This window comes from Haliotis cracherodii, unplaced genomic scaffold (assembly GCF_022045235.1).
Source record: "Haliotis cracherodii isolate W230 unplaced genomic scaffold, xgHalCrac1.p SCAF_24, whole genome shotgun sequence".
In the NCBI taxonomy this organism is placed as follows: Eukaryota; Metazoa; Mollusca; class Gastropoda; order Lepetellida; family Haliotidae; genus Haliotis; species Haliotis cracherodii.
In genome coordinates, this window is record NW_027266280.1 from 548,007 (window position 1) to 836,364 (window position 288,358).

The 288,358-nt window shown below is 42.5% G+C and overlaps 11 protein-coding genes and 1 pseudogene across 12 annotated transcripts; 8 read left to right on the top strand and 4 right to left on the bottom strand.

The window, feature by feature from the left end:
* The first annotated feature begins 11,397 nt into the window (after window positions 1-11,397).
* LOC139472472 (beta-1,3-galactosyltransferase 1-like) lies at window positions 11,398-16,329 on the top strand. Its single transcript, XM_071254949.1, has 2 exons — window positions 11,398-11,448; window positions 15,202-16,329. The coding sequence occupies exons 1-2, from the start codon at window positions 11,398-11,400 to the stop codon at window positions 16,327-16,329; spliced, it is 1,179 nt and encodes a 392-aa protein (XP_071111050.1).
* Window positions 16,330-16,849: 520 nt separating this feature from the next.
* On the bottom strand, window positions 16,850-27,588 carry LOC139472248 (glyoxalase domain-containing protein 4-like). Its single transcript, XM_071254637.1, has 10 exons — window positions 27,288-27,588; window positions 25,691-25,740; window positions 24,397-24,517; window positions 23,721-23,859; window positions 23,303-23,353; window positions 22,142-22,221; window positions 21,873-21,959; window positions 19,752-19,865; window positions 18,833-18,919; window positions 16,850-18,367 (listed from the first exon to the last, which is right to left on the bottom strand). The coding sequence occupies exons 1-10, from the start codon at window positions 27,375-27,377 to the stop codon at window positions 18,302-18,304; spliced, it is 885 nt and encodes a 294-aa protein (XP_071110738.1). The 5' UTR covers window positions 27,378-27,588; the 3' UTR covers window positions 16,850-18,301.
* Window positions 27,589-27,668: 80 nt separating this feature from the next.
* Window positions 27,669-44,219, top strand: LOC139472338 (rRNA methyltransferase 3, mitochondrial-like). The gene is made up of 4 exons (XM_071254800.1): window positions 27,669-28,077; window positions 38,673-38,917; window positions 39,990-40,148; window positions 43,400-44,219. The coding sequence occupies exons 1-4, from the start codon at window positions 27,677-27,679 to the stop codon at window positions 43,975-43,977; spliced, it is 1,383 nt and encodes a 460-aa protein (XP_071110901.1). The 5' UTR covers window positions 27,669-27,676; the 3' UTR covers window positions 43,978-44,219.
* Window positions 44,220-45,157: 938 nt separating this feature from the next.
* On the bottom strand, window positions 45,158-50,996 carry LOC139472400 (ribosomal RNA small subunit methyltransferase NEP1-like). Its single transcript, XM_071254877.1, has 6 exons — window positions 50,871-50,996; window positions 49,347-49,448; window positions 48,499-48,640; window positions 47,382-47,440; window positions 45,649-45,798; window positions 45,158-45,314 (listed from the first exon to the last, which is right to left on the bottom strand). The coding sequence occupies exons 1-6, from the start codon at window positions 50,994-50,996 to the stop codon at window positions 45,201-45,203; spliced, it is 693 nt and encodes a 230-aa protein (XP_071110978.1). The 3' UTR covers window positions 45,158-45,200.
* Window positions 50,997-51,441: 445 nt separating this feature from the next.
* LOC139472353 (uncharacterized) lies at window positions 51,442-106,522 on the top strand. The gene is made up of 31 exons (XM_071254816.1): window positions 51,442-51,918; window positions 56,759-56,896; window positions 58,408-58,613; window positions 60,591-60,637; window positions 61,465-61,643; window positions 62,331-62,447; window positions 64,000-64,075; window positions 64,963-65,048; window positions 65,982-66,041; window positions 66,561-66,661; window positions 67,090-67,229; window positions 67,760-67,955; window positions 70,198-70,290; window positions 71,128-71,251; window positions 73,772-73,848; window positions 76,645-76,756; window positions 77,986-78,078; window positions 78,408-78,494; window positions 78,770-78,848; window positions 79,516-79,589; window positions 79,994-80,118; window positions 87,163-87,278; window positions 88,158-88,270; window positions 89,407-89,554; window positions 90,627-90,796; window positions 93,790-93,872; window positions 95,668-95,734; window positions 99,396-99,563; window positions 100,798-101,025; window positions 101,138-101,323; window positions 106,226-106,522. The coding sequence occupies exons 1-31, from the start codon at window positions 51,877-51,879 to the stop codon at window positions 106,463-106,465; spliced, it is 3,771 nt and encodes a 1,256-aa protein (XP_071110917.1). The 5' UTR covers window positions 51,442-51,876; the 3' UTR covers window positions 106,466-106,522.
* Window positions 106,523-109,469: 2,947 nt separating this feature from the next.
* LOC139472540 (A-kinase anchor protein 5-like) lies at window positions 109,470-111,462 on the top strand. Its single transcript, XM_071255012.1, has 3 exons — window positions 109,470-109,477; window positions 109,690-110,488; window positions 111,406-111,462. Exons 1-3 carry the CDS (start codon window positions 109,470-109,472, stop codon window positions 111,460-111,462), a joined length of 864 nt encoding a protein of 287 aa, XP_071111113.1.
* Window positions 111,463-114,506: 3,044 nt separating this feature from the next.
* Window positions 114,507-130,352, bottom strand: LOC139472364 (phosphonates-binding periplasmic protein-like). The gene is made up of 6 exons (XM_071254833.1): window positions 130,264-130,352; window positions 123,016-123,230; window positions 121,242-121,389; window positions 120,221-120,366; window positions 119,388-119,567; window positions 114,507-115,002 (listed from the first exon to the last, which is right to left on the bottom strand). Exons 2-6 carry the CDS (start codon window positions 123,212-123,214, stop codon window positions 114,821-114,823), a joined length of 855 nt encoding a protein of 284 aa, XP_071110934.1. The 5' UTR covers window positions 123,215-123,230; window positions 130,264-130,352; the 3' UTR covers window positions 114,507-114,820.
* Window positions 130,353-137,639: 7,287 nt separating this feature from the next.
* Window positions 137,640-146,888, top strand: LOC139472390 (mitochondrial ubiquitin ligase activator of nfkb 1-like). 2 transcript variants are annotated; one of them, XM_071254862.1, is made up of 3 exons: window positions 137,640-137,785; window positions 139,698-139,891; window positions 143,152-146,888. In XM_071254862.1, exons 1-3 carry the CDS (start codon window positions 137,669-137,671, stop codon window positions 143,873-143,875), a joined length of 1,035 nt encoding a protein of 344 aa, XP_071110963.1. In that variant the 5' UTR covers window positions 137,640-137,668; the 3' UTR covers window positions 143,876-146,888. The 2 variants fall into 2 exon arrangements, with proteins under 2 accessions (XP_071110963.1, XP_071110964.1); XM_071254863.1 differs by lacking the exon at window positions 137,640-137,785 and adding an exon at window positions 138,353-138,460.
* An 8,308-nt stretch (window positions 146,889-155,196) lies between these two features.
* Window positions 155,197-171,277, top strand: LOC139472298 (thiosulfate sulfurtransferase-like). Its single transcript, XM_071254736.1, has 8 exons — window positions 155,197-155,372; window positions 155,824-155,949; window positions 162,786-162,990; window positions 163,939-164,034; window positions 166,804-166,930; window positions 167,652-167,741; window positions 170,322-170,446; window positions 170,839-171,277. The coding sequence occupies exons 2-8, from the start codon at window positions 155,825-155,827 to the stop codon at window positions 170,893-170,895; spliced, it is 825 nt and encodes a 274-aa protein (XP_071110837.1). The 5' UTR covers window positions 155,197-155,372; window position 155,824; the 3' UTR covers window positions 170,896-171,277.
* A 43,314-nt stretch (window positions 171,278-214,591) lies between these two features.
* On the top strand, window positions 214,592-230,538 carry LOC139472290 (lysosomal proton-coupled steroid conjugate and bile acid symporter SLC46A3-like). The gene is made up of 2 exons (XM_071254723.1): window positions 214,592-214,739; window positions 226,750-230,538. Exon 2 carries the CDS (start codon window positions 226,774-226,776, stop codon window positions 228,256-228,258), a length of 1,485 nt encoding a protein of 494 aa, XP_071110824.1. The 5' UTR covers window positions 214,592-214,739; window positions 226,750-226,773; the 3' UTR covers window positions 228,259-230,538.
* LOC139472541 (otolin-1-like) lies at window positions 229,893-233,624 on the top strand. The gene is made up of 2 exons (XM_071255013.1): window positions 229,893-230,506; window positions 233,525-233,624. Exons 1-2 carry the CDS (start codon window positions 229,893-229,895, stop codon window positions 233,622-233,624), a joined length of 714 nt encoding a protein of 237 aa, XP_071111114.1.
* Window positions 233,625-271,656: 38,032 nt separating this feature from the next.
* On the bottom strand, window positions 271,657-277,904 carry LOC139472542 (lactase/phlorizin hydrolase-like; annotated as a pseudogene).
* Window positions 277,905-288,358: the final 10,454 nt, after the last annotated feature.

A 288,358-nucleotide genomic window follows, 5' to 3' on the forward strand; every position in this document is an offset into this window, starting at 1 on the left:
TCCACTAAGTATTGTAAACTCTGTAATCTACTCAATGTTCTTCCACTAAGTATTGGAAACTCTGTAATCTACTCAATGGTCTTCCACTAAGTATTGGAAACTCTGTAATCTACACGATAGTCTTCCAATGAGTATTGGAAACTCTGTAATCTACACGATAGTCTTCCACTAAGTATTGGAAACTCTGTAATCTTCTCAACGGTCTTCAAGTAAGTATTGGAAAATCTTTAATCTACTCAATGGTCTTCCACTAAGTATTGGAATCTCTGTATTCTACACAATAGTCTTCAAATAAGTATTGGAAACTCTGTAATCTACACGATAGTCTTCCGCTAAGTATTGGAAACTCGGTAATCTACCCAATGGTCTTCCAATAAGTATTTGAAACTCTGTAATCTACTCTATGTTCTTCCACTAAGTATTGGAAACTCTGTAATCTACTCAATGATCTTCCACTAAGTATTGGAATATCTGTATTCTACACAATAGTCTTCAAATAAGTATTGGAAACTCTGTAATCTACACGATAGTCTTTAACTAAGTATTGGAAACTCGGTAATCTACCCAATGGTCTTCCAATAAGTATTGGAAACTCTGTAATCTACTCTATGTTCTTCCAATAAGTATTGGAAACTCTGTAATCTACTCAATAGTCTTCAACTAAGTATTGGAAACTCTGTAATCTACCCAATGGTCTTCCACTAAGTATTGGAAACTCTGTAATCTACACGATAGTCTTCCACTAAGTATTGGAAACTCGGTAATCTACCCAATGGTCTTCCACTAAGTATTGGAAATTCTGTAATCTACTCAATGTTCTTCCACTAAGTATTGGAAACTCTGTTATCTACACGATAGTCTTCCACTAAGTATTGGAAACTCTGTAATCTACTCAATGTTCTTCCACTAAGTATTGGAATCTCTGTATTCTACACAAAAGTCTTCAAATAAGTATTGGAAACTCTGTAATCTACACGATAGTCTTCCGCTAAGTATTGGAAACTCGGTAATCTACCCAATGGTCTTCCAATAAGTATTGGAAACTCTGTAATCTACTCTATGTTCTTCCACTAAGTATTGGAAACTCTGTAATCTACTCAATGATCTTCCACTAAGTATTGGAATCTCTGTATTCTACACAATAGTCTTCAAATAAGTATTGGAAACTCTGTAATCTACACGATAGTCTTTAACTAAGTATTGGAAACTCGGTAATCTACCCAATGGTCTTCCAATAAGTATTGGAAACTCTGTAATCTACTCTATGTTCTTCCAATAAGTATTGGAAACTCTGTAATCTACACAATAGTCTTCAACTAAGTATTGGAAACTCTGTAATCTACCCAATGGTCTTCCACTAAGTGTTGGAAACTCTGTAATCTACCCAATTGTCTTCAACTAAGTTTTGGAAATTTAGTAATCTACTCAATGGTCTTCCAATAAGTATTGGAAACTCTGTAATCTACCCAATGGTCTAAAACTAAGTATTAGAAAATCTGTAATTTACTCAATGGCCTTCCACTAAGTATTGGAAACTCTGTAATCTACCCAATGGTCTTCAACTAAGTATTGGAAATTCAGTAATCTACTCAATGCTCTTCCACTAAGTATTGGAAACTCTGTAATCTACTCAATGTTCTTCCACTAAGTATTGAAAACTCTCTAGTATACCCGATGCTCTTCCAGTAAGTATTGGAAACTCTGTAATCTACTCAATGGTCTTCCACTAAGTATTGGAAACTCTGTAATCTACACGATAGTCTTCCACTAAGTATTGTAAACTCTGTAATCTACACGATAGTCTTCCACTAAGTATTGGAAACTATGTAATCTACACGATAGTCTTCCAATAAGTATTGGGAACTCTGTAATCTACCCAATGGTCTTTAACTAAGTATTGGATATTCAGTTATCTACTCAATGGTCTTCCACTAAGTATTGGAAACTCTGTAATCTACCCAATGGTCTTCAACTAAGTATTGGAAAATCTTTAATCTACTCAATGGTCTTCCACTAAGTATTGGAAACTCTGTAATCTACCAATGGTCTTCAACTAAGTATTGGAAATTCAGTAATCTACTCAATGGTCTTCCACTAAGTATTGGAAACTCTGTAATCTACCCAATGGCCTTCAACTAAGTATTGGAAACTCTCTAGTATACCCGATGCTCTTCCAGTAAGTATTGGAAACTCTGTAATCTACTCGATGGTCTTCCACTAAGTATTGGAAACTCTGAAACAAGACTACCGTCACGACCTTATTTCACTGGAACCCCTTAGATGACAGTGATTATTTACCCCTTAGATGACAGTAATTATATATACCCCTTAGTTGACAATTATTAGATACCCCTTAGATGACAGTAATTAGATACCCCTTAGATGACAGTAATTAGATACCCCTTACACTCTTCAAAAAAGAAACGCAGAGGTAGATTTTTAGTTGATTTATTGTACCTAATAAGGTCGATATATATAATTGAATATCATAGATACAAATATGAAATTTTGTCACATGTTGTCGTTGTACAAAGGCATTGAGAACTGTTCATTGTCATGTCACATACGTCCACAAGGTTGCGCTGAACTCAGTATCTCGTGTGACCGCCCCGGGGAGCAATCACGGCTCTGTATCTCCTCGGCACTGACTGGATAAGTGTACGTATTCTGTCCTGTGGAATTCTGCGCCATTCTGCTTGTAACGCGTTGGCCAGTTGTGGGAGTGTCTTCGGCGTGTTCTGACGTTGACGTACACGCCGATCGAGTTCATCCCAGAGGGGTTGAGATCTGGAGATCTCGACGGCCAGGGCAAGGGTTGATGTTGGCATTATGAAGGTAGTCTACCGTGACACTAACTGTGTGCGGTGGAGCGTTGTCTGTTGATACATCTCCCTCTGGCGGTCAATGAATTTGATTCATGTAGCGATTTGCTGTCAAATTTTCCTGAACCACAACCAAGTCAGATCCCGTGGTGAAGGATATGGCCCACACACCATGACACTACCGCCATCGAAATTGTTGAATTTACGTACACGATGTGGGGCAAAACGCTCGTTTCGATAAACACGCTGTCTCCCATCTTGCCGGTGCAGAAGACATCGTGATTCATCGCTAAACCACACTCGACTCCAGTTTCTCACATTCCAATGAACTGTATACTACCTGTGCGTTGCTTTGTTGAGGATTTTATTCCTTAGATGACAGTTATGTTATACCATTTGATGACAGTAATTGTAGCGCGAAATAAATGCGATGTCACGCCAGTTTCCTCACATAACGGATGTGATTCACAAGGCATGGGCAGTTTTGAAGGCTAGTTAGATAAATGGAACACCTGTTCTCGCCTAAAAAGATGATGTGTTGCTTATCATGATATATTAATTGTCAAACACAGAAGAAAACTCGCGTTCTGGAAGAGAAAGCGTGTTCAGCAAATAGACCGGATATGTTCTGTAGCACACATAATTGCTCCAATTAAAAATGATCCTGCAGAATACCAGTGTTCTGATACATGTAAATATCCTGTGCTGCATGTATAACTAACGAGTTCTATTTCAGTGTTTCTTGTTATATTTAGTCAGGCTAAGTATGAGTTATTATTAAAACAAAGTACATGCAGGGTTTAAAAAACTATTGATTATTCATCAAAAACAAAATAGCATTCTTCTTATACACATTTTCTGTTTCACTTACCAATCGATTATATTCACTTCTTCTAAAAATTAATTGTTCCGAAAACACAAATATATGGTCGATTATAAATTTATCTATCCATATTCAGCACATGATCTCTGCTTATGGGCATGGACTTCTCCCAGGAGAGAACACACGGGTTCTACAACAGATCACAGGCGTTCAGCAATAGAACACGAGCTGCCCGAGTTAGAACATTCGTATTCTGTAGCAGAACATGTGGACGCTCCAATGTCCAATACTAGAACATATAGTTCATGACGCTACACTTTACAGCTACTTCCGGTGCCTTCGTCGACAAGGCCAGCCGTGCTCCCGTTCAAGTTTGAAGATGAAGACAGACGATTTCCTTCACCAAGTTAGGTGATCTGTTGAACAGCCTGTTCTGCATCGCGTACCTTTAGCATCAGTCCTATCCCACTTTCTGACAAGAACTCAAAGGGTTTCCTTCAGGGTGAGCTTGACATTGATGTTTAGTATGTTTCACTACCTCGTCTCTTTTATCTTCTTCTTCTTAAATCAGTTAAAGAGAAGTGGCTAAGAAACGATGGCATTGTCACTGCTCAAAAGCCACAGTTTCCACATATGTCCTATACACATAAGGCACGAGAAAGTACGAGCATGTACGATAATGTACGAGAATGTACGAGAATCTGTACTTAAGGTCTTCATATGAAAGCAAACCGATTTCAACCCAAAAAGATATTATGGAAATATTAAATGTAGTTACCTTTAACGATTCATTTTGGGTTTGTAACACAAATCAATCCTCAGAAATGTCCACTTATTTCTTGAACGTTTATTGTTTGTTATAAACGGCAGAATTGCTGTACTTGTACACAGCAGACGTCGTTCAGGATTAACGTATCACGTGATTGTCTGTGTCTTTACAGGCCGCGGTGTGTCTGGAATACAGGTGTGCAGTGTCAGGCAACAAACGCTTCATGAACATTGTGTCAGGGCAGGCCATGCTCACTCTTGTCGTGACCTGGGGTCCTTTTCACATTTGCCTTTGACGCCCGTTTGAAAATCGTGACCTGTTGATTCATATTTGATAATATGATATGTAGAGGAGATTTCATGTGTCGAGTGAAATATCATGTTTCTCTCATCGAGTGAGGCGGAAAAGAAGATATTTTCATGAGTGGTGTAGGATATTATGTACTTTTTTCTGTAGTTGTGTTTCTTTTCAGACCTTGAAACGTATATTCTCCCTTCATAACACACAGGGACGATTGAACAACCCTTGTAATCATTGCAACTAAACACGTAGTTCCGAGATTGCAAATTCTTAAAAAGTATAACTAAAAATAACGAAAAATATTTGAGGTCCCTTAAATTCTTTATCCCTTTTTGGATATGATTATATACAAAATCGACATTAAAACATATTCCTGAAAACAGTGAGACCTCTGTCTAACGCTGGTCAAGTTACAAAAATGGTGCTTTGCCAAACGAACAGTCTCGATTGACGAGTTAAATGAGGAATTTACAGTTAATAACGAAACATTTTCAAGAGAATAACACACGGCAAGAAGTGATATTAACTCCATAAATAACCATAGACATTATTTTGCCTTGTCAATGTGAAACTAACGTAAAAAGGACGTCAACAGTTTGTGTACGGACCAGACACTTACGATAAAGGGAGACAATTTGCGTGGGGGTAGCTCTTGTATGACAATAGTCAAAGTGTTATATTAACTGCAGTGAAATATCAAGTGTTATGTTCACTGCAGTGAAATATCAACTTTCTCAACTTCAGAAAACTCAGTATTTCACAATGAAGTATATAATAAAACAATAAGACGCCATTTTAACCACAACGTGAACACAAAGGCACAAGGATAAATCGGTGCTCAGCATGTACATATAGATGTTCCTTACAGGCGGAGAAATGAACTATGGAGGTTTAATATCGATGAGAGAATACCACTACTGCTAAATAAATAGTTCACAATGTATTTCCCCAAAGAAAATAGAATTGTAAAGCATCGACAGGGCTCCAGATAATTGTTCAACCACATGAGTACCATACTGCTTGTTTGTAAGATTGACGAACTCCTGCAAACAGCAATTTTCCAGCTATATGATTGAGGTCTGCATATTGTCCTTTTTCACACTTTCACCATCCTGGATAGACAACGAGGCTTGGAGAGCATAGCTCCATGCAGTGTGAGTCGCATCAGCTGATAGGGAACAGACAGCATGTTGTGCATTTCACTGATGGACATTTCAAACAAACAGAAAATGGTATCCTCTGTATCTAATACAGAAAATAATTCACATTTAATCCTGAGGTCCAACTAAAATATGCCTGTAATACACTGGAATTAGCATTTTGCCGTCCGAATCCCGGAAGTGAATCGAAAGGTGCATTTTGAGATATGTATTTCAGAAATAGATTGTTTTATCATAACCTCGTTGGCATATAGGTACAATGTGACAGTACATTCAATGACAGAAGTTTTGTATTGTAAATGAACCGCATAACATGAAACACGTCAGTGTACTTTTGCAAATTTGCTCAGTCAATGCGTGGCTTGGCGAACTCGAGATCGTCGATCATGTTTATTTCACGTTTCATAGTGGTGTTTGCTGCACAACGCACTGTCGTTTTGCCATGAGTCCAGTTGACAAAAAACACTTTTTCTGCAATGATTTTCATCTAAACATATTACGATGTAAATGAAGTTAGTTCACAAAATAACTCGTGTGTCCAAATAAATATTCAGAAGGGGCGATAACTCTATTCAGTGTGTACAATGACACATGACACTTTACTTGTTCTTCAAACATCACTTATTTAACCGATTATTACTGATTGAGATTGCACCGTGCACGACAAAAGTAATAATGTGTGAACTGTTTAAAATAAGTTAAAAGGAAACTTAAAATTGATAAATATAAATAATGCATGAAATTGAAGAAATATAAGAATTGATACATACACCAACTTCTTGAACACCCTGACCTAATCCTGTATGATGATAGGTAATTGTAGGAAGGAAAGCTACTAATACATTTATCCTGAATAGTTTGAAAATGTCTTGATCAGATATGAGTACAGATAAAATAACAAAAGATGAAAAGGAATCAACTTCAATTGGAAATCAAGCCAAGATAAAACATATGTATCGGTACAAATTATGTTGATGGAACAATCTGGATTTCTCATATTTAATAAAGAAAAACAAACCGAAATATTCATGTCTTTATTTCTCACAATATAAGTTTTCAAAACTTAACATGGACCGGGTGTCTTTGTCAGTCAAAAGCACCTAATTAAATTCCAGGAGAAAATAATTTTCTTGCTTGTAAACAAATGGTACAACGTACTCTTTTAGTGTCTGATAAATATTGGCCATTTTGTTTTGTGAGTGAATAAGGCTTTCCATTTCCTCGTCCTATTTAAGTGAAATGTGTCAGGAAGCCCATTTGTTGATTGCATGAATATGGCTTTTCACTTCCTCGTCCTTTGACAGGACGCACATTGTAACCAGTGTGTTACTGTCGGCAGAAAGCTCCCCCAGACATCCGTCACCGGATACTAGTACTTCATTGTGTTGACTCGCTGGACTCAAAGCCTGAAATGAATAATTCAGTAATATTGTAATAATATTTCTACTTCCATAATTGTTTTTATAAACAATGTATATTCACCTTCTCTCAAAATATTGCTTATTTAGAAAACAACATTCTTCTGAAATAGAGAAATTTAAGGAAAATTAATCACAGTGTGTAACATTACATGCTACTTTAGAACAATCTTGAAGGCATCAATTCATCTGATATGTCTAAAACTCAAACAGTATATTCTGTGTAAACAGTAAACACAACATATGCATCAATTTAATGACAGCTCTTTATATCAATGTCACACAGAATTTCACTCTTGTTTTAATGAAACACATTTTGATATTTGTATTACCGGTATGTATTTAATCATGAAATACTTTGTTTAGCCTGACCATGCTGAAAACATACTTTCGCTAGAGTGAAATAAATAAGATTTTTATTAAAATCAGGTGAAATATCACATTTTGTCACACCTACAGTCAGTCTGCCTCATTTACACTATAGTTTTCTGAGTAAGGTCATGAAGATCACAAAGAAAATATAAGACTTGAATCTTTTTTGTCAAATGAAATGTTTATCTCTTCTTGTGGTTTACTAAAGTTGATATTTTGACTTGAAAATATAAACTTTGTCAGATCACAGTAAAGTAAATATCATTTTGGTAGAAATATTGTTTACAAAATTGCAGATCAAACTTTACTTTACTTCAAACATTTACACACCCTTTATATAATAATTCAGTTGAAATATTACACCTCATGCTATCTAATCTGCCAACATTGACAATCAAAATAACAACTGTTCACAATCACAACAGCACAAGTCGATCTAGAGGTCTAACATTTTAATTGGAATGCATTTGAGTCCATTAAAATGTACATCAAATACGCAACTGATGTAAATTCTGTTATACATTATATCAACATATCAATGTAGTTAGTTTCTGACATATATCTAGATATGGTCAAAATGTCAATATTTCGACTTCAAATACAATCCGCAAAGTTATTTAAACTAACAATTAATAGTTTGGCTTAATGGTGTGTAAACAATGAATTGTGCTTTACAAGATCTCAGTAGTATTTGTATTAAGTCTGTTCAGCTTCAATAAACTGGAGTTACCAGGTGGCCATGGATACTTTAAATTGAAATCACAACAGAACGGCTCAAATTTATATTGGTAAGGAGACCAGTTAACAGTAGAATATATAGTTTGTCAATGATAAGAATAAGAATGATGTTCAATACTTACGATAAATGTACCGGGATGGTTAAATTGTCACAGTTTGTCCCGATTGCGTGTCTTGTTGACATCTCCATGTGTTTCATGTGCTGTCCAGCTTTACCTTCTGCTCTCCAAGCCTCGCTTTCAAACCGGAAGTAGCAAAGTGTGAAAAAGGTCAATAGTCCAGCCTGGACATTGACAATCCAGTGATTGACATCATGAGCATCGATCCACGCAATTTGGACCAACCAAGACAGAGCCTGACCAACCAACCACGTTGGTCGTTTCTTACGACAAGCGTCGTCGCCTTTTATGGCAAGCATGGGTTGCTGAAGGCCTATTCTACCCGGATCTTCACGGGTGTCGAAGGCACGTGTCCTCCTAGACATTGCACTGCGTCATGTGAGGTGTCCACGCATGAAGGAAGACTGTCCTGATGTCATTGATTTGGGAGACTATACTCAGTGTCAGCAAGTTTAGATGATGGATGAGTTTTGTTTGAACATATTTTATTCATATTTTATTCAGAAAGAATTGGATTGTGAACATGTCATCCAACCTAGGACTCTCCATGGATCAATACAAACAGCGAGACCTCACAGCATCCACTGGAGAGTGCTGTTCTTGAAGATGCTTGAAATGTATGGCACAGAAACAGACTCGCTATTCCTATAAAAGATCGCATATTATTGAATTTAATTTTCATTATCAGATAGTATTTCAAATTTCAGGAACTCCCAACAGCTCCATTGTCCTGTACGAACATCATATCCCACAAGTTGATCAGTGAGGTGAGGCGAGATGAGGTGAGGCGAGGCGAGGTGAGGTGAGGTGAGGTGAGGTGAGGTGAGGCGAGGCGAGGCGAGGTGAGGTGAGGTGAGGCGAGGCGAGGTGAGGTGAGGTGAGGTGAGGCGAGGCGAGGCGAGGTGAGGCGAGGCGAGGTGAGGTGAGGTGAGGTGAGGTGAGGTGAGGTGAGGTGAGGTGGGGTGGGGTTTAACGTCGCGTCCAAGACTTATATACATGCATGCACGTACGTGTGTGTGTTTGTGTGGTTGCTTGTACTGGTCCGGACTGATGTCGATTTATAGTGCTAGCCCACTGAGATACCATGCCGCAGTTTAGCATGAATAACAGGTGACTATGCTTGTCGTGAGAGGTGCCTAACGGGAATCGGGTGATCGGGTGGTCTGGTTGATGCATGTCATCGTATCCAAACTGCATGAATCGATGCTCATGATGTTAATCACTGGATTGTCTGGTCCAGACTCGATTATTTACAGACCGCCGTTATATAGCTGGAATGTTGCTGAGTGCGGCGTTAAACGTGGGTATTTCTTGTCGCCTTGTTTATTGTCTATGTCTCTATCTTGACTGCTGTGTGTCATTTCCTCTTTCACCAGTGCGGCGTTAAACACCAAATAAACAAACAAGCTGAGCTCGCAGGATGTTCTGAAGGTGACCGAGTCCACATCACCCAGGGAGCCTTTCACCAGTACAGTCCTGATAAATCTTTTATGCGGATTCTAACCTAGGAAGAGACCTGGGTCTGTCACTTTGATCCAGGGACACACCTACCAACCAAACATTGGACACACCTACCAACCACACATGGGAAACATCTGGCGTCACCCCACACGAGAAGTACAAGCGAGTCATGTCAGTCATGCCTACAGGTTTATGGGGATACTCAGGGTCGACTATCTGCCACAACGTCAGACCATTCATGGGCAGTACTGGGTCACAGCAATACGTCAGTTGAGAGAAGCTGTCAAGGAACAACGTCGAGGAAAACTCATAAGTCACACGTCACAAATGGCAGTGGTTTCAAATCAATACTGGAAACAAATACCTTTTTTACACACAAGCATTTTCGACATAAATACTGAGGACTTTCAAAACCCACTGAATCCCAAAGCTTTCTAAGCTTTCTTCCTTGTTTGTTGATTAACACCGCACGAAGTCTTCACGTTTTATCAACAGGCCTTAAAGCTTGAAATATTTGGTGTAACAAGGAAATAATTTCTTTGTTGTTTAACACCGCACTAAGCAATATTCCAGCTATATGGCGGCGGTCTGTAAATAAACGAGTCTGGACCAGACAGTCCGGTGATTCACATCACGAACATTGAGCTACGCAACTGGTATACGATGACATGCATCAACCAAGTCAGCGAGCCTGACCACCAAATCCCGTTAGTCGTCTCTTACGACAAACATAGACGCCTCTTCCGAAAAGCAAGGGTTGCAGAATGCCTATTCTCTACCCGATCTCCACTGGTTATACGCTACCTAAGTCTCGCAATTTAAGAGGAGAAGTTGTTCACAGAGGCGAACTAAAATGGCTGAATAATGCCCATTGTGGAGGAAAATAACTGCTGCCTGTGAACAAACACTGTAACCATCTGGCCACCCTAGGTTTCAAGATCCATTGTGGAGGATAAAACCTTCCGTGCTGCTTGTGAACAAACACTGTAACCATCTGGCCACCCTAGGTTTCAAGATCCATTGTGGAGGATAAAACCTTCCGTGCTGCTTGTGAACAAACACTGTAACCATCTGGCCACCCTAGGTTTCAAGACACATTGTGGAGGATAAAACCTTCCGTGCTGCTTGTGAACAAACACTGTAACCATCTGGCCAACAGGAGAACAATAGGATGACGTCACTGGAGGTTTATAATGCTGGTGATGCACCCGTCATTTAATACGTGCCACAGAATCCTGCTTCGCTTATTGGGCTTCACCTATTTTATATTATTTTTACTTCAATTTAGTTTGAAAAATATTTTAAAAACCATAAACCGGTAAATATTTCATAAGCCCTTCCTGTTGTTTGCCCTGAAGCCGGTGTTCGCGATGATAGATGCAGGACGGAAGCCTAGAAGCACGTTTCTCACACTAATGTCACGTGATAGGCAACACAGAAGAACACACACACGGACATCAGGCACTGTAAGTTGACACATGACATTCTAGTTGTATAACGATTACATACTGGCCATATTGTCCATATTGCCAAAAATAATGTTTAATCGATGTCTCAAAATGGATAATTACGGTAATTATTTCCTTGCTCCGGCTGTGGTTGTAACCACATTATCTGACAGGATGTGCAATTATTGTGTTAAAATCGCCTGCCCACGTGGCGCTGTTGTTGAGCGCGGAGAAGGCTCACTGTTTTAAGTACAATGATTCTTTCATATCCCCTCCCCCTCGCCCATCACCCCTCCCCCTTCGTTCATCCCCCTCCCCTTCTTTCATCACCCCTCCCTTTCTTCATCACCCCCCTTCGTTCATACCCCCTCCCCTTCGTCCATCACCCCTCCCCTTCGTTCATCACCCCCTCCCCTTCGTTCATCACCCCCTCGTTCACCACCCCTCCCCTTCGTTCATCACCCCCTCCCCTTCGTTCATCACCCCCTCCCCTTCTTTCATCACCCCCTCCCCTTCGTTCATACCCCCTCCCCTTCGTTCATCACCCCCTCCCCTTCGTTCATCACCCCCCTCCCCTTCTTTCATCACCCCCTCCCCTTCTTTCATCACCCCCTCCCCTTCGTTCATCACCCCCTCCCCTTCGTTCATACCCCCTCCCCTTCGTTCACCACCCCTCCCCTTCGTTCATCACCCCTCCCCTTCTTTCATCACCCCCCTCCCCTTCTTTCATCACCCCCTCCCGTTCGTTCATACCCCCTCCCCTTCGTTCACCACCCCCTCCCCTTCGTTCATCACCCCTCCCCTTCTTTATACCCCTCCCCTTCGTTCATCACCCCCTCCCCTTCGTTCATCACCCCCTCCCCTTCGTTCATCAGACCCCTCCCCTTCGTTCATCACCCTCCCCTTCGTTCATCACCCCTCTTCTTCGTTCATCCCCCCCTTCGTTCATCACCCTCCCCCCTTCGTTCATCACCCCTCCCCTTCTTTATACCCCTCCCCTTCGTTCACCATCACCTCCCCTTCGTTCATCAGGCCCCCCTCCCCTTCGTTCATCACACCTCCCCTTCGTTCATCACCCCTCCCCTTCGTTCATCACCCCCTCCCCTTCTTTCATACCCTCCCCTTCGTTCACCACCCCCTCCCCTTCTTTCATCACCCCTCCCCTTCTTTCATACCCTCCCCTTCGTTCATCACCCCCTCCCCTTCGTTCACCACCCCTCCCCTTCGTTCATCACCCCTCCCCTTCTTTCATCACCTCTCCCCTTCGTTCATCACCCCCTCCCCTTCGTTCATCACCCCTCCCCTTCTTTCATCATCCCTCCCCTTCTTTCATACCCTCCCCTTCGTTCACCACCCCTCCCCTTCTTTCATACCCTCCCCTTCGTTCATCACCCCCTCCCCTTCGTTCACCACCCCTCCCCTTCGTTCACCACCCCTCCCCTTCGTTCATCACCTCTCCCCTTCGTTCATCACCCCCTCCCCTTCGTTCATCACCCCTCCCCTTCTTTCATCACCCCTCCCCTTCTTTCATACCCTCCCCTTCGTTCACCACCCCTCTCCTTCTTTCATACCCTCCCCTTCGTTCATCACCCCCTCCCCTTCGTTCATCACCCCCTTCCCTTCGTTCATCACCCCTCCCCTTCTTTCATCACCCCTCCCCTTCTTTCATACCCTCCCCTTCGTTCACCATCCCCTCCCCTTCGTTCATCATCCCTCCCCTTCGTTCATCAGGACCCCCCTTCGTTCATCACCCCTCTCCCCTTCGTTGTTTGTGGTAGACAGTATTAATTTAACACATTGTGAATGTAGTGGAAGACGATATCTGCCTCGTCGCTCTGATGAGAGTTTATCTTTGTTTAGCATTGAGTGAGAGAGCGTGACCTGAGTGTGAGTGGGTGCGTGTGTGCGTGTGTGCGTGTCAGAGTGAGTGAGTGTGCGCGCGTAAGTGAGTGAGTGAGCAAGTGCGTAAGTGATTGAGTGAGTGATATTTTACGGAGCAGACAACATTACGGGTAACTAACAGTCACACCATCAGTCAAGTAACAGAACCCGACCACTCGGTCCTAAGCTGTATCCGCAGCCCGTACGAGTCGTCTAGATGGATCGGATGGTCAGGCTCGGTGGCTTGGTTCACTGTGCGTCATCCTTCCCCGGGGCTTGGGGCGTTAGTCCTAATATCAATCACTGGTTTGTCTGGTCCAGGTTCGATTACTTATAGTCCGCTGTGATACAGCTGAATCAGTTGGAGGAAAAACACTCAGGTGATACTCGTCCACCACTTTATTGAAGACCACGAACATGGCAGGTAAATCTTGGGTCTAAGGGACACAACTCTGCCAAGAGATTTCTTTGTATAAGTACTAGGTCTTGGAGTTTTTCACTGAAAATGGCAAGGCTTTATTTCGCAATTATATCGATTTTTGTCATTTTTGCATAACGGATATCCTCTACTTTAGGAGAGAGGACTATGAAAATAACACCAGCCGATTGTTGGCTGCAAAGGCCTTATCTTGGTCGACATCTCTCACAGACACACAGCGTGTGTCTTGAAGCAGTGACTAAGCACATATCTTTTCTCCAATACCTCCCTCTCCGGTCCGGGCAGATGCATTATCCAGGGAGGCGGTCGTGTGGTTATTTATGTATATATATCGTGTTCACTGACAGGGGTTGTTAGAGACTTCCTGACAGTACATACTCGTATCGTGGTTGCTAAGGACAAGTTATGAAGTCTTCACGTTTTATCAACAGGCCTTAAAGCTTGAAATATTTGGTGTAACAAGGAAATAATTTGTTTGTTGTTTAACGCCGCACTCAGCAACATTCCAGCTATATGGCGGCGGTCTGTAAATAATCGAGTATGGACCAGACAATCAAGTGATTGACATCATGAACATCGACCCACGCAATTGATATATGACATCCATCAACCAAGTCAACGAGCCTGGCCACCCGATCCCGTTGGTCGCCTTTTACGGCAAGCATTGGTTGCTGAAGACCTATTCTACCCCGGTCTATTTACTTTTTAAAGCAGGGATGCGTTGTACTCACAAATTAATCAGCATAGACCCTCCCAACCATACAGACCTATTGCTGAACCATGCCGATGCCGATAGCAAGTCTGTTTATTGCGGTGGCCTGTGAAAAATACTAGTTTGGACGAGACCCTCCAGTGATTCATATTTTGACCAACTCACCATCGATCCATTTAATCACTTCTTACGACCCGTATAGTGCTAGGGACCAATTCTAACCCGGCATCTCCACAGTGTTAGTGAGTGAGTGAGTGAGTGGATTGGCGAGAGTGTGAAATGGGGTTTACCGTCGCGTTCAAGGTAATTGCATTTATTTAGCGATGTTCGAGCACGTATACAGTATACTGACTCCGAGCAGACCAATCCTTTAGATTTATCCCCTTAATGCCGAGTGCCAGGCAGAGAAACAACAAGTACCATTTTTTAACGTCTTTTGGTATGACGCAGAGGCTCCATCCAACCGACAACGAGATGAACGTATAAAATGGTAGTGTGACTAAAAGAACGTGTGAAAAGATAAACAAAATCTGGAATAGGGTCAAGGAAGAAAATACCTGATATGTTAATGGAATATTATTTATGTAGTGTGCTTTTCTAACTGGTTCTGCAAGTTTTCATCTCGTTACAATTAATGGACAATCGCTAAGGAATGTTCTAAAAAGCATTGACCTTCATTTTGGAGGTGATCTCCTATTTACTGATACCTGACAGATATTATATGTGGATGTGGTTGTAGATGTCCCTGGGATGCTGGGGACGCTGCCATAGAGGGATGAAGGAGCGGTCGTGGACGTTGAAGCGAGCGACCGTCACACTGGGTGCGGGCATGCTTGCCTTCTATGTCCTCAGCGTATCCTACACAAGGCTCACGCGAGACGGGCGCTGTGAGATCTACAGACACTCCAGTTACCATGGTGACCTAATGTCCATATCAACCGTCAGTGAACACGTCAACGATGTTGATTCATTGGGAAGTGATCTAAACGACGCTAAACTGGAGGCGTTTGTGCGTTCCGGGCAGGTGTTGAACGAGTATCAGTTTGTGGTCAACTCCGAGGTGTGTTCCAGCTCTGGTGTCCCCCAGTCCGTGTACGTTGTGGCCATCGTGCCCTCTAAACCGTCTCATTTCCAAGAACGCCAAGCAATACGGGAGACCTGGGGATCACAGTTCAATAAGAATGAAAAACTGAAACTGATTTTCTTATCAGGACTAGCGGAAGAGATAACAAACATGCAACTATCTAGTGAGCGAGAGACATTTTTCGATGTTGTGCAAGCAAATTTTATCGACTCCTACAAAAATCTCACACGTAAAACTAACGCCATGTTGCAGTGGTCAAAACAGTTCTGTTCACAGGCTCGGTTCGTGATGAAAATTGACGATGATGTTTTTCTCGACACTGACGAGCTACTGCAGACATTATTACACCTTGAAGTGGAACCACGTCTCATTATCGGATATATAGACAATGTGGAACGGCCTAACAGGGATCCGTCCAGCAAGTGGTATTTATCACAAGAAGAATATCCATTTAAACAATTCCCACGCTTCACACACGGACCATCATACGTGATCTCGCGAGATTTGGTGGCCGACCTGTACGAGATTTCACGTCATGCACCACGTATACATTTAGAGGACGTATACGTCACGGGATTATGTGCACATGTTGCACGTGCTACCCATGTCGGTGCGTGCGGGTTCGGTATAGCCTCAAGACACGCCTCGATGTGGCTGCTCGGCGCGGCGGTCACTGGGCACCAGTATACACCGGAAGTGATGTCACAGTCGTGGACACGTGTTCAATTCTGGCGTGCCTGGCGCGCGCCTCTCAGATGTCTTGGATACATTATTGGATACTAAATGAAGTATCATGTCTATAAATGTTATAAGTAATAAATAAATAAATAATGTCCTCCCACCTTGTACTGATGAACAATTTAAAAGGATTCCAATGACAAAAAAACCCAAATAGTTCCTTGTATATATGGTACCTTGTATAATTGAAAGCCAGACAGTGCCCTCTGCTACCCATTGTGGAATGGCTGACTTGAGGCTATTCTGTCTTACTTTTAATCTCCAGTAAAAATAAAGGTCCCCAACAACCCTGTGCCTGTTCTAAGAGGCTACGAAATGGATCTGGCAGTCATGCCTCGTGACATTATGATAGCACGTCATAGCATCTCAGTTCCCAAGGACCGATGCTCATGCCAATCACTGGATTGTCTGGCCCTGTCAATATTTACAGACTGCCTCAAGTAGCTGGACCATGGCTGAGTGTGGCGTCAAAATAAAATATGTTCTATCCCTATAGGGTCAACAGGGACGGTCTCTTCCTACAGCATGCTGACAGGACACAAATAACATCAGCCATCATCACAGAAGTACCTTTTATTGAATGAGATATAAACCTGTGTTGAGACAACACAATGAGCAAACACGAGTGCATAACAAACTGCTGTTAGCTTTACAGTAGTCATTGGAAGAAAACATACCTTAATTTTAGAGTTTTAAATAAAAACGTAGACATAAATAAACATTCTATAAATATATGTCAATTATATAAATGTATGTAAATCTAGACATGCATTAACGTAAATGTTGAAATTTGTAACGGTATTAACAACAGTTCGGGTTAAATTCTATTTATAAATCTCTATATATAAACACGACATGTATCCAGGGTAAATGTGTCGCGAAATATTTCTGTAGTCTGTATATTTATTTGTAGATATATTCAAGTCAGCTCGGAAATTTACACCTTTTACGGGAGTGACATTGAAGAGTTGCTTGCACTGTCATACTGTCATGTATCAAATATATACATAAAAATACGTCAAACAATGGTGTATTACTCAAAACGACAAAGTGGGGAATAGTATTAAACAAAAACAGTGACTTAAACGATAGCGCCATATGGGCCCTGAATTGAATTCCGGTGGCTTCGTGTATGAACAACAACAGTTTTAACAAGATTCTACAGAACAGTACTCATGAAGTGAGTGAGTGGGTCGGTTGGGTTTACCACTGCTTTGATCAGTATTTCCGTTATAGCACGGCTTGCCAGCTTGATGTGGAGGGACGTTGTAGTGATGCAGGTCTTAGACGTTTACTACTTCGGTGAGACCCACCTGCACCATAGTGGTTGTTTATACAAACAAACCCAACAGTAATAGTCTGGAAAGCAGCGTGTCCACATTAACAAGGTTAAAATACTGTGCATGCTCTTACCACAAGTCCATATATATATATATTACACATCATATACAGATGTAATAACAATAAGTCTATATAGTGTTTCTATAGAGGTCAAGTGTGTATACTCTCTAAACCCATGTCATGTAGTTATATATGTGTCTCTATGGAGGTCAAGTGTATATACTCTCTGAACCCATGTCATGTTGAGCTCCATGTGTTTCTATGGAGGTCAAGTGTATATACTCTATAAACCCATGTCATGTAGTTACATGTGTCTATGGAGGTCAAGTGTATTAATCTCTGAACCCATGTCATGTGGAGATTCATGTGTTTCTATGGAGGTAAAGTGTATATACTCTCTAACCCCATGTCATGTTGTAGAGTATTATATGTTTCCATGGAGGTCAAGTGTATATACTCTTTAAACTCATGTCATGTAGTTATAATTATGTGTTTCTATGGAGGTCAAGTGTATATACTCTTTAAACTCATGTCCTGTAGTTATAATTATGTGTTTCTATGGAGGTCAAGTGAATATACTCTCTAAATCCATTTCCTGTAGAGTTCTAAGTGTTTCCATTAAGGGGAAGTGACTATAGTCTCTAAACAATGTATATGTCATCTTGTGTTATACTCTCTAAGCCGATGCCTTCTTCTTTCCTTTCTTTGCAAACCATTCATCACTCTTGTCTTTTGACACAGCCTGCAAACAAAGGGTTCAATGATAACATAACAGTCACACACACATACACACACACACATGCACACGCACACACCCAACAAGTAATGTTGTTGACCCATGAAGATCATGGTAGAAAATAGATCTTCAGTAACCCATATGTGCTGTAAAAGGTGATTATGCTTGTTGTAGGAGGTGCCTAACAGGATGACTTACTGACTTGGTTGATGCATGTCATTGTATCCCAATTGCATGGATCTATGCTCATGATGTGAATCACCAGATTGTCTTGTCCAGACTCCATTACTTACAGACCGCCGTCATATAGTTGGAATATTGCCGAGTGTGGCATTAAACAATAAACAAGCAAATAAACAAAATAACGTTGTTACAGGGAAACGAGCAACTACATTAAAATAATGTTTCAATTAATGAACATACTGTAATACTGTAATAATTCCTTTAATTATTTTTTCCATGACCTCTCACCTCTGTCAGGAGATCATCAGCCTTGGGGTCCGTCTGTGACAGCTCCCTGAAGGCCTCATCTCCGACAAAACAGATCTCATGTCCGTCCTGAAACACATAAGCATGTTATTGTTTTGTACTGTGAAAAGAATTGTTTCCTGGATGTCAAACATTAAATTTTTGTCACCAAGCGCCCTGAACAAGCTGATTGAGACGACCTACCGGGTCAGCTACAAAGACCACCTGGACTGAGACCACCTACCGGGTCAGCTACAAAGACCACCTGGACTGAGACCACCTACCGGGTCAGCTACAAAGACCACCTGGATTGAGAAAACCTAACAGGCCGGCTACGATGACCACTTGGACTGAGACGACCTACCGTGTCAGCTACAATGACCACCTGGACTGAGACGACCTACCGGGTCAGCTACAATGACCACCAGGACTGAGACGACCTACCAGGTCAGCTACAGTGACCACCTGGATTGAGACCACCTACCGGGTCAGCTACAATGACCACCTGGATTGAGACGACCTACCAGGTCAGCTACAATGACCACCTGGATTGAGACGACCTACAGGGTCAGCTACAATGACCACTTGGACTGAGAGGACCTACCAGGTCGGCTACGATGACCACCTGGACTGAGACGACCTACCGATCCAGCTACAATAACTACCTGGACAGACGACCTACCATGTCAGCTATGATGACCACCTGGACTGAGACGACCTACGGGGTCAGCTACAATGACCACCTGGACTGAGACGACCTACGGGGTCAACTACAATGACCACCTGGACTGAGACGGCCTATCGGGTCAGCTACAAAGACCACCTGGATTGAGACGACCTACCGGGTCAGCTACAATGACCACCTGGATTGAGACGACCTGCCGGGTCAGCTACAATGACCACCTGGATTGAGACGACCTACCGGGTCAGCTACGATGACCACCTGGACTGTTGCCTTCCCCGGTGTGTCCAGACTGATGAAGGGCGTGAGGATTGTCTGGTTGTTGTCCTTCATCACCTTCTCAATGCCAGGCAGCTGAAACACACTTCACATGGTCATCAACTTCTCAATGCCAGGCAGCTGAAACACACTTCACACGATCATCAACTTCTCAATGTCAGGCAGCTGAAACACACTTCACACGGTCATCAACTTCTCAATGCCAGCCAGCTGAAACACACTTCACATAGTCATCAACTTCTCAATGCAAGGCAGCTGAAACACACTTCACACAGTCATCAACTTCTCAATGCCAGGCAGCTGAAACACACTTCAAATGGTCATCAACTTCTCAATGCCAGGCAGCTGAAACACACTTCACATGGTCATCAACTTCTCAATGCCAGGCAGTTGAAACACACTTCACACGGTCATCAACTTCTCAATGCCAGGCAGCTGAAACACACTTCACACGGTCATCAACTTCTCAATGCCAGGCAGCTGAAACACACTTCACACGGTCATCAACTTCTCAATGCCAGGCAGCTGAAACACACTTCACACGGTCATCAACTTCTCAATGCCAGGCAGCTGAAATACACTTTACAGTCATCAACTTCTCAATGCCAGGCAGCTGAAACACACTTCACACGGTCATCAACTTCACAATGCCAGGCAGCTGAAACACACTTCACACGGTCATTAACTTCTCAATGCCAGGCAGCTGAAACACACTTCACACGGTCATCAACTTCTCAATGCCAGGCAGCTGAAACACACTTCACATGGTCATCAGCTTCTCAATGCCAGGCAGCTGAAACACACTTCACACGGTCATCAACTTCTCAATGCCAGGCAGCTGAAACACACTTCACACGGTCATCAACTTCTCAATGCCAGGCAGCTGAAATACACTTCACACGGTCATCAACTTCTCAATGCCAGGCAGCTGAAACACACTTCACACGGTCATCAACTTCTCAATGCCAGGCAGCTGAAATACACTTCACACGGTCATCAACTTCTCAATGCCAGGCAGCTGAAACACACTTCACTCGGTCATCAACTTCACAATGCCAGGCAGCTGAAACACACTTCACACGGTCATTAACTTCTCAATGCCAGGCAGCTGAAACACACTTCACACGGTCATCAACTTCTCAATGCCAGGCAGCTGAAACACACTTCACATGGTCATCAACTTCTCAATGCCAGGCAGCTGCAACACACTTCACTCGGTCATCAACTTCTCAATGCCAGGCAGCTGAAACACACTTCACATGGTCATCAACTTCTCAATGCCAGGCAGCTGAAACACACTTCACTCGGTCATCAACTTCTCAATGCCAGGCAGCTGAAACACACTTCACATGGTCATCAACTTCTCAATGCCAGGCAGCTGAAACACACTTCACACGGTCATCAACTTCTCAATGCCAGGCAGCTGAAACACACTTCACTCGGTCATCAACTTCTCAATGCCAGGCAGCTGAAACACACTTCACACGGTCATCAACTTCTCAATGCCAGGCAGCTGAAACACACTTCACTCGGTCATCAACTTCTCAATGCCAGACAGCTGAAACACACTTCACATGGTCATCAACTTCTCAATGCCAGGCAGCTGAAACACACTTCACACGGTCATCAACTTCTCAATGCCAGGCAGCTGAAACACACTTCACTCAGTCATCAACTTCTCAATGCCAGGCAGCTGAAACACACTTCACATGGTCATCAACTTCTCAATGCCAGGCAGCTGAAACACACTTCACACGGTCATCAACTTCTCAATGCCATGAAGCTGAAACACACTTCACACGGTCATCAACTTCTGGAATTGTGTTTGAATGGGTTGTACACAGATTGCAGGAGCAGACAGTTGGCTCACAGTGCCTGGCACTCCAGGGTGTGATTAGAGTTGAAAGGGAGAAGCGACTTCCTGAGAAGTGATTTACTGTTGCATTACTTCTAACTAGATAGGAAATCCAAATATTTGGCAATCATTTTCAATTCAAACGTCATGATAATTAAGTCATTTTACATGCCAAAGCAAGAGAAAACTATTTTAATAATGAAATCTTCAGCACATAAAACCCTCACCTCATCTTTGGGACATGAGAAAGCCACTCTCCCAAAGGCTGTGGCATGATCCACAGTGCTCCCAATGTCGACCAGTTCCAGTTTACACTGAAAGAAGACAACAATACATTCGGATTTCCTACATCTTTTAAAACAAAACAAATTTAAAACTATTGGATACATATCAATGTGTACAGTCCACTGCATATTGCAATGCATGTAGCGTGTAGATGATTAAACAAATATACAGTATTTGTCAACTGTACAGAAACCTAGGACCTCTGTTTCACCTGGTTGTCACCGAAGCCAAGTACTGCTGTTTTTTCCGTCTGAGAATGAACTTTCATCCCAGCCAACTTGGACCAGAAATCTGTAAACATGAAACATTTTATTTCTCATTACAAAATACCATTTTACTCTTCTTCATAAAAAAATTATTTTTCACTTTCCTCCATTCAATTACAACTTTACTCTCCATTCAATTATAACTTTACTCTCCATTCAATTACAACTTTACTCTTCCCCATTCAATTACAACTTTACTCTTCTCCAATCAATTACAACTTTACTCTTCTCCAATCAATTACAACTTTACTCTTCTCCATTCAATTACAACTTTACTCTTCTCCATTCAATTACAACTTTACTCTTCTCCATTCAATTACAACTTTACTCTTCTCCATCCAATTACAACTTTACTCTTCTCCATTCAATTACAACTTTACTCTCCTCTATTTAATAACAACTTTACTCTCCTCTATTTAATAACAACTTTACTCTCCATTCAATTACAACTTTACTCTACATTCAATTACAACTTTACTCTTCTCCATTCAATTACAACTTTATTCTCCTCCATTTAATTACAATTTTACTCTCCATTCAATTACAACTTTACTCTCCATTCATTTACAACTTTACTCTCCTCCATTCAATTACAACTTTACTCTCCATTCATTTACAACTTTACTCTCCATTCAATTACAACTTTACTCTTCTCCATTCAATTACAACTTTACTCTCCATTCAATTACAACTTTACTCTTCTCCATTCAATTACAACTTTACTCTTCATTCAATTACAACTTTACTCTCCATTCAATTACAACTTTACTCTCCATTCAATTGCTGAAGATCCGGGGTAGAATTGGTCTTCAGCAGCCAATATGGGCTTGCAGTAAAAGGTGACTATGCTTGTCGTAAGAGGCGACTAACAGGATCGGGTGGTCAGGCTCGCTGACTTGGTTGATGTCATCGATCCCAATTGCGTGGATCGATGATCACGATATCAGTCACTGGAATTTCTAGTCCAGACTTGATTATTTACAGACCGCCGTCATACAGCTGAAATATTGCTGTATGTGGCGTTAAACAACAAATCAACCAACCATTTAATTGTCACTTTACTCTTTCATTCAATTTTAACTTATCAAATTACCATGGTTACATACCTACTGATTTCTGTAGACATGATGATGCCAAGGTGACTTTAGTGACCGGGTCTGAACAAACATGTACAATACACAATGTCAGTGGCTGTGAAGCAAGCAGATAGTGGATGGAAATCTTAACATAAATATTTTTCCCAATAACCTTAGAAATTCTTAATTAAAGTTCAAAGACAGTCATGTCTTGAACATGCACACTTACATAAGTAATTAACCCTCATTACATAAATGAATGTTTACTCTGTGCCCTCATTCCGCCGAGGAGACTAAAAAGCCCTGTAAGAAAGTTTGACTTTTCCTTTGGGGAAGTTTTCTTCTTCTAAATTCATAACAATCTTTACTTCATAAAACAGCTCATACAGTTCAATGACAGACTCACGGACCTGCAGCAGTATTTGTTTTTTTGTAAAATCCAGCTCACCTCCCTCAACATCTTCGCTGATGATGATGAACTTGTAGCCATCTGGAGCCAGGACGAACGTCTGCCCGTCGTCCGTGGAGATGGGGTAGTTGTTCTTCCGAGCACGATCCAATATGGCCGATGATGACACAGTCAACCCCTGAAGGAGGGAGAACAATATCTGTCTCCGACTAGACTGAGTGAGTGAGTGAGTGAGTGAGTGAGTAACAAGTCACTCTATTGGTGTGTGTGCTTGTGGATGCGTGCTTCAGTGAGTGACTGAGTGTTTTTTTATTTGTTGTTTAACACCACATTCAGCAGTATTCAAGCAAAATGATGGCTGTCTGTAAATAATCCTGTCTGGACTAAACAATCCAGTGCACAGCTGGAATATTGCCGAGTGCGGCGTGAAAAAAGAAACAAATCATTGGAAAAAGTTTGGGTGAAATTATCATGGTCCAAGCTACACATTGTTCTTTTTCAAACATCACTAATTGGAGTGCTATATTAGACAACACTGACATCAGTAAAACACTTTCACGGTATTTTTTAACAGATTTTATGAGTACTAAAAAGTAATTATTTTCTAAAGCAAGACTGTGAACTCTCCTCAAGACCTACATTTTCAGTTTTCCCATGTTAAAAAAGTTGATACTTTTCAAATTCTTGATATACTTTCTTTTGATGCATTAATTACCCTGAAGTCATTCCCCACTTTGTAGGATCCGATGCCGTAGTTGTAGGTGAGCTCCACAACGAAGTGGTTGTCCTCTGGCCCGTACCCGACCATGGACTTGCTCCACTTCCCATCATATGGTCTGAAAGAAGAAATAACATCGGGATCAATTCCTTGGAAACTGTTTACACAAAGTAGCAAAATATTTTTTCACATCCATGCTTAATTGTTAGTTTTGGCCAACAAATCACAAACATCTTGTCACATAATCTACACACATGAATTTCCCCAAACTCAACTGTTGACACACTAGGAGTACTGAATGTGTACCAACACAGACAGGGTAGTTACCAAAAGCTGAAGTATCCTTGACATGTGTTGCCAATATCAAATTAAACATGCAGTTGACAAAAAGACATTGTTTGGGATGTAAGATGTTATTGGAGCACAGATGCCACATGATACCTGCGGGATGCCACATGACACCTGCGGGATGCCACATGAAACCTGCGGGATGCCACATGATACCTGCGGGATGCCACATGACACCTGCGGGATGCCACATGACACCTGCGGGATGCCACATGACACCTGCGGGATGCCACAAGACACCTGCGGGATGCCACACGACACCTGTGGGATGCCACACGACACCTGCGGGATGCCACGGGATACCTGCGGGATGCCACATGATACCTGCGGGATGCCACAAGACACCTGCGGGATGCCACACGACACCTGCGGGATGCCACACGATACCTGCGGGATGCCACATGACACCTGCGGGATGCCACATGATACCTGCGGGATGCCACACGATACCTGCGGGATACCACACGATACCTGCGGGATGCCACACGATACCTGCGGGATGCTACATGATACCTGCGGGATGCCACATGATACCTGCGGGATGCCACACGATACCTGCGGGATGCCACACGATACCTGCGGGATGCCACACGATACCTGCGGGATGCCACATGATACCTGCGGGATGCCACATACCTGCAGGATGATGCAAAACAACAGCTGGATGTTGACCCAATATATCTCTATGTCGTCTACCCAGATATCTCTGTATCATCTTACACATCAAAGAGTCCTCACTTGCGGACATGACAGTCATATTTACTTAGGGCTAAAGGTACACAGTAGGTCAATATTCTCTGACCCAACAGAATATTCAGGGCACTGTATTACCAACCAACAAACAATGCCCCTGTTTGCACAGTAGAGAAAACATCTGTTACACACAAGGTGTGAACAGCCTGTTTCCCTTGACAATATCTACTGCAGTTTCATGTATACTCACCCATTACATGAAGCCTTGCATCCCTCTTCAAATTCTTCATGGCGTAGAAACTGGTGGAAATACAATTCAAATTTTACACAATTAGATGTATGAATAGAGGTTACTGATCTGATGAGCTTCCTTAGAGGAGAGCAAGGCTTTCCCCTACACGCCTATCAGACACATATCTAGTAATCTGAGGCTGGAGGGGTCTACGACCTAACAAAAGCAGGCAAACAAATAACCTTCTTGTCGATCCCCGCCCACGTAGGAATTTACGGCAACGAAAGCGCCGATAAAGCAGCTAAACTATCCGTCAAAATACCAGAAATATGCCTAAACCTACCCATCTCAAAATCAAAAATTAAAAGTGTAAACAAACAAAAAATAACCAAAAAATGGCATAATCGATAGCAAAACTCAAATAGCCAAATAAAAAAAGTGCTCAGAAAACCACTAGCCAAACCTAAAATCCTACACCCCTCTAAAAAAATTGACAGGTTAATTACAAAACTCCAAACAGGACACACGAACCTAAATAACCACCAAAAAAACCTTAAAAGACACACCACAGGCAACTGCCCCCACTGCAAACAACCCGAAACCACAGAACATGCACTCATCCACTGCACCCACTACCAAACACACAGAACCACACTACAAACCACCCTTAATCTAAATAAGGTTCCTACTCTAGATGAAATACTAAACCCTCAAAATAAACTAGAAAACTTCAAGGCCCTAGGTGTATTCCTAATCAAAACAGATCTAATTAAAAATTAAAAATCTAAAAACTCATTGATCTACCAATCCAAAATCCAATAAACGCCCACCCCACCCGGCTCCCTTAGTTCCCTCCTCCACCCACCTCGGCATTTATTCCAAATTTAAAAATTCCAAAAATTCAATATAAGCAACCCCTAAAAGCCCCCTCTTGGGTTGCACACACCACTTTCACCCTTTTCGGAATTCACTAAATGGTCTGACCAGGCCCGTGTGCGAAATACGCTACAGTCGGAAAGCGCACGTTAAATCTCCTATATCAGTCAATCATTGAGGGGGGTGTCGCATTTACATTGAGTCACATTTTTGGCTAGTGGCCAGTGGTCGCAATCTTTTGTAGACGCATTAATTTCACGATTTACAGTATATTGAGGGACTGACCCCAAGCACCCTACTGAACCAGATACCGCTTACCTAACTTCCATCCAAGTACCTCTGACAAATACATTTCAATGAATAAATATCTCAAACTTTTAAAAACTTAATAACTTAGAACCAAATCTGAGGCTAAAGTTAACGGTCTTTGTTAGTTTATATAGCCAATAGAGCTCTATCTCTGCCCAAGTACTGCAGACCTTGGGTGAGAGGTCAACCCTATTGTTGATCCTGTCAATGTCAAGTAGGTTAAAGAGATAGTAAAGATTCACAGTAGAACACACAATACTATGAGAAACATTGGATTTTGAAGTATCTATGCACAGCCTGTCCAAATTAAACATAGATGAACAGAATACAAATTCAATTCATTTCATTAAACATTATATACATAATACCCATAAAAATAAAATAGATATGAAATTAAAGAAAGAGCGCTATCGACTAGCCAAATCCTCACTTTCATCCCCAGAACATCTTTGTAGAACTTTGCTGTTTCAGTTCTGTTGCCAACTTTGAAGACAAAATGTAAAGCACGTCTGGTCGACATCGTTGAAGTTTTGTAGAAGTTTCTCGGGGGAGTCTGCTGTAGCCGCGTATCTCAGCCTCTAATAAGAACAATGCCGTGACTTGCAATAATAACCGAGCGCTATGTCTACTTGAGATATACTCGCCGCGTGTGTTTACTTTCTTGACACTACACATCAATGGTCACATGACACTAATGTGGTTTGGTGTATTGACTAGACGCCTGTCCACCTCGCACGCGAACCAACAATTGAACCAGTTTAAGTGTGGAGCTTCGATGTACGGACGGCATTGATTGGTTGATAGTGTTTCCGGTTCAAGATGTCTGCCTCCATGGCATCACGTTTTTGCCAGAGGTCCCTTCAAATGGTTACAGGCATAAAGGGAATACGCTCTGAATGTCAAATAAGAAGCTATGCGCGGGGTACCCGAAGAGGTGCACAAGGTGTTTACACTGTTGACGAAGAACGGAATAAATGGAAAAATAAAATGACATTTGGTAGTCCTCGCAATAACCCCTATGTTCCATTTGAAAGCCAAGACCCCGTTCAAAGAAGCTTTGTTGACAGACATTCTGATATTTTGAGACCAAAAGTAATTAAAAAACCTAGAAGAGCAGTATCCTCAGCAAACACAAATGACGACAATGAAACCCTAGAAACATCAACAAAAAGAAAACTGCCTAAATACGAAAAACTTGCAGAAGGGGACAAGCGTTTCGGGTAAGACTAAAGAAGTGGTTTGACTCTAATGGTGGTAACATGGTTATATAGCCAGATGCAGGATTCATACAGTGTTCAACATTCATACACGCTCATTATCAATTACCAATCAACAATAAATATGACTCTCGTAAACATGGTAAATAATGGAAATACATGTATTGACATTCATTTCCAGTATTGGTGACAAAATTTTCGATATTGGAAAGGTTTCAGGTTGAAAAGACCACCTCGACCAAATTCTCATGAGGTTACTATCATAAGAGTTTCAAGATGTTTATTGTATTCAAGGCCACATGACGCATATTACATGAATATGTATAAATAAGTGTAGTTTACAGGAGGTTACGTTTATATATCTTTATATCCATTCCTCATTTATCTGAGTACACATGTTGTAAACAAAGATGCTCCTGTGACTTTAACATGTTTAAAACAGAATCATCAGAAGGATAAGATCATCAGCAAAGCAAATGATAAAGCAATAATATTTAACATTTCTTCAGAGATAAAAATATCATCATCTATTCAGAAAGTTCTTTGATGTACATAAAAAGTAATAATGGACTTAATGTACATCTCTGGCATACACCAATGGAGCGTGTGAAATAGTCTGACAACTTCCTACAAAACTAGAGTCCAGAAGACCCCCATGCAGTTACTTATTTGAGGGTCCTCACAGGAATTATGAGGGTCCTGTAAATAAGTGAAATGGTACAGTGTACCATACTGCAAGATTTAATAATAACTTTATTTACCATGTTTACAGGAACTAGATATTTGTTGTAAAGAATTTGAAACAATGGTTATTGTTTGTGCCTCAGTACTGGTGCTTGTTTAACATAGCCCTGGTATGTGTTGTCATATTCTCCAGCATGGATGTACTATTCTTATTGTGTTCTGTTATCTGCTTAGTAAGACTTATCAGAGACTTCAGAACATCCAGGGAGTCTTCTTCAAATTGTAAGTCACCTGTACCTGTGAATGTGGACGGTCAGGATTCCTTTGGACCCGGGTTGCTCTCCATGTTTCCCATCTTGCCTAATCAAGGGAGTTAACTGGCGGCAACAGTCCAGTTTTCATCCATGCCGAACTAGGCTAGAATTCCTGGGCTCGATTGCAGCCCCACCAGTGGCTATTACGAGTTATGTCCCTTCTATGTCACTCCTATTGACCAATTAGATTCCACCTCTCATATCACTTGCAATTGCTTCAAACAAAATGGCGGCACCCAGTCAAGACCATCTGATCTATAATCAAGATCTATATTGTAATAAAACAGGCTTTACCTCGCAAAGTGAGCTTCTTGATTATAAACATGAAAGGATTTGGAAAATATATGTTGACGCTAAGTTGATGGTATACATGCACTGGATGTCAATTTTGTTAAAAGATTTTGATTGGACTATTCATAGACTCGTTAGTCCAGGTAAAATATAAGATGAACGACTCCTGCGTACAGCAGTGTGTTTGTAAAATGTCTCCCTGAAAGTGTTTGTCAACATTAGCATGATTAGGTTACCGAGAAACTGGGCCACAATCGTTCGTCAGAGAAGCATTCTGCATGTGCAGCCGCTTATGTCATGCTGGGTGTTACCATGGTTACAAATGAAATTGTTAGTGAGTGGAAAGTGTACTTTAAACAAATTCAGAACAAACCTTGTACACTTGTTTAAATCCCCATATAGTTTGTTAATCAACACAACACCAAACAGAAGAACAATGTACGTCATCAACGAGGCAGACAACAAACATGTCTCATCCCTTGACTTCACCGTTATATGCGTCGACGTTGTTATTTTGTGTTTGTCAGTTTGTCTCTCCATTGTTCAACAGGTATTCCCATGATGTGTGGTACTATCCAAAGTAACCATGGTAACTGATGAGACTAGTAAACTCCCAGACTAATTATGAAATCAGACCAAGCTGAGCCTTTTAAGCGCGGGAATTTGTAGCTGAACACAAGAAGTTTTTATGACCAATGTACCCTACGAGGCTGCAAGTGAAATGTCGGTAAAAACTCAGCTTTGGTGTTATGCTAAACGAACTAAACATCTACCGCGGGCTAAATGAAGTAGTAGGTAGCAGAGGGAAACATCTACCGCGGGGTAAATGAAGTAGTATGTAGCGGAGGGAAACATCTACCACGGGGTAAATGCAGTAGTAGGTAGCGGAGGGAAACATCTACCGCAGGGTAAATGAAGTAGTAGGTAGCGGAGGGAAACATCTACCGCGGGGTAAATGAAGTAGTAGGTAGCGGAGGGAAACATCTACCGCAGGGTAAATGAAGTAGTAGGTAGCGGAGGGAAACATCTACCGTGGGGTAAATGAAGTAGTAGGTATCGGAGGGAAACATCTACCGCAGGGTAAATGAAGTAGTATGTAGCGGAGGGAAACATCTACCGTGGGGTAAATGAAGTAGTAGGTAGCGGAGGGAAACATCTACCGCAGGGTAAATGAAGTAGTAGGTATCGGAGGGAAACATCTACCGCGGGGTAAATGAAGTAGTAGGTATCGGAGGGAAACATCTACTGCGGGGTAAATGAAGTAGTAGGTAGCGGAGGGAAACATCTACCGCAGGGTAAATGAAGTAGTAGGTAGCGGAGGGAAACATCTACCGCGGGGTAAATGAAGTAGTAGGTAGCGGAGGGAAACATCTACCGCAGGGTAAATGAAGTAGTAGGTAGCGGAGGGAAACATCTACCGTGGGGTAAATGAAGTAGTAGGTATCGGAGGGAAACATCTACCGCAGGGTAAATGAAGTAGTATGTAGCGGAGGGAAACATCTACCGTGGGGTAAATGAAGTAGTAGGTAGCGGAGGGAAACATCTACCGCAGGGTAAATGAAGTAGTAGGTAGCGGAGGGAAACATCTACCGCGGGGTAAATGAAGTAGTAGGTAGCGGAGGGAAACATCTACCGCAGGGTAAATGAAGTAGTAGGTAGCGGAGGGAAACATCTACCGCGGGGTAAATGAAGTAGTAGGTAGCGGAGGGAAACATCTACCGCGGGCTAAATGAAGTAGTAGGTAGCGGAGGGAAACATCTACCGCGGGGTAAATGAAGTAGTAGGTAGCGGAGGGAAACATCTACCGCGGGCTAAATGAAGTAGTAGGTAGCGGAGGGAAACATCTACCGCGGGCTAAATGAAGTAGTAGGTAGCGGAGGGAAACATCTACCGTGGGGTAAATGAAGTAGTAGGTAGCGGAGGGAAACATCTACCGCAGGGTAAATGAAGTAGTAGGTAGCGGAGGGAAACATCTACTGCGGGGTAAATGAAGTAGTATGTAGCGGAGGGAAACATCTACCACGGGGTAAATGAAGTAGTAGGTAGCGGAGGGAAACATCTACCGCGGGGTAAATGAAGTAGTAGGTAGCGGAGGGAAACATCTACAGTGGGGTAAATGAAGTAGTAGGTAGCGGAGGGAAACATCTACCGCGGGGTAAATGAAGTAGTAGGTAGCGGAGGGAAACATCTACCGCGGGGTAAATGAAGTAGTAGGTAGCGGAGGGAAACATCTACCGCGGGGTAAATGAAGTAGTGGGTAGCGGAGGGAAACATCTACCGCGGGGTAAATGAAGTAGTAGGTAGCGGAGGGAAACATCTACCGTGGGGTAAATGAAGTAGTATGTAGCGGAGGGAAACATCTACCGCGGGGTAAATGAAGTAGTAGGTAGCGGAGGGAAACATCTACCGCGGGGTAAATGAAGTAGTAAGTAGCGGAGGGAAACATCTACCGCGGGGTAAATGAAGTAGTAGGTAGCGGAGGGAAACATCTACCATGGGGTAAATGAAGTAGTAAGTAGCGGAGGGAAACATCTACCGTGGGGTAAATGAAGTAGTAGGTATCTGAGGGAAACATCTACCATGGGGTAAATGAAGTAGTAAGTAGCGGAGGGAAACATCTACCGTGGGGTAAATGAAGTAGTAGGTATCTGAGGGAAACATCTACCGTGGGGTAAATGAAGTAGTAGGTAGCGGAGGGAAACATCTACCGCTGGGTAAATGAAGTAGTAGGTATCTGAGGGAAACATCTACCACGGGGTAAATGAAGTAGTAGGTAGCGGAGGGAAACATCTACCACGGGGTAAATGAAGTAGTAGGTATCTGAGGGAAACATCTACCGCGGGGTAAATGAAGTAGTAGGTAGCGGAGGGAAACATCTACCGCGGGGTAAATGAAGTAGTAGGTATCTGAGGGAAACATCTACCACGGGGTAAATGAAGTAGTGGGTAGCGGAGGGAAACATCTACCGTGGGGTAAATGAAGTAGTGGGTAGCGGAGGGAAACATCTACCGCAGGGTAAATGAAGTAGTAGGTAGCGGAGGGAAACATCTACCGCGGGGTAAATGAAGTAGTAGGTAGTGGAGGGAAACATCTACCGTGGGGTAAATGAAGTAGTAGGTATCTGAGGGAAACATCTACCGTGGGGTAAATGAAGTAGTAGGTAGCGGAGGGAAACATCTACCGCTGGGTAAATGAAGTAGTAGGTATCTGAGGGAAACATCTACCACGGGGTAAATGAAGTAGTAGGTAGCGGAGGGAAACATCTACCACGGGGTAAATGAAGTAGTAGGTATCTGAGGGAAACATCTACCGCGGGGTAAATGAAGTAGTAGGTAGCGGAGGGAAACATCTACCGCGGGGTAAATGAAGTAGTAGGTATCTGAGGGAAACATCTACCACGGGGTAAATGAAGTAGTGGGTAGCGGAGGGAAACATCTACCGTGGGGTAAATGAAGTAGTGGGTAGCGGAGGGAAACATCTACCGCAGGGTAAATGAAGTAGTAGGTAGCGGAGGGAAACATCTACCGCGGGGTAAATGAAGTAGTAGGTAGCGGAGGGAAACATCTACCGCGGGGTAAATGAAGTAGTAGGTAGCAGAGGGAAACATCTACCGTGGGGTAAATGAAGTAGTAGGTAGCAGAGGGAAACATCTACCGCGGGGTAAATGAAGTAGTAGGTAGCGGAGGGAAACATCTACCACGGGGTAAATGAAGTAGTAGGTAGCGGAGGGAAACATCTACCGCGGGGTAAATGAAGTAGTGGGTAGCGGAGGGAAACATCTACCGTGGGGTAAATGAAGTAGTAGGTAGCGGAGGGAAACATCTACCGTGGGGTAAATGAAGTAGTAAGTAGCGGAGGGAAACATCTACTGCGGGGTAAATGAAGTAGTAGGTAGCGGAGGGAAACATCTACCGCGGGGTAAATGAAGTAGTAAGTAGCGGAGGGAAACATCTACCGCGGGGTAAATGAAGTAGTATGTAGCGGAGGGAAACATCTACCGCGGGGTAAATGAAGTAATATGTAGCGGAGGGAAACATCTACCGTGGGGTAAATGAAGTAGTATGTAGCGGAGGGAAACATCTACCGCGGGGTAAATGAAGTAGTATGTAGCGGAGGGAAACATCTACCGCGGGGTAAATGAAGTAGTAGGTAGCGGAGGGAAACATCTACAGTGGGGTAAATGAAGTAGTAGGTAGCGGAGGGAAACATCTACAGTGGGGTAAATGAAGTAGTAGGTAGTGGAGGGAAACATCTACCGCGGGGTAAATGAAGTAGTAGGTAGTGGAGGGAAACATCTACCGTGGGGTAAATGAAGTAGTAGGTAGCGGAGGGAAACATCTACCGCGGGGTAAATGAAGTAGTAGGTAGCGGAGGGAAACATCTACAGTGGGGTAAATGAAGTAGTAGGTAGTGGAGGGAAACATCTACCGCGGGGTAAATGAAGTAGTAGGTAGTGGAGGGAAACATCTACCGTGGGGTAAATGAAGTAGTAGGTAGCGGAGGGAAACATCTACCACGGGGTAAATGAAGTAGTAGGTAGCGGAGGGAAACATCTACCGCGGGGTAAATGAAGTAGTAGGTAGCGGAGGGAAACATCTACCGCGGGGTAAATGAAGTAGTAGGTAGTGGAGGGAAACATCTACCGCGGGGTAAATGAAGTAGTAGGTAGCGGAGGGAAACATCTACCGCGGGGTAAATGAAGTAGTAGGTAGTGGAGGGAAACATCTACCGCGGGGTAAATGAAGTAGTAGGTAGCGGAGGGAAACATCTACCGTGGGGTAAATGAAGTAGTAGGTAGCGGAGGGAAACATCTACCGCGGGGTAAATGAAGTAGTAAGTAGCGGAGGGAAACATCTACCGCGGGGTAAATGAAGTAGTAGGTAGCGGAGGGAAACATCTACCGCGGGGTAAATGAAGTAGTAGGTAGTGGAGGGAAACATCTACCGCGGGGTAAATGAAGTAGTAGGTAGCGGAGGGAAACATCTACCGCGGGGTAAATGAAGTAGTAGGTAGTGGAGGGAAACATCTACCGCGGGGTAAATGAAGTAGTAGGTAGCGGAGGGAAACATCTACCGTGGGGTAAATGAAGTAGTAGGTAGCGGAGGGAAACATCTACCGCGGGGTAAATGCAGTAGTAGGTAGCGGAGGGAAACATCTACCGCGGGGTAAATGAAGTAGTAGGTAGCGGAGGGAAACATCTACCGCAGGGTAAATGAAGTAGTAGGTAGCGGAGGGAAACATCTACCACGGGGTAAATGAAGTAGTAGGTAGCGGAGGGAAACATCTACCGCGGGGTAAATGAAGTAGTGGGTAGCGGAGGGAAACATCTACCGTGGGGTAAATGAAGTAGTGGGTAGCGGAGGGAAACATCTACCACGGGGTAAATGAAGTAGTGGGTAGCGGAGGGAAACATCTACCGCAGGGTAAATGAAGTAGTAGGTAGCGGAGGGAAACATCTACCGCGGGGTAAATGAAGTAGTAGGTAGCGGAGGGAAACATCTACCGCGGGGTAAATGAAGTAGTAGGTAGCGGAGGGAAACATCTACCGCGGGGTAAATGAAGTAGTAGGTAGCGGAGGGAAACATCTACCGCGGGGTAAATGAAGTAGTGGGTAGCGGAGGGAAACATCTACCGCGGGGTAAATGAAGTAGTAGGTATCGGAGGGAAACATCTACCGCGGGTTAAATGAAGTAGTAGGTAGCGGAGGGAAACATCTACCGCGGGGTAAATGAAGTAGTAGGTAGCGGAGGGAAACATCTACCGCGGGGTAAATGAAGTAGTAGGTAGCGGAGGGAAACATCTACCGCGGGGTAAATGAAGTAGTAGGTAGCGGAGGGAAACATCTACCGCGGGGTAAATGAAGTAGTAGGTAGCGGAGGGAAACATCTACCGCGGGGTAAATGAAGTAGTAGGTAGCGGAGGGAAACATCTACCGCGGGGTAAATGAAGTAGTAGGTAGCGGAGGGAAACATCTACCGCGGGGTAAATGAAGTAGTAGGTAGCGGAGGGAAACATCTACTGCGGGGTAAATGAAGTAGTAGGTAGCAGAGGGAAACATCTACCGCAGGGTAAATGAAGTAGTAGGTATCGGAGGGAAACATCTACTGCGGGGTAAATGAAGTAGTAGGTAGCAGAGGGAAACATCTACCGCGGGGTAAATGAAGTAGTAGGTAGCGGAGGGAAACATCTACTGCGGGGTAAATGAAGTAGTAGGTAGCAGAGGGAAACATCTACCGCAGGGTAAATGAAGTAGTAGGTATCGGAGGGAAACATCTACCATGGGGTAAATGAAGTAGTGGGTAGCGGAGGGAAACATCTACCATGGGGTAAATGAAGTAGTGGGTAGCGGAGGGAAACATCTACCGCGGGGTAAATGAAGTAGTAGGTAGCGGAGGGAAACATCTACCATGGGGTAAATGAAGTAGTGGGTAGCGGAGGGAAACATCTACCGCGGGGTAAATGAAGTAGTATGTAGCGGAGGGAAACATCTACCGCGGGGTAAATGAAGTAGTAGGTAGCGGAGGGAAACATCTACTGCGGGGTAAATGAAGTAGTAGGTAGCAGAGGGAAACATCTACCGCAGGGTAAATGAAGTAGTAGGTATCGGAGGGAAACATCTACTGCGGGGTAAATGAAGTAGTAGGTAGCAGAGGGAAACATCTACCGCGGGGTAAATGCAGTAGTAGGTAGCAGAGGGAAACATCTACCGCGGGCTAAATGAAGTAGTAGGTAGCGGAGGGAAACATCTACCGCAGGGTAAATGCAGTAGTAGGTAGCGGAGGGAAACATCTACCGCGGGCTAAATGAAGTAGTAAGTAGCGGAGGGAAACATCTACCGCAGGGTAAATGAAGTAGTAGGTAGCGGAGGGAAACATCTACCGCAGGGTAAATGAAGTAGTAGGTAGCGGAGGGAAACATCTACCGCGGGGTAAATGAAGTAGTAGGTAGCGGAGGGAAACATCTACCGCAGGGTAAATGAAGTAGTAGGTAGCAGAGGGAAACATCTACCGCGGGGTAAATGCAGTAGTAGGTATCGGAGGGAAACATCTACCGCGGGGTAAATGAAGTAGTGGGTAGCGGAGGGAAACATCTACCGCGGGGTAAATGAAGTAGTAGGTAGCGGAGGGAAACATCTACCGCGGGGTAAATGAAGTAGTAAGTAGCGGAGGGAAACATCTACCGCAGGGTAAATGAAGTAGTAGGTAGCGGAGGGAAACATCTACCGCAGGGTAAATGAAGTAGTAGGTAGCGGAGGGAAACATCTACCATGGGGTAAATGAAGTAGTGGGTAGCGGAGGGAAACATCTACCGCGGGGTAAATGAAGTAGTAGGTAGCGGAGGGAAACATCTACCGCGGGGTAAATGAAGTAGTAGGTAGCGGAGGGAAACATCTACCGCGGGGTAAATGAAGTAGTAAGTAGCGGAGGGAAACATCTACCGCAGGGTAAATGAAGTAGTAGGTAGCGGAGGGAAACATCTACCGCAGGGTAAATGAAGTAGTAGGTAGCGGAGGGAAACATCTACCATGGGGTAAATGAAGTAGTGGGTAGCGGAGGGAAACATCTACCGCAGGGTAAATGAAGTAGTAGGTAGCAGAGGGAAACATCTACCGCAGGGTAAATGAAGTAGTAGGTAGCGGAGGGAAACATCTACCGCAGGGTAAATGAAGTAGTATGTAGCGGAGGGAAACATCTACCGCGGGGTAAATGAAGTAGTAGGTAGCGGAGGGAAACATCTACCGCGGGGTAAATGAAGTAGTAAGTAGCGGAGGGAAACATCTACAGTGGGGTAAATGAAGTAGTAGGTAGCGGAGGGAAACATCTACCGCGGGGTAAATGAAGTAGTAGGTAGCGGAGGGAAACATCTACCGTGGGGTAAATGAAGTAGTAGGTAGCGGAGGGAAACATCTACCGCGGGGTAAATGAAGTAGTAGGTAGCGGAGGGAAACATCTACCGCGGGGTAAATGAAGTAGTAAGTAGCGGAGGGAAACATCTACAGTGGGGTAAATGAAGTAGTGGGTAGCGGAGGGAAACATCTACCGCGGGGTTAATGAAGTAGTAGGTAGCGGAGGGAAATATCTACCGCGGGGTAAATGAAGTAGTAGGTATCGGAGGGAAACATCTACCGTGGGGTAAATGAAGTAGTAGGTAGCGGAGGGAAACATCTACCGCGGGGTAAATGAAGTAGTAGGTAGCGGAGGGAAACATCTACCGCGGGGTAAATGAAGTAGTAGGTAGCGGAGGGAAACATCTACCGCGGGGTAAATGAAGTAGTAGGTAGCGGAGGGAAACATCTACCGTGGGGTAAATGAAGTAGTAGGTATCGGAGGGAAACATCTACCGCTGGGTAAATGAAGTAGTAGGTAGCGGAGGGAAACATCTACCGCTGGGTAAATGAAGTAGTAGGTAGCGGAGGGAAACATCTACCATGGGGTAAATGAAGTAGTGGGTAGCGGAGGGAAACATCTACCGCGGGGTAAATGAAGTAGTAAGTAGCGGAGGGAAACATCTACCGTGGGGTAAATGCAGTAGTAGGTATCGGAGGGAAACATCTACCGCGGGGTAAATGAAGTAGTAGGTAGCGGAGGGAAACATCTACCATGGGGTAAATGAAGTAGTGGGTAGCGGAGGGAAACATCTACCGCGGGGTAAATGAAGTAGTAAGTAGCGGAGGGAAACATCTACCGTGGGGTAAATGAAGTAGTAGGTAGCGGAGGGAAACATCTACAGTGGGGTAAATGAAGTAGTAGGTAGCGGAGGGAAACATCTACCGCGGGGTAAATGAAGTAGTAGGTAGCGGAGGGAAACATCTACCGTGGGGTAAATGAATTAGTATGTAGCGGAGGGAAACATCTACCGTGGGGTAAATGAAGTAGTAGGTAGCGGAGGGAAACATCTACCGTGGGGTAAATGAAGTAGTAGGTAGCGGAGGGAAACATCTACCGCGGGGTAAATGAAGTAGTAGGTAGCGGAGGGAAACATCTACCGTGGGGTAAATGAAGTAGTAGGTAGCGGAGGGAAACATCTACCGCAGGGTAAATGAAGTAGTAGGTAGCGGAGGGAAACATCTACCGTGGGGTAAATGATGTAGTAGGTAGCGGAGGGAAACATCTACCGCAGGGTAAATGCAGTAGTAGGTATCTGAGGGAAACATCTACCACGGGGTAAATGAAGTAGTGGGTAGCGGAGGGAAACATCTACCGTGGGGTAAATGAAGTAGTAGGTATCTGAGGGAAACATCTACCGCGGGGTAAATGAAGTAGTAGGTATCGGAGGGACACACCTGATTCTAAGTGCTGTCAATTTCAGCCAGGTAATCCTTGCTGCCAAATCAGGAAAAGAAAGAGAAAAGAAGAAAGTGGTACTCTTGGAGGGTTTCCGCCTGATAAGAGACGCCATCGATTCCGGCGCCAGTGCCAAGTGCATCTACTTCAGTGATACAGACTTTCTGGACCGACTCGGCGCCGTGAGACTCGGCAATGTGGCGCTGTACAAGGTCCAGTATAGAGACATAAAGTCATGGTCGGATACACACACACCAGCAGGAATTATGGGTAGGATGTTTTTTTATTATGAAAATGGGATCGGGTGGTCAGGCTCGCTCACTTGGTTGATGCATGTCATCGTAGCCCATTTGGGTGAATCGATGCTCATGATGTCAATCGCTGGATTGTCTGGTCCAGACTAGAGTATTTACAGACCTCTGTCATATAGTGGGAATATTGCTGAATGCAACGTTGAACAAACAAACAAAACATTATGAAAAAACGGAAATGGGAAGTCTTTCTACTCTTTGGATATGTGATCAAATTATGTTGACATATTTTTGGGAAGGTACATCATCCATCGTGATGTTTCACACATTGCCATAATCATGATAACAGAGCAGCAGAGAAAAGTCTTGTTTCTGGTTCCATCCATTATGATCCATGCATGACAAGCCTGGTTTCCCCGATCCATGCATGACAAGCCTGGTTACCCCGATCCATGCATGACAAGCCTGGTTTCCCCGATCCATGCATGACAAGCCTGGTTTCCCCGATCCATGCATGACAAGCCTGGTTTCCCCGATCCATGCATGACAAGCCTGGTTTCCCCGATCCATGCATGACAAGCCTGGTTTCCCCGATCCATGCATGACAAGCCGGGTTTCCCCGATGTTTAGGCCAAAGTAGTTACTTGTGGTACAGGTTTCTTGGCAAACAAGACTTGAAAATAGACGGGAGACAAATTATGATAAATTCAGTTAATAAAGTATTGTGTTTTTCATCTCGCATACACGTCTTTTGTTCATTTGTTTGGTAAAACTGCTCTCATTTCACTTCTATATCAAAGACTGAATTATCAAAATGTCAATGTAACAATATTTTGAGATAAAAGGTTGTCATACTATTTTAAGTTCTGGAATTCTTTTAAACTGTGGCAGCCACTTCCGAAACAAAAGTACATAGCACTGTAACTATTGTAACACAAGTAAAACATTACAATGGTCTGGCCAGTTTTGAGTTTTTTCCAAAACCAAAAGACAACAGACTTTATAGTTGGTTTTGTCTAATAAGGCGAATCACCAGATAATATGTATGCAGCCTTCAAAGAGAATCTACATTCGTAAACTGCGTCTTTCAGCGATATTTGAGAAGCCAAACCAGGGTGAGTGTCCCACCCCCCAGGCGACGAAACTCCCGCTGACCCTGATCTGTGACAATATCCGGGACCCCGGGAACATGGGCACGCTGATCCGCACGGCGTCGGCAGTGGGCTGCCACAGGATTCTCACTACTAAAGGTGATTTCTGTTGAACATTGGGACTTATAAAACAATGCAAACTACATTTCCTTCTTATTATTCCCAGCCACGAAGTGGAAGAGGGATATAGGAATGGGTGCTGTCCGTCCGTCCATCTGTTTGTCACGTTTCATTTCCGGAGCAGAATTCAAAAAGCATGAGAGATATCTTAACCAGACTTGGCACATTGATAGGTCTAGTGGTGAACTTGTGCCTTTTGATGGTTTGGAATTTAAAAAAATATTATTTTTCGAGTTTCCATGGCAACGACTTTGACTTTGACAGAGCAGATCTTGAAAACCGTAAATTATTTCTTCACTAAACTTGGCACATCGATAGGTCTAGTGGTGAACTGGTGCCTTTTGATACATTTGTAGTTTGGAATTAATTTTGGAAAAAAATTAATTTCAAGATCTAGAGCAGATGGTCAAAGGTATATCAGCATGTAAGATGCACAGCAGATGGTCAGATGTATATCAGCATGTAAGATGTACAGCAGATGGTCAGATGTATATCAGCATGTAAGATGTACAGCAGATGGTCAGATGTATATCAGCATGTAAGATGTACAGCAGATGGTCAGATGTATATCAGCATGTAAGATGTACAGCAGATGGTCAGATGTATATCAGCATGTAAGATGTACAGCAGATGGTCAGATGTATATCAGCATGTAAGATGTACAGCAGATGGTCAGATGTATATCAGCATGTAAGATGTACAGCAGATGGTCAAATGTATATCAGCATGTAAGATGTACAGCAGATGGTCAGATGTATATCAGCATGTAAGATGTACAGCAGATGGTCAGATGTATATCAGCATGTAAGATGTACAGCAGATGGTCAGATGTATATCAGCATGTAAGATGTACAGCAGATGGTCAAATGTATATCAACATGTAAGATGTACAGCAGATGGTCAAATGTATATCAGCATGTAAGATGTACAGAGTAGAGCACTTTGTCTGCAGTATGTACCACTGCATTGTAAAGTTAGACGGTTGAAGCTTCAAAATTATCTCCCTTGGTTTACAAGCGTGGGTTACCTTCCTTGAGTGAATCCTGAATGAGGCCGATGCAGATTGTCCGAGTCATGTTGGAATATTATTAAAGAATATAAGAGTTATTTCAAGATGAAATTGGATCTATCATATTATGTTTAACAGCCCTTGTTTTGTTAAATCAGGATGTTAAAATTTACTTTGATGTCAGCAATAGATTTTCTAAAATCTGGACATGTGGTGACTGTATGCAGAAGTATAGCAATAGGCTGAGAATATCTTCACATAAATTGTTTGACTTTGACTCTGTTCATAGTGGTGTTTTGTCAGGACCATATCTCTAAAACTAAAACATATTCTTTTGTGACACTTTGTGAAAGACCTGGTTGTCAGCTGGTGCCTTTTGCTATTAAGGGATTTTTATAATTTCTTTTTTTTCTGTTTCCATGGCAACAAGTTTGATTTTGACTCGTGTGCACCTGACATAGAAATACAAAGTCTCATCGCTGTCTGTTCCCAGGTTGTGTGGATGTCTCACCGCTGTCTGTTCCCAGGTTGTGTAGATGTATGCTATCATGCACGGTGTGTGGGTGTCTCATCGCTGTCTGTTCCCAGGTTGTGTGGATGTATGCAATCATGCACGGTGTAAGAGTGTCTCATCGCTGTCTGTTCCCAGGTTGTGTGGATGTATGCAATCATGCACGGTATGTGAGTGTCTCATCGCTGTCTGTTCCCAGGTTGTGTGGATGTATGCAATCATGCACGGTGTGTGAGTGTCTCATTGCTGTCTGTTCCCAGGTTCTGTAGATGTATGCTATCATGCACGGTATGTGGGTGTCTCATCGCTGTCTGTTCCCAGGTTGTGTGGATGTATGCAATCATGCACGGTATGTGAGTGTCTCATCGCTGTCTGTTCCCAGGTTGTGTAGATGTATGCTATCATGCATGGTATGTGAGTGTCTCACCGCTGTCTGTTCCCAGGTTGTGTAGGTGTATGCAATCATGCATCGCTGTCTGTTCCCAGGTTGTGTAGATGTATGCTATCATGCATGGTATGTGAGTGTCTCACCGGTCTGTTCCCAGGTTGTGTGGATGTCTCATCGCTGTCTGTTCCCAGGTTGTGTGGGTGTCTCATCGCTGTCTGTTCCCAGGTTGTGTGGGTGTCTCATCACTGTCTGTTCCCAGGTTGTGTGGGTGTCTCATCGCTGTCTTTTCCCAGGTTGTGTGGGTGTCTCATCGCTGTCTGTTCCCAGGTTGTGTGGATGTATGCTATCATGCACGGTGTGTGAGTGTCTCACCGCTGTCTGTTCCCAGGTTGTGTGGATGTATGCTATCATGCACGGTGTGTGTGTCTCACCACTGTCTGTTCCCAGGTTGTGTGGATGTCTCACCGCTGTCTGTTCCCAGGTTGTGTAGATGTATGCTATCATGCACGGTATGTGGGTGTCTCACCGCTGTCTGTTCCCAGGTTGTGTAGATGTATGCAATCATGCACGGTATGTGGGTGTCTCATCGCTGTCTGTTCCCAGGTTGTGTAGATGTATGCTATCATGCACGGTGTGTGAGTGTCTCATCCCTGTCTGTTCCCAGGTTGTGTGGATGTATGCTATCATGCACGGTATGTGAGTGTCTCATCGCTGTCTGTTCTCAGGTTGTGTAGATGTATGCAATCATGCACGGTATGTGGGTGTCTCATCGCTGTCTGTTCCCAGGTTGTGTAGATGTATGCAATCATGCACGGTATGTGAGTGTCTCATCGCTGTCTGTTCCCAGGTTGTGTGAGTGTCTCATCACTGTCTGTTCCCAGGTTGTGTAGATGTATGCTATCATGCACGGTATGTGAGTGTCTCATCACTGTCTGTTCCCAGGTTGTGTAGATGTATGCAATCATGCACGGTATGTGAGTGTCTCATCACTGTCTGTTCCCAGGTTGTGTGAGTGTCTCATCACTGTCTGTTCCCAGGTTGTGTGAGTGTCTCATCACTGTCTGTTCCCAGGTTGTGTGAGTGTCTCACCGCTGTCTGTTCCCAGGTTGTGTGGATGTCTCACCGCTGTCTGTTCCCAGGTTGTGTGGATGTATGCAATCATGCACGGTATGTGAGTGTCTCATCGCTGTCTGTTCCCAGGTTGTGTAGATGTATGCTATCATGCATGGTATGTGAGTGTCTCATCGCTGTCTGTTCCCAGGTTGTGTGGATGTATGCAATCATGCATGGTATGTGAGTGTCTCATCACTGTCTGTTCCCAGGTTGTGTGGATGTCTGGGAACCCAAGGTCATACGAGCAGGGATGGGCAGCCATTTCCACATCCCCATCCTCTCCAGCATCCCGTGGGAGTTACTCATCAACTATGTGCGCGACGATGATGACGTTTTCATCGCTGAGACAGCAAAACAGGAAAAAGTCGAGGCAAAAAGGAAAGCTTTCACACCGGATGACTTCGAGCAGCTCTCGGAGGAAGGGACTTACAAGATCTCTGAATCCAAGATGGCCGATTACAGGGAGAAGTATGGGTCATTGATGGAGGACGGTGTGTTGGATATCCATGAAGAATATTTACACAGTGACCATGTCCGGCACTTTGCTCACGCTCCGATGAGTTTCGTGGACTATGACCACCTGAGCTGCTCCAAGGAGGGAGTGACAGTGATCATCGGAGGAGAAACCACCGGCGTTAGTGCCGCGGCAAGGAAGTTTGCGTACGACAGATACGGTCAGAGTGTGACAATTCCCATGTCGCCCACTGTGGACAGTCTCAACGCTGCTGTCGCTGGAAGCGTCATCTTGTACAAAGTACATCATCTTTTAGCTTCTAAGAGGAAATAAAATATGGAAATGTCAGTGTGTTTCTTGCTTTCCGTGGCTTCTTTCATCAATTAGGACACACATTTATTATTTTGTGTTTTTCGGGCAACGCCCCTACTGAAAACCAGCTGGAAAAGAAAGAAATTAAACAAAAAAATATTTACTTTTATTGTCACCCGCAAGTAATATAGACCCTCTTATACATTATAAAATGTCATATATCAATGCCATGTCTACATCACTATCAGTGATTCATGAAGCCAGCTGCCTTTTTAATTCCACTGCAAAAGGACTTTCATAAAAATAAATTAATGATTGATATAACTATTTATGTTTATTTTTATTTTGACCAACTTTGTGTTGAACAGTTGGAATAAATCTGTGAAACATGTAATTCAAGTGTCGCCTTAACAGAAATATGGAGGAACTGATAAATATATTGTGTTTGTTCGTGTTGAAGATTAGAGGGAGTGAGTTGGAATTTAAACCATTATCAACAGTATTTCAGTGGGGAGGGTGGTGGATGTGTTCATACATTGTGTCTCATTGCTAAATGCTAAAATTCATACTCTTCTTCAAAAAGACTTCTGATGGGGATTCTCTGGTAGAATAGATCCCCAATACTCAGGTGTTTTACAGGTGCAGACTGACCTGATGATTGAGTGGTATCACCTTGGGCCCCTGCTGTTTGTGTGTCGTTCAGAGATCTGGATCATGTTTCACGTCAGCAATATGGTTGACTGGCCCAAACTCAAATAACTAAACTGCAAGTGGCTCCATGGCATGTGATACGCTGAGCAAGCAATTATTTCTGTGTTAGTTGTCCATTCATCTACGATTAACTTTGTTTTTTAAGAATTGCTCATGCTGTATAACTGTAATCCTAATTTAAACATTAAACATTTTTCTTCATAATTCCGGAGAGCTACAGGTGCTTTGTGGCTCTATGGCTCCGTGTTTGTGTGCTTCTAACCATGCTGAGTGTTATCTGGTTTAATGCTGCAGTCCGCAATATGACGGCAGTCTGTACATAATTAAGTCTGGACCAGAGAAATAATGACATGCATTAATCAAGTCAGAGAGCCTGACCGCCAGATCACTTAGTCGCCTCTTACGACAAGGATGGGTTGCTGAAGACCAGTTCTAACCCAGACCTATACTGACGGAACACCATCTGTGAAAACACAAACTAACATCTGTGAGCTATGTACACTTTTATTTACATGAAGTTCCACAATTCCCGGCTATATGACCCCCCAGACTTCCTCAAACCCTGAACAGACCTTGGCACATGTGAGGGCTGCGGAGAGGGGGTAGTTGCTGATGGAGTAATTCTTCTCCGAGTAGTCAATGTCAACCTGAAACAGAGGAGTGAGACCATGACAATGTCGGTTTCAATACTTCTCAGATTTGTATATGTGTTTGCCTGTGAGGAGGAGGAGGAACATCCTCATTTGGAGAAAGAGGAATTAGAAAATGGAAGCAATGTTTTACAGGATCAATTGTTTGATGGGCATTACTTAGAAGTTGACGGATGACAAGGTAGACACAAATCTTATGGATAACAACTTCACTGATCAGGGCTATTTTGAGCTGTGCTGTGTGATGTTGTGCTGTGTTGGGATGTTGTGTTATGCTGTGCTGCTGTGTTGTGCTGTGCTGTGTTATGATGTGCTGTGCTGTGCTACTCACTTTGCCATGAGCCATGGCACCAATGACAAAGACGACAGGTTCATCAGTGGGAACAAGGTCACGAACATTGACGCAGTCATCGGCGCTGAAGGACATGACAACTTTCTTGGCGCCGACAGGAAGATGGTCAGTGATGGGGTTCCTGATGACCTACATCCATAAAACGGTCAAGAGTTACCCAGTGTTGACAGGATTTATCCAGGACAGTGGAATTTCAAGACAAATTAGAAATGTTCTCGCTGGATTCACATATGTCTCAAGCCTCTTAGACAAATATCTGTGTGGTTATTAGTTTAACATGTGAAATTAATAATGTAAATATTACTACAAGATCCTTGCTGCAAAGATGGTTAACATGGGCGTGGATGAATAATTCTTCAAAAGTCTGCCTGTTGACCAGCAGATAGCAGAAGCTGCCTGTCCCAGGGTGAGTGAGGGGATGGGGGTCAAGTCTGGACCAGATACTCCATTGTCAATAACATGTTCATCAACACACGTTGCTTTTCTGGCTTCATTTATTAAGCATAAATCAAAGGATTATGTAAATAGCACTTAATGAACAACACCACATATCTACCCAATCCTATAACTGACACTCATTGGCATTTTACAGATTAAATGACGTTAAACTTAGAAAATATTGTCACAACGGCCTATAGCATATGTCACCTTAGTTTGGGATGGTCTCAAAATTGTTCTGGTATTTTATTGAGATATGCGTTGACGGGGTTGGCGATGTATACAGCACTGAATCAAGAAGTGGGTGTTGTTCTACTGATGATTTTCTCATCTAGCATCTGACTCAGCTGATGACGTACCTAAATCTGTCATATCCAAAGGTATGATAACTGGTGCAACAAGGGATATCCGCCGTCACGTTGGCGGAACTGACGTTCTATTCATAAACGGTAATTCTAGCACAGGCTGCGTTGATAACTGACCTTTGACATTTGTGAATTTGAATGTGGCCTTATGTCTTGCCAGAAACCCTTCACAGTTAGCCCAGACAAGCTCAATAGGGTCGAGGTCATAATGTCTGACCGGCAATAGGGTCGAGGTCATAATGTCTGACCGTCAATAGGGTCAAGGTCATAATGTCTGACCGGCAATAGGGTCGAGGTCATAATGTCTGACCGGCGTATATAAGGCAACATGAGCCAGGATTGCTGCCAGGACATCTGTCTTGTCTCTTACTATTTTGTATTCAGGCTAATTTTCTCCATGAGTTCTCCCTTATGATAATCAAACGTTTTCTTTTTCACCTCGATAACTAGCCATCAATAAGCCCCAGATCATATGTTCCAATGATGAAGAAATGACACGATTACCTTTACCTGGTACCAAGGATGCTTTTCGTCCATCAGACAGTAGCCACATGCAGTCAGTGGAATGTTTCTTATTCACCAAGGTTTCATCAAGGGAAATGATCTGGAAGCCCTGACTGCGATATTCATGAATGGTGCTGGGATAATGTGACCTCATAAACATGATGGACTATTTTCCCCTGAAAACTGCTTCGTCATTGCCACGTGCAGTGTATCGAAGACGGATGTCAATTTTCAGTCGAGTAATGATGCAAGTCAGATGAGCTCTACTCTGAGCATGAAGGTGTACAAACCTGCGAAGGTCTAGCAATAACGGGACAGCAGCCATGGTCATTATTTGTACATACTTGACAGCCACTTGAAGTACCAGGGAGGGGGTTTAATACGACAGTTGTTTCTCCGACCCACCTTGAGGAGTTTCTGAGGACCGTCAGAAGCATGGATGCTGAGCTTGTGCAGGAGCTGGACTGAAACAGTTACCATGGTTACCATTTCCACAATCCGAGAATACATGATGTATAACAGTAAAACTCTACACCTGACACACATCTAGAAGCTAAACACAATACACCTGACACACACACACCTAGAAGCTTAACACAATACACCTGACACACACTTCTAGAGCTAACACAACACACCTGACACACACATCTAGATCTAACACAACACACCTGACACACACATCTAGAAGCTAACATCACAAGCACATCTTGAGCTAACACAACACACCTGACACACACATCTAGAGCTAACACAACACACCTGACACACACATCTAGAAGCTAACACAACACACACATCTAGAAGCTAACACAACACACCTGACACACACATCTAGAGCTAACACAACACACTTGACACACACATCTAGAAGCTAACACAACACACACATCTAGAAGCTAAACACAACACACCTGACACACACATCTAGAAGCTAACACAACACACCTGACCCACACATCTAGAAGCTAACACAACACACCTAACACACACATCTAGAAGCTTACACAACACACACATCTAGAAGCTAACACAAGACACCTGACACACACATCTAGAAGCTAACACAAGACACCTGACACACACATCTAGAAGCTAACACAACACACACGTCTAGAAGCTAACACAACACACCTGACACACATCTAGAAGCTAAACGCAACACACCTGACACACACATCTAGAAGCTAACACAACACATCTAACACACACATCTGGAGCTGACATACATCTGGAGCTAACACAACACACCTGACACACACATCTAGAAGCTAACACAACACACCTGACACACACATCTAGAAGCTAACACAACACACCTGACACACACATCTAGAAGCTAACACAATACACCTGACACACATCTGGAAGCTAACACAACACACCTGACACACATATCTTGAAGCTAACACAATACACCTGACACACATCTTGAAGCTAACACACTACACCTGACACACACACCTGGAAGCTAAACACAATACACCTGACACACATTTGGAAGCTAACACCAGCTTCTTACCTATGAGACCACAGAACCTTTCAAATGTTCTCGGTATTCGTGTCTGCGGGTTGATCTCGATGAGAACGTTTCTCTCGGTGTGGACATAAACTTGCAGCATCCCTGCTCGGTTCAGTGGACTGTCCATCAGCATCAACAGACACTGGCAATCACACAAATGGAAATTTTCCAATTAATTGTATACTTATATACTTATCCTATCTCACACACAATACGCCCACCCGACCGTCCTCACATCACAGCTCCTCTAGTCTGTTAGCTCTGACGAAAGAGAATGAGTGAGTGAGTATTGTTTTACGCCGCTGTTAGCAATATTCCAGCAATATCCCGGCGGAGGACACCAGAAATGTGCTTCACACATTGTACCCATGTCGGGAATCGGACGAAAGAGAATGATGTGGCATGGGTAAGCATGTGATCAGGTTGTGTAGGTCGCTAGGTGCGGGATTACAGTGTGTAACCCATTTGTTTGCTTGTGCTCTTTATGCTGGGACGTGTTCAGGTGTTCAAGCACCTTTACCACTTAGGATCGAAGAAGACAGAAGAGACGCATAGTGTGAGATAGGATAAGTTTAACAATCAGGAAATCTTTTAAAAAATCCTCCCTCCCCCCTCCAAGAACCCATTTCATAAATAAATTTATCATCCAAAACAGGTCATATTGCTGGGGTGAACTATCACTCCAATGAATTGCATCCATTGTGACATCACTGGTGACTATGACATCACAATCATATGACATCACTAATCTCTCTCCCACTGAAGCTGGACTTTTTACACTCTTAGTCACTACTGTTTATTAATCATCGACAAATTGAATTCCTTAAGTTACCCTGGTTACCACCTACTTGATGTGTGATGTCTGGTCTGTACTGACTGATGTCCTTCTTGAACTTCTTGCTTAGGTGTCGGTGTCTGTCACAGTTGAGCAGCTCAAACTGCTTCCCTACCTACAACAGAGAGTCAACACCCATGTATTTTATCGTCAGGTGGAGTGAGTGAGTTGGGATTTACACCGCTTTCAGCAACATTCCAGCAATATCACAGCATGGGACACAAGAAGTGGGTTTCACACATTGTGCCAAAGTGGGGAATCTAACCGGGCCCTTCGGCATGATGCGCGAACGCCTTGACCACTCGGTTACACATGAATCTAGAAATGGTGGAAATATTCTGCCCTGACATTATGTAATTGTACTTATTATACTATCACAATCTTGGCAGTATTGGTTCTACAAACATGCCCATATGGCAGGGATAAATATATATTGTCCCCTTACTGATCGAACACCCCATTACGATCATTAGGGTTTGATAGCCCTTTCTGATGGAACACCCCTTCATGATTCTTAGGGTTTAGTTGTGACGTAGGGTATGGATTAGCTATGGGATCAAAGAATTAATTCAATGTAATTTGAAGAAAATCTTAACAATAGTTATGAAATTGAGAGTTTCGGGGGGAGAAAATGCCTACGGCGCATGCGCATGCGCATGAAAGTAAACAATTGGCTGCTGATCACTTTGTAAACAAGCACTAATTATTTGTGATAACACTAACTAGGATAACTCATTAGCCAATCTAAGCTTCAAGCGGGGGGAGAAAATGCCTACGGCGCATGCGCATGAAAGTAAACAATTGGCTGCTGATCACTTTGTAAGCAAGCACTAATTATTTGTGATAACACTAACTAGGATAACTCATTAGCCAATCTAAGCTTCAAGCTGGCAATGCTAGGTCGATCATAACATGCAGAGCTACTTGTAATCCTTAATAGTATGAGTGGTAAGCTAAAGTGCAATACTCCCATTTCAGTTGTTACTGCTCATTCATTGATAGATCATTTTCGTGCTAGCAATGAAACGTTTGGAGCATTTACCTCAAAATAAGAGACCAACTTTTACCTCTTTAGTCACTGAGTGTGCAGCATTGTAAACATATTTGGAGACAATGTAGAGAAATTAGTACCTTTTCATGTAAGACTTCTGCCCCACCCACTCACCGACTTAAAAACATTTATAATTAAAAGGATGGTGCGGCAATGCATTGTACACCGTATGTATATAATCAGCGGTGTATGATAACCGCATTGGGCGAGATACTTGAACAAGGGTGTTGAAGAAAGATCACACGTGTCTCCTTAGCAATACGGCAATCGACATATATAACTTTTGGAGGGCGAATACGGACGGAAGTCTTTCCCATTTTCATGTAACAGTTTCAACCGATAATGAGTTATACTTCGACTGACATGTGACACGCTGAGAAAAAAAGGACATGTGCGCGCGAAAACAGAGGATCTGTGTTAATAAGACGAAAAAATGCGTAACTGCCTCTATAGGTTTGTGAATAAATAAACCGTATTAAAGATTACCTTGACTGTTTCAAGAGATGCATTTTCTAGAATTACAATTAAACGTTTTTCCGTGGTAGATTTTGAAATGTGCTTGATAATATGTGGCTTTTCCACAGTCGCCCGTTCTACTTTGGGGGCTGCCATCTTGGTTTTAAAGAAGAGTAAAAGTTAAAACGAAATTAGAAATACGTTGTAAAACATGATGCGAGTGCTATGCAATTCACTTTATATAAACGCTACAATGGAAATATACACATGATTTTTCCCAATAAGAAAATTAACATATGGTAAAGTTTACAGACACTTTAATCTGCTGTGTTACTACAGTGTTCGTGTCTGTTGGTGTATAACATTTTGGATACTAGTTTCACTTATGGTAAACGCAACAAGCTAGGTGCTACTACATAAATTGGAAGACAGAACCCAGTCAAATATTTTCGTCGAACTTCTCTAGATATTTATTCGTAATTTTGAAGTATTTTATTTCGCTATATTAATTCAAGTACTTTTTAAGTAGGTCTAGACGGAAAGGATTATGTACATTTAGATCTAAGCTTATTTTCAGCTAAGTCTCTATGGTCGCCATCTTGTTGTTGTCATATGCAACGAAAACTCGGAAAAACAATGCGGAAACGGGGCGGGAATTATGTTTACAGTGTCGAGACAATTTAACTGATTGGTGATTAGTCACGTAATGTTGATTTCTTTGAAGAGTTGATTAATCGCTGACATCGTAAAAGACGCTGAGAAAGACGGCTCAATAAACTTGAGTTGACGCCTTGGCCTACTTATTTTATGAAGTGGAATGTTGTCACTTTTGAAAGTTTAGTTCCAACACTAAAACAATACTTTAAAACTCTACATGCCTACGCACTAACGTAAAACTGTTAGATATCTACAAGGGATGAACCAATTTCTGTACAAATCAATCAAAGAGTAACTTTGCCTCAGTGAAAGTGAATGTTTGTTTTATTCAAAATAGACCTTTAGAATATTTTCTTTATCTGGAGAAGATACAACCACAATGAACCGAAGACAATCCCGAACTGGAACCAGGAATTCCCAGGTTAGTTGATGGGAATGCAGAATGAACTACCTTTACTGTTGCAGTAATAAACCATTGGTATGAAACTTGTCCATGATCATCACCTCAATCACTGTATTGTCTGGTCCACACTGTATTATTTAGAGACCGCCATCATATAGCAGGAATAATGCTGAGTGCGGTGTTAATCAACAAACAAAAGTATGATAAGATGAGAAGAGAAGTTAGATTTTTTTATCCTTCAAAACTAAATTTCAACTTTTAGCTAGCTCTTGATCCAAGATGAATATTTTACAATATATATATATATATATATATATATATATATATATATATATATATATATATATATATATATATTTGTTCAGTCAGTCTACAACCTTCATCTGAGAAAATCAGCATGGATGTTCAAATGTTCAAATATTACAAAACCCATATACAGCCTTGTGACCCAGTCATGGTAATAGGCTCTACATTTGTTGGTAGTGGTCCAAAACAGGAAAGTGTTGAAAAAATCCTTGTCTATTGGTCATCTTTGAAAACTTTCATCAAGATTTCTAAGAGATTTACTAATATGCTTAATTTATTAACCAGAAATGGTTGATGGGTTTCATGAAGTGGCAACATCTGAACCCCCTCTCTAGACATCTGGCATATCACTCATTTTGTCTTGGCATCCAATTTACGAACTCGGTCATGTCAGTGTACACTGCTGGTACAAGTACATTAGACTGGGATTTTCACATGGAATACATGCCATGCTTGCTCAAATGCTGGGGTTGGGGAAGGAGGGAGGATATTTTATTGATTTGTCAAACTTTGGAAAAAAGAAAGATGAAAAGTACATTTCAACCTTAAAATGTTGGCATCTTCATACCAGATTAACATTTCATGGCATCCAGCATACTGCACTTTGGCATCTGGAGTACCACTAAACAGCTTGTCATCCGGCGTACTGACTGTGGCATCTGGAATACCACTAAACAGCTTGTCATCCGGCGTACTGCACTGTGGCATCTGGAATACCACTAAACAGCTTGTCATCCGGCGTACTGCACTGTGGCATCTGGAATACCACTAAACAGCTTGTCATCCGGTGTACTTCACTGTGGCATCTGGAATACCACCAAACAGCTTGTCATCCGGTGTACTGCACTGTGGCATCTGGAAAACCACTAAACAGCTTGTCATCCGGCGTACTGCACTGTGGCATCTGGAATACCACCAAACAGCTTGTCATCCGGTGTACTTGACTGTGACATCTGGAATACCACTAAACAGCTTGTCATCCAGCGTACTGCACTGTGGCATCTGGAATACCACCAAACAGCTTGTCATCCGGTGTACTGCACTGTGGCATCTGGAATACCACTAAACAGCTTGTCATCCGGTGTACTGCACTGTGGCATCTGGAATACCACTAAACAGCTTGTCATCCGGCGTACTGCACTGTGGCATCTGGAATACCACTAAACAGCTTGTCATCCGGTGTACTGCACTGTGACATCTGGAATACCACTAAACAGCTTGTCATCCGGTGTACTGCAGTGTGGCATCTGGAATACCACTAAACAGCTTGTCATCCGGTGTGCTGCAGTGTGGCATCTGGAATACCACTAAACAGCTTGTCATCCGGCATACTGCACTGTGGCATCTGGAATACCACTAAACAGCTTGTCATCCGGCGTACTGCACTGTGGCATCTGGAATACCACTAAACAGCTTGTCATCCGGTGTACTGCACTGTGACATCTGGAATACCACTAAACAGCTTGTCATCCGGTGTACTGCAGTGTGGCATCTGGAATACCACTAAACAGCTTGTCATCCGGTGTACTGCAGTGTGGCATCTGGAATACCACTAAACAGCTTGTCATCCAGCATACTGCACTGTGGCATCTGGAATACCACTAAACAGCTTGTCATCCGGCGTACTGCACTGTGGCATCTGGAATACCACTAAACAGCTTGTCATCCGGTGTACTGCACTGTGACATCTGGAATACCACTAAACAGCTTGTCATCCAGCATACTGCACTGTGGCATCTGGAATACCACTAAACAGCTTGTCATCCAGTGTACTGCACTGTGGCATCTGGAATACCACTAAACAGCTTGTCATCCGGCGTACTGCACTGTGGCATCTGGAATACCACTAAACAGCTTGTCATCCGGTGTACTGCACTGTGGCATCTGGAATACCACTAAACAGCTTGTCATCCGGCGTACTTCACTGTGGCATCCGGAATACCACTAAACAGCTTGTCATCCGGTGTACTTCACTGTGGCATCTGGAATACCACTAAACAGCTTGTCATCCAGTGTACTGCACTGTGGCATCTGGAATACCACTAAACAGCTTGTCATCCGGCGTACTGCACTGTGGCATCTGGAATACCACCAAACAGCTTGTCATCCGGTGTACTGCACTGTGGCATCTGGAATACCACTAAACAGCTTGTCATCCAGTGTACTGCACTGTGGCATCTGGAATACCACTAAACAGCTTGTCATCCGGCGTACTGCACTGTGGCATCTGGAATACCACTAAACAGCTTGTCATCCGGTGTACTGCAGTGTGGCATCTGGAATACCACTAAACAGCTTGTCATCCGGCGTACTGCACTGTGGCATCTGGAATACCACCAAACAGCTTGTCATCCGGTGTACTGCACTGTGACATCTGGAATACCACTAAACAGCTTGTCATCCGGTGTACTTCACTGTGGCATCTGGAATACCACTAAACAGCTTGTCATCCGGCGTACTGCACTGTGGCATCTGGAATACCACTAAACAGCTTGTCATCCGGTGTACTGCACTGTGGCATCTGGAATACCACTAAACAGCTTGTCATCCGGCGTACTGCACTGTGGCATCTGGAATACCACTAAACAGCTTGTCATCCGGCGTACTGCACTGTGGCATCTGGAATACCACTAAACAGCTTGTCATCCGGTGTACTGCACTGTGGCATCTGGAATACCACCAAACAGCTTGTCATCCGGTGTACTGCACTGTGGCATCTGGAATACCACTAAACAGCTTGTCATCCGGTGTACTGCACTGTGGCATCTGGAATACCACTAAACAGCTTGTCATCCGGTGTACTGCACTGTGGCATCTGGAATACCACTAAACAGCTTGTCATCCGGTGTACTGCACTGTGGCATCTGGAATACCACCAAACAGCTTGTCATCCGGTGTACTGCACTGTGACATCTGGAATACCACTAAACAGCTTGTCATCCGGTGTACTTCACTGTGGCATCTGGAATACCACTAAACAGCTTGTCATCCGGTGTACTGCACTGCTTCATCTGGAATACCACCAAACAGCTTGTCATCCGGTGTACTGCACTGTGGCATCTGGAATACCACTAAACAGCTTGTCATCCGGTGTACTTCACTGTGGCATCTGGAATACCACTAAACAGCTTGTCATCCGGTGTACTTCACTGTGGCATCTGGAATACCACTAAACAGCTTGTCATCCAGTGTACTAAACAGGGGTTGGCACCCTCACGTCTGAAACCTGCTTTACTGTGGACTTTTCCCAAACATGAAACTGTTGAAATATTGTAAAGCACCGTTTTTAAGTCACTACTTGCCCATTTGTCCCAGGGCTTGAAAAGTCAACTCGTTCACTCATATATGACGAGTGGTCGCATGTGCATGGAGAGAAGGGTGTGACGAGTGGTCGCATGTGCATGGAGAGAAGGGTGTGACGAGTCATCGCATGTGCATGGAGAGAAGGGTGTGACGAGTGGTCGCATGTGCATGGAGAGAAGGGTGTGACCAGTGGTCGCATGTGCATGGAGAGAAGGGTGTGACGAGTGGTCGCATGTGCATGGAGAGAAGGGTGTGACGAGTCGTGGCATGTGCATGGAGAGATGGGTGTGACGAGTCATCGCATGTGCATGGAGAGAAGGGTGTGACGAGTGGTCGCATGTGCATGGAGAGAAGGGTGTGACGAGTGGTCACATGTGCATGGAGAGAAGGGTGTGACGAGTCGTGGCATGTGCATGGAGAGAAGGGTGTGACGAGTCGTCGCATGTGCATGGAGTGAAGGGTGTGACGAGTCGTGGCATGTGCATGGAGAGATGGGTGTGACGAGTCATCGCATGTGCATGGAGAGAAGGGTGTGACGAGTCGTGGCATGTGCATGGAGAGAAGGGTGTGACGAGTGGTCGCATGTGCATGGAGAGAAGGGTGTGAACAAAGGCTCCCCCTTCCAGACGAGAACATATCTCAGTCATATCAATTAATCTCTAATCAACTGTTAAAGAAATGAAAAGGAAGTTTTTAAAGGAATGTAATTATATTTATTATTTTTGTTGTAAACAAACTGGTGAGGATTAACGTGGATGGCAGTGACTGAATGACTTTGTACTGTCTGCCTATAATAGCCTCAACTAGCAGATCCAAACTCTTGCCTTGTGATTGTGTTGAACAATAAGTTCAGAAATAACAAATTAACAAGATGTCATGGGTAAAGTAGGAATATGTTCAATGCTGTGAACATGTAAAGTTTTGAATTAACTTCAGTCAGCACAAGATCATGCAAAATCACAGAATATATTTGTGAATTTTCACTTTATTAACATTAATTGCAGAAAATGGTAATATTCTAATAATAACCAAGAACATGAAACTTTATCAAATTAATAAGTGCATGTGAAGACATCGCAGGACGAGTACAAAATAATATTCACCTGCAGGACAAGATACATTTGAGAAATATTTCGAGCCCTGCATTTTGCAACTGTTATGTGTCGAGTGTGATGCACAGGGCATAAAGGTGGTGATGTCGTGTTCATTAACAACAGTTTGACATGTTTACTTGATATCTGTTTGCCAGAAAGCCAACTACAAACAGGGCAACAACTCCAGGGGGTCATCTCGACGGCCCAGTCAGGTTCCCCGGCGCCAGTCTACTCAGGGTTCCATTCTTCCAGTCTCGGACGCTGGTGGGGAGGTCCTATATGAGGGCGCAGAGGTAGGGAGCATTCATTGTCTTTCCTAAATGAGGGCTCAGAGGTAGGGAGCATTCCTTGTCTTTCCTATATGAGGGCTCAGAGGTAGGGAGCATTCATTGTCTTTCCTATATGAGGGCTCAGAGGTAGGGAGCATTCATTGTATTTCCTATATGAGGGCGCAGAGGTAGGGAGCATTCATTGTCTTTCCTATATGAGGGCGCAGAGGTAGGGAGCATTCATTGTCTTTCCTGTATGAGGGCCCAGAGGTAGGGAGCATTCATTGTCTTTCCTGTATGAGGGCGCAGAGGTAGGGAGCATTTATTGTCTTTCCTGTATTAGGGTGCAGAGGTAGGGAGCATTTATTGTCTTTCCTGTATGAGGGCGCAGAGGTAGGGAGCATTCATTGTCTTTCCTATATGAGGGCTCAGAGGTAGGGAGCATTCATTGTCTTTCCTATATGAGGGCGCAGAGGTAGGGAGCATTCATTGTCTTTCCTATATGAGGGCCCAGAGGTAAGAAGCATTCCTTGTCTTTCCTGTATGAGGGCGCAGAGGTAGGGAGCATTTATTGTCTTTCCTGTATTAGGGTGCAGAGGTAGGGAGCATTCATTGTCTTTCCTGTATGAGGGCGCAGAGGCAGGGAGCATTCATTGTCTTTCCTATATGAGGGCGCAGAGGTAGGGAGCATTCATTGTCTTTCCTGTATGAGGGCGCAGAGGTAGGGAGCATTTATTGTCTTTCCTGTATTAGGGTGCAGAGGTAGGGAGCATTCATTGTCTTTCTTGTATGAGGGCGCAGAGGTAGGGAGAATTCATTGTCTTACCTGTCTGAGGGCACAAAGGTAAAGAGAATTAATTGTCTTACCTGTCTGAGGGCAAAGAGGTAGGGAGAATTCATTGTCGCATCTGTCTGAGACCTCCATCATTTGCTGCCACTGACCATCACGACCAATAAACATGCAACAATCTCTACTGTAAACTGACAATATACATCACTTACCATCACGACAAATAAACATGCAACAATCTCTACTGTAAACTGACAATATACACCACTGACCATCACGACCAATAAACATGCAACAATCTCTACTGTAACCTGACGATATACCCCACTGACCCACCGCGAGATAGGGGACCTTATCACATTTTGAAGTCTTATTATATATAAAACTACAGTATCTTAGGGCCACAAGAATACAATTCACAAGGTTCAATTAGTATTTATAACAGATGCGTGGCATTTGGACATTTGGACTTACTTTCTGCAAAGTCCTAGTTTCAGACTTATAACTGTTTATCTAATCGTCTGAATGATTGAAGGTAGACATATATGCTAAAATGTCTTGAAATGATGTTTTTTCACATTACGAACTAGTGAGAGAGAAATAAGATATGGTTGTACAGTCCGCTCACAAGGCAACTGGTGACGGCAAACGTCTTCCTTTATGACATCCCAGTACGATGTGTATCCTGCACCCATCAGGTCCCCGTTCTCCTGCTGGCTCACATATGTCTTTGTGTATCATCCAGCCGCTGTCGGAGACGTCGCCGCGGGCGCTGTATCGGGCGCCGCCGGGGTACGAGCTTCAGTCCCTGCACTACATCAGGCAATACCTGGAGGACACCCGGATGGAGGAGAACTTCAGTCAGCTGCTGCGGATGCTGATGGAGCGCAAGACGCTCCCGTATAATCCCTACCCAGGCCTCGTGTCTCGACTCCGCCCACATGTAGAAAAGTGAGATTTGTTTCACCTTCAGTGTTAATGTGTAAAGTACCTTTCTCATTCTTCTAACTTGGAAAAGATGATGTACAGTAAACTATGGTTATAACAAACTCAAAGGGACCACTAATTTTAGTTTGTTATAACTGTAGTTCGTTATAAGCATACATACAGCATACAGAGAACATACATACAGCATACATACAGCAAATATACAGCATACATACAGCATACAGCATACATACAGCAAATATACAGCATACATAGAACATACATACAGCATACATTCAGCAAATATACAGCACATATACTGCATACATACAGCATACATACAGCAAACATACAGCATACATACAGCATACATACAGCATACATACAGCATACATACAGCAAATATACAGCATACATACAGCATACATACAGCAAATATACAGCAAATATACAGCATACATACAGCAAATATACAGCATACATACAGCATACATACAGCATACATACAGCAAATATACAGCATACATACAGCAAATATACAGCATACATACAGCAAATATACAGCATACATACAGCAAATATACAGCATACATACAGCATACATACAGCAAATATACAGCATACATACAACAAATATACAGCATACATACAGCATACATACAGCAAATATACAGCATACATACAGCATACATACAGCATATATACAGCAAATATGCAGCAAATATACAGCAAATATACAGCATACATCCAGCATACATACAGCAAATATACAGCATACATACAGCATACATACAGCATACATACAGCATACATACAGCAAATATACAGCATACATACAGCATACATACAGCAAATATACAGCATACATACAGCAAATATACAGCAAATATACAGCAAATATACAGCATACATACAGCAAATATACAGCAAATATACAGCATACATACAGCAAATATACAGCAAATATACAGCATACATACAGCAAATATACAGCAAATATACAGCATACATACAGCAAATATACAGCATACATACAGCAAATATACAGCATACATACAGCAAATATACAGCATACATACAGCATACATACAGCAAATATACAGCAAATATACAGCATACATACAGCAAATATACAGCATACATACAGTATACATACAGCAAATATACTTCATACATACAGCATTCATACAGCAAATATACAGCATACATACAGCATACATACAGCAAATATACAGCAAATATACAGCAAATATACAGCATACATACAGCAAATATACAGCAAATATACAGCATACATACAGCAAATATACAGCATACATACAGTATACATACAGAAAATATACTTCATACATACAGCATTCATACAGCAAATATACAGCATACATACAGCATACATACAGCAAATATACAGCAAATTATACAGCAAATATACAGCATACATACAGCAAATATACAGCAAATATACAGCATACATACAGCATACATACAGAAAATATACAGCAAATTATACAGCAAATATACAGCATACATACAGCAAATATACAGCAAATATACAGCATACATACAGCATACATACAGAAAATATACTTCATACATACAGCATTCATACAGCAAATATACTGCATACATACAGCATACATAGAGCATACATAGAGCATACATACAGCAAATATACAGCATACATACAGCATACATACAGTATACATACAGAAAATATACTTCATACATACAGCATTCATACAGCAAATATACAGCATACATACAGCATACATAGAGCATACATACAGCAAATATACAGCATACATGTTCTCCAATCATTGATGTGAACACTGTGAGACAAGCACCTACCTGGCACTTTTTTATATTTGGTCTGACGCGTCAACGTCATTCGGAATCTATATCATGTTTATATTTGGTCTGATATGTCAACGTCATTTGGAATCTATACCATGTTTTTCTTTAAAAATAAGTTTTAATGTTTGTTTCATTTACATGTTTCAGATTTTACAGAGATTCACACAGTCCTGAAAAAATTGAATACGTTTTGGGTGAGTGAATAATAATCACAATCACAATAGAAGTCATCCCTGGCACGGGAACAATGCTCAGTCATTACTCCATCGAGATCTGACAGGCTCTCAGCATGTCGTCGAGGGAACCCTGGGTAGACACTGTTCATGGTCATCGCATATATTCTTGAGTGGTCGTGTTTACATGTTTAGTATTTGTTGCTGAATGATCACTTTCCATGTACCTCAGCAATGATCAACTTTCAGTGTCCCATTTTACATTATGGAAAATAGTATCATTTAGTGATGTAAGAAAGTTACGCAATAAATTGCAAAGAACAATGAAGAATGAAATGTGGTTTATTATATGATAAAACATGACATCATTTCTGGATATTCGAACATGCGCTCGCAAGTAATTTTTGAGAGGGAAGTGTCTAGTGAGTTGTTCCCCATAGATGCAGCTAGGCTAAGCAGATAAACACAGTTGCGGAATGATCGCTTACAAATGCGGGAGAGACATGACAATCAGTACAGATAACTGACATGAAAATTGTGAGAATATGTTGGAAAGACCAGGTTTCATCCCCTGTTCAAGATTTCAGCCATTCATGTGATCGGTACGTTTACTTACACATGAACATACTCTTCTTTGATATATGCATCAATCAGATTTTTTAATTCAAGGAAAATGTTTTTGAAACTCTCTCCATGATAAGGGCAGAAGTGATGTGTAGCCATGGTAACATCAGGAAAGTGCACAATCTACTTGAAGTTGAGTAGATTCAATGATTTGTATGAACAAGACTACAGGAACCGATGATGATGAATGCTGATATCCCATCATGCAACTGTTCCTTTCCCAGGCACACCCCTCCAGGAGACCCCGGTGCTGAATCTGTACACGCCGAAGGACAACGAGATAGTGTGGGGTCTGTCCAGTGTGCTGCGGACGGTCAACCCCACAGCTCTACAGCGGTACCGGTGGCTGACGGAGAACATCACGCCCAACCCAGACGACCTGTATCAGTCGGACGAGTACTCGGTGCGTAGAATACACAGAAATGAACTGCCCTGCACTCCTTTCCTTCGTTAAGTTAATGCCTCATCACTAGGGCTGGCTAAAAAGATTGATAATTAGAATTATTGTCTATGAGAAGAAATCGATGCCATCGATAATATCTTGCGTAAACAATTTTGATAAAATAAACTTTAAAGTTACCGAAGCAGACTTGTTTTTGTCCACTGCTGAAGATGGAATGCATAGCCAGCATCACTCACGACCCAGTACAACAAGCAGGTGTCGCCATAGGTTAGGTCCCTGGACTGTGATGGTCACCACACAACATGCAACTGTCACCATAGGTTAGGTCCCTGGACTGTGATGGTCACCACACAACATGCAACTGTCGCCATAGGTTAGGTCCCTGGACTGTGATGGTCACCACACAAGATGTTTACTGTTTATCACAAAGTCACTGTCTTAAAAAAACACACAAAACATTGTGTATTGCTATGATCATGTTTGTGTAAATGTTGTTCTCTGTTATTTTGACTGAGTAAAAATCTGGAAAGGAAAGACACTAGAAATTGCTATACATATTGTAAGTTATATATATAAGTGTTGGGATATGTATAATGATACAGACACACAGACACTCTAACACACACTTACAATAACTGGATTTCTCCTGTGCCACTGACTGATGTGGGCTGCTGACGTTGTTGACAGACCCAGGTGATGATTGCCTTGGTGGGACCGACCATCTTCCACGGCACGTTCTACGCCCAGTCTCACCTCGTCCAGATACGCCTGGAGTACCTGGTGGCCGGATCAGAGGCGACGGAGGTCAGACATGATGATGGGGAGGATGTTGATGATGGGGAGTGATTGATGGAGACTGAGAGTGACATTGTGATTGTGATGGTGGTGATTGTGTTGTTGATTGATGGTGATGATGATGATGATGATGATGGTGACGATGAAGTTGTTTGTAGTTGATAGTGATGACAGTGCTGCTGTGCTGCTCTTATCTCCCTTCGTAAGAAAAATGTTTTGTGGTGATGAACGTGTGTGGTTGGGAAAACTGCGATGTTTCGATGTAAATGAAGAGGAACCATGGTGTTCACGGAGTCTACGATGGATGTGTGTTTGAGTAACTATATATGTTGTATGATGTTTCGATGTAAATGAAGAGGAACCATGGTGTTCACGGAGTCTACAATGGATGTGTGTTTGAGTAACTATATATGTTGTGTGATGTGTCGATGTAAATGAAGAGGAACCATGGTGTTCACGGAGTCTACGATGGATGTGTGTTTGAGTAACTATATATGTTGTGCGATGTTTCGATGTAAATGAAGAGGAACCATGGTGTTCACGGAGTCTACGATGGATGTGTGTTTGAGTAACTATATATGTTGTGTGATGTTTCGATGTAAATGAAGAGGAACCATGGTGTTCACGGAGTCTACGATGGATGTGTGTTTGAGTAACTATATATGTTGTGCGATGTTTCGATGTAAATGAAGAGGAACCATGGTGTTCACGGAGTCTACGATGGATGTGTGTTTGAGTAACTATATATGTTGTGTGATGTTTCGATGTAAATGAAGAGGAACCATGGTGTTCACGGAGTCTACAATGGATGTGTGTTTGAGTAACTATATATGTTGTGCGATGTTTCGATGTAAATGAAGAGGAACCATGGTGTTCACGGAGTCTACGATGGATGTGTGTTTGAGTAACTTTATATGTTGTGTGATGTGTCGATGTAAATGAAGAGGAACCATGGGGTTCACGGAGTCTACGATGGATGTGTGTTTGAGTAACTATATATGTTGTGCGATGTTTCGATGTAAATGAAGAGGAATCAGGGTGTTCACAGAGTCCACGCTGGATGTGTGTTTGAGTAACTATATATGTTGTGCGATGTTTCGATGTAAATGAAGAGGAACCATGGTGTTCACGGAGTCTACGATGGATGTGTGTTTGAGTAACTTTATATGTTGTGTGATGTGTCGATGTAAATGAAGAGGAACCATGGGGTTCACGGAGGCTACGATGGATGTGTGTTTGAGTAACTATATATGTTGTGTGATGTTTCGATGTAAATGAAGAGGAATCAGGGTGTTCACAGAGTCCACGCTGGATGTGTGTTTGAGTAACTATATATGTTGTGTGATGTGAGATGGCTCCTGTCTTTGACATGCATCAGAATAACCTTGAACTTTAGATATTTCGAGTTGCACGTGCCAATGCATCCCTAGCGGGATACTGCTATAATAGTGATGAAATATGTATGGTAGGGTTGACAGTGCTGCTGATGCTGCTCTGATGATGATGATGATGATGATGATGATGATGATGATGATGATACCTGATGTAACTCTTGTTTCAGGGAGTTTCAATCTTTGTGAACTGTTTAATGAAGGACATTGATGCTATGTACAACCACCCATACCACAAACTTCTGGGTAAGTAAGGGAGATAATTCCAACCACCACAAACTTTCTAAGCTGTAATTCTGCTGATCAAGAGCTATAATACTGCTGATCAAGGGCTGTACTACTGCTGATCAAGAGCTGTACAACTGCTGATCAAGAGCTGTACTACTGCTGATCAAGAGCTGTAATACTGCTGATCAAGAGCTGTAATACTGCCTATCAAGAGCTATAATACTGCTGATCAAGAGCTGTACTACTGCTGATTAAGAGCTGTACAACTGCTGATCAAGAGCTGTAATACCGCTGATCAAGAGCTGTACTACTGCCGATCAAGAGCTGTAATACTGCCAACCAAGAGCTGTACTACTGCTGATCAAGAGCTCTACTACTGCTGATCAAGAGCTGTACTACTTCCGATCAAGAGATGTACTACTTCCGATCAAGAGCTGTACTACTTCCGATCAAGAGCTGTACTACTGCTGATCAAGAGCTGTACTACTGCTGATCAAGAGCTCTACTACTGCTGATCAAGAGCTGTACTACTTCCAATCAAGAGCTGTACTACTTCCGATCAAGAGCTGTACTACTTTCGATCAAGAGCTGTACTACTGCCGATCAAGAGCTGTACTACTTTCGATCAAGAGCTGTACTACTGCCGATCAAGAGTTGTACTACTTCCGATCCAGAGATGTACTGCTGCCAACCAAGAGCTGTATTGTGTGTGATGAGCTGCATCTACTGGTATTGTGTGTGATGAGCTGCATCTATCGGTATTGTGTGTGATGAGCTGCATCTATCGGTAATGTGTGTGATGAGCTGCATCTATCGGTATTGTGTGTGATGAGCTGCATCTACTGGTATCGTGTCTGATGAGTGGCATCTACCAGTATTGTGTTTATGAGCTGCATCTGTTGTAGGGGTCAACATACCCATCCTGGTGGATGAAGACAAGAATGAGTGGATCCAGGAATTCTGGGACCCTTCTCGAGTTCAGGAGGAGAAGGTAGGGGGATATTTGTGTTGAGCTGTGTTGACGGGTGTGCTGTGGTGACGGATGTGCTGTGTTGACGGGTGTGCTGTGTTGACTGGTGTGCTGTGTTGACAGGTGTGCTGTGTTGACGGATGTGCTGTGTTGACGGGTGTGCTGTGTTGACTGGTGTGCTGTGTTGACGGGTGTGCTGTGTTGACGGATGTGCTGTGTTGACGGGTGTGCTGTGTTGACGGGTGTGCTGTGTTGACGGGTGTGCTGTGTTGACAGGTGTTCTGTGTTGACTGGTCTGACATGAACAAACAACATCTGTAGTGTAGCAAGACTTTGATGTTGTTGGCAACAGTGAAACACGAGACTGCGCCACTTCTAATCTGAGAGGCTTTCAACGTGTTTTGAGGTAGGCATAGTAGGGCCACGTCATACCAAAAGGCGTTAAAATATGTTACTTGTTGTTACTCTGTCTGGCGCTCGGCATTAAGGGACTTAAACAAAGACTGGTCTGCTCGGAGTCAGTATACTGTGTCTGATTGGGGTATTCATGTTAAACTGTCGCATGGTATGTCAGTGAGCTAGCACTATAAATCGGCATCAGTCTGGACTATTACAAGCGCATGCGTGCACACGCACACACAAACACGTCGCATTATGAGTGGAATAATCTTGGACGCAATGTTAACCCCAATTTCACCTCACCTCACCTCACCTCACCGCGCCTCGCCTCACCGCACCTCGCCTCGCCTCGCCTCACCTCACCTCACCTCACCTCACCTCACCTCACCGCGCCTCACTGCAACTCAACTCTTCCTACCGGACTACAAATGAAACATTACTTGCATTTTGTTATCAAACAAACTTGAGGTACCAGTAAGATGTTCTTGTTGTGTTGAAGTAGACAAGGTTCTCACTAGACATGACGGCTGATGGTTATTTCGTTTCCCTTCACAGGCAGAATTTCTCCAGACTTTGAGCGATGCAGTCATTGGGAACAAGTTGATATACGTAGAGGTAGGAACACCAGCAGATAGACGTGTACCAGTGAGTGAGTGAGTGAGTGAGTGAGTCAACCCCCATGACAATGAGGGAATATTTCTCAAAGTGGCTAAAAAATCATCGTCACCATTTCAGGTCAGGGACACTATGATAAAATACAGCTGTGACATAAAGGATTCTTTCTCTCTCTCTGAGTTATTCTTCTACGGACCCCCCCCCCCCCCACCACACACATATGAGTTTTGTGTTGTTCTACAGTGAGATATGAGAGACCTTCTGCTCTGTGCGTTGTACCACCCCCTTTCACAACCCCCTCCTTCTAGATACTAACAACTGTAGACGGCGACATTTACTTACTGCAGCATAAAACAATGTTAACTCTTAAACTTAACTTTATCAACTATGATCCATCTGAGGTGATTTCAATAAAATGTATTCTCAAATAGAGGATTATAGCCCCTGAAGTTTGATCTGCAATCTCAGTGTTTTGTATTTTGTATTTTGTGTGCACTACATGGTGAGCTGTGGTTGCAGTGTGTGCTCAAGTTGGACCCCGGCATGTCGACCTACGTGCGGGGACAGAAGCAGTATGGCCTGAACTTCATCGAGGTTGTGGATGAGATTCGGGAAGAAGGGTAAGATGGCTTGTGTTATCCTTGATTCTGTGAATGCAGGGCTTGGGGAATACTCCACGATTCTTGGCCGCATCATACCAAAAGACATTAAAAGATGGTACTTGTTGTTATCCTGCCTGGCACACGTCATTAAGGGGCTATAAAAAAGGACTGGTCAGCTCGGAGTCAGTATACTGTATCTGAGTGAGGTATTCATGTTAAACTGCGGCATGGTATCTCAGTTTGCCAGCATTAACCCCGTTCACCTCCGCCTGATGACTCTGATCTGGTGTGTTGCACAGTTAGAAATTTGGCATTTAACTCACTGGAATTTGAATAACATATTAGAAAACAAAACAAGCTTCAAATAGTGTTTTGGTGTCTCCCACAGTGATATTACTTAAAGCCATACAAAACAAACAAAACATATTAACATATTGTGATTGCAGCCTCATGTGTTTCTCGGAGTTCCCGATGGCGTCTCTACACGAGGGCGTGTTTCTGAATCAGAGTCAGGCCGAGGCCTACATCACCATCTTCTCTCCACAGTTGGACAGCGTCGACATCCAGAATACTAAAATACAGTCAGGTAGGCCTACATCGTCTCCACACATCTGCAGTAATATTCCCTGAAAAAACTGAGTGAAGCACAGAGCTACAGATCAGCAGCGTATTTGCCTAAAATACACCCTCAAAATATTCAAAACCCAAATATATTCACTTAACTTGTGTAGAGAAACGCCTGCATTAAATAAAAAACTCAACTGTATAAAAACAGCATGTGTAAATACCCAATGAAGCTTTTTCAGCATGCGTAGAATGGCGCTCATTTCCGAAACACAATTACGAGCGACACGTAATTTACTTTCCGAGTCAATATTTAGAACAGTTATCATGGTCATGTACATCTAAAACATTATTTCATTTTTATTTTAAATCTTAAAATGTTCACTCTTTTGTGAATAGATGAGTGAAAAAATATTGGTTACCCAATGAAAAATGTAATAACGTAATTAAAATAGAAACCCTTGAGTAAAAACTCAATTGCTCAAAAAGTTATCTGGAAGCTCTGGAAGCAACAAACAAACAACAAAAAACAATGTCACTTATTCCTTTCAGCTCGACCCGGGTCAAAGGTCACTCGCCGCACGGGCCAAGCGACAACCCAGCTGGAGACTGACCGACAGAGTATTCACATACACGTCCATGGGCGACTGGAGCATTTCCGACCTCGGAAAATACGCATTGATGGATTCCGGCTTGGAGAAGATCCTGGATTTGGACCTTTTGCCTGGCAGATTGTTACTCCCTTCAAGTATGTGCTGTCTGCACTGATACTCAGGATGAGGATGGGTTTTGAACTGTTGTGATTTTCTTTAAGTGAATATTTATATATTTATCCTATCTCACACTATGCATTTCTCCCTTCTTTCCTGGTGTGGAAACGTGTTAGAACAAAGTTTCCTGCTTAAGATAACACCTCACCTCAACACATTCCATTCATCACCATGGTCACTACAGTAAACAATATGTCACGCACCACTGCAATCCGTGTGTCCCAACCCTGTGCGATCTGATCACCTGACAGACCCTGCACCCTCGCTCTCTGTCTTGTCTCCTGGTGGAAATGACATTCATGAACAGAGAATACATTTTGTTTTTGTTTTTCAGAGAGAAGTTTTCTGTCTCCTACCATTTACAAACCGTTGAAGCTGTATACTATGACACGAGTCAATAGATCTCTTTCTGCAAGGACTAGTGGGCGATATTCTCCACATGACCCCCATTCTGTATGTTGGGACTGTCGCAGAATGTGTGCTTCCGATACGAAATAAAGAACGGTCAGCAGTGTCGTCAACTTTCTGAGACAGCGTTCAAACATTCGTAAATGTCAGAAGAGGTCGGCTGATCCAAGCTTCACAGCCTCAGACATTCGGAGCATGTTTCTTCATTCATCTAGAAACCAAAGTCTGTGCACGTTCTCTTCGTACCTTGATTGGACAATCCTTGGCCATCAGCGAAGCGTCGCCTCTCTTCCCACTGAAGATCGCTGCACCCTACAGTTCTCTGATAACATAGTTGCACCCCTCCAGCCATCAGAAGACAACAAGCAGACTGATTAGCAATGCAGTTCTTTCCAAGGGTTCTCTGCTGTCTTGAGTATTGTTGGATTGTCATTGGATCATCTGGATTCCACACAGCATAACGTCTCAATGGAGCGATGGTCAAAGTAGGGGATCGTCATCACCCTCAGGATCGTCCTTTGCTGCCCCTCTGTGGATCAAGAAGTGGATGGATCACCTCGACAGCTCAACAATCAAAGGATGGACATATTGACACATCAAGGGATCAACATTCAGCTTGAATCACTCACAGCATCGTTACTTTCCAGAAACCTATGATTCTGGGTTCGAATCCCGGTTCGCCCCAATTATGTTCATAGGTTTGTCAGCACCATACCCGCACTCCTGGGTTTCACCGAAGTGGTAAACATCTGAGACCTGCATCACTTCGGGCTTTCCTCCCACATTACGCTGACATGCCGTGTTATAACTGGAATACTGTTAAAAGCGGCGTTAAACCCAACTCACTCACTCACTCTTATAGTGTACATGGCTTGTCTTAGTACATCACGCTCATTCCACATGATATTTCTATGAGAGTACTGTCGCCCTCACCTTGGTATCGCTCAGCCAGTGTTGAACCTATGTTGCAGTTATGTGGAGTGGTCATTCACTGACAATCAAGATTGGAACATACCCCTGTCATGATAGACATCTCACACACTAAAAGCCCTCCCAAGCATCCCCTCATCACAGTTCCACCGGAAAGAGAGTGAGGGTGCAGGGTATGTCAGGTGATCAGATGGCACAGGGTCACCTCATCACCATGGTTCTAGCCGTTCTTGCACGTTTCCACACTAGGATCGAATAAAAGGGTGAAATGCATGGTGTGAGATAGGATAAATATATAAATATTCAATTTTGTTTATAGATATAAAATTTTCACAATGAATAAGGTCAAAGGGATATAGCCTAGCTGTAGTGATAATCATGATGTTTTTTAGATGTGTTTTTCTGCTGTTTCCTTCAAACTGTGTGTAGATTTATGCACTGCAAACAATTCGTTTTGAAGACAGTGGGTTGTTTGGGAGGCCTGAGGGTTGTGTGTTGTTGACATCACGTGTTGACACATGATACAAAGTGAGCCCCAGCATGTCAGAGTGAAGTCAGGTCATATGTTTACGAACATCATATGTTTTCGGACGATGTCTATGACGTTCACTCGCACTACAACGAGGGGTGTGACGTCACAGACATTGTACATAGCCAGGTGATGGCTTATTTTATTATAAAGTTGTCTTTTTAAAGTTTTTGAGATATTTTATTATTTTTCATGTGATTAGCGAGAAAACTTTGAATGTATCTTAACCGTCCGAAAACCTGTAACACAGGGCTACTTGGTGTGAGTGGTTCCATACAACACTGACAGGGAGGAACGTGTGACTCAGTGTAAAGCTGTCACTGGTTGATTCCCATCTCTTCTGTCCCCATCAGGGCACACCTACAGAAGAACATCTCCCGGTACCACCCCCACGGTGAGCTGTTCGACAGTCTATACAACATCATCATCCTCGTCCTCACAGACAGGTGAGCTCCTCTGTATTCCCCTCAGTGTCCTGGGGCCGTCGTATTGTTGCAACTCTTGTCTACTAACGGGACAGAGGGCACGGGTGGCCCAATTGTTTAAGGCACTGCGGAGTGCTGAGCAGAGTTGGGCACGTCACAAATCTATGATCGTTAGTTCAAATCCCGGGTCACCCTGATTAAGTAAAGGTATGAGACTTGCATCACTTCAGGCTTATCCGCGTCATTAAGCCGACTAGCCGTGATATAACTAGAATACTGTTCAAGGCGGCGTTAAACCCAACTCATGAACTCATAGCAGGACGGATGTCTCAACTGAGCTTCAAAATTAATTTGCAGAGTTGTGTCCCATTAGCATACCAGTATCCTATGATCTCGAGTTTGAATCCCAAATTTGCCCTGATTATTGTTCTTTAGTACCATATGTTGAAGACAAGCATCTGTTGTACTTCCCTCACTCCCTTGATGTAACTGAAATACTGTTCAAACTCACTCACTCACTCACTCACTCACTCACTCACTCACTCACTCACTCACTCAACCACTCACTCACTCACTCACTCACTCACTCAACCACTCACTCACTCAACCACTCACTCACTCACTCACTCACTCACTCACTCACTCACTCAACCACTCACTCACTCACTCAACCACTCACTCACTCAACCACTCAACCACTCACTCACTCACTCACTCACTCACTCACTCACTCACTCACTCACTCACTCACTCACTCACTCACTCACTCAACCACTCACTCAACCACTCACTCACTCAACCACTCAACCACTCAACCACTCAACCACTCACTCATTAAGTAAGTCTCCCTCATTACAGAGTATCCTATGACAAGGACCTCCTGCCAGAAGTGTACTGCATCCTGCACGGGACACCAGGCCGCCTACATCAGCTGATGGAACACAACAAGGCTGTCCGAGCCCTCATCCGAGGGTTTGCAGGTGTAGGTTGATTTGTAGCACTTTGTTTACATCCTCAAATGTCCCCATGTTTATCAACACTTACCGCAGAACATGTGTAGCGCATATGTAGCATCTTAGTAACATATGTAGCATCTTAGTAACATATGTAGCATCTTAGTAACATATGTAGCATCTTAGTAACATTTGTAGCTTCTTAGTAACATATGTAGCATCTTAGTATTATATGTAGCATCTTAGTAACATATGTAGCATCTTAGCATTATATGTAGCATCTTAGTAACATGTAGCTTCTTAGTAATATATGTAGCTTCTTAGTAATATATGTAGCTTCTTAGTATAATATGTAGCATCTTAGTATTATATGTAGCTTCTTAGTAACATATGTAGCTTCTTAATAACATGTGTTGCATCTTAGTAACACATGTAGCTTTTTAGTAACATGTAGCATCTTAGTAACATATGTCGCATCTTAGTAACATATGTAGCATCTTAGTAACATTTGTAGCTTCTTAGTAACATATGTAGCATCTTAGGAACATATGTAGCATCTTAGTAACATGTAGCTTCTTAGTAATATATGTGTCTTCTTAGTAACATATGTCGCTTCTTAGTAACATATGTAGCATCTTAGTATTATATGTAGCTTCTTAATATTATATGTAGCTTCTTAGGAACATATGTAGCATCTTAGTAACATATGTAGCATCTTAGTAACATGTAGCTTCTTAGTAATATATGTAGCTTCTTAGTAATATATGTAGCTTCTTAGAAACATGTATTTTCTCAGTAATATATGTAGCCTCTTAGTAACATATGTAGCATCTTAGTAACATATGTAGCATCTTAGTATTATATGTAGCTTCTTAGTAACATATGTAGCTTCTTAGTAACATATGTAGCATCTTAGTATTATATGTAGCATCTTAGTAACATGTAGCTTCTTAGTAACATATGTAGCATCTTAGTAACATATGTAGCATCTTAGTAACATATGTAGCATGTTAGTAACATATGTAGCATCTTAGTAACATATGTAGCATCTTAGTAACATATGTAGCTTCTTAGTATTATATGTAGCATCTTAGTAATATATGTTGCTTCTTAGTAATATATGTAGCTTCTTAGTAACATATGTAGCATCTTAGTATTATATGTAGCATCTTAGTAACATGTAGCTTCTTAGTAATATATGTAGCTTCTTAGTAACATATGTAGCATCTTAGTAACATATGTAGCATCTTAGTATTATATGTAGCATCTTAGTAACATGTAGTTTCTTAGTAACATGTAGCATCTTAGTAACATATGTAGCTTCTTAGTAACATATGTAGCTTCTTAGTAACATATGTAGCATCTTAGTATAATATGTAGCTTCTTAGTGTTATATGTAGCTTCTTAGGAACATATGTAGCATCTTAGTAACATATGTAGCATCTTAGTAACATGTAGCTTCTTAGTAATATATGTAGCTTCTTAGTAATATATGTAGCTTCTTAGTTATATATGTAGCTTCTTAATAACATATGTAGTATCTTAGTAACATATGTAGCATCTTAGTAACATATGTAGCTTCTTAGTAACATATGTAGCATGTTAGTAACATATGTAGCATGTTAGTAACATATGTAGCTTCTTAGTTTTATATGTAGCATCTTAGTAATATATGTATTTTCTTAGTAATATATGTAGCTTCTTAGTAACATATGTAGCATATTAGTAACATATTTAGCATCTTAGTAACATATGTAGCATCTTAGTAACATATGTAGCATCTTAGTAACATATGTAGCTTCTTAGTAACATATGTAGCATCTTAGTAATATATGTAGCTTCTTAGTAATATATGTAGCTTCTTAGTAACATATGTAGCATATTAGTAACATATTTAGCATCTTAGTAACATATGTAGCTTCTTAGTAACATATGTAGCATCTTAGTAACATATGTAGCATCTTAGTAACATATGTAGCTTCTTAGTAATATATGTAGCTTCTTAGTAACATATGTAGCATCTTAGTAACATGTGTAGCCTGTCTGTAGCTTCTCAGTAACAAGTGTAGCATTCATCAGATACCAGATATCTTCATGATTATCAGTATTTAGTGTAAGCACATATGTATCATATTTGTAATGTGTGTAGCACTTACATATTTTATTTCTTTACTCTGATTGAAGTTCCATACAACAATGATAAAATAATGACATTTTTGTCGTGTTCATTGTAATTCCTGCATTCTGTTTACTTGACTTTTTCACGTCTCATTGCATTCACTTGCCATGGAATGTAAACAATTACGCCATGCACACAGATGTGGACATCTTTTATTCCTACGGAATGTCGGGGAATCCCAATACTAAAGTCTTCAGTTTTTCAATTCATACCTCAATGAACCGAAAAAAATGCACAGTCAATGCCTAATTAATTTCAATCATTGGATTGTATAATTTACATAGAGCTGGCATCTTGCTGAGTATGGCATTCAGCAGCAAAACAACAAATCTTCATTGCATGCAAAGCAAAACTGTTTTTATTTATTCAGTCTGACAATGTTCACTTCATCCGTCTCCTGTTGGCCGAGTACAAGCGGGATGTGGAGGAGATGCTGGCGAACAGTCTGTGAGTGTCCACCATATGTTGTCATGACTAGAGCTCCCCCAGTCATCAGGACCATTGATTGTTGCATTCCAACTTAAATATACTGATCCTGGTTCGCCCCGATTATTTTTTTAGGTTTGTCAGCACGATCCCCGTGCTTGTGGGTTTCACCGAAGTGGTAAACGTCCGAGACCTGCATCACCTCGGGCTTTCCTCCCACATTAAGCTGACAGGCCGCAATATAGCTGTAATACTGTTAAAGGCGCTATTAAACCCAACTCACACACTCACTCACTATTAAACCCAACTCACTCACTCACTCATTCCTGACAATGTGGAAGTATGCGGGGAACCTGATAGCAACAAACACTCTCTTTAGGCAATCAAGTGAGTTCACAGAAAGTGTAGAGACAGGGCACAAAGGGATTACGTGATTGTCCCCTCACCTGCCTCACGACCTGCATCAAACTCCTTCCTTTCTTTCTGACTTGACAACATACACCATATACCTTGTCCAACCAAACATGGACCGAGTCCAACCCAACATGTACCGAGTCCTACCAAACATGTACCGAGTCCAACCAAACATGTACTTAGTCCAACCAAACATGAACTTAATCCAACCAAACATGAACTTATCCAAACAAACATGTACTTAGTCCAAACAAACATGAACTTAGTCCAACCAAACATGTACTTAATCCAAACAAACATGAACTTAGTCCAACCAAACATGTACTTAATCCAAACAAACATGTACTTAATCCAAACAAACATGAACTTAGTCCAACCAAACATGTACTTAATCCAAACAAACATGAACTTAGTCCAACCAAACATGTACTTAATCCAAACAAACATGAACTTAGTCCAACCAAACATGTACTTAATCCAAACAAACATGAACTTAGTCCAACCAAACATGTACTTAATCCAAACAAACATGAACTTAGTCCTACCAAACATGTACTTAATCCAAACAAACATGAACTTAGTCCAACCAAACATGTACTTAGTCCAAACAAACATGAACTTAGTCCAAACAAACATGAACTTAGTCCAACCAAACATGTACTTAGTCCAAACAAACATGAACTTAGTCCAACCAAACATGTACTTAGTCCAAACAAACATGAACTTAGTCCAACCAAACATGTACTTAATCCAAACAAACATGAACTTAGTCCAACCAAACATGTACTTAGTCCAAACAAACATGAACTTAGTCCAAACAAACATGTACTTAATCCAAACAAACATGTACTTAATCCAAACAAACATGTACTTAATCCAAACAAACATGTACTTAGTCCAAACAAACATGAACTTAATCCAAACAAACATGTACTTAATCCAAACAAACATGTACTTAGTCCTACCAAACATGTACTTAATCCAAACAAACATGTACTTAGTCCAACCAAACATGTACCGATTCCAATCAAACATGTACCTTGTCCAACCCAACATGTACTTAATCCAACCAAACATGTATGTCTACCAACTGGTCATGTACCTTGTCCAACCAAACATGTACCGAATCTAACCAAACATGTACCTTGTCCAACCAAACATGTACCAAATCTAACCACGCATGTACCGAGTCCAAACAAACATGTACTTAATCCAAACAAACATGTACTTTGTCCAACCAAACATGTATGTCCGTCAACTGGTCATGTAGACAGATGCCTTGACTTGTTTGTTAGAAATAATGTATAAAAAACATAATGAGGCCTGCCTCACATTTTTAGAAATGTGAAAGACTATAATTTAAGGATTAATTTACTTTGGCCTGATGTAGGAGTATTGGGGGGAACATTTGTGGGGGGCAATCATGAGGGTTCAGGGAAACAGAAATGTACTGTGCAACGTGGTATGTCAGCTTGTGTGCAATACTCTATCAATCCCAGGCAGTCGTGAGTCAGACATTGGACTCTGATAGCCAGAAATCTGTTTGTTTCAGGAAGCAATCAGTGACACAGAAAGGGCTCTGGTCCCTTCAAACATTAGCTGGGCAAACACCCAACATCATTCTGAAGAATTTCAACATTTCAGTCATTTCTGTCTATGCAATCTGTTGATGAAACTACATGTACCACCCAGCGACCCTTCCACCAGGGTTATATAGACCTTCCAGAGGCTGATGTTCGGCCCCAAGTTTTCAGCAAATGTCAGTTAAAATGTCTCAATTTTGAATTAAACAGTGCCCTATCTTTTTCTCTTATGGTTGTGGCATTGTAGAGGTGACTTGTATCACAGGACCACTATAGAGAAAGGGGCCTAATGCTTTGTTTAGCATTCTGACATTGAATGCAGCAGGGATGTGAGCAGGTTTTCCGGAAAAAAAGAGAGGAAAAGTCTAGGGGGGTCTGGCGGCATGCCCCCCCCCGACATTTTTGAAACAGTTGATTGCATTTTAAGCAATTTTGTCTGTGTGATGCCATACCCAATGCTATAGTGCAAGTATTCGTGATAGAAAACGTATGAAGTCGAAAACCTGTGATGCTGAAAGCTCTGATCAAAAACAGGACAATCCGCGAAGGTTGTCCAGTTTTCGATAACATGTTTCGGAGAGTTTTTTTTTAAATCTTTGATCATATTTTTCCGTGGATGATGATTTTTTCCGAGGACTACTTTTTAAAAAAATGCAATTTTCTGCTTTTCCACGGAGATTTCACATCCCTGAATGCAGTGTTAAAGTTCAGTCTTAAAATACCTCTGAATTGAGGAAAATAAGAACTTTAAAATTAGATTCCCTATTCCCAAATTTGCATTTAATGTAGAACCCTCGATAACTCCGTGCTTCCACTACAGACAGGAGAGGACGAGTGACTTGACCACTGCTGGTCAAGCGATGGCTGGTCAGGTGGAGGACCTCCTGTCATCTGACGACTTCGAGTTTGGCTCCACATCTCACCTCCAGCAGGTAACTGGGAGTTTGGCTCCATATCTCACCTCCAGCAGGTAACTGGGAGTTTGGCTCCACATCTCACCTCCAGCAGGTAACTGGGAGTTTGGCTCCACATCTCACCTCCAGCAGGTAACTGGGAGTTTGGCTCCACATCTCACCTCCGGCAGGTAACTGGGAGTTTGGCTCCACATCTCACCTCCAGCAGGTAACTGGGAGTTTGGCTCCACATCTCACCTCCAGCAGATAACTGGGAGTTTGGCTCCACATCTCACCTCCAGCAGGTAACTGGGAGTTTGGCTCCACATCTCACCTCCAGCAGGTAACTGGGAGTTTGGCTCCACATCTCACCTCCAGCAGGTAACTGGGGGTTTGGCTCCACATCTCACCTCCAGCAGGTAACTGGGCCTGTGAACAGTTTGTACGTTTATGGTTTTGTTTGCGGACTCAATGATTGTGGTCTAGTGGTAGAGCGTCCGCCCAGAGAGTGGAAGGTTCGGGGTTCGATCACCGGCCACATCATACCAAAAGATGGTACTTGTTGTTACCCTGTCTGGCGCTCAGCATTAAGGGGCTAAAACAAAGACTGGTCGGCTCGGAGTCAGTATACTGTGTCTGATTTGGGTATTCATGTTAAACTGTGGCATGGTATCTCAGTGGGCTAGCTCTATAAATCGGCATTAGCCCGTACTAGTACAAGCAGCCACACATACACACATGTGCATGCACGTCACTATATAAGTGCAATAGTCTTGGACGCAACATTAAACCCAGTTTCACCTGACCCAGTGATTGATTACCTCCCCTTTGTTTCTGTCTGTGCGTCTTTGTTCAAATGTGCGAAAGTGAAAGTGAAGATTCAAAGCATCTCCATTCAGCCTTGTACAAGATGGCAATATTCTTACGTTGGTCAAATATGCGAAATATGATGTGTAACTTTCATTGGAAGATTGTCTGAAGATGGAGTAGCACCTATACAACTTGGTCTGTTTACCACCAACGGTCTGTCTGTTGTCTTGTTTGCGTAAGTACTGTAGGTCTCCCAACATTTAGGGGTGGACAGGTAGCCTAGTGGTTTAAGCATTCGCTCGTCACGCTGAAGACGCAGGTTCAATTCCCAACATGGGTACAATGTGTGAAGCCCATTTCTGGTTCCGCCGTCTCGATATTGCTTGAATATTGCTAAAAACTTCATAAAACCATACTCACTCACTCATTTGGAACAATTGTCCTTGGCAACATTGCAGGTGGTGGAGACGTTTCGCAACATGGACAACTACTGCATGACGCTGCTCATCCAGGCTGTAGAGGATGCTATGTTCTGGTGTCCAAAGCTGCAAGTAAGTCAACATCCGGACTCGTGCAGGGTGACCTAGTGGCCATTAGGTTATCAGGTCAGTAGGTCACCAGATCAATAGGTCATCGGGTCAGTAGGTCACCAGATCAGTGGGTCACCAGATGAATAGGTCATCATGTCAGTAGGTCACCAGATCAATAGATCAGTAGGTCAGTAGGTCACCATGCTTGTCTTAAGAGGCGACTGGAAAGAGAATCAGGTGGTCAGGCTCCTATGACTTGGCAGATTCTGTGTCCCCCTTTAAAGCAGCATTCCTATATCACTGTACACTGTTCATGTATAATGTTTACCAGTTTGTTTGTGGTGTTACAGGCTTTAATTAAGAAAATGAAGGAGACCTTCCCCGAGGAAGCCAAGAGGCCGGTGACACGAATACGAGAGAGAGACTCGAAACAGAAGGTGAAGGTTATTCTTGATTGGCACTCACTCACTCACTCACTCTGAATTGTCTGGTTTAGGCTTGATTATTTACAGACTGCCGTCATATAGCTGCAATATTGCTGAGTGCGTCATTAAAAAACAAACAAACAAACAAACAAACAAATCACTCACTCACTCACTCACTCACTCACTCACTCACTCACTCACTCACTCACTCACTCACTCACTCACTCACTCACTCACTCACTCACTCACTCACTCACTCACTCACTCCTGTCTTGTATGTTCCCCAGCCAGGTGTGTGGTCCAGTGATGCTGCAGTCTACACACACGGCCACGAGGAGGAGCAGATCATGAAGCACGAACATCAGGGTGAGAGGCGGTAGAGAGCACTGGGGGCAGGAGGGGGGGCCAGGAGGGGGTGCTGGGGGCAGGAGGGGGGGCTGGGGAAAGGGGATGTGAGAGGAATGTGGGGGGGAGGAGGAGGTACTGGGGAAAGGGGATGTGAGAGGAATGTAGGGGGCACTGGGGGGAGGAGGGGGTGCTGGGGAAAGGGGAAGTGAGAGGAATGCAGGGGGCACTGGGGGGAGGAGGGGGTACTGGGGAAAGGGGATGTGAGAGGAATGTGGGGGGTGCTGGGGGCAGGAGAGGGTGCTGGGGAAGGGGGATGTGAGAGGAATGTAGGGGGCAGGAGGGGGTGCTAGGGAAAGGGGATGTGAGAGGAAAGTAGGGGGCACTGGGGGCAGGAGAGGGTGCTGGGGAAAGGGGATGTGAGAGGAAAGTAGGGGGCACTGGGGGCAGGAGAGGGTGTGGGTTGTGGAATGTAGGGGGCACTGGGGGCAGGAGAGGGTGTGGGTTGTGGAATGTAGGGGGCACTGGGGGCAGGAGAGGGTGTGGGTTGTGTAATGTAGGGGGCACTGGGGGCAGGAGAGGGTGTGGGTTGTGGAATGTTGGGGTGTGAAGAGGGGGCGAGGCAAGAAGAAAAGGGGAGGTGATATTCATTTACAACTTTACCTTGACCTTCAGTTTCTACTTGTAGTGATTGATGTCCAAATGTGCATTGACAGAGACTCTGCACCCAAAATAATATCCACTGAATCAGTCCTTATGAAGGTAAGGTCAGTTTTTATTAGTTAGAAACGTTAGATGATGTTAAGAGCTAATGTTTGATAATCAAGTTTTGGTGTTATATGATCTATTTACCTTTTTTATGATAATACGAATATAGGATATGACATAGGGGGGTATGAAGCATAGTTTTATTTCAATATGGACAACAGAGATTTACCTGGGTTATACATATTCGTGTCCAGGAAACTCGTAGGCTTTTATTGTATGGTCCAGGTTAACAAATGGGGCTCCTCACCTATGACATGGGGGTCTCTGAGAAATGTCAAAACTTAGATACAGTACTTTACTGCAAGTAATGTAGATTGCCCGTTAGTTACAGGCCAATTAGTTAGACTCGAACTGGAAACAAATCAACATGTGCTCGAAATAACGGTTAATATTTTCAGTACATCACCGACACCCATATTGATGAGATGTGGCAGGATTTCCAAGTGGAAATGTTTGCAGGAAAATACCTCCCCCCGAACCCCTACACCAGACTTGTCACCCGATGTCGGGAGTCTGTCATGAGGTCAGTGGAGACTGTGGTAACCATGGAGACTGTCATGTGATCACAATGCCAGGTATCCTAAAGGGGAGGGTACCATGAGGTCAAAATGCCAGGTATCCTAAAGGGGAGGGTACGATGTGATCACAATGCCGGGTATCCTAAAGGGGAGGGTACCATGAGGTCACAATGCCGGGTATCCTAAAGGGGAGGGTACGATGTGATCACAATGCCGGGTATCCTAAAGGGGAGGGTACGATGTGATCACAATGCCGGGTATCCTAAAGGGGAGGGTACCATGAGGTCACAATGCCGGGTATCCTAAAGGGGAGGGTACGATGTGATCACAATGCCGGGTATCCTAAAGGGGAGTGTACCATGAGGTCACAATGCCGGGTATCCTAAAGGGGAGGGTACCATGAGGTCAAAATGCCGGGTATCCTAAAGGGGAGGGTACGATGTGATCACAATGCCGGGTATCCTAAAGGGGAGTGTACCATGAGGTCACAATGCCGGGTATCCTAAAGGGGAGGGTACGATGTGATCACAATGCCGGGTATCCTAAAGGGGAGGGTACCTTGAGGTCACAATGCCGGGTATCCTAAAGGGGAGTGTACCATGAGGTCACAATGCCGGGTATCCTAAAGGGGAGGGTACGATGTGATCACAATGCCGGGTATCCTAAAGGGGAGGGTACCTTGAGGTCACAATGCCGGGTATCCTAAAGGGGAGTGTACCATGAGGTCACAATGCCGGGTATCCTAAAGGGGAGGGTACGATGTGATCACAATGCCGGGTATCCTAAAGGGGAGGGTACCATGAGGTCACAATGCCGGGTATCCTAAAGGGGAGGGTACGATGTGATCACAATGCCGGGTATCCTAAAGGGGAGTGTACCATGAGGTCACAATGCCGGGTATCCTAAAGGGGAGGGTACCATGAGGTCACAATGCCGGGTATCCTAAAGGGGAGGGTACGATGTGATCACAATGCCGGGTATCCTAAAGGGGAGGGTACGATGTGATCACAATGCCGGGTATCCTAAAGGGGAGTGTACCATGAGGTCACAATGCCGGGTATCCTAAAGGGGAGGGTACCATGAGGTCACAATGCCGGGTATCCTAAAGGGGAGGGTACGATGTGATCACAATGCCGGGTATCCTAAAGGGGAGGGTACCATGAGGTCACAATGCCGGGTATCCTAAAGGGGAGGGTACGATGTGATCACAATGCCGGGTATCCTAAAGGGGAGGGTACCATGAGGTCACAATGCCGGGTACCCTAAAGGGGAGGGTACGATGTAATCACAATGCCGGGTATCCTAAAGGGGAGGGTACCATGAGGTCACAATGCCGGGTATCCTAAAGGGGAGGGTACCATGAGGTCACAATGCCGGGTATGCTAAAGGGGAGACTACCATGAGGTCACAATGCCGGGTATACTAAAGGGGAGGGTACCATGAGGTCACAATGCCGGGTATCCTAAAGGGGAGGGTACCATGAGGTCACAATGCCGGGTATCCTAAAGGGGAGGGTACGATGTGATCACAATGCCGGGTATCCTAAAGGGGAGGGTACCATGAGGTCACCAGAGGTCATGACAGTAAACAGCTATTTGAGAACAGATTGAAAGAGTAATGCAGAATATTTTCTGTATTTCTACAACGCAGAGAAGTAAAGTTGATGTGTGTTTTCGGATGGTGAATATTCTGTATCAGGAATAAACATTGTATTTAGCAAGCCTTGCTGAGAAATTATTGGTCATTTCTGCAGCACTGTTTCAACATGTACTCCATCTGCTGTGCATCAGTACAACAATAAAGTAACTATACACACTGTACGCGCTGTACACACTGTACGCGCTGTACACACTGTACGCGCTGTACACACTGTACATGCTGTACACACTGTACACACTGTACACGCTGTACACACTGTACATGCTGTACACACTGTACGCGCTGTACACGCTGTACACACTGTACGCGCTGTACTCACTGTACACGCTGTACACACTGTACATGCTGTACACACTGTACATGCTGTACACACTGTACACACTGTACGCGCTGTACACACTGTACACGCTGTACACACTGTACGCGCTGTACACGCTGTACACACTGTACGCGCTGTACTCACTGTACACACTGTACACACTGTACATGCTGTACACACTGTACATGCTGTACACACTGTACACACTGTACGCGCTGTACACACTGTACACACTGTACACACTGTACGCGCTGTACACGCTGTACGCGCTGTACTCACTGTACACACTGTACACACTGTACATGCTGTACACACTGTACATGCTGTACACACTGTACATGCTGTACACACTGTACACGCTGTACACACTGTACATGCTGTACACACTGTACACACTACATGCTGTACACACTGTACGCGCTGTACACGCTGTACACACTGTACACACTGTACACGCTGTACATGCTGTACACACTGTACACACTACATGCTGTACTCACTGTACACACTGTACACACTGTACACGCTGTACACACTGTACATGCTGTACACACTGTACACACTACATGCTGTACACACTGTACTCACTGTACGCGCTGTACACACTGTACGCACTGTACACACTGTACACAGACTTCTCGGATCAATACAGGGAGGATGGTTTGTCGGAGTGAGCTGCGTGTATTGTGTACAGTGTTCCAAGAAGATAGCCAAATGCCAGTGACTTTTCGATTGGGCAAGTATCATTCCCATAAAGCTGGCCTGACTGTCAGTTTATATAAATCTAGTCAATACATTCTAGTATTTATTTCCACGAATCATCAAGTCAGTTAGGCATCACTTTATGTCAAAGTTTGTTGTCATTTTGTTTTCACTTCATAGTTTATGGGAAACTCATGCGAAGTAGGAATGCAGGTTCTTGCAGTACGCTGATCAGGGCTGATATACATGTACCTGCGTGTGAAAGTCTAAAGAGCACCTGAACACACAAGATATATCTAGGTGAACACAACATATGTTGGCTGCAGCCATAACTAATGAAATATGATGAGGGCTTCTAGCATTAAATCAAGCCCTCCTGTCCAGTGAACTTCAGGACTGATCCCTACGCTGATTCCTACACTGATTCTTACACTGATTCACTGATTCCTACACTGATTCCGACACTGATTGCTACGCTGATTCCTACACTGATTCCGACACTGATTCCGACACTGATCCCTACACTGATTCCGACACTGATTCCTACACTGATTCCGACACTGATTCCTACACTGATTCCTACACTGATTCCTACACTGATTCCGACACTGATCCCTACACTGATTCCTACACTGATTCCTACACTGATTCCTACACTGATTCCGACACTTATTCCGACACTGATTCCGACACTGATCCCTACACTGATTCCTACACTGATTCCGACACTGATTCCTACACTGATTCCTACACTGATCCCTACACTGATTCCTACACTGATTCCGACACTGATCCCTACACTGATTCCTACAATGATTCCTACAATGGTCCCTAAACTGATCCCTACACTGATTTCTACACTGATTTCTACAATGATCCCTACACTGATTCCTACACTGATTTCTACAATGATCCCTACACTGATTCCTACACTGATTCCTACACTGATTTCTACACTGATTTCTACAATGATCCCTACACTGATTTCTACAATGATCCCTACACTGATTCCTACACTGATTCCTACACTGATCCCTACACTGATTCCTACACTGATCCCTACAATGATCCCTACACTGATTCCTACAATGATTCCTACAATGATCCCTACACTGATTCCTACAATGATTCCTACAATGATCCCTACAATGATCCCTACACTGATCCCTACAATGATCCCTACACTGATTCCTACGCTGATTCCTACAATGATCCCTACAATGATCCCTACACTGATTCTTACACTGATTCCTACGCTGATTCCTACAATGATCCCTACAATGATCCCTACACTGATTCCTACAATGATCCCTACACTGATTCCTACGCTGATTCCTACAATGATCCCTACAATGATTCCTACAATGATTCCTACACTGATCCCTACAATGATCCCTACAATGATCCCTACACTGATTCCTACGCTGATTCCTACAATGATCCCTACAATGATCCCTACAATGATCCCTACACTGATCCCTACACTGATTCCTACAATGATCCCTACACTGATTCCTACACTGATTCCTACAATGATCCCTACACTGATTCCTACACTGATTCCTACGCTGATTCCTACGCTGATTCCTACACTGATTCCTACACTGATTCCTACACTGATTCCTACACTGATTCCTACGCTGATTCCTACGCTGATTCCTACACTGATTCTGACACTGATTCCTCCACTGATCCCTTCACTGATTCGGACACTTATCTCTACACTGATTCCTACACTGATCCCTACAATGATCCCTACAATGATCCCTTCAATGATTCCTACACTGATCCCTACACTGATTTCTACACTGATCCCTACACTGATTCCTACACTGATCCCTACACTGATTTCTACACTGATTTCTACAATGATCCCTACACTGATTCCTACACTGATTTCTACAATGATCCCTACACTGATTCCTACACTGATTCCTACACTGATTTCTACACTGATCCCTACACTGATTCCTACACTGATCCCTACACTGATTTCTACACTGATTTCTACAATGATCCCTACACTGATTCTTACACTGATTTCTACAATGATCCCTACACTGATTCCTACACTGATTCCTACACTGATCCCTACACTGATTTCTACACTGATTCCTACACTGATTCCTACACTGATTCCTACACTGATCCCTACACTGATTCCTACACTGATTTCTACAATGATCCCTACACTGATTCCTACACTGATTTCTACAATGATCCCTACACTGATTCCTACACTGATCCCTACACTGATTTCTACACTGATTTCTACAATGATCCCTACACTGATTCCTACACTGATTTCTACAATGATCCCTACACTGATTCCTACACTGATTCCTACACTGATCCCTACACTGATTTCTACACTGATTCCTACACTGATTCCGACACTGATCCCTACACTGATTCCTACACTGATTCCGACACTGATCCCTACACTGATCCCTACACTGATTCCTACACTGATTCCTACACTGATCCCTACACTGATTTCTACAATGATCCCTACACTGATTTCTACAATGATCCCTACACTGATTCCTACACTGATTCCAACACTGATTCCTACACTGATTCCGACACTGATTCCTACGCTGATTCCAACACTGATTCCTACACTGATTCCGACACTGATTTCTACAATGATCCCTACACTGATTCCGACACTGATCCCTACACTGATTCCTACACTGATTCCTACACTGATCCCTACACTGATTTCTACACTGATTCCTACACTGATTCCTACACTGATTCCGACACTGATCCCTACACTGATTCCTACACTGATTCCGACACTGATCCCTACACTAATCCCTACACTGATTCCTACACTGATTCCTACACTGATCCCTACACTGATCCCTACACTGATTCCTACACTGATTTCTACAATGATCCCTACACTGATTCCTACACTGATCCCTACACAGATTTCTACAATGATCCCTACACTGATTCCAACACTGATTCCTACACTGATTCCTACAATGATCCCTACACTGATTCCTACACTGATTCCTACACTGATCCCTACACTGATCCCTACACTGATTCCTACACTGATTTCTACAATGATCCCTACACTGATTCCGACACTGATCCCTACACTGATTCCTACACTGATTCCTACACTGATCCCTACACTGATTTCTACACTGATTCCTACACTGATTCCTACACTGATTCCGACACTGATCCCTACACTGATTCCTACACTGATTCCGACACTGATCCCTACACTGATCCCTACACTGATTCCTACACTGATTCCTACACTGATCCCTACACTGATCCCTACACTGATTCCTACACTGATTTCTACAATGATCCCTACACTGATTCCTACACTGATTTCTACAATGGTCCCTAAACTGATTCCAACACTGATTCCTACACTGATTCTTACACTGATCCCTACACTGATTCCTACACTGATTCCTACACTGATCCCTACACTGATTCCTACACTGATTTCTACACTGATTCCTACACTGATTTCTACAATGGTCCCTAAACTGATTCCAACACTGATTCCTACACTGATTCCTACACTGATCCCTACACTGATTCCTACACTGATTCCTACACTGATCCCTACACTGATTCCTACACTGATTCCTACACTGATTTCTACACTGATTCCTACACTGATTTCTACACTGATCCCTACACTGATTCCTACACTGATTCCTACAATGATCCCTACACTGATTCCTACACTGATTCCTACACTGATCCCTACACTGATCCCTACACTGATTCCTACACTGATTTCTACAATGGTCCCTAAACTGATTCCAACACTGATCCCTACACTGATTCCTACACTGATTCCTACACTGATTCCTACACTGATCCCTACACTGATCCCTACACTGATTCCTACACTGATCCCTACACTGATCCCTACACTGATTTCTACACTGATTCCTACAATGATCCCTACACTGATTCCTACACTGATCCCTACACTGATTCCAACACTGATCCCTACACTGATTCCTACACTGATTCCGACACTGATCCCTACACTGATTCCTACACTGATTCCTACACTGATCCCTACACTGATCCCTACACTGATTCCTACACTGATTTCTACAATGATCCCTACACTGATTTCTACAATGATCCCTACACTGATTCCTACACTGATTCCAACACTGATTCCTACACTGATTCCGACACTGATTCCTACGCTGATTCCAACACTGATTCCTACACTGATTCCGACACTGATTCCTACACTGATTCCAACACTGATTCTGACACTGATTTCTACAATGATCCCTACACTGATTCTGACACTGATTCCGACACTGATTCCTACACTGATTCCGATACTGAATGTGTGCCTTAGGGTGGACCTGTGCTATGAGAAGTCATCCAATCTGCTGAGTCAGCTGTTGTCAGGGACCCCCCAAGAAGCTGACCCCGACAACTACGTCTACTACATGGCAGGCTGTGACGGCTACGGTATGCAGTTTATACAGTTCATCTCTTTCTAGGAATTATAAGTAAATGATAAAGCGATAAACCAAGTGCAAGACACTGGGGAGGGCTAGCTTCCATTGTGTGACCGGGGGATCAGTGGTCATGTGACTCTTGGGGGAGTTGTCATAGTATCAAGGAAGACATTAAGCTCTTGCCCACTCATATGTCCCATGTTGCAGAATATGTTCATCCTGTAGTGTCATCTTAAGGCCACGAGTAGAGAAATACTATTTGTTTTCTCGTGTAACATACATATGTGGCACCTGGTGGGCAGATTGTGTTGGAGTTGTCTCCCCGTCACACCCAGTGTATACAAGCTCCTCACAGCGATATTCCGTTCGCAGAGCTGTTTATACTATTGCTGGCACCAGTCAAAGCTCCCCACTGTGATAGGTGACCACGACCATGCTTGGAGTTGGACTGACCGTTATGTTTACAAACAAGTGACGACTGCTGTGAAGCTGAATACTCTTACCCCAGCTGAATTATTTTCTTTGTTTGTCAATTGAATTTCTGCTTCATGACAACTATCATGTAAATGATGTATAGTGAGAATGTAAGGGGGAAGTTGGTTGATTTTCCGTTTGTCTGCAATCTCAAACCAATCTTATCAAACGAACAAAAGGTAAATTCATTTGAGAAATAGGGTCAGTCATAAACCTTTTCAAAATTCACTATGATGGCATTCCCAAAGACATAAACAAAAGTATAAACATTACTACATTTGTAATGGCTGCGGCAACACTGGTGGCGGCGATGTTACTGAGAGTGTAACGAAACAATACATGTGTGGCGACTACTTGAAGATTTTCATGAAATATTAGCAAAATGCTGACTTGTGAGTGTGTGTTTGTTTTGCAGGTCCACGGAGTGCTCTGGCTGTGCTGGACATCGCCGCCTATGTCAACCTTGCCAGATTAGTGCAGCAGAACTTTTCATACAAAAACTACATCCACCGGAAGGGGCCATTCAGGGTGAGTGTCTCTCTACATCCACCGGAAGGGGCCATTCAGGGCGAGTGTCTCTCTACATCCACCGGAAGGGGATCACATGATCTTGGTATAATACTGTGTTTCCCACCTGGGAGGAAAGTAGATTTCAGCGCATGAGACTAAATCCCTTGTGAAGAACAGGCTGCACTTGGTTTTCTAAAAAGGAAATTAAATCTCTTGCTCTTCACTATAAAGCTGCACGTTGTTTACGAGTCAGTGAAAGTCATGTGTTGAGCATATATGTTGAGGGGTATATTATAAGTTATGGCAGCATCACGACGGTATGTTATAAGTTATGGCATCATTCCGAGGGGTATGTTATAAGTTATGGCAGCATCACGAGAGGTATATTATAAGTTATGGCAGCATCACGCGGGGTATATTATAAGTTATGGCAGCATCACGAGGGTATGTTATAAGTTATAGCAGCATCACGAGGGGTATGTTATAAGTTATGGCAGCATGACGAGGGGCATGTTATAAGTTATGGCAGCATCACGAGGGGTATGTTATAAGTTATGGCAGCATCACGAGGGGCATGTTATAAGTTATGGCAGCATCACGAGAGGTATATTATATGTTATGGAGGCATCACGAGGGGCATGTTATAAGTTATGGCAGCATGACGAGGGTGTATTATAAGTTATGGCAGCATGACGAGGGGTATGTTATAAGTTATGGCAGCATCACGAGGGGCATGTTATAAGTTATGGCAGCATGACGAGGGGTATGTTATAAGTTATTGCAGCATCACGAGGTGTATGTTATAAGTTATGGCAGCATCACGAGGGGTATGTTATAAGTTATGGCAGAATCACGAGGGGTATGTTATAAGTTATGGCAGCATCACGAGGGGTATGTTATAAGTTATGGCAGCATCACGAGGGGTATGTTATAAGTTATGGCAGCATCACGAGGGGTATGTTATAAGTTATGGCAGAATCACGAGGGGTATGTTATAAGTTATGGCAGCATCACGAGGGGTATATTATAAGTTATGGCAGCATCACGAGGGGCAAGTTATAAGTTATGGCAGCATCACGAGGGGCATGTTATAAGTTATATGGTGCTATGCATCCCCTACTTCTACAGCTCACAGTGTACATCTGTTCCACCAGATCGGAGTGTGTATGGGGATTGTGGGGTCGTGTCTGCTGTACGGACAGATGCAGCCGTACCTGAACTCCGTCACCCTGGAGGAGCACTACTACATGCAGGGCCCACAGGGCTGTGAGAGCGAGGCCCTCAGCTTGTTTGCCAAAATGGGTAAGATAAAATTTGTTTTGATTCTGACGTTGATATTATTAACCCCTGCGACGAAGTGGAAGGGGGATATAGGAATGGGTGCTGTCTGTACATCCTTCCATCTGGCTGTCACGTTTCATTCCAGAGCAGAACCATGAGAGATAACTTTACCAAACTTGGCACAAAGATAGGTCATGTGGTGAACTGGTGCCTTTTTGATAGTTTCCATGGCAACGACTGACTGAAAATGGTGGTAGTGCTCGTTTCTGGAGCAGATCTTGAAAACCGTACAATATTTCTTCACCAAACTTGGCGCATAAATAGGTCTAGTGGTAAACTGGTGCGTTTTAATAGTTTGGGATATTTGAGAAAAATATTATGTTCACATAGGTTTTGTTTCTCTTGTGATATAAACAGGGTGGGGTCAGAGTGGCCCAGTGCTGACACTTATCTTGCAAGAGTTACTCCCCTTAGCCAGTATCTTTTGTCCATGCTTTGATAACAATCTTGGTCAAGCAGCACTACACCCACTGGTTGGCATTGATAAATATTCATTTTTCATTTCCCTGACCACATGCTGTTCAACACAGTGTTAACCTACTCAGCCTGAGACCCATGAAGATCCGGGGTAGAATAGGACTTCAGCAACCCATACTTACTGTAAAAGGCGACTATGCTTGTTGTAAGAGGCAACTAACAGGATCGGTTGGTCAGGCTCGCTGACTTGGTTGATGCATGTCATCGTATCCCAATTGCCTGGATTGATGCTCATGATGTCAATCACTGAATTGTCTGGTCCAGACTCGATTATTTACAGACTGCTGTCACATAGCTGGAATATTGCAGATTGCTGTGTTAAACAAGAAACAAACAAACAAACAAATACTCAGCCTGAATATCTGATGACGATGTGGGGGGATTGAGTTTGAAATGGAGGGTGGCAACACTTGTGATTGTGACTGCGAGCCAATCACATTTGATTATTTACAGTACGCCATCAGTACCCTGTGATGGGCGTCTACATGGGGCTGGATGCCATCATATAACTGGTATGTGGAAACTGTAAGTCTATGTTTACTCCTCCACTGCACAGTGTATAACCACCTGTGTGACCTGATCGAGCTGTCCTTGTACCCTGTGATGGGCGTCTACATGGGGCTGGACGGCATCCGCTGGTCCTGGGAGGACATCCTCAACTCCAGACAAGGATTCCTCACCGAGTTCGAGATGGTGTGTTCCAGGAGAGAGCCCATCTACTTCAAGGTGAGTGTGTGATGGTGTGAGTGAGTGAAAGAGTGAGTGAGTTTATGTTGGGGACATGTTGACATGCATCCCTTACTCTCTTTTGAATATCATTTGGGTCATATCATTAAGATTTGACACCAACAGTGCTAAAGATAAGCTGCGTATTTGCGTAAAATACCTTCCCCCCCCACCCCACCCCAAAATTCAAAACGCAAGTACTTTCAATTAACTTGGGTACAGAAACGCATGCATTAGATGAAAAACTCAAATGTATGATAACAGCATGCGTAAATACAATGGAGCTAATTTCCGAAACACAATTACAAGCTTATTTACTTTCCAAGTCAAGGCTTTAGTAGAACCCTTATATACATCTAAAACATTATTTTATTTTTTTTGAAATCTCAAAATGTTAGCATCCCAGTTCGCCCCAATTATGTTTCTAGGTTTGTCAGCACCATACCCGTGCTCGTGGGTTTCACTGAAGTGGTAAACGTCAGAGACCTGCATCACTTCAGGCTTTCCTCCCACATTAAGCTGACATGCTGTGATATAACTGGAATACAGTTAAAAGCGGAGTTAAACCCAACTCACTCACTCAAAATGTTAGCTCATTTTGGGAAAAACCCAATAGAGTGATGAATACTTGAGCGAAAATAAATCATTTTCAATTATTCACAAAGTCATGGTTGAGAGTCGATTCTGGAATCTCTTTTTGAGCAACAGGGGACTACTTCTGAGTGTGTGATGGTGTGTGAGTGTGTGATGGTGTGTGAGTGTTTGATGGTGTGTGACTGTGTGAAGGTGTGTGAGTGTTTGATGGTGTGTGACTGTGTGAAGGTGTGTCACTGTGTGAGTGTGTGATGGTGTGTGAGTGTTTGATTGTGTGTGATGGTGTGTGACGGTGTGCGAGTGTGTGTGTATGTGATGGTGTGTGTGTGTTTGATTGTGTGTGGTGTGTGAGTGTGTTATGGTGTGTGACTGTGCAATGGTGTGTGACTGCAATGGTGTGTGAATCTGTGATGGTGTGTGATGGTGTGTGTGTGATGAGGTGTGTGTGTTTGATGGTGTTTGAGTGTTTGATGGTGTGTGACTGTGTGATGGTGTGTGAGTGTTTGATGAGGTGTGTGTTTGATGGTGTGTGAGTGTTTGATGGTGTGTGAGTGTTTGATGGTGTGTGTGTGTTTGATGGTGTGTGAGTGTTTGATGGTGTGTGACTGTGTGATGATGTAGGAGTGTTTGATGAGGTGTGTGTGTTTGATGGTGTGTGAGTGTTTGATGGTGTGTGAGTGTTTGATGGTGTGTGTGTGTTTGATGGTGTGTGAGTGTGTGATGGTGTGTGAGTGTGCCTGAGTATGTGATGGTGTGTGAGTGTGCCTGAGTATGTGAGTGTGTGTGTGTGATGGTGTGTGAGTGTGCCTGAGAATGTGATGGTGTGTGAGTGTGCCTGAGTATGTGATGGTGTGTAAGTGTGTGAGTGTGTGATGGTGTTTGAGTGTGTGATGGCATGTGAGTGTGTGAGTGTGCCTGAGTATGTGATGGTGTGTGAGTGTGCCTGAGTGGGTGATGGTGTGTGAGTGTGTGATGATGTGTGAGTGTGCCTGAGTATGTGATGGTGTGTAAGTGTGTGAGTGTGTTATGGTGTGTGAGTGTGTGATGGCATGTGAGTGTGTGAGTGTGCCTGAGTATGTGATGGTGTGTGAGTGTGCCTGAGTATGTGAGTGTGTGTGTGTGATGGTGTGTGAGTGTGCCTGAGAATGTGATGGTGTGTGAGTGTGCCTGAGTATGTGATGGTGTGTAAGTGTGTGAGTGTGTGATGGTGTTTGAGTGTGTGATGGCATGTGAGTGTGTGAGTGTGCCTGAGTATGTGATGGTGTGTGAGTGTGCCTGAGTGGGTGATGGTGTGTGAGTGTGTGATGATGTGTGAGTGTGCCTGAGTATGTGATGGTGTGTAAGTGTGTGAGTGTGTTATGGTGTGTGAGTGTGTGATGGCATGTGAGTGTGTGAGTGTGCCTGAGTATGTGATGGTGTGTGAGTGTGCCTGAGTGGGTGATGGTGTGTGAGTGTATGATGGTGTGCGAGTGTGTGATGGTGTGTGAGTGTGCCTGAGTATGTGATGGTGTGTAAGTGTGTGAGTGTGTGATGGTGTTTGAGTGTGTGATGGCATGTGAGTGTGTGAGTGTGCCTGAGTATGTGATGGTGTGTGAGTGTGCCTGAGTGGGTGATGGTGTGTGAGTGTGTGATGGTGTGTGAGTGTGCCTGAGTATGTGATGGTGTGTAAGTGTGTGAGTGTGTGATGGTGTTTGAGTGTGTGATGGCATGTGAGTGTGTGAGTGTGCCTGAGTATGTGATGGTGTGTGAGTGTGCCTGAGTGGGTGATGGTGTGTGAGTGTGTGATGATGTGTGAGTGTGCCTGAGTATGTGATGGTGTGTGAGTGTGCCTGAGTGGGTAATGGTGTGTGAGTGTGTGATGGTGTGTGAGTGTGTGTGATGGTATGTGATAGTGTGTGAGTGCTTGAGTGTGTGTGATGGCGTGTGAGTTTACGTGAGTGTGAGTGATGGTGTGTGAGCAGGTCTGAGTGGGTGATGGTGTGTGATGGTATGTGAGTGTGCCTGAGTATGTGATGGTGTGTGAGTGTGTGTGATGATATGTGATGGTGTGTGAGTGTGTGTGAGGGTATGTGATCGTGTGTGATAGTGTGTGAGTGCGTGAGTGTGTGTGATGGTATGTGAGTTTATGTGAGTGTGCGTGATGGTGTGTGAGTGTGCGTGATGGTGTGTGAGTAGGTCTGGACTGGAGTAGGTCCAATAGTTTTTCAGATACTGTAGTAAACGTCGGTACCTTTAATTACCCTCCAGACTATAAGATTGACATAAATTTGCTCATCTTGGTAGATGGTCACCTACCCATTATAATCCTGAAATGATTTCTAGCAGTAGACTGACAATCTCGAAGGATAATGTACTGTTAAGCAGTGTGAGTGGGTTGTCCTGATGATCTTTCCTCCCAGGCATACGTGCAGCTGGACGAGTGGCGGTACGTGGGCGTGAAGAAACACTTCCTCTTCCACTGGCTCACCGACGATCATCTCGGGTAGGTGCTGAGCTTGTTACAGCATACACTCTCTGTGTTTGTGGGGACCTGCTGTCTGACCGACACACTGTGCAACGAAAGGGGCGGTCAGGTAGCCTAGTGGTTAAAGCATTTGCTCGTCACGCTGAACACCCAGGTTTGAATCCCGACATGGCTACAATGTATGAAGCCCATTTCTGGTGTACCCTGCCGTGATATTGCTGGAATATTGCTAAAAGCGGCATAACACCACACTCACTCACTCACTCACTCACTCACTCACTCACTCACTCACTCACTCACACACACACACACACACACTCACTCACTCACTCACACACCATCACATACTCAGGCACACTCACACACCATCACACACTCACACACCATCACATACTCAGGCTTACTCACACACCATCACACACTCACACATCATCACACACTCACACACCATCACATACTCAGGCACACACTCACTCACTCACAGTCTCACTTACTCACTCACTCACTCACAGTCTCACTTACTCACTCACACTCTCACTCACTCACGCACGCACGCACTCACTCACTCTCACTCTCACTCACTCACTCACAGTCTCACTTACTCACTTACACTCTCACACTCTCACTCACTCACTCACACTCTCACTCACTCACACTCTCACTCACTCACTCACTCACACACTCACACTCACTCACTCACTGACACTCACTGTGCAGTAAAGTGAATGAGAACAAGTCAGAAACAATTGGATGTGTTGCATATTGAATAATTATAAATGAGACAAACGTCTTACACAGATTTTAACTGAATCAAACTTCTTCTTTCATGGTTAACTGCAAGTGATTTGGTTCTTAATGTTAATTTGTTGTGACAGTGAAAACCTGTATTCCTTGATGGGTGTTATCAAGGATCTGTGTATTGTTGTATCAAGGTTCTGTGTGTTGTTGTATCAAGGATCTGTGTATTATTGTATCAAGGATCTGTGTTGTTGTATCAAGGATCTGTGTGTTGTTGTATCAAGGATCTGTGTATTATTGTATCAAGGATCTGTGTTGTTGTATCAAGAATCTGTGTGTTGTTGTATCAAGGATTTGTGTGTTATTGTATCAAGGATCTGTGTGTTGTTCTATCAAGGATCTGTGCGTTGTTGTATCAAGGATCTGTGTTGTTGTATCAAGAATCTGTGTGTTGTTGTATCAAGGATCTGTGTATTGTTGTATCAAGGATTTGTGTATTGATGTATCAAGGATCTGTGTGTTGTTGTATCAAGAATCTGTGTGTTGTTGTATCAAGGATGTGTGTGTTGTTGTATCAAGGACCTGTGTGTTGTTGTATCAAGGATCTGTGTTGTTGTATCAAGGGTCTGTGTGTTGTTGTATCAAGGATCTGTGTATTATTGTATCAAGGATCTGTGTTGTTGTATCAAGGATCTGTGTATTATTGTATCAAGGATCTGTGTTGTTGTATCAAGGATCTGTGTATTGTTGTATCAAGGATCTGTGGATTATTGTATCAAGGATCTGTGTGTTGTTGTATCAAGGATCTGTGTTGTTGTATCAAGGATCTGTGTGTTGTTGTATCAAGGATCTGTGGATTATTGTATCAAGGATCTGTGTATTGTTGTATCAAGGATCTGTGTATTGTTGTATCAAGGATCTGTGTGTTGTTGTATCAAGGATCTGTGGATTATTGTATCAAGGATCTTTGTGTTGTTGTATCAAGGATCTTTATGTTGTTGTATCAAGGAGCTGTGTGTTGTTGTATCAAGGATCTGTGTGTTGTTGTATCAGAGGTCTGTGTATTGTGTTCCAGCAAGGAGCTGTACTTCCCCCCAGACCCTTGCTCCTTCTACCAGTGCCTCTTCCTAACTAAAGACAGGGTGAGTCAAGACAGTGTATTACATCATTGTGGGAACTATTTGTAGCACAGCTGTGTGTTAATCAACAGATACATTTTAGCACAGCTGTGTGAGTCAGTAGATACATTGTAGCACAGCTGTGTGAGTCAGTAGATACATTGTAGCACAGCTGTGTGAGTCAGTAGATACATTGTAGCAAAGCTGTGTGTCAGTAGATACATTGTAGCAAAGCTGTGTGTGTGTGTCAGTAGATACATTGTAGCACAGCTGTGTGAGTCAGTAGATACATTGTAGCACAGCTGTGTGAGTCAGTAGATACATTGTATCACAGCTGTGTGTGTCAGTAGATACATTGTAGCACAGCTGTGTGAGTCAGTAGATACATTGTAGCACAGCTGTTTGTGTGTGTCAGTAGATACATTGTAGCACAGCTGTGTGAGTCAGTAGATGCATTGTAGCACAGCTGTGTGTATGTGTGTGTCAGTAGATATGTTGTAGCACAGCTGTGTGTGTGTGACTCAGTAGATACATTGTAGCACAGCTGTGTGTGTGAGTCAGTAGATATATTTTAGCACAGCTGTGTGTGAGTCAGTAGATACATTGTAGCACAGCTGTGTGTGTGGGACTCAGTAGATACATTGTAGCACAGCTGTGTTATAATCAACAGATACATTTTAGCACAGCTGTGTGTGTCAGTAGATACATTGTAGCACAGCTGTGTGTGAGTAGATACATTGTAGCACATCTGTCTGTGTGTGTGTCAGTAGATACATTGTAGCACAGCTGTGTGTCAGGACATACATTGTAGCACAGCTGTGTGTCAGTAGATACATTGTAGCACAGCTGTGTGAATCAGCAGATACATTGTAGCACAGCTGTGTGATTTAGTAGATACATTGTAGCACAGCTGAGTCAGTAGATACATTGTAGCACAGCTGTGTGAATCAGTAGATACATTGTAGCACAGCTGTGTGTCAGTAGATATATTTTAGCACAGCTGTGTGTGAGTCAGTAGATACATTGTAGCACAGCTGTATGTGTGTGATTTAGTAGATACATTGTAGCACAGCTGTGTGTCAGTAGATAAATTTTAGCACAGCTGTGTGTGAGTCAGTAGATACATTGTAGCACAGCTGTGTGAGTCAGTAGATACATTGTAGCACAGCTGTGCGTAAGTCAGTAGATACATTGTAGCACAGCTGTGTGTCAGTAGATATATTTTAGCACAGCTGTGTGTGAGTCAGTAGATACATTGTAGCACAGCTGTGTGTGTCGGACTCAGTAGATACATTGTAGCACAGCTGTGTTTTAATCAACAGATACATTGTAGCACAGCTGTGTGAGTCAGTAGATACGTTGTAGCACAGCTGTGTGTGAGTAGATACATTCTAGCACAGCTGTGTGTGAGTAGATACATTGTACCACAGCTGTGTGTTTGTCAATAGATACATTGTAGCACAGCTGTGTGTCAGTAGATACATTGTAGCACAGCTGTGTGAGTCAATAGATTGTAGTTCAGCTGTGAGTCAGTAGACACATTGTAGCAAAGTTGTGTGAATCAGTAGATACATTGTAGGACAGCTGTGTGTTTGTGTCAATAGATACATTGTAGCACAGCTGTGTGAGTCAGTAGATACATTGTAGCACAGCTGTGTGTCAGTAGATACATTGTAGCACAGCTGTGTGAGTCAATAGATTGTAGTTCAGCTGTGAGTCAGTAGACACATTGTAGCAAAGTTGTGTGAATCAGTAGATACATTGTAGCACAGCTGTGTTTTTGTGTCAATAGATACATTGTAGCACAGCTGTGTGAGTCAGTAGATACATTGTAGCACAGCTGTATGTGTGAGTCAGTAGATAAATTGTAGCACAGCTGTGTGAATCAGTAGATACATTGTAGCACAGCTGGATGTGTGTGTGTGTCAGTAGATCCATTGTAGCACAGCTGTGTGAGTCAGTAGATACATTGTAGCACAGCTGTATGTGTGAGTCAGTAGATAAATTGTAGCACAGCTGTGTGAGTCAGTAGATACATTGTAGCACAGCTGGATGTGTGTGTGTGTCAGTAGATACATTGTAGCACAGCTGTGTGTGTGTGTCAGTAGATACATTGTTGCACAGCTGTGTGATTCAGTAGATACATTGTAGCACAGCTGTATGTGTGAGTCAGTAGATACATTGTAGCACAGCTGTGTGTGTGTGTGTCAATGGATACAGTTTAGCACAGCTGTGTGTGTCAGTAGATACATTGTAGCACAGCTTTGTGAGTCAGTAGATACATTGTAGCACAGCTGTATGTGTGTGAGTCAGTAGATACATTGTAGTACAGCTGTGTGTTAGTAGATACATTGTAGCACAGCTGTGTGAGTCAGTAGATACATTGTAGCACAGCTGTGTGACAGTAGATACATTGTAGCACAGCTGTGGGACAGTAGATACATTGTAGCACAGCTGTGGGTCAGTAGATACATTGTAGCACAGCTGTGTGTCAGTAGATACATTGTAGCACAGCTGTGTGTCAGTAGATACATTGTAGCAGAATAGTCTGGTCATTGAATCGGGAGATCACTAGTGTAAACATACAGACATGCATTATCGGTAAGCAATGATACAAAAGTCAGCTTCGCATCAAGGAAACATATATATCCATCTACACATTGGAAAGCAGCATTCGACTCCCATGTTAGGATTCAGCAATGTGTTTGACGAACTCAGCTGTGGATAAATGCAAAATTCTACACGAGTTATGCACAAGATGAGATTTTCTGCAAGATAGGTACATTTCTCCACCGAGTTGGCATTTCTGAAAAATATATCGCGGAATACAGCAGGGACAGATAAATACATTGTAGCATTGTGTGAATCAGGAGATACTTTGTGAGTGGCAGTTTAGTGCAGCATTTGCGGATGTCTTGGATACACATCCTCCAGAACTGAGACTCTGGAAAACTGCTCGTCCATAATGAAAGCAGACTTCCAGGACACCATCCACAGTAACACTAGCCCTGCACCCACAGTAACACTAGCCCTGCACCACAGTAACACTAGCCCTGCACCCACAGTAACACTAGCCATGCACCACAGTAACACTAGCCCTGCACCCACAGTAACACTAGCCCTGCACCCACAGTAACACTAGCCCTGCACCCACAGTAACACTAGCCCTGCACCCACAGTAACACTAGCCCTGCACCCACAGTTACACTCAACATCCCTGTGGCATTAATCAGGCCATGTTTTAGTTGGCTGTTTCACGTTTGACCTCCTCCATGTTGAGCCTACAACAGATGTTTGACATAACAGTGGTGATGTCCATATGACGTCATGGTCACATTGTAAGACACAGCGAGACGCTCAGGAATACTAAGTTCAATTCATGAGAAAATAAATGATTTTCAACAGCTTAATCAACCTCTCCTACATTTCATAGCTGTGTCAAATGTTAGTTTAAGGTTGATGATATAAGTTGAAACACAGTAAGACTATTGGTTTGTTCAACTCAAGTCCCCTTTTAGACACTCTTGTCATATGTCCTTGTGCTGCACCACCTCTGTGTCAAGTTGACAGAGTCTGCAAGTTGAGTCTGCAAGGAAGACGCATGTAGTTTGTGCTACTCATCCATGTGGCAATACTGTACTCCCCCGGCATCGTGAATCAACATGTGTGTTATTTCCCTTGGCAGGCTGCGTTCCACTACCAGAATGGTGGTCCGAGGAGCGGCAATCCACTGAGTGGACCCAACATCCGAGCGACTTTCCAGTCCCTGGACGACCACATCCTGAAGGCGCGGGACAAGGCGCAGTGGATCGACGTCCACCGACTGCTGCTGCTTCGGGCACTCATGTCCCAGGTAGGAGGGGAGATTAAACTACTGCCCTTCCTTCTGGTCAGGGCACAATATACAGATTTTCTTGGAAACCACCATGAATATGAGGATGACATTTTGCACACATCTTAACATGATAAATATGTTTGAAACGATCATTACAAATATGTTTTATATGACTCATGAGTCGTGGCTCATTTTTTGTCTTTTGAACATGGCGTACATTTCTGCTAATTTTTGGAAGATCACTAAAGATGACAATTTGAATACATCATTAAGTGATAAATAGTTTGACTCTTCTCATCTGACCTTTCACACCCGACACTTCATTCCTGATCCTTCACACTTGACCCTTCATACCTGTCCTTTCACTCGTGACCCTTCACACCTCACCCTTCACACTTGACCTTTCATCCCTGCCCTTTCACTCCTGACCCTTCACACCTCACCCTTCACACTTGACCTTTCATCCCTGCCCTTTCACTCCTGACCCTTCACACCTCACCCTTCACACTTGACCTTTCATACCTGCCCTTTCACTCCTGACCCTTCACACCTCACCCTTCACACTTGACCTTTCATCCCTGCCCTTTCACTCCTGACCCTTCACAGCTCACCCTTCACACTTGACCTTTCATACCTGGCCTTTCACTCCTGACCCTTCACACCTCACCCTTCACACTTGACCTTTCATCCCTGCCCTTTCACTCCTGACCCTTCACAGCTCACCCTTCACACTTGACCTTTCATACCTGGCCTTTCACTCCTGACCCTTCACACCTCACCCTTCACACTTGACCTTTCATCCCTGCCCTTTCACTCCTGACCCTTCACAGCTCACCCTTCACACTTGACCTTTCATACCTGGCCTTTCACTCCTGACTATTCACTCCTCACCAGGGGCGGTCGGGTAGCCTAGTGGTTAAAGCATTTGCTCGTCAAACCGAAGACCCTGGTTCGATTCCCGACATGGGTACAATGTGTGAAGCCCATTTCTGGTGTCCCCTGCCATGATATTGCTGGAATATTACTAAGAGCGGCGTAAAATCAAACTCAGTCAGTCACTCACACCCCTCCCTTCACACCGGACCTTCAAGTCCTGACCCTCTACACCTTACCCTTCAAACTTGATCCTTCACACCTGACCCTTCACACCTGACCCTTCACTCTTGACCATCACATTTGACTCTTCACATTCGACCCTTAACACTTGACCCTTCACACTTGACCTGAAGCTCCATGATGCCATGTGTTCCAGGAACAGTGCCATGTGGTGGAGGCGTGGCGGATGCTGCACAGTATCGGGGCGGAGGCTGAGTATGTGTGTCATCTCATCGAGGGCCTGCGGGATCTCACCATCTTTGCCATGGAATACAACAAGTGGAAGAACCTCGATACTTCTCCTGGCACTGGTGGCAAGACCTCCAACAGCGGCGCCGGCAAGGCTGCTACAGCAAAAACAGGGAAGACAGCCACAGAGAGACAGGTACTGTTGGGTACAGAACTAGTGTGTCGGTTTCAGACTTGTTTCTTTATTGTTGTGATACTGCTGTAATGTGTCCGAGTGCTTTTGTACACACAACATCATCTGTTTCCAGGACCCACTGGACAAGAAGACGATGCACAGGATGACGATGGCGTTCCAGCAGAAGATCACAAATGTCCTTGACGCTCGCAAAGCCATGCTGCCGTACTCCATGCTGGAGTTTGTTGAGATGAAGCTGAAGTCTGTGTTTGAAATCGAGCCCGATACGGGGGAGGCCTTCCTGGTCATGGAGGATGAGGTAGGCTGACGCGGAGCAGGAATAGGATGAAGATGTTATTTTGGACGTTTGTTTTTATTTCCATTATAAAAAACAAATTGAAATCCTGATAAATGTGATCCACAGTTACTTCCCTTTACATGCACACTGCTTTACTGCACATCTAGTGTTATGGCTATGGCGGCATTTGGAGTTTGTATGTTTGTTTATGTAGGGAGGCTCTGTTCCAGGTTGAACAAGCCAAAAAAAAAACCTGCCCGCCCGCACTATATTTTAAAAAGTCATTGCCAGAGAACCAATTCTTTCATTTTTCTAAGCTTAAAGTGCTGCATCTTTGAGCTGTGCAAGTCCTATAATCAGGGGTTTCAATCCCAGGTTCGCTGTGATTGTTTGCTTAGTCGATTATAACAGCAGGTAGGTTTCACTGTGGTGGTAAATGTCAGAGGCATGCATCACTTTAGGCTTTCCTCCAACAGATACACTCAGTGATATCTCCGGTACTGTAAGTCTTGAGATTAACACGAGTGTGAAATAATTGCGCAAAATGCGAGTAGTCTTTGTTCTCATTAATGAAACCTCACCATTATGTCTTGAAAATGACTATCAGCAATAAGACAGCCTCACTGCACACTTCGGATAGCAAAAATACCAACTTGACACAAACACGTTTTTTTAGCAGCAGTTGTAACAAGTATTTAACAATGTCATTCAAAGAATAGGAATAACACAAAAGGCATCCGGTGAATTATCACTTCTGGGGGTCAAGAATTCTACCAACTCATATCAAACTAGGCATCATTGACCACTCCAACAGTCAAGACAGACGCTACCCACGCAACATTTCGTCAAAGGCTGACATGACACAAGGCGCACCGATAGGCTTCATCACACTCCTCAGATCAAGACAGCCTTTGTCTTGTCATCTGCCTTCAAGTTTGTTGACACCTTCTCCGCATACCAATCAGTGAACTATTGCCTTTGAACTTCCTTAATGCCAGTCAACAAAATAAACATATGAACTGTGTGTTTTTAGGAAAACACTGTTTATTGTTTTTACGGTAGTGTTCTACTCGGCCCAATAAGCAGTGCTGTTTGCTGTTTGATTGGATTAAGGTAAGGTTTGGACTAAGGTAGGGATATGTATCATTCCACTGAGGATGGGGGTGGGGGTCGCATTGATACTGAGTGGCATTTTGGGCTAGGGGTCAGCAGTCGTATATTTATTTGGAGACGCGTTGATGTGAAGATTTACAGTACCTAAGATACTGTTCCAGGTGGCCCTGGCTTCGTTGCTTGCATCTCCAGCAAGTGCCAGGTGAACTTCCTCCTGTCCCCCTCCTGTAGATTTCTGGGTTTAACCAGCTCCTAGTGAGGTCTGTTATTTTAACAACATGTTCAAGTGAGGTCACAAATTACTTTGTATATTAGTTTACAAATGTAAATGAAACTTGATTCTTTTCTAGCATTTGGAACTTTGAAGAGACGGACAAGCAATGATGTTGACCACATCTAGTTACCACTCTGAGTCTGAATGCCTGTGAATGACGGGCTGTTTTCTAAACATTAGAATCCAGCGCAAATAGAAACACACTTTTAGTTAATACCATATTTAAAGATTCGGGGGCGTGACAAGTTTAATTGAGGACAGGTCTTGAGAAACATGACATTCATTTGAACACAACCAGAACCATGGAGATTGTTCACGTCATATGCCACTCCACTTTTGGTAGGGAGAATCAGATGTCCTTCTGTTTAAATATACACAGGACATCGTATGAGAATCAGTTGTCTCAGTTTAGATATACACAGGACATCGTATGAGAATCAGTTGTCCTTCTGTTTAGATATACACAGGACATCGTATGAGAATCAGTTGTCCTTCTGTTTAGATATACACAGGACACAGTATGAGAATCAGTTGTCCTTCTGTTTAAATATACACAGGACACAGTATGAGAATCAGTTGTCCTTCTGTTTAAATATACACAGGACATCGTATGAGAATCAGTTGTCTCAGTTTAGATATACACAGGACATCGTATGAGAATCAGTTGTCCTTCTGTTTAAATATACACAGGACACAGTATGAGAATCAGATGTCCTTCTGTTTAAATATACACAGGACATCGTATGAGAATCAGTTGTCTCAGTTTAGATATACACAGGACATCGTATGAGAATCAGTTGTCCTTCTGTTTAGATATACACAGGACACAGTATGAGAATCAGATGTCCTTCTGTTTAAATATACACAGGACACAGTATGAGAATCAGTTGTCCTTCTGTTTAAATATACACAGGACATCGTATGAGAATCAGTTGTCTCAGTTTAAATATACACAGGACATCGTATGAGAATCAGTTGTCTCAGTTTAGATATACACAGGACATCGTATGAGAATCAGTTGTCCTTCTGTTTAGATATACACAGGACACAGTATGAGAATCAGTTGTCCTTCTGTTTAAATATACACAGGACAAAGTATGAGAATCAGTTGTCCTTCTGTTTAAATATACACAGGACAAAGTATGAGAATCAGTTGTCCTTCTGTTTAGATATACACAGGACACAGTATGAGAATCAGTTGTCCTTCTGTTTAAATATACACAGGACATCGTATGAGAATCAGTTGTCCTTCTGTTTAGATATACACAGGACACAGTATGAGAATCAGTTGTCCTTCTGTTTAAATATACACAGGACAAAGTATGAGAATCAGTTGTCCTTCTGTTTAAATATACACAGGACACAGTATGAGAATCAGTTGTCTCAGTTTAGATATACACAGGACACAGTATGAGAATCAGATGTCCTTCTGTTTAGATATACACAGGACATTGTATGAGAATCAGATGTCCTTCTGTTTAGATATAGACAGGACACAGTATGAGAATCAGATGTCCTTCTGTTTAAATATACACAGGACATCGTATGAGAATCAGTTGTCTCAGTTTAGATATACACAGGACACAGTATGAGAATCAGATGTCCTTCTGTTTAGATATACACAGGACACAGTATGAGAATCAGATGTCCTTCTGTTTAAATATACACAGGACACAGTATGAGAATCAGATGTCCTTCTGTTTAGATATACACAGGACACAGTATGAGAATCAGATGTCCTTCTGTTTAGATATACACAGGACATTGTATGAGAATCAGATGTCCTTCTGTTTAGATATACACAGGACATCGTGTGAGAATCAGATGTCCTTCTGTTTAGATATAGACAGGACACAGTATGAGAATCAGATGTCCTTCTGTTTAGATATACACAGGACACAGTATGAGAATCAGTTTTGTGCATGGAAAGATATAGATATCTCTATTAAAGGTGGCGTAGTATATTTACCGGAAATCCATGTCAGCAGTTGATATCTCCGAGACTGCTGGTGCATGCAGCTAGGCTGGCCATTGTTGTTTGGCCAACTCAGTAGTAGGTCATGTTTGTGGATTAGTGAAAATAATAATTAGTGATCTCAGATCAGTGACCAAAGTTCTGTTGTACAAAGTGATCGGAGTGCTAAGGTGATCGTAACTCCCATTCCTTAACATAGACTTACGACAGTGGCAGTGCCTAGGTTGATGTGTAACATGCCCCCCTGGTGGAGGGGGGCAGTGCCTAGGTTGATGTGTACCATGCCCCCTGGTGGAGGGGGGCAGTGCCTAGGTTGATGTGTAACATGCCCCCCTGGTGGATGGGGACAGTGCCTAGGTTGATGTGTACCATGCCCCTTGGTGGAGGGGGGCAGTGCCTAGGTTGATGTGTAACATGCCCCCCTGTTGGAGGGGGGCAGTGCCTAGGTTGATGTGTACCATGCCCCCTGGTGGAGGGGGGCAGTGGCAGTGCCTAGGTTGTTGTGTACCATGCCCCTGGTGGAGGGGGACAGTGGCAGTGCCTAGGTTGATGTGTACCATGCCCCCTGGTGGAGGGGGACAGTGGCAGTGCCTAGGTTGATGTGTACAATGCCCCTGGTGGAGGGGGGCAGTGCCTAGGTTGTTGTGTACCATGCCCCCTGGTGGAGGGGGACAGTGGCAGTGCCTAGGTTGTTGTGTACCATGGCCCCTGGTGGAGGGAGACAGTGGCAGTGCCTAGGTTGATGTGTACCATGCCCCTGGTGGAGGGGGGCAGTGCCTAGGTTGATGTGTACCATGCCCCCTGGTGGAGGGAGACAGTGGCAGTGCCTAGGTTGATGTGTACCATGCCCCTGGTGGAGGGGGGCAGTGCCTAGGTTGATGTGTACCATGCCCCCCTGGTGGAGGGGGACAGTGGCAGTGCCTAGGTTGATGTGTACCATGCCCCCCTGGTGGAGGGGGACAGTGGCAGTGCCTAGGTTGATGTGTACCATGCCCCCTGATGGAGGGGGGCAGTGGCAGTGCCTAGGTTGATGTGTACCATGCCCCCCTGGTGGGGGGGACAGTGGCAGTGCCTAGGTTGATGTGTACAATGCCCCTGGTGGAGGGGGGCAGTGCCTAGGTTGATGTGTACCATGCCCCCCTGGTGGAGGGGGACAGTGGCAGTGCCTAGGTTGATGTGTACCATGCCCCCCTGGTGGAGGGGGACAGTGGCAGTGCCTAGGTTGATGTGTACCATGGCCCCTGGTGGAGGGGGACAGTGGCAGTGCCTAGGTTGATGTGTACAATGCCCCCCTGGTGGAGGGGGACAGTGGCAGTGCCTAGGTTGATGTGTACCATGCCCCCCTGGTGGAGGGGGACAGTGGCAGTGCCTAGGTTGATGTGTACCATGCCCCCCTGGTGGAGGGGATACAAGGGGAGAGAAACACTTTCGGTTCTGTGTGAAAGGATCGAAGTTGGGACATTTTGCTCTGTTGTATCGGCACAATTATACAAATATATTGAATGTTGGCAGTTTTACTGTATAACACTAACACATCTTCTATCTCTGGTTCTGTCTGCAGACCGTCACTCGGCTGGAGGAGGTGAAGCAGATGATGAAGGCTGTACAGGACATCCTCGCAGGCGATGTCCACAACATCAGCCCTGAAGCTCAAGCTGCCATCACTGCCATAGAGACTGCCATGGAGGACCGACCCACAAGTGTAGCTTCTTATCGCCTTGACGACCCCGATCAGTACAAGCGACGGCCACGTGCAAGGAAGGCCATCTTGGATGACGACATGTTGTACAGGCCGAGATAGCTGATAGAGGACAGACATCTTGGATGGTGACATGTTGTACAGACCGAGATAGCTGATAGAGGATAGGCATCTTGGATGGTGACATGTTGTACAGACCGAGATAGCTGATAGAGGACAGACATCTTGGATGGTAACATGTTGTACAGTCCGAGATAGCTGATAGAAGACAGACATCTTGGATGGCGACATGTTGTACAGACCGAGATAGCTGATAGAGGACAGACATCTTGGATGGTACCATGTTGTACAGACCGAGATAGCTGATAGAGGACAGACATCTTGGATGGCGACATGATGTAGAGACCGTCATGGCTGATAGAGGACAGACATCTTGGATGGTGACATGTTGTACAGGCCGAGATAGCTGATAGAGGACAGACATCTTGGATGGCGACATGTTGTACAGGCCGAGATAGCTGATGTAAGGACAGACATCTTGGATGGCGACATGTTGTACGGGCCGAGATAGCTGATGTAAGGACAGACATCTTGTAGAGGCCGAGATAGCTGATTGAGGACAGACATCTTGGATGGCGACATGTTGTACAGGCCGAGATAGCTGATAGAGGACAGACATCTGGGATGGTGACATGTTGTACAGGCCGAGATAGCTGATGTAAGGACAGACATCTTGGATGGTGACATGTTGTACAGGCCGAGATAGCTGATGTAAGGACAGACATCTTGGATGGTGACATGTTGTACAGCCCGAGATAGCTGGTGTAAGGACAGACATCTTGGATGGCGACATGTTGTACAGGCTGAGATAGCTGATGTAAGGACAGACATCTTGGATGGCGACATGTTGTACAGGCTGAGATAGCTGATGTAAGGACAAACATCTTGGATGGCGACATGTTGTACAGACCGAGATAGCTGATGTAAGGACAGACATCTTGGATGGCGACATGTTGTACAGGCTGAGATAGCTGATGTAAGGACAGACATCTTGGATGGCGACATGTTGTACAGACCGAGATAGCTGATGTAAGGACAGACATCTTGGATGGCGACATGTTGTACAGGCTGAGATAGCTGATGTAAGGACAGACATCTTGGATGGCATATTATATACATGTTGTATATGTTACCCATGTTGCTGGAAAAGGCGACTTTGCTTGTCGTAAGAGGCGACTAAAGGGATCAGGTGGTCAGGCTCGCTGAATTGGTTGATGCATGTCATGTTATTCCAATTGCACAGATCGATGTTCATGATGTCAATCACTGGATTGTCTGGTCCAAACTCGATTATTTACAGACTGCAGCATATAGCTGGATTATTGCTGAGTGTGGCGTCAAACAACAAACACACAAAATGTACAGCGTTGTATTGTAGATATTGTTCATGCTGCTGTTGTCCTCATGTTCCACCCAGTGTAGATGTTGAGAAATACTACTGATGTATAGGGCTGGGACGATACACCAACTGTGCGATCAGATGCGTATCACGATACCTTGCTCACGATCCGATGCGGATCACAATATTTGCATGTTCTGTTATCTGTGGTGCGTAAGCCATCTTTTTCCTAGACAGGATGGCCAAATACCTGGCACACTAACAATTTATAGTTGGCAGTGTCAAGTATCGCGCAATGGATGTAAAATAAATATTAAGTTTTCACTTCTCATTTTCACTTCTCATTTTCACAAGTAATACGTGCTTGGTGTAACATTTATTGAAGAATACATTTGTGGTATTAATCAATACTTTCTAAGTGTGCGATTGTGATCGATACTTGTATCGAGAAGTAAAAAGTCGTGATCCACCGATGTAGCGTGTTTCTGTCATGTGCTGGGTTTGATCATTTGATAGAGAACTGACAAGCTGCTAAACGTGAAAACATCCTATGTGCGGTGAGCGATGTTGTGATGATTGACGAGTGATTGATCAATTCGCCGTCTTCCACTGAGGGGGAACATGAGGAGACTTGGGTCACTTCTAAATTTTATTGGTTTTACAAATTTGAACAACAAGGATCTAGTCACAATCATTTATTAAATAATGCTAAGTGAAAGAAACTATTGACAGCTATGTTGACCTACACAAATATATTTTTATTTACACCTACCAAAGCTAATTGGTTCTTTAGATATCCCTGAACCATAAATTAAAACAAACTGTCCCCATACTTGCAAATAAACCCATGATTCTCCCAGTTTGACTTCTGTATTGATTGCAGTACAAACCACACATACAGAGACGGCAGTCCAGATGTCTAAGCCCATCCTCTGCTGTCCAGGGTACAAACCACACATACAGAACATGGCAGTCAAGATGTCTAGGTCCATCCTCTGCTGTCCAGGGTACAAACCACACTTACAGAACATGGCAGTCAAGATGTCTAGGTCCATCCTCTGTTGTCCAGGGTACAAACCACACTTACAGAACATGGCAGTCAAGATGTCTAGGTCCATCCTCTGTTGTCCAGGGTACAAACCACACTTACAGAACATGGCAGTCAAGATGTCTAGGTCCATCCTCTGCTGTCCAGGGTACAAACCACACTTACAGAACACATCAGTACAGATGTCTAGGTCCATCCTCTGTTGTCCAGGGTACAAACCACACATACAGAACATGGCAGTCAAGATGTCTAGGTCCATCCTCTGCTGTCCAGGGTACAAACCACACTTACAGAACATGGCAGTACAGATGTCTAGGTCCATCCTCTGTTGTCCAGGGTACAAACCACACATACAGAACATGGCAGTCCAGATGTCTAAGTCCATCCTCTGTTGTCCAGGGTACAAACCACACTTACAGAACACGGCAGTCAAGATGTCTAGGTCCATCCTCTGCTGTCCAGGGTACAAACCACACTTAAAGAACACTTCAGTTTTCAGCCCGATTCAACTGGCTCTATGCTAAAATTAGCTGTCCAGTCTAACTGCTCTCAAAGCAGGAGCAATCCTGTGCTCAGCAGGAGATATAGATTCAGATGGTGAGGTCACTTTCAATACAAAGCTGTGCTTGCAAATGGGTCCAGGATATTATGATAAAACAATGGCGATGTAATCCGTGTATCATCGCGGGTGGTCTGGAGGATTAAAAAAACAACAAAATATGGGATTAAAAACGTTTATTAGTATAACACATTGTGATACAAAATAAGTAGTAACAGAAATCAGGTTCAGTTGTCAGGTTCACTGGGTTTGAGTTACATGGTTTGATTAAATATGAACACACAGAAAGCTTGTTAACTCATTGCACAGAGTCATGTCAGGTCTCCCTCCTGTCTCCTGTCTCCTGCTGGTGTGAGACAGTCAGACCCTGCTGGTGTGAGTCAGTCAGACCCTGCTGGTGTGAGTCAGTCAGACCCTGCTTGTGTGAGTCAGTCAGACCCTGCTTGTGTGAGTCAGTCAGACCCTGCTGGTGTGAGTCAGTCAGACCCTGCTGGTGTGAGTCAGTCAGACCCTGCTGGTGTGAGTCAGTCAGACACTGCTGGTGTGAGTCAGTCAGACCCTGCTGGTGTGAGTCAGTCAGACCCTGCTGGTGTGAGACAGTCAGACACTGCTGGTGTGAGTCAGTCAGACCCTGCTGGTGTGAGTCAGTCAGACCCTGCTGGTGTGAGTCAGTCAGACCCTGCTGGTGTGAGTCAGTCAGACCCTGCTGGTGTGAGACAGTCAGACACTGCTGGTGTGAGTCAGTCAGACCCTGCTGGTGTGAGTCAGTCAGACCCTGCTGGTGTGAGTCAGTCAGACACTGCTGGTGTGAGACAGTCAGACACTGCTGGTGTGAGTCAGTCAGACCCTGCTGGTGTGAGTCAGTCAGACCCTGCTGGTGTGAGTCAGTCAGACCCTGCTGGTGTGAGACAGTCAGACACTGCTGGTGTGAGTCAGTCAGACCCTGCTGGTGTGAGTCAGTCAGACCCTGCTGGTGTGAGTCAGTCAGACACTGCTGGTGTGAGTCAGTCAGACCCTGCTGGTGTGAGTCAGTCAGACCCTGCTGGTGTGAGTCAGTCAGACCCTGCTTGTGTGAGTCAGTCAGACCCTGCTGGTGTGAGTCAGTCAGACACTGCTTGTGTGAGTCAGTCAGACACTGCTTGTGTGAGTCAATCAGACACTGCTTGTGTGAGTCAGTCAGACACTGCTTGTGTGAGTCAGTCAGACACTGCTTGTGTGAGTCAATCAGACACTGCTTGTGTGAGTCAATCAGACACTGCTTGTGTGAGTCAGTCAGACACTGCTTGTGTGTGTCAGTCAGACCCTGCTGGTGTGAGTCAGTCAGACACTGCTTGTGTGAGTCAGTCACTATTGCAATGAAATAAAGTTTAGATTTACCGAAGCAGACACGTCAATGTCAACAATGTCAATTGTGGAAGATGGAAAGCAACTGTTTTTGTTATATCTCAAATGTCCACAAAGTAATAAATGCATAAATGTGTGTCATGACTTTCCTGCATATTTGCTTAAAGTTCCCTTTCTGATATTTATACATATCTGATCGATATTTAGTTATAGATCATAGAGATTGATAATCGCCATCAATTGCCAGCCCTACTATTCCAGCTGCAATATCCTAGTGCTGTTCACATCAAATCATGGGCACTAAAATTCTGGTGCAAAAGTTCAAGTTAACAAGATTCCAATGTATGGACAGATCGCACAATAACAAAATTCAAAAATAATTCTAAATAAAACAAAAGCCAAGACAAATGCTACAAAAATCAATGATACAAAAGACAAATTCTGTTAATCTAAGTATCATAACAAATAGTATATTGCATTCTCCATAAAAGAATAACATAAAAACTCACTGCCTGGTGCACCATACGTGCACAATATGTGCAACCTACGTGCACCATACTCGCACCATACGTGCACCATACGTGCAACATACATGCAACATGTGAGGTGCATCTGATTAGGAGACAATATACATCTTAATACAGAACCAGGTTACCATGGTTACAGAAGCAATATTTGATATGTCTCCCCAGACTGCAGCAGGATCCGGTGTCTACTGTGAAACAACAAACATACAGCTCAACTGTTGACAGGGATACTTATCAAAGATCTAGCGCACGGCTCGGAAACTCAACTTTTCTAAATCGGTACTTTGTTATAATTAAAAAGAATTATATTTGTCATTCCATGACAATATAGTACTATTCTAATGACGAATATCGCAAACTAAAGTTAGAGAATACCCTTTCAGAATTCATTTGTACTCGTGTGGTAACCCCTGAACAGCTGACAGAAACACGAGGACTGACACAATGTTGAGTGAGTTCACAATATGACGGCTGTGCAACACTGATGTACTGAAGGGGGAACCGGAGACAACAGTAGTTGAGAGGAAGCCACTATCCACACTCAGTCAGCTACGTTTGACTTCCCTGCCAGTCTTCTCACCAGCACCATGTACTGTATGAGGTACACTTACTGGAGACACTGTCACCAAACAATCACCAAGTTGTTATCAAGCATTTACTTTTACCAAGGACATCGTGACTGTAGATTCCATTTTATTATCAATGAGTGAGTTGGGTTCAATGCCGCTTTTAACAGTATTCCAGTTATATCACGGCGTGTCAGCTTAATGTGGGAGGAAAGCCCGATGTGATGCAGGTATCAGACGTTTACCATTTCGGTCTTCACGGAAAGCATGGGTTGCCGAAGACCTATTCTAACCCGGATCTACACGGGCAGCTACATACGAATAAAAGAGTAAGTATCATCACCGAGACTTATGCATCATGTATTCCATCTTCATCAAGCACAGCCAATAGTACGACTTCAAAATATTTCAAGGATATAAAAATATTTTCCACATGAAACATCTCTGCACTGTGTTGGAATGTGGGCATGAAGTACCTGAGTTCACGAGGTCGTTGTTGACACGGATCAACACAAAAATACATCAGACACATATCTCTGTGTCGCCTGTTCATGGCCGTTCTGTTATACCTCAGGTAGAAACAGGTACAAATGTTCGTAACCATGGAAACAAAACATATTTAAAACTTATGACATGTGTAAATTAGGGCTGGGACGAGTCCAAATTTACTACCCGACCCCTATTATCCGACCCTACTCGGGTACCCACTGCAAGTCTCAAGAGTTGGGAACAAAATGTCTGATTGGTAGATGTTTTACCGCAGCCCTGGGTAAAACTACTTAGATACATGTATCAAATAATGAGATCATGCGTTCACTGAAGTTGACTGAAGCTTTATCTTTACTCAAACATTTACAAGTCAACAGGAAGGTGTCCATGGTCAGAAAGAAATGCCAACATTAGCAACTTGTAGTGTGACCACTGGGCTATATAGTGAGATGTTGTCATTAAACAATATATCACGTGACTAACCATGGGTCCGGGTAGTCCTGTGGGTACCCGGGTCCTACTCAGGACCCACCCGACCCGAGTACCCGAGTTACCCGTCCCAGCCCTAGTGTAAATACTGTTTACCTATTTGGTGGCATAACGGTAAGCTGGCAAAATAAACACAAAAGGTTTTCTAGCAATGTATTTAGGAAACTAGTACTGTGTCAGCTGTGACGTGAGAAAGGTAAACCTAATTGTTAATATATGTCACCACAGAGGTGTTTCACCGATGCCAGAGCAGCTCGAGAACCAAGACTTTTTTGTGCATGTTTTTAGACACAAACACACAATGCCATTAGAGTGGTCAAATATAACAAATGTTATAGTTGATATAATATTTTGTAAATATAGTACAGATTCAGTACTCTTTTGGGTTGAGCTCCCATGTCCAAATTACACCAGCCAGAGGGGTACACAAAGTATGTGATCTAGACTACCAGTTATTGGACTTTTGTTTTGTGGAAGCCTCTGGCTAAATGGGTTAGATCGCTGACTTTGTGTGCTGGCGATTAGGTGCCTCTCTCTGGCAGTGTGGGTTCGAATCTCGGACGGGACTCGAACCAAAGAATCTGTACTTTACTAAGAAAGCGTGATCCCAAATATAACATTTGTTACGTTTTGAGACAAGTCATGCTCCAAAAATAACAACAGGATAAACAATGAATATTTAATGTTTTTGATTAAGAGATAAATGTATTTTTAGGCCAGTAACACTAACAGTAATTAAACATGTTCATCAAATACTAATAAACATGATAAAAGAGATTAATAAAAGATCTTTCAAAAGTTAAAATATAGTAATCCCAAAAGAGTTCATATATTAATCTTTAAATACAAAATATCCAGCATATGTACATATATTTATTACAACGTTGTAAATATCACCTTGTAGGAACAGAAGCGTCAACATATCAGTATGTATACATGGGCACAAGACGCTAGCAGACTCAGCAAGATGCTCCCCGCCACAGATGTCTATCAAACATCTACACCAACACCCAGAGACAATAGTAATCTCCGAGTTTTCCCACAAACACTTGGGCATATTCAACGTATAATAAACTACGTTTATAACAAACACACTTATATAACGGATATAACAAACTTTCGTCCCATCCATTTGCTGTATATGTGCTGTAAACGTGCTTATACAGAACTACGGTTATAACAAACTAAATTTAGTGGTCCCTTTGAGTTTGTTCTATCCATAAATTACTGTAATTGCCACACATGAGCCACCTCCACAAGGCAATCTTAGCGCTAAACAAAGGTGCTTATATAACACTACTTACACAAAGTATTAATTATTTTTCTTGCCCAAAATATTACAAACCACCAATCAAATCGAAGCGTTCAGTACGATACGACAATCTGAGCGTTCAGTACGATATGACAATCTGAGCGTTCAGTATGATGACATTTTCCTCTGCAATGAAAATACTGATATGCGATACCCTATGTTATAATAAAAACATTTTCCAAAATATCTCAAACTATCTAAGAATATTTCGATCTATCATTCATAAATAAGGAACAATAACACTGAACTAACTTCATGTATCATTCACACTTTTTATATGTTTTGTAACAATTTGTTTTAAGTTTTGCCAAAACATACAATCTATTCTTACCCTGAACTTAAACCTTCCCTCCAGTCCACAAAGACACAATGAGGCACACATGACAGAGGAACATGTCTGCTGTATGCTTTCAGATACGATTGTCACAAGCAACCTGAGCACTCAAAGAATCTTTTAAAGACTATCTTTGTGCAGACACCAAACAAACAACTGATCATTGTTAACTCAATTCTTTAAACAAGACTGTGAGGCTGTGCCAACATGATCAGCTGGACAAGAGACGGTTGCCATGCCCACGTACAGCACCATGATCAGCAGTACAGGAGATGGCTGCCACGTCCACGTACAGCACCATGATCAGCAGTACAGGAGATGGCTGCCATGCCCACGTACAGCACCATGATCAGAAGTACAGGAGATGGCTGCCACGCCCAAGTACAGCACCTAGTAGAAAGCGGGTGATATGCTCATGTTCTTCACCAGGTCCACGATCTCCGTCTCACGGTTGTACAGCGACATGTCAATAGGGCTGTACCCCAGGATGTTCACCGACATAAACTTCTCACTCCATTCTGGAGACTTGCTCATATCCAGGAGAGCATTTGTAATCTTCTCTTTCATTTCAGCTGAAACAGGAATATCACAAGATTGACAGATTTCCCTTAAGTGAAATAATGTCTTGACCTAATTAAACCTAAGAGTGAGTGAGTGAGTTGGGTTTAACACCACTTTTAACAGTATTACAGTAATATCAGGGCGTGGGAGGAAAGTGATGCAGGTCTCAGACGTTTACCACTATGGTGAAACCCACGAGCACTGGTATGGTACTGACAAACCTAGAAACATAATCAGGGCAAACTGCCATTCAAACCCACAATCAGGTTTCTGGTGCAACTCTGCACAGCGAATCCGGTACCTCAGACAACTGGGTAAGCCGTGCCCCTAGTTAAACCTTAGACATGTGCTACTTTCCTCAAGTCAGATCAGCAAGCCAGTTTGTGGACATTTAACAGTAATAACATTTAAAGTCTAATACATAGAGAATCTCTGATCTCTAATATACCAACAATATACAACCAAGCTGACAAAAGGCATGCATGAGTTTTGCCATGAATCTATTTCTACATTTCTATTCATCAATCAAAATCAAACTTGTTCAGTTTGATTGATTGATTGTTAGATTGTTTGTTGTTGAACGTGGCACTCAGCACTATTCCAGCTCTATGATGGCGGTCCGTAAATAATCGAGTCTTGACCAGACAATCGATCAACACAATTGGGATACGATGACATGCATCAACCAAGTCAGCGAGCCTGACCACCCGATCCTGTTAGTCACCTTTTATAACAAGCATAGACGCCTTTTACGGCAAACATGGGCTGCTGAAGACCTGTTCTACCCCGAATCTTCACGGGTCTTTTTTTTCTGTTTGAAAACAGTAACAGCCAGTGTCTTGAGTGTGAGCTGGAAACCAGCTTCAGTGGTTTGGATTAATGAGGTCCATAAATAGTGACAATACAGGCAATAATAGAATCACCCTGGCATCATCTGTTGTCTGTTGGAGGAGGGTTAGGCCCAAGATGCTATTGTTAGATGACAAGCCTAGAACATAATTAGTAAAATGTAAATGTTTTACTCCTCGATGCATTTACTGCTGTTTTCTGACAGAGAGACGAACTGTGTGAAATCCAGCTGCAAAAGAAAATTTGTTCCAGCCAGTAGAGGCAGCATCCTCGCACAGTCGGCACGTGACCCGGAAACTATGACGTCACATCAAAACACATAACTGCTGTAAACAAACATCTGAAACTTCGTGGGGAGGCAGCGTAGTGAAGGGAGGGCACTTAGACGTTGTAAAGCAGGGTAAGTATACAATTGTAAAAAATATTTAGATTTTACTAAATATTTGAACCTATCCTGCATTACTCCTTAATGCATCTTTGTCAGCCAGCACGGCCGGTGGGCCTACATTCAGATGTGCTCCATACAAAACCCTCGTGAAAAGGTCCGATGAACCCACACCGCATACAATGGATGAGAGGAAGGAAACGAGAGTCGATACAAAAAGGAAAGCCCAAACAGGTGACAGAGATAGAATGAGGCGGGTAGCCAAAAACTAGAACTGACCTAAGAGTGAAGTAGAGCCCTCTTGTCTGGGGTGATATACATCGGAGAGGTACAAGGGCCCCGCGCAGGGGGTCTGAGAATCAGTGGCGTCAGTGAGTGGTAAACTGTTTGGCTACAACAAGGGGACCAAAACTGTGAACACCGGTGACATCTTCCAAGCCTACATCACAGAAGTAGTGGTAGTTACTGTGAAGAGCCATGGTAGATGCAACCACGCTGATCTCGTGTGGGTTCTTAGCCTTGGGGGGATCCAATCCAGCGGCTTTATGAGCTTGGAGGATGACCACCCGGAGCCACAGGTAATAGGGTTCCGGCTGACCTCCAACTGACCAGTAGGAAAAGGCGTTTCTTAGATTTGCGGGAAGCTTTAGACCATTGTAGGAAAACCCTCAATGCCCTAACTGGGCATAAGAAAAGCTCTACCTAATAAGATCCTACGCATATACTCTGAGCTTGGCTTTCTGGTCTTCAACTTTCATCATTCTTCGACGTCCGGGATGGCAAGAACAGAGTTAATGGTGACCAGGTAGATGGTAGAGCCTTTCAACTGATGTGAGCTGTGAAAGTAAAGAAGAAACTCAGCCAGGAACCGTGGAACAGAAGGTTGGGCCACACCGGAAGTTCTAGGGGCTGTCTCCGGCGAGGTTTCTCAGGGAGGGACTGATAGTGGAGAGTACCCTGATTCCTCAGACACAACACCACGGTTATGGTTTCCAAGGAGATGGTCAACTGGGCGTGACAGAGAGTGCTCTGCCAATGAGAAACGGCCTGGATGAGTGCTTCTAGCTCAAGGTTGAGGCTGTGCCAAAGGAGTTGATCTTCGGACCACAGCCCTGCAACCGTCTCAGTCTCAAAGTGAGCTCCCCACCCCTGTCTGGATGCGTTGACGAACAGGTGGATGTTTGGCTGTAGCGCAGTCACGGATATGCCACCCAAGACATTTGATTTCATCGTCCACCACTAGAGGAATGGGTGTAGGTGAACCTTTAGGACAGTGGGAATCTCCGGATCCTGAAGCTGAATGAAGGGGGCGAGAAACCGTTGAATAGGACACTAATTAGGCTGGAACCAACTGGTTCAACAATGACTGCATCCACGCCTAATCAACGCAGGAAGGCAGGAGCATGGGATGGGCCGCCGATTGGAGGGTTAAATGCCAGGAGGCGCCAGCGGCATGGCAGAAGCTGAGGAAGAGTATAGAAGAGCAGGCGCCAGAAGAGCCAAGGAAAAGCTGAGAAACGCAGGCGCCTGTGCCGTGAAAGCCAAGTGCGCCAGTAAATGGTGGAGGAGACAGAAAAGCAGGTCCCTTCACATGCGTCACCGGTTGTTGTCAATAAAGGTGATGGCAAGGGAGGTGTAAAAGACTGCAAAAGGGCGTCGGTCTTGTGAGGGAGGGAGTCTCCAAGTTGTAAGCCATGGAATTTATGGAATTTAGGCAAAATCCTAATGATGTGGCAACAACAGGTAGCATGATGTAACTCAAACTAACTTTTGTTTAAAAGTTGAAGTTAGTGAAAAGCAAAGCTTGAAACAGACAAACATGAGGTAAAATCAAATTAATGGATTACAAAGCCAAATAAAAGAATTCAGATCCCAAGACACAAAACTACGTGGCCACGTGGCGAGCTCAAAATGGCGGGAAGGATCAACAATACGCCCGTAAATTACCGTGACTCAATCCATAAAACACACAAATCAGCAACACAATAAATATTACTCAACAAGGGATACAATAGTACATCAGTCCGTGGAGGTGACAAAGCAGTAATGTGCTTTGATGAGACGTGCCGACTGTCCGAGGGTGCTGCCTCTACTTGTTGGAACAACTTTTTTTTAGCAGTTGGATCTCACACAGTTCGTCTTTCTGTCAGAAAACAGCAATAAATGCATTGATGAGAAATACAGAATTAGATACCTGAACTCCTCAAGACCTGAATCTTCAATTTGACAATATCTGGGTCTCCCTTTTTGCATTGAAGTACCTTATTTTATTTTACAACAGTATGATAAGTTATTATTTAAAAGCTCAACTCTGCACAGTGATATAACGTACACAACTCTGCTCAGTGACATAAGGGACACAACTCTGCTCAGTGACATAAGGGACACAACTCTGCAGTGACATAAGGGACACAACTCTGCAGTGACATAAGGGACCCAACTCTGCCCAGTCACATAAGGGACACAACTCTGTACCGTGAAATAAGGGACACAACTCTGCACAGTGAAATACGGGACACAACTCTGTACCGTGAAATAAGGGACACAACTCTGCCCAATGACATAAGGGACACAACTCTGCACAGTGAAATAAGAGACAACTCAGCAGTGACATAACTCTGCACAGTGAAATAAGGGACACAACTCTGCAGTGACATAAGGGACACAACTCTGCAGTGACATAAGGGACCCAACTCTGCCCAGTCACATAAGGGACACAACTCTGTACCGTGAAATAAGGGACACAACTCTGCACAGTGAAATAAGGGACACAACTCTGTACCGTGAAATATGGGACACAACTCTGCCCAATGACATAAGGGACACAACTCTGCACAGTGAAATAAGAGACAACTCAGCAGTGACATAACTCTGCACAGTGAAATAAGGGACACAACTCTGCACAGTGAGATAAGGGACACAACTCTGCAGTGAAATAAGGGACACAACTCTGCAGTGACATAACGAACACAACTCTTCACAGTGATATTAAGCACACAGGCTTTAGTTTCCCACACAAATGAGTGTATGAGTGAGAAAGCGAGCCCACAAAATGATAACATGAAGCTATGTCCTGAAGTTTTGACTGACCACTTGCCATGACTATTCCCGACTATTATTTTCCAGCCAACTCTCTAGCCTGCTCCCAACAACGGCACCTACCTGACAACCTGCTGTTGAACACAACTGGGTAGATCGGCATGGGACCAAGGGAGGTAACTACAGCCAGCTTCTTCCTCTTTTCAGGGAACCTTTCAGCAAACGTCTGCAAAGTGTTGCTGTCTATGGCGGCCCCGTCAACAGTGCTGTTTAATACCATCTCAATAGACTTGAGGTGGCCCCCTGAAACACAGTGATTGAATCGTCAACTTACTAATTCAAAGGCGAGGGCCCTAACGTATGAAAGAGTTACATGCTGATTCCATGAATGAGTAGAATGCTCCTGATAGAATTATGTGCTACCTGGTTGAATGATGTGCCTCATGATTGAATGATGAGCTACCTGATTGAATGATGAGCTACCTGATTGAATGATGTGCTACCTGACTGAATGATGAGCTACCTGATTGAATGATGAGCTACCTGATTGAATGATGAGCTACCTGATTGAATGATGAGCTACCTGATTGAATGATGAGCTACCTGATTGAATGATGAGCTACCTGATTGAATGATGAGCCACCTGATTGAATGATGAGCTACCTGATTGAATGATGAGCCACCTGATTGAATGATGAGCTACCTGATTGAATGATGTGCTATCTGATTGAATGATGTGCTACCTGATTGAATGATGTTCTACCTGATTGAATGATGAGCTACCTGATTGAATTATGTGCCTCCTGATTGAATGATGAGCTACCTGATTGATTGTGATTGAATGATGAGCTACCTGATTGAATGTGATTGAATGATGAGCTACCTGATTGAATGATGTGATTGAATGATGAGCCACCTGATTGAATGATGAGCCACCTGGTTGAATGATGAGCTACCTGATTGAATGACATTCCCAAAGAAGCTTGCGTTGACACCAAGGCGTTTCAGTTCGGCTAGGACGATGATGTTCCCACTGAGGGAGACAGTGTCATTGTATGCCCAGCGACTGCCCTTCAGGTCATGCAAGGTCTTGAACTTGGCTCTGGAAGACAAGATGGCAGATTTTGGATACAGACGTAATAATGATTGAGTGAGTGAGTGAGTTGGGTTTAAGGCCACTTTGAACAGCATTTCCCACATATCAGTTACATCATTATGTCAACTTGGTGTGGGAGGTGGTACTGAAGGGAGTTACTATTTATACGTTAATGTCAGCGGATTTCTTTGAAATTCAATTTCACAGTTACAGTGCTCATGTATAATCCAGCAAATGGCGCCATTGTCCATCCTACCAGTCTTCACAAATGATTCACATTTCAAGCTTTCAGTTCGAAAAATGATTCCAATAATTCAGCTCAAATCAGAAGTCAACATGGACAACAAGAAGCCAAGGTCATTGAAAGAATACAGAATCTCAGATCCTGTTATGAATTCTCCCAGAAAACTTTGCCCGGAACCTGTCAAATATTGCAACCGATATACTGTAAATCTTGAAATAACGTGAGCGTGAATTAAATGTGAAAAATGTGAGAGTTGCGTTTCTTCGCATTAATCAAACTTCGCATTTATGTCTCCAAAATAACCATCAAGAATAAGGCAAACTCAATGCACACTTTGGACACTGTTTATTGTTTTTATGGAAGTGCTCTACTGGGCGCTGATAAGCGGTGCTATTTTTGTGACTGGATTAAGGTAGGGCTGGATGAAGGTAAGGTACGGTGTGTATCATCCCACTGGGATAAGGTTGGGGGAGCCGCATTGATGTGACTGGGGGTCAGCAGTCGTATTAATTTGGAGACATATTGATTTCAAGATTTACAGTATTTGATTTCTCCCTCTGACTGAAACAAGCCCCAGACTAAAGGGATAGTGTCATAGTTGCATTGATCTGGTCATATAACAGCAAGCAATTCCTACACATTATCCACGTGCACCACAACGTCGGAGAAGTAGACGGGTCGGCTGAGGGCGTTGGGGTGTCGGTGGAGGGGCGCTGCCTGGCACAGTTCAACATGCTGGTTCTTGTCGCGAATGAGACGCAGGAAGGCAGTGCTGCACATGAATGCTGGGTAAAATTAGAGAAGATGGTTAGTTCCTGTGTAAGGAGCTTTGAAGATACGAATTGCAATTGTCTAGATACAAGGAAATTATGGGAGGTGGGGGGAAATGACTGAGTGGTTGCTTGTACTAGTCCGGAATAATGCTGATTGTACAGTGCTAGCCCCCTGAGATACCATACCACAGTTTAACATGAATACCCCACTCAGATACAGTATCCCGAGACAACCAGTCCTTGTTTTAGCCCGTTCATGCCGAGCGCCAGGCAGGGGAACAACAAGTACCATCTTTTAACATCTTTTGGTATGACGTAGCCAGGGATTGAACCCATGACCTTCCACTCTGCTGGAAGACACTCTAAGGAAATATTGTAGGACACATTGGAAAATAATGCAACTTAGAAAGTCATGTAGGATATGTAGCAATAATGGAGGGTCTCTTGGAATTTAGAAGGATACGTAGCAATAATGTAGGGTACGTTGGAATTTGGAAGGATAAGTAGCAATTACGTAGGATACATTGGAATTACGAAGGATAAATAGCAACAATGTAGGATATGTTGGAATAATGAAGGATCTGTAGCAATTACGTAGGATATGTTGGAATAATGAAGGATACGTAGCAAGTAAGTAGGATACGTTGGAATTACGAAGGATACATAGAAATTATCTAGAATACTTTGGAATTATGAAGGATACGTAGCAACTATGTAGGATACGTTGGAAAAATGAAGGAAACTTAGCAGTTATGTTGGGTATGTAGCAACTATGTAGGGTATGTTGTAATTTGGAAGGATACCTAGCAATTATGTAGGACACTTTGGAATTATGAAGGATCCATAGCAATTATTTACAATACATTGGAATCACGAAGGATATGTAGCAACTATGTAGGATACGTTGGAATAATGAAGGATACATAGCAGTTAAAAGTATGTTGGATACGCAGCAATTATGTAGGGTATGTTGTAATTTGGAAGGATACATACCAATTATGTAGGATACTTTGGAATTATGAAGGATACATAGCAATTTTTACAATACATTGGAATTACGAAGGATATGTAGCAACTATGTAGGATACGTTGGAATAATGAAGGATACGTAGCAACTATGTAGGATACGTTAGAATTATGAAGTATACGTAGCAATGACGTAGGATACATTGGAATTATGAAGGATACGTAGCAATGACGTAGGATACGTAGGATATCATGCAGGGCATGTAGGAAAATTCTCGGTTTCAGGTTAGAAAGCTCAACCTTTCAAATATTTTTTGGAGATGTTTTTCATGACACTGTATGCTGCAATGCTATCATAAAAACATATGTGATTAAACACAACACTTACTGGGCCCAGTTAATGGAAATCACATTGATTAAAATAACTCAAAATCTGATCTTCAATATTTAAAGCCTTTTCCTTTTATTGGTCCTGTCATCAGTGAGATACATGTCACCTCAACCAAGCCATGACATTAGTAATATAACTATATAAATATGAGTTAGAAAAAAATTATTTCTCAATTGAGAATTTTTAATGACAGTTACTGCATATTTTGGGCTGTATGTCAGCCTCTAGACCGTCGGCAGGTCTAGAAATCCCCCAGGAACACTGTCACAACCAACACAAACCTATATCAACTTGGTTGTCTGTGAAAGGGTCAACCCGAGTGGGAGGAGGACCACTCCATCGTGATTCGTAGATTAGCGAGGCTTCCACGTCCAGCACAGACTCAAGGTACTGCAGCACCATCTCAAACACCTCCAGCGCCACCCCCGGGGACAGATACGTGATGAGGCGGAGTTTCTGCTTCGGGGTGGGGGCGGACATTCTGCTGATACTGTATCTACAACAATTTGGAGAATGATCAAATGTTTATACACCAATGCCATGAGGTGAAATGTGGTTCATCGTAGCAAATGTCCTTGTTTTATCCCAAATATATCAAGCACCAGCCAGGGTAACAACAAGTACCATCTTTTGACATCTTTCGATATGATACAGCCGGATATCGAACCACCTCTCCCAGCAGACCCAATGCCCTGATGATAGTGACATCCACTTCACTCTGATAGATCTACTTGAGCCCAAGGGCCCCAGCTAAACCACCTTAGCGCTAAGACAGTAAGATAGTAACTCCCATACATTAACCTAGTTGTAATGTACAGGTTTGTATAGTTCGGTCAGTGAGAAAGTGTTTGTGAGATTAATCATATTGTACATGTTGTATGCAGTACAGTATACAAGCATGAACGTATATATTTTTGCTACATAAATTAACATATATCACTACTGATCTTACTGACTCTTTAATGTGCAAAAACAAAATGTGAATACGTTCCAAATCACCTGTTTTGGCAATGTGATAGTTCGTGTGACGTCCCCTATATTTGTGAGTCTGTTCCAGGAAATACTTCTTGTTGCATAATGGCTTTAATCTGCCTTGTATGGCTACAATCCGCCTTGTATGGCTACAAATATTGCATCTGGTATATCTAAGTGCATTGTATATTCCTACATAGCCGTGATACAACGTAAAATAACTTCTGAAACTGGTGGAATGCACTGTGTAGTTAGATCGGTTGTCGAAAATCGAGAACATTGTAAGAAGCATTGCCGGTTCCAGACCGAGAGAGGGGGCCGTCCTGTAGCCTAGTGGTTACAGTGTCACGCTGAAGACCCGGGGTCCATTTCCGACATGGGTACAATGTGTTAAGCCCATTTCTGGTGTCCCCATCGTGTTATTGCTGGAATATTGCTAAAAGCGGTGTAAAACCATACTCACTCACGCACACACTCCCTCCAGACCGAGAGATGTGAGTTTCCATCTTACAAATTATATTATTGTCTTATATCCACGACCTAGTGGCCGGATTCATTCCCTTGGGAAAATCCGAGATTATTATATCCATTATTATCATTCTTTATTGTGAACATAGATGGAAGTGTAAGTAACATCTTCCTGCGCTTCCTTGTGCTCACCTCACTGACTGCATATATAGCAGTGTAGAATACAGGAAAAAATAATGATATTCTTTACAATGTACTGGGAGTGATCCACAATTCACTACCAAAGCTGAACTTGCATAAACATTGACCCTGCAAATGCACGCATATCCTGTTAAACACATCTTTACAGTTTTTATTTGAAGAGCAAGACTACTATCAGACCTTACATTTACAAATAACCAGTCATGAACAACGTTAACTACCTCAGTAACACCCCAGTGGATACCCCCGGAGTCTGTGTTTCCATGGTAACCATCCTCTCACACACTCAACTACTCCTAAAGCTGAATATCATTCCCATCTCATTTGACATGGTTAGCTGGTCCTACAGTGATTGTACATTAAACCACTGGACCGACAACACGGCCAAGTCTCAGGGCAGGCAGGTGGCAAGCGTCTACGTGTTGTTGGGTACATGGAGAGCTCTAGCTGTGTATTTGTGAGTGTATAGATAGACCTGGAAACCAACAAGGCATGTGTGTACATTAACAGGCAACATGACTCATGAGGCACTTGAGTTGATTCTTTTATTCCTGCATCAACATCGAACAGATACGAGGTGGGCATGGCCAAATGCAGGGGGCACCAGAAATGGGCTTCACACATTGTACCATGTCGGGAATCGAACCCGGGTCTTCGGCGTGACAATCCAACGCTTTAACCACCACTAGGCTACCCGACTGCCCCAGTCAACATGAAGCATGATTGTTGTGTATTCATCAAATAAAGATCTTGTTTGTTTGTTTGCTGTTGTTTAATGTGACACTGAGCAATATTCCAGCTATATGACGGCAGCCTGTAAACAATAAAGTCTGGACCAGACAATCCAGTGATTGATATTGTGTGCAATGATCAATGTCTTTGGGGTACAATGACAAACTTCCAACCAAGTCACAGTCTGACCACCCGATCCATTTGGTCGCCTTTTTGACCAGCCTAAGTTGCTGGGGACCTATTCTAACACAGATTTGACCAGCCTAGGTTGCTGGGGACCTATTCTAACACAGATTTGACCAGCCTAGGCTGCTGGGGACCTATTCTAACACAGATTTGACCAGCCTAGGTTGCTGGGGACCTATTCTAACACAGATTTGACCAGTCTAGGTTACTGGGGACCTATTCTAACACAGATTTGACCAGTCTAGGCTGCTGGGGACCTATTCTAACACAGATTTGACCAGCCTAAGTTGCTGGGGACCTATTCTAACACAGATTTGACCAGTCTAGGCTGCTGGGGACCTATTCTAACACAGATTTGACCAGTCTAGGCTGCTGGGGACCTATTCTAACACAGATTTGACCAGTCTAGGCTGCTGGGGACCTATTCTAACACAGATTTGACCAGTCTAGGTTGCTGGGGACCTATTCTAACACAGATTTGACCAGCCTAGGCTACTGGGGACCTATTCTAACACAGATTTGACCAGCCTAGGCTACTGGGGACCTATTCTAACACAGATTTGACCAGCCTAGGTTGCTGGGGACCTATTCTAACACAGATTTGACCAGTCTAGGCTGCTGGGGACCTATTCTAACACAGATTTGACCAGTCTAGGTTGCTGGGGACCTATTCTAACACAGATTTGACCAGCCTAGGCTGCTGGGGACCTATTCTAACACAGATTTGACCAGCCTAGGTTGCTGGGGACCTATTCTAACACAGATTTGACCAGCCTAGGTTGCTGGGGACCTATTCTAACACAGATTTGACCAGCCTAGGTTGCTGGGGACCTATTCTAACACAGATTTGACCAGCCTAAGTTGCTGGGGACCTATTCTAACACAGATTTGACCAGTCTAGGTTGCTGGGGACCTATTCTAACACAGATTTGACCAGCCTAGGTTGCTGGGGACGTATTCTAACACAGATTTGACCAGCCTAGGCTGCTGGGGACCTATTCTAACACAGATTTGACCAGCCTAGGTTGCTGGGGACCTATTCTAACACAGATTTGACCAGCCTAAGTTGCTGGGGACCTATTCTAACACAGATTTGACCAGCCTAGGTTGCTGGGGACGTATTCTAACACAGATTTGACCAGCCTAGGCTGCTGGGGACCTATTCTAACACAGATTTGACCAGCCTAGGTTGCTGGGGACCTATTCTAACACAGATTTGACCAGCCTAGGTTGCTGGGGACGTATTCTAACACAGATTTGACCAGCCTAGGTTGCTGGGGACGTATTCTAACACAGATTTGACCAGCCTAGGCTACTGGGGACCTATTCTAACACAGATTTGACCAGCCTAGGTTGCTGGGGACCTATTCTAACACAGAATCCCCCCGACACTTGAGAAAAACTGTGCTGTAATCCAACAATAGTTCAACACAAAACCTGACATGAATTTACTGCTGTGGTCAGACTTCCACTTGTTATTTCATCTGCCTTCAACACCTGTCCTAAAACCAGGTATGTACAAGCAAATTACAATAAGTTCACATTCCGATAGAGAGTTAAACCTGCTACAAGTACGATCATAGAAATGCTTTGTCTTTGAACTCAGTGACATTCCAGCGACATGACAGTGGCTTGAAACCAGTGGCTTACACATAGAACATTTATTAGAAATGCAAATATGAAAACAACAATTTTTTCTAACCGATGACTCATCAGCTGCACTATTGAACACAACTGAAAGAACAATGGAAGGGGAATACTATGTTCAGGATTATACACTTATTGTTCACATTAATTTTTGTTCACAAATTAAACATGATACACTTTTTGTTTACAATAATACACTTTCTTGTTCATGAATTTATTATTGTTCATGAATTTATTATTTTTGACAATGACGGATTAATCATTTTTGACCCACAATTAATAATGATATACTTCAGACAAGTTAAAACAAAACAAAGCCTTTTGCAAATCAAATTGATTTCCCACAATAAATGCACTGGGCAGTCAGACACAACATTGTTATCAATGATCAAGCAAACACTGGAGAATAAACTTTGACAGATCGAAGAGAAAATGTTTTTGTTAAAAGTTATAGGCAATAATATGACCCTTCTACACACTGTTGTTTTCTTTTTCAAATCTGTCCTATACACGAGAAACCGAAGACTGTCATGTAAATGTTCGGTCGTAGAAGGGGGCACTTACAAAGACAAAACGTATACAGTAAACTACCGTTATAACAAACACGCTTATAATGAACTGACTGATATTGTTAGGCGCTCCAAAAGGCACATAAGTAAATGTAATATTTTTGCTACTTTTTGGGGGCCCCATATAAAATTTTTGGTAAATTTCAGATCAAAATTCATCAAATTCATTTGAATAGCATTTGAAAAGAATTAACAGATGCTTCTGTATCTTTATTGTCCATTGATAGCCGTCTGGGTAATATGATGTCATCTCACATGTGAATAAACAGAAGTTGTCCAAGATCGAATTCTTCATTTTGAATTCTTTCAGGTATGTATTCAAATTCAAATCAGAACCCACACCTTTCCCCCAACACATAGAACATATTTACATAGATTTTTGCATATTTGCTTTTGTATATTTTCTATATTTGATTGAAATGTCGTATCAATGAACGTCGCTCTATGAACAGCAACACGCAGTAGCGTTAGTTTCGTGATAAGCTGTAAATTGTGATTATGTCGTGTTTCAAACATTTGATTGTAATAGTTACATTCTTTAGAGAATATTTCTTGTAAATCTGTTAGTTTTTAATCACTACAAATTCTGTAAATACAGAAATTATTTAAAGTGCAAGTTAATGAAAGGGAGACAATTCTGTAAGAACTTTCTAGAATTACACGTAGTCAAAGCGCCACTTCCGCTTATAGTCTAAGGGAGGTAATTCTAATTCGAGGTTGTCGATCGATGTATTGGTTACATTTGCGTGTTGCAAGTAAATAGCCATAACTTTGCTGTAACAGTTAGTAATGGTTTGAATTTCTGTTAATCAGCAATACTGTAATTCGCTTTAGATTTCTTTGCAAAATATATTAATATTTTGTAACTTTTAATGTAAACAAATCTAGTCAGCTGAATTTATAGTGTAGTCAATATATTTGTCAAGGACAATTATTAGTATTGTTTTACAAATATTTCCCAATTAATGTCAAAGCTATTTTCAAGTTTTTTTTATATATTTTCAATTTATTATTTCACACATTATTAGATATCTATACATTTGGCCCAACTTTGTATATTTCATGCCAAAATAGAACAAAAGACGAAATTAATGTTTTATTACTTTATTATCAATAACTTCACATATACAATGCATTTATAAGTATACTGTCAAAGTTTAATGCAATATTGTCATAATAGTAACTTAGTGAATTTCCCAATGTAATCCAAGGGAGATAACTATGGATTCCACAGGCCAGCGCCATGTGACAATTCGTCACATCTTTCACAGTCAATTCAAGATGTTGCGTATGCTGTTCATCCGTTTCATTTTTGACAAGCTTTCACATTGTGATAAACAAATGTCAAAGAATGGTTACGGTTCACTTAGAAAGTATCCTTGCTTTTGCGTAGTTATCGTTTGTTAACATTGGTTGTACGGCTCCAGGTGCTGTTGTCGAAGCCCTACAGAGAGCCAGTGATACGGTCACTTTGATGTATAAATATATATATTGTCATGCAACTCACTGTCGCAGTTGTGGTAGCATATCTATATAATTATGCAAAACAATATGTAAAGCATATACCAAATACTTGCATTAGTCCGTTCTATACTGATTTCTGAAAAAGCGCGTTTGTTTACAAACAAGAGAAAAGTCTGGTCACGTGATATGCAAATTAGCCTGTGGCAGTGGTGTTATGCTAAGTCACCACTGCGACGGAGTGTGAACCTGTATCTGCTTAATGCTAGGTGTAAGTCTAAGTAACATACTGAATTTCAATTTTATTGTTAATTGTTAATTATCCTTTTGATTTGTCATCTCACATGTGACGCCATTACTGTTCTGAATAAACAGAAGTTGTCCGAGCTCAAATTCTTCATTTTGAATTCTTTCAGGTAATAAATACCTATTGAAGGTTACACCGTCCGCGGGATGTAACAAACTTAATTTTTAGTCCCAGCCATTTGTTGTATATATGCTGTACATGTGCTTATAACGAACTAAAATCCGTGGTCCCTTTGAGTTCGTTATAACCGTAGTTTACTGTACATACAATTAGGTCTAGAATTTGGTCAGGGTGATAAGTACAATTGATACGGTAGGCCCTTTATATGATATACTTTGTGTATTTAACTGCTATAATGTAAGCACAGATCGGGCCACAAGGCAATTATACACATTATTTTGCACATAGATTACATAAAATTCTGTAAGATCTAAAATCCCAAGAAAAGTCGTAAACTCATGGAATGAATATACGAGTGGAATCAGTCATTGTTTCAGTTTAATATCAGTTACAGACCGCAGACATAAATAATCAGCCCATGTCAGGCACTCAAACCACCATCGACAGCTTCGTAAACTACGACGTGAACTGACAAGGAAGGAAATGTCCCAACACTTGCAACACGATAAATACTACTGCTGTTAGGGGGTCACCGATGAGGCCTGAACTGGTTTGAGGATTGTTTACGCTCTCTACCTTTTAACGGTTTAGATGAAAAAAACAACAACTGATGACTCACTGTATTTATTACGAACCGTGCTTTCGAGCAAAAAATATTTATCAACACAACCATTTACACACAAAAATATTATAAATTAATACACCTTTACAGCGCCTCTGTCGCACTCGCGAAGCACGATGACCGCACGATGCTCCCACGCATCGAGACATTTTGTACATTGCAAACATGACATAAATATGACGGTGCATAATAAATGAAAATAAATGGAAAACGGGTACAAGTAATTAATGGCATCCTTAATTACCTTTAAGATCGGTTGTGGACGAGTGAACGATTTCGCTTCTCCGACACTGCAGCTGATTTGACAAGGCGAGGTGACTGTCCGCGGGTTTATATGAAAGTCACAGGGGTCATGATGGGTCATCAAAAACGAAAATGGAATTTTACAAAAAGCATCAAGGCTATGATCATCTTTAATTCCGAGCCTGAAATGTTGTTCTGAATGACGCGCGAACACAAACGTATTTAAACTGGACAGTTTCCACCGTAGACTGTCCTCACCACTGTCCAAAACAAAATTTAGTTTGGTGACAATAACCACTTTGTATTCAATATCCACTCTGCATCGCTCGTTAGATAACAAATAAACTAGCAACAATGGGACTGGTAATTTATTAAGGTGTGTGGTGAGTGTTGACTGTATCAAACATTGTGTCGACCCCCACTTCTTACGTAACTTTTTTTCATGACACCAATTGACACACATGTATAACAATTCATGTCCACCCTCGTCCCTAAAATAAATGAGCAAATTTGTTTTTCTGTATTTGATTAAAACCATGTGTCGTTATTGTACAGTCACGAAGCGTTACATGTCAATTCGTGTTCAACGTTAATTATTGTTCAAGGGTTATCCAGCATTATTAAAAGGGAGGGATCCAAAATATCCAATTCCTATCTCAGTCATTTTTTACTGCACACAACATACTACCTCCCCCACCCCCAACCCCCCACCCCTACACCCTCCCCACCCCATGTGGATCCGCCTTTGTTGTTTCCAAGCGTGGGCAGAATCTAGGATATTCGCTGCATACTAAATCAGATCCCGAAAAAATGTTATGACGCTCACTGATGTCTGCAGGTTGATAATTACACGAGTCATGCACCACTATAAGTGAATATCTGGGACAAGCGATCAAACTGCTAAGTCATACTCTGTAGAGTCTGATAACGACCTTTTTTTAGTTTCTTTTCACGTGACTCGCTCGTGTGTAAAGGAAGCTTCACGATATGTTTTTTCCTCCATTTTGCTATGCGCAATTGACAGTCAGTTGACATACTTTAACATTCGCAAATATATAGACAAATACTGTTTACTGGCACAGTAAACAAAGGGTGCACCATTTGTCTACATTCACTATCTCCAGTAAACACTTGCAGGAAGACGTCGCGTCACCTTGAATAATTAAAAAAATGACAGCTTCAGATATGTTTCCATGACAACCTTGATTAACCATACAAAACTCAGTGGTAACTTTATTTGTTTCAAATTTTAATCAAACTACAGTGAATACTGGTTCAGTGTCGGCCCTTCGGAAAACAACTTATTTTTCACTATTTGCCACTGCTGAAAGGGCATTGTACAAAGATATATAGTCATGCACTGAGATTGGTCTAATACGTTTTAATCCCATTTTAACTATTTTTGAGAAAAAAATTGAGTCCACGTACGCACAACAAGGTTATGGGTGGCCCAGAAACACGCCGTTTTTAGGAAGCGTAGATCGACCTTAGCGAAGACAACACATCCGATTTAAATCAAGTGATTATATTGAAGAGAGACATATATTACTAGATCAAACCACAGCAGTCCGTTCGGCTCGCGTGTGGAGATGTCATGAATATGCATGAGCCCGTCTATTTTTAGATACTGACATGAATATGCATGAGGGCGTCTATTTTTAGTTACGGACTCCTGTGAACCAGCAAATGTACCACCCAATCCCTTTCACAACGATTAACTCTACTCCTTAATGTAATCAGAAGGACGTTCTGTATATTTACTGATAGTATCCGAGACAAGAGGTACGTATTAATATCATGTGGATTCTCAAAAGCTCAAAGATTTGCTTCCAATTTTGCAATCGCTGAAAAGAACCTCGATCAATTTTTGTCAAACAATGTGATTTTCAACTTTGTACACAACTATCCCACATTACCAACTTCATTCCCTGATCCTTGGGGCTTTTGTTACGAAAGGCGGCGACCATAGGTATAGTTACATATCTATCTCCAGAGGTTTAGAACTATTTGCCAAAGACGAAAGCAAATGGACTACCACATTGATAACATCGACGCAAAATGTGTGAGGTAAAACATTTAAAATTAGGCAACAAGTAGGCATCCCATTGGGCACCACTTGTACGCCCTATCACCACACGAAGGGACAGGATTTCCCAAATGCGTGCATACTAGGAAATGAACGTATAACGAGGTCCACACATAACCAACGTTTGAGCTGTACATATCATTTGGCCTCCACATTTGCATTTATTACACATGACATGAAATAAAGGAGCCTTCAAGTGACTATGAACACACATGACAGCATCGTTTTCCTGTATTTTCTGACGTGTGCAATAAGCGTAAATACTGTTCATATACACAAAGAAAAACGTTAAGCACACCCTAATATATTTCATTATTGTTTGGTCCCAATATTTGTAAGAGTCATGAAATATATAATTACGGGAAGAATTATGTTTTCTCGAGATGATGTAATCAGTCATGCGTGACGAAAGCTCACGTGCCATGCATGGTATGCCCGTGCAGATTGCTACCCTCGAGTATCTCTAAAAGCAGTATATCCAAACGTTAACATTCTTTTCTCAAGTTCGGTTTTAAACAGTTATTACATGACATTGTGTGACCATGGCACGAAGGCGATTATCAAACGTTAAGCACACCCTAATATATTTAATTATTGTTTGGTCCCATGTTTGGTATGCCCGTGCAGCATGCTTCCCTCGAGTGTATCTGAAAGCAACATATCCAAACGTTAAAATTATTTTCTTACGCACGGTTTTAAACAGTTATTCCATGACATTGTGTAACCATAGCACGGAGGCGATTATCAAACGCTACAAGATGGCAAATAATATGGCATGCATAACAAAGGAATGTCCTGTAATGCCATCGGTCGGTATTTGGGGTATCATCACACTGTCGTATGCCGTTTAGTCGAGAAACATGCTCAGACCGATGATGTACAGGACCGTCCCAGATCCGGAAAACCTCCTGTGACGACACATCGCGAAGACAGGGACCTTCTTCGTCTCATACGCCGGGAACTCTTTTCAACAAGTATTCGTCTGAAACAGCTGTGGTTGCCCAATCGTCTTTTCAGCACCAGAACCGTCAGGAACCGGCTGAAAGCAGCAGGACTTTGGTCTAGAAGAGCCATAAAGCATCCCCCGGTGAGAGATCACCACAAAGCTGCTCGTTTAGCATGGTGTATTGCGCGACAGAACTGGAATCTGAGAACTTGGAGACGGATCCATTGGTCAGACGAAAGTCGCTTCCTGCTTCTCGTCACTGATAGAAGAGCAACACCCTCCTACTACTCGACCTCAGTACATGGATGACAATGCCAGGCCTCATCGTTCGCATGCTGTCGTGGATTACATGAGGGCAATGCAATAACGACTCTACCCTGGTCAGCAATGAGTCCAGATTTGAACCCCCTTCAACATGTTTGGGATATTCTGGGACGGCGCATACAGGCAAGAGATCCTCCTGTACAAGATTTACGCCAATTGGAAGCAGCATTGCTTCAGGAGTGGTTGTTATTGACCAATCAACAGATCCAACATCTGACTGGAGGCATGGACACGTGGCGGTTATACCCGCTACTGATCTGTTTCACGTGTCATGTCAAGTAGAGACTTTCATGTCAAGTAGAGACTTTGAGGAACATTATCACACGAAACATCAAACGTAACTCGTTTACTTAATCCTGCAGCTCCATACTTTTTTAAGGTATTGTCTAAGGTCAAAATCAGTACCTGTGTTAGTATGATGTTTTTGTCAGTACATTTCAATCACAACTCACCAATATCTTCTTTATTTGTTGCCAAATGTTTGTTCTATCCGATGACATTGGTATCGCCCAGCTCCTGTGGTCAGTCATCCCATGCCATGATTTTTGCCATTTGTCATGGTTCAGAAATAGGGGTGTGCTCAACGTTTTTCTTTGTGTATATATGACACAAATTTCATTACCCTTGAAGTCGTGTATGGCATGGTTTCGATTAATGCTAAGTTTCAGACGCTCCTAAATGTTCGGTCATGGGTAAAGGGAAAATACCAAATTGACAAAAAATTAGCATTTATTTCTGTGGTCTCGTAACATAATTGTATACAACAATCATAGTCCCGTTAAAGTGCAGCAACCACGTCGAATGTTGTTAACCCAGACTTCACTGACACACTTCATTGAATTGCTGTCATGTTTTAACGTAACAATGGCATATAGAGAGTATAATGTGAAGGTTTCGAATATGAGTTGGATCGTTAACACAGCGAAACGCGTCGGTACACTCCCCACGTGTTAATGTGCATATTGGCGTTATGTTGGGAACCTTTTATATAACCTAGTGACTATACATACAGTTGCGTTATAGACATATATGTTTATGTTTTTAAGGACATTATTCGTATAATTATCTTTCAAAAACATACAAATATTCCTAGCCCCGCCTTCCGCCTCCCTCGGAATATTAATAGTCAATTCCATAGTACATACAGGGCTATCAGTTTTAATTTTAGGTGGACAAATATTCCGAATGAAAACAAATAAAAAGTTAAACAATTCCGTGTACATAATTGGAATCCCAAATGTATGCTTCGTGTGCAGAAATTGTTCCATGTATCAATGCTCTCTGTTCCTGCGTTCTACGTGTACACACATTTAATGCATGGGGTATTCAGGCCCCAGCTCGCAGACACGAATTCAAAGAGTTTACGGTTACTGCATAACATTGTATATTCATCTGAGGCAAAGGCTGAGCCTGTTGACGTACACCTGGTGTCATCACTGATTGTCAGTGTTCCATTCATATACTTTTCACAGCTATTTTGCATTTTACGGCCAATGGAATAAGTGTCGTTGGTAAATCGAGACTGGTTATTCTCTAGTATTAACGTTTTATATTGTTACAACGATGGGTTACGGCATGAGTATTGGTTGATAACATCTGGTGATACACAAATACCAAATAACATTTTGGCCATTGTTGTACAACAAACACACCTCACAATGAACAGCGACACCGAAGTTCGGCTTTTTACAATACACTTGTAGAATGTTTTGAGTCCCTTGAGTAAATTCAATCAAATTATAAAAAAAAAATACCTGACATTCAAATCCTACTTATTGCTGCGTCTGATCATGGATAACCTCACACTGAACGGATAATGAAATATAACCTATTAAAAAAATAAACTATTCATGTTAGTGGTGTTGTTTTAAACATAAATATATTTCTTAACGTAAGGGTGCAGGCAATTACATGGAAGAGCCCGTCAGTTATCGCTGTTCGAGGATTTTCAATTTACATATATAGTCATTACATATTTCATTTAAACTCAGCTCCAATAAAACACGAGGCTGATCTTAATATTCGTCATCTCAGAAAATTAATAAAGTTTGTTCTTTCAACATGCGTATTGTAATTTAGTATAGTTTTACCCTGAACTATTAAAACGGCCAAAAAGTTTAACTTAATCTTCAGGTATATCGATGATCTGATCAATGCTCGTCCTCTGATTTACCCACCTGAACTAGACATAAAGGTGACCACTGAAACCACCTCGTCTGCTTCATGTTTAGATCTATTCATGGAGATTAAGAATGACCCAAAAGACACATCATCCCCACAAGACTGGATAACAAAAAGGATGACTTCAAGCTTCCATTGTCAACTTTCCCTGGATGACGAGCAATATTCCAGCAGTTGCAGCCATTGGTACGGGTACAACGGGTCAGACTTTCTACGAAGATTTCAAAGAGCGTCCTGCGACTCTTGCTTCAAAAGTTGTTTGATAACGGTTTCAACATTAAAGACCTCAATGTAGCTTTAAGAAAGTAAATTGTATGGTTCTATTCAAGTTTACAAATAATACTAACATGATAAATGGCAAGCGATTTTTGTCATAAGATTGATCTCTTTTATGGGAAAAAACAGTGCTATTGCCTCACTACATTTAAATTGTCTAAACTGAAACTTTACTGTAGTTTTAAATCTCTCGAGTTTAAAAAACCACAAAGGATAGATGCATGAAGTAAAATGTATTGCAAAGATCAGAATCTCGACGGAATCAACATTAAATGACAATCATACAGCATCCGATATTGACATGTCACATTAATTACGTGTATGGCCAACGAATTCAACAAAACACGCAAAAACTTTCAGCGCACAGATAATGTCAGTCGTCTGATGATGTCATATGTGATACGCCGCCATTCGTCTTGAAGGTCCTGGACCAATTCTTGTCGGTTGGCTGGAGGATGTGGTCGCTGCCGAACACGACGATCCATGACATCCCAGCGGTGTTCTATGGGGGACATGTCTGGGGAGCGTCCAGGCCAGGGCAACACGTTGACGTTGTTGACTGCATGGACGTTCTGTACGATCAGGGCTGTATGGGGTTTGGAGTTGTCATGCTGATAAAGGACACAACGCGGCAGACGTAGAAATAGTAGGACAGTCGGACGAAGAATGTCATCCATGTAACGCTAAGCAGTCAAATGACCAGTGGTGTTCTCTCCTGCCCACAAATTCCTCCCTCCACCATATATTACACCCCCTCCACCATTCGGCACGACCTCCTGAACTCAACATGCCGTCGTTCGTTCTCCCCTTCGGCGGTAAACGCGCTTCCGTACATCAGCTCTGAACAGACAGAACTGGCAACTTTGTTGCGCTCTTAATAACTGTCCCCGATTTCCCTGAGCTGTGAGTCAGCTTGCCCGCGTCTTTCGTCTAACCATATGCCCTAATGCATTCGTCGTTGATGGCGTTACTGCCAGGAATCGATTCCGGACGAGCAAAGGACGCAAGTAGAAGTCTTCATTGGGCGTAATTACCCCGGGTCTGCCCGTTCTTGGCCTGTCTGATGTCTGCTGGGTCTGTCTGTAACGTGGCATCAGGTTCATTACAGAAGTACGGGAGAAACCAAACGTTCTAGCCATGTGGGCATGGGTGATTCTCATGAATACCATACCCAGTGCCCACGTGCCCGCAGGAGTGATGCAAGTCTCAGACATTTACCACTTTAGGGAAACCCACAAATACTGGTATGATGCTGACAAATCTAGAAACATAATCGGGGCGAATCGAGATTCAAACCCACAATCATAAAATTCTGGCGTGCCCCCCTCGATCCCATATTGTTGCAGGATCATCAGCACTAAGCCAACCTAATGAATCTTGGCTGTATACAACTGTGGGCACACTTGTTTAGATCACCATATAAGACAGGAGGAAGAGAGACATATTCCGTTTTGACATGTTGCCAGTTTGAGTTGTGTTCTTGCCGTTTTGATTTAGATTGTCATCTCCGTTTTGACATGTTGCCGGTTTGGGTTAATCTCACCGTTACTTCCGGACCGGCTGACCGACGGACGTGTGGGTCTGACACTGATCATGGGTTTGGATATTTCTGAGAAAGTAGCGACATTTACCCTTGGCGTCACTGGACTGCTGACCACATTGTTCTACAAACTCTACTCCAGCCGTGAGCGGACAGCTGACAGAGTTAGGGTAAGAAGCACTGACCTCGTCTTCAGAATGACATTGACAACGTAGAATAGAAACGAAAGTAGTGATTAGACTAAACTTGTTCCCTTGTCAAAACACTGTTTTTTGTTTACGCCGCACTCAGCAACATTCTGCCATATGACGACAGTCTGTAAATAATGAAGTTTGGACCAGACAATCCAGTGATTGACATCATGATCATCGAATTACGCATTTGGGATACGATGACATGCATCAACCAAGTCAGTGATCATGAACACCCGATCCCGTTAGTGACCTCCTACGACAAGCATAGTCGCCTTTTACGTCAAGCATGGAAGACCTATTTTCTACTCTACATATAGCTCCCATGGGGATTCTGGGTTAGAATTATAGATCTCCAACAACCAGTGCTGGTAAAATAGATCAGGTGGTCAAGCTCACTGACTTGGTTGAAAGCCTACATGTCATTGTACCACAACGGCATGGATCATTCACAATGTCACTCACAGGATTATCTGGTCCAGACTTGATTATTTAGAAGCCACTGTCATATAGCTAGAATATTGCTGAGTGCAGCGTTAAACAACGAACAATTAAACTTTATGCAGAGAAGACGAAAGCGTCAAGGTGATGTAGACTTCTAGTCTGTCTAGATCAACATAGAAGCTGGCATTATGCAAACTGAACGTAACCATGGTAACACGCTGACCAGGGGCAGGTAATGTGGCACAGTGGACTGATACACTGTACAGAGTTGCGGCCCTTAGATTGCTCCTGCCCGTTTGTTCCAGTCCCAGACTCTACTCATAAACCCTGATCTGTTATTTATGTTGATGTGAGGATGTGTAAAGTAGCAATATGACAGGGATGTCGTCATGATGAGGTTGCAGGGGAGTAGTAGACTATCCAGTGACATGGTACATAACATACTAATATGTAATACTGTAAATCTTGAAATTAATGTGTCTCCAAATTAAAACGACTGCAGACACCAATCTTCCCGAGGCAAGAGAGTTAAAAAGACTTTAAAAGTCCAGTTTCCACCCTTGCCGAACTAGGCTGGAATTCCTGGGCTCGATCTTGGGGCCGCCGGTGGTTATTACGGGTAATGTCCCTTCTAAGCCTCTCCTATGGACCAATCTGATTTCATCACTTGCATTTGTTTCAAACAAAATGGTGGCACCCAGTCAACATGGTCAAGATGATCTGATCGATGATCAAGATATTTTGGGTGATAAATCGGGTCTTACATCGAGAAGCACATTGGCAGTGCACAGACTTTGCAAATCCTGCAATTGTCCAAAATCTGCACAATAGTTTATGAACAGGATTTCGATTTCATGTTATCCCACTCATGTATGCAATTGTTGTTACTGTTGATCCTCTTCTGTTAATACTCCACCCCATGTCCTGCCTGCAGAGGCAAAAAACCTGTTAAACATATAACAAGATATATTTGGGATAACACTTTCTTAGTAAAGTACATATACTTGCCCGTTTTTGGTAGCTCCTTTTTTTTCCCATCCAGGATTCAGAGGGGAACACATGGTATTGATATAGACTACCAGTTGCCTCGAAGGCTGAGTTGGTTAGATCGCTGACTTTGTGTGCTGGCGATTAGGTGCCTCACCCCAGTGTGGGTTCAAAGCCTGGATGGGACTCAACCAAAAAAAGTTCTAAAATCTGTAAAAGTGTTATCGCAAACATACCATTTGTTACATTTGACCACATTCCATATGGCATTGCGTTCATACCTGTAAAACATACCCGACATACGTACCACCCACTTTTCACATGTATTTATTCGTCTCTATACGTAGCAGCCATATAATGTCCGAGTCCCAGGATGGGAAACAGTGTAAGTAACAGACATTCCCTGGCTGAGTCTACCCCTGCCTGACCTCCTGACTAAAGATGGCTTTCTTCTGTTCAGAACGCCCGGAACGTTCCGCTGAAGGACCTGCATGATGTTTTGCGGGACCATGACAACCGGCTGGCGTACGCGACGGTGGAGGGCATCGTGGACCCATACTTCCAGCAGCTGGTCAGCGTCCACGGCACCATGAAGGGCGTCATCCAGCACATACAGAAGGTGGAGCACAAGTCCAAGAGGGTGCAGGGATATTGGTGAGAGCTTAAGTGTTGTGTAGGGAGGTCTGTGAGAGCTTTAGTGTTGTGTGGGGAGGCTGGTGAGAGCTTAAGTCTTGTGTAGGGAGGCTGGTGAGAGCTTAAGTGTTGTGTAGGGAGGTTGGTGAGAGCTTAAGTGTTGTGTAGGGAGGTTGGTGAGAGCTTAAGTGTTGTGTGGGGAGGTTGGTGAGAGCTTAAGTGTTGTGTGGGGAGGCTGGTTAGAGCATAAGTGTTGTGTTGGGAGGCTGGTGAGAGCTTAAGTGTTGTGCAGGGATATTGGTGAGAGCTTTAGTGTTGTGTGGGGAGGCTGGTTAGAGCTTAAGTGTTGTATAGGGAGGTTGGTGAGAGCTTAAGTGTTGAGTAGGGAGGTTGGTGAGAGCTGAAGTGTTGTGTAGGGAGGCTGGTGAGAGCTTAAGTGTTGTGTAGGGATGCTGGTGAGAGCTTTAGTGTTGTGTAGGGGTATTGGTGAGAGCTTTAGTGTTGTGTAGGGAGGTTGGTGAGAATTTTAGTGTTGTGCAGGGATATTGATGAGAGCTTAAGTGTTGTGTAGGGAGGTTGGTGAAGGTTTAAGTGTTGAGTAGGGAGACTGGTGAGAGCTTAAGTGTTGTGTAGGGAGGTATCTGGGTATTCAAATTCCTGTTACCCACTAGTTTTTACTCATGTGGGAATTTAAGTTAGATATTTAAAAACACTATTCATCTAGTCTCTGCAAACTGGTGTCGTGTGGGTTTGAGAGCTTTGGTTTAGAGAGACTCAAAAATGCCACGATACTTCCACAAGAAAGTGCGATGGCAAATGATCATGATGTAACTGTCATTGTGGATTTTGGCAAGGTTGACGGAATGCCTGTTTATGATTTCAAAATAAGTTGCTGATTTGCTTATGAAATACGCATGGTTTCTTCACAATATTTTAATGATACACACAAGTTTTATTTTTGTAGGGTATCTGTAAATGTAATGTTCGTTGCGTATTTGATACGCTTGAATTGTATTTTACTGCATATTTCTGCCTTTCTGATGCGTATTTTACGCAGATAAGCAGCTTATCTGGAGCTCTGTTTGTGAGAGCTTAAGTGTTGTGTTGGAAGACTGGTGAGAGCTTAAGTGTTGTGTTGGAAGACTGGTGAGAGCTTAAGTGTTGTGTTGGAAGACTGGTGAGGGCTTAAGTGTTGTGATACACTACAGAACCGAACCATGTAGGTCTCATCATATTACCAAGATTTCTATGAATATGCTTTTATTGTTAAATAATAAGTTTGAAATGCCCTTGCAAAACAACCTCTTGAGAAATCTATTTTTACACCTCGTGCAAAGCGAGCGAGTTTTAAATGCACCAAACAGCTTCGAAAGCAATTTGAAAATACAGACTAAATAATGTGACTGAATACTATAGAAAGTGCTGCTGATAAGTTAAGAATGCTAATAAAGTAATTCATACCGTTTGTAGACCATCTGTTCTTCCAAATAAATACAACCCACATAGCCATGATGGCAGGCAGGCAGGCGACATACTCCCAAAATATAACATACAACATCCCATCAGTTATCCCCCTTTGTAACCACTAAAATTGCAACCCGCTAAAAAAATTGACAATAAATCACTGCTATATGTGCTAGGGTTAACCATAGCAATTCTCATACAGTCTCAAGAGAACACATAAATACCAAATAATAAATTTATCATTTTGGCCGTAACAAATAGCCACATAAAGAATGTCATTGTACACCATTTTCCCGAGGCAAGGGCTATAAAAGTCCAGTTCCCACCCTTGCCAAACTAGGCTGGAATTCTGGAGTGACATGTTGGTTGGACTAATGAGTCAATTGATACATGGTCCAATCAAAATCGTGTAATGAAATCGACATCCAGTTCATAAACAACAAGAATTTCAACCTGCAGATTTCGGTTGACTGCAGGATATGCAAAACATATGTTATGCCAACTAGGCGTCGACAGATATTTTGCAAATCTTTTCATGTTTATATCAGGTGCTCAAGTGGTCTGATGCACTTTGCAGGTTAAGACCCAATAAATTACAATATTGATCAGATCATTTTGACTGGGCGCTGCCATTTTGTTTGAATCAAATGCAAGTGATATGAGAGATGGAATCTGATTGGTCAGTAGGAGGGACCTAGAAGGGACATAACTTGTAATAGCCACTGGTGGTGCTATGATCGATCCAGGAAATTCCAGCCTAGTTCAGCAAGGTTAGGAACTGGACTTTTATAGTCGGTTAACACCCTTGCCTCGGGAAGATGTTGTACACAAGAGGACATCAAACGCTGAAGGAAATCAATGGCAGTTAAGAACATCAGATGATTCAGCTGTGTACATTCATGTAGTGCACAACACAACACAGGTGCACAACACGACACAGGTGCACAATATGACACAGGTGCACAATATGACACAGGTGCACAACGCGACACAGGTGCACAATGCGACACAGGTGCACAATACGACACAGGTGCACAATGTGACCCAGGTGCACAATGCGACACAGGTGCACAATGCGACACAGGTGCACAATACGACACAGGTGCACAATGTGACCCAGGTGCACAATGCGACACAGGTGCACAACACGACACAGGTGCACAACACAACAGGTGCACAACGCGACACAGGTGCACAACACGACACAGGTGCACAACACAGGTGCACAATACGGCACAGGTGCACAATACGACACAGGTGCACAATGCGACACAGGTGCACAATGCGACATAGGTGCACAACACGACACAGGTGCACAATACGACACAGGTGCACAATACGACACAATTAATAGATGCCAATTAAAAGCACATCCTGCCTAGTCAATGTACATGTTCTTTCAACAGTTGCTGATTGGTGAGTAAAGAAATAGCACCTTTCTTACAATTCTAGGTTTTGCAAACAAAAATGGCTTCCCAGAGTGGGAGGTATACTAATATTCATATAGTTTTAAATGATTTACAGGGTTTACTACGAAACTGGTTCTCAAGTTAAAATACCAAAATGTAAAAAAATAGGTGGGTAAAATCTTTTGGAATACCCTCTAAAAACTGTTGATACCCAATCAAAATCAAACCCCTGGGAAAAATACCCAAATAACCAAATGCTAATCTAACTTGCTGGCTAACACATTCATCATGTATGTTGCGATTATTTAATCGGGGAAGGTCACCATGATTGAGCAGCTGAAGGTTGATAGACGTTCTCACTAAACATGATCTTGTAGGTTGTCCATCAGCAGAGTTCCTGTGTTCCAGGTCCGACGCCAAGAAAATCATGCAGGACACGTTGGAAGCCGTTCCCTTCAAGTTGGTGGAGCCACTGAAGAGTGAACATGCGGTCTACGTGAACGAGGCGCTGAGCGCCGACCTCCTTCAAGACGAACTCACTGTCACTTTTGACCATTTTGAGCCAGGCAAATCATCCCTGCTCCAAAGTGGCATTGACCGAATCTTTGGCGAAGTGTCGAAGGGCATCCAGGACACAGAGAAGATGTTGTTGGTCGGCACCAGTCTGCGAGGGATCGGGGAACTTTGTCTGGAGGATGGGAAGGCGATGATCGGGCCGCCAAGTGATGGTTCCAGGTTCATACTGACCAAATTAAGTAAAGCATCAGTAGTCCGCAAGTTTGAATCCCAGGCATATGTTTACAAGTTTCTGACAGTTCTGTTTGGAGCTGTGAGTTCTGGAGTGTTGTTTTTTATCCTGTGGAAGTTTTACAGGAAGTGGAAAGATATTCGCCAACAGCAGGCGGCATTTGCCCTGATTCGGGCGACTAATGATCACAGCCTTCCTGACTCTGATGGTTCTGACTCCAATCAACAGTGTGTGGTCTGTCTTTCGAGTAGAAGGAGTGTTATAATCATGGACTGTCGGCATGTGTGTGTTTGTTCCAACTGTGCTGAGCGACTTCCCTCCCCGAAAAAGTGCCCGGTGTGCAGACGCTATGTTCAACAGTTCCTCCCTCTGTTCAATGCATAAACAGGAAGTGGAACTATTTAACACCCCTGATAAGTGAGGATGATACCCCATGTGGTGATAATCAGTTTCGTATATAATGTCAGCAATGGTAGGGCTGTCAATGGTTTAACATGTGCCATACATTACAGTGTTCGAAATTCAGAGTGAAAGTCAAGGATCCTTGGCTGAAACTTTATGATAGGCCATTGATAGATTGAAATTAATTGATAGATTATCATCCACTTTTCTTTCAAACGTGGGGAGGGAGGCTTTTTATTTAATTTATTTTTTTCTATTAAAATGGTCAAGTTGAAGACTGGACACCTTGGTATGAACAATAGATGACAATGATGAAAATAATAAATTAGCATTGATTTCAAAAGTAGCAGTCTGATGTATCTGTGTCAAACCTATTTTTGATTTCCATGTACTTGTGCGTTTATGAGTTATCCCCAATTGACGTGAACCTGTTAAATTCCCAACAAGCAAACTTGAAGAGTCAAAGGGACGGCGTACAAGCCTTTCAGGGTTTACACACCCTCTCGTATTTTCAAAATAGCAAGCACCTTCTTGACAGCTGACATCAAGCAGCCGATAGGCAGGCATGCATCGAGAGTCGGTTGGAGACCAGTTTACGGCATGTCGTAAATATGAAATGGCCCTTTGACAGCTGATGTTGTTACAGTGCTCTAAACATTTCACTTGGGGGATTATAGGTGAGTCACGTGGGGATGTTAATCTAGCAATTAATTTATCAAACAAAATGGCCTAAACAAAATACATCTTGATGCTTCCTAGATTCTACTACTGCAGCAGAACTCAAGGACGTCAGTACCGTCGTTCGTTTCTATCAATTGAATTATTCTTAATGCTGATTGGTCAATCAACTGAAGTCATATGAAGTCACAGTGCTTCATTGTTAAAACCCAGTCGCCTAAGGCCCGTAATTCACTGTGCAGAGTTGCGTCTCTTGGGCAGAAACCTATTTTTGTGGGTTTGAATCCTGGTTCGCCCTGATTATGTTTCTTGGTTTGTCTGCACCATACCCGTGCTTGTAGGTTTCACTTTGGGCTTTCCTCCCACATTAAACTGACATGCCGTGATATGACTGGAATACTTTTTAAAGCGTCGTAAAACCCAACTCACTCACCCATTGTTGATAAAAAATTTGACATGACATCATTAATGACTTTACATGACATCATCTGAACATTAACCGGCCTTCAGTGACATTTCTCTGTAGGGGTGAGAAATTATATGATTTTTCTTCATCTTCTTTCTTCAAATGCGAATGTGTAATATGTAGACTAACCTCTTCGAAACCCGGAATTACGGATTAACTGTCCCTTGCAGATGAAAACTTTCAGTCCCTCGCCAAAGACTCGGGATGACCACCATTCAGACACTCGGGACAGATAATCCGTAGTTCTTCATAGCTTGTTGGTTCCAGCAGTTCTGAGTTTCAAGTACGTTATACTCAGTATATATACTTTATATTTAAGAGAGTAAAGAAAGAAAAACATTTGGAATGTCAGCCCTGCAGAGAAACGTCACTGAAGGCAGCTTAATGTTCCGATGACAATGTAATCAATTTGTGATGTTGTGAACAATGGATGTCGTATGTTTCTGCATATAGAAGCTTGTGCACAGTGGAAGGTGACCTTCACGTGTCTACCTTTTTGTCTTTCCAACTCCACTTGAAATTATACAGTTAATGGGGAACTAAACGTGATTCTCTTCTTATGACATATGTGGGGAACTAAACGTGATTCTGTTCTTAAATGAAAATAAAGAAACTATGGAAGGTCAATGACCATGAATGTAGGAATGAATAATTAACTATTGGAGCAAGTACACACTTTACTTTTCTAAGGACCACGAATATTTGTCCATCTAGTTTCTCTAAAGACCATGAATATTGGTCTACGATTATGAAGGTAAAGTGTGTCTTGCTCCAACGAACAATAAGCCTACACTGACCACTGCAATGCATCATGTGTCAGAATCCATTTTCGGCACGTGAAACGAATGCCACGATCTGATTTCCGCAAAGCATGTGAGGTTTATGCTAAATATTCATGTTAGATGAACCGAAACAATGTTTGTTTTGTTTTTATTATCTCTCCTCCATATGGCATAGTTGACCAATCAGCATTGAGAATCGCTAAAATGCACATGTGCAAATATCTGAAGGTTTTCACACAGGATCATTCTACCTGTATGTCAAATATTAAAGGATTTCATTGACTGTTTGTTAGTCTAGTCTCATCAGGTCAGGAGACTAATTTTTCATGGTTATTAATATTTTGTTTTTCACGGACAGCCCCAACCATTGGTTCTTAAGGTCATAAAAGAAATCAGATAATACAGACATGTGGCCACAGTGTGATACATATCAAGATTATCATTATTATTGTTGAAACCAGAAGCCTGACAATACATTTCATATCCATGATCATTTTCACTTCTGACCATGGAAGGATGGATGACTTGTTGAACAGATGTATTCTGTTAATGTCTTAGAAACAAGGTTTGTGTGTACAGATCGGAATCAACAGATCTGAGTCTCCACGATATACAGGAAATATGTGATAGGCATGTTTTCAAGGAGGGTGATGTTTCTGAACGCCCACAATGTCCAGTGAATGATGTATGTTTTGGTAAAACTCAAGGTGTTTCTGAACGCCCACAATGTCCAGTGAATGATGTATGTTTTGGTAAAACTCAAGGACAAACTATTGTTTCCCTGCCATTTGGGACAAGGATATATATTTTTTAAATGCCCCCTCCGTCAGGTGGTTGGTTCTGTTTGTTCTTTCACCATGTTTATTGGCCCCCCTTTTGTTGATGTTTTGAATTGAGGTGATGTTTTTTAAAATGAATTACAGATTTGTCCAACATGAATGGTGTGAAAGTAGTAAACAAACATGTCTGAGAAACACTATTTACTTTAGCACACTGGAACTCTCGACACTGTTGTTATTATCTGCCTCTTGCAGGTCATTTGTAATCAATAAAATATAGTTCACCAGGTCGTCATGCTTATTGCTGGCTCTTCAAGAGAGCTTATGTCATGGCCTGACTGTCTGTCGTCAATATGACTCTCCTTGCATTGTAAACATCATCACATTGGAGACATCGCATTGTAAACATCACATTGTAAACATCATATTGTAAACAACATCACATTGTGAACGTCACATTGTAAACATCATCACATTGTAGACATCACATTGTAAACATCGTCACATTGTAAACATCATCACATTGTAAACATCATATTGTAAACATCACATTGTGAACGTCACATTGTAAACATCATCATATTGTAAACATCACATTGTGAACATCACATTGTAAACATCATCACATTGTGAACATCACATTGTAAACATCATCACATTGTAGACATCACATTGTCAACATCATCACATTGGAAACATCAGCTCATTGTAAACATCATCACATTGTAAACATCTTCACATTGTAAACATCACATTGTAAACATCATCACATTGTAAACATCTTCACATTGGCGACATCACATTGTAAACATCATAACATTGTAAACATCACATTGTAAACAACATCACATTGTAAACATCACATTGTAAACATCATCACATTGTGAACATCACATTTTAAACAACATCACATTGCAAACATAATCACATTGTGAACATCACATTATAAACATCATATTGTAAACATCACATTGGAGACATCACATTGTAAACATCATCACATTGTAAACATCACATTGTAAACAACATCACATTGTAAACATAACATTGTAAACGTCATCATATTGTAAACATCATCATATTTTGAACATCACATTGTAAACATCATCACATTGTGAACGTCACATTATAAACCTCATCATATTGTAAACATCATCACATTGTGAACATCACATTGTAAACATCATCACATTGTAGACATCACATTGTAAACATCGTCACATTGTAAACATCATCACATTTTAAACATCATATTGTAAACATCACATTGTGAACATCACATTGGAAACATCATCATGTTGTAAACATCACATTGTGAACATCACATTGTTAACATCATCATATTGTAAACACCATCACATTGTAAACATCACATTGTCAACATCATCACATTGGAAACATCAGCTCATTGTTAACATCATCACATTGTAAACATCATCACATTGTAAACATCTTCACATTGTAAACATCTTCACATTGTAAACATCACATTTTCAACATCATCACATTAGAAACATCATCACATTAGAAACATCACATTGGAAACATCAGCTCATTGTAAACATCATCACATTGTAAACATCTTCACATTGTAAACATCAACACATTGTAAACATCATCACATTTTAAACATCACAATTTTAAACATCGAATTGTCAACATCATCACATTGTAAACATCACATTGAAAACATCAGCTCATTGTAAACATCAGCACATTGTAAACATCTTCACATTGTAAACATCACATTGTTAACATCGAATTGTCAACATCATCACATTGTAAACATCAACACATTGTAAACAGCATCGCATTGTGAAGAACATCACATTGTAAACATCGAATTGTCAACCTCATCACATTGTAAACATCGAATTGTCATTATCATCACATTGTAAACATCATCACATTGTAAACAGCATCGCATTGGAAACATCAAATTGTCAACATCATCACATTGTAAACATCATCGCATTGGAAACATCAAATTGTAGACAACATCACATTGTAAACATCAACACATTGTAAACATCACATTGGAAACATCATCATATTGGAAACATCATCACATTGGAAACATCAACACATTGTAAACATCATCAAATTTAAACATCATCACATTGTAAACATCGGCACATTGTAAACATCATCATATTGGAAACATCAGAACATTGGAAACATCATCACATTGGAAACATCAAAACATTGTAAACATCATCAACTTGTAAACATCTTCACATTGTAAACATCTTCACATTGTAAACATCATCGCATTGCAAAGATCGCATTGTAAACGTCATTGTAAACATCATCACATTGTAAACGTCATTGTAAACATCATCACATTGTAAACGTCATTGTAAACATCATCACATTGTAAACATCATTGTAAACATCATCACATTGTAAACATCACATTGGAAACATCAGCTCATTGTAAACATCAGCACATTGTAAACTTCTTCACATTGTAAACATCACATTGTAAACATCGAATTGTCAACATCATCACATTGTAAAGATCAACACATTGTAAACAGCATCGCAATGTAAACAACATCACTTGTAAACATCAACACATTGTAAACAGCATCGCATTGTGAACATCACATTGTAAACATCAACACATTGTAAACATCATCACATTTTAAACATCACATTTTAAACATCGAATTGTCAACATCATCACATTGTAAACATCAAATTGTCATTATCATCACATTGTAAACATCATCACATTGTAAACAGCATCGCATTGGAAACATCAAATTGTCAACATCATCACATTGGAAACATCGAATTGTAAACAGCATCACATTGGAAACATCAACACATTGTAAACATCACATTGGAAACATCATCACATTGGAAACATCATCACATTGGAAACATCAACACATTGTAAACATCATCAAATTTAAACATCACATTGTAAACATCGGCACATTGTAAACATCATCACATTGGAAACATCAGCACATTGGAAACATCATCACATTGGAAACATCAACACATTGTAAACATCAGCACATTGGAAACATCATCACATTGTAAACATCATCGCATTGCAAAGATCATCGCATTGTAAACGTCATTGTAAACATCATTGCATTGTAAACATCATTGTTAACATCATCACATTGTAAACGTCATTGTAAACATCATCACATTGTAAACGTCATTGTAAACATCATCACATTGTAAACGTCATTGTAAACATCATCACATTGGAAACATTATTGTAAACATCATCACATTGTAAACCTCATTGTAAATATCATCGCATTGGAAACATCATTGTAAACATCATCACATTGGAAACATTATTGTAAACATCATCACATTGTAAACCTCATTGTAAATATCATCGCATTGGAAACATCATTGTAAACATCAACACATTGTAAACATTGTAAACATCATCACATTGTAAACATCATTGTTAACATCATCACATTGTAAACGTCATTGTAAACATCATCACATTGTAAACGTCATTGTAAACATCATCACATTGGAAACATTATTGTAATCATCATCACATTGTAAACATTGTAAATATCGCATTGGAAACATGATTGTAAACATCAACACATTGTAAACATCATTGTAAACATCACATTGTAAACATTGTAAACATCATCACATTGTAAACATCATTGTAAAGATCATCACATTGTAAACATCAACACATTGTCAACATCATCACATTGTAAACGTCATTGTAAACATCATTGCATTGTAAACATCAACACATTGGAAACATCATCGCATTGGAAACATCATCACATTGGAAACATCATCGCATTGTAAAGATCATCACATTGTAAACATCATCACATTGTAAACGTCATTGTAAACATCATCGCATTGTAAACATCAACACATTGGAAACATCATCACATTGGAAACATCATCGCATTGTAAAGATCATCACATTGTAAACATCATCACATTGTAAATGTTCTGGTAAACATCATCACATTTTAAACATCATTGTAAACATCATCACATTGTAAACGTCATTGTAAAGATCATCACATTAGAAACATCAACACATTGTCAACATCATCACATTGTAAACGTCATTGTAAACATCATCACATTGTAAACATCATCGCATTGGAAACATCATCGCATTGTAAAGATCATCGCATTGTAAACATCAACACATTGGAAACATCATCGCATTGGAAACATCATCGCATTGTAAAGATCATCACATCGTAAACATCATCACATTGTGAACGTCATTGTAAACATCATCACATTGTAAACAGCAACACATTGTAAACGTCACATACTTGTTCCCACCAATGATTAATCTTGAATTTGTTGAAGAGGTTCAAATCTGATTTTCAATATGATCATGGTAGCTATGTTGATGAAGGTATTTATGGCCAGTGCTGACCTGAAAATGTTATAGAATGCTCTTAGACTATCTCCAAATGTAGTTTTGGTTGTGTAAAGATCTCTGAAATGGCCAGTCTGAGAAAGAACAGCTCTGGCATGTATCCTTCTCATGATGATCACGTCCTACTTTGTTCCATACAAAACATTGTATGTGGTGTATCCTTGTGTTCAAAACCAAGGTCTATATGACACTGACGCTTCATTTAAATTGAAAATACCAAGCTATATAGCTGGCAGAAACTACCAGGGGAGGCTGTTGGGTACATCTGTTGCCATCCAAAAAGATCTATGAAAAATCTGACCAAACAAAACTCAAAGAAAAAGACTTTAATTTACCCCATTAATCATATCTTTTGTTTGGTTCCACGATCTCAGCAGATGTGTCTGTCTCTTGCTGAAAGTAAGTCAGTCAGTCAGTCAGTCAGTCAGTCAGTCAGTCAGTCACATGACATTGTGACATGGATACCTCACTCAGATATGACAGTGACATGGATGCCTCACTCAGACATGACATTGTCACATGGATACCTCACTCGGACATGACATTGTCACATGGATACCTCAGACAGACATGACATAGTGACATAGATACCTCAGACAGACATGACATAGTGACATGGACACCCCCCTCAGACATGACATAGTGACATCGATACCTCACTCAGACATAGTGACATGGGTACCTCACTAAGACATGACATAGTGACATCGATATCTCACTCAGACATGACATTGTGACATGGATACCTCACTCAGACATGACATTGTGACATGGATACCTCAGACAGACATGACATAGTGACATGGACACCCCCCTCAGACATGACATAGTGACATCGATATCTCACTCAGACATGACATTGTGACATGGACACCCCCCTCAGACATGACATAGTGACATCGATACCTCACTCAGACATAGTGACATGGGTACCTCACTAAGACATGACATAGTGACATCGATACCTCACTCAGACATGACATAGTGACGTAGACACCTCACTCAGACATGACAGTGACATGGATACCCCAGACAGACATGACAGTGACATGGATACCTCAGACAGACATGACATTGTGACATGGATACCTCAGATAGACATGACATTGTGACATGGATACCTCACTCAGACATGACATTGTGACATGGATACCCCAGACAGACATGACATTGTGACATGGATACCTCAGACAGACATGACATTGTGACATGGATACCTCAGATAGACATGACAGTGACATGGATACCCCAGACAGACATGACATTGTGACATGGATACCTCAGACAGACATGACATTGTGACATGGATACCTCAGATAGACATGACAGTGACATGGATACCTCAGACAGACATGACATTGTGACATAGATACCTCAGACAGACATGACATACTGACATGGATACCTCACTCAGACATGACAGTGACATGGATACCACAGACAGACATGACAGTGACATGGATACCTCAGACAGACATGACATTGTGACATGGACACCTCACTCAGACATGACAGTGACATGGATACCCCAGACAGACATGACAGTGACATGGATACTTCAGACAAACATGACATAGTTGCATGGATACCTCAGACAAACATGACATACTGACATGGATACCTCACTCAGACATGACATGGATACCTCACTCAGACATGACAGTGACATGGATACCTCACTGAGACAATGTGACATCATGACATGGATACCTCACTTAGACATGACATTGTCACATGGATACCTCACTCAGACAGATGTGACATAGTGGCATGGATACCTCACTCAGACATGACAGTGACATGGATACCTCACTCAGACATGACATTGTCACATGGATACCTCAGACAGACATGACATTGTCACATGGATACCTCAGACAGAAATGACATTGTCACATGGATACCTCACTCAGACATGACATCATGACATGGATACCTCACTCAGACATGACAGTGACATGTATACCTCACTCAGACATGACATCATGACATGGAAACCTCACTCAGACATGACATCATGACATGACATGACATGGACCTACCACTCTCCAGGCAGATGTTCTATTAACACCATCGATGTGGTCATACTGACCTACCACGTTCCAGGCAGACGTTCTACTCACACCATTGATGTGGTCATACTGACCTACCACTCTCCAGGCCGACGTTCTACTCACACCATCGATGTGGTCATACTGACCTACCACTCTCCAGGCCGACGTTCTACTCACACCATTGATGTGGTCATACTGACCTACCATGTTCCAGGCAGACGTTCTACTCACACCATTGATGTGGTCATACTGACCTACCACTCTCCAGGCAGACGTTCTACTTACACCATTGATGTGGTCATACTGACCTACCACTCTCCAGGCCGACGTTCTACTCACACCATTGATGTGGTCATACTGACCTACCACTCTCCAGGCAGACGTTCTACTCACACCATCGATGTGGTCATACTGACCTACCACTCTCCAGGCCGACGTTCTACTCACACCATTGATGTGGTCATAGATACATCTTTGGTATATACACCTCTCCTATTTCACAAACTTGACCAAACCTGTTATAAATTTACATCAAGCTGGCATGGGTGGTCCTGTCATCTAAGGCGCCGCAATTCGCTGTGCACAGTTGCGTCCCTTGGGCACGCCAGAAACCTATGATTGTTGGTTCGAATCCAAATTTGCCCCAGTTATGTTTCTAGGTTTGTCAGCAACATACCCGAAGTGGTAAACGTCTGAGACCTGCATCACTTCGGGCTTTGCTTGTTTCAGGCTGAGATGCTGTGTGATAATGTGATGAGTGGATCCGCTATACAGTTTCCATACATAACAAGGAGAGATCACACAACAATTTAAAAACAATCTAATATTGGCAGTCTAATCAAGCTTCATATTATACACAAACAGCAATGTCAAGTAGCAATCATCACAATAAAAACTTTACTTTATGGTGTAATATTCCTTCATGTCCCAACAAGATCCAGTGGATGTTTCATATAATCCGTTATTCTCCATAGTTCCCACATTGCCGACATGGCATACACAATCAAAGTTTCAAATCTCCCCGACATGGCACATCAGTTTACACCTGATCTCTACCTGGGAACTGACCACTTAGTCTTCCTCCAGCTTGAAGAGAAATAGCCAAGCTACAATTACATAACATCAGCCTTTACTTGGCTGTGAGTTTACCAGGGCTTACATACAGTCACCATTGGTCAGTAATAATCACTAGAAATCTCTACACAAGCAACATAATATATTAAAAAGGTATGAATATACATTTCATGAAAACTAACTATATTTAAATATATTCTTCATGAAAAGTAAATATTCATATATAATGGATTCTCATGATAATAATGGGTGTACAATTCAAACCGGTGTTAAACCCAGCTCACTCACTCACTCACTCACTCACTCACTCACTCACTCACTCACTCACTCACTCACCCACCCATTCACTTAACAACTCACCCACCCACTCACCTACTCACTCACTCACTCACTCACTACATCAAAGCATGAAGACAGTTGTGAAACTGGCCTATGGTTACCAAGGTAACAAGGATCAATCTGCAGTATTATTGGATTGCTACGAAGTCAAAAATCAGTTTTAAACATGTTTTTGTTTATGTTTTGTCCATTTTTTTAGATAATGAAATATACTAACTGATACTTCTTAACCATGAGAATGGAAAAAATAGAAATATTTTAAATTCATTACTGCTTTCTTTTCATGTTTTATTTGGTGGTACAAAATGAATTACTATATTTTATCTGTTGCTTCATATTGTTTTTCAGTCTTTTTAACCTTAGTACAATGGTCTTGCTTAGTTTTAAACATTTTGATTTAGAAAAATGTTCTATAGATCTTCAGCAACCCATGCTTGCTGTGAAAGACGACTATGTTTGTCATAAGAGGTGACTAACAGGATCGGGTGGTCAGGCTCGCTGATTCTATTATTTACAGACCTTCGTCAAATAGCTGGAATATTGCCGAGTGTGGCGTTAAACAACAAACAAACAAACCAAAAATATTAAATTTTAAAATCATAAATAATATGATCGACGTATTTGAACTTAAGTCTTCTGCTCATCACATCATACCAGAGAAGAAAGAGGAATACAAATTACCTCCCCTGGTATATCAAGGGAGGTAACTGTAATTGTGTCACTGCTGTCAACACACATTAACACACTTGAATGGCTGGGGAGATTTACAATGCCTATATGACTGTAACTGAAGTTCACATGCAAGGCTAGACTCTGACACACCTCGACAGTTGTAGCTTGCAGTGTCCTGGTCTCAGGTCTATCTTACTATTGTAAAGCACACCTGTATACAGGTAGGTATAGTTTCATGGAGGTAGAGTTGAGAGTAAAGCAGTAGTGTATGAAGTTTTCAACTCTTAAGTTGACTGCCAGGTCGAGATAAGTGTTTATTGTGAGATTCTCAGTGTCGCCTGCACCTTATTGGATTCTATCAAAGTCACATATATGATTTTACTGTCATTCCATTCGTAAACCGATATACTAACAATATTATCAGACTTGTGAATAATGTATGGTTGAGATCCCATATGATAACCATGATATCAGACTGTGTATGGTTGAGAACCGATATACTAACAATGTTATCAGACTGGTGAATAATATATGGTTGAGATGCCATTTGATAAAACTGTTATCAGACCGGAGAATAATGTATTGTTGAGAGTCCATATGCTAACAATGTTATCAGACTGTGCATGGTTGAGAACCCATGTGCTAACAATGTTAAACAAATGTTTGGTACAGCATGAGTGACAACCTTGTGTCATGTGACTGGCTGAAGAGTCAGATTGAAGGGAGACAACCCAATGATCTCGTGATCCTAGACGTGTCGTGGTCCAGCAACAAGGATTGCCACAAGGATTACCTCAAGTAAGATGGAGTCATTATTTTATCTTATTATACGTCTATTAAGAATCTTGCAATTCTATTGGTTAATCCGTACCGTGTCATGAAACAATGCATTTCAATGTAGACCCCTAAGTCATGTGACTTCAAATATTAACTCGTCACATGATCAGAATTGACCTGAATATTCAGTAGTGATGAATATTGACTGGGAAACAAGATGGTGTCTGGTACGAACATTTGGTTTGAAGCTGAGCTACTGGAAGGAAACAGAGGATGATTTAAAAGCTTCATAAACTTTAAGGTGAATTTCAGTATAAAAAACCGACTGTTTACTCTTGACGAGGTTGATGTGCCAAAACATGCACCTTCAGACACTACCCATTCAGTGATCTGACCAGTCCTCAGCCTGCAGCCTTGGTCCACTCAGACCACCTCAGGACGCGGGTCCTCGGGTCCTTGATTTCGCAAATTGACCTCTTCTAGGGGAACAGTTTTTATTATATTATGGATGTGTTATTACTGCTATAAACCAATCGGATATACTTGGTATCGCGATATGATAAATATGCAAATGAGATCACTGAACAGGAACCACTTTTAATGGCTGTAAATCATTTGGCCCAGAATGATCAATCAGTCCTGAAGTGTATTCCTACGCAATAAGTCCTGAAGTGTATTCCTACGCAATCAGTCCTGAAGTGTATTCCTACTCAATCAGTCCTGAAATGTATTCCTACTCAATCAGTCCTGATGTGTATTCCTACTCAATCAGTCCTGAAGTGTATTTCTACTCAATCAGTCCTGAAGTGTATTCCTACTCAATCAGTCCTGGAGTGTTTTCCTACTCAATCAGTCCTGAAGTGTATTCCTACTCAATCAGTCCTGAAGTGTATTCCTACTCAATCAGTCCTGAAGTGTATTCCTACTCAATCAGTCCTGAAGTGTATTCCTACTCAATCAGTCCTGAAGTGTATTTCTACTCAACTAGTCCTGAAGCGTATCCTACTCAATCAGTCCTGGAGTGTATTCCTACTCAATCAGTCCTGAAGTGCATTCCTACTCAATTAGTCCTGAAGTGTATTCCTACTCAATCAGTCCTGGAGTGTATTTCTACTCAACTAGTCCTGAAGCGTATCCTACTCAGTCTTGAAGTGTATTCGTACTCAATCAGTCCTGAAGTGTATTCCTACTCAATCAGTCCTGAAGTGTATTCCTACTCAATCAGTCCTGAAGTGTATTTCTACTCAATCAGTCCTGAAGTGTATTCCTACTCAATCAGTCCTGAAGTGTATTTCTACTCAATTAGTCCTGAAGTGTATTCCTACTCAATCAGTCCTGAAGTGTATTCCTACTCAATCAGTCCTGAAGTGTATTCCTACTCAATCAGTCTTGAAGTGTATTCCTACTCAATCAGTCCTGAAGTGTATTCCTACTCAATCAGTCCTGAAGTGCATTCCTACTCAATTAGTCCTGAAGTGTATTCCTACTCAATCAGTCCTGAAGTGTATTCCTACTCAATAGTCCTGAAGTGTATTCCTACTCAATCAGTCCTGAAGTGTATTCCTACTCAATCAGTCCTGAAGTGTATTCCTACTCAATCAGTCCTGAAGTGTATTCCTACTCAATCAGTCCTGAAGTGTATCCCAATCAGTCTTGAAGTGTATTCGTACTCAATCAGTCCTGAAGTGTATTCCTACTCAATCAGTCCTGAAGTGTATTCGTACTCAATCAGTCCTGAAGTGTATTCCTACTCAATCAGTCCTGAAGTGTATTCCTACTCAATCAGTCCTGAAGTGTATTTCTACTCAATCAGTCCTGAAGTGTATTCCTACTCAATCAGTCCTGAAGTGTATTCGTACTCAATCAGTCCTGAAGTGTATTCCTACTCAATCAGTCCTGAAGTGTATTCGTACTCAATCAGTCCTGAAGTGTATTCCTACTCAATCAGTCCTGAAGTGTATTCCTACTCAATCAGTCCTGAAGTGTATTTCTACTCAATCAGTCCTGAAGTGTATTCCTACTCAATCAGTCCTGAAGTGTATTCCTACTCAATCAGTCCTGAAGTGTATCCCAATCAGTCTTGAAGTGTATTCGTACTCAATCAGTCCTGAAGTGTATTCCTACTCAATCAGTCCTGAAGTGTATTCCTACTCAATCAGTCCTGAAGTGTATTTCTACTCAATCAGTCCTGAAGTGTATTTCTACTCAATCAGTCCTGAAGTGTATTCCTACTCAATCAGTCTTGAAGTGTATTCGTACTCAATCAGTCCTGAAGTGTATTCCTACTCAATCAGTCCTGAAGTGTATTCGTACTCAATCAGTCCTGAAGTGTATTCCTACTCAATCAGTCCTGAAGTGTATTCCTACTCAATCAGTCCTGAAGTGTATTTCTACTCAATCAGTCCTGAAGTGTATTCCTACTCAATCAGTCCTGAAGTGTATTCCTACTCAATCAGTCCTGAAGTGTATCCCAATCAGTCTTGAAGTGTATTCGTACTCAATCAGTCCTGAAGTGTATTCCTACTCAATCAGTCCTGAAGTGTATTCCTACTCAATCAGTCCTGAAGTGTATTTCTACTCAATCAGTCCTGAAGTGTATTTCTACTCAATTAGTCCTGAAGTGTATTCCTACTCAATCAGTCCTGAAGTGTATTTCTACTCAATCAGTCCTGAAGTGCATTCCTACTCAATTAGTCCTGAAGTGTATTCCTACTCAATCAGTCCTGAAGTGTATTCCTACTCAATCAGTCCTGAAGTGTATTTCTACTCAATCAGTCCTGAAGTGTATTCCTACTCAATCAGTCCTGAAGTGTATCCCAATCAGTCTTGAAGTGTATTCGTACTCAATCAGTCCTGAAGTGTATTCCTACTCAATCAGTCCTGAAGTGTATTCCTACTCAATCAGTCCTGAAGTGTATTCCTACTCAATCAGTCCTGAAGTGTATTTCTACTCAATCAGTCCTGAAGTGTATTTCTACTCAATCAGTCCTGAAGTGTATTCCTACTCAATCAGTCCTGAAGTGTATCCCAATCAGTCTTGAAGTGTATTCGTACTCAATCAGTCCTGAAGTGTATTTCTACTCAATCAGTCCTGAAGTGTATTCCTACTCAATCAGTCCTGAAGTGTATTCCTACTCAATCAGTCCTGAAGTGTATTTCTACTCAATCAGTCCTGAAGTGTATTCCTACTCAATCAGTCCTGAAGTGTATTCCTACTCAATCAGTCCTGAAGTGTATTCCTACTCAATCAGTCCTGAAGCGTATCCTACTCAATCAGTCCTGGAGTGTATTCCTACTCAATTAGTCCTGAAGTGTATCCCAATCAGTCTTGAAGTGTATTCGTACTCAATCAGTCCTGAAGTGTATTCCTACTCAATCAGTCCTGAAGTGTATCCCAATCAGTCTTGAAGTGTATTCGTACTCAATCAGTCCTGAAGTGTATTTCTACTCAATCAGTCCTGAAGTGTATTCCTACTCAATCAGTCCTGAAGTGTATTCCTACTCAATCAGTCCTGAAGTGTATTCCTACTCAATCAGTCCTGAAGTGTATCCCAATCAGTCTTGAAGTGTATTCGTACTCAATCAGTCCTGAAGTGTATTCCTACTCAATCAGTCCTGAAGTGTATCCCAATCAGTCTTGAAGTGTATTCGTACTCAATCAGTCCTGAAGTGTATTTCTACTCAATCAGTCCTGAAGTGTATTCCTACTCAATCAGTCCTGAAGTGTATTCCTACTCAATCAGTCCTGAAGTGTATTCCTACTCAATCAGTCCTGAAGTGTATCCCAATCAGTCTTGAAGTGTATTCGTACTCAATCAGTCCTGAAGTGTATTCCTACTCAATCAGTCCTGAAGTGCATTCCTACTCAATTAGTCCTGAAGTGTATTCCTACTCAATCAGTCCTGAAGTGTATTTCTACTCAATCAGTCCTGAAGTGCATTCCTACTCAATTAGTCCTGAAGTGTATTCCTACTCAATCAGTCCTGAAGTGTATTCCTACTCAATCAGTCCTGAAGTGTATCCCAATCAGTCTTGAAGTGTATTCCTACTCAATCAGTCCTGAAGTGTATTCCTACTCAATCAGTCCTGAAGTGTATTCCTACTCAATCAGTCCTGAAGTGTATTCCTACTCAATCAGTCCTGAAGTGTATTCCTACTCAATCAGTCCTGAAGTGTATTCCTACTCAATCAGTCCTGAAGTGTATTCCTACTCAATCAGTCCTGAAGTGTATCCCAATCAGTCTTGAAGTGTTTTCCTACTCAATCAGTCCTGAAGTGTATTCCTACTCAATCAGTCCTGAAGTGTATTCCTACTCAATCAGTCCTGAAGTGTATTCCTACTCAACAGTCCTGAAGTGTATTTCTACTCAATCAGTCCTGAAGTGTATTCCTACTCAATCAGTCCTGAAGTGTATCCCAATCAGTCTTGAAGTGTTTTCCTACTCAATCAGTCCTGAAGTGTATTCCTACTCAATCAGTCCTGAAGTGTATTCCTACTCAATCAGTCCTGAAGTGTATTCCTACTCAACAGTCCTGAAGTGTATTTCTACTCAATCAGTCCTGAAGTGTATTCCTACTCAATCAGTCCTGAAGTGTATTCCTACTCAATCAGTCCTGAAGTGTATTCCTACTCAATCAGTCCTGAAGTGTATCCCAATCAGTCTTGAAGTGTATTCGTACTCAATCAGTCCTGAAGTGTATTTCTACTCAATCAGTCCTGAAGTGTATTTCTACTCAATCAGTCCTGAAGTGTATTCCTACTCAATCAGTCCTGAAGTGTATTCCTACTCAATCAGTCCTGAAGTGTATTCCTACTCAATCAGTCCTGAAGTGTATTCCTACTCAATCAGTCCTGAAGTGTATCCCAATCAGTCTTGAAGTGTATTCGTACTCAATCAGTCCTGAAGTGTATTTCTACTCAATCAGTCCTGAAGTGTATTTCTACTCAATCAGTCCTGAAGTGTATTCCTACTCAATCAGTCCTGAAGTGTATTCCTACTCAATCAGTCCTGAAGTGTATTCCTACTCAATCAGTCCTGAAGTGTATTCGTACTCAATCAGTCCTGAAGTGTATTCCTACTCAATCAGTCCTGAAGTGTATTCCTACTCAATCAGTCCTGAAGTGTATTCCTACTCAATCAGTCCTGAAGTGTATTCCTACTCAATCAGTCCTGAAGTGTATTCCTACTCAATCAGTCCTGAAGTGTATTCGTACTCAATCAGTCCTGAAGTGTATTCCTACTCAATCAGTCCTGAAGTGTATTCCTACTCAATCAGTCCTGAAGTGTATTCCTACTCAATCAGTCCTGAAGTGTATTCCTACTCAATCAGTCTTGAAGTGTATTCGTACTCAATCAGTCCTGAAGTGTATTCCTACTCAATCAGTCCTGAAGTGTATTCCTACTCAATCAGTCTTGAAGTGTATTCCTACTCAATCAGTCCTGAAGTGTATTCCTACTCAATCAGTCCTGAAGTGTATTTCTACTCAATCAGTCCTGAAGTGTATTCCTACTCAATCAGTCCTGAAGTGTATTCCTACTCAATCAGTCCTGAAGTGTATTCCTACTCAATCAGTCCTGAAGTGTATTCCTACTCAATCAGTCCTGAAGTGTATTCCTACTCAATCAGTCCTGAAGTGTATTCCTACTCAATCAGTCCTGAAGTGTATTCCTACTCAATCAGTCCTGAAGTGTATTCGTACTCAATCAGTCCTGAAGTGTATTCCTACTCAATCAGTCCTGAAGTGTATTCCTACTCAATCAGTCCTGAAGTGTATTCCTACTCAATCAGTCCTGAAGTGTATTCCTACTCAATCAGTCTTGAAGTGTATTCGTACTCAATCAGTCCTGAAGTGTATTCCTACTCAATCAGTCCTGAAGTGTATTCCTACTCAATCAGTCTTGAAGTGTATTCCTACTCAATCAGTCCTGAAGTGTATTCCTACTCAATCAGTCCTGAAGTGTATTTCTACTCAATCAGTCCTGAAGTGTATTCCTACTCAATCAGTCCTGAAGTGTATTCCTACAGGGTTTGTAAAGTTACTTTGATGAATGAAAACATGTCCTAAGCATTGAGCATTTGAATAATGACATTCTGTGATAAATAAGTATTACATTTGTGTGTTTCTGTATCATATTTATCATCATAATCATTGATAAGGAAAATTTTTGTATTATATCAAATGCTTGCATAATAAAGTTTTTATTCGCTGCCATATAATGTTTATGATGTAAAAACACTCAGCTGATAATCACTATGTATCATGATTTATGGTACGGCTGGTAGTTCAACAAGCTGAAATATTGCAGTTGTTCTCAAAAACCGTGTTTACAATCAATACTTTATGACAGGGGGCCGAGCAATCTAAGGCTTGTGGAAAGTTGCCTGCCTGAGGGATTGGTCGTTGTTATCGGGGGTAGGAGGGTGGGATTGGTCTTCGGACTGTATCATATTTTGCTGACTCCCCCATTTCATGTAACATTTTTTCATGAAGAATAGGCCTTCAGCAACCGAAGAGGCGACTAACAGGACCGGGTGGTCAGACTCGCTGACTTGGTTGATACATGTCATCGTATCCCAATTGCGTGGATCGGTGCTCATGATGTCAATCACTGGACTGTCTGGTCCGGACTTGATTATTCACAGGCCACCGTCATATAGCTGGAATATTGCTGAGTGCAGTGTTAAACAACAAACAAACCAATCATACCCCTCTCCCCCTATAGTTATGAAATTTTTTGGCTACCCACACTTTCGATGTATCAATTTTTCAAGCATTCTTAGCTGTCTATATAAATATTTCAGCCCATGTGGTATTAAATATTAACTCACTCACTCACTCTCACTCACTCCCTCAGGGAACACATTCCAGGATCTGTGTTCTTCAATGTGTTGGACTTGGCCGTCCACACTGATCTGCATCCTCGAAATATCCCCACCTTGGACGTCTTCCAGAAGGCAGCTAGGGACGCTGGCATCAGCAACACCTCCCATGTCGTCATCTACAGCAACACCGACCACTGCAGCTTCTTCATCTCAGGCCGCGCGTGGTGGACGTTCCAGGTGAGGTCAAGGTCATAGGAACTGAACCGATGCATTTATTGTATTCTTTCACCGATAGACACCGATAGACATGCAGACATGCTGTTCCCTACTTTTGATCGAAGTGGCTGTAAGATCTTATTTCCATATAGCAGCAAGACAACCAGTCCACACATTAAATACATGATGGATGAGGTCATTTGGTCTTCAGTTATCTTCAAAAGTTTCATTTTGTTTCCATGGCAACTAAACAATTGTGAGTATGGAGCTGTGTTGGGTAGCTGCTCCAGTGTGATCGATAGTTTGTGACGTTCCTTGTGCCAGCAGTAAATGGGGACACACAGTCAGCAAGTTAAGGGTTGAACCCAGCTCTCTGCATGAGGAGTGAAGGCCTAAACATGGTGTTTTACAATTTTGATATATTAGTGACCTCTTTTGATATATTAGTGACCTCTTTTGATATATTAGTGACCTCTTTTGATATATTAGTGACTTCTTTGGATATATTAGTGACTTCTTTGGATATATTAGGGACCTCTTTTGATATATTAGTGACTTCTTTGGATATACAGTCAAGTCCCGTCAACCTGACACGGTTGGTTGCAGAAAATTATGTCTGATTAACAACTATGTCGGATAAACGAAATTAAGTAGTATCAGCGGTCGTCATCGAAAATCAGACAACTACATGATAGATAATGATACAAACACGTTGTGTACTCGCGGGCAGATGACCACGGGGTACGCTGATTACTGTGTTGGATTAACAAGCCTGATTAATAAGTGATTTCGGTAAACCGTTGCCAATTAGGTGTGTTGGAGTCAGAGTGCGATATTGTCGATTAATGGGTCTAAATAATCTAGAGTAGATCTAATAGATCTAAGTCCAGATTTAATCTGTTCCCATAACTAGTGTCGGATAAAACGGATTGTCTTTTAAAAGTGTCTGTGATGGTGACTTTGTTTCAGATATGTGGACACCCCAAGGTTTCTGTCTTAAATGGCGGCTTACAGAAATGGAAGTCTCTAGGTTTCCCCACCACCGACTCCAGGCCGGACATCCGGGTGAGTGAGTGAAGGAGAAGCATGGCTGATCGAAACAGGCCGGACATCCGGGTGAGTGAGTGAAAGAGAAGCATGGCTGAATGACACAGGCCGGACATCCGGGTGAGTGAGTGAAAGAGAAGCATGGCTGAATGACACAGGCCGGACATCCGGGTGAGTGAGTGAAGGAGAAGCACGGCTGAATGACACAGGCCGGACATCCGGGTGAGTGAGTGAAAGAGAAGCATGGCTGAATGACACAGATCGGACATCCGGGTGAGTGAGTGAAGGAGAAGCATGGATGAATGACACAGGCCGGACATCCGGGTGAGTGAGTGAAGGAGAAGCATGGCTGAATGACACAGGCCGGACATCCGGGTGAGTGAGTGAGTGAAGGAGAAGCATGGCTGAATGACACAGGCAGGACATCCGGGTGAGTGAGTGAGTGAAGGAGAAGCATGGCTGAATGACACAGGCCATACATCCGAGTGAGTGAGTAAAGGAGAAGCATGGCTGAATGACACAGGCAGGACATCCGGGTGAGTGAGTGAGTGAAGGAGAAGCATGGCTGAATGACACAGGCCGGACATCCGGGTGAGTGAGTGAAGGAGAAGCATGGCTGAATGACACAGGCCGGACATCCGGGTGAGTGAGTGAGTGAAGGAGAAGCACGGCTGAATGACACAGGCCGGACATCCGGGTGAGTGAGTGAAGGAGAAGCACGGCTGAATGACACAGGCCGGACATCCGGGTGAGTGAGTGAAGGAGGAGCATGGCTGAATGACACAGGCCGGACATCTGGGTGAGTGAGTGAGTGAAGGAGAAGCATGGCTGAATGACACAGGCCGGACATCTGGGTGAGTGAGTGAGTGAAGGAGAAGCATGGCTGAATGACACAGGCCGGACATCCGGGTGAGTGAGTGAAGGAGAAGCATGGCTGATCGACACAGGCTGAACTCACTGTTTGTTTCACCGTGAGATCGTCAGTCTGTGGAATCAGTTCATTTTCCCAAACCCACTGAGCTGAGGATTGGTTCGCATGTGATTCTGATTCTAGGCTGCAACAAAGTAGGTCTGACAAAAACATTAAAGTTTTGATTAAGTTTTAGGGAAAAATACATCAGTAAGGCCAATCTGTTGGACTTCTTAGACTTTTGACATATTGCTCTAAAATGTCAAAGGGTGGGGAAAAGTAAAATATATAGAGGTTATCACGTGAGTGTGTTTGGGGATGGTAAATATCCTGTATTAGGAATAAACATTGTATTTAGTGAGCCTTGGTGAAAATCACTTTCCTTCTCTCACAAACATTACCGAAACATTGCAAGTTTTCCTGGAATGTGCGCATTAATATATATTATGTCACAGGATAAGTGATGTGTCAGTCGGACAATGACAGTAGCCAATATAGTTCCAAATGAAACATGTTTCTTATACATATACGCAAAACAACAATTGCCTACACAAATTGTTTTTACTTGCCTTCCGCGGCAATCCATCAGTCTGCCCACTAGAGTAAATGCCCTTTGTCAAGGGGAAGCAACTCTAACCCTAGTCTATGAGACGTCACAGCCATGTTGACCTGTCATAACGTTAAGAAGTGCAGTCAGATGTACACAGAGCGTCAAAACGAAACAAGGTAACAATTCAAACATATTTCGGCCGAATCCAACTTTTTTAATTTGTGGAAAAGGTTCCAAGCCGTAGAGGTCTACAAGCACAGATATGGCTACTGATCCCGCTAAATTCCCTGCTAGTGCCCTCGCAAAATTGTTTCACAATTTATGTCTCCCAAGTTGCCCAAACTTGTAAAATGCCTTAGCTACATCACAGTTAGACACAGTTTTCAGTATATTAGGCTGTTCTTTTGATAATGATAGCAATTTTCCCAGTAGTTTCTCCAGATTCCTGATGGTTAATTCTGACTCGATCGCCGAATGACAAGGGTGTCGCCATGTTTGTTTGTAGTGAAAGTAGTCCCTACTTGACCTTTGATATTTGCATCTCCATCCACATATGACCAGAACAGATATCGTTTTAATCCATTGGCTTTATCCTGCCGAGAAACCTACCCATTATATGATAAAACTGGTTATCAGGCAAAGTGAAAGAATACCCTGTCAGTCAGGACTATTTACTGTTATTGGCAGTGTCTACATTATCAGCTATCTGTCATGTGATCTCACATGGGTACAATGTGTGGTCACTCTCACCATGATTGTACAGGCGTTCTGCTGAAAGTGGTTTAAAACCTACGCTCAATGCATGGACAGCGGAAGGTTGGTTGTTTGATCCCCTGACTGCGTCATATTGAAAGAAGTTAAAAATGGTTCTTGTTGTTGCCCTGCCTGGTGCTCGGCATTAGGGGATAAAACAAGAATGGTTGGTTGATATGAGTTCACTGTCTCAGTGTGGTATCCATTAAACTGCAGCATGGTTCTCAGCCGACCAGCACTATTAAGATGGCTTCAGGTCAGACTAGTACAAGCAGACACACACAGGCACAGAGACGCATGCACGCACGCACGCACGCACGCACGCACGCACACACATGCGCAAACACGCGTGCAGAAACACACAGACACACACACACAAACGTGAGCAAACACACACACAAACGTGAGCAAACACACACACACACGCTCACACGCTCACACACACACACACACACACACAGACTCACAAACACACACACACACACGCATACACATGCTCACACACACAGACACACACACACCCCACCCTCATGCATGGTAATGTTCACTACTGCAGTGGCATGCTGTGTTGTAGGTCGGCAACTTTGAGGCTAAATGGACCCGCACCTTGTACCGTACATTTGATGAGTTCAGTGAGGCCCTTTCAGGACAGAAGATCCAAGTGTGTGACTCCAGGGGTTCCGACAAGTATGCAGAGCACGGTAACCATGGTTACAAAACACTATCTGTGACCCGCTGGGAGAAAAGTGACCTTATGGGTGCTGGGATACAATTGCGCTATGACGTCATAAAGACGTTTGACCTCAACTTAACAATGAAGATCGCCATGTGTAATGTCTTGTTTCTCAGTAATAAATATGGGAATTGCATTTTTGTGTTCCGAAGATGCTGTAGTTTTAAAATATACTGAAAAATCAAACTGTGGTTTTTTCACCCATAAGGTCTTTTATCTCATGGTTGGTCACGTTTAATGATTTGTGTAGGTCATGTAAGGGGGACCAGGTTTGTTTGTTTGTTTGTTTGTTTGTTTGTTTGTTTTTTAACCCGGCACTCAGCAATATACCAGCTATATGATGGCGGAGTGTAAATAATCGATCCTGGACCAGACAACCAGTGATTGATATCATGAGCAACATCCTATGCCGTTGGGGTACGATGGCACACAATCCTCCTCAGAACCAGACCACGCGACCCTTTCAGTCTCTGTTATGATGAGCAGGTTGTTTGGGATACTTTGACATGGAATTCCACAGAGGTGGTTACAATGTCATGACGTGTCACTGTGCCCGAACCGCTTCGACCATTTCTCATACTGCCATGCCCAGGCCTCCCTCCCTCCCTCCCTCCCTCCCTCCCTCCCTCACTCACTCACTCACTCACTCACTCACTGATAGAGTTCTGCTGGATCTGGTTGTGTTACAGGTCACATTCCTGGAGCTCACAACATCCCGCTGTCGTCACTGATGGATGAAGAGAAGAAAGAGATGAAGTCTGTGGAGGAGGTTAAGAAATGTACGTTCTTGAAACTCGTGTAAACTGTTAAATTGATATATCTCATGCATGTAGTGGACAATGTAAGTTTTGAATGACTTGAAACAAATGTGCTACATCTGCCACTTTAATAGAGCTGAGGTCTTCATTCAGTAGAGCCTATAGCTGTATGACTGCCTTGATGTGTTAGAGCCTATAGCTGTATGACTGCCTTGATGTGTTAGAGCCTGTAGCTGTATGACTGTCTTCATGTGTTAGAGCCTGTAGCTGTATGACTGTCTTCATGTGTTAGAGCCTGTAGCTGTATGACTGTCTTCATGTGTTAGAGCCAGTAGCTGTGTGACTGTCTTGATGTGTTAGAGCCTATAGCTGTATGACTGTCTTGATGTGTTAGAGCCTGTAGCTTTATGACTGTCTTGATGTGTTAGAGCCTGTAGCTGTATGACTGTCTTCATGTGTTAGAGCCTGTAGCTGTGTGACTGTCTTGATGTGTTAGAGCCTATAGCTGTATAACTGCCTTCATGTGTTAGAGCCTGTAGCTGTATGACTGCCTTGATGTTAGAGCCTGTAGCTGTATGACTGCCTTGATGTGTTAGAGCCTATAGCTGTATGACTGTCTTGATGTGTTAGAGCCTATAGCTGTATGACTGTCTTCATGTGTTAGAGCCTGTAGCTGTATGACTGTCTTGATGTGTTAGAGCCTATAGCTGTATGACTGTCTTGATGTGTTAGAGCCTATAGCTGTATGACTGCCTTGATGTGTTAGAGCCTATAGCTGTATGACTGTCTTGATGTGTTAGAGCCTGTAGCTGTATGACTGTCTTGATGTGTTAGAGCCTGTAGCTGTGTGACTGTCTTCATGTGTTAGAGCGTGTAGCTGTGTGACTGTCTTCATGTGTTAGAGCCTATAGCTGTATGACTGTCTTCATGTGTTAGAGCCTGTAGCTGTGTGACTGTCTTCATGTGTTAGAGCCTGTAGCTGTATGACTGTCTTGATGTGTTAGAGCCTGTAGCTGTATGACTGTCTTGATGTGTTAGAGCCTATAGCTGTATGACTGCCTTGATGTGTTAGAGCCTATAGCTGTATGACTGCCTTGATGTTAGAGCCTATAGCTGTATGACTGTCTTGATGTGTTAGAGCCTATAGTTGTATGATTGCCTTGATGTGTTAGAGCCTGTAGCTGTATAACTGTCTTGATGTGTTAGAGCCTGTAGCTGTATGACTGCCTTGATGTGTTAGAGCCTATAGCTGTATGACTGCCTTGATGTGTTAGAGCCTATAGCTGTATGACTGCCTTGATGTTAGAGCCTATAGCTGTATGACTGTCTTCATGTGTTAGAGCCTATAGTTGTATGATTGCCTTGATGTGTTAGAGCCTGTAGCTGTATAACTGTCTTGATGTGTTAGAGCCTGTAGCTGTATGACTGTCTTCATGTGTTAGAGCCTGTAGCTGTATGACTGTCTTGATGTGTCAGAGCCTATAGCTGTATGACTGTCTTGATGTGTTAGAGCCTGTAGCTGTATGACTGTCTTCATGTGTTAGAGCCTATAGCTGTATGACTGTCTTGATGTGTTAGAGCCTGTAGCTGTATGACTGCCTTCATGTGTTAGAGCCTGTAGCTGTGTGACTGTCTTCATGTGTTAGAGCCTATAGCTGTATGACTGTCTTCATGTGTTAGAGCCTGTAGCTGTATGACTGTCTTGATGTGTTAGAGCCTATAGCTGTATGACTGTTTTGATGTGTTAGAGCCTGTAGCTGTATAACTGTCTTGATGTGTTAGAGCCTATAGCTGTATGACTGTCTTGATGTGTTAGAGCCTGTAGCTGTATGACTGTCTTCATGTGTTAGAGCCTGTAGCTGTGTGACTGTCTTCATGTGTTAGAGCCTATAGCTGTATAACTGTCTTGATGTGTTAGAGCCTGTAGCTGTATGACTGTCTTCATGTGTTAGAGCCTGTAGCTGTGTGACTGTCTTCATGTATTAGAGCCTATAGCTGTATGACTGTCTTCATGTGTTAGAGCCTATAGTTGTATGATTGCCTTGATGTGTTAGAGCCTGTAGCTGTATGACTGTCTTGATGTGTTAGAGCCTGTAGCTGTATGACTGTCTTGATGTGTTAGAGCCTGTAGCTGTATGACTGTCTTGATGTGTTAGAGCCTATAGCTGTATGACTGCCTTGATGTGTTAGAGCCTATAGCTGTATGACTGTCTTCATGTGTTAGAGCCTATAGTTGTATGATTGCCTTGATGTGTTAGAGCCTGTAGCTGTATGGCTGTCTTGATGTGTTAGAGCCTGTAGCTGTATGACTGTCTTCATGTGTTAGAGCCTGTAGCTGTATGACTGTCTTGATGTGTTAGAGCCTATAGCTGTATGACTGCCTTGATGTGTTAGAGCCTATAGCTGTATGACTGCCTTGATGTTAGAGCCTATAGCTGTATGACTGTCTTGATGTGTGAGAGCCTATAGCTGTATGACTGTCTTGATGTGTTAGAGCCTATAGCTGTATGACTGTCTTGATGTGTTAGAGCCTGTAGCTGTATAACTGTATTGATGTGTTAGAGCCTATATTTAATACTGCACGCTGTGTGTGTGTTTCAGTGTTTGCACATGCTGGTGTGGACCTGACACAGCCTGTAGTCACCCACTGTAACAGTGGGATGTCCTCCTGCTCGCTGGCCTTCGCTGCTCACCTGTGTGGCAACACTGACGTCGCCGTCTTCCATGTGAGTGCCACAACTGTTAGTTCACCTGGCACAACTGGTATTTGTTAGCTCACCTGGTACAACTGTTAGCTCACCTGCAACAACTGTCATCTGTTGGCTTACCTGCCACAACTGGCATCTGTTGGTTCACCTGCCACAACTGGCATCTGTTAGCTCACCTGCCACAACTTGTATCTGTTAGCTCACCTGCCACAACTTGTATCTGTTAGCTCACCTGCCACAACCGGCATCTGTTAGCTCACCTGCCACAACTGGTATCCTTTAGCTCATATTCAACATATGTTATCTTTTAATTCACATGAATCCCCCAAATCTTCTTTGCTGACATTAACATGTTTGAAATCTTCGCTGAAACACTTCTCTGGATGCATTCATCTGCTTGTCTTCTTTAGGGTGGATTCACAGAGTGGAAGACGAAAGCTTCAGACAAGATTGAGAAAAGCAGCTGAATTCTTCCACTCACCATGACAACATACTCGCATGCTGACACCTGGCTGATAAAAAAATAGAAATTAACTGTGTCAAGTGTGACTGAAAGTATATATGATGATTGCAATGAGTGCCATGTGACTATTATAGATTGACACGTTTGTCACACAACAGCTGGGGTTTAGAATAGATTTGAGGTGTCCAGTATTTGAAGTGGCATCTTGCGTGTACACTGACGAAACCAGCTGCTACGGGACGCCTCCATAACCAGGATGACATCCCCACTATTCAAGGGCAGCTCTCTTCTCCCAGCTGGCATCAGTCTTTGTGGTTATGTATGTTGTTCTGTTTGAGACATTCTGATATGTGATTAATATAACCAGAGTTTATACACTGCCAAAATATTCAGTTTTGATATTGATATGTTATTGCCCTAGCATTGCATACAGCAACATTTTCAATTGTATTCTTACACCATTATCAAGCTGGAGTGACAACAACCAAGTGTTGAGAGGTATACATGCATGATATGTTGTGATAAGCAGCAGTTTAACATTGACAACAACAGGTGATAGATAACAAGTGGCCTACAGATAACAAGTAGCCTACAGATAACAAGCAGCCTACAGATAACAAGTAGCCTACAGATAACAAGTAGCCTACAGATAACAAGTAGCCTACAGATAACAAGCAGCCTAAGATAACAAGTAGCCTACAGATAACAAGCAGCCTACAGATAACAAGTAGCCTACAGATAACAAGTAGCCTACAGATAACAAGTAGCCTACAGATAACAAGTAGCCTACAGATAACAAGCAGCCTAAAGATTACAAGCAGCCTACAGATAACAAGTAGCCTACAGATAACAAGTAGCCTACAGATAACAAGTAGCCTACAGATAACAAGTAGCCTACAGATAACAAGTAGCCTACAGATAACTGTATGAAGCCAGATGTACAGTAGGAATAACAAATATACCTCTCCCCACTTGGCTGTTGTCACTCCAGTTTGATAGTGGTGTGAGAGTCTACATTCAAACATCTCTATATGCAATAAACCAGAAATAGTTATCCATAAAATTGTACGTTTTCTTACTTACTCACCAACTTCTGAATGACAATCAAACAGTTAGAGAATTATCCTATATGATCATATATAGCATCATACATCTGAGGGCGGTGGGGTAGCCTTGTGGTTCAAGTGTTTGCCTGTCACACCAAAGACCCGGGTTCGATTACCGACATGGGTACAATGTCTGAAGCTCATTCCTGGTGTCCCCCACCATGACATTGCTGGAATATTGCTGAAAGCGGTGTAAAACCATACTCACTCACTCATCCCAGAAGCGTTTCACAGTGAAACCCCTGGAACCCCTGCAGTGTATACTTGTTGTTGGGCGAGGTGACTAAATTAATTGGGAGCTCAAACTCTGTATCTTGGTGGATTGCTCATCATCATATGCTGATGGCAGATATTGTTGCCTGTAACATCAATCACTTGATTGTTTAGTTCAGCCTTGATAATGTCAGAGGATAGCAATGTTTGCTTCTTGAGATTTCTCGTGCAGAGGATTTCTGTATTGAGTGGAAGTGACACAGGTTCTTTTGAAGGTTGAAGGATGATTGTGTCCTGATGGCAGCCGGATTGCACGATGCTGAGCAAGTCCAAGTCCCATCAGTCACTGTTAGCGATGTTACAGATGTTCTATAATTTTATTTTATTGTTTATAATTGTTTTGGCAACTCATTTTATAACTAACCTCAATAAAAAAAGTATATTTTTCTTCAGTTGTAAATGATATGAATTGCACTTCTGACACACATCCAAGGCAGCGTCATACCAAAAGATGTTACAAGATGGTACTTGTTGTTACCCTGTCTGGCACCCTGCATTAAGGGGCTAAAACAAGTACTGGTCGACTCGGTGTCAGTATACGGGTATTCATCACTATACAGTCGGCTAGTAAAAGCAGCCAACCTCCAACCCCCCCCCCCCTCCCCCACACACACTCACTTACTCACTCAGTCACAAACACACACACTGCTACATAGGTTCAATAATCTCGGATACCCTCATCTCATCTGACAGGGCGGTTGGGTAGCATAGTGGCTAAAGCGTTTGCTAGTCATGCCGAAGACCGGGGTTCGATCCCCGACATGCATGAAGCCCATTTCTGGTATCCCCCTCTGTGATATTGTTGGAATATTGCTAAAAGTGGCGTAAAATCAAACTCACTCACTTACTCCAGCCTCCTACCCATGTCTAGCTGACATGCAATGTAGTGAGTGAGTGGGTTGGGTTTAACGTGCTTTTAAAAGAATCAGTTTAATGTGGGAGGAAAGCCTCGAAGTGATGCAGGTCTCAGAGGTTTACCATTTCTGTGAAACCCACGAGCATGGTGTGGTGCTGACAAACCTAGAAACATAATCGCGGCAAACCGGGATTCGAACCAACAATCATAGGTTTCTGGCAAGCCCAAGGGACGCAACTCTGCACAGCGAATCGCAGTGCCTTAGACAACTGGGCCACCCGTGCCCCCTGACATGCAATGTAGCGTTATGCACAGACAGAGATTGACGTTTCATGTCCGGCTTTGAAACAGGAGGGACTTTCCGATGCCGGTCATCTGTTGCACATTTCAGAATTTCAGAATGTCACGTGACTTTTAATAATTACTGCCCGTCATCTGAATGAGGCGTCAGTGGTGTTGGTAACGTCAGCACTGGGATAATCGACGTTGGGCTAATGTCATGTTTCTGACGAATCGAGGTTGACTCTCGACTTCCATGACGGAAGGAATCGAGTTTGGAGACGCCCGAAGGAGCGTTTTTCAACGTTAACATCGTACAACATGATTGTTTTTGGGGGGTAGATTCATAATGGTATGGGGATGATATCACAATGACTGGCCAAACTGCGCTCAATGTTGTCCATGGCAGAGTCAGAGGGCAATACTACCAGGATATCATTACACCAGTCACGGTGCCATTAGCACAACGTGTGATGACAATGCCCGTGCGAGAATTATGACCCCGTTACCCAAACAGGAAAACATGCCATGGCCAGAACTCAGTCCTGAATCCGTCAGGTGTGAACTAATCACTTTGACTCCTACACGGGTTCGATTGTCGGTGTCCCCCCACCGTCATATTGCTGGAATATTGCTCAAAGAGGCATAGAATCACCCACTCACTCACCTAAGCAATAATAACCCCATTAAACAAAACAACCTTCACTGCGAGGATTACAAATAGTAACAGGTGCATCTGAACAGTAATTCTGAAAGTCATACCAACTCTTCCACGTGATATATGTGTTGTTCAGCCTATGGGTTGTCATACATTGCAGCTAGTTCACTTACAAACATGTCAGACAATAATTTACTAATTATTAATATGAACAGATCCTTAATTTCTCATTTCATTCTAGAAGTAAATAAATACCAACTCATATCGTAACTGCAGCCAGTATGTTTACATTTCAGTTATTGTTTTGGGAGGCGAACTTGTTACTTTTTCTGTACAAGACTGGCGAAGCTATGCTGGACACCACGATCAAGCCTTATTTCATCACAGCGGCTTGTAAGGACATTTTTCCACAAAATGCAGGTCAATGCTCACCGCCTACATTCAAAGCTCATCATCAAGATGCAATAAAAAACAAAGCGGCGTTTGACCTCACCAGCTACAGCATCCTGCTGTGTGGTCCTTCCTCTATCTGTGGACTGTTTTGTGGTGCCTGGAGTGATGTGAATGGACGCAGGTCACCCATTATGTTGCCATGCATTGGGGGTGTACTGTCTGTGTTTATGTATATCCTGTGTTTGTTTTTGGACGGGCACTCTCTAACTCTTCTGCTAACTGGAACATCGATTCAGGGAATATTTGGGAAGACGTCCGTTGTGATAATGTCTGTGAGCAGTTACATTGCAGAGAACGCCTCACCAGAACAGAGGACAACCCAAATGGCAATCTTAGCTGGAATGCATTTGCTTGCTCAGTTTCTTGGGTCTTTATTAGCTGGCATACTGGAGGATGTGTGCAACATGCAAGTAACCCTCTGTGCAGTATCATTCCTCCAAACAACCTGCCTGCTTCTTGCAGTCTTCTGCCTTCCCGAAACAACGCCAAAATGTGACAACCAGATGACGAGCACATCAAGCTGCAGCTGGTTTTCTGTCAAAGACTATTTGATGGTGGTCTTCAAGAGACAAGAAGGCAACTCAAGAAAGATCATCTTCCTCCTCTTCTTAGCTGTCATCCTCAACACCATCTATTTCACCGGAAGCAAGGAAATAACAGTTATTTATATCCAAGGCGAGCCTCTACTCTGGTATGGCTATTACATTTCTGTTGAATCTGCAACTAAAGGTATGTTTCTTCTGCTGCTTCTGCCACTACTGTCGTCTACGCTGACGTTTTCTGACACATCTCTATTTCTGGTCTTCTCAGCAGGGAATGTGATATGGTGAGTCTGGACAGGCTTCAGTACACGTACATGGATGATGTGGCTAGCTGCGTGTCTCGGGTGTATGTCAGGGGCTTGTATGTCATTGATACGGTCGCTAATGAGCCAGGAAATAGCATCACATGACCTTGGAAAGATGTTTGCGTTGATGTCAACATTAGAAACAGTATTACGTCCCCTTGTTGCTTCAGGATATAGTTTCCTTTACACCTCTACATCTGCCACATTTCCTGGAACTGCCTACACGGTAGAAGCTGTTTTTGCTGCCTTCAATTTTGTCTTAATTGTGTTTATATACAGGCTCAAAAGGAACGCACCGACTTAGGTAGGCAGATACTGGTGTTCTGAAATGACGGGCAGATAATTCTGCTTCGCTAAAACATACCCCTTTTGGGAAGTCCAAGGGGAACATTCTTGATTTTAACTTCCTTGCTACGGTAGCTGCATGAGATTCAGATCGGGTACACAGGGTCAGCTGATGTGAGCTGCTGTTAACTTGAATTAACACATTTGTGAAGGATACATATTTCAGAGTTTGTTTGTTTGTTCATTTGCTGTTTAACGCAAAATGATTGGGATCTGTATAAATAATCGAGTCTGAACCAGGCTATCCAGTAATTGACATCATGCGCATCGATATTTCATAGCTACTTTATACTCGTATTCCTATGTTTTTGTTCCATTTTTATTCTAAATTCATGTGTATGTTTTATTTTTCCGTTCAACCCTTACAGAAGTCATGTACTTGGCGTGAATACTTGCCAATAAACTTTTTCGGACATATGTTGTTCAAATACTACATAGGAAAGTATGTACTGGACAGGGGTTAAAGGAGAATATACCCAGAATGTTTGTCTTTTTAAATGTGGTAAATGGTTGTCAAATTTATACTACTCAAAGTCTGCTGAGGCTAATGTTTTGATGAAAATATAAAAAAAATCATCCAACAAATAAAACTTGAAATATCCCCATAGACTTTGATTGGATAACCCCTATAAGACCTCAATTTCATGATAAATGGATGGAGGCATACAGTCATGGGCACAATGTGCACGAGGACCTTTAATACCTGTATTTGGATGTGTTGTGACAGAATCGCTGCACATCATTATCAGAGAGCACGCCCTCTGACCAATGCTATTCAGGATTGCATGCACTTATGCTACCTCAACGTCAAAGACGTCATTTGACAACCGAAGAATTATGCAGATGCATAGGCATACTTGAAACTGGGATAACACAACGTCAGGTTGCCAACTTTTGGTGTCAGCCAAAGTGTGATTAGCAGGGCATGGAATTGATATCAGACCTTTGGATCAGCTTCTCTGGGACACAGCAGGAAGACAGGTTTCTCTTGATTGCAGCAAGATGTCACCACTTCGTGACTGTCATCACACTCTGAAGACATGTGTAATGCCTGTTTCGTTAACGTTTCTACTCGGACAATGCGCAATCGTCTCCATGAGGCTTGTCTCCGGGCTCCTCCACCTGACCTGACATAACTCGCAGGCACGTCTGGATTTGGCTGAAGACCACGACTGAGCTCCAGTACTTTTCACTCATGAAAAGATCGTCATGCCCGAGTGTGGCGTAGACAATGAGAAACATTTCTGGATTCCATCAAAGTCAAACATGACCGCCATGGAGGGGGCTCAAACTTCGCTTTCAACAGTATTCTAGTTATATCACAGCATGTCAACTTTATGCGGGAGGAAAGTCCGAAATGATGCGGGTCTCAGACGTTTCGCACTTTGTTGAACCCCTGATCAAATTTAGAATGTGACAAATCTAGAAAAATGATCTGTGAGAACCTGGATTCAAAACCACAATCATAGGTTTCTGGCGTGCCCATGCGACGCAACTCTCCACAGAGAATTGCAACACCTTAGACCACAAGGCCACCTGTGCCATTTGCTCAGTCATGATTTGGGGCGGGATCAGTGGAGCTGGAGGAAACGATCCCCATGTCCTATAGCGAGGCACGGTGACAGGTGTGCGCTACAGGTATGATATGCTGGATGTGTACGTGATAGTGTTTACTGGTGCATTCGAACCAAACTTCATCCTCACGGGCGAAAGAACTGCAGGTCGTCCTCACGCTGCCATGTCCTTCCGGCAACTCTACAGAAACTCAGCAATGCCCTTACTGAAGAGTGGAAACACTTTCCCTGGGCGACCATCCAGACACTTATTGGGAGCATGAGACGACGGTGCCAGGCTGTGATTGCATTACGTGTATCACTTACGGATTACTGAGAGTAGTTTTCTGGAGAATAAAATTTGTTTTTGTGTTTTCTATCTACGTTTCAGTTTTGGTCAGATGCCTCATTTTGACGGGTCCACCTACATGGTCTAGTGATAGAGCGTTTGCCTGGTGAGTGGTAGGGGGCACGTGTGGCCTAGTCGTCTAAGGCGCCGCGATTTACTGTGCAGAGTTGCGTCCCTTGGGCACGCCAGAAACCTATGATTGTGGGTTCTACATGCATGCACGCGATGTTAACCCCATTTCACCTCACCTCATTTTGACGGGTGACCTTACTGATTAGACATGTTTGTTGGCATTGTGTGGCACATGACAAGGGAGTTTTGTTCATTAAATATACCTTCACACAATATTTTATCAAAGATGCACACGTTTTGACATATAACCTTGTGTGATCCTTAGCAAACAGTCTAGAATGTCCAGCAAAATATGCATGACTGTGATTCCCTAATAAAAGTGAGTGAGTGAGTTAAAGTTTTACGTCAAATCGGCAGTTTCTCAGCCATATAGTGACGAGAACAAATTGAAAGATAAATATCTGTCACAAACCCCTAATAACAGAACGGAGGATCCTTTCCCTCATCACAGACGGAGGATGCTAACCTTTTTTGTGTTAACCTTTTACGTGTGTATCTCAATGACCAATACGACGTGGTCGTAAAATCCGGACTGACAAACTAAGTAATTGTAACCTTCAGTTAGTTTAGTTGCATGTTGTTGTTGTTACTCATCATATTTTGTTCTGGTTTTACGCTAGATGACGAAACAAAGGAGACAACTTTCAAGGACGGTAACTCTGGATGAAACTAGTTCAGTCATCCCAGGTCCATGAACATACTGGTTTTATATTTATGACAATGAAAAATGATTTGTGATGAAAATAAGATTTTTGATTCTTTTCATATAACTGCATGTCACACTCATCTTTATTATTTAATGTCACGTGATAGTGCCACATATGTGACCCTTTAGTGATTGTAAACCTAATCCAATATGTTTCAATATAAATTGTAAATAAGTCGCTGATCTTGTGTGGTTATTTACTGATTTCACAATTTACTTCATAGTCTCCTCCACTGACACAGGGCACAACCTCCTCCACTGACAGGGACACAACCTCCTCCACTGACAGGGGCACAACCCCTCCACTGACAGGGGGACAACCTCCTCCTCTGACACAGGGCACAACCTTCTCCACGGACACAGGGCACAATCTCCAAAACTGAACAGGGTCACAATCTCCTCCTCTGACTAAGGACACAATCTCCTACACTGACACAACCTGACACAATTTCGTCCTGCGTGCGACGGGCGTGGGCGAGCCAGTGAAATCGGTGCTTTTGAAGCAGGGAGAAAGGATCGTGTCAACTTTGACGTTGTGACACCATCACTCCAGCTAATGCTGTGGATGCGCCTCAGGCTGCTCACGTGGAAGACGTTGAGACTTTTTTCTTGTCTAGAGGAGAGGGTCAAAGAATCGCTGGCATACAGCAATGTGATTAAGACATAGGCTATGCTGACAGCAACCTTTGTGTTCTCCAACAATCTCTTCGTCAGTCTGGTGGGGGTGGGGGATCCACCTGTTGATTTTAACATCCAAGGACAGATTGATAGTGGAGCCGAGATAGTCAACTGGTTCACCACCTTCAGCTTGTACACATTGGTGTAGATCGCGGTAGGCTGCTCGACAGCTAAGTCCATCACATTTGTCTTGTCTTTGTCTTTGTTTGTCAGATTGCCAGAGTAGGGTCGTCTGCGAAAAGCATGTCTAGTTTCTGCCTTTAGGCTAGCCAGACTGAACAGCTACCCCTCCCATCCTGTGTTGAGGTAGATTCCATCAGTCGATGGTTCAAAGCGTGCTTCAGAATGTCTGCGAAGAAGATTCCAATTGTTTGTTTGTTGTTTAATGCCACAATCAGCAATATTCCAGCGTCGGTCTGTAAATAATCGAGTCTGGACTAGACAATCCAGTGATCCACGCAATTTGGATACAATGACATGCATCAACCAAGTCAGCGAGCCTGACCACTCAATCCCATTAGTCGCTTCTTACGACAAGCATATTCCATTTAGGGTAGGGGCAAGTACACAGCCCTGCCTTTCTCCACTGTGAAAGTAGAAAGCCTCGGAGGTCGAGCCGACCCCATCAGCAAGTTTCTGTATTCTGTTCAGGACCACACAAATGGAAAGCTTGTCCTGAGATGCTCAACGAAGAGATCCAGAGATATTTGTTACAAATAAATATGGTATATGATATATTTACTGATTGTGCTTGTTCAGGCATTTACCGATTTCACAATTTAGTTTTGTATTACCATCACTTTCTAGGTTAAACTTGGTGATTCAATTTTGAAATCTAATATTTCATTTTCATGAAGCAATATATTGCATATGATTAACGTTCTCGTTGTTTGACCGTTTTATACTTGACTGTCATTAGTACCATATTATATTAACGGCTTAAAGTGAATATAATTATACCATGGATTTATGAGGCAGCCTCTTTAGAAAGCATAACTCTATCCAATTTGTATTAATACAATTTGTCAGGGTCATACGACTGTGGAATATGGTTCAGTATGTGACAAGGATTGTTTTCATAGTCACAGATAGTAAGAGAAAAGATATGAAACAGAACTAATTATGCAAATTGGTAGGTGACTGTATGTGCAATCACGCCAGTATCTGAATTTGATTCATTGATATCCTTGCATAGAACGAAAGTGAGAGGCAGATATATTTACAGTCACGTACACCGTTAATGATGACCTGATACAGGAACACAGGACTTTGACTGCATATCCCCCTTTTAGACACGCCAGACTGTGTCGCCTTAGACTATGTGACAGTTGTGTGTGACACGTGTACTTGTGACAGAAATACTTCAACGAAAGATCTTCCAACATACGCTTCCAAAACGGACTCTTGTGTTTGTTGCACACAACAGCAGAAACATTGTCACAACTGATTTCGAAACTCTTACTGGAATCATGTCCCTTCTGGTGCTATGTGCATTAATGTCAGTATTTTCCAACAGTGTTGACGGTGATGGGAGGAACTTTCGCCTGATAAGCCTACTGGACACACGCCTGACCAGACTTGAAAACAGCAATGCTGAAAACAAACTGATCTTAAACCAGAAAATTGAAGAGCTTGACTCTAAATTGGAAGCAAAATTGGAGTATGAAATTATTCCATCGGTCTTGCCAACGTTAGTAAGAAATGGCCTCGCTGAAATATTATCGAAGCCAGGTGGTGGGATTGATATTAACAGTTCACTAAAGGCTACAAAAGATGGATTAAAGCAGCTTAAAACTATGTTCCAAATAAGCACGAAGGAACGGGAGAGATTACAGGAGGATAATGACGTGTTGAAGAAGGAGGTAATGTTATTGATACGGAAGGTAAATGGCTTCAACAAAGCAATGGCGAATATGTTGCTTGAGAAGGGTTGTTTGTGTAGAGGACAGCATGGTGGTCAATACTCTACTACACCACAGTCCATCATCACAACTACTGTATCTCCAAAGCTAAAAATACGAACAAAGCGACCTCAGTTAACAAGACGATATCGACGTCGTAAAGCTAGGCGTGGAAAAAAACACAAAAAAAAATGAAAGAAATCGAAAGTAATTTTTCTTTCACCAATTAATATTCTAGGAATGACAAATCGGAATATTTCAAAAAGCTACATGGACATTTAAACCATATAATGAAATAATGTCATACATGTGATGAAATATGACGTCTCTGTTATTGAAGACTTATTATATTTGCACCTGTCTGATAACTTTTGTTGCAAAGTAACTAACGTTAAGGATGAACACTCTCAGGACAAAATGAGTTGTGAAAAACAAGTTTGGATACAGCTCCTCCTTGCTGAGAAACATATGTCTGATCGAAGTTTCTCACAAGATTACCAGACAGGTAGTGTGTTAACACCTCTTTTATACGCTGGCACAACGTGTACTTATTTCAGTTAGTAAAATTTTAAAAAATGCTATGCTTCTTCTTTCTCTCTCCTCTTTCCTTTCTCCGTTCTTATGTGTGTGTATTTATAGTACGTACATAAGAATGAACTTTTCCTTCGACTTTTCTCATTAAAGTATCGACTTTCACAGCGCGACGGGACGGTCAAATTGTAGGTACAGCATAGCGTTAACATCAAGTTTGTCCTTCACTCTTCACTCACGGTTCATACTTTAATGAAAGGTGGAAGTCAGTAGGGCTTACAGGATGTTTTCACGACAAAAACAGTAACGCGAGGGCTTGTTTTGTGGTTGTGTAGTGGTTTTATTCATACACATTACAGGGGGCACGGAGGCCCCAGTCGCCACAAATCGCTGTGCAGAGTTGAGTCCTTCAGGCACACCAGCAACCTGTGATCGGCTGAGATATTGATGAGGCAACATTAAGTTTTAACTCACTCGGTCTTGTTTTATGTTATGAAACAAAGTATTAATTTTAGTTATATAAATGTACAATGCAGAAAAGGAGATACTGAACCATTGAATCCGTCAGTTGCCAACTGATCACTTTGACCTCTTCAAGCCATAAACACGCCACATTCACTGACAGGATTACAAATAGTAACAGGTGCATCTGAACAGTAATTCTGAAAGTCATACCAACTCTTCCACATGATATATGTGTTGTTCAGCCTATGGGTTGTCATACATTGCAGCTAGTTCACTTACAAACATGTCAGACAATAATTTATTAATTATTAATATCAACAGACTGTTAATTCTCATTTCATTGAAGTAGAAAATATAAACCATCTCGTATCATAACCGACAATGTCCCTGGTGGAAGCCACAGATACTGCAGCCAGTATGTTTACATTTCAATTATTATTTTGGGAGGCGAACTTGTTACTTTTTCTGTACAAGACTGGCGAAGCTATGCTGCACACCTCGATCAAGCCATATTTCATCACAGCAGCTGGTGAGGACATTTCCCACAAAATGCAGGTCAATGCTCATTGCCTACATTCAAAGCTCATCATCAAGATGCAATAAAAAACAAAGCGGCATTTTACCTCATCAGCTACAGTATCCTGCTGTGTGGTCCTTCCTCTGTCCTTTGGACTGATTTTTGGTGCCTGGAGTGATGTGAATGGACGCAAGTTACGCACAATGTTGCCATGCATTAGGTGTGTACTTTCTGTGTTTATGTATATCCTCTGTCTGGTTTTCGACGAGCACTCTCTAACGCTTCTGCTAACTGGAACATCGATTCAGGGAATATTTGGGAAGACGTCCGATGTGATAATGGCTGTGAGCAGTTACATTGCAGAGAACGCCTCACCAGAACAGAGGACAACCCAAATGGCAATCTTAGCTGGAAGATTGGTCAGTTTCTTGGGTCTTTATTAGCTGGCATACTGGAGGATGTGTGCAACATGCAAGTAACCCTCTGTGCAGTATCATTCCTCCAAACAACCTGCCTGCTTCTTGCAGTCTTCTGCCTTCCCGAAACAACACCAAAATGTGACAACCAGATGACGAGCACATCAAGCTGCAGCTTGTGTTCTGTCAAAGCCTATTTGATGGTGGTCTTCAAGAGACAAGAAGGCAACTCAAGAAAGATCATCTTCCTCCTCTTCTTAGCTGTCATCCTCAACACCATCTAGGAAATAACAGTTCTTTATATCCAAGGCGAGCCTCTACTCTGGCCGCAGTCATGGTATGGCTATTACGTTTCTGTTGAATTTGCAACTAAAGGTATGTTTCTTCTGCTGCTTCTGCCACTACTGTCGTCTACGCTGACGTTTTCTGACACATCTCTATTTCTGGTCTTCTCAGCAGGGAATGTGATATGGTGAGTCTGGACAGGCTTCAGTACACGTACATGGATGATGTGGCTAGCTGCGTGTCTCGGGTGTATGTCAGGGGCTTGTATGTCATTGATACGGTAGCTAATGAGCCAGGAAATAGCATCAGAAGACCTTGGAAAGATGTTTGCGTTGATGTCAACATCAGAAACAGTATTACGTCCCCTTGTTGCTTCAGGATATAGTTTCCTTTACACCTCTACATCTGCCACATTTCCTGGAACTGCCTACATGGTAGAATCTGTTTTTGCTGCCTTCAATTTTGTCTTAATTTTGTTCATATACAGGCTCAAAAGGAACGCACCAACTTAGGTAGGCAGATAACGGTGCTCTGCAATGGCGGACACATAAAGCTGCTTCACATAAACATACCCCTTTTGGGAAGTCCAAGGGGAACATTCTTGATTTTTACTTCGTTGCTACAGTAGCTGCATGAGATTCAGATCGGGTACACAGAGTCAGCTGATGTGAGCTGCTGTTAACTTGAATTAACACGTTTGTGAAGGATACATATTTCACAGTTTGTTTATTTGTTGTTTAACGCCGCAAAATGATAGCGGTCTGCCCGGGCTGGACAGTGATTGATGTCATGAGCATCGATCCAAGCAATTGGGATATAATGACCTGCATTAACCAAGTCAGTGAGCCTGCCAACCCGATTCCGTTAGTGTCTCTAACAACAAGCATATTTCAGAGTTATTTCATACTCATATTCCTATGTTTTTGTTCCATTTTTATTCTAAATTAATGTGTACGTTTTATTTTTCCGTTCAACGCTTACAGAAGTCATGTACTTGGCGTGAATACTTGCCATTAAAACTTTTTCGGACATATGTTGTTCATATACTACATAGGAAAATAGGTAATGGACAGGGATTAAAGGAGAATACAGCCAAAATGTTTGTCTATTTAAATGTGGTTCATGATGAAGTTCTCTGACATTTACCACTTTTGTGAAAACCATGAGGACGTGTATGGTTCTGAGAAACTGAGAAACATAATCGGGGTTCAAGAAGAACAATATATATATAAATATATAAATTAGATACGAAAAACAAAATAGTCCGGAAAATGAGTCACAATTCACAATCACAATCACTGAACCAAGTCCAGCATATTGTCAACTTGACCTGCCTTGGAGTCTCTGGGTCAAGGTCGCTGTCAAAGATCAGTAAGTCCTAGGGTCACAAGACCTAACCACTTGGACCTGACAGTCACTCGCGAGATGGCCAAATCGACCATAATTACAGTTCTTTCACACACTTGCATTCAATGCGGGGATCCAGGCATCACATCACATAAGATTCCTCACTGGGGGCTCCAAACATGTAACCGGGTTTTCTTGGCTTTATCCATGATTTTATATAGATGACACCAAGACGGCAACGGGGTGTGAGGCTTATGTATATTTGGTGAATAATCACAATAGTCACCCTGTAATAATAAACAGATAAAAGAGTATATGCATATTAAAACATAATATATATCATATCATCATCAAAGCAATACAATCATTTCTGTTACATTACTTACAACTAAGTATTATTAGATGATATGATGGAAATGGCTTACAGTACATATTAAGTAAAATGGTTACACATACCCTATGTGTGGCACAAGGGTGTAGAACGTGATACCGTTGAGTGAGTGAGTGAGTTTGGTTTTACGCCGCTTTTAGCAATATTCCAGCAATATCACGGCGGGGGACACCAGAAAATGGGCATTACACATTGTACCCATGTCGGGAATCGAACCCGGGTCTTCGGGGGTGACGATCGAACGCACTAACCACTGGGCTACCCGACCGCCCCGTGATACCCTTGAAATGTCACCATTCATGATATGTCCTGCAGAAGAAAGAGCAGGAATAAATACTTAGAGTGACTAAATACAATGAAATAAATAACAAAATGCATAGTTTGTACAATTCCATTAATGTAGCTATAACTTAGCATGTATACAAGATAATATTAAAATACACTATTGCTTAGGTTAAAGTTCAGCCTCTAAAACACATTCATTCAAAACATCAACATTAATAGAAATATGTGATTCAATGTAAATATAATTACTTCTGAGATGCTTATTTATAATGCCTAATCTTTGAATACTATTTAATACTATTTAGAAATAAAGATAAATTATAAACTAACCTTTTGTGGTGATCTATGAATACTCCCAGTGCAGTGCATACTGAAGTGGCAATATGGAGTTAGTCAGAGCAAGAAGGTAAAGTTTGAATTTGGCCAATCACAGGATCGCTTGGGATGTGATTGATCAGCAGACGGCTGGACAAAGAATGTAGTAGAGCTTGGGTTGTGATTGATCACTGAGGCCTGGACTTAGAATGATGGGATAAAAACAAACACACACCTCTGTTGAATAAAGTTCAACAGAAACAAAACTTGATATAGATTTATTTACAAAAAGACTAAAATACAAATATATACACCTGCTACAATAGGTTTCTGCTGTGCGCAAGGGACGCAACTCTTCACAGAGAATTGCGGCGCCGTAGACGACTGGGCCACCCACGCTCGCTGCTAATCAGTATTTGGGGCGTGATGTGTGGATACCCATGTCCTACAGCGGGCACGATTATTATAAGTGTGCGCTACAGGTATGTTGGATGTGTACGTGGGACCGCATGATGGTGCCATCGGACCTAAGTTGATTCTCATGGAAGCACGAGATGACGCTCGCCCTCTCACGCGGAAGGTCGGGAGGTCATGAAGGCCTTAAAACAAGAGCTGGTCAGCTCGGGGCTAGTACACTGTGTCTGACTTAGTACACTCAATCTGCAGCTGGTATCTTAGTTGGCTAGCACTATAGAATCGGTATTAGTCTGGACCAATACAAACAGCTGCATGCACGCCCGCACGCACGCTATATAAGTACAATAATCTTGAACGCCACGTTAACCCAGTTTCACTTCTCCTCACCTCATTTTGATGGGTGACCTGACTGATTCCACATGTTGCTTGTTGGCATTGTGTGGCACATGACAAGGGAGTTGTGTTCATTAAATATACCTTCACACAACGTTTTCTTCAGCTATTTCAACAGATGCACACACTTTGACGTATTACCTTATTAAGTGTGATCCTTAGCAAACTTTGAGTTGTATAGAAAAGATATATGGAGGTTATCACGCGAGTGTGTTTGGGGATGGTAAATATCCTGCATTAGGAATAAACATTGTATTTAGCGAGCCTTGGCGAGCTAAATACATAGTGATTATTCCTAATACAGGATATTTACCATCCCCAAACACACAAGCGTGATAACCTCTTTATCATATAATGTCATTCTTTAATTCTGTGCTTAAAAATTGCTTTCCCTCTCTCACAAACATAACCGAAACATTGCGAGTTTTCCTGCAATGCGCGCATTAATATTTATTACGTCAGAGGGTAAGTGACGTGTAGTAGGACAGTGACAGTAGCCAATATAGTTCCAACTGAAATCTATTTCTTATACAGTGGCAAAGCAACATAAATGCAAAACAACAATTGTTTTTAATTGCCTTTTGCGGCAATCCATCGGTCTGTTCGCTAGAGTAACTGCCCTTTGTCAAAGGGAAGCTACTCTAACCCTAGTCTATGAGACGTCACGGCCACGGTCAGACGTTTTTGACAGTCGGTCTGTCCTGTCATAATGTTAAGCAGTGTAGTCAGATAGATGTACACACAGCGACAAAACGCAACAAGGTCCCTAATTGACCTTTGATATTTGCATCTCTATCCGCATATGACCCCAACGGATATCGTTTTTATCCGTTGGCTTTATCCTGCCGAGAAACCTACCCATTATATGATGAATGATAGTAAGTTTTATCGGAGCAAACCCATGTACTATTGCACTCCACAGGGATCTTGCTATTTGAATGTACACCGATAACCTAATCTGGGTAAACAATGAGCATGAACATGCTTTATTACCATACAGACATTTTGCTGGTGACGCGTTTCATTTAGACAGTATAATGGTTTTATCAACTTTTGATTAAACACAAACATTGTTGTGAAATGTGTTATAGTCACATGAACGATTGAAACTATAGTGTCTCCAGTATCCAATATGGATTCCTCCGATTGCTGTCCCGCTCGGTCACTGACAGAACAGTCTAGAAAGTCAAGCAAACATGCATCACAGAACGGAGGATCCTTTCCCTCCTCCTACGATGTACCAAATTGAATACTGTATGCACCTCCTTCGATGTACCAAATGGGATACTGTATGCACCTCCTTCGATGTACCGAATGGAATACTGTATGCACCGCCTTCGATGTACCGAATGGAATACTGTATGCACCGCCTTCGATGTACCGAATGGAATTATGTATGCACCTCCTTCGATGTAACGAATGGAATTATGTTTGCACCTCCTACGATGTACCGAATGGAATACTGTATGCACGTCCTACGATGTACCAAATGGAATACTGTATGCACCTCCTACGATGTACCGAATGGAATTATGTATGCACCTCCTTCGATGTACCGAATGGTATTATGTATGCACAACCTTCGATGTACCGAATGGAATACTGTATGCACCTCCTTCGATGTACCAAATGGGATACTGTATGCACCTCCTTCGATGTACCGAATGGAATACTGTATGCACCGCCTTCGATGTACCGAATGGAATACTGTATGCACCGCCTTCGATGTACCGAATGGAATTATGTATGCACCGCCTTCGATGTACCGAATGGTATTATGTATGCACAACCTTCGATGTACCGAATGGAATTATGTATGCACCTCCTTCGATGTACCGAATGGTATTATGTATGCACAACCTTCGATGTACCGAATGGAATACTGTATGCACCTCCTTCGATGTACCGAATGGAATTGTGTATGCACCTCCTTCGATGTATCAAATGGAATTATGTATGCACCACCTTCGAAGTACCGAATGGAAGTATGTATGCACAACCTTTGATGTACCGAATGGAATTATGTATGCACCTCCTTCGATGTACCAAATGGAATACTGTATGCACCTCCTTCGATGTACCGAATGGGATACTGTATGCACCTCCTTCGATGTACCGAATGGAATACTGTATGCACCGCCTTCGATGTACCGAATGGAATTATGTATGCACCTCCTTCGATGTAACGAATGGAATTATGTTTGCACCTCCTACGATGTACCGAATGGAATACTGTATGCACCTCCTACGATGTACCAAATGGAATACTGTATGCACCTCCTACGATGTACCGAATGGAATTATGTATGCACCTCCTTCGATGTACCGAATGGTATTATGTATGCACAATCTTCGATGTACCGAATGGAATACTGTATGCACCTCCTTCGATGTACCGAATGGAATTGTGTATGCACCTCCTTCGATGTACCAAATGGAATTATGTATGCACCTCCTTCGATGTACCGAATGGAATTATGTTTGCACCTCCTTCGATGTACCAAATGGAATTATGTATGCACCACCTTCGATGTACCGAATGGAATACTGTATGCACCACCTTTGATGTACCGAATGGAATTATGTATGCACCTCCTTCGATGTACCGAATGGAATTATGTATGCACCTCCTTCGATGTACCGAATGGAATTATGTATGCACCTCCTTCGATGTACCGAATGGAATTGTGTATGCACCTCCTTCGATGTACCAAATGGAATTGTGTATGCACCTCCTTCGATGTACCGAATGGAATTATGTATGCACCTCCTTCGATGTACCAAATGGAATTATGTTTGCACCTCCTTCGATGTACCGAATGGAATTATGTATGCACCGCCTTCGATGTACCGAATGGAATTGTGTATGCACCTCCTTCGATGTACCAAATGGAATTATGTTTGCACCTCCTTCGATGTACCGAATGGAATTATGTATGCACCTCCTTCGATGTACCGAATGGAATTATGTATGCACCTCCTTCGATGTACCGAATGGAATTATGTTTGCACCTCCTACGATGTACCGAATGGAATACTGTATGCACCTCCTACGATGTACCAAATGGAATACTGTATGCACCACCTTCGATGTACCAAATGGAATACTGTATGCACCTCCTTCGATGTACCGAATGGAATTGTGTATGCACGTCCTTCGATGTACCAAATGGAATTATGTATGCACCTCCTTCGATGTACCGAATGGAATTATGTATGCAACTCCTTCGATGTACCAAATATTCTTTTTTTAAAATGATAAGAGTTGACTTTCACTTTGATTAAATTCATGAGAGTGGGGGGAGTTATAGAAATATTATATTAATGCCTGCTTTTACAGTTTCATCTCTGAATGTGATTATAGTTTTACACCGGTCGTAGCAATAATCCAGCAATATCACGTGTGGGGAATCGAACCCGTGTCTTCGGTGTGACGAGCGAACGTTGTAACCACGAGGCTACCCCACCGCCCCTTGATATGGTATAATTAATGTGTCTATGTTGTATTTGAACAATATATGACTGAACAATCATTTACGCCCAGTACAAAGTTAGAATGTTCATTAGCATACGTGGTCAAAGATTGTAGTGCATTTAAGGCCTTCGGCCCATCTACATAGGGGTCAAATATAAATACAGAGTTTTACATAATTACTTACAGTCTGTTTCTAAGAGAAAAGAACGTGTTTCACACATAACGCCAGTTGTTATATGACAGAAGCATCTTTGAAGAAATAATATATGATCACAACCATAAGGACATACAAAAATAAAGTGGATTTCATTTTCTACACCTGGATTTCAGAAAAAAAGGTCATTATCTACTTTGATGTTTCAGTGGACAATTTCTTCCCTCATGTATCATGAGATCTAACAGCTCAAGCCAAATACATGGACGTCCAAGTTGTATTGTTCTAGTTGGAAAAAACCCACAAAGTCAGGGCGGTGGGTTAGCCTTGTGGTGAAAGCGTTCGCTCGTCACGCTGAAGACCCGGGTCGATTCCCGACATGGGTACAATGTGTGAAGCAATTTCTGGTGTCCCCAGCAGTGATATTGCTAGAATATTGCTAAAAATGACGTAAACCCGTACTCCCTCACTCACTACTATACAAGTCATAACTCTTTTTCTTGAGATGAAAGCTATTCTTGGTAAAACATATTTAAAGATTGGTCACCAAATGATTTCAAAAGAGTTTAACATCACCAAATGATTGGTTTAACCATACAAAGTCGTAGCCATGAGAAAACAAAAGGTTTCTAATGTGTGATGCCCATGTTACTTTGACCTTGTAGTCTAAATGTACAAGTATATTATAGCCAGGCTTTGGGATTTGGCGTCCATGCATTCCACGAAGTTTAAGGGAGTTAATCTGATTTGGGAGTAGCGGGTATAACGGGTGTCTGCCACACTCGCCACAGAGAGCACATAGAGACCACGATAGTGATTTAAACATCTTTGGACATTCTAGGAGTTTGTTGAAAAGGATCTTTTGAAATAAAAAACACAAATATAGTTACAAAGTCAAAGGATCAAATTAGTAGCAGCTAGATCGGACCCTAATTTAATCTGGTAAATCATTTATCATTGCTTCAACGTCTGAGGTTGTGGTTGACGTCGGCGTAGCCGTCTATCAAATTCACAGTTGCTCTATCGGGTATTAATCCGGGGATCAGGGGAGATCATTAACGTTTTGTTGTGTAGACAGGCTCTTGTGATCCTCGCTGTATTCGGTCGAGCGTTGGAATACACCGTTGCCGTTGGCTGCAACTGGGAGGGCGTGTGGTAGGAGAAATTCGTTGATGTATCGTTGAGCCGTAAGGAAGCCCTGGATATGGACCAAACGTGTCCTGCAATGATGAGAGATATCCGCCCACATCATAATGCTACACCCACCAAACCTGTCCACATCCTGTACGGAGTTTCTAGTGTAACGTCCTCCCGACGTCAGTAGACCCGTGCTCGTCCATCCCCAAGACGGAGGAGAAATCGTGATTCGTCGCTGAACCAGACATCTCTCCATCGCAGTTGAGGCAATCTCCTGTGTTGACGACACCAATGCATATTGAGACGACAGCATGTTGACGATGCTGTCGACTCAATATGACGCGTCGAACAAGGCATCATGCTCGTAGACCTGCTGCTCTTATACGTTTCGTACGGTCTGGTCGGAGATTCTGCGCAGTCCGGGTATGTGGGATGCGGTTGAGGTGGCTGTGGTCGCCCTTTCACGTATGGTGGCGCAGTCGGATGTGGCGCAGTCGGATGTAGCGCTCTTGGGCGGGGGTGGTTACTCTTGGTCGGTCCGACCTTGGCCGATCACGTGGTGACCCATGCTGTTGAAGCCGATCCCACAGCCTTGTGATTTTGCTGGGCGCTACATTGAAAACCCTGGCTACAGCTGATCGGAATTCCCCTGCCTGCAAGCGGCCTATGACGTTGTTTCTCTGCACTGCTGTTAATCTTGGCATGTTGTTGAACTGTCACTGTTCGACTGAAGCAGATGTCAGGCAACCAAAAACCCTGAAATTTAATACCGTTCATAGTGCTGCTGCACGTGCAGTACGTGTAGCTCCATGGCCCTTTTGTTAATGCACTGGGTGCGTTTTTCCGAATCGTACGTGTTTCCCGACTAATGGTTTCCATGTCCTCGTTGTGATCATTTTGATTCGATAAATTTGTCACTGACACTAAAACACATTGAACCTCTTGGTCCGCTAATTTTGCCTTTTATGGCCCAAACTATACGTATTGCGTTTCCTTTCATAATAACGATTAGTGTGAAATTCACTACGTTGGATATCAAGCCATCGAGGTGATAGGATGACCTTGTTCAAGGTACAAATGTAACAGTACTGACTCCGTGGTCTAAGTGGCAGAGCGTCCGCCCAGAGAGCGGAAAGTCCGGGTTCGATCCAAAAGACGTTAAAAGATGCTTCCTGTTGTTTCCCTGTCGGGCGCTCGGCATAATGGGGCTAAAACAAGGACTGGTCGGCTCGGGGTCAGTATACTGTGTCCGAGTGGGGTGTTCAACATAACTACCATTGTTGATGCTGTGCACATCAACATGTCGCCGAGACTGTGTTCTTCTACTCGCACGCTGCTCTTCCTGATCGACAAAGGTGCCACACTCCCCGGACTTCGATGAGCACGTAAAATATCTCTTTGATGCCATGAATCTGGTGGTGACCCTCCAGTGACGCGAGAACCTTATTTTTACCGATAGCCACCGATGTCCGAGATTTTACAACTTGTCCTCCTACTTGTCCTCCAATTTGTCCTCCAACTTGTCCTTCTGTCTGTGAAGTTATTTCCCCTATATTCAATTCTCCAAAAGACCCGATTCTCATTGCTTTCAACTGTATTTGCTTTCAACTGTCTCGTTTCTGGCAAGACTGGCTATTTCCCAACTGGCTATTTCCCATTTAACTCATTCGTATTCTAAACGTAGTCAATTTTGTCGCCTACATTTTGCCAGATGTGTTCGCACTCCTTGTCCCTGTGCGCCTACATATCCACGAAATAATTTTCATAATTCGCTTGCTCAATGAGGGCAGGATTACCCTCGACGTCCCCCGTTTTCAGAAGTTGCGTACTGCTCGATGACAAATAACGCCAAGGGTCAACTTCCTGACCAACACGTCCGTCACTAAACCCATTAATTACATGAGTGAAAATGATAAATGATGTTTTAAGCCTTTGACATTAACTGACCATTTACACCTGACAGGTATTACTTGACCACAGGATTAATAACATAAAAATAGGTTCACAGTTACAAGACACGGAGACGTATGACCTGATGACGTCAAAAGCGCCCAATCTAAATTGCAAGCGTGACAACAGAGTGGGATGGTCAAGACGGTTGCCTAATCTAACTCCGTGGTGTTACGCCGTGATCGTACTCCGCGATCTTACTCCGACGGCGTAGATCGATACTCATTATGTCAACCACTGGATTGTCTGGTGAAGATTCGAGTATCACCACGCCGTCGCCATAAAGCTCACTCTCATAAGTAAAGCGATAAACAACAAATAAACAACAAACAAAATTGCAAACAAGCTCACAAACATCGGGGTCTCGATATGACTGCAGCCTCTCGGAGGCCTGAACCATCCAAAATAACATGCCCTCTCCATGTGACTTATACCACTTGTAAAGCTGAACATAAATATATTCTCCCCTGTAAATATGTGTTTATGGACCACACGCGCTGTCTCCCGCGAGAGAGAGAGAGAGAGAGAGAGAGAGAGAGAGAGAGAGAGAGAGAGAGAGAGAGAGAGAGAGAGAGAGGCACGTACTGACACAGGCACACACATATGTGGGTGCAATATTCTTGAACTTGACTTTAAATTCCGCTTCACCTGGCCCTCACTCACTCATAGACCATCTCTCTAGCCACGTCTGGTGCTCAAACCATATTTTACCCAAGATAGACCCACACTTCATTCCAGCTGGCCTTAACACCCTTCCCAGTATTTACACTGAAGTGGTTTTTCTGGGGGCTCAGCCGCAGCCTGGAGCAGATGATTACTAACCACTAACATTTGTCTCTGAGCATGAATCATCTTCGACAGGTGGGACATTTCTAAATTTATGGTTAATTCGAGACCCATTGCAATTGGAATCGTGGAATGTGGGTCACCAAATGTTGCTCATTTCACTCGAAATAATACTTTGGGTGAAATTTGAGTTACCCGAAACTTGCTTTAGCTTGCAATAATCTCTAGCCTATAGATTGCACACTGTGATTACTTCAAATGGTCATCCCTATCGCCTGTGATACAGAGCAACACAGTGCACACTTGTTGCAATACTGTTCAGAGCGGCGGTAAAACCCAAGACACTAACTCACTCGAACCTCATGAAACTTAAATTACAAAGTCAAGGTGTAAAGAATGTCAAACGTTTTACATCTGAGAGAAAAGGAGAAACTGACTGACTAACCTGAAATTTTGCTCAATTAAAAATTCACCTAAAAATATATTTGAAATTAACCAAGAAAATTGAACATTTCTTAAGGTATCCGGATGCGATTTTGCATCTATAATTCCTTTTAGATGTTAAGCTGTTTAATGAACATACATCAGTTCTAATACATGTATGATGGTATCCATAAATTTCATATTCAGACTTCAAGTTTGTTCTGAGTGAAAGTATGAAGTCATCGACTGTGTGCTCACTTGGGCCTTTGGTCCTGGTGAGATGATAATAACATTATTTGTAACGGTACAAGTACTTGTTATATCTAGACATACCAGCTTCATTGAAGTTTGAAACACAATATGCCTCACTCCGAGGGTGACGTACTAGATTTCATCGCACTTCAGAGAGCTCTTCCTCAGTTACAGTGAACATTTTTACTGAGAGACATAAAAAGATAATTTGACCTTCAATATCAGTTGCGACTATTTCAAAAACAATTGTAAAGGGCTTCATACCCCTTATATCACTTGAAAAGGCCCTAGGCAGAATTATGTGCAACAATGAAAATAGGGCTTATGCTACTCATTGAAATTAGGTGACTGTGATTTGTTACCACTGCTCATACATGAGTATTCAAATAACATAACATATAACACTGCATGCATAATACTTCACAAATATCTCCAGAAATAGGCATTTTAGTGATAATGGAAAAAAACCTTTACGAAAGACCTTCACAATTGCCTTGAGTTTACACTTCAACCCTTCGTGAGTTATCACTTTTGACCTTGACATGAATTTGACCTTCAATATCAGCGACAAATATTTCAAAAAACATTTCAAAGACCTATCAAGCACATAAACCAAATATGATGTACTTTGGTGGAATTCAATGTAATGCTGACAAACATATGACAATGATATAACACTATATGTATATGAGTTATTTAGACTTCTGCAGGAAAAGGCACTTTAGAGAAAAAATAAGTATATGTGGGTCATTCATAACCTTTTGTAAACTTCTACCCCTGCCCTAAGGAAGAATTTTGCCCAAAACAAACGTTTTTGTCTGGCTATGACATTGACCTTTGACATAACAGATCAATGTGTCATCAGACTTTCCCAGAGCTAAGGAAACACATGTTATTCCTGAGATATCCAAGCAATGCATGGCTTTCCGGTGAGGTGTCCAATGCCGGATACCACGGATCTGGTATCCGGCAAGGTATCTGCCACAGGATACTAGGATGCTTTTTGGGTAAGTGTCCGGAGGTATCTGGAAGGGATACGGATACCGGAAACTGCATTTGTTTGCTGTGCAACATTGCATCTCGCCATGACAGTTACGCACAAACCCATCCCAACCTATTGCATCAACATTGCAACCCCGAATCTCGACATGACAGTCACGTACAAACTCATCCTAACCTATTGCATCAACATTGCAACCCCGAATCTCGCCATGACAGTCACGTAAAAACTCATCCCAACCTATTGCATCAACATTGCAACCCCGAATCTCGCCATGACAGTCACGTAAAAACTCATCCCAACCTATTGCATCAACATTGCAACCCCGAATCTCGACATGACAGTCACGTACAAACTCATCCCAACCTATTGCACCAACATTGCAACCCTGAATCTCGCCATGACAGTTACGTACAAACCCGCTCGCATTCGTGTGTGGATATATTTGCAAATACTTGTAAATTCAGCATGGAATGATATTATCAAGCATACAACTGAAGTAACTACTATTTGCAAACTATATTTAACAATTTTGGGACCTGCTCTACAAAGGAGATGTGCCAAATCAAAGTCTACACATCAAAGAAGTAGCAGCGAGAAGAGAAAACCATCCGGTTCTTCCCAGGACTCCCTACCATACAAAATACTAGTGCAATCGCCAATGCCTGAAGTATTTACATTTCCACATAGTACACCTGATGTACGGGACACCACGCCGGACCCCCGAGGATCACTGCGGGACCCCCGAGGATCACCACCTGACCCCAACACAAGTCATGAAGACTCGACATCAACAATACCAGGTACGACAGATCAGTCCTATCCGTCAGCACTATTTGACTTCTTCAAAGATGCATCAATAGATGTGATAACCACGAAGTGGGTTAATGCTCGTGTGTTACCTCAGGTTCCTGATACATTCCAACAGTCTTTCATGCTTCTTGCCAAGGAAATAGTCAGTGACATTGTCAAAGATATTGTTGCACCGCTACGGCCGGAAAAATTAAGTATTCGCAAGGAGCTGACCAAGAGAACTGACGATCTCGAGCAATACAGCCAGAGAAACTCAATCAGGTTAAGAGGCGCTGAGGAGACCCGCGATGAAAATGTCGAGGACGTCGTCATAGACGTGTTGAAAGACGTCCATTCCAGTATCAACATAAGTGACAACGAGAGATGCCATCGGGTTTGAAAGAAGAATTCAGGGACCAAGAGACGGATAATTGTAAAATTTGTTAGTTACTGGGACAGAAATAAGGTCTGAAACATACGGAACAATCTGTCTATCTCAACGAGGACCGGAAACACCACAGAAGCAAATTATTTAAGAAAGCTCATGACTTGAGAACACAGAAGAAGATCCACACAACATGGACATATGACAGCAGGATTCACATACAAATGTATGTAAACAGCCAGAGGGAGCTACTCATGTCATTGATATGAATCAGACATTATCAAATACAATTGACAAGTCATTTGTGCTAAATCAGAGTGAATGTTTTGAATTCTATTGTGTATGATATTTTAAGCCAAAAGCTGTTCATTGACTAACTCAATTTGAATCATACATTTGATGTTCATATGCATCAAAGTCGTTAATATTACATTAACCCAAACTAAAACATTTACAATTACTACGAATGTATTTTGTACTCATAACACTTTTATCTCCACCCACGCCACGACTACAGACCGTATGGTGTGTCACACCTGTATATCAGCAGCATCGTGTATATTAGTTGAATATAGTCTCACCTTATGTCATACTGTTCCGTTGTGCCTATCCACATGCACAAACTAGAATCTCCAAGCAGCACTAGGATGTATCTTTGTTTCTGCTCAAGGAACCATTTTATCATTTTCCGCGTATACATTCTATATACCCTTGTATATACCAGTTCACATGCCACAAATACCACCCGTCAGTCATGTCGCCACACAAAAAGCACCTACTTTAAAAACGAATCTGCCATATGGGTAATGACATTGTACAACATCGTGTGCCGACTGGGTTTTTTCATGTTAAATAGCGAACCTATACCAGCAAAGCTAGCTACAATTCTATCATTAGTCTATTTGTAAAGGAAATTCGATCAAAAACGCTTTTGAACGAATTGCACACAATGGGTGTTATACTAATGTCCGAATGGATACATGTACATTCATCCTATGTCTCTGTATTTTACAAACGCAAACAGGTTATACGTACATTGTTTTATTGCTATTGTTGGGTCTACAGCTTGCCGGGGACGTAGAGCTCAACCCGGGCCCACTGAACCGTGAGAATGACCAGCATGAGAAATCTGTGTCACTATTTCACCTCAACACAAGAAGTGTACACCATAAGTTAAATTTTCTACGTGAGTATTGTTCCGACTTTCACGTCGTTTGTTTCACTGAAACTCATTTAGAAGATACAGTTGAAAATGATGCCTTACGATGGCAAAACTACCATGTTCCGATAAGAAAAGATAGATTTGGGGAGAAATCATAGTCTATGTACATGAAACGTCAGCATATAAAGGACTGAATGTACTAGAAAATATCCTTGATGAAACTATATAGATACAGATATTTCTACCACACAAATCCTTATTCTGTGTGTTGTGTACAGACCAGAGTATAATAGAAGTAATTTCTGGAATCGCCGAGACGACAGTATTGATAATTCGTTCCATATTACATGTAATTTAGTGATTGTCTGAGATATTTATGAAAATCTTCTTTCTGCGAGAAAACTTCATGTAAATGATTTGTTAGACAGAAAACATTTACGCAATTTGATACACGAATTTCTAAAACAATTTTTACTTTACTGGATCCGATTATTGTAAGTGAAGATGTTTCTGTGGATGATTCCGGAGTGATTGATTTTCACAATGAGATTAGTGATCATAGGGGCACGTATTTATTAGAGAAAACACATTTATCAACCAAATCATCATTTACTAGAGATATATGTTAAACAACCTTATTCAATCAACTGATTAGATTGACCTTTTTGACAAATGTAAAAATATAGATGAATCTATTGAATGTTTTTACTCAAAAATTTAATAATTATATAAAAATGTGTGTACCGTCTAAAAAGGTTAAAAATTCGGCCAAACGGTAAACCGTGGTTCAGTTCCGAATTACGGAAGGCAATCAGGAAAGGAACAGGTTACTTAAGATTTCAAGGAAAACAAATACAGACAAGGACAGAACGGTGTACAAAAAACAAAGAAATAAGGTAAATAATATGAAATATTATGCAAAGGAACTGTTCTACTACAGTTGAGACAATTTCGTTTTAGAATTATACTTAAAAAGCAAATCTTCTTATTGGAAATTGTTACGATATTTAGTGAAAAATGCAGGTAAGACTAATAATAATCTACTACACTTATAAGCTATACATGATATATCTATTGTTACAGACAAAACCCAAAATATATACTCAGATTTAGATAAAGTTAATCAGTTAAACAAGTATTTTTCACCCAAAGCTGATGAAAGTAAGGCGAGATTGCCAAATGTGGAAAAACGCACAGATAAAACATTTAGCACATTGCGAATAAACGTATGTGAAATAAGGGATATCATAAAGTCTCCCCCTTTAAATAAAGCTTCGGGCCCAGATCGTATAAGTCACAAAATTCTAAAACAAACGATAGAATCTTTAAGTGAAGTCTATGTCTATCGTTTAATAGTTCATGGAGAAGGCCTACATGTACGTATCCAAGGTAATGGAAATAAGCTCATGTTATGCCACTTTTCAAAAAAGGTGCCCCAACACTATCCTCAACATAGAGACCAATATCTTTGATAAGCTGTATCGGAAAAGTATTCGAACGAGTTGTGTTCAAGCACTTGCACAATTATTTTCATGAGAATTCGTTGCTGTACAAATACCTATCAGAATTCCAAGCCGGTCACTTGACCGTCCACCAACTGGTGGAATTATAGCCATTATAATATGTGCATATGTATCTCAAACATATAATGACACAGGCTAGGGTGTGAGGTCTGATTATTTATTTTCTGTGGTGATAAACCGACACCCTGGAACAATGAATACAATAATAAACATACAATCATATCTAGTACATCAAACCCAAAGCAGATTAAATAATAATCTATTACACTTATAAGCTATACATGATATATCATTTATAACATTTCACAATTATAAGCTTAGATATGTAAGTTTAATGGATTTACACATTTGATATAAATATGGTACAATAAATATAATATTATGTTACAATGCAAGCAATATAATTATATATATCCCACTGGGGTGTATTTGGGTGGTCACAATCCCTCGTAAATACGATAAATCCCTCGTGAAAACCTGTTCATGATATAAAATACATCATGAAGGTATGTTTATCTGCACACATGAACATTACATGTAAACTATTATCAAATTAATAATAAACAATACAAGTGACTGAATACACAAATGTCCTAGATTTTCACAGACACACATATAGTGAAATGAAATATATCTAGTATACATACACTCACCATGCACATGTAGCAGGGTACCTTATATTCTTCCTATAGTTATATCATTATTCAAAAATCATCATCATAATCATCTATATGTTCAATGTTTGTCTTGTCTACAGTTGAATATCAGTATCTAACTCTTTAAACAACTCAACACCCTTATTTTCAGTCTCTGGGAATCTCTCACCAGATCTTCCCCTTCAACATTTTTCACACCTGTAGGGTTTCCCTCAGTCTATTTATATCTTGCATTAAGCACGTCCTTTGATGCTTAATGCAATCTGTCTTCTAATTGGCCACCCTGGTCCTCTACAGGTAGCTTCCTTCCATACCTGACTTCCTCCTCACTTCATGTGCTGCTGTTGAGGAGGAAGGACATTTTCTTTTCTTCAGGTATGGAATGGCCATATTTCAATCTGTTTTCATCTGCTTCTGTCAGAAATTAATATCTATATTAGGGTGCTGAATTAAATTGAATAATATATATAATATCATTTAAAGTAATATTAAATTAAGTAAATGGAATATTGATATTATAAAACTTGTTTGTAAAATAATTAACCACATGGTCCATTTTGGCCCATGTGCTTTTCAAGTATCCTATCATGAATATACAACAGTAATTTAACATTAAAGTTAATTTTAGTATAGTTTATCAATGGCTTTTGTACTTTTATATTTAAGATAAATAAAACCTGTTAACTTGCAAATATATGACTTCATGTGCTGCTGTTGAGGAGGAAGGACATTTTCTTTTCTTCAGGTAGTTCTTCAACAGCAGCCACCCCCTTGCAATAAATCCATTATCACCATCTGCCTGTGTCTGTGTTTCCCAACGGCCCGAGCCGGATAAATACCACTACCCAGGCTACACACACACTAATACTAGTAAATGTGACATGTTTAAATATAATTAAGGATCTATATAGACATTTATTAAACTAAAGTAATTTGCATAATTATACTGGCATAACATACAATTATAACTTCAACTACTAACCTTAATATAAGTATATCCTTTCTTCCAGTCCAGTGCACAGTGAAGTAGTAATGCCAAGTGCAGGGTGAAAACAAAGGGGTTTGACAGTGGGACACATAGATTTAAAACTAGCCAATCCAGAGGACGCCTGGGCTTACACTCTGATTGACCACCAAGCAGTTGACTGACCCACTAAGTAAAACATGACATTAGAATAGGGCTTTAATGATGATACTTGACTTACAACTACTTAAGTATGCAGCCTGAAATGAGAAATACAATATACAATTCTCAATTACTGCAATATCTGAAATATACAAAATACCATTGTTGACAATATACATAGTAAATTAAAAGCTTATTAAAAAAACATGATTAATATATACAGAACCACTATCTACAACATAATCATGCGTGCAAATAGTCGATAACAAAGAGTCCTGTTGTATGGTATTCTGGGATATTTCAAAAGCGTTTGATAGAGTATGGCACAGCGGGCTTATATATAAATTGTTATTTTATGGTATAAACGATTAATTGGCTGGCTGATTACGTAACTGCTGGCAAACAATCTGTCTTTTTAAATGGAACATTGTCTGACACTGAAGAGTTAAAAGCTGGTGTGTCACAGGGATCGGTACTAGGTCCTTTCTTGTTCCTTGTGTACGTCAATGATATTACTGACAGATTGAACTGTGCAACAAGATTATTTGCCGATGACACATCCCTGGGGATATCATCAAATAACATTGAATATATAGAAACTACTACGAATAGCAATTTAAACAAAATGAATGAATGGGCTCAAGACTGGGTAATTCTATATAGTCCGCGCAAAACAAAATCAATTCTTGTTTCCACAAAAGAGCCGCAGAGAACTTTGAAATTAATTTTGGATAATCAAAGCATTGAAAATGTTAAAACACACACACACCTCGGTGTTATATTGTCGTCATCGGGAAAGTGGACTTGTCAGATTGATTCAGTTATTAACACAACATCAAAGATGATTCATTCAATGAGAAATCTTGAGTATATGCTCTGTCGTAGTGTGTTGAATAAAATTTATGTTATGTTTATTAGACCACATTTTGAATATGCATGTTAATATTTGGACGGTTGTATCGAAGAGCAGAGTGACAGATTAGAAAAACTCCAACTGGAAGCAGCAAGAATTGTAACTGGTTTACCAACCTGTGCTTCCGTCAAAAAATATATTTCGAAACTTCCTGGGAGCCCCTATCAGAGCACAGGAGAAAACGTAAATTGTGTTTATTTTACGAAATATATAATAATATGACACCTTCATACCTTAAAGATCTAGTACCTCACTCTGTCGGGACAAACATAACATACAACCTTTGAACCGCTCACAATATAACTATGCCTCTATTACGTACAACGTTATCTGAATATCATTTATACCATCCGCTACCAAATTGTGGAATACATTACCTATTCAGCAAAGGAATATTGAAACATTCCCTCGATTTAAATCCAGTTTAGGAACAGATAGATCTACAGTTCCATCATATTTCTAATATGGTTTCAGGAAAATTAACATTAAACATAAAAAAATTAAGATATGATGACAGTGAATTAAAAATGAATTATTTAGAAAAAATGTTAAACTAGGATCCAAAATGTCGATGTGGCAGCCCTTGTGAAAATTCATATAAGGTTTTTATTGAATTTCCTCTATTTAAATCAAATAGAAACGAATTGATGCGCTCACTATTGTTAATTGTGAAAGATACCTGTGATGTAAATATTAACCTGATGCTAGCTGGCAAAGCAATTTTACCTAATCATGTTGACGGAAGCCTTTTTAGAAATGTACATACATATATAAGGAAAGCAAAAGCGTTTGAGTGAGCAAAGTGAATGTACATGCGTTTCTCTATTTCTTTCCTTTCTGTCATTTAGATTATTAACTGTAAACAAGAATACATGTAAATCTATGGGAGAGGGCGTTCTAAGTTGTGATAGCTTGTGCCAAATCCTTTTTATGAGAATAAAATATGTTTAAACAAACAAAACCAACGTTGCAACCCTGTATCTCACCATGACAGTCACGTCGAAACCCAACCCAACCTATTGCGTCAACGTAGTAATCCTGCATATTCCGCCACGAGGACGGCCACGTACAAACCAGTTCCAACCTATTGCAGCCCTGAATCTTCTACCATTAGCACGGTCACGGCGTACAAACCAATCCCAACCAATTGCACAAACGTTGCAGCCCTGAATCTTCTACCATTAGGACGGTCACGACGTACAAACCAATCCCAACCAATTGCACCAACGTTGCCACCCTGACTCTCACCATGACAGTCACGTGGAAACCATTTGTTGCAACCTTGCATATTCCGCCAAGAGGACAGTCAACTCCAGTACCCGCAGCAGGTATATCTGCTGACACTGTCTGACGACTGGGGTCATGTCCCAACGCCGTTGCCGCTGATGACGTCACACTCAGGAAGCAACTGCGCAGGTGCCGGCCACCATTGGGTGTGGTCAGTCTCGGCCATCTAATCCTTGGCCTGTCTACCGTCTGTCAGAAACGTTGCATTAACCTCGTAACACTGACACGAGTACAAGACGTTGTTGCAATCTGGTCATCAGCGCCCCCTAAATGCCTCATGCCAGCAGCCCCGTACAACAGTGTAGTCGAGAATATAATCGGATTCACATTACACGTAAAGTACATGTTTAAAGATCCCGAAAGTACACTATTGATTTTTATCATGAATTTCTGGATCAAGACACAACGCACGTAGAGAGACGAAGGAAATTGATCACGTTTCTATCTTAAATTATTAAGTTGATTCGAAACTCCCCGGCAAGCCTTCAGTGTAACTTGTATCGATACCTTTCAAAATCAAAACATAAAAAGAAGGAAGTCATTTTCAAAAGATTTGTCGATTTTGATCTGGGAATGTCGAGAAAATGAATTGTCAATCTGTCAAATGTTCATTCAAATAGGGAAGAGAAAAAACATCCGAAACAGCATTTCATCACATAGAGTTTCCCCATCGAGGAGACCCATCTGGATTTTCTTTTGATTTAAAGAGGATTTTAAAAGTTCGTTTAAGGCGGCTTCTTCAAAAAGCTCTGAGTTTTTCGTAAATGTCAATTGATGAAGAAGCATCCTTGGTGTTGAGAATCACTGTTGACCAATACATGCACTGGGACATTCATGTATTCGTTGCCGTCGCTGTGTATCTAGGAGGTCAGAGGCTAATGAACCGATTACTATACAGAACTCACAGATCAAGGAGATCGATTGGAGCTTTTGTCTATAGATCACTCCCACCCTCCCACGTCCTAGAATAACGAGTGGTGCGTTTTGGAGACACGTTCTTGACACATGTTTTAATCAATGAACCGGGGTGAAACAGCCGGTGCGATCAAAATGATGTTGTATTTACGATTTATTTCAAATTGTTACTTGAATGTTAGCGGAATATTTCTTTCCCCCGATATTAATCGTTTTCTCTGAACTTCTCCTTTAATATTTTCCATTAATAATGAAGGGCTGTACGGAGTGGATTCGTGTGTTCTAGTCCTAGACTCGATGTCATTATGACTCCTGGTTTGAGAACTCAATACAGTTGCTGGTGGGACCAAGACTTGCATCAGCTGGCTGTCCTCACACATTAAACTGACACAATGAGATGTAACGGACACAAATTAAAAACAAATTAAGTCGTCACTTGATATTCTTGGTTTAAGTCGCAGTTTACATTCTTGAAAATGTTTGAAAGAATAATCATGAATCAGATTGTTAATTATTAAAGAAATTATCTGCCACGAAAATGACATTTCTGCTAGGTTTTGTTTTGTCAATAATGGTCAGGCTCCTAGTTTTAAATAAATATATCTGGTTTTGGAGATGCAGCTAACAAAATATCTAAAATAGATACAAAACTCCAGGCCCCGCCCGGAATATCAAATGATCGGTCCCTAACAGTTCAATGATCGGTCCCTAACAGTTCAATGATCGGTCCCTAACAATTCAATGATCGGTCCCTAACAGTCCAATGATCGGTCCCTAACAGTTCAATGATCGGTCCCTAACAGTTCAATGATCGGTCCCTAACAGTCCAATGACCGAGTGAGTGGGTGTTTGAGTGAGTGAGTGAGTGAGTAGTGCTCTACCATGAATGGGCTTCTCACGTTATAAGGAACCAAAGCCGGGTCATTGGTGTTACCAGTAAATGCTTTAAACATTAGTCTACCCAATTAGCTCAAATTAACCTACGTCTCCGATCCACAAATCGATATACAGGTAATGAACAATATTTGTTTATATTTCACATTATACCGTTGGTTGGTAATCAGCGGCACCTGGTACATGATGAAATGGGTGGTGGATTTGCCAAGCTGTGCATAATGGGATATCATTCTAATCATACACGTCATTTAACAGTTTTACGGTAAACAGTATGCTGGATACACGTTGAAACACCTAGTCTTAGGAATACGAATGACACTTATACTTTATTTTCGGAATTGGGCCCGTTTCGTTCTCCGGTCCTACATTCTGAAGGCAGATGCAGAGAGTGAGTGAGTATGTTTTTACGCCGCTTTTAGCAATATTCCTGCAATATCACGGCGCTTTAACCACTAGGCTATCCGACCGACTGCGGAGAGTGGCGCATGGACAATCATAACGTGAGTGGGAGGAACAGCGTGGGATACAAGATATAATACTGCACACAAAGTACAGCTTTAGTATGTGATGGGGTGTGCCAGTTTTATTTGAGTTGAACGTGGGTACATAGGTTTCTGATTTACGAAGACACCCATGGTGTCCTCAAGGCTTTCCTTGAGAATGTCACCCGTGATGCCGTCACCTACACCGAACACGCCAAGAGGAAGACTGTCATTTCCATGGAAGTCGTCTATGCTTTGAAACGCCAGGGACGTGCCCTCTACGGATTCGGCGGTTGAAAACTTGTGTTTTCACCAACACTCTCAACGGTCCTTTTCAGGACCACCAAATATCTCAAAATAATCCTTGATGCTTGATTTTGAAAACATTTCGTGATCATTATATTATTCTTATTATTCATATTCATCCACATTCATACATTGGAGGTTCATATTGTGATGAGCTACTACTCCGCACTTATATGCAGTATTACACATTACAGGGTAAATACACACTGTCTATATGTGCCGGTATACGTAAACGTTTCGTTTGTTTGTTGTTCATCGCCGCAACATTCCAGCTATATGACGATGGCCTGCAAATACTCGAGTCTGGGCCAGACAACCCAGTTATTGACATCATGAGCATCGATCCACGCAATTGGGATACGATGAATTGCATCAACAAAGTCAGCGAGCCTGACCACCCGATTCCGTTAGTCTGACGACAAGCATAGTCGCCTTTGACGACAAGCATGGGTTGCTGAAGACCTATTCTACCCCGGATCTTCACGGGTCTTACTTCATTACGACTGACACTCAGTGGACATGTCTTGAGCGACCACAAGTACAACACAACACACAACTCAAATTAGTATTCCATAATATCTAAAAGTATCTACAAACGCTTCAAAACTCTGTCTGACAACTCGAGGAGTGACTGTTTATCAACGCCGTTGTCAAATCTATTCCATCTTCATCTGTAAATGCGGTTTGTAAATAATCGTACGTTGAAGGTGACTCGAGGTCAGGGGTCGAGTGTGGCTACCCGATTCTCTGTCGGTGAGAAGCATTGGGTACAGGGGACTATTTCTCCGCTGAACCACGAGTGCTTTATACTGATAGAGTGGTGAAGAAATACCTCGAGTAAATGGCAAAATATTGGAGCAGCATTGGGACAAGGCCATGCCGATGTATGCATACCCGACAGAACAAACCTCCGTGACCAGCTCCGCAACTGAAGATGTATGAGCGCCTTGAGTCTGATGAGCTTCCTGCAAACACTCGGCAGGCGCCTTTGCATGAACCCCCAGATCCAACAGCAGCAGACCCGAAATTGGAAATGAATGTTAGCATTATTTCCTTACATTATCTCATCTCGTTGTCACTGATGACTCACTCATGTGCTCACACAATGAAATCCCTGATGTCGGCCTCGATCGGTTTTCTCCCCATTCCGGCACCTCTTCTGTCAACGATCTTTCTGATGAGCCCTTGTATACTTTGTTTATGTCAAGCTATACTCATGAGCCCTTGTATACTTTGTTTATGTCAAGCTATACTCATGAGCCCTTGTATACTTTGTTTATGTCAAGCTATACTCATGAGCCCTTGTATACTTTGTTTATGTCAAGCTATGCTCAAATCTGTGGAGGCCAATTAAACAGTTTTACCATTTTTGTTCCACAAAATCAAACTTGATATATTATATCACATTATTTCACTCACTTTCAATGCGGACTGTTCTTTCCATGGCATAAACTGCTGCGCGAACACTGGGGGAACGCCATACAGTTTCAAAAGTCAATGAACCACAAAAAAGAAATGAACACAAAATAATCAAAAGAAAGATCGTTTCCAAGTCAAATTTACTGAAACAAGGAAAAATATATCCTGGATAGAACTTTGCTTGAAATAACGTTCCTCAAGGCAATCAATGTCAAAACGCCAAAAAGCAAATTGGAAAAGATTAAAAACCAAATCCAAGACATCAAAAGAGAAAAATCTAAATAAAATTCTTGATTCTCTGAAGACAAAGTTAAAGGTTTGGACAGAAAGAAAAAGAAAATGGGACGGAATAAACTTTTCGAATCTGATGATAAACCGTTTTACAGGCACTTAAATGCAGCCAATGGCAGTGATGAGAACAGGCCCACCATGGATTCCAGTGTGAGGGTTTGGAAACAGTTGTTGTCAATACCCGGCAACTGCATCCTCGAGGAACCGTGGGCAGGACTACAATCCAAATGTACATGGTAAAGTGCCCACTTTCGTGTTTCATTACACCTGAGTCCCAGGAAAGGTGATTGAAAAATCCAAATCTAATACGGCGCCAAAGCCTGATGGTATTCGAAATTGGTATTGGAAACTGTTCCCTTGTGTCCAGACACCATTAAGTTCTTCCCTGTTTATAGTCTCTTGTGGGTGCAGGGGATGTTCTGTTTTTGCTGTGCAAAGGTCGAACAATACTTCTTCCAAAGAAAGGTGATTTGATTGACCCTATTAACGTCCGCCCCATCACTTGTCTGATCTTGTGTGATGATTCTTCGCTTCCAATGACATTATTTACACGGACCGGGAAGGAATGAGGGGGTTGTAAGGATCAATTGCTGGTTCAAAAATGATCGCTGAAGAGGCTAAAACTTACCAGAATAACCTCTCAATGATAAACTACAGAAACACGTGTGATTTTGTGCCTCACGTAAGGATAATGAAGTAACTAGAATGTATTGACGTCCCCGAGCGGCTGCTTGTTTTACTCAAGTCTTTAATGAATTGCGAGACAACTCAACTTGAGATGTATTCGCAGGGGCAGGTGGTGACTTCGGAACTCATTTCTATTGGGAGAGGACTATTTCAGGGCGATTATATTAGTCCTTTTGTTCTACTATTTGTCACTGAATCCATAAAGGTATTTGCTTAGTCAAGAGGAAGGTTATCATACTGGACTTCCTCAGCACAGATCCCCAACAATCGAGTCTCTTTCTAATAATAACGGCATGTCCTTTGGGCTCGACAAATGCAACATTCTTCATCTGAAACGTGGAAAGAAAAGCAGCCCCACAGAGTCCTCCGCTTGGATGAAGTCGGCTTGTCTTATCCATTTTGATACATCCAATGAAATCAACCCTTTTGACAATTCAGGAAAACATATACGGACCTTGCTTTCGAAATGTCACGCTCGATCCCAAGTACCAAGTTGTCCGAATCCCTATTGTTCTCGGTGCTTTAGGTTTGGTACCTCACAATTTGTTGACTGACTTTGGGAGAGTACCCGGGTTTGCTACCAGGAATACCGCCCTTCTGACAATCTGGGTGTATTTACCCTCATTGTTTTACTGACCATGAGTTTGATGTGTTCCCATCACTTTATGTGCCGAGCCATTTCCATCAGTACATGTACATACGTATCATTTCCCCAACTAACTGTCTGGCTGTCAGTTCACTTTACACATTGGATGGGGGCGTGTTCAATGTCTGGCATGTGTTTTTCCAGTGTTATTTCCGAGACAACACATTTTGATGTAAATTAAGTTGCAGTGGTGGGATTTTTAAGAATAATTTAGTTTTCATGTTGGAAGCAATATTTAAGCAAGGTCCCAAACGAGAGAACAAATTACTTGAGCTTGAACCATGGAACGTTCTGGTATAATGCAGGAAGAATGTGTTTTCTGAAATCAGAAGTTAGGCAATCAAATCCGGATATACTGATAACTTGATACAAAAGGAGCTAGAACCATGACTGTGACTTTCTGGTAAACAGTTTAAATGCAGTAAGATTTGTCCGAAACCGTAAGTGATATGTTGCATACTGGAAGTATTAATACCTTCAGTATAATCTCAGCTAAAATCTTGGGGCTTTCTGGTTTAAAATTCCAATGCAGTGAATATTGTTTCTGTTGTATAACAGCCTGGTTGAAACTGCCCCCTCCCAGATACAAGGCCCACATGACGTGCTTGATCATCTAGGTGAACACAAAATGAACGCATACCCAAAGCTGTATTTACATCATGCGCCAGAGAGCCAAACATTACTTCAGAAACATATCAAACACCGAATGAAAAAATACGATTTTTGTGCATATACCTACTGACGACTTAAGCAGTGGTTATTATAACATGATAATCTGTCATTGGTGTAAATTAAAGTGACAGCATGCCTTACCATGTTTGTAAGACATCTTTGCTAAAACAGTGCATACTTACTCGTAGTCATGACGACGTCGAAGTCAGCTTATAAGGTAAGCGGTTGGTCGGACACGGATATGCTGTTTCACATGGACATTTTCTCCCCTGTTTAGCAGTGACAAAATTTAACCTGAAACTGTTTAATGTTACATCCCTCCACGTGGACATTTTCTCCCCTGTTTAGCAGTGACAAAGTTTAACCTGAAACTGTTTAATGTTACATCCCTCCACGTGGACATATTCTCCCCTGTTTAGCAGTGACAAAGTTTAACCTGAAACTGTTTAATGTTACATCCCTCCACGTGGACATTTTCTCCCCTGTTTAGCAGTGACAAAGTTAAATCTGAAACTGTTTAATGTTACATCCCTCCACGTGGACATTTTCTCCCCTGTTTAGCAGTGACAAAGTTTAACCTGAAACTGTTTAATGTTACATCCCTCCACGTGGACATTTTCTCCCCTGTTTAGCAGTGACGTCGTGACAACTACATACAATTGCCCCAAGCAAATAAGCGAGAAGACGTTAATCCATACCAGTTAATCCAGTTCTGGAGTAAATCATATTTTCCTGTATGGATCCTTGTATAACAGTTCCAGGAGCCTACAGTAAAGAGTTTGTATACTTTCGGAGAGCAATGTATGATAAGACAAGCATGAAACCGATAATGTACACAAATCAAGGCTACTCGTATTTGGCAGCTCTTAACAAGATATATGCAGGTGCTGTGTGTTGATCATGCGCTATAACGCTGTGTTAAGCTAACAGTAGTCTCTCTTACAGCCCCCGAGTGTATATTTAACAGAATTTAAACCATAACTCCTTAGGTTTTACCCGTGGTCCAACTAACTTAAACGTTACCATTGTTCCAGCAAAACATACACCTCTTCAAAAGACATAGAAATCAGTATCAGCATATGCGCAATATATGAGAAAACAAAGAAGAACAAAACGTTTTAATACTGTTTAGTTTTACAAGCGGCGAGACACCGACCAAGGCAGTCCATTTTCTTGCTAATTACAACTTTGGGCGATTTTAATATTCAAGGAAATGTTGAGTGTGCCGTGTTCGGTACGTAGTCGTTTAACCGATGCTCCCATTTCGTCAACTGATGCTTCTATTCCATCGGGTGAAGATGAAAGAGTTGACGGGTGTCCCTGGACAATCTGACTGATGGCTGCCTCCTGCTTTGGGCAAATGTTCTGATAATGGTGGACAGCATTACTTCGAAGATCAGTTGTACCAGCTATCAGCTGTTCCGCCACCCCACTGCGGAACATTCTTGTAGGACATGTCACCTCGTGGTGTAATTAACCATTTCAACGATTAGATACTGGGTCCGAGTGGTCTCCCCTACACATTCACCCCAAGCGCTTGTTACCGGAACATTGTTTTGCATTTTATGTATTGCAATGTAATGATCTGCCACAATGTAAATAGAAGCGACAAAAACATCTTTACATTCTTAAGAATTTACTGGTTCCATATATTTGATTAGAATATGAGACGTCAGATGACTTAGACATTCGTCGCCAGGAATGGATAGAATTTATGTAAATATTCCTTTCGGATCAATTGTTATGAGGAAGGTGGTCCGGTACAGAATATTTTCTTTGTGACGTTCCAGTTTCGGCGTTACTGTTTAACGTAGACATTGCACGTTTAGCATTATATAGGCCCTGAGACGACATCCGTGGCCTAGTGGAGAGCGGAAGGTCGGGGTTCGATCCCGCGTCATACCGGAAGACGCGCGCACACACACACACACACACACACACACACACACACACACACACACACACACACACACACACACACACACACACGTGCATGCACGTCGCTATATGAGTGCAATAATCTTGACGGCGACGTCAAACCCCATTTCACTTCACCCCACCACACAGGCCTTTAGTGTGCCGCGCTCCATTTGGCAAATATCGGGCAACTGGGCATCGACTCGTCACACTTTTGTCTCTCTGTCCGTCCGTCGGTAATACATGTATTTTCACGTCCAACACACGTGACTTCAAAGACAAACTGATCATTGCAATTTTGCAAACTTAATCACAAATGCTTGACCAAAATAAAAATCTCTGCAACGGAAAAAGCTTCAAACACATGATAAAAAATGATGGGCTAAATTGCCCCCTAAACGAACAGATCCGACACTGGAGTTAAGAGGTGTCCCCGGTGTTTGTCGCGCAGCGGAATTTCAACGATCCGGTCGGCGCTCAGTCTGCACACGTCTTCCTCCCATGTTGGTGATCGCATTACCACACCTTCAGATTAATGTTGGACCTGTCCCCATGGTCTAGTGGTAGAGCTTCCGTCCGCGGAAGCTCGGGGGTTCGATCCCCGGCCACGTCACACCAGAAGACGTTAAAACATGGTATCGTTATTCACATACCTGACGCTCGGCTAAATCAAGGACTGGTCGGCTCGGAGTCAGTATACTGTGTCTGAGTGGGGTATTCATGTAAAACTGCGGAATGGTACCTCAGTGGGCCCTATGCAATCGGCATTAGTCTGGATTAGTACAAGCGGACAAACAATGCTTGTAACAGGCGACTAACGGAGTCGGTTGGTCAGGCTCACTGACTTTTTTTTAATACATGTCATCGTATGCCAATAGCAAATTGTCCTGTCGGTTTTAACAGTTTGACCAACTGCATGCATATATGTGTCAGTAGTCCCAGCACCTCAACAGTTGCAAACTTGAAAAAATATCTAGCTAAAATAAAGTCAAAATGTTTTGTTTTGGGCCCGAATTCAGATATAGTTGCCTCAGGCAATTGCAAGCCAGACTTCTCAGATTGGTCAGCTGTCATTTCCATTCAGTCCAACATGAAATGGACTCGACATGTTACATCTAACACATCTAGCACACCTTGGGTGTTCTTTATCCAGGTTTATCCAGCTTAATCCAGGTTTATTCAGGTTTATTCAGGTTTATCCAGCTTTCATACAAAATGACACTTAAGTATTTATCGATACAAAATTGTTTTGCACACTGCAACCCATGATATGGGGCTTATTGATGGATGTGGTGATAGTTTTCGAGGCGAAAGAGAAAAGTGGTGATTTTCATAAGGAATTTATAGTAGGTGATGTGGTTATAGACTGGTTGGGACTTCAGCTATTGCCCATTTTAAACAACGTCAGTGCCACTGTCACGGACACGCCAGTTAATATAACGTCCGGGAATCAGATACTGTCGCCCCAACAATGGGTAATATGAAGGCGGCCATGCAGGACTGTATCACATGACCATATGAAACGGCTGAATAAGAACGCTGTAAAGTACAAGACATATGTGCTGGCGACACAACACGGTCACGTTGTCTTACGTACGCCAGTCTGACATTTTGAGCTCAACCCTGCTGTGCCTATATTGGCTAAGTGTAAGGTGATCGTGCCAAGACATAACACAACATTCATAAGTACAGATTCATATACGTCAGCCGACATAAATGCTATCTCAAGAAACCATCTGCAGAACAACAAAAACTTGATTCCAAAACCGCAACCTTCCAATACTCAACCCCTTTCACAGCTTTTTTACTCTTTCATAGCTCTTAACTACTCCATTATGGTTCAAAGCAAATCTAATGCGGCACATATCCTGAATTGCTACCCTGTCAACGCACATGTAAGTTAAGTACAACAACAGCAATACTTTGAGACCACCCCCAACTCGGTGTCATTTGCACCTGGGAGAATGCACGGGACGGTGTGAGGTCTTCACCTCGGGACAGGTGTTAAGTATAACACACGAATACTTTTAAGTTTATCATCATTGTACCTGTAACAGTAAATCTCAGGGTAATCCCAATGTCAGTTAGTCAATTTGCGTTATTTTGATATATGCTCCTTTTATAGTTCCATGACTCGCGATCGTATTTAGTGAATGAATCCAGAAAAGTATTTTTCGAACATTTCCGACAGTACTTTAGTACAAGCAGACACACACACACACACACACACACACACACACACACACACACACACAACCTACCTGACAAGCCCCTGACACAGGTATCACACGTCATGGATACATTCAAGTTCACGGTCACCTGCATATTGTCATCTCAGTTACACTCCATCACTCCATCACTCTCTTCGTGTTCTTTTTAAACCCCACATCACAATACATTATTCTTTTTTTGCATTTGAACAAATGTCTTCATCGTCAATGCTGTCTATATCTGAGTGAGTGAGTGGCTGTGGTTTAAAGATGCTTTCAGCTATATTCCAACAATATCACGGCGGGGGACATCGGCAATGGGCTTCACACATTGTACCCTTGTGGGGAATCGAACCCCGGTCTTCGGCGTGACGAGCGAACGCTTTAACCACTAGGCCACCCCACAGCCCCTATCCATATTTGAAGCAATACATATATACATATAATAAATATAAACATACATTTTTCGCACAATTAAAGGGACCCATGGTCAGGTGATGTATTTTGATCGAGAAAAAATGGGCCTTGATAAATACAATCACGCTCACTGTCTTTTATATTGAACTGACATCATCGTACCGGGCAGAACAGGTTTCTGAATAATTACCGTTTCGCCCAAACACATGCTTCAACGTGAATGCGCACTCAAAAAGCCAAACAATGGATCGATAATCGAGACGATTTAAAGCCATGGGTGTGTATGACTCTAGTGGCTGTGGCTTCCCCCTGTCATATGGGTTGGAGAACTTTCGCTTACGTGAAAAGTTACTGTTGGTAATGACGAGATATACCATTCCTGTGGAGAATGCTCTTGTGTGCAGTCGCCAGCCGTCCCGTGGAGCTAAAGTGAACTCCGGATAAGGTTTATCATTTCTACAGTTAAACAGGTAAGTTTCAAAACGGTCTATGTTCAGACACAAGTTTATGCTTACAAAGGAGAAGTGCGGGGATGTTGACACGATATCGCAAATTGTATATCATCGTGTATGCATTGTTTGGCGTCATGGGGATCAATTAGAAATCTGCGTTCTGAAACGTACTTATTATCATTGGCCCGCTGCCCTATACAGTTCATGCATGCGTAATGGAGGAGGATATCTCTTTTTTCTTCAAAATAAAATATATAGATCTTCCCGAATTTTGAAAAGTAATTGTGAATACAAATAAGAGATATATTCAGATGGATTGATATATTATATTTTGAAGAAAAAAAGTGTGTCTGTGTGGGGTGTGTGTGTGGGGTGTGTGTGTGTGTGTGTCTGTGTGGTGTGTGTGTGTGTGTGTGTGTCTGTGTTGGGGGTGTGTGTGTGTGTTTCAACAACATGTGTTCCGAGAACCCTCACTGGATAAAGCGATTATTTGTCTTATATACCAAAGGGGCGGATGGTTTGTTCATGGGGCATGTCGGGTGTTCTTGTTCACGGGGCATGTCGGGTGTTCTTGTTCACGGGGCATGTCGGGTGTTCTTGTTCACGGGGCATGTCGGGTGTTCTTGTTCACGGGGCATGTCGGGTGTTCTTGTTCACGGGGCATGTCGGGTGTTCTTGTTCACGGGGCATGTCGGGTGTTTTTGTTCACTGGGCATGTCGGGTGTTCTTGTTCACGGGGCATGTCGGGTGTTCTTGTTCACGGGGCATGTCGGGTGTTCTTGTTCACGGGGCATGTCAGGTGTTTTTGTTCACGGGAGATACTGGGTGTTCTTGTTCACGGGGCATGTCGGGTGTTCTTGTTCACGGGGCATGTCGGGTGTTCTTGTTTAAGTATCATAACATTATTTGGCTTCTCTGGTGATACAAAGGTCACAACAAACTGAAAATGGACTACAAAAAAAACTCTTCACCGATTTCGCGTGTATCGTCTGGTTTTACGCCGCTTTCAGCACGATACCAACAATAAGTCGGCGGGGGATACCGACGCTAGAATGAAAAGTACAAACTTGATTCAACACTTTAATGTTTACTGAGTTGGTTGGTTGGCATGTTTCATTCATAGTGTCAATATAACAAATGTTACATGAGGAATATATGTTTGGTTGTGGCGATATTCAAGGTAGGAAGTTGCTGACAGTGTGGACTCTTTGACACTGACGATCTTGTTGCTGACAATCACATTACACGTCGCCAGACTGTGCAGTTGGAATCCAACTGTAGGGGACAAGGTTTCACCTGACACCAGAAATGGGCTTCACACATAGTTCCCATGTCGGGACTCGAACCCGGGTCTTCGGTGTGACGAGCGAACGCTTTAACCACTGGGTTACCCGACCGCCCCGTTGGCACGAAGTAATACCAGACCAACGGGTGTAGATATTTCAAGATTAAGCTGCAGTGTAATTCTCAGCGCCACAGTGTCTGACAAGTGTCAGTAAACAGTCACCTGGAGAGACATTATAGGTCTCATTTTGATAACTTCCGTCTTACTACAAGAGTAACAGCATTGCGTTTGGCACGAATGTATGCTCAATATCATGTTATCATTTGTCAATAAATCTTTTCTTTTTGATAAACCCATTACCATTATTTTATTGATGCTAGAGATAATAATTCTTCTAACAACCATGAATGGCGTTGTTTCAGGGAATATGTCTAAAATACTCGTTGTTAAATCAGGGAATATGTCTAAAATACTCGTTGTTAAATCAGGGAATATGTCTAAAATACTCGTTGTTAAATCAGGGAATATGTCTAAAATACTCGCTGTTAAATCAGGGAATATGTATAATCCCTAAAAATGTTACGGATCATGTAGATTCCCAAGGTGTATAAGACATAACATATATTACCTGCAAATTTCAGGAATATTACATATATATATTCTCCAACCTGTTTATTTTGTTCATGTGACAAGCGGGATACAGATTCAGCAATTTGTTTTAGAAATATGATGACCTTCCTTTACCAGTATGGACCAAAAAAATAAACAACAGCTCCCCTGGGTCGTATATTTGTTTTAATATATAAAACGTCGACGCAGAGAATGAAGCATTTCAAAGCCACACACTGATCCGGGGGGGAACACCTGTGAGCTCTGTAAGGAGTGTCGGGAACTGGATATGTGTATTTTTTAGAAACATTTTTCTCTCCAGAAAATGAATTTCTCCTCAGGCTTTACTCCAATTTTTTTTTAATTCTATTTTTTATTTTTACGAGTTATCCTGAAAAAATGGGCAAAAGATTTTATTCGGTCCCTTATTTCACAGAAACGATTAGTACTACTAATTCCCGACCAGCGCTGGGTCACAGCCAACCCTTTCTTTCAATGACAAAGGGTACTGCAGGTCGCACAGAAACTGCTCACCTGCTCATGAGAAACTCATTGTGTCAAGCTTAGAATCCTCGCGAGTGTGTCTTGAAATGTATTGCGCTCATTCTCAACATGTGGCATGGGTGACAGCTTCCCGTGGGAGGGGATGGCATGGGTGTCCCAGCGCTCGTCTAAGGCGCCGCGATTCGTTGTGCAGAGTTAGGTCCCTTGGATCTGTCAGAAACCTATGATTGTGGGTTCGAATCCCGGTTCGATTATGTTTCTAGGTTTGTCAGCACCATACCCGTGCTCGTGGGTTTCACTTAAGTGGGAAACGTCTGTGACCTGCATAACTTCGGGCTTTCCTCCCACATTAAGCTGACACGCCGTGATATAACTGGAAAGAGGTGTTAAACCAAACTCACTCACTCATGTGGAGTAGAGCCAGAATATCGTCACGGTATATCTGTATGAGTCACTGTAAAACTCACTCACTCACTCAGTGGAGCAGAGCCAGAATATCGTCACGGTATATCTGTATGAGTCACTGTAAAACTCACTCACTAACTCAGTGGAGTAGAGCCAGAATATCGTCACGGTATATCTGTATGAGTCACGGTATATCTGTATGAGTCACGGTATATCTGTATGAGCCACTGTAAAGTCCACCAGGGGGCACAACTGGATGTTCCAGTCATTGGCTCTGCAGTTCATCCAGCGCATTAATACGGCATAGCTACATTGTGTCAACGTGTAATCTCTGCATCTCTCTTGGCTTGCATTACTTAAGGCCTGCAACTGATATGCGGTGTAAAATTCGCTCACTCCACCCACCCACCCAAATTCCACTCACTCAATGACTCTATTGCAGTAAGTCGGTTCCCCAGTTTGATGTGGGACATTTATCACGTACAGCCTTTTTCCCTTCTCGAGTGACCTTTCCTCGGGCTAGCCATTCCTTGTGAATGTATTAGGGTACGAAAGTTCACACTCCAGCTTTTTATTATTGATTCACTAGACGTGGAAGCTTGGGATAAAAATGCTTATTTTCTGTTCCTTTCTAATGATGACGGAGTATATAGAAGGCATTCCTTACATTGTTCAGCTCAAGGATATATGAACTGCATCTTAAGCTGGTGGAGAAATTAATCTTGGAGGTACAAAAACTCCGTGCAAACACTGGTGTAAGCGTGAACGAGAAGGGAGACGGAAAAGTGATTCATTACGTGAATATTTCAGGTGAACAAGTGACTTGCCCTTGCATGTGTTTGTGACGGGTGTCACCAGTAGGGCAGGATGCGTCTCCCCATCAGCGACCGCGTGGTATCATCACAATGTGAAGGGGATCCTTGCTCAAATATAGTTGGAATCGTAAATCGTAAAGAACGTCACTTCATGAAAATACTTCAAGAAACTTTCCCATTAAAATATCAATACAATTTTCGATGTATCTCGTTTTTGACGCTATCAAAATGTAATGTTAACTGCCAAAACGGGACGCAGATATGGAGATAATGGATCGCCCAAACGCAGCTTAACAAACGTCCATGGTACAAATCCAGAATGCTTTCCAAGAAAATCAAAATTCATTTGCATTTCCTTGTGCCCTTTCTGATAAACGGCACCCCAATACGTGGATCCAGCTTTCTTGTATCGATACTAGCGCCATACCAAGACTAACGAAGAATTAGAGAAACCAGGCTGGAGGACGGCTGCATGATGGCCAGACTGCACGAATGGTTGTCAATGTTTTAATGTCCACGTCAGAACCATCGACAGATTACAGCAACGATACCAGGTCAGCAACACCATGCTCTCGTTCGAATGCCGTTGAGGTTAAAATGCTGTTTTCTTTAATGTCCCGTTGCCTTATGCCTAATTGTATTTGTCTCATACAGGAAATAAACTTTATGAACTATTTCTGGCAGCAGGGCGAACAGGGCAAACAGGGCAAACAGGGCATCTACTAATGGAGCGGAAGTACCAGTATATATATATATATACATTGGCGTCACAATGGCGGCAAATGCTGTGGCGGACGTTGAAGTGGCGTGCAACACTAGACTGCGATTCTGCGTATCCACTTTGGATACGTCCTATGGCGATGTTCCAATCGGCAGCGCTGAATCTCGGCATTTTCGAACTTGAAAAATGTTGACAATAGAATGAAAAATAGCCACTACCACGAATGGCATAAGATGCACGTGCATTTTGCTTTACTGTTTTCCTCCATGACATTTGTGAACAAGTGTGAAAACAATGCCGTTTAAGACATTGCAAATCGACAATGGCTGCGTTTTGACAAACCGTTTGTCGAATATCAGGCCGGCAACATTTTCCAATACCATATATCCACTTTATATACCAGATTTTTGGTGTAGTCAGGTTCAATCAACTACATACTACCTGTGCGTGTTTGACATTTCAACATGATTCAGTGATATTAAAAAACGAAATTGTGATGGTTAATTAATATTTCAATAGTCCATGATATCTAAAATGCATCGTTCTATTAGTAGAAATTGTAATATATGTGAGGGATTATTGATATCCAAAACATGATTTGGTGACATCACTAATTCATGAAAATAATGAATTAATGATAATAGATAGATGAATTACTAAAATAAGAAAATAGGGCATAAATAGTAAAACTGTACCCTTATATATATTTGATGATAATTAATAACATTAAACTAACCATCTTACTGTCACTCAAGACTAAGCACAGCTGGTTATTTAGGCCCGTGGTATAGATGGTTAAAAAAATCATTAAAAACCTTTTGACAGACAGCAAATATATTCATAAACATAAAACGTCAATGCAAGAAATTAACCAGACTTGATTATCCGCCGAAACAGATTTGTGAAAAGTATGTGAATGGAACACTGAAAAACAGTGGTGACACCAGGTGTTGGCTAAATGGTTACATAAATACTAAAACTCACCCAACCGGTAGCACCGGCAATTCACACAATTTGCATAAAAAGGTAAGTATTATTGCCTTAGCCGTAATCCTGCCATGCGATGGCGGTCTGCAAACAAACCAGAAAATACTGTTTTCAATGAAATTAATAAAATTGATATGTTAAATTTTAATTACATCAGCTGCATACACGTGCAGAGATTCTGCGGCTTTTAGCAAAAAAAACCCCCCGTTTAAGTATATATAAGGTAGAGAATTTATGGATATCAACTTCTTTATTATGAGGATCACAACGTTTCGGGGTACATACTGACTCCTTCTCCGGGTGAAATCCACCTGACGAAGAAGTAAGTATAAACTTCGAAACGTGTTCCCCATACACTGAGTTAGATGATAACAACCACCCCCGGGCATGTCTCCCTGCTTCATCACTAATCATGTAGCGGGCATGTCTCCCTGCTTCATCACCGCGCCCTTCATGTAGCGGGCATGTCTCCCTGCTTCATCACTAATCATGTAGCGGGCATGTCTCCCTGCTTCATCACCAATCATGTAGCGGGCATGTCTCCCTGCTTCATCACTAATCATGTAGCGGGCATGTCTCCCTGCTTCATCACCGCGCCCATCATGTAGCGGGCATGTCTCCCTGCTTCGTCACTAATCATGTAGCGGGCATGTCTCCCTGCTTCATCACCAATCATGTAGCGGGCATGTCTCCCTGCTTCATCACTAATCATGTAGCGGGCATGTCTCCCTGCTTCATCACCGCGCCCATCATGTAGCGGGCATGTCTCCCTGCTTCATCACTGCGCCCATCATGTAGCGGGCATGTCTCCCTGCTTCACCACTAATCATGTAGCGGGCATGTCTCCCTGCTTCATCACCAATCATGCAGCGGGCATGTCTCCCTGCTTCATCACTAATCATGTAGCGGGCATGTCTCCCTGCTTCATCACCGCGCCCATCATGTAGCGGGCATGTCTCCCTGCTTCATCACCGCGCCCATCATGTAGCGGGCATTGACAAAAGCTTGTGATATATGGTGAGAATAGTCAAGTCATTTCAGCCATATTTGAACTTCAACCAAATGACGGGTAATGTGAAAAACACGTGAATATGTTTGAAAGAAAGATTTCCCCCGCACTGTGCTGTACGCTCCGCGAGACTATTGCTTGTCAACCTACAATGTACGAGTTTCAGGGATTGCATATATTTGTATCGACTGATTGGCAGGGCGATGTCACGTGACGCTGGAGAGGAGACGACTGCGCAAATGCAGCGCTTCTATTTCTGATTCTCATCGACTGAAAATATTCAAATCAAATATGTCGAAAGCCGTCATTAACCTTAATAGACAAGAAAGCCAGGTTCGGCCGTAAACCGTCAATGGCAGAGTGAGAAGTAATCGATACGTTTACGTCATAGCTGTCCCTTGATTTCTGCCAGTTGTTTTACACGCACGTTCCTTTTGAGAAATAACTGTTGTTTTCTAAGAGTTGAAAATGAAATTTCAAAGTTTGAAGATTTTTCAGGAACAACACCTCATGACGTTCCAAGAATGAGTTAGTGCTGGAACAACGACTCAGTGCTGCTGCGGTGCCCGGGTCGTCTGTTTCCATGTGTAGCGAGACGAATATATACTAAAACGTGTTTTCTTTACTAAAAATCAGCAGAATGTCTGCATGTGTACACAGCTGACGTACGTAATTCAAAATTAACATATCGATTTTATTAGTTTCATCGAAATCAGGAAATGCACTAACGTGGTACTGGAATGTCTGGTTCATCGATCACTTCATCGTCTGGTTGGTTTGCAGGCCGCCGTCGTCTGGCAGGAGTTCTGCTGTGGCAATATATACTTATTTTGTAAGCAATATGTGTGAATTGCCGATGCTACCGGCAGGTATTTTGGTCATCTAGGTACCTATTTCGTATTTAAATATGCTTTTTTGAGTATTTATTTATTTAGTATTTGTTGGGGTATTTATCAATCCTTTAAATCGTGTCACCTGTAGGGTGTTCTCATCTGCCATGAAAGAGCGCTGACATTAACACTGACGCAACCGGAATCTGCCGTCGCTTTTGGAGTTCTGGAGTTCGTCAGGCTCTGCGTGTTTAAACTTTTCAACCAAACCCTCGAGGCGTGCGACCAACCTGTTGACAATTACAACCTTCATCAGTCATTACAAGGGTCAAACTATTGTGAGCAGCCTCCCACCAAGTGGGATCACAACTTTAACATCATTAGGTATGGTGTCGAACATTTGCCCAAATCGTCCAAAAGAGAAAAGGAACCTGTTGAATGTCTTTCTGAGTGGGTAAAGTCAATGCGAGAAGTCATTTGTAGGATGCACAAACTGAAAAAAGAGGAAAGAAATGGAAAAAAACCCATTCTGTCCAAGACAGCTGTCATCCGAAGTCTGGTTGTCCTACATGATCAGGTTGTAGATGTTCCCACTGACAAGGCTCAAATAACATCAGCTTTGTCTGTAAGCATCACTATTTTAATTCTTTGATCACAGAGTTTGATATAAGTGACATGTCAAATAATGTCACATATAAAGCCAGAATGTTCACTTATGAAGAAATTTGCCAAAACCACGCATCAGTACTATCAACTTTGACTTGACTATAAAACATTAAGACATGTCCATTCCTCTTTTGTACTGGATTGAAAGTTCCATAAAAATCCGTACAAAGAGAGTTTCCTGATATTCACAGAACATATTTAAGACAAATTGAATTTATATCAATGTGGATTTGCATAAAAAGGTACGAGGATTTGCTTGGTATTTCACAATCTCAGAAAAGAATCAAGTTCATTATGTCAATACATTTGATTTTTCAACTTTGTAGACCTCCAACCCACACAACATTCCTAAATCCACTGGGCTTGTCTCACCAAACGTGGTAACCATAGATAGAGCTGCATCTCCTTCTTCAGCGATCCAGGAAAATGTGTCAAAAATGAAAGCAAATGTCATCTGCAATTTACTGAGAAGACAACGTGTGAAATGCTGGACTTCCTCACTGATCAGGTCTATGTTAAAGTTTGGGATACGCTATTCAGGCATCCCCATTCTCACCACTTGTGCTTCCCTTCTTGCTGGCCGGTTTCTATCAGAATTTCTGCTTGGATTGGCAAAATCAAACCAAGGTAATTTGACCAAGAGGTTTAACTTAAGCATCAGGTATATCAATGATCTGATATCAAGTGACAAACCCTCTCCACAAGACTACGACAAGAGGGATGGCTTCCACTTTCCAGTAGTCCACGTTCCCTTGATATCGGGCAATATTCCAGCAGCTCCAGTCTGTGGTGTCTACATGTCACAACTTTGATGGACAATCAATAATGCTCGTTCCACCAATATTTCAAACAGCGTCATACGATTCATGCTCAAAAGTTACTTCATCCGAGTTACAACATCCCAGGCATCAGCAAAGCGTTCAAAACGTTTTATGATAGATGTAGAGGATATTTCTTAATTTGACGTATCAGTGGCAAGAACGGAGTTCGAGTTTCTTATTTTGTCCATAAACAAATGTTCAGTATTTTTTCAGCTGCCACCGGTGGGTCAGGATACTGTAACCTTTTTGCCAACAGTTATTCTCATCACTTTTTGACAGTTATTCATCAACACATTCTTGTTATATAATGGGACTATGGGCTGCTTAAAGCATATATTTTATATGATAATGAAAATCATGTTGCTTTTATTTCTCTGACTAAATTAACCTCGTCAAACAATAGCGATAACCATCCCATGTGTGGATTCAATTGATTCATACCATCGCAGATTGTCATTGTTTCTAATTACGAATGTCATGTCTTGAAAAATATTTTTCCAGTACATGTGCAGTTCCTTGTTGATAGAATGGAACTCGTTGTTGTATCCTAAATTGGTTGAACGGTCACCTTTTCTTCATTTCACGGGACCGCCTCCGTGGTCTGGTGGTAGAGTGTCCGTCCGGAGAGTGGAAGCTCCGGGGGTCGATCCCCAGCCGCGTCATACTAAAAAACGATAAAAGATGGTACTTATTGTTACCCTGCCTGGCGCTCGGCATTAAGGGGCTAAAAAAAGACTGTTCGGCTCGGAGTCAGTATACTATGTCTGAGTGATGTAGTCATGTTAAACTATGGCATGGCATCTCAGTGTGCTAGCACTATAATCGGCATCATTCCATACTAGTACAAGCAACCACACACACACACACACACACACACACACACACACACACACACACACACACACACACACACACACACACACACACACACACGTGCATACACGTTGCTATATAAATGCATTAATCTTGGACGCGACGTTGAACCCTATTTCACCTCAACCCACCCTTATTTCACAAATCTCTTTACATTATCGATAAGTGATGCGTTTTGGGTGCCACTCTCCACGTGCTGCAGCCCATCTAGGACATGATGATCGTCGCAAGTAGTTGATCGAACCCAGACGTTCCGCTCACCTTGTGGCTTGTAACGAGTGTGTACCCCAAAGTGTCTCTCCTAGGAAACTCACTCCAAACGTTACAAGCTTTGAGGTACCACTTTAATCCAAACTGTTGAAATAGTATCACCTCCTAAATGACGTCAAGGGGCCAAGTTGCCGCTACAGAGGGAGGATAAGTTAGAGAATGGCCTTGGTGGAGGTGTTGTCTGACCTGGGAGTTACCCGAGAACTCATTCTCTCATGCGAATACTTTTATACCTGTAGCGTCAGCACAGCGCGGTGTTCACAGCCAGCTTCCATGAGGGTTAAGGAGACTCGTCCATTCCCCCCTCCCCCATTTAATCCATGCGGGGGGCACGGGTGGCCCAGTCGTCTAAGGCGCCGCAATCGCTGTGCAGAGTTGCGTTCCTTGGGCACACCAGAAACATATGATTGTGGGTTCGAATCCCGGTTCGCCCCGATTATGTTTCTAGGTTTGTCAGCACCATACCCGTGCTCGGGTGGTAAACACCTAAGACCTGCATCATTTGGGCTTTCCTCCCACATTAAGCTGACACGCCGTGATATAACTGTAATACTGTTAAAAGTGGCGTTAAACACATCTCACTCACTCACTCACTAATCCATGCGCCCCCTGCCTTAACTGGACCAGTCCAGAGCATGATACGTCAGTGATGGTTCAGCAAACCTCTCTATTCCTTGCATGTCACAGTCAAATAGATACATAACTCACGGGTCTTTTTAGTATGAGAAATACTTAACGATTCTCATTTCCACCTTAAACGTTTTTTAAGAAACAAATACATCAAAATTGCTGAAATCTTGCGGTATATTATGCATAGATATACAAGTAATTTATTCCTTGGCAATCAACCCAAACAAATAACCCAATAACTTCTTTGAGGAAAATCCATTCCCCGAGTTCCTAAAACAGAAATATTGTTAAAGGTTTGGTGCGTCGCTGTCGTATAACTGTCACTTCTTGGTGCGACCAAGTCACTACTTTACTCACGTATGGGTGTGTCACCGTCATCTCCTGTTTAACGTTAGGGGATCGCATAAAATAATGATGTCATTCTGTACGTCATGACTTTATTACACGAAGTATGACATTCTGATTGGACAATACATGCCTGACAGGTGGCAGTCGCTTGTGGCGTCACTCGGCAGTCCTTAATTACAAATGGCGGACACCGACACCAAAGAGGGAGACGCCAAGCTGTGACATTTAATTATGTCATAGTACTTTCAGTGTGTGACGTTAGTGCGCCAACTGTGATGGACGATAAGGTTTGGCTTTAATCATTTAATCCTTACTTTATATTTCTTAATTTGATTAAGCTTATAAGTTATTTAAATATGTATGAACATAAAAGTATACTCGTTAAAGTAGAGGAATGACAATATCACAATTACAACATACCACAATAATTACAACAATATCATTTCATTGTTTGGTGTAATTTCACAACTTTTATCATTGGAACAAAGCCTCACACACGGAGAGGTGACAACAGTACATTTATGATGGTGTCGTTCTTGACGACAATCAAATACCGTTCGAATGGAACTTGAGTTGGAGGTGGATCAAGATTAATCGTTATGTTTTAGACAGTTTATAACTGACAAACAATGTGCTGACGCCATCAACAAAATGGATACCTTGAGATTGCTGACTGTTTCCTCCTGGCGATTTGAACATTTCGCATTCACTGTTTGAGGATCAAATCTAGCTGTGTTAAGTGTGTTTGATGGTCTATTTCCTGAAATTATTTTGGATATTTTTTGTGCTGTAAATCAGTGTGACGCATGTGGAATTTATGTGACACTAACTATTTACAGTGTGGTTGTTCTTGTTATCTGCATGTTTTCAGTAAGTGGAACATTGTCATTACTTTTAGATACGGCGAGTTCGCGTTCTGTAAGTCGTTTTGGCGTCCAGTTCCTGGCTAGTGTTCACATTTTGTATTTATTAAAACGTTGTCTCCAATATAAAGATGATCAAAGAAATCCATTAAGGTTTTCCTGTTCACGTGCATCCCGTGAAAAACGTGCCGTTTCCGGTCATCTGATATGCACACCGTCACGTACATGCAGTAATGTCCTTGCACGTCATGGACAGCTGCAGCAGTTATATATACCCTAATACAACAGTTGATATTGTTTAACTATATATTGTATAACTGTGCATTGTGTAACAACACTCTATTTAGATGAAAAATAATATGAAACTAACGACCTGGCTTTGTATATTTCAGATCTACAACCAGACGCCCACCACAATGATGATCGTCAGTTGGTGCTCATTTGGCACTTTCATGGCGGAAACCATTTTCTTCCTCTACAAGACGGGCGAGTCCATGTTGGACGCGACTATCCGCCCCTACATCGTGCAGGCAGTGTGTAAGCACATGTACCCCAGGAACACCACGGTGTGTACCGAGATCAGCCTGTTCCACCAGCACGAGGACAAGATTCAGAGCGAAGCGGCCTCTTATCTCATGTACTACCGGATCTTAGTGAACGTTCCCGCCATAGTTCTTGGGTTATTCTGTGGTGCCTGGAGTGACGAGTATGGCCGCAAAATCCCCATGATGATTCCAAGTCTTGGAAGTGTGTTTGCTGTGATTCTGTACCTGATCAGTGTTCAGTACCCTGACTACTCCCTAGTCCTGATCCTCACAGGTGCGTCAGTTCAGGGCATCTTTGGCAAAAGTTCTGTCATCACAATGGCCGTGAACAGTTACGCCGCTGACATTACGGACAAGGATCAACGTACAAGGAAGCTAGGAAAGCTCCTGGCCATGAACTTCTTTGGTTTGTTTGCTGGCTCCCTGTTGTCTGGGACACTCCAGGATACCACAAACATCCAGGTGACGCTCTGTGTGGTGTCGGTCTTCCATGCCTCGTCAGTCTTCACCACTGTCTTCTGTATGGAGGAGTCGGTGAAGACCACCGGAGACCCACACCGATCCTGCTCACTGTTTAACATCTCAGGAATCAAGGATTCACTGATGGTCCTCTTCAAGAAACGTAAAGACAACACCCGCTGCATCGTCGTCATCCTGTTCATCGCCACCATCATCAACCAGACGTGTAAGGTGGGCGAGATGGATGTTACTGTTCTTTTTGTTCAGAGGAGCCCTCTGTATTGGCCGGAGTCCTGGTATGGCTACCTCCTCTCTCTGGACTATGCTGTCATGGGAGTGTGCCTCCTCCTCTTCCTACCGGTTCTGTCTTCAGTCATGAAAATCCCGGATGTGTTCATTGTGATGATAGGTATAGGATGTAAGCTTGTGCGGTCTGTGTGGGCGGGCTTTTGCTCTGAGACGTGGATGGTGTATACTTCCGTGGTTATAGGAGCCCTGGCTGGAATGGTTACCTCTGCCCTCAGATCTCTCATGAGCAAACACGTGAGTGAGGACGAGCTTGGAAAAACCTTCTCACTTGTTGCGAGCGGAGAAACTGCCTCTAAGTTGATAGGAACGATTCTGTTCACAAATATATACGCCGCCTCTGTCTTCTTCTTCCCAGGTTTTGCTTATTTAGTGGAAGCCATGATATATTTCATCATGTTCTTAATGTTGATTTGGCTTCATAAAGAAATACAGCTATCTGGATCCTATAATCTACTTCTAGCATTTGCAGACAATCGAGAGAAATCGACAGACAAATCCTATAACTCAATGAACGAGGTAAAGCGGGAGGTGGATGAAATTGAGAGCGAACCGCAACATCCACAGCCATTACCAGCATGTACACCCTAAATATCAACTCCATAACACATGGTGCATCACAGAGTTACACAACCCATGTACAGTCAATATCAACTCCATAACACATGGTGCATCACAGAGTAACACAACCCATGTACAGTCAATATCAACTCCATAACACATGGTGCGTCACAGAGTTACACAACCCATGTACAGTCAATATCAACTCCATAACACATGGTGCATCACAGAGTTACACAACCCATGTACAGTCAATATCAACTCCATAACACATGGTGCATCACAGAGTTACACAACCCACGTACACTCAATATCAACTCCATAACACATGGTGCATCACAGTGTAACACAACCCACGTACAGTCAATATCAACTCCATAACACATGGTGCATCACAGAGTAAAACAACCCATGTACAGTCAATATCAACTCCATAACACATGGTGCATCACAGTGTAACACAACCCACGTACAGTCAATATCAACTCCATAACACATGGTGCATCACAGAGTTACACAACCCATGTACAGTCAATATCAACTCCATAACACATGGTGCATCACAGAGTTACACAACCCACGTACAGTCAATATCAACTCCATAACACATGGTGCATCACAGTGTAACACAACCCACGTACAGTCAATATCAACTCCATAACACATGGTGCATCACAGTGTAACACAACCCACGTACAGTCAATATCAACTCCATAACACATGGTGCATCACAGAGTAACACAACCCACGTACAGTCAATATCAACTCCATAACACATAGTGCATAACAGAGTAACACAACCCACGTACAGTCAATATCAACTCCATAACACATGGTGCGTCACAGAGTTACACAACCCATGTACAGTCAATATCAACTCCATAACACATGGTGCATCACAGTGTAACACAACCCACGTACAGTCAATATCAACTCCATAACACATGGTGCATCACAGAGTAACACAACCCACGTACAGTCAATATCAACTCCATAACACATAGTGCATAACAGAGTAACACAACCCACGTACAGTCAATATCAACTCCATAACACATGGTGCATCACAGAGTAAAACAACCCATGTACAGTCAATATCAACTACATAACAGTTTATCACACACTGCGATCAAATGCTATGTCTGGCCCCTTCTGTCAGAGATTTCTTAGGATAATGGAAAGGGTTCCTTGATAATATTTATTTGTCCCCAATTCTACATATTCCTATGGTGTTTGATGTTATTGCTTGGACACTTGAATTATCTTGACAAGACAGTATATGGTTACTCATTACAATTAACCTCCCCACAAAGCCGAAACCCCATATGTTGAGGGTGGTCTCTACAACCACTTAGAACAGAGAAACGATCAAACGTTGGTGCTGCTTCAGTCACATGCTTCATGTTGCATCTTTATGTGGCATATTGTGAATGATAGACCAAAATAGAAATACTTCGATTTCATCAGTAGTGTTTCTTCTAAAGAAGTGGCCAGTGTTGGACCACAGACTTCTTGCCTGGCAAACCTGTGGTCGGGTCTGTGGATTTGGTTCCCCGCGTGGTAGCCGCCACATTTGTCTCTGGAGTTTGGGGTATATGCGCAAATTTGGGGCTCGTAAAAAAATAGTTGGTTACCAAAGTTAAAGAAACAGGTCAAAGACTGATATGCTGAGGACTGCTTCCTTCTTACCAAGGCTCACTGTGGGGAGTCTAGGCTACAGAAGCAACAAGGTGTCTATGGGGAGTCTAGGCTACAGAAGCAACAATGTGTCTATGGGGAGTCTAGGCTTTAGAAGCAACAAGGTGTCTATGGGGAGTCTAGGCTACAGAAGCAACAAGGTGTCTATGGGGAGTCTAGGCTATAGAAGCAACAAGGTGTCTATGGGGAGTCTAGGCTATAGAAGCAACAAGGTGTCTATGGGGAGTCTAGGCTATAGAAGCAACAAGGTGTCTATGGGGAGTCTAGGCTACAGAAGCAACAAGGTGTCTATGGGGAGTCTAGGCTATAGAAGCAACAAGGTGCCTATGGGGAGTCTAGGCTACAGAAGCAACAAGGTGTCTATGGGGAGTCTAGGCTATAGAAGCAACAAGGTGTCTATGGGGAGTCTAGGCTACAGAAGCAACAAGGTGTCTATGGGGAGTCTAGGCTATAGAAGCAACAAGGTGTCTATGGGGAGTCTAGGCTATAGAAGCAACAAGGTTTCTATGGGGAGTCTAGGCTACAGAAGCAACAAGGTTTCTATGGGGAGTCTAGGCTACAGAAGCAACAAGGTTCCTATGTACGTCGTATGTGTTAATTGTTCGGGTGATCAGGCGCAGTGACTTGGTTGATAGTGTGTCATCGTGCGTGGACCGTTGCATACACAATCAATCACTGGTTTGTCAGGTTCAGACTCCATTATTCACAGGCCGTTGTGTTATACCTGGAATATTGCGACGTTGAACATCGAACAAACCTTAGTGATGTATTACACAGAATACATACACTCCCTTCACACAGAATACATAAACCCCCTTTACACAGAATACTTACACTCCCTTTACACAGAATACATAACTCCCTTTACACAGAATACATACTCTCCCTTTACACAGAATACATAAACCCCCTTTACACAGAATACATACACTCCCTTTACACAGAATACATACACTCCCTTTACACAGAATACATACACTCCCTTTACACAGACTACATACACTCCCTTTACACAGAATACATAAACCCCCTTTACACAGAATACATACACTCCCTTTACACAGAATACATACACTCCCTTTACACAGAATACATACTCTCCCTTTACACAGAATACATACACTCCCTTTACACAGAATACATACACCCCCTTTACACAGAATACATACACTTCCTTTACACAGAATACATACACTCCCTTTACAAAGAATACATACACTACCTTTACAAAGAATACATACACTCCCTTTACAAAGAATACATACACTTCCTTTACACAGAATACATACACTACCTTTACACAGAATACATACACTCCCTTTACAAAGAATACATACACTACCTTTACACAGAATACATACACTCCCTTTACACAGAATACATACACTCCCTTTACACAGAATACATACACTCCCTTCACACGGAATACATACACTGCCTTTACACAGAATACATACACTCCCTTTACACAGAATACATACACTACCTTTACACGGAATACATACACTGCCTTTACACTTCTTACGTCATTTCATTAGGAAATATGTATTCATCTACAGAAATGAGAATATGATACATGTTGGTTAAAACATGAACAAATATTCAAACCCAAGAGATATTAGATTGGTTCGAACCACAAACGAACATACTAGTACGTTGTGTGAATTGACGCTCATAAACGCATCACATGTGACGTCAAAGATTCATGAGTCGAAATGCACCTTTTGTCTCGTGCAGGATTAGCGTGTAAAGTGTGGAAATCACGTGCAGCATATCGTGAAATCTGGAGCAAGTCACAGAGTAACACTGGTTTGCCATGACATCATGAGCAAAACCTGTTCGAGGAAGAATTTCTTGAATCTGTTACTATAGTTCTGTCTATAATCACTCACTGTTACAGTCCTCGCTGATGTCAGTGTCATGAAACTATACGACTTCGTGACGCCAATCTAAATGTGTACGTGTATTTACAGTTCCGATCATCAATTGGTTTCGGTGGTGTTATGCGTATCTTTGAGCAGATTAAAGCTATTTTCAGCGCATCCTGACTTCTGTTTTGTCTTTCACGAATATTTCAACCGTGTTCTCGTGAATGTAATTTAATATGTCAATGATAGATTTAGGATGTCGTCCTGATGTGTATTGTAAACCTATGTCCAGCAGTGGGTGGAGTAGCCGTGTGCCCACAGCACTGACTCGTCAACACCCGGGCTCGATTCCCGCACGAGTACAGTACAGGAATCCAGTTGTGGTATTTACCGCCATTATAAACTATTGCTAGAAGCGATATCAACATCAACACCCAGCACAATTCAAAACAATTCACGCAAGTTACAACTTTTATGCGACAGTGAGGACACGCGACGCTTTCCATAACTTTTGGCAAAATAGAATTTCATGCGAAGCATTTGGTGTACCTAAACATAAATGGCTTGGGAACAAGAGGTATAAATATCCACAATATTCTTTACTCTGAAGTCTTACCGAGGTTTAGGAACCTGATGCAAAGTCAGCATTGGGCAGCACAGCGGTTCCTTGATGCCTTTAGTCCAGTGTTAAACAGTTCAAAACATAGAATGATCTCCATAAACTGCACCAAAACGGTCAGTCTAATTCATAACGTCGTCATGAAGAGTGAGTGAGTGAGTTGGGTTTAAGGCCGCTTTGAACATTATTCCAGTTATGTCACGACGTGTCAGCTTAATGTGTGAGGAAAGCCCGGGACGAGCACCGGTATAGTGCTGACAAACCTCGAAACACAATCAGGTCGAACCGGGATTCGAACCCACAATTATAGGTTTCTAGTGTGTCCAAGGGACGCAACTGTGCACAACGAATCGCGGCGCCTTAAACGACTGGGCCATCCGTGCCCCCTTCGTCGTGAAGAGAGAGAGCACTAATTCCTGAATAAAAGACATGCGGTCAGACGTACAAATTGTGCTATTTTCTTGGTGATATGTTTCTCTATGAATGTTTGCTCGGTTTGGCAAATCAAAAGAAGGCAATTTTAACTTTAGCTTCAGTTTTATCCATATCTGATATCGTTCAATGACCATCATATACTCAATTCCCTTCCACAGATTTACACACTGAACTGGAAATAAAGGCGACCAGTGAGACCGCCTCGTCTGTTTCGTAGTTAGATCTGTTTTGAAGATTCGGAGTGAGTGACCTCAGCTTTCCAATGGCCATCATGCCCTTGATGCCGAACCGTGTTCCTGTAGCTCCAGCTTATGGAGTCATACGACTCTTGCTCAAACGTTCCTTGATCAACGGGTCAACTCCCAGGGCCTCAGTGAAGCTTTCAGAAGTTTTATGGTAGACATGTGAAGGATATTTCCAAATTTGACGCATCAGTGACAAAAATGATGTCTGATGAAATTCCGTATTTTGACCATACGTATTATTGCAGGTTATCAATTGACTTGCGTTTGCATGTGTTTGTAATGGGTGCCATCACAGGATGGGGCAGGATCCTCTCACTTTTTCGAGAACACCTGGTTTCATCGCTTTTTGATAGCGATTTATAGACACATGCTTATGATATAGTCGGAATCGCACAATTTGTCACTTTTGTTTACAAGACTTCTGTTGTCAGATCGTGGCACTTTCTACAAGGTGTGAGGAAATCTGCTGCAACTGCCTCGGTAACACTGAAGTACAAGCAGGACGTGCACCTGCTGGAGCTGCCTCAGTAACATTGCAGTACAAGCATGACGAACACCTGCTGGAGCTGCCTCAGTAACACTGCAGTACAAGCAGGACGTGCACCTGCTGGAGCTGCCTCAGTAACATTGCAGTACAAGCATGACGAACACCTGCTGGAGCTGCCTCAGTAACATTGCAGTACAAGCATGACGAACACCTGCTGGAGCTGCCTCAGTAACACTGCAGTACAAGCAGGACGTGCACCTGCTGGAGCTGCCTCAGTAACATTGCAGTACAAGCATGACGAACACCTGCTGGAGCTGCCTCAGTAACACTGCAGTACAAGCATGACATGCACCTGCTGGAGCTGCCTCAGTAACACTGCAGTACAAGTATGACGTGCACCTGCTGGAGCTGCCTCAGTAACACTGCAGTACAAGCGGGACGAACACCTGCTGGAGCTGCCTCAGTAACACTGCAGTACAAGCATGACGAACACCTGCTGGAGCTGCCTCAGTAACACTGCAGTACAAGCATGACGAACACCTGCTGGAGCTGCCTCAGTAACACTGCAGTACAAGTATGACGTGTACCTGCTGGAGCTGCCTCAGTAACACTGCAGTACAAGTATGACGTGTACCTGCTCGAGCTGCCTCAGTAACACTGCAGTACAAGCAGGACGTGCACCTGCTGGAGCTGCCTCAGTAACACTGAAGTACAAGTATGACGTGCACCTGCTGGCATAATGATTTTGCTGACACAGTGCATGTTGTTCACACACCTGATAACCAGTGCTTTAATATATAGACGTTATCAAGGGAGTGTGTTTGGGGATGGTCAATATCCTGCATTAGGAATAAACATTGTATTTAGCGAGCCTTGGCGAGCACAGATATGGCTACTGATCCCGCTTGGCTAGGCCTCGTGCCCTCGCAAAATTGTGTCGAAATTTATATCTCAAAAGTTGCCAAAACTTATAAAATGCCTTATAGCTACGTCACAGTTAGACACTGATTTTCAGTATATTAGACTGTTCTTTTGATAATGAAAGCAATTATCTCTGTAGTTTATCCAGATTCCCGATGGTTAATTCTGACTCGATCGCCGAATGACGAGGGCGACGCCATGTTTGTTTATAAACAGTGAAAGTAGTCCTTACTTGACCTTTGATATTTGCATCTCTATCCGCATATGACCCCAAAGGATATCGTTTTTATCTGTTGTCTTTATCCTGCCGAGAAACCTACCCATTATGTGATAAAATTTTATATCTTCGGAACGTACATATCAGAACCTATGAGGTTATACAGCTGTCTCAGTAACACTGCAGTACAACACTGCAGTACAAGTATAACGTGCACCTGCTGGCATAATGATTGTGCTGACACAGTGCATGTTGTTCACACACCTGATAACCAGTGATTTAATATAATTTTATATCTTCGGAACGTACATATCATAATCTATGAGGATATATTAATCAATTCTGGGGGCGGTGGTGGTGGTGGTGGTTTTATTAAAAATAAAAACCCTGAAACAATACCCAAAACTTATTTGGTAGCGTTTCCACATCCAATAGAGTATGATGACTCCGGTGCGTGGTGTGCCTGATTGATGTGTACTCGCATGTCGTCAGTACCATACCCTCTCTCGTGGGTTATAAACGTCGATATTCCACCTCACTTCCTTCCAGGTCAGGTTGACACGCCGTTATATAACTGAAATACGGTGGCGTTAAACCAAGGACACTCATTCACTGTCCAATTCAAGTAGGCCCATTCTTCTAATGCCTCAGTCACACAGACAATGCGACCGCGATGCAACCTCCTGTCGACCAAACTATTTGACGATTGCAATGAGGTTTCAGGGGTCTCTGAAAGGTTTCACTGAGGTCGCCACAAGGTTTCAGAGCGGTCTCAAAACACATTCAGTGGCAACCAGTCTTTTGAACATGCACAACAGCTGGCTGTGACCGATTGGGTCGCTCGGAGGTTTCATCGGTCTCCTAGTGGCCCCCAAGTGGTGTTATTTAAATCGCAGATTGGTTTCCACTATGCGGCGATCGGTTTCGTCTACACAAGGGTAGTGGCTCTTTGCAACCTTGTGGTGATTGACTAGTGATGAGGTGGTGATCGGCCGGCGGTTCATCGGCAACAGCTTGCAAAGAAATGATTTGGTTCAGAAAAACACCCTTTCTATATGCATTATGTTTTGATCGGCGATCGATCGACAACTAGTCAACGACTAGTCCCCGTTCAGCTTCAACAAGTCACCGAAGATTCGCTGACTAGTCACCGATCGGTCTCAACCGGATGCAAACATTTCGCCGTATCTGCAGTGAACAGTTGCCGGTCAATCACTGACAAGTTGCAAAACCTATCGCTGATTGATCGGCGATCATACCCTAATTCCAAATATGGGCATCGGTCTCAGCGATCGCCAGTCGCCAAGAGGTTGCATTGTGGTCGCACTGTCTTTGTGACTGTAGCTTAAGACAATAGTAATCGCAGAGAGAGTTGCGACCCTTAGCCGCGTCAGGATCCATTGATCTTATATTTATATATTCTGGTTTACAGTCCCATGGCAGCGTGCCTGGTAAACGTCGGATGTTGTGAGCTTTGTGAATATATGTAACACAAACTGTCATAAGTTCACCCAATGGCTTGTTGTTGTCATTTGATCTTCTTAACTGAATTGGGATGTGTGAAAATGGTCTGAATGTCACAATATATGAGCAACACACGCGGTGTTAGATCAGGATTAATTCTTACACCTCATCTGTCCCTCCTGACGTCACCGATTCAACTGTCGGCGTGGGAGCACTGTCTGTATCTCACTAACAGAAACACAAGTCTTGCTGGTTTTTTGCATCCGTCGTATCACGGTGAATTGGCCTGTGCGCTCACGCTCATCTATTCATACATAGTAATGAGTGCGTCTAGTAATTACAATTGATATGTGCATTAATTACAGGAATATAATATTCATAGAACTATTATGGCCTCATGTTAAGATGTTTATGTACATAAATAATAGCTACGCAGCGGCTATTGTTCAGCGTCACAGTCAGTAATATTATGATATTAAGCTGATGTGAGACCAGCGACCATAACATCTATTATATTCTGATGTGACGTCATGCTATTGTTGAAATTGATCTGTTATCTTTCACGAATAGTATGAATGCCTAGCTTATCTCGAACCCACATTTCCATTACGTTAACTCTGGAATAGACGTGCCACCAGTGGGGTTCGAACCCACATTTCCATTACGTTAACCCTGGAATAGACGCGCCACCAGGGGGGTTTCGAACCCACATTTCCATTACGTTAACCCTGAATAGACGTGCCACCAGTGGGGTTCGAACCCACATTTCCATAACGTTAACCCTGGAATAGACGCGCCACCAGAGGAGTTCGAACCCACATTTCAATTACGATAACCCTGGAATAGACGTGTCACCAGGGGGGTTCGAACCCACTTTTCCATTACGTTAACCCTTGGAATAGACGTGCCACCAGTGGGGTTCGAACCCACATTTCCATTACGTTAACCGTTGAATTGACATGCCACCAGTGGTTTTCGAACCCACATTTCCATAACGTTAACCCTGGAATAGACGTGTCACCAGTGACATAGTCGACCCCAGCTACGGCGGCACAAGATAGATTAGGGGAATATATGTCTACCTTACTTAAAGCCTTACACAATATTGTGTTACACTACACCGGCTAGACCAGGGTGTTGGAAACCCCGAATATTATAATGCATACAGATGTAAAAATACAAAGCGGAGTAGGGGTAGGACAGTAGTTCGATATGAGGTAGGTTTTCTTCGAATGGATATCCATTCTGAACATCCAAGGTGACCAATCAAAACTTGTTTTCAGGGTTCAGGATCCTCACTGTACGCACACATTCAATTTAAATTACATATTACAGGGAAGGTGAAATACGTCTGTGTCCGGTAAACTACATTTCTAACGAACATGCTTATAACGAACTGACAGGTATGACGAACTATTTTTTGTCACGACAACTGCTGTATATATGCTTATTACGAGCTACGGTTATAACGAACTAAAATCAGTGGCCCCTTTGAGTTCGTTATAACCGTAGTTCCTCACAAACTGTATACATGCGGTCTGTCGAACCCGGACCTTCGTCTCGAAGAGCAAGCTCTTTTAACAAGCACACAACCTGACCGCCTATATAGTTCCTGAATATTAGACACAGCATAAGACGCATTCCTTAGAAGTGAGACCTGCTTACTTACTTACTTACTTTGGAGATTTAACGTGCGCTTTCCGACAGATGCGTATTTCGCACACGGGCCCGGCCAGGCCATTTAATGTTTCCGAAAGGGGCGAAAGTGGGCTGTGCAACCCAAGAGGGGGCTTTAGGGGTTGCTTATATAGAATTTGGGAATTCTGAGATTTGGAATAGATGCCGATGGGGTTGGGGAGGAGAACTAAGGGAGCTGGGTATGGTGGATGTTTGTGTGTTTATGTCATTTTGATTTGGTGGATTATAGTGTTTTAAGATGCGTTTTATTAGTTCCGTTTTGTTCAAGAATACGCCTAAGGCCTTGAAGCTTTCTAGTTTATTTTGTGGGTTTTAGTATTGCTTCTAGAGTGAGAGCTTTGTTTAGATTGAGGGTGGTTTGTAATGCGGCTCGATGTGTTAGGTAGTGTGTGCAGTGGATGAGTGCGTGTTCTGGGGTTTCTAGTTGTTTGCAAAGTGGGCAGTTACCTGTAGTATGTTTTTTTATTTTTTTTAGGTGGTTATTTAGGTTGATGTGTCCTGTTTGGAGTTTAGTGATTACTCTGTCTTTTTTTTGATGGATGGAGAATTTTTGGTTTGGTTAGTGGTTTGTTGAGTACTTTTTCGATTTGGCTATTTGAGTTTAGATATAGGTTATGCCATTTTTTGGTGATTTATTGCTTATTTACGCTTTTACTTTCTGATTTTGAGATGGGTAAGTTTAAGCTTATTTCTGGGATTTTGAGGGATAGTTTAGCTTCCTTATTGGCGTTTTCATTACCGTATATTCCTACGTGGGCGGGTATCCACAAGAAGGTTATTTGTTTGCCTGCGTTAGTTAGGTCGTTGGAGCTTTTAAGTATTAGATTTATTAATTTAGGTCGGTTTTGGGTGTTTTTGTTTTGGAGGGCTTGCAGTCCACTTAGGGAGTCGGTAAGTATTAGGATTTTATTGTGGTTTTTGGATCCTTGACTATGGAGGGCTGAGGCCATGCCCATTAGTTCTGCCGTGAATATTGATTGGTTGTTTGGGAGTCGGAAGGATTGTGTGGTTTTAGTTGGTTGTGTGGTATGGACTCCGAAACCTGTGTGTTTGGAGGTCGGATCTGAAGATCCGTCCGTGTAAATGTGACACCAATTTGGCCAATTTTCGTGCATGTATGCTAGTGTGGTGGTTTTAGCTATGTTTGGGTCGGTTTGTTTATTTATTTGGCTAGGTAGTGTTGTGTCTATTTTGGGTATTTTAAGTTTAGGGGTGAAGATATTTGATTGTTTGCAGTTTTGTTTAAGATTTTTAATTTGGTGTTCATTTAGGTAGTTTGTTATTTTTTGGGATATTGGGGTAAGTAAGGGGTGTTTACGAGCTAGAGCTTGATTTTTGGGGCTGATATTTTGGTTTATTAAATTTTCGATTAGAGGGTTTGATTGGGATTCGGCCCAGAAATTTAAGCTTAGCTGTTCCCTGCGTAGACTTAGTGGCATTTCTCTAGTCCTGGGGCAGTTCCCTTTTTCCTATTTTGGAGTACGTACTGGAGTTCTTCCATTGAGTAAGGTTGGTTTATTTCGAGGTTATCATTATTTGGTTCTTTAGTAGGTTTGGCTTCTGCTTTAAGTTTTTGTTGGAATTTTTCGCTGAAGTTATTGTTGCTGCTTATGGCCGAGAAGTGGTTTGCTAGGTTATTTGCCTTTTCGGTAGGGTTGGTTGAATTGTTTATGTTGGGTGTTTTTTTGTGACGTTTTAAGCCTCTAATGGCGTGGATTTTTCGTCAGACTGTTCTGGCATCTGTGCAATTATTTACTCCTTCACAAAATAATTTCCAATCTTTGGTTTTAGCTATTTTGACTAGTTTTTGGACCTTGTGGTTTAGTTCGTGAGCTACCGTTGTATGGTTATGGTCGCGTTTGGCTCTATTGAAGGCTGTTTTACGTTTGCGTCTAGTTTGTTCTATTTCCTCGTTCCACCATGGTACCGAGGGTTTGCCTACATTATTTGTTTTATAAGGTATTGATGCTTTGGCTGCGTTGATTATGTAGTCTGTTAGGTTTTTGCAGTAGATTTCTGGGTCCTTATTTTCTAGATTGGTTAGGTTGGCTTGGTTGCAGATATCCTGAAATTTGTCCCAGTTAGCTTGGTTATAGTTGAATTTTGGTTCTAGGTTTTCTGTTTGGGTAGGAACGTTTGTGTTGCCTGTGGTAATGTTTATAGGGAAGTGGTCACTACCTAGTGGGGCGTCGTGAACTTCCCATTGAGTACTTTGGGCCGGATCTGGGGTGCATATGGTTAGGTCGATAGCCGACATTTTATGGTTTTTCTTATCGTATCTAGTTGGTTGGTTATTGTTTAGGAGTACAAGGTTATTTGTTTCTATCCATTCAGAGATTAGTTTGCCATGATTATCTATTTTTTCATCTATGCTCCAGGTGGGGTGGTGAGCGTTAAAGTTTCCTAGGAATATAGTTGATTTATTGCTTATTTGGAGTAATTTGTTCAGGTCCTCAGCTTGAATTTTTTGTTCTGCCCAGTGGTATATGTTAATGATGTTTATTTTTTGGTTTTTGAGAGTTATTTGGATGCTGTTTGCTTCTAGGTTTGGTGTGTTTATTTTGATTTCTTCATAGTTAATGTCTTCTCTGATTAGTATTATTAATCCTCCTGCGGCTCTAGCGGTTTTAGGTTTGGCTCGGTCTGTTCTAACTGAGTTGTAGTTTGGTAGAGTAAATTTAGATTTTTTGGAGAATTTGGTTTCTTGGATGCAGGCAATGTGCGGACCCTTATCTTGTTTAAATTTTGCTTTTAGTTCGTGGCCATGGGAATTAAGTCCGTTGGCATTCCACTGAAATATGTTTAGGCCTTCCATTATTTGGGCTTTTAGTGTTTGGAGGTTAGGTTTGATTTAGGCTAGGGGTTTTTACTTGGTTGAGGTAGGGCTAACTAATTCGAGGCCTATGCTGAAGAATTCGTAGGTAAGTGTTGTCAGTTTAAGCTTATTTGCTACGGTATAGAAAGCTTTAGTGCTAGCGTTTGGGTTTATTTCCTTTAGCATGTATGCGAGAAGGATGGTTAAGTTGTTTAGTTTGTTGTTTGACATTTGCTGAGGCCTGCGTTTAAAGTTTTTGTTTTTTGGGGGGGTTGAGAGAGTTATTTCGTTTATGTCTTCCTCGGTTGTGCATTCGTATTCTTCTGTGTTGTTAAGTTTAGTTTCCTCACATTCCATGGGGGTGGATTGCGTGCGTGATTGTGTTTGTGGTAGTGGTCTGGACTGGTCTGGTGAGACCTGTCAGATAATGGCTATTTGTATGAGACTGGCGGTCTGTCCTTATCAAAAGTCAGTGGATTATTCTGAGTGGAATGTGTTTGGTGGAAAGTTTAATCTTTATCAGATTTAATCGTCGTTACGTAATATCCTCATCAAAAGTGGAGACGCGACAATTCACTAAAGTTCGGCAAGGATAAAATGCACTCAACAATATGGTGTCATGATTTGACAGATTCAACTTTTCCAGTTAAGAGGCAGTGTAGCAACACGTTCCTTGTGAACACTCTTGTATTCTTATCAAGGACTAATGCGCGATAGTATGTTATTGCAGGGTTAAACAAACACGACATCACTCGTCAACTCTTTTAAGACAATAGTGTCATAATTTGAAATACCCCGACTTGACTTACGTGGCTGAGTGTCTCGTACTTGTGAATAATCAATGCTGCCTCCCCATCGCCCGGTTGTTAAGCCGCTCACTTGAAGAGTGTATTAAAGATGCATGGGCGACCAAACAATGTCAGGCCGTGTTATTTGATCAACACCCTAAATGTGATGTTGACCGCTCATCCGTGTTCATAATTGATGGCAGGAATCTACAGTTGCTATTGCTCTTTCTTTTAATAAATAAAACCCTCATGGAAGATGCTGATATATTTTGTATAACATATATTTTTGTTTATTGCATTTAGCATCTAGTTCTGTATCTATGTCCTGTCTCCCAACAACAACTGGCGACAAAGGAAACTACAAGAAGCCTTGGACATCAGGAGACACCAGCCAGCCATGAACCCTGACCAGGGCACCTATCTGCCAAGTGCTTGGGACTTATTGCTTTGATCTTTGTCGGTGTTAATTGTCTAGCTGGTTTCCCTTCGCCCTCTAGCTGGCTTCTTTTTCCCTTATTGCTATTTCCTTTCTTTTACATATCGGTGCTAATTACCCCCGGCCTCCCGTTTGCCCATTGTCCATTGCCCATTACGAATCAATGATATTTTAATGGCTGGCTTGCAGTTATCCATAACCATCGACGCTAATTAAAAGTGTTGGCTTCCATTGTCTGTTGCTAATCACCCATCATCGGCAGTTATCTGTTGGTCTCTCTTGTTAGTTTCCACCTTTTGTTATCTTCTTACTTTTGTTGTCCTTACATGTACATATATATGCTCTCTGCTCTCTGCCTCATAGAATACAATCTGATGAAGGAGTAAGCATATATTCCGAAAAGTTGACGTTCCTCATAATAAAGATGTTGACATCTACAAACTCTCTTCCTTATGTGTATCACTTCTAAATGCCATTCAAAGACTTATTTCAATAGTGTGTAAATACGAAAACCGAATGATTAAAGTACGACTATAAGCTTTAAAAAAAAGAGAATTGTCGGCCCCTAGGATGTGGTTTGGTTTTTGAACATCTACCTCCTGCACAATACACCAGTACATACCGTCTCTGTGGTCTAGTGGTATAGCACCCGCCTGGGGAGCGGAAGTTCCGGGGTTTGATCGCCGGCCGCGTCATGCCAAAAGACGTTAAAAGATGGTACTTGTAACCCTGTCTGGCGCTCGGCATTAAGGGACTAAAACAAGGACTGGTCGGCTCGGAGTCAGTATACTGTGTCTGAGTGGGGTATTCATGTTAAACTGAGGCATGGTATCTCAGTGTGCTAGCACTATAAATCGGCATCAGTCCGGACTAGTACAAGAAGCCACACACACACACACGCGCATGCACGTCGCTACACAAGCGCAATAATCTTGGACGCGACGTTAAACCCAATTTCACCTCACACCTCACCAGTACACTTCGCCAGACTAAAGTGAGTAAGTGAGTATTGTTTAACGCCACTGTAAGCAATATTCCATGAATAGCAGAACTGGGGTATCAAAATCGGCTTTATAAAGTTGTAAACTATTTATAAACTCTTGTGGAGAATGGAACCTGGGCCTTCGACAAGCAAACACCTTGGCACCAGGCAATCTCATCGCCCACCGGCGAGAGCCTAAACGGGCATATGGGCCAACAAACAAAAGCGCGATGAAACAATGTGACTAGGGAACCAAAAAACAAACTACAAAACATATCAGTGATGAAGCAAACAAGTGATGAAACCGTCAAACAAGGAGACAATCAGGTGAGCATCAAGTAACCAAGCGGGTGGACACATTTGTCTGCATATATTTTGGAGGAAAGGGCGTCGTAAGATGGACAAGTTTGTCTGTATATATGTTAGAGGAAAGGGCGTCGTAAGATGGAGAAATTTGTCTGTATATATGTTGGAGGAAAGGGCGTCGTAAGATGTGCAAGTTTGTCTGTATATATGTTGGAGGAAAGGGCGTCGTAAGATGGACAAATTTGTCTGTATGTATGTTGGAGGAAAAGGCGTCGTAAGAAAACAGTTGTCCAGTCCTTCTCAATCGGTTAAAGGAAAGCAACGTTTTTATGACAAAAACAGACACAGATTTAATTTTCCGGCTTTCGTTTAACTGTAGTATAAGGGAGATCGCCATTAGTCCAGTGTCCAAGTCCTCTGTATGGTTTCCGCCAGACACTGTCATTCATGGGTTTCCAGCACTGTTCTCGTGGATTACACCATGGTGGTCCAAGTCCTCTGTAGGTGGGTATCCGCCAGACACTGTCATTCATGGGTTTCCAGCACTGTTCTCGTGGAGTACACCATGGTGGTCCAAGTCCTCTGTAGGTGGGTATCCGCCAGACACTGTCATTCATGGGTTTCCAGCACTGTTCTCGTGGATTACACCATGGTGGTCCAAGTCCTCTGTAGGTGGGTATCCGCCAGACACTGTCATTCATGGGTTTCCAGCACTGTTCTCGTGGAGTACACCATGGTGGTCCAAGTCCTCTGTAGGTGGGTATCCGCCAGACACTGTCATTCATGGGTTTCCAGCGCTGTTCTCGTGGAGTACACCATGGTGGTCCAAGTCCTCTGTAGGTGGGTATCCGCCAGACACTGTCATTCATGGGTTTCCAGCACTGTTCTCGTGGATTACACCAAGGTGGTCCAAGTCCTCTGTAGGTGGGTATCCGCCAGACACTGTCATTCATGGGGTTCCAGCACTGTTCTCGTGGAGTACACCATGGTGGTCCAAGTCCTCTGTAGGTGGGTATCCGCCAAGTAGACACTCTGTTCACTACTAACGTTATCGCCTGCATCGGGGCTACTCAAACTGAACTCGCGCAATTGATAGATCTGAATTCTGCTTCCATGCGCTTGAAATTACCATTAACACATGGACTTGTACGCGACTGACGATGTTTGTTTAACTGTTCGTAAACAGATAAACAAGAGAAACCTTTAAGTTTGATATTTACATAAAGTAATGATTATTGATCCTTTTTTACATTAAAAAATAGCATTCAAGTGTTTTGAGTGCTTGTGAGGCGGTGCGCCTCGCTATGCAAGTGTTGAATCATAGAGTATCTTGGATTTATAGTAAAGCAGACATGTTTAAGGGTGAGTGAGTTGGGAAATATATTTCATTTTTATGACATGTTTGCTTGATGTGGTAGGAACGCTCGAAGTGCCTCAGACGTTTACGAGATAGCGCGGGTATGGTGCTTACTGATGCCTTGTATGCTACGACGTTGATCAAACAACTTGTGAGCAAAAGTTATACGAAACTCTTGGAAATCTTCGTAGAAAGACCATGCCCGATTGTACCGCAAAAGTTGTGAGATGGCGTTGTGAGGGGAAAGTTGACTGTTGGATGGTTGAAGTCACCCCTCTTGTCATACTGTTTTTTTCTGGAGTGTCACTTAGAGTGTTGATACATAGATCTAGATGTGAAACAGACGAGGCGGTCTCACTAGTCTCCTCTATTTCTAGTTCAGGTGGGTAAATCAGTGGAAGGGAAATGACTACCTGACTATTATTGAAAGATATCAGATCATCGGTTTCCCTGAAGCTTCTGTTAAAACTTCTTGGCCAAATACCCGTTGTTTTATCTTTGCCAATTTTAGTAATAATCCCGATTCATATGCATAAAGAATCAGATGAGGAAGAAGAGGAAGGCACGTTTGGGTGTGCGGGGGTCGTGGTAGAGCTGTCACTTTGTCACTCACATCAAGTCAGGGTTGGACTACCAAATTGTAATCAAACCACAGTACGCCGAGGAACATCACGAATAGGCTGTAGGCATTGAAAGAATCGAACTCGGGTATTTGACGGTTCTAACTAACGTTAGTCATTGCTCTACGCCACTTTTTCTCGCCAGGGACATTTGGAAATCGTCTCACTGTTTTGTGGAATGTGGAGCAACCATTGTCATTTTTGTCTTCAGTCCGAACTCGTTAGAGAATCGGCTACCCCGTGTTTGAAATATATTTCTAGATTGTTGACTAGCTATGGTTACAGGTAAACAGTTATATGGCAGTGTATTCTATTGTTCAACAGTGTTTGTACCTGTGTTACAATGTTCCTGTAGAGATTCGGTAGACGCTCATTGCATTGTGTTTGGACAGTGATCTGTCGTCAGGAAGGTACTATATTCAGATGTTAATGTGGTGTGTAGACTTCCGGTCCGGTTTACCGCGGAAGGGTGATAGTATGTTTTCGAAACATGTGGAACTTGCTAGTATCTGGTTAGACTATACAAGGGGACAAGAGCTTGTTTGTAGATCTCTCATTCATTTCATCGCTTCGAAATCAGCTTTCATGTGAGGATCGCACATCATCCCTGACTCCCTGCCTAGCCCATCTCGGAAGGTTGATCACTGTCTCCGCTAGGTGAATATATATTATTAATAAATATATATTCACCCAGCGGAGACAGTATATTATTATTACTCTCGTTCGCCGAGTGTGCTTTCATATCGATAGCCAAAATCAAGACCAAGAAATGTGTTACATAGTTATTATTTCTAAAAATATATTTTACGATACAGAAACATCCGGAAAATAGGCTATTTAGTATATTACGCCATTCTTAAAATGATAGAAGACTTAAGACGTATTTTCACCCCTTGAAGTTATCCAGGAAACCGCGTATAAATATAACACTGGTGTTGAAATAGGTCAAGGTCACAATGATTTCTAGAGTGTACCGTACAGTATATTTTAAATGGCCAATAATTTATTGTGAACTTTAAATAAAAGCCTTTATATTTGATCAACACTGGCATTGTACAGCCCGGGAGCTTTTCTTGTCAGTCGCATCATCTCAGCAGAGATATCACCAATATCTTGACCTTCATTCTCAAAATCGTCTTTCTGTTTCAGGAATTAACTCCCCTTCAATAGCCCCGTGAATATTCGGGTTAGAATTGGTCTTCAGTAACCAATGCTTGTCGAAGGAGGCGACAAACGGGATCGGGTGGTCAGGTTCCTTGACTTGGTTCAAAATTGCATGTCATTGTATCGCAATTGCCCAGATCGGTGCTCATGATATTGTCTGGTCCAGATTATTTACATAACAATGTCTGTTATGTGGCAGTGTAATGTGTTGTTAATCAATGTTGTAATTGTAGCACATTGTTTCTGTTGTGATTCAGTAGAAGTTAATACCATTGTGTTTTCACAATGACTAGTTATTAGGAAAATAGTACTATTTATTGTTATCAGTAATGTGGAAATTACTATATTTAGATGTTTTTGGGAGTAAGATGTATCTTAGGATCTTCCGGATGAGCTAGACTCGTCCTACACGGTATGGAAACATCTAGGGGGTATTTAGACTATTTAGGGGATCAATGGCGTGCCTCTCTTATCTCACATTACCTCTCACATTACAGCGGTTGTTTGGAGATCCTTATTTTCACCCTGGATATCCAGCATAAGCCTTTTTTGGACGCTTGACAACTGTTGCTGCGAGGTGAATAATAATCCTTGTCTTTATCGCTATTATCAATGCTATCGTATTTGATACTTTTACTGTTATTGAATGTTGTACTACCGCTCTTTTGTGTTCTATCCTTGTAATTGCAGTGCAGTAATTTGTATTGATTTGTAAACCTTCTTAATTTTGTAATACAATTGTTAAATCATACCACATTTCTGTTGTTTGTTGGTTTGACACTGACTTCTTTTACGTACAGATTTCTTGGTTAACTTATTGTTTCAGTGTGGGAGTCGATGTTCAACCAAAAAACAACTCAAACTCTACAAAGGCAGTGACTGCACCAATTCCATAAGAATGCCGTGATACGGTAGCGTCTCTGGTTGAGTAAATTAACTTTCGGTAAGCTTCCTTGTTATTCAGTCGATACATACAATCACATGTCCAGAATATATAGGAACATTGAAACCCAAACACACCCGTGATATGTGGCACGAGTTTGCACTTCCACCCAGTAGGACCACTTCCGGCAAGCTATCTCTCTCCTCAGCTGTCTTACTTAATGTGCCGTGTTAAAATGGAACTTAACAGAAAACCTGCTGTATAAAAAGTGAAAACACATTGTTTCTTACTTTTAAGCCGATTGGGTTTGCCAACAAGTATAAATCCACCTCGGCACTTACCTCGCTCTCCTTGTGCGCTACTCTGCGTCTATGTGAAGGACGCAAGTGGACCCAGTTAAAACATCAGTACAATTTTAAAAATACACTTAATCTCTCTTTTGTGTACTCGGGGGTGGACAGTGCTGTTCTTGTTCAGTTATATTTTTCTAACCTTTGTTTTGGTTTAACTTTCACAAAAACTTCTTTGATAGGCATTTAAAAGTTGGAGCGCTAAGTAGGGATCACTTGCTTGATAACGGTGTTAGAACCTACACCGAAACGTCACTCTTAATTGTAATAAAGAGGTTGTTCATCTATAAATTCTTTTCCTTACTTTTCACAAAAAAACCCAGTTCAGGATGAATATCTACATAACATTCTCACTAGTTTTGATCATTAAATTTCAATATGATGTACAGCTTGATAATGGGTAATGAGATCAGAATTGCTTCTGCCAATCGAAGGGGCCTAGCTGATCAGAATAAAAGAAAAGAAGTAATGCATATATGCCGTAAACAAAAGGTTTAAATAATTTATTTACAAGGCATTCGTATATCTTAAGATGACGACACTACCACGAGGAATGAGTAGGGATGTAGTATTACCCTATTTTAATCCAGTGCCAGGGATGCTGCAATATTATTTACTAATAATAAAGAAGTTGAACTGTGTAAATTTAAGAAAGACGAAAATGGTAATTTTATTATTGCTGATATATTTGATTGAATCAGACTGACCTTAGTTAATGTATGTTGCCCAAATAGTGATGACCTCTTTCACAACGCACTGTTTAATGATATCGATGATTTCGATAATGAATCTTTGGTACTATGTGGCGACTGGAATTTAGTGCTTATCCCTGCTAAAGATTTAGATAACTAAAAACATTCCAATAACATTAAAACAAGACATTTATTGATTGAAAAGATTCTCAGTTTCAACTTAGTTTATGTTTGTTGTTAGTGGAATGGTGCAGCCGGAAACTATACATGGTGGAAAGAAATCCAAGACAAGCAAGAGTAGACTTTTTTCTTTTCTCCCATGACATTTAGAATGCCTCTGTTAAAACGGATGTTTTTGCCCGGATATGAGTGTGACCATTCTGCGATTATGCTTGTACTTTGTGCTTTAGCAAAACTTTCCAAGCAAAAAAAGAGAGTAGAAGAGATACAAGAAGAAGAAATAAGAGGGATTCAGTTCAGGAACAGAATTTTATGATACGAAGAAGGGGAAAAACCTACTAAGATTTTTTGTCATTTAAAAAACGAGTAAATATCTTCATAGCCAAGTCTTGGAAAATGGCGAAATGGTGAAAGCGAAAACAGATCTTGATATAATCAAAAAGAACTTGGGAAAATGATAACGACACTCAGCTTATATTCGACGGCACCGAGACAAGTTTGTGGGCTTCAATGAATTCTATTTCACCATTTTATAAAATGTCAGGACTGAAAATAAACATAGATGAAGCCAAGGCAACATGGTTAGATGTGATGACAGGTTGTCCAGTTGAAATACGCCATGGTTATATCTAGGACTGGCACCAAGGAAACTTTAAGGTATAAGGAATAGTTCTTAATCCACGATTTCATAAAATGTGGGTTATCAATACAAGGAAAATAATTACAATCATTTTAAACATTTTTGGGAATTTTAGGAAAAGAAATCTGAATTTAATAGGTACAGTAATTGTTATGCAAACGCTAGCACTCTTTACTTTGCTACACATCTCCTCAGCCCTTCCCCAGCCTTCTAAATCATTTATTGCATTTATTTGGAAAAAGAAGATGAGCAAATCTAAGGAAAGTCAGCAGTGTAGGTGGAATAAGAACGATTTATTGATTCATTGAAAATCTCAACCATTAAGTGAGTGCGTGAGTATGGTTTTACGCCGCTTTTAGCAATCTTCCAGCAATATCACGGCGGGGGACCCCAGAAATTGTCTTCGCACATTGTACACATGTCGGGATTCGAAGCCGGGTCTTCGGCGTGACAACCGAACACTTAAACCACTAGGCTACCTGACCTCCCTTCGCAACCATTAAGAGATTTCTACCATCAGAATTTTGAAGATCTCTGTAATTCTGTGTCCTTTGAAGAATGTAATAAGAAATATAAGGTTAAAGGTACTTGCATAGATTTCGAAAAAGTTATTAAAATATTCCTAGAGTCTGGAGACTGTAAATGAATTAATAAGGTGCAGTTGAAAGTAATTACACCTGCAAAAGGATGCAGACATATTTATGACATGTTTATGAAAACGCAAAGTGTAAATGGGAAAACCGGACTGACATTCCACAGCCACGGAAGGTTATATTCAAGAATTATAGAAAATGTACAGAAGACTGTACGTTGCTCGATTTCCAATACCAATATATTCACCACATAGTTTACACTGGCAACGAATTGCAAAAGATGAACATGATTGATAAAAACGTATGTTCTTTCTGTGAGGATGAACCAGGGAACAGCTAACATCTGTGTTTCCTGTGAGGATGGACCAGAGAACAGTCACCCATGTTTGTTTTCGAAGTAGACATCTTTATTTAGAAATCCACTAAATCTAGGAAAACCTCTTTCTAAACTTGAGACGACATTTTCAAAAAAACGTTCACCAGTACTTAGTTTAAATGTACATACTCAATGATGATGTAACCACTGAGCTGCGACTAGTGACTGAGTGTTATTTCACGCCGCAGTGTCAGTTACACCAGTGCTTGTCAGCTTGGTGTGCAGAGAAAGCCAGAAGGGAAATCCATTACGATGGGTACCCTGCTGACGTACCAACGATCCTAGGTTTCTGGCACGCCCCGAAACCCTCCACCCTCATACCCCACCACACCCCACTCTCACACCAACCCTAACCTCGTACCCACCTTAACCTCACACCCACCTAACCTCACACCCACCCCACTCTCACAACCTCCCACACACCCTACCCCTACCACACCCCACTCTCACACCAACCCTAACCTCGTACCCACCTTAACCTCACACCCACCTAACCTCACACCCACCCCACTCTCACAACCTCCCACACACCCTACCCCTACCACACCCCACTCTCACACCAACCCTAACCTCACACCCACCCTAACCTCACACCCACCTAACCTTACACGCACCCCAATCTCACATCACACCCTCACACACACCCTAACCTCACACACACCCCACTCTCACACCACACCCTCACACCCGACCTAACCTCACACACCCTAACCTCACACACCCTAACCTCACACATACCCTAACCTCACACATCCCCCACTCTCACACCCGACCTAACCTCACACCCACCCTAACCTCCCACACACCCTAACCTCACACCCACCCTAACTTCACACACACCCCACTCTCACACCCATCCTAACCTCACACCCACCCTAACTTCACACACACCCCACTCTCACACCCATCCTTACCTCACACTCACCCCACTCTCACGCCCACACCACCCTCACACCCACCACACCACACCACACCAAACTCTCACACCCATCCTTACCTCACACCCCCACCACACCCGTCTCTCACACCACCACCACCCCCACCACACCCCACTCTCACGCCCACACCACCCTCACACCACCATCACTCCCCACCACACCCCACTCTCACGCCCACACTACCCTCACCTCCACCACACCCCACCACACCCAACTCTCACCCCCCACCACACCCCACTCTCACACCCACAGCACCCTCACACCCACACCACCCTCACACCCACCACATCCACACCACCATCACACCCACACCACGCATGTCACCACACCCCACCCCACTCTCACACCCATACCACACCCACACCCACCCTTACCTCACATCCACCCCACACCCCCTACCACACCCCATCCTCACGCCCACACCACCCATGTCACTACACCCTCGTTACCCACCCCACCCCACTCTCCCGTCGGCTCGAACCGTCGCCCCCCCTTCGCCAACACCGTCTGGTTAGTTTCGGTACAATACAGCAGTTGGTTTCCATCATTTTTAACTTTAAACTTCAATGCGATGACATTCTTTAAACCGATTACAACACTGCTGATTGCTTAGCAAGTCATCTTAAAGATGCAGCTACACCAACAGTACGTGGAGATGCGTTCAACCGTATGCGGACGTCCTTCATCTAATCTCTATTTCCTGTGCTGCACTGAACTGACGTAACGACAACTGGCTGATGATTGAAGAAATAGTGTATTTGTCTTTTGTTTGTTGAAGATCACAGGCTCCTTCTGTTCTCTGTGCCATGTATGTAAGCATGTCATCTCATCCATCACCGTCTGACAGAAGCAAGCTGGCAAATAAGACTAAACCTCGCCATCAAGGGATTGCATCGATTTTACAAAGAAAAATCTGTCTCGCAACTAAACTTTTAATAGTGTCTGAGATGAGTTTACAAATATTCTTGAAGTTGAAACGCAAATCTTGAGTTTTACAATCTTGAGTAAAGCAATAAATACATCAACCCTACTGACGAGGAGGATGGAGTTTCAGTTCGTGCATCTGTTAGGAATGTGTACTTGTACCAGTCTCCGGAGCTGTACACACACGAAGATGACTCATCCCCCAGTTCCTGTATGTTTGTTTCATGCTTTCCTGAACCCTGATCCCCTTTTAAGACACTCGAAACTAAAAGATTCTTTGATTTGCTTTCAACTCCAATGAAAACATGATAATGCATCAAGGTATTTATCTTCCCAAATACATCAGTGACAGACAGCACAGTGTACCGAGGTCGGTTGACGGACACAGCAACTCCTAAAATGGCACACTAAGGTTACAAGCAGAAAACAGATGATGTCCGATGTTTTTAAAACATTGATGGTGGTGGGGTTGATACAGTCACTCCAGTTATATCTCACCAATAGTCCAACTATATGACGGCGGTCTGTCTGAACCAGACAATCCAGTGAATGACGTCATGAGCATTGATTTACACAATTGACTATGACATGCATCAATCAAGTCAGCGAGCCTGATTAGCTGATCCGTTAGTCGCCCCTTGCGACAAGCATGGGTGGCTGAAGACCTGGATTATCCCGTGTATGTTCTGTGCTGTAACGTTGTGAGCACTAGGCCCTGGTGTGAACACCCCGCTTGTCTCGAACTATGCATAGTTCGATGTGGTGTCGGGGGATCAAGGGACATTTCATGTCTACTTCGGACAGAGAAGCATCGAATGTGGATACAACTCTGTTCAAATGTACTGGTTGCTGCAAGTACCGTGTGGCCATCCAGGTGCATCCGTTATATCCTGGAGGTGAACTTTAACTCAACTTCTTGTCCAAAGCACATTCGTGATGCCTGAGTGTGGTCGGTATTGTTTAAATTGACGAGGACATTTTGTCATGTGAAACAAACAAACGTTGTTCCAGTTCATGGAAACTAGACTCCGTGTTTTAATGTTAAAACCATAAAGATTATTTCAGAAGGAATGCATGCACACCTTGTGAGATTATCGAATGCACACCTTGTGAGATTATCGAATGCACACCCTGTGAGATTATCGAATGCACACCGTGTGAGATTATCGAGAACTACGCAAATATAGAGAAGACAGACGCTGTGGCGGTGTTTCAGAAAGTGTTGGGACATGGAAGTATGGAACAGCATTCAACTAGATGTACTTTTAGGAACACCATTCATATGTTCATTGTGGTCTTGGAACATGTTCACCGACTCAATTGTTAAATGACGGCTGGGCACGTCTGCTATTCCCATGTGGGAAGTATCATTGTTGCCGGAGAGACTTGAAACACTCACTTGTTTATCCACTGTAAAGCAGAGCCTTTGATGGTTGTTTATACAGAGGACTTCAACAATTCATACGTCAACGCTAGAGAATTAAGACAAAAATCTACCGAAAGAGATTCCACACGGCGTCGGTGTAGACGACTTGTTCCCGAACAAATCACAAGAACAAAAATCCTAAAAAAGGAGAAACGAAGTAATTCTGTCGTTTTACAAAAGATGATGGTTTGTTAACAGGAGTTGGTGATGGTGTTGTACTTTGTTTAATTTGGGTGTACTTGTCTATGCACAGGCACAACGCTTATTTGTTTTCGCCATGAGAATATCTCGTCAATTCACAAAGTTTACAATTCCCGTTCACATCACTGAACACAGCAAGCCAGTGATTCCCAACAACGTGGGATGACAACATGCTCCGCTGAACATTTATGTCGCAATACATCTCCGAGTTGGTGGATATGCTTCAAACACTCACACTGTTAGATCGACCAGATACGATGAACACTGTCACCATTTAGTACTAAACTATCCCTACTCAGAATAACAACTATAACGATTTAGACCCAGCATCAACAGACCCGAAACACAGAACTTCCATAAAAGCCAGCGGAATATTTTCCTGAACATTTAAATGCCATAATCTTTGGAACACGGTCCCTTGCAATTGTGAAAGTAAGATGGGTGTGATTGCATCTGTAACATAACACGATCATAAAACATAACATTACATTTAGGAAAGTGTTCATTTCCTGGTATTTTTGTATCCAGAGCCTTTCAAACCGCTGGGGTGTTGTCGCACTTAACGCTGGGAAAGGTGCCGCTCTGCTTGTTTATAGGTCTTCAAACGAGACAGAAAGCCGATCGATGGTACTGGGGTTTATCAGGTTGTGGGAGGCCGGCACGCAGGCATGACTAATTGAACAACCTCTGTTTTCTGCTTGTCCGTCGTCGTGTGAAGATTATCGGTACGGTAATGTAAAATGTAAAGTGAATTACTTTTCTGACTGTGAAAAGTGAACCTGTATTTTGTAGGTAGCAATTATTACACTGATATCGACAATCGGAATGTGATACCATCAACGGACACTTACAGTTCCATGGAACTTAACATTTCAATTTCATTACGTCTCTGTTATGTCATAGGGCTGAATGTCATATGTAAATTATTGAAGGGGCGTTCTTTCCGTTCACTCTCAGCAATATTTCGGAAGGGTCCCTTGTTGAATAAATGAACTTTTTTTCCGAAACATCTCGTACAAAGTAGGCTTTCCTATCAAAGATATTGTTTATGAGCAATTGTTGTGATGTTTTGGCAGTTGAGTTATCCAATGATTTAACAGTACATTTAGATTTGCATATTGATGATAATAACCAGGACCCATCTTTTCCGAGGCAAGTGTGTCCACAAACCTATATCAAAGTAGACCACCCCATATATAGCGCGGGTTGTGGACCTTGTGATGAAAACGCGAATTCCAATCAGATCGCCGTTCTTATTTGAAAGGCTTCACAATGATGACGGTCACAGCAGACAATCTGATCAATCAAGTAATGAAATGATTCGAGATTTCATCCCTGACAGAACACAAAATGACAGATGACCACAATAAGAAAGGTATCACTGTCGGATTTCGCTGTTACAATAATAGAGGTGTTTGGGCTTTACACGACTAGGTAACACGGCCCATCACGGTCACATGACACGCTCAGCATGGATAGTCCTAAAAGTAGCACTGCATCTCAGTCACTTGATAAGCAATCAGTCGTTCGAATCAAAATACAGTAAACTTTGCACTCAAATAGATAAAATGCATTTGTGCCTGGGGGAATTGATTGAAAACTTGAAAAGGATTTAAAAATACACAGACAAGTAGGCTTGAAATGTTAGGTTGAAAACTAGACTTTGACACAGGCTAGTGGAGACGCGAGAAGATGACCTAGGACACCATATTGTGGACATCAACATGGCTTGGGTATAAAACTACACCAATACGGCCAGCATACCGCTGTTCATGAACCTATAAGGCGATTACCCCCCAGGCGTCCATTGAAAGAGGCGATCGTTCCAAAAAGGTAACGGGGTCCAACAAGGTGACCCTCATGCTATCTGGTGCCGACAGAACTGCTATGGGTAAGACATATTGGTTTGGAAGCAGGTACGAGGGATGGCTGTTCTGAGCGTAACTACGAAGGATGCACAGTTTGTTTGTTTGTTGTTTAACGCCGCAATCAGCAATATTCCAACTATAAAACGGCGGTCTGTAAATAATCGAATCTGGGCCAGACAATCCAGTAAATCAATCAAGTCAGCGAGCCTGACCAACCGATTCCGTTAGTCGCCTCTTACGACAAGCATAATCACCTTTTTACGGCAAGCATGGGTTGCTGAAGACCTATTCTACCCCGGATCTCCACGGAGACAAGCATGGGTTGCTGAAGACCCATTCTACCCGGATCTTCACAGGGACAAGCATGGGTTGCTGAAGATCTATTCTACCCCCGATCTTCACGGGGACAAGCATGGGTTGCTGAAGATCTATTCTACCCCAGATCTTCACGGGGACAAGTATGGGTTGCTGAAGATCTATTCTACCCCAGATCTTCACGGGGACAAGCATGGGTTGCTGAAGATCTATTCTACCCCGGATCTTCACGGGGACAAGCATGGGTTGCTGAAGATCTATTCTACCCCAGATCTTCACGGGTCAAATGGAAATTATAGGGAAATATATACGCTCACCGGTTCGCGAGCACCTGGTATCATTTCTATTTGATAGTGATTCATAAACACATGCTCAGGACACACTCGGGACCGTACAATCGACTCTGCTTTAGGCAGATATTTCTGTTGGATTTGGATAGGGTCTTGTCGCTGTATTTACTGATAGCACCTTTCAAATGATACAACTTCACCACATGTCAGAATCAAATGTACACATGTGTTTGAGTGCATTGTTTCCAATGTGTATTTTGGAGACAAGGCTAGGAACCCTTGATGGCATATCAGTTTACTGTGTCTAAAAGTAAGTGTTATATTGCTCTGGCCTAATGTCTGACCACGAGCATTGTTGTAAGTCGCCGTGATATTGCTGGAATATTGCGAAAAGTTGGGTACAACCTCACTCACTCACTCACTCACTCACTCACCCTCTAGCGGGAATGGATGTCGTCTTCGGCAGAACACTTTAGGTCGATAATTATTCTGTTCGTTTGCAATTTCAACGCAGCCGAGTAACAAAGCGGTCTTGAACCAACCATAGGCCTGCATCCCAGTGTTTAATGAGTCTATGTATGTGTGTTAAAGAGGTATGACTATTACGGTCTTTTGATCCAGATAAAATAACAACTACGTGTTAAATTCTCGTCATGTTATACATAGTGTCAACAGCTGCTCCTGCACCAAGCTATACAAGCGACAAAACACTTCCCATATTCATAAAAGAAGAGTAATGCTAAATGGAGAGTCGATTGTACGATGCAGACTGTGTCCTGCACATGTGTATGGACCACTATTTAATTAGTGATGACACCAGGTGTCCCGGAACAGGTCAGCGTGTTCCGCCCCACCTGTGGCACCCGTCACAAACACATGCAAAGGTAAGTCAATTGTTCCTCCACGTGTCTGCCATAAAACTTGGTGAAATCTTTCCTGAGGCCTTTGATGCTGTAACCTTTGAGCAAGAGTCGTATGACGCTCTTTGAAATCTTCGTGAAAAGAACATGCTAGATTCAATTTGTATCTCAAAAGTTGTGAAGTGTAAACACCAAAGGCTGAAGCTGCTGGAATATTGCGATAGGATATTAATAGGACACGCCAGGTGTTATAAGGAATAGTGTGCATTGTTACAAAAATCGGTTGGCTCCTCCTTTGAATAAACAATACATGTCTTGCAGCGCTGACTGAAACTATTCATTTGTCCTAATGTGAAGCCTTGAGTTCATCCATATCATATTGTTGGTCAGTTTGTTCCATGGCCAGTGTGTTCCTGATCCCGGCCTGAGAGAATGTTAATGGTCATAAGCTGGCGACGAAGTCCCCCAATAAATAACACAGCCTAAGTTGGCCTTATCCGTCGCTGGACAGGTCACAGAGCTAGTAGATCAGTGGAGCAGAAAATCGACGTGTCTATATTCATTGATAAATGTCGGTCTGGCAGAAGGTCAATGAAAGCAGTTGGCTGCCACTGGACAACAAGTCTCCCGGACTCCGCGAGTCAACCAGAAGTATATACTTACTCCTTCATCAGGTGAAACCCATAATAAAGAAGTTGACCACCATAAAAGCTTTTCCTTATTTGTATCACGTCTAAATGCCCTTTCAAGACCTAAAGCTTGAGTTATAACTTTTGTAAAGAAATAGATAAGTATGTAATATAGAGCCATGTTGGGTTTCCAGTGACGCACGTAATTTTCTCAATACACAGACCAATATTAATTGTTTGTTTGTTTTTTAACGCCGCACCTAGCAATATGCAGATGGCGGTCTGTCAATGATACACACATCTTGACCCGACAATTCAGTGATCGATATCAAGAGCATCGATCCACGCAATTGGGAAACGATGACATGCTTCAGCCAAATCTGCCAGCCTGACAATCCGATCCCGTTAGTCACCAGTTACGATAAGCATAGTCGCCTTTGACAGCTAACATGGGTTGCTGAAGACCTATTCTACCCGGATCTTCACGGGTCCCAATATTAATGTACAGTTCCTAGTTTACGTTACAATGTGAACGACTACGTAATATGTTGCACTTCATCTGCCCCAGAGGCTGTCGGTAGCCTAGTGGTTAATTTATAAAGCGTTCGCTCGTCACGCCGAAGACCCGGGTTCGATCCCACACATAGGTACAATGTGTGAAGCGCATTGCTGGTGTCCCCGGCTTGATATTGCTGGAATATTGCGGCGTAAAACTATACTCAATCAATCATCAGCCCACCAGTCGATGTAAATGAGTGGCGTCGGTTGTTCAACCTCTGATAAACAGGATGGGAAAGCTGTTTCATTTCGCAGACAGAACACCAAGGAAGGCGTGAGTGTGAGTGTGTATTGTGTGTTCAACCACTGTGTAGACCTCGAGTCTTCCCTTTAACTTTCAGTCTCAATGTATTTTTTGTGTGGAATCTGTTCAAATCTTGGTTTGTTTGATTGTTTGTTGTTTAACGCCACACTCATCAATAATCCAGCTATAAGACGGCGGTATGTAAGTAATTGAGTCTGGACCAGACAATCCAGTGATTGACAACATGAGCATCGATCCACGCAATTGGGATACGACGACATGCATCAACCAAGTCAGCGAGTCTGACCACCCGATCCCGTCAGTCGCCTCTTACGACAAGCATAGTCGCCTTTTACGGCAAGCATGGGTTGCTGAATACCTATTCTACCTCGGATCTTCACGTGTGTCAAATCTTGGTACAGACATACTATGTGAATATGATGCCCCTTTAAATGTTGGCGTAGACGTGTTTTAAACGCAAACATCGAGATGATTGGAATCAAATCAAGGTCAGTTTTACTTAGCGAATGCACGAACAGGCTCACCTCGTACACCGCTGTATGAACAGATGGCTAGTTTTCCACATTTACATTCAGTCGGATACAAATAGTATGACAAAAACCTATTTCTTGTTGGCATAATCTGTCCCACACACTGAAACACGGGGCTCCACACAGGTAAGTTGAAACCAGCTGTATAAGTCATCCACTCGTTGTATAGATAGGGCCTGTTATTGGACAAATTGATTTCGGAGACAAACTTTTCAAAGTTGAGTTGACGTAAAATACGTTAAGGAAAGACAGTTTTGACATGGATTAGACCTGTGTAGACCAGTGGGCCACTTCCCACTCAACAACTGTGTTGATAGTTGCTGTTGTTGGTTCCATTACTGTCTAGTGAATGGGATAATGGCCGCTCACAGCTCAAGGGTCCAAATAAAGGCATTTCTAGATGGCGCATTTGAGCTTGATTAATTTCGTCCTTTGGAAATTTAATTCCCGCTTGATTTTGTCTGCTCCTTGATTGACGTCCTCAGCATCACAATTCAGTTAAAAACTAAAAACTAATTTCAGTCTGGGTTCAAACGCTTATTGTTTCCCCCGACGGTACGGATACTCTACCGAGGGGATGTTTTAACATTGGCGACTGTAGTCACGCCCTGGAGACCGCGTGACGTCTTCGTGACGTTCACGTGACGTCCTCGCCTGACACCTGTCGTCACCACTCACAGTGATTCCTCCGTGACGGATAGAAGTTGTTTATGTCGGGTTTGATTCCCGACATGGGTACAGTGTGTGAAGCCCATTTCTGGTCTACCCCGCCGTGATATTGCTGGAATATTGCTATATGCGGCGACGTCCTATTTACGACGTCTTCAAGTTGCGAGCGCATGTTCGAATCTCCAGAAATGACTTTATGATAGAACAAGGTTTTATCGTGAAAAAAACACACGCTTCGTTCTTCAATGTCCTTTGCGATTTATCGCGTAGCTAGCTGTCTTATATTATAAAATAATACCTAATATTATACAATAATATCTAATAGCATAAAATAATATAGAATAAATTAAATATACAATAATACATAATGATATGGAATAATATATAATAATAAACAGTAATATGTAATAATATACAATAATTTATAATATACAATAATATAAATAAAATAATATACAATAATACATAATGATATGTAATCCTATATAATGATATATAATGGTATACAATAATTTATAATAATAGACACAATATATAATAATCGACAATGATATACAATAATATTTAATTTTAGGGCAGTACAGGTGTAATTAGTACTAATGTAATAATTCGATGAGATTTTATAGATTTATGATAAGTGTCCTTTCAAGAAACTATTACGAAACTTGGTAGGGACACGTTTAAAGACTGGTCCGTCAGGGATTGTCTTATTAATATTATGTGTTATTAGATAAAATATGGTGTGAAATAAGAAACCTAATTTCAAGTCGCCTAAATTCCTGCCGCAGATATTGATGTAACTGTTCCACTGTAATTACTGTCAGGTGCCGAGTCCGAGAACTGCACCCGAGAGATTTCTCTGTGGAGATAAATCAATCTTCATAGTCTGTAATAATTGTATTCTGCAATGGAACTTTTATAATCGTTAATTCATTTCTGATTGGTTACAGTGCCAGGGTTGTTTCACGTTGCAAAAGCTGAAATTATCGTTTATTTTATTTGTTTATTTCAACTTACCCTCTTTACAACACCAGTGAGCGCCAACTGCGCAAGGACATGATCTCCATTTCACAAAGCCGGAGTAATCGACGTAGCAAACAGACCGTGTTTACATCATCCAAAAAGAATATTTGGTGAAACAAAGTTCCATAGATTTTGTGTATTCAATGTATATGGAATTCTACTTGAAATAATAATTAATATTTACAATTATTTGTAGTGTCCGAGAATGGGTTATGAAACGTAGTCACTATTATAGTGAAGTGTTAGTTTTCTGCAAGAACCGGTACATGATATCGTATCTACTATACGAGGAGTATGACTGACTGTATTCACCTCAGTGTGTGTGATCAAACTGCCCACAGACATTCTCACGTTGATCCTGGACAATGAGTGAGTGAGTGAGTGAGTGAATTGGGTTTAACGCCGCTTTTAACAGTATTCCAGTTATATCACGGCGTGACAGTTTAATGTGGGAGGAAAGCCCGAAGTGATGCAGGTCTCAAACGTTTACCACTTCGGTGAAACCCACGAGCACGGGTATGGTGCTGACAAACCTAGAAACATAATCGGGGCGAACCGGGATTCGAACCCACAATCAAAGGTTTCTGGCGTGCCCAAGGGACGCAACTCTGCACAGCAAATTGCGGCGCCTTAGACAACCGGGCACCCCGTGCCGGCCGATCCTGTGCAATCCACCTGCTTCTAAAACAGACGGAACTATTCAATAAATGCAATTGTTTGATAAGAAAGGTACAGTTTTGAAATACAACAAAAGTCTGGTATTAGATTAACATTCAGTGACACGGAACACAAGAAGCTACAACATTGATGGTGTGATGTGATGCCCCACCTGACTGGCCGCTCGGGTTGTTGCCCACACTATCAATCACTGGCTAGTCTGGTCAAGACTCGAGTATTTACACGTTTTCGACATATTGCTGGAACTTTGTTCAGGATGGCGTTATGCAACAAAGTTAAATCCGTTTTTTCCCCGTTTGCATAAAGGGATAACATCACGTACTACTGTTGGTGGAGCAGTGTCGGGTCGTTATTTAGGTGTGGAATCAGATTTTAGTCAAGTTTTGACCGCGTGTTCTTGAATACATTCAACATACAGGCATGCAGCAAAACATTTGATAATAACACTGATTTCACACAGCTGATATCATCAAATGTGTAAGATGGTAAATGTTTGATACCGCGCTCCGTGAGCGTGATTATAGATTTTTAGTAAATGTAATGTACCTAATAAAGTCGATATATTTGATTTAACATCCTAAATACAAATATGAACGTTTGGAGCTTGATAGTCACATGTTGTTCAAAGCAATTGAAAACTGTTCATTGTTTATTACTTAGGTATTGAGTTGAGTTTATAATGGCAATAGCAAGGGTTACGCCATCGAATGTTATGCATTACATGCACCATACCATATGATAATTTTCTATAATTTTTATTGTCCATTACGAATGTTTAATTCAACAAGCTAACCTGTGCTATACAGATGTGACTGTTAGTCATCAGGTAATATACTCCAAGGGTGTTTATTTGTAGTTAAGTCGGCTTGGGAACCCGAGCAATTCACAATCATATTCCGTTTCTCTCACACGCCCAAACTTAATCATGCCTTAGCGCATGCGCAGTCAGCTGTCAGCAATTCCTTTGTTCAGCTCACAACATATGGTTCAATCAAGCGCGTTTCGTAATGGTCGGATCGTGACTGAACCCACCACCTCCCTCACCACCACCTTAGTGTATTTCTGCAATATAAGCTGCAATCACATAGATTCATACACCTTTTGTTTTAGCATTGACTCATCACTACCTTCTCATTTATATTCTGACAGATCTCATGAGCAATCCTGGAGCTTGGAAGCGATTAAGTAATCCGGGATTCTCATCAATTCAATTTCACAATTATCATTAATCATAATATGGGCAATCTATCCGCTCTATCAGAGGGCAATTCAGGCGGATACTATTCCCCCTGCAAGTAATTTAACATTCATCTCTTTTTTGTTTTTTCATCATTCGTCTACTCTGCCAGGTACTCCTGGCGCTCGGGAGCAAGTCTTGGGGTGCGCGACTCCTACTTGTATTACTTGGCAGAGGTACAGCCCGCCGATCGGGTATATTTCTTCACCGTCCATTGTTCGTATACTCAGCCAAGTCTCAGTACGCTCAAACAGTATGGAGTGCGCTACTCCGATATTAGAGACTTGGCTGAAGTTAGTCTTCCATGTACTATGTTTATGTGTCATGTATATATGTATATACCGAGAATCCCCATATGCCAAAAATTTAATAAATGTTGTTCTTTTATATGTTGTCGTGTTGTTATTGACATTATAAACATGTCACATAAGGCCACAAGGTTGCTCTGAACTCAGTATCTCGTGTGACCGCACCGGGCAGCAATCACGGCTCTGCATCTCCTCGGCACTGACTGGATAAGTGTACGAATTCTGTACTGCGGAATTCTGCTTGTAACCCGTTGGCCAGTTGTGAGAGTGTCTGCGGCGTTTTCTGACGTTGACGTAGACGTCGATCGAATTCATCCGAGAGGTGTTTGATTGGGTTGAGATCTCGACGGCCTTGGACGAGCTGCGTGCGGTGGAGCGTTGAAACAGCACCCTCTGGCGGTCAATGATTGGAAGAAGGTGATGATGGAGAATTTGATTTATGTAGCGTTTTGTTGTCAAATTTTCAAATTTCCCTGAACCACAACCAAGTCAGATCTCCTGGTGTAGGATATACATCCCCCCCCCCTCCCCTCCCCCTACACACACAATCACACACACACCATGAAACTACCGCAACCGAATTTGTCGAATTCAAATACACAATGTAGGGGCAAAACGCTCATTTCGACGACGATAAACACGTTGTCTTCCATTTTGCCGGTATCGTGATTCATCGCTAAACAACACTCGTCTCCAGTTTCTCAAATTCCAAGGCTGTAAGGTAGGACACCAACGCAAGCGTCGCTGTCGATGGTTCTGTTGCAAAACAGGGACGATAACTGGTCTTCTGGGTCGGATTCCAGCCTTGCGATGATGGTTCCTGACAGTCTGGTCCGATATCCTCCTCAAAGCAGGGATGCGTCCTGCAGTCTCCGTAGCTGTGACATTGCGATGACGTAGGCGGAACAGTCGAGAGTAGCGATCTATCTATCTATCTATCTATCTATATATATATATATATATATATATATATATATATATATATATATATATATATATGTATATATATGTATGTATATATATATATATATATATATATATATATATATATATATATATATATATATATATGTATGTATGTATATATATATATATATACATATATATATTATCGCATCAAGTGTATCTCTACAGCCCTATGTGTAAGAGTTAAGTTTATTGTGTGAGTGAGGGAACTGGCATTTACTTCACTTTTAAAACTTTGTACATTGTATTAGTTTTTAATGTGCGAGAAAAGCACAAAGGTATTCAGGTCATCTACAGGTTGACGTAACGTATCTCACAGTACCACCCACGAGGAAGAGTATGCAATCTATAAACAGAAAACTCGTAGCAACTGTAGGCTTATCACAAACGTCATCACGTCCCGAGTCAACAATACTTGAATACTACAAACGAGTATTATCTAAACCGCTATGTCTTCACGCAAGCGCGACATGGCACTCATGCTGGTTACATGACTTCGATGCGACTGCGAGTCTACAGCAGTTGCAACAATAACAGAAATGGAATTATCACTTCATTCGGAGACGTTCCATTTAAATTAATCCAATTTACAACACGCAGAGGCCAAACGATGCACCCCCGCCATCAATATGTAAATGAAGGTTCTTGACTCTCTGCCCAAAGATAAAACCGGGATGAGAAATCTAGTAAATACAATCTTCTCTAAACCTTGGGGAAATGTACTCTCAGGGCGGAGGTAATTTCATAGCGCGGAACCCGAAAAAGGTGTTATAATTGGACTTTGCATTGGTCAACGTGTAGTGGGTTTTCATAGCCATCGACTGACGGATGTTATTTATTAAACAGCTAGTATTGCGATAAGCGTTCTAGCATTGATCCGAGGGTGAGGCAAGGAGTAACCGATTCAGTCATGTTTTCAAGATTCTCCCTGAAAGTACAGATGCCATTGATTCTCTCACCCACTCATGTCTTTAAGTATATCAAATACGCCATTTGGATCAGTTCTTCTGAATCTTCTAGATGAAGCTGCACAGTCTTTCAGCATCTTCCTTATAAAGCTGCCTCACTTGCACACCCTTACTGTGAGTGAGTGAGTGAGTATGGTTTTACGCCGCTTTTAGCACTATTCCAGCAATATCACGGCGGGGGACACAAGAAATGGGCTTCACACATTGTACCCACGTGGGGCATCGAACCCAGGTCTTCGGTGTGAAGAGCGAACGCTTTAACCCATCGCCCCTTACTGTGAATGGGTTATATTTTAGTTATATCACGACGTGTCAGCTTGATGTTGCAGGAAAGGCCAGTGTGATGCAGGTCTCTTATGTTTACCACTTGGAGACCACAGCACGGGTCTGGTGCTGACAAACCTTGAAACAGAATGAGGGCGATCCGGGACTCGAACCCACGACCATCAGCTTCGGGCACGCCTCATGGAAAAGAGGCCGGTCAACACACGACATCTATGCCATTCCTACGAATGCATGCACCCTCTTTCGGGATGCAGAGTTTTTGATAAATTCCATTCTTTACATTATAGTTATATAGGCCCCAAACAACCGAAAAGCTGAAACTTAAGGTCCAAAACACAACTATGATACCTGCATGAAATACATCATTTGTTGTTTGTTTCATTTAGCCACCATCAAACATTGGTGTATACTTTCTTTTGCCCTGCTATATAGTTCTGTTTGATATTCGTGTACGAGCCAAACGAGACAAAGAAGCTTTTAAAATCTCTACAACAAATGTTTGTTTAACATTCATGAAATCGTATCGTTGTTCTCAAACTCGTAACGAAACCAATCGGTTTTGTATGAATAAACTTTTCACGAACTGTGTATGTCAATAATATGTCTGATCACAGAGGATTCACGAGGACCTGCTGAAGAAGCAATGTAATTACCCTACCAAGGACATCTGTACTCCCCACGCCACACATACATACTCAAAACCAGCTGCACTTCTGGCAGGCAAAAAGGTTATCGTCTGCTCCGATACCAAAATGTTGTCGTGTCAAAGGGTCGGAATATTTCTCCTTCCAAATCCTCCAATTACGTCACGTGTAAGCCGGATGTCGTCTGCAGCAGTCGTAAAAATGACTGCTATCGTCTGCTCGGCGTTGGAGCTCAGATCTCAATTCGTTTGCTCATCAAAGCGTACAAATTGAATGAGTAATCAGTGACAACATATCACGGCGTTTCCTTTTGAATTAAGCAGGACAACACAATGGAATGATTGAGAATTGATCGCCCGATCCCACAACGAATAGAGCCAATCTGGTCTGATCGATATCAGGACGTCGCCGCCATCTTTTCCATATTCATACGCAGTAGCTGTGAGGGGGTCGAGAGAAGACCAAAGCCTAGTCTAATACTGCGGAGCCAACAGGAGAGATCCCGTCAGGTTATTTCCGGGTGACATCGTAGTTCCCCGGTTTCTTTCAAAGAACGTTCAGCAGCGGCATGACAGCACGTTGGAGGACTTATTGTGATGTGATTTTGTCGATTGATTCCTGAGTGGGTTCGATGAGATTATTCTATTAGTGTACGGAGTCACGGGTCGACGTGAGAAGTCTAAATGTCCACCAAAGAAGGTTGTTAATAAAACAAGCACGTAGCTGTCACAATCAGGCTGTTCGGGTCGGAGTTCGATGCCGAAAATACATCGTGTGTTAAGTAGTATTTAAAGGAATGTGTTGTGTGTTGGGCATTGCACCACCTTTAGAACTGTTCCAGCAATATCACAGCGGGGTACACAAGAAATGCACTTCACACATTGTACCCATGTGAGGGATCAAACCCGGGTCTTCATTTGGCGACAGAACGCGTTAACCACTAGGCTACTTTACCCCCATCAAATATGTTTTAAGGGTTGTCGTTTCTATGTGATCAGTGACTCTGGGGTAGCCTTATGGGTCAGGTGTTCTGTCATTACAGCAGTGACCTGGGTTCTATTCCCCAAACGCTACAATATGTGGAACCCAATCTTGGCGATCGGCATGCGATAGAGCAGGACTGCCTATTCGCCCACTTCACAGAATAAATATACTGAACAACAAAAGTCCCTGTGACATTGAATAAGATTTAATGCAAAGTTATGTTTTTTACCAAATCTGAAACAATTTCGGTTTGCAACAGATAGAAGACTCCTGTAGGTGTTTAAATGGTTTAATTTGCCATACAGACATTAGAAAATGCGTGATTTCATCAAAAAAATAATGAACATGCCAAAATTTCAATTTATGAATCAATAGCGTGTGTGTCCACCTTTGGTTGCGATGCAAGCAACACATCTTCGTCTCATGGAATGGACCAGGCGTCGCACAAATTCCTGTGGGATATCTGTCCATATCTGCTGGAGCATGTTTCGAAGTTCCTGGAGTGTCTGTGGAACACGTGGTTGACGTCGAAGGGGCCGATCCATCTCATCCCCCATGTGCTCGATTGGTGAGAGATCAGGGGAGCGAGCCGGCCAGGGAACGACATTCACGTTGTTTTGTTGAAGAAAATCCTTAACAAGTCGAGCAATATGAAGCCGGGCGTTGTCATGTTGAAAGGTAATGCCTGGGCCATGACGACTAAAAAACGGTAGAACAACAGAGCCGATGATCTCGTCGCGGTAGCGCTGTCCATTTCCCTCTACCACTGTCAAACGGGTCCTCTTTCTTGCTGTAATCCCACCCCATACCATAACGCTGTCGCCCCCGAACCGATCTTCTTCCATGACACAATGATTGACGTAACGTTCACCTCGACGTCGGTACACTCGAATCCGTCCATCGCTGTGGCTGAGGTGAAAACGAGACTCGTCAGTGAATAGAACTTGTCCCCACTGCATGGCCCTCTCTGTCTGCACCACTGTGGTTTCCTGTCAACATGGGACGTCTGACGGGTCTACTGGCGACAATCTCTGCACATCTGAGGCGACGACGTACAGTTTGGGAAGATATTCGTCGAAGGCCAGGGGTGCTTCTTGTAGTCACTCTTGCTGGCTGGAATCGATTTCGTAGGTGTGTTGTCCGAATCCAGTTGTCTTGTCGATTGTTGGTTACGCGAGGCCTGCCACCCCGAAGATGGTCTATGACTGCATTCGTCTGTTGCCAACGTTGCCATAAACACCAAATGGTGTTTCTATGGACGTTAAATTGTCTTGCAACATCACGTTGACTCGATCCTGCTTCAAGCATACCAATGGCTCGCAGACTCTCATTTACGTACATGCGTGGCATTTCGTAATGTTAAATAATTGCGTAATTTTGTTGTTTTTCTGAGTGGTTGTTGTCACCACGATGCTAAACAACGCACATGGAGTCCCGTTAACATACATGTTTTTATACCCATTCTTGGGTAGTGAAATGCATGGGGCTTGCATAAAAGTCAACTTTTGCATTGAATGCATGCTTTGCTACAATATTGAAAACCAAAATTTACTTGTTTGAAAAGTACACTAAAATATTGGTGTCACAGGAACTTTTGTTGGTGAGTATTTTAACCTCTTATGATCTTGGGTTCGAACCCAAGATTTGTCCTGATCACGTTTCTATTTTTTTCATCACGACACCTTTGCTCGTCTGAAACCTACCACAGAAAACGGAAATCCTGATCAAAACATCTTAGACCAACTCACTCACTTATGCAGGCCTTACTTTCAAACGACACAGTCAGATAAGTTGTTATTGGTTTTCCTGTAAATATTCGCTAAAATGAAATAAATGTTTGATGGAAGGCCGTCAAAACGTTTCTCATCAATTCCCTAAGCTACTTAGATCTACTTGAAGTGTTGTCATGTGTGACGTTTAGACGTGTGAAGCTGGTGCAACTATGCTGGTCAACAATAGCGGGGCTAGATTGAAGTTGTTCCCGTGTGTCCCGAGGTACAGGGGTATTGTCTCTACAACCTGGGGCTAATTAGCTGATAATTACTGTCATTGGACCAGGTGCATCATCAAACATGCATGACGTCATCATGTATCTATAACTTGATACTTTTCTTATTGATTCCAACAGGATGAAGGTCGTGTCAAGGTCGTTATGACACAGGACATTAATGTGTAAGTTGAATGTCATTTTGTATAATGTCCCAGATCAGGGAGTCACGCTGGTCCCTGGGACTGTTACACGAAGCTGTCTCAGCGCTACGACTGCCGTGAGCCTATGTTAAAGTAGGGGAGTTAGGATCATCTTAGTGCCAAGATCCCTTTGTCTTTCGCTCAAACCCAAAACGTCGAAACTCACTAAGATCTTGTAGACGGCACACTCACGGCTCGACTCACAAAAACCTTCATTCAGTAACGTGTGTCTACCGAGTCCCTTGACTCCGCACTTAAATGTCCCCCATTCATCAGCGTTAAAGGTCAAAACAATTACTCCCGCTTAATAGATATTTCCAACTTTTCATTTCTAAAAGAATTCTACCGATTTTAAACCAATGCCTGATGGCAAATTAGGAATTTGTTGAAAATACACACGCAGACAAATATAAAGAGAAAATAACTGACGACCTCTGCATGTGAACGTTAAAAGGTTTAAGATTATATCACTACTGGCAATACTATATATTTCATTTTCTCAATACTTAAATTGTCAACGTTTATATAGAGACGTTTTTATTGAGTACCATTAAGCCAAATATATACTTAAACAATGTGCAAGCGTCTGTCGGACAGCCTTAACCGGAGCTTATACTTATCAGCGTTAATACTGTTCATGTCTCAGGGTGCCACTGTCTCGGAGTTGACAAAGTGCTCAACGCTCTGAACTCATTTGTCTACGCCACACTCATCCCGACTTTGGTGACAACAAGTCATTATTTATAAATTTCACGGTTCGTGGCAATTCCCACCGTGGACTGTTGACCAGTGCGACGCCTACGTGGTCTCTGTGAGGAGCTCTTCGCGAAACCAATCTCGTTCTTTCTCGCGAGTGTTTAATTACTGTGAAAGGAAGACAGGGCAGACAGATTGTATTATATTCGTCTTCCACAACCTCCAGGTAATTGTAAGAGGCAATTGTGTTGTGACGCCATTGGCGCTAAGTTAATAATATAAGCTACATATTATGTGGAATTGAATATCGCAGCATAATGGATTTTTTTTATCATATAAGTTTTGGATGGAATTGACACCAGAACGGATTCACATACATATTTCAATCTTCCACCACGGAACAATTCAATCAAACATTCAAGATAGCGTTAGCGTCCATGATCTAGCATCCAGTTCTTGACGTAGATTCTCATTATCAGAACTTTCGTCTTTCTTTCTGTACATGAAATACACGTATCAGCCCTTCACACACAAACACCCCAACCCGCCCCTTCACACACATACACCCCAATCCACCCCCTTCACACACATACACCCCAACCCACCCCCTTCACACATATAAACCCCAACCCACCCTCTCAAACACATACACCCCAACCCACCCCCCGCACACACATACACCCCAACCCACCCCTTCATACACATACACCCCAACCCACCCTCTCAAACACATACACCCCAACTCACCCCTCCATACACATACACCCCAACCCACCCTCTCAAACACATACACCCCAACCCACCCCTTCATACACATACACCCCAACCCACCCTCTCAAACACATACACCCCAACCCACCCCTTCATACACATACACCCCAACCCACCCTCTCAAACACATACACCCCAACCCACCCCTTCACACACATACACCCCAATCCACCCCCTTCACACACATACACCCCAACCCACCCCCTTTTCACATATAAACCCCAACCCACCCTCTCAAACACATACACCCCAACCCACCCCTTCATACACATACACCCCAACCCACCCTCTCAAACACATACACACCAACTCACCCCTTCATACACATACACCCCAACCCACCCTCTCAAACACATACACCCCAACCCACCCCTTCATACACATACACCCCAACCCACCCTCTCAAACACATACACCCCAACCCACCCCTTCATACACATACACCCCAACCCACCCTCTCAAACACATACACCCCAACTCACCCCCTTCAAACACATACACCCCAACCCACCCCCCTCACCCACATACACCCAACCCACCCCTTTCACTTCGAATTCACACACATACACCCCAACCCACCCCCTTCACTTCACACACAAACACCCCAACCCACCCCCTTCACACACATACACCCCAACCCACCCCCTTCACTTCACACACAAACACCCCAACCCACCCCCTTCACACACATACACCCCAACCCACCCCCTTCACTTCACACACAAACACCCCAACCTACCCCCCTCACACACAAACACCCCAACCTACCCCCTTCACTTCACACACAAACACCCCAACCCACCCCCTTCACACACATACACCCCAACCCACCCCCTTCACACACATTATTTACAGAACGCCGCCAAATAGCGGCAATATTGCTGAAGCAGCATTCACTCACTGCCTCTTAGGTATGACCGCCTCCGTGGTCAGTGGTTCGATCGAAGACTAGAGTCTACTGTGTGTGAGCGGGGTATTCATGTTAAACACTACGGCATGGTATCTCAGTGGGCTACCACTAGTAAACGCACGCACGCACGCACGCACGCACGCACGCACGCACATTTAAACCACACATACTTACCTACACGTCCCCGGAATCCCCATGGGGCAGTGTACCTACCATATTTCCACATAAGCTAAATGTTTGCGTACATGAGGTATTCACATCTAAATCATTCTCTTAATCAGAAGATCAGTTAAACATTAAGATACACACGGCTAACTGGGCAAGAAAACATCTGCATTTATTTTTCCAAACGCTGCATATTTACACTTTTGTATTGAATATTAACGATAACAACAAACACAAAGACAGTACGAAGCCCATGTGTTATATGGGTTGAAGACGTAGAAGTGAATAGGAACTTGTCACTGATAAAAATAAATAAATTCAAATGCTACAAATACTATGGCTGCAGTGGACATGATCGTCATTGGCTCCACAGCCTGGTCCGAGTTACACGACACAGTCGGATGAAGTGGCGCATGTGTGACAGGCGCACGCGTAGAAGTAACATGTGGCATGGCATTCCGGTCCGCGGAAGGTTTTGCTGTTCTGTGGCGTTGTACATGTGGGTCGGTGAAGTTGACAGAAAATAATCCCCAAGTGTCTTGGTATCCGTTAAGTTCAAAACTGTTCAATAGAGACCGAACTGTGAACCCTGTCACGTGACGTCCGTCTAGTTCAATAGCTGATCGAAAAATATAATAATCATATAATATAACATAAATATAAATACATGTGCATAATTGTGTGTGTATCGATATGTCTATCAGTAACACAATGACGTCACCTTTGAATCCGTCGCGGGTTGCCATGAGCAGCAAGCAGTTCATGGGTAATTAGAAATCCCTGAAAAAACGGTTTCCGTTCCATACAACTGTATAAAAGATATTGTATTTACAACATTGACACTGCAAAATATCATGTTTATCCCAAATCATGATTCCCAGTAACTATGGAGGAAACACACATCTCAATAATGAATGTTTTCTATTTATGATAATACTGTACACATGATGGAATTAAGTCACTAACAATCATTGCTGGAACTGTTAAGTAACCACTCGTGTTATTCCGTGACCGTTTACGGAAATGGCTGAATGGTGACGAATGACAAGAACCCGACCAGTCAGGCTTTCTCCAATCTTATTGAAATGGGATTTTTCCTCCGAAACCCCTGTGCGTGAGATACACCAAAGAAGATCGTATCAGGTGTGAACTGGGTGTATAAAACACACGCCTTATTTATTTACATAATGAACTGGCCGTTAAAGTTCGTTTTCGAGACACATCAAGCTGAAATGGCGGCCTGAATATTTCGCTCACTCGTAGAATTTAGGAACGTCGACGCTGATCTTCACGCGACCTTCTATAGACGAAAGAAAGAACATTTACATTTTAAGGCATTCTTTAAATATTTCTTCGCGGTGAACGGGAAATATTTGAAGCTGGTAAGTCTTGCTATTCTGTTTTATGCACCCTCTACTGAACTAAATTGAACTAAACGTGAACGGTCTCGACAGGAACTGCATCTCTTTAATACAATCCCTTGTGACTATAACGAGAAACGTGTTAAAACGAGGTGTTTGCTACCAATCATGATTTACAGAACAACACATTATCTCGAGGCAAGTGAGAAAGATATTTCGAAAATGCCACATTTTTTTACAATGCAAATGAATAAACCTTCACTACAGTGTTTATTGTATAGGAGGAGCCTTAAAGAAATCACATTAATATATATAAAAAACATTCTCCGGGGAAGCAATTATTTAGAGCTTTAACACGTTGTTCCGAGGCACGTGGACCTCGCCCTACTTGCTGCTGGCGCTTCTTTCATTGCGGCTTACAGGAGGTCGCGTGTAAGATTGAAACGTTCTTCTGTTTGCCTTGTCCCATCCAATATGAAGCTTAATCATTTAAGATATTCCTTATTTATTTTACGAAATTATGTTTATGAAATGATAGCAATATTTAAGTTGCGCCGGGAGCTGAGATTGTATCCGCTAGAGACCAGGTTGATCGTCAGCAACACGGCGGGGAACACCAGAAATGGGCTTCACACATTGTACCGGGTCTTCGGCGTGACGAGCGAACGTTTTAACCACTAGGCTACCCGACCACCCCCTGTTAAATGCAAGGTATCACTGCGTTGTGGTGTGGTTTGTGACGTAACATACGTAACGGTGAAATTATATCTGTAAGCTGGAGACAAACGTTTTTCCTTATATCTGTGTGTCAGAACATCGGTGGATTGCCAGAAATAATTGTAAAATAAAAATAACAGATTGTTCTTCTACTAAAGTGATAAGACGCGAGGAATGTTGACTATAAGAACTGCCTTACCTTTCAATACTTCGCCCGCATACATATCGATCAGCTGTGACCGAGTGGGCCCTCCCCGGGCCGTCTCCTGCTCCGATATACCCGTCTCTGTGATCAGTACTTCCGGGTTGTTGTACCTGTCCCGGATGTGACGTAGTTACTTCCGCACACCGCTAGGGTTGTAGAAGGATGACCGATTCCTGGAAGTTGACACAATATGTAAGGGTGAAAACAAACAGGATTTTTCGACATAATAATACTACTACTAATAATAATCCTTTGCTTTTCTGTTTTCACTAAATCTTTTAAACTTTTTGCTAAGCAAACAGGAAGGTTATCACCCTGGACCTCCTCAGCACAGATCCCCAACACCTCTTACTCATCTCCATTACATGGATGACCTTGAACTTATTGCCAATGGAGGATCTACACTAAAAAACAGATTCTGCTGTTTCTTTTCTTATGATATTGGCATGTCCTTTGGACTCGACAAGTGCAACATTCTTCATTTGAAACGTGGCAAGGTAGAAGAGGGAGGATCAGTCAGTTTACTCGGGGAAGTAGTTATACACCATTCCGTGGAAGGTCAGGCCTATACGTTCTTAGGGGTGTAGATTAGGGAGGAACTCCAGAATGCTCACAAGGACAAACTTCGGGCAGGGTACAAAAGTTCAGAGCTGAACGCTCGCAATTAAGTCAAAGCCACAAATACGTATGCTGTGCCCGTCCTTTCAAATTCGTTTGGTGTTGTTGATTGGACGAAACAAGAACTTCAGGGTATTGACACCCTTACACGAAGAATTATGTCAGACAATAGATTCCACCACCCTCGCTCTTCCCTCAATCGCTTATATTTACCAATTATAATGAGAGGGCGTGGATTGAATCATGTGGAGGCTCTTCATGATAGAATTGTGTTTGTTCTTATAGTCGTGAATATAAAGGGTACTATAAAGCCATAAGAAGAGACAGGCACGTGGGTGGTTTATGTTATCAGAAAAAAATGATTAAATGTGAAGGTAATATAGACAAAAGGTCCCTTCTTTGGAAAAAAATAACTCAGTCTTGATAAGTATCTCTTAGATAAGCTAACTTGAGTAGTTAAGTAAGTCTGTCTCCATTGCAGACACTGTGTTTGCACCTAGTAAAATAACATGGATCAAGGGATGTAATTCTGTAAAAGAGTAATTGACTGGACGTTAGTAGGTGTCGCAGACACTAAGCACAAGGTTGAAAAGTACGGAGCAAGGGCAATAACTCTGTAACAAAAATATTTACGGCACCAATTTTCGAGCTTAGTCTTGACAAGTATCTCTTACATAAGCATGCTAACTTTCATTCATGTAATTTCAGCAGTTGCTCGGGAAACTTGTTCCCATTTCACACAGTATGCACTCCATCACTGTCACATTGTCGCATCGTCGCCTATTTTCCACATTTTTGATGGTGCGACAAGGCTACATATTTTTACCTTGAAACATGTCGCGGGTCGCATTGTCACCCTTTGGTGAAATAACAAAATAATATTCAAAGCGCGACAATGCGACGACGCGACAAATGGCCAAAAGGTTTGCATTGTCGCGCATTGACACTTTTTGCTTGTTTATGATAGGGCGACAATGCGACGACGCGACAAAGCGAAAATGCGACAACGCGACAATGGGACAACGCCACAATGTGACAACGCGACAATGGGACAACTCGACAATTTCCCTTCTAAGATTCCATTAAATGATAATCAAATGTCAGAATCAATATTTGGATAGGTGAACTACTACTTGACAACATAGGTATTCTACTGTTCTGGAGTTTGGAACTGAATAACAGCAATTAGAATGACAATATTTGTAACTGTCGGAAGCTTTCTTACAAGTTACAGTTCTGTTGACCTTACCAATGGCTTTTTCTCCTTCAAGTACTGCAAATATTGCCTTTCTGTCACACCTTGCGCAACATATGACGACATCTTGAAATGCCCAAGACATTGGTTGCCCGGATATGTCGTGCACCTTGTCACCTTTTAATGGCATGACAAAATGCAACCCATTTGACGTTTCATGTTTGGGTTCACGTGCCCATTAGTAACGTGAGCTGTGTGAACTGCGTGAGCTGTGTGAGCTGTGTGAACTGCGTGAGCTGCATGACCTGTGTGAGCTGCACGAGCTGTGTGAGCTGCATGAGCTGCGTGAGTAGTGAGAGCTGCATGAGCTGCGAGAGCTGTGTGAGTTGCTAGGCTGCGTGAGCGGTATGAAATGTGTGAGCTGTATGAGCTGCGTAAGCTATATGAGCTGTGTGAACTGCTCGAGCTGCATGACCAGTGTGAGCTGTGTGAGCTGCTAGAGCTGCATGACCTGTGTGAGCTGTGTGAGCTGCTAGAGCTGCATGACCTGTGTGAGCTGCATGAGCTGCATGACCTGTGTGAGCTGCACGAGCTGTGTGAGCTGCATGAGCTGCGTGAGTAGTGAGAGCTGCATGAGCTGCGAGAGCTGTGTGAGTTGCTAGGCTGCGTGAGCGGTATGAAATGTGTGAGCTGTACGAGCTGCGTAAGCTACATGAGCTGTGTGAACTGCTCGAGCTGCATGACCTGTGTGAGCTGCTAGAGCTGCATGACCTGTGTGAGCTGTGTGAGCTGCTAGAGCTGCATGACCTGTGTGAGCTGCGTGAGCTGCATGACCTGTGTGAGCTGCTAGAGCTGCATGAGCTGTGTGAGCTGCGTGAGCTGCTAGAGTTGCATGACCTGTGTGAGCTGCTAGAGCTGCATGACCTGTGTGAGCTGCTAGAGCTGCATGACCTGTGTGAGCTGCGTGAGCTGCTAGAGTTGCATGACCTGTGTGAGCTGCTAGAGCTGCATGACCTGTGTGAGCTGCGTGAGCTGCATGACCTTTGTGAGCTGTGTGAGAGGTTGGAAACAACATGGTGGACATCTTGCAGCACAATATATTTGTAACATGTAAGTAATCTCTAGTTGCGTTTCTTTTGTTGGTGAGGCTACAGGTCGTGAGTAATCTACGCTAAGAGGTTACTAATGGATCGGGTTGTCAGGATTCAGGACTTGGTTGTACATGTCATTGTTTCCCAATTGCGATGATCGATGCTCATGATGTCGGTCACTTGATTGTCTGGCCCAGACTCGATTATTCACATTCCGCTGTCCTATAGCGGCACTGTTGTTGAGTGCGGCGTGAAGCAATGTTCACTCACTTCCTCTGAGACCCATAAACACACGCACACACGCACGCACACACGCACACACGCACGCGCGCCATCGCTTTATAAGATCCTAGAAGTGCAGTTATCTTGAACGCGACGTTAAAACTCGTTTCACCTCACATCACCTTCTGTGATCCGTCAATCATTATCCAGCCTTCATCAGTCGAGAAGATGAACTTTTATCTAAAAAATCGCGTGTACTTTGACTTTATCTTTCACTAGCATGTTCAATACCTTGATTGGTCTTAATAATGTATGGTAAGTTTTGAAGTAATTCTGTTGGAGGTATCACAAGCTCATCCAGACCGCTCTGCTTCGGCCTGTTCTACAATACGTCAATTGAGGATGTTGTTTTCACTCAGTGTAGAATGTTTGGCGTGTAGATGTTTTGAAAGATAACCGCATTGAAATGTTGACGTTGCACATGCAGCATGACATCATCTACTTATGTGCAAGGTGTCACCAAAATAATTCCGCTGTCTAGAATTCCTGGAGAGACAGGAAAGCCATGCTGTGTAACCGATGGGAATGTAAAGATTTTATGTCAGCTTCAACAAGTACATTTGTCCTAACCTCAGTTTACTTGAGTTTCAGGATTTTTAGCGATACCAGCAATCACAAATGCAATAATAATATTACTACTACTACTACTACTACTACTACTACTACTACTACTACTACTACTATTACTACTACTACTACTACTACTACTACTACTACTACTACCACTACTAGTAATAATAATGATAATAATAATTTTAACAAAATAAATCGATCTTTTACGGAAATTACACAGAACCGTCTCACCTTTTATTTGTCGTCAGTCGTGGTCGTCTATGGCTGGCTGGCGGGGGGGGGGGGGGGGGGGGGGGTAGTTCCCCATGCCTAGGATAGGGTCCACAATCAGACCGAGGTCAAACTCCATGTTCCTGGTCGCCGCCTCAACGTCCGCGGGGTCACGGAGGTCAGCCGGCTCCGTCCACATCGCGGACACCGAGATGCCGACCTGTCCTACAAGGCGGAGTAAGTGAGTGTGTGAGCATTGGGTGAGTGAGTGAGTGAGTCACCCCACCGCCATAGGAGAAAAACAGTTACGGCTTTGGTGAAACACGTGGTACGGGTTTTATGGCTCAAATTATATTAAGAGCGTATCCTTGTCCCAACCGAGGCACTCGCATCGCATCGCTTCCTGTCCTGTGGCATGGTATCTTGTCCTGTCATATTGTATCGTGTCGTATCGTATCGTATTGAATCGTGTCGTATCGTGTTGTATTGTGTCGCGTCGTATTGTGTCGTGTCGTATCGTAGTGTGTCATGTTGTATCGTATTGTGTCGTATCGTGTTGTGTCGTGTGGTATCGTATCGTGTTGTATCGTATGGTATGGTATTGTGCCGTATCGTATTGTGTCGTATCGTGTCTTATCGTATCGTATGGTATGGTATCGTGTTGTGTCGTGTGATATCGTCTCGTGTTGTATCGTATGGTATGGTATTGTGCCGTATCGTATTGTGTCGTTTCGTGTCGTATCGTAGTGTGTCGTGTCGTAATGTGTCGTATCGTGTCGTAATGTGTCGTATCGTGTCGTGTCGTGTAGTATGTTGTCGTATTATGTCATGTGGGGTCGTTTCGTATCGTGTAGATGAGGTAAGGTTGTCTTATGGTTAAAGTGCTCGCTTGTCACGCCGATGTTCCGGGTTTGACTCCCCACATGGCTACGATGTGTGAAACGTCAGGAGTGCCAGTTGTTTTCTGGAACGTTTTCAACAGTGCATAAATCCAAATAACTTACATCAGAATAATTAAAAGACTTCTTTTCAACTTTTCATTAATCATACATAACTGTGCTCAACGCAAATGACATTTTTTTGAAAAAAGATTAACTTAAGCAGTGACAGATACAAAACATCATTCCTAGCCTAGCTGGAGAGTTTTGTATTTATCCTGGTACAGCCTGTAGGCGGCGGCGTTCGCCCGCAGCATCGTGAGCATCGCCCTGTAGGCGTCTGTGCCGTACTTGAAGGCCGCCTGGTAGGGTTTGTTGAAAGCGATCCACGTTTTAACCTGAAATAAGTAATTTAAAGTCTTGCAAGTAGTGACAAGACACGTAGGGCAGTGGGCACAGGAGTGCAATATTTTCTTGTATAGTTTCCTATACTATGACTACATATAAACATCTGTAGTGTTTAGTATACTTAGATATCCGATTACATCACTACTATTGATGAATTACTTCTGTCTGATTACTTCTGTCAAATTAATTCTGATGGATAACTTCTGCAGAATTACTTCTGTCGGATTATTTCTGTGGAATTACTTCTGTCGGATTACTTCTTTGGAATTACTCCTGTGGAATTCATTCGGATTACTTTTGTCGAATTACATCTATAAAAATTACTTCTGATGAATACCTTCTGTCGAATTACTTCTGCTGACTCTTTAATAGTTAACTTTATCTCAGAACGCCCGTGTGCAACATTAGCATACAAACCAACCCATAATACGGTGGATAAAGATTTCAATTTCAGGAGCAATAACGTCATTAACTGAAATAACACCCCTGAACACCGAGGATGATGTTATTTTTACCCTGTCGCCAAACTGCTGAAAACACGTGTCTGCATACTCCACATAGTCGTCAATAGCGGCGTCATTCATCCAGCCGCCATTGCGAGCCAGCCATAGAGGAAGGTCCCAGCAATGTAGAGTGACCACAGGTCGGACGCCGGCATCTGTCAGCGAGTCCAGCAAGTCGTTGTAGTACCCCACACCCTTCTGGTTGACCGCGCGTGAAGGGGTCATGATGCGTGGCCAGGACACCCCGAACACATAGTGCTGAGCCTGAAACACAGTCAGGAAGTAGGTCTTAACGCCTTCTAGTTTTCAAGCGGATTCCAAGAATTGGCTTTCAAGACCAGAATCACAAACAGCAAGACATTGAGTGAGTAGGATGTAATGACGGATCTAGCAATATTTTGGATTCCAAACTTTGGCTCCCACACATGTTATCCTATGATCATGAAATGCAACGAATGCCTCACATCCTCTATGAATCTGTGGTGGAACAGCCTCACCTTGACAGTCTTGAGAACACCGACATCCTCTATGTATCTATGGTGGAACAGCCTCACCTTGACAGTCTTGAGAGCACCGACATCCTCTATGTATCTATGGTGGAACAGCCTCACCTTGACAGTCTTGAGAGCACCGACATCCTCTATGTATCTATGGTGGAACAGCCTCACCTTGACAGTCTTGAGAGCACCGACATCCTCTATGTATCTATGGTGGAACAGCCTCACCTTGACAGTCTTGAGAGCACCGACATCCTCTATGTATCTATGGTGGAACAGCCTCACCTTGACAGTCTTGAGAGCACAGATATCCTCTATGTATCTATGGTGAAACAGCCTCAGCTTGACAGTCTTGAGAGCACAGATATCCTCTATGTATCTATGGTGAAACAGCCTCACCTTGACAGTCTTGAGAGCACAGATATCCTCTATGTATCTATGGTGAAACAGCCTCACCTTGACAGTCTTGAGAGCACAGATATCCTCTATGTATCTATGGTGGAACAGCCTCACCTTGACAGTCTTGAGAGCACAGATATCCTCTATGTATCTATGGTGAAACAGCCTCAGCTTGACAGTCTTGAGAGCACAGATATCCTCTATGTATCTATGGTGGAACAGCCTCAGCTTGACAGTCTTGAGAGCACAGATATCCTCTATGTATCTATGGTGGAACAGCCTCACCTTGACAGTCTTGAGAGCACAGATATCCTCTATGTATCTATGGTGAAACAGCCTCACCTTGACAGTCTTGAGAGCACAGATATCCTCTATGTATCTATGGTGAAACAGCCTCACCTTGACAGTCTTGAGAGCACAGATATCCTCTATGTATCTATGGTGGAACAGCCTCAGCTTGACAGTCTTGAGAGCACAGATATCCTCTATGTATCTATGGTGGAAAAGCCTCACCTTGACAGTCTTGAGAGCACAGATATCCTCTATGTATCTATGGTGGAACAGCCTCACCTTGACAGTCTTGAGAGCACAGATATCCTCTATGTATCTATGGTGGAACAGCCTCAGCTTGACAGTCTTGAGAGCACAGATATCCTCTATGTATCTATGGTGAAACAGCCTTAACTTGACAGTCTTGAGAGCACCGACATCCTCTATGTATCTATGGTGAAACAGCCTCACCTTGACAGCCTTGAGAGCACCGACATCCTCTATGTATCTGTGGTGAAATAGCCTCAGCTTGACAGTCTTGAGAGCACAGATATCCTCTATGTATCTATGGTGAAACAGCCTTAACTTGACAGTCTTGAGAGCACCGACATCCTCTATGTATCTATGGTGAAACAGCCTCACCTTGACAGCCTTGAATGCACCGACATCCTCTATGTATCTGTGGTGAAATAGCCTCACCTTGACAGTCTTGAGAGCACCGACATCCTCTATGTATCTATGGTAACTGTCAGCCGCCATATCCCCGGTGGAGTTATCCGGGATGTGACCAGCGTGGGAATATTCATCAATTACACTTTCGGTGCATCCTGGAGAACCGAAAACAAAACCATCCGAGTGTTCTAGCAGCAACAAAAGACGGTGTTCCAGGAACTGTTGGTTCGACGTTGATGCATATGAACAGACACATGTGTTCTCAACACCGTGATGCAGTTACATTGTAGCACATCCTTTATTGAAGGAGGGCGCTTAAATCGTAAAATAAGTAACCAGATACATCTGAGGAAGAGAATTTATGGATATCTATAATATCGACAGACCATGGGGTCACACCAGCGACACATTAGTGCGTGCACTGTGCGTCGACGATTGACGAGCAGACACCCCCACTGTCACAGGCCACACCGAGGACCCATTGTGACACCACGTCATCGCCGGGACCATCTTCAACACAGCACCAGCATTGGCGCCACAAGCAGTGGAGAAGAGTCCTCTTTTCAGAAGAGAGCCGTTACTGTATCTCAACAGCAGATGGCAGAGAGAGAGAGAGAGAGAGAGAGAGAGAGAGAGAGAGAGAGAGAGAGAGAGAGAGAGAGAGAGTCTGGCGACGCGGTGGGGAACGTTATTCGGATCGTTGTGTTGTTGAGAGAGATTCGTGGGGTGGTCCGAGCATCATGGTGTGGGGTGGAATTGGTTTTGCACAGAGGGTCGGCCCTGTGGTCTTCCAGAACATCGATCCATGGAGGGCAATGATGTCACAGCAGCTCGGTATATTGATCAAGTCTTGAGACCAGACGCCATACCTCATTTGGCACGTCGCCACAACCACGAGTTTCAACATGATAACGCCCTTTCCCACACTGCGAGAGCAACAAGAGACTTCCTCCAGCAGAATGGCATCAGAACCATGCAGTGGCCTGCCCTCTGTCCCGATTTAAATCCCATTGAGCACCTGTGGGGAGGGATTCAAAGGCGGCTGAATGACGTCCGACCAAGGCCGAAAACTGCAGCTGAACTGCGTTAGGCGTTCCTCAGAGTGTGGGCTCAAGTGCCTATGGCCTTCATCAACCGCCTCATCCATTCCATGTTGCATGGCAGTCATCAATGCACTTGGCGGACACACGAGATACTGACTTGTGATGCCATTTTCTCAGACTAGTGTTGTGTTTCACTTTAAGATGATTTGCCACTTTAAGTTCAACCTTGATGATCAGTTTTGCCAAGTTTCATCTTTCAATATATCTCAAAGTATGTTTACAGTGTTTGGACAAATATGGTTTCTCATATATCTATTCAAGCTGACGTTTCTTTTGCGATTCAGTATATTATTGTTACTACGAGTTACAACGGCGGATGACTGCTATTACCAAAAAATAAAACTGCTCACTCCAGTTTCTCACTCACTCACCCTCTCCATTCATAAGTCACTCATTCATTAAACGATTCACTCACTCACGCACCGACCTACTCACTCACCCACCGACCCACTCACTCACTCACTCACCCACCCACCCACTCACTCACCCACCGACTCACTCACCCACCTAACTACGTACCCATTCATGTACTCATTCACTAAACAACTCACCCACCGACCCACTCACTCACCCTACCGCCTACCTACCAACTCACTCACTCACTCACTCACTAAACAGCCCACTCACCCACCCACCTACCTACCAACTCACTAAACGACCCTCTCACTTACCCACTAACTAAACGACCCTCTCACCTACCCACTAACTAAACGGCCCACACACCTACCCACTCACCCACTCACTAAACGACCCACTCACCTACCCACTCACCCACTAACTCATTAAAGGACCCCCTCAATCACCCACTCACTAAACGACCCACTCACCAACTCAATCATTAAAGGACCCACTCACCTACCCACTCACTCAGTCACTAAACGACCCACTCACTCACTCACTCACTCAGCTAAAGATATTAGAAGTATCAGTCAATCGACTTCGGTTCCCAAGATGACAACATGGGTTGGTGTCCTCTCAAATCTGGCTCTGTCTACCTGGTGAAGTACAAGATACCGTATTCCCTCACCTTTAATGATGGCCTGCTCCTGCTTCGTGAACGGCACAAGACGGTTACAGTTGGTGATGTTCCTCTGCCGACATCGCTTCGTTACTTGGGAAATCACAACATCCGGGAGCTGACCGCTTCCAAATATGGGTTCGGCAGCTAGACCCCCCGTGAACTGCATAGCTCTGACGGAGGCCTCCACGTCCGCTACGTTGTCGGGGTTCGCGGGCTCCATCCAGTCGGCGCTTACGCTGATGCCAACTTGCCCTGAGACAGCGCGATGTAAAATACGTTAAAGGGTATTTTTACAATGCAGGTAGGTAGGTAGGTACATGTAGGTAGTGCAGCTATTTGCGGCCATATACACACTCGGTAAAACAACTAGTTACATAGATTTTGTTGCTTGTGTATTGCAGTTTGAATGTGAAACTTTAGCTTCTTGAATTCAAACTTTGAAGTAGAATATGTTCGGCGTTTCTTCGCTATATACTTAGACGTTTAACCATTATTCTGTAATATCCACATGGTATGCAATTAATGTATTCACTTTGACCTTAACTACGATTTGAAAACAATTTCACAGATCGCAAATTAACACACTTCGACATTACAGGGATTAATAGATAAATAGATACCTTTCTGGCCGTTGAACTCCGCCTTGTACATCCTGTAGGCCTTGGCCTGCGCCAGAACAAGGTTCCTGAGGGCGGTATATCCCCCCCACCCCCGGCTGTAACCTTCCTGGGGCCACCTCCCCCCGCTCGTAGCCACATGTAGCAAAGTTGACCACTTCGCTCATCGTGATCCACATCTTCACCTAACAGTGAGTGAGTGAGTGTTAGGTTTTAATGCGCTTTGAACAGTATTTCAGTTATATCATGGCGAATCAGGTTGGTGCTGACACACCTAGAAACATTACCAGCACGAACCTGGGATTCGAACCCACGGTCATATGTGACAGAACAATCGTTATAGCCTCAATGATTAAACAATTTGGGGATCTAATGAACAATATATGTTCAACGTGGTTAATTTGATACTTCTTTATAGTAAATGTTTCAAAACAAAACTTGGCATAATCCACAAATAAGTCAACAGTAGTGGCGTTGAGCCATCCGCCATGTTGTTCCAGGACTTGTGGGAGATCCCAAGCGAACAGGGCAACAATTGGTTGAATTCTGTTACGACGAAGTTCGTCTATGAGCGTGTCGTAGTAGGCCACGCCCAGCTGGTTCCTGCTGTCCCTCCAGCCTGAAGGCAGCACGCGCGGCCAGGAGATAGAAAATCTGTAGTGTGCGACCTGCCCAAAATAAACAATGCATCTGTAACTGTAAATAACGATCAGTACGCCACACGAATACAACGATTAATTAACGTCCAGTACGCGCCAGGAATACAAAGACTAAATAACGTTCAGTACGCCCTAGGAATACAAAGACTAAAAAACGTTCAGTACGCCCCACGAATACAACGATTAATTAACGTTCAGAACGCACCAGGAATATAAAGAGTAAGTAACGTTGAGAACGCACCAGGAATACAAAGAATAAATAACGTTCAGTACGCCCAGGAATACAAAGACTAAATAACGTTCAGTACCACTCAGGGAGAATAAGGCTCAGTCATGTTCAATCCCCAAGGAAGATCCATCCCAGACTCACTTAAAGCGCCTTCAGAATCTGAATGTCCTGCTTGTACTTGTGGTAGCTGTCGGTAGTAACGTCGCCCGTCACCCCGTCGGCCACCCTGCCGGGGATGTGGGAAAACAGGTCCCAGATACTCTCGGATTTGTCTGATGGAAATTAAACCCCGAGAATATGAAATATATTTATGATTTGTAATGTCGCACTCTTGCCTATCAAGATGGATGCACATCGGTCTGAGGACATTTTGCTTATTTACAATGGGTTTCCTTAATGCTCCTACAGTCTGATGTATATAATACTGAACATAATCTATTCTGTGTTGATATTTTACCCCAAAACGCCTATTATATTATTAAATGCAAAAGATACTGAGATAATATCTACTTTAAAAGAACATTCACTGAGCAATGGTACGAAACGTACTATCCTCCTTAGCTCCGCCTTCAATCTCATACGCAGCAGTGGACACGGCCCAAGTAAAGCCAGCTGGAAACGTTCCGTATAAAAATGTGTTTTCGTATTCAACAACGCCCGTTGCTTTCCCTCCAGGGAGATGGTAGCCCTTCTTGAAGCCGTTATCAGCAATGACACTGGCGAGATACCGGGCCGAGTCTTTAGGAATGCGAGGTCGAGTTGGGTCACGGGAATCCACGAAATGTATCACGAGCTTCTCCGAATATCCACGAGCCCACTCGAAGTTGTTAATAATATACACACGTCCTCACATATACACACGTACCTCAAATATACACACGTACCTCACATATACACACGTACGAGGGATGGATAGGAACAAATATGATACACTGAAGCTTATAATGTGTCAAAACTATTTCATTGCCACTGAAACGATCTATCATTATACCAAAACTATTTTGCAACAGTATTTCCAGTTTTATACTAAATTTGAAACCTGGATATTACGGGATTAAGGCATAGTTAGTTGGTTTGGTTGGTTTGTAATTTAACGCCGCACTATTCCAGCTGTATGACGGCGGTCTGTAAATAATCGAGTCTGGACCAGACAATCCAGTGATTAATATCATGAGCATCGATCCACACAATTGAGATCGATGACATGCATCAACCAAGTCAGCGAGCCTGACCTCCCTATCCCGTTAGTCGCCTCTAACGACAAGCTTAGTCGCCTTTTACGACAGGCATGGGTTGCTGAAGACCTCTTCTACCCCGGATCTTCACGGGTCCTTTAAGCATGGTAAGTTTCTTCATTTCTTTGGTAAGAAAACTCCAGCCTACTCTAAGTCATGATTCATATGTCATATATCACCACACATATCAACCACGGGTCTGTTCTAGACGGGGCCCACCTTTCAGCATCTCGTCCAAGTAGTCCCTGTAGTAGTTGATCCTGTAGAAGTCGTGAAGACTGCCGTTCTTGTCGGAGACGCCGTTTTCAGTGACGTAAACCGGTATGTTCCTGTACGTGTCCTTGACCCAATTTAACGCGTCACGTGCTCCTTTAGGCGTGTAGAACAACCAGGAGGACCCGGATCTGGACACGTGATAAGGGAGAAGGACACAATGACACCATGTAATTTGTTTAAAAAAACCCAGTGTCATGTCTACAAGGTTGTACTGAAGATATGGGGAAACATTACCAAACACACATCATTATCGTCACCTCTCTCACTTTACGAACGTTGTCTAGTGGTTGAACCTCCGCACACACACACACACACACACACACACGCACGCACGAACGCACGCACGCACGCACGCACGCACGCACGCACGCACGTCGCTATGTAAGTGCAATAATTTTGGACGCGACGTTAAACCACATTTCACCTAACCTCACCCCTCCACAGAATATTGAATGGCCAGTCTTACTTGGGCCACGTGGGGTCAACTGTCTCCACCACGTCCTGGTCGGTGTCGTATCTCGGGGGGGTGGGGGGGGTGTCATAGGGCTGCACCCTGGGGGACGCTAGGACAGAGGTGTAGTAGTTCAACCCCAGGATGTCTGCAGTTCCTGCAACCAACACACACAGACATCAACGTCCTCAGCAGAACCAGCACCTACATAGTCACATGGATGATCACTTTACACGTTACCACTGTAATAAGTGGCTCGACCATACTTTCTTGTAAATGTCGCTGCTCCCGTAAAGATCAGAATTGGTCCTCAGCAACCCATGCTTTGTATCCCTTTTACGAAGATCAATGCCCGTGATGCCAATCACCTGTTTGTCTGGTCCACATTATTTTACTTACAGACCGCCGTCATATAGCTGGAATATTGCTAAGTGTGGCGTCAAACGACAAACAAACTAACAGAAAGGTGTTTACAAAGTTAAACATCACATTAGTTTATCCGTCAAAAACACAACAGTAGCATGTGCGCTGAAGACAAATCACACATATTTGTCACCGACATTTCAGATGGTGATGGGTTGATCATAGGTTTCGTCCTCATGAATTTATGACCAAACATGATTCTAAAGTAATCCAAATAATAGATTCAACAAAGGTTGACAAGTAAGCGTCTATAATCCTCCTATATCTTTGTCTGGTTTGAGGTAATGTGAGGGAATAGCTGACTGACACATCTCTGTCCATTCAACGACCCCCACCTTTGTTTCGCAGTTTCTCAGCGTCCGTGAAAGACGGCAGCCTTGACCTTGTGAATCCCCCCTGCAAACTCTTCTTGTCGACCTGCGACCTCATGATGGGCGGATAGTCCCCGCGTCACCTGAACAGTATTCCAGTCGTGTAGCGTCACCTGAACAGTATTCAAGTCGTGTAGCGTCATCTGAACAGTTTTCCAGTCGTGTAGCGTCATCTGAACTGTATTCCAGTCGTGTAGCGTCATCTGAACAGTATTCCAGTCGTGTAGAGTCACCTGAACAGTATTCCAGTCGTGTAGCGTCATCTGAACTGTATTCCAGTCGTGTAGCGTCATCTGAACAGTATTCCAGTCGTGTAGCGTCATCTGAACAGTATTCCAGTCGTGTAGCGTCATCTGAACTGTATTCCAGTCGTGTAGCGTCATCTGAACAGTATTCCAGTCGTGTAGCGTCATCTGAACAGTATGCCACTGGGTTAGCGTCACTTGAACAGTATTCCAGTCGTGTAGAGTCACCTGAACTGTATTCCAGTCGTGTGGCGTCATCTGAACAGTATTCCAGTCGTGTAGCGTCACCTGGACAGTTTTCCAGTCGTGTAGCGTCATCTGAACAGTATGCCACTGGGTTAGCGTCACTTGAACAGTATTCCAGTCGTGTAGAGTCACCTGAACTGTATTCCAGTCGTGTCGTGGCATGTTAGATTAATGAGGGAGGAAAGTTAAAAACAATGCAGGTCTCAAACGTTTACCATGAGCACGGGTATAGTGATCACAAAA

Excerpts from the sequence above, each read along its gene's own strand:
- LOC139472472 (XM_071254949.1), top strand. The coding sequence starts at position 11,398 with ATGTCACGTGATAGGCAACACAGAAGAACACACACACGGACATCAGGC. Across the intron at positions 11,449-15,201 it reads ACACACGGACATCAGGCACT|ATGTCCCTGGGATGCTGGGG; the intron begins GTAAGTTGACAC and ends ATGTGGTTGTAG.
- LOC139472248 (XM_071254637.1), bottom strand. The coding sequence starts at position 27,377 with ATGTCGACCAGACGTGCTTTACATTTTGTCTTCAAAGTTGGCAACAGA. Across the intron at positions 23,354-23,720 it reads CAGCGAAGATGTTGAGGGAG|ACCCGGTCACTAAAGTCACC; the intron begins GTGAGCTGGATT and ends ATGTTTGTTCAG. Across the intron at positions 19,866-21,872 it reads TCTCATGTCCCAAAGATGAG|CTGCCTGGCATTGAGAAGGT; the intron begins GTGAGGGTTTTA and ends AGTGTGTTTCAG.
- LOC139472338 (XM_071254800.1), top strand. The coding sequence starts at position 27,677 with ATGTCTGCCTCCATGGCATCACGTTTTTGCCAGAGGTCCCTTCAAATG. Across the intron at positions 28,078-38,672 it reads GAAGGGGACAAGCGTTTCGG|CCAGGTAATCCTTGCTGCCA; the intron begins GTAAGACTAAAG and ends TGTCAATTTCAG. Across the intron at positions 38,918-39,989 it reads CACACCAGCAGGAATTATGG|CGATATTTGAGAAGCCAAAC; the intron begins GTAGGATGTTTT and ends TGCGTCTTTCAG.
- LOC139472400 (XM_071254877.1), bottom strand. The coding sequence starts at position 50,996 with ATGGCAGCCCCCAAAGTAGAACGGGCGACTGTGGAAAAGCCACATATT. Across the intron at positions 45,799-47,381 it reads GTCCTCAGAAACTCCTCAAG|GTCATCAGGAACCCCATCAC; the intron begins GTGGGTCGGAGA and ends TTATGGATGTAG. Across the intron at positions 45,315-45,648 it reads GTGCCATGGCTCATGGCAAA|GTTGACATTGACTACTCGGA; the intron begins GTGAGTAGCACA and ends CCTCTGTTTCAG.
- LOC139472353 (XM_071254816.1), top strand. The coding sequence starts at position 51,877 with ATGAACCGAAGACAATCCCGAACTGGAACCAGGAATTCCCAG. Across the intron at positions 70,291-71,127 it reads ATCCTCGTCCTCACAGACAG|AGTATCCTATGACAAGGACC; the intron begins GTGAGCTCCTCT and ends CCCTCATTACAG. Across the intron at positions 95,735-99,395 it reads TCTTCCTAACTAAAGACAGG|GCTGCGTTCCACTACCAGAA; the intron begins GTGAGTCAAGAC and ends TTCCCTTGGCAG.
- LOC139472540 (XM_071255012.1), top strand. Across the intron at positions 110,489-111,405 it reads GTCAGTCAGACACTGCTTGT|ACTGCAGCAGGATCCGGTGT; the intron begins GTGAGTCAGTCA and ends ATGTCTCCCCAG.
- LOC139472364 (XM_071254833.1), bottom strand. The coding sequence starts at position 123,214 with ATGTCCGCCCCCACCCCGAAGCAGAAACTCCGCCTCATCACGTATCTG. Across the intron at positions 120,367-121,241 it reads GTGGTGCACGTGGATAATGT|AGCCAAGTTCAAGACCTTGC; the intron begins GTAGGAATTGCT and ends CTTGTCTTCCAG. Across the intron at positions 119,568-120,220 it reads TGGGAATGTCATTCAATCAG|GGGGCCACCTCAAGTCTATT; the intron begins GTAGCTCATCAT and ends ACTGTGTTTCAG.
- LOC139472390 (XM_071254862.1), top strand. The coding sequence starts at position 137,669 with ATGGGTTTGGATATTTCTGAGAAAGTAGCGACATTTACCCTTGGCGTC. Across the intron at positions 137,786-139,697 it reads GGACAGCTGACAGAGTTAGG|AACGCCCGGAACGTTCCGCT; the intron begins GTAAGAAGCACT and ends TCTTCTGTTCAG. Across the intron at positions 139,892-143,151 it reads AAGAGGGTGCAGGGATATTG|GTCCGACGCCAAGAAAATCA; the intron begins GTGAGAGCTTAA and ends CCTGTGTTCCAG.
- LOC139472298 (XM_071254736.1), top strand. The coding sequence starts at position 155,825 with ATGAGTGACAACCTTGTGTCATGTGACTGGCTGAAGAGTCAGATTGAA. Across the intron at positions 164,035-166,803 it reads ACTCCAGGCCGGACATCCGG|GTCGGCAACTTTGAGGCTAA; the intron begins GTGAGTGAGTGA and ends GCTGTGTTGTAG. Across the intron at positions 170,447-170,838 it reads CTGACGTCGCCGTCTTCCAT|GGTGGATTCACAGAGTGGAA; the intron begins GTGAGTGCCACA and ends TGTCTTCTTTAG.
- LOC139472290 (XM_071254723.1), top strand. The coding sequence starts at position 226,774 with ATGATGATCGTCAGTTGGTGCTCATTTGGCACTTTCATGGCGGAAACC.
- LOC139472541 (XM_071255013.1), top strand. The coding sequence starts at position 229,893 with ATGCTGAGGACTGCTTCCTTCTTACCAAGGCTCACTGTGGGGAGTCTA. Across the intron at positions 230,507-233,524 it reads AGAAGCAACAAGGTTCCTAT|ATCGTGGCACTTTCTACAAG; the intron begins GTACGTCGTATG and ends TTCTGTTGTCAG.